The 288,358-nt window shown below is 46.6% G+C and overlaps 1 long non-coding RNA gene across 1 annotated transcript; it reads right to left on the bottom strand.

Annotated features, from left to right (window-relative positions):
• Window positions 1-211,761: 211,761 nt before the first annotated feature.
• Window positions 211,762-213,856, bottom strand: LOC120225152. The gene is made up of 2 exons (XR_005526751.1): window positions 213,497-213,856; window positions 211,762-212,005 (listed from the first exon to the last, which is right to left on the bottom strand). It is a non-coding gene; the product is annotated as an uncharacterized LOC120225152 (long non-coding RNA).
• Window positions 213,857-288,358: the final 74,502 nt, after the last annotated feature.

The following is a 288,358-nucleotide window of genomic DNA, read 5'->3' as shown; positions in this document are numbered from 1 at the left end:
ATGCTGGGCCGCCAGCCCCACTCTCAGTCTCCCTAGTGAACAAGGAGCTGCTTCTGTGCTGTGATTTTTGGGGGCATCAAGAGCTCCAGAAAATCCTCTTTACCTTCTCTCTAGTTTGATGGACCTTCCTTTCTTTCCACGGGGAGGAGCGTGACACAGGGAGAGAGCTTCGCATCTTTTGAGCAGAGATGAAATGATGGAGGCAGAAAGAGGCAAAATGCAACACAGATTCTGGGCTCTGCTTCCTTAGGAACCAGATATGGGTCAGCTCTCTGAGGTGAGGGCTTTAACCTAGAATCTTCCAGACCTGGGAAAAACTGGCCAGCTTCTTCATTGGTTCCACACCTGCAAGTCCAGTTCTGGCCTCTAGAGGGTGTGGGACCCAAACTCCAGGGCCCTGGGACTAGAATCCTGCAGATTTGTGGGGAGTTCTGGAATTCTTGAAAGTTCCTGTGGAAGAGGGCCCCGCGAGGCAGAATTCGCTCCCTTGCCTTGAGTTCACAGCAGTGGAAATTGAGGCTCCGGGAAGGGAACTCACCCAAGGTCACATATTGACTTGGAAGGCAGAGCCAGGGATGGAGCCTGAGTCCGCAGACCCCCAGTTCAGGCCTTTTGCAAGCCCTGAATGGCGGGGAGACGCAGCTCTGGGGCGGAGGTCTCCCTCACCCGTCTGTCCTTTTGGCCAGCCACCTTGTTCATCATGAAGTGTTCTAGCTTTTTGAGTCATTCTAAGTGAGTAAATTCCCTTGGAGTGCAAGCATCCAAGACTGACATACAGGCTCTTAGGCCTGGAGGACACATAGGAGGTCTTTCAGCCCAAGCTGTCTTGATTTTGAGAAGCCTGGGGAGTCTGGGGGAGGCAAGGCCTTCTGCTGCAGATGGGTTCTGCCTGGAAGGGGACTGGTTGGAGGAGGGCTCCCCAGATAGCACTCGAGCCTGAATTAAGAGATGAGAACGGGGAAGCCCCTGGGTGGCTTAGTCGGTTAAGCATCCGACTTCTTCTCAGGTTGTGATCTCACAGCTCATGAGTTCGAGTCCTGTGTTGGGCTCTGTGCTGACAGCTCGGAGCCTGGAGTCAGCTTCGGGTTCTGTTTCTCCCTCTCTCTCTCTCTCTGCCCCTCCCTCTCACTCTCTCTCTCTCTCTCAAAAATAAACATTAAAAAAAGAGAGAGAGATAAAGAGATGAGAACATAAGGGCATTTGGGGCAGGAGGAGGGGTCGAGGGAGGGGTGGTCTTGTGCAAGTGGTGGCAGAGTGGTGCAAGTGCTGGGGGGTGGTGGTGAGGGAACAGTTATGAGAAGGTGGCCCTGCCATTGTGGGCAGTGTACCCCATACCAGAGATGGGGTGATTTTCCTTACAGTCCACCAGGAGCCACAGCATAGCAGGGTTTAGGCAGATGAACTCCCTCTGTGCCTGCCCCCATGGGAATGTCTATTGGCATTTGGAAAGTAACTGGTTAATAGCATGAGCATTGCCTCCCCACCCTCACAAACTTCTCCACGACACGTTGGGCCATAATTCTCCCTAATAAAATAATATGAAGCTCAATTATGCTCCTGTTCCCATGTTCCTGGACTTCATTAAGCACAGAGGGATTAAAAACTTGTATAAATTAATCAATGTACCATAATCCTAAAAATTAGAGGATGAGCCCTTGAGGAAGTAATGTAATACGGGCTTTTTAATTAGCAGGGCCCCCGAGATTCATTGCTCTCCCCTGCAAGTCTTGTGTTTATGAATTGCTTTATCATTTGAAGGGGAAGGCCTGGAAGACTCTCGGCCCTTCGCAAGGAAGGTCTAAGTGCTGCACTAATTCCCCGGGCTCATACCCTCCTCAGAGCCAGAGCAGAATGACAAAGCCGGCCTTGCTCTTTCTTCTTCTTCTTCTTCTTCTCCCCCAGCAAGAGCTAACTTTTTTTTTTTTTATGTCATTAACTTTTATTTTTTTTATTTTTATTTTTTTTTACAAATAGTTTATTGTCAAATTAGTTTCCACATAACACCCAGTGTTCATCCCCACAAGTGTCCTCCTCCATGCCCATCCCTCCTCCCCCCGACATCCATCAGTCCTCAGTTTTTGTCAGCATTCAAGAGTCTCTCATGGTTTGCCTCTCTCCCTTTCCCTCACCATTTCCGCCCTTCTTCTCCCACTTGTTCCTCCTTCAAGTTCCTCCTAATCCTCCTATACGTGCAAACATATGTTATTTGTCCTTCTCTGCCTGACTTATTTCGCTCAGCATAACACCCTCAAGGTCCATCCATGTTGCTATACATGGCCAGATTTCATTTTTTCTCATTGCCATGTAGTACTCCATGGTATAGATAAACCACATCTTCTTGATCCATTCATCTGTTGATGGACACTTAGGAAGAGCCAACTTTTAAAACGAAACTCAGAAAGGGGACCCAGAGGGGAAATTAAGCTCCGTTTATCTTCTCACTGGGCCTGTGGGATTAAGAGCTTAGATTTTGGAGACACCCGGATCTGAGTTTGAATCCTGACTCTGTGGCTCACTGGCTTTCTGAATATGGGAAGTCACTTGTTCTCCTAAAGCCTGTTCATTCCAGTTTCTCCTCCGTCCCGGGTTTTCCTGACGAATGCCTCCTAACCACAGGCGAGAACTGCCTGCACACCCGGAAGCTTTCCCAGCGGGCCTTATTTCCCATATGGGCCACACAGCATCTTCTTCCGCCATGGGCCAGTCTCCCTGGGCTCGACTTTGTGTTCCTGCCTGTCTGGGCTTGCTAATCTTTTTCTTGCTAGACTCTCTTGCTTCTTAACTTACTCTCTCTTTGTCAACAGCCTTGAGCCAGGCCAAGTCCTTCCATCCTAACAGAAGCAGATCATAAACCTTCCTTGACCCCACTTTCCCGTCCAGCCACTAACGGTTGCCTCTCCTCGCTTTTGTAGCATACACGGCCTCTGCTGCTCGCAGCTCAGTCCACCAGAACTCAGTCATGCCCCTGGTGTGACACTGGCATTCTTCTCCTTAGGGTCTCCCGTGAGTCTGTCTTACCTGATCTCTTGGTACCAATGGACTCACGTGCCCCTTTTCTCCCCCTCTGAACCCTCTCTGGTTTCCTCTTGCCTTTTGGACATTCCTTCTCAGACTCTATTCTTCCCCTTTTATCCCATGAGTGTTGGTGTTTATCTATGTTCCCCCCAGGGATGTTCACCCACCTCCGAGCCTCTCCACCAGCCTCGCTCATGACCTCCCCAGGCCTCGCTGGCTCCGTCTTCTCCGCCCTGCTCCAGACCACCGATCCTAAAGGCTCACTGTTCTTGACATCGTACAGGCCCTTCGAACTCAGTGTGTCCATGATGAGACCCAACCTCTCCTCTCCCAAGACTGGCAGCTTCTTTAGAAGAGTAGTGGCATCAATATCCACCAAGGATCTAGACTCCTGCCCCTTCTCCCCAGGGGCAAGGACCCAGGCCTGGCACAGTAAATGCAGTAAATGCATTTCGTACATTTACCTGCAGTAAATGCATTTCATAGGTGTATGGATGACTCCCTTTACTTCCTTTCCCAAGAGGACTTGTTGGCTCACTTACTGAATGACAGCATGTTTGCTGGAGACCATTTTTCCTAAAGATCTCAGTGAGGATTGAGTCTCACACTGACATGCTGACTTTGATTCAGGTAGTAATAGCTCCTCAGGACTCCTGTTTGGGAAAGAGTCCACATTTCCAAGCAGGAATGCTCCATTCCATGACTTTTTTCCATAGTCTCGATTTAACAAAGGGCCTCAACTCTAGACTAGGAACCCAAAAGGCCACTTCACCAATGCATGGAGGAAAAGGAGATGTCAGCCTGCATTGGGAAATTGCAGAATCCAGCCTATGCCACCTGGTGTCAGGCCCCAGGTGGGGACAGGTTTCTTGGTGACCAAGGGCATGGCCACTCCTGTCTTGCATCCACCTTGGCCCCATTCCTCTGCCCAGGGAGGCTTCCCTGGAGTCAGAGGCACGGTGTGGCAGTGCTGGTTCCTCCCGGGAAGACTTGTGTGCTGTTTTCTGAGAAGGAATGGGCGTGATAGTCACTTGCACCTGTAAGTGAGCCTGCATCATTCCTATTTCTTTGCTGCCATCTATTTTTATCCTGGCTCATTTACCCTGTGTGTTTTGGATAACACAGATATATATACACACACAACAACAGTGTTGCCAAAATTCACACCTCCTCTCTTTTGCAGGATTTTCCCTTGAAGGCTGGTGCTCTTGGAGAGCCAGCGCCTGCCTCTGGATTGGGCTTTGGGGCGGGGAGCCTGGGCCAGGGGCTCTGTGCTGATCAGTCTCATCAACACTGGGTTCAAGACAGTGTGGTGGGAAGCTCTATCTGTTTGCACCCCCTTCTGTTTCTTGGGGGAGGCTAGCCCCAGCTCTCTTATCTGCAGGAGCCTGGGCTGGAGAGTTGGATCTCCCTACGCTCCGAAAAAGACATAAGGCCCCTCAAACTCATCCCTTCAGTAAGCTGTCAGCAGTGTGTCCTGAGCCTGGTCTCTGCCTCCAGCCAGGCATGGAGGATGGAGGTGGAGCACTGATCAGTAGCAGAGAGTAATCAGGTTGTCTTTACCTCTGCAAATGAACAGTACCTGCCTTTGTTTTCCCTAACAACTCCCGCTCTCACAGGGTCTTGCTCCCATTGACATTCAGTGGATCCCTCCATAACTTGATAGATGGCCCTAGTTCTGTCTTGTGCGCCCTCAAGGACAGCAGACAGGGGACCCTCACCATTCTTTCCCAAACCAGGACTGGCTCCATGAATGGTGAAGGCAGATTTCCCAAAATGCAGAGAGCTGGGGCTTAGGAACAGCCCAGAGACATCAGGGGAAACATCCAAACCGATGCCCCCACAGTACCATCTCCCTGCCACCACCGTGCACATGTGTGTGCCTGCATGCGCGCACATGCACGCACACACGAGGAGGGCTGAGCCACTGCAGCTGCATGCTGGTGGTCTGTGACATGTACCACGTGATCAGAAATCAGCCTGCCTGGTCCAGTCCTGGGTTTGGGAGAGTCTGCAGAGCGAGCCTGGCCTGATGGCCCAGCCTTCATAAAATCTTGCTTCCTATTTAGAAAAATGACAGTGCAGTTATAAAATCTGAAAGCTCAAGGAATAGAAAGAGCCAGAAACAGCTCATTGTGTTGCTTTGAAAATCTAAAAAATCTTTTAAAAATCTAAAAGAATGGTCTCCAAACTTTCTTTAAGGCCGTGAAACCCAGCTTTGAAACAAAAAATCTTCTGCAGACACACTCATGTTTGTAACTGTGTAAAATGCAGGAAAGTCAGGAGACCAGTGGAACGGGGCTGGGGGCTGTCAGTTCGGTCCATCCAGCCCCCCGCTTCAGCATGTCTGCGTGAGGTGGGGGGTACTTTAGGAAATCTTTAGAGCACAGTTTGAAAACGATTGACCTAAGAGAATAAAGCCAGCCTGCTTTCCCCAGGAGTCCTCCTTGAGGCCCTGAGTCCTGAACCGGGGAACTTTTCAGTAGCACAGCAGTTGATGAAGTGACCCTAGGCTCTGTCTCAGATGGAAAGAGGAAACCTGGCCCCTAATCCCTGAGCAGTCCTCTGCGATGTTCTCTGTCACCGGTGCCCAAGGGAGCAGTGGCCTGCAGCGGCTCCCCCAAGCACCTGCTTGAGAGTGGCGTCTGGACCCCGGCTGATCCTGTGACCCCCCCTGGCCTATCACCGGCCTCTGTTCTCCACATCAGGCACAGACCTGCTTCCGGGCTGCCGAGAGCCGTCACTGCCTGCCATGATTGCCTAAAGCCTAATTTGTCTTAGAAATTTAGCAGCTATAGAACAGCTTCCTGCAGTTTTCTCCAAACCTTTGAGGATACTTCCTAAAATCTTGGTATTTGTCTTATCTGCTGATGCCTGTCAAATGGACCTTGCACGTGGGCCAGGGCCCCCTTCAGAGTGAAACAATGTCTTCTGTAGGCTTTGAGTGAAAACCCCTGGGAGGCGTGGTCTCACAGCGCCAGGAGAAAGGTTATCCGGGTTATTGCAGCATCATGAAAGATCAGCCCTGGCTGTCTTGCTAACGTTTATCCCAGAAACCTCTTGAGCCACTGTGGTATGTCCTGGCTCTTGTCCTGTGTGGGTCCTTCTCGTCACCAGGGCAACCCAGGGTGCTTGCTGGGGTGGTTGGTTTATCACTGGGACAGACTTGTCATTTTCTGATGCTGAGCCTCAGAATTTGCCTCCTCCATGAATTTGTCATTTGAGAGGCCCCTTGAAAGCATCCAGGCTTTCCCTAAAACCTCAGCAGAGGATTTCTCCTAGGGAATTTCTCCATGTCCAGGATCAGTAAGTCAGAGATATACTTGAACTATGTGGACGCTCCATGCCAGCCAGGGAGTGTGTTCGAAGACACTGTGGGAGTGTTGGTTTTTATCCAGTTTCGCTGCTTGATGAATCAGAGAGTACATAGGCAGAGAGGTGAAGCCTTGATTTATGGGACAGGAGATATGGAGAAGAAGTAGTAATTAGAGAAAGTTTAACTCCAGATTTCTAGTACATCTTAATGCAGGGGGTCCTGAACAGCGCACCGTGGTCCAGGAAAACCACTCTTAACAGATGATCTGAGCACGAGGAGTGGGGATGTTTTCTCAGTTCCAGGATGGGTGCTAAGTGGTCCAAGGTGCCAAGAGCTCACAGCAGATGCCCAGATCGCCAGGGAGGTCCTGTGAATGGACACGGGCACTGCTTGCAGAGGCTGCGTGTTCTCCCCATCCCCTCACCCCTGCTTACACCCTTGAACCTTGTCGGGGAGGTGGGTTGCTCTGCTGATGGAAAAGGGGCCTAATTGGGGAGAAGACATGGGGAGTAGAATTACAATAGGGATATATGGTTTTCACATAATGCAACCATTGTCCCACTTTCTCTTAGAGCTGGGCTCCAGGCTGCACCTTGCTGATCTGGTTTCACAGGTGAGCAGCGTGGGACTAAGAGCGGCTTCCCAGTGCTGGAAGCCAGACATTACGCTGCTGACCTCAGGGACCACAGATGCGGGAGGGGACCCCTTATCATAGTAATATTGGGCCCTAGCCTCAAAGTCTTGGAGGCGAGACCTGTGTGAGTATGGAAGAGTCCTTTGCTGAGAACCGAGGCAGCTTGGGGAGGCCTGTTCTATCCAATGGGCCCCCCTCTGCCTCCTCCTTGCTTTCTAAGGGGCAAGGGGAGCCTCCTCCGAGGGCTTAGGTTCTCTCCTTATACTCAGACAACCTCTCTGCCAACACGACAGAGATCTTGGACTTCACCAGGGCCCATGCTCCTGGGAAGCGGCTGTCAGAGGAGGCCTCAGGCATCTATTAGAAGCTGAAGAGCCAGGTCAGCAGTGATGGAGATATTACTTCCTATGAATTATTGACAAGGGGTCAAAGCTGCAAAACTCCTGTTCTTCCTCATCCAAAGCTCATATGCCTTTCCTTTTCAAGTACAGATGTTCATCATTTAAATGCATGTATCCTCCTTCCCTCCCTGCTCCTGTCCCCCTCCACCCACCTACCTTCCCTCCTTTCCTTTCCCTTTCTCTCTTCCTTCCTTCTCCCTCTCTCTCTCCCTCCCTTCTCCTTCCCTCTCATCCCTCCCTCCCTCTCTTTCCCCTCTCTCCAGATTTGCTGAGCACCTACTAAGGGCAAGATTTCCTGACAGATCTCAGGGATGCAACAGTGAATAAGTCGAGTAAGTCTTGGGCCCTGTAGGAAGGAGTCTACCCCCTTGAGCACAGGGGGTAAAAGTCAGATACATGAATGATGTTGCCTCCTACATGTAGAGAAGGCTCTGTGTGGTGTGTGAATGCAGAGGAGGGACAGATAACTGGGCCTGGGGGAGTAAAGCCAGCTTCTCAGAGGACCCATGCAGCTGCACCTTGACGGGAGACGTTTTCAAGTAGAGAGGGTATAGGGTGCTGGGCAGAGGGTCTGGAGTGGGCAAAGGAAGAGGACAGACTGGATGGATAAGACCGTTTTCTGTGTTCCTCACCAAGGCTGGCCATGGTGACAGAATTGGGGCATCCTCGTCATCTTTTTTCTCCTGTTTTGGTGCAACTTTAACCTGCCTCTAGGACCCCTGCCTCTTCTGTGGGCCCCCCTCCATCCAGAAGACCCCCCAAGCCCTGAATTTCAGACCCAGTGAGTGGCTGGCTTGTGCATCAATAGTTCAGGTTTGTCTTCAAGGTCTGGTGCTGAACTGAGTCCTGGCGCTTGGAGCGAATGATGCCAAGTAGGAGCAAACCTTCTCCAGCAAGGATCAGGCAGCTGGGGCTACAGCATGATTAATCTCAAGCAAGCATAGTATTAAAAAGAATCTGGGCAGAAAGCTTCCAGATTTTTCTGCAAGTTCTTTTTATCTCTCCAGGAGCTGCTGTTTTCTTAGGGTAGGTGGGATCTTCTTTCCTAGCTAATCTTAGAGCCTCCTAAGAAAGCAGGCCTCAGACCTTGGACACGTTAAGTCTGGGAGCAGAAGTCAAGGTGGGGAAGGCAGGCAGAGAAACCTGTTGGGCTTCATGTGTGGGTCGAGTCCAGAATTCAGACTTCTTGAGGTTTGTGTCATGCACTAAAAAGTCTGGTGATGGGGTGTCAAACCGTGAAATAAGAATGGACAGAATCAGAGATGGGGCTTCCAGCAACTTCTCTCCCCCTCCTCTCTGCTTTCCCTCCTGGAAGTGGGTGCTCACAGTGTTTGGTTGGGAGGCCCATGGACCCAGCAGGAGCCACTTAAGAAGCCATAACATCGGTGCTTCTGTCTTCTGAAGTTGTCTTTCTCCAGGTTGGGTTTGAACTGAGGAATCAGTTACCTAGCTCTTCAATGGTAGGTCACACCACTTAGTGTGATCTCCTTACAGCCTCTGAGTCCACATCCCGCTGGGACTCCAGGAGCAGGGCTGAACAAGGCATGCGTGGGTCCGGGTTCCTGTCACTCTCCACCCCCCAGACCCCTCTGTCCAGGCTTTGATGATGCTGGTACCAAGCTTCCCTCCCCCAGGGCCTGTTGCTCTGCCTGTGAGCGTTTACACCCTCTGCTGTAAAAACACGCAGTTCCGGGACACCGGGCTTGTCTGCCCCACCGTGCATGTGCACAAGCTGTTCCTTGCACCAGGACTGTCCTGTCCCCTCGCTGCCCGCCAGGACACTCACAGACCTGTCCAGCCCAGCTCAGGCGCTGGCTCCACGAGAAGCCTTAGTCTCCCTCCTGGTTGCCCTCCACCAACCCCTTTGCTCAGTGGTCCTGTGTGTCTCTGCTGCTGGGGGCCTTGGGTTTCGGGAGAGCAGGAGCCATGTCTCGGCGTCCAGCCCACGCACACACTATGAGGGGACAGGAGCCACGTTCCGGCGCCCAGCCCCCGCACACACGATGAGGAGGGGGCAGGAGCCACGTCCCTTCGCTCAGCCCACGCACACACTATGAGGGACAGGAGCCACATCCCGGCGCCCAGCCCACGCACACACTATGAGGGGACAGGAGTCACGTCCTGGCGCCCAGCTCACGCACACACTATGAGGGACAGGAGCCACATCCCGGCGCCCAGCCCACGCACACACTATGAGGGACAGGAGCCACATCCCGGCGCCCAGCCCACGCACACACTATGAGGGACAGGAGCCACATCCTGTCGCCCAGCCCATACACACACCATGAGGGGACAGGAGTCACGTCCCGGCGCCCAGCTCACGCACACACTGTGAGGGGACAGGAGCCACGTCCCGGCGCCCAGCCCACACACATGATGAGGCGGGGGCAGGAGCCTCATCCCAGTGCCCAGCCCATGCACACACGATGGGGGCTGAGTGGAAGGATAGATGTGTGTGCGTGTGGCTGAGGGCTGGGCCAACGGCCTGTCAGTTTGGTGCAGGCTTTGGGGCCCTCCTCCCCTGGAGAGCAGGCAGGTTTTTCCTCTGGCCTCTCCAGCTGGTCCACTAGGCCATTCTTGGATTTGGGGACCCAAGGCCCTGTTTTAAGTTTTCATCTTGGTTTTCACTTTCCTTAGAAATGAGAGAGCTAATAGGGAAGCCTCCATTTCTTTTTCTTTTTCTTCTTTTAATTTACATCCAAGTTAGTTAACATATAGTGTACTAATGATTTCAGGAACAGAATTTAGTGATTCATCACTTACATACAATACCCAGTTATAAGCCTCTAGTTCTGCCCTTTGCACACCTGGCTTGGACTCCCCACCTTCTCAAATATAATGGGCAGGAGGGGAGACCTGGGGTGAGATTCTTTCCTTATGACCTCAGGCTTGTGTTGGTGGAGGAGAAAACCTGGAGCCCTGACCACACCCCAGGAGGGTATTTGGGCTGGCCTGGGGAGGGCGGTGCTTCTCTGGCAATGTCCCTACATGCTGATGCTCCAGGAACAAGGAGGGGCACATAGTAGGTGGGACAGTGTCCCCTCCCCCCATTCACGTCCACCCAGAACCTCCAAATGTGACCTTTTTTGGAAATAGGATCTTTGCAGTTACAGTCAGGTAAGGATCTTACGATGACGTCCTCCTGAGTTTAGGGTGAGGGCTAACCTGTCTTTGCCCTTCTAAGACCACGAGCAGACCCACGAAGCACAGGGGGAAGGCCGTGTGAAGACAGAGGTGGAGTGATGCGATTGCAAGCCAGAGGGCACCGAGGATTGCCAGGTGCTTCCAGAAGCTAAGAAGAGGCATGGAAGGGGTCTTTCCGCCAAGTCTCTAGAAGGAACCGCTCCTGTAGACTCCTTGATTTTGGATGTCTGGCCTCAGGAGTGTGAGAGTGTATACGTACGTTTAAGCCACCAATCTTGTTGTTATTTGCTGCAGGTGCAGGGCACATGTGCAGGGTGTTTGGGGTCTCTGGCCTTCCCTGTGCTCCTCCCCACACCCTCCCCCGTGCTCCCAAAACTTCCCCACACAGCGTCTTCTCTCATGTGTGTATGCTGCAAACTGCTGATGTTTCACACATGAAAAAAACTGTTATGTACAGTGTGACTTGTGTGGGTGTTACAGGGGTTGGGACACTCAACTCACTGAATCCACTGATAGATCTTTGCCTCCGCTCTCTGCCTCCCAGTGTGCACTATTTTCTTTCTTTCACATTACATTTGGTAAAGGAAGAGGCAGCAAAGAAACAAACAGCAGGCAGTGGGCAAACCTGGTTGTCCAGAAATATCCTTGCTTTAGCAGCCTGGACTTGGGCAGGTCCTGGGGCACCAGGGCTATTCTGGGCTGTGACCACCTTCCTGTGGCTTCTCAACTAACAGATGAGCAATGCATCAGTTAGCTTTCACTGTGTAACAAACCACCCCCAGACCTTAAATGGCACTATTTATGAAGCTCATGATACTGCAGTCAGCACTTCGGGGCCCATCAGGTGGTTCTGGTGTTGGCTGGGCTCACGCACCTGCGTGTGGCTGCGTGCTGGTGTGGTAGAGGTAGACTGATGTACCGTGACCTCCTTGGCTGGTGGTTGGCTGGCTGTGGCTTAGGGTCATGGGGTGACCGAGACCCACATCTCTCATCCTACAGTAGGCCAGTGAAGGGGGGCTGTCACATGGTGATGGCAGGGCTCCGAAGTTGATGCCACATGCCTTTGAGGCCATCACTTCCTTTGCATTCTTTTGACCAGAGCAAGGTACAGGACCAGCCCGGAATCGAGGGATGGGGCAGTAGAGACTGGGTCAGGATAAGGAGTTGCAAGGTCACATTGCACAGGGCGTGGTCACAGGAGAGGCAGAGAACTGGGGACCCTTGTGCTGGCAGTCTGCCCTCAACCCGCCCTTCTGTTGGCCTGGCCAGAGAATTCCCTGCTGTCTCTGTCCGGGGTAGTCTTGCAGTGAGAGGTGAAGGCAGAACCCAGCTTATAGCACTTATACAACCAGGGCAGACCTGTAACATTGTCATTCCAGAGACAGTACTTGCATCAAACATTTTTTCTAGCGCCCAGCCCAAGGCCAGGCACAGAGACCCACTCAGGGAGCCTGGAGATGGTGGCAGTGAAGGGCTTGGACTTTGAAGTCAGATGGGTCTGGCCTTGAATCTCTGCTCTTACAGGCTACAGGCTTTGGGCCAAGTCACTGTCCTTTCTTGAGCCTGCTTTATTATCGATAAAATGGGGACAATAATGTCTGTCTTACGGGGAAGCTGTGAAGCCTGCATCAGATACCGAAGGTAAAGTGCTTAGTGCAGCACCTGGCCCACAATGGATGCCGCTGGATAGTAGCTATTATTATTAATAATAAATGTAGGCTGAGGGGTTGCCTAGATGAGTGAGTGTCTGGGCAACTTTCAGCCAAATGTGCATAATGAATGCTCACTCCCTCCCCATCCTGGCCCCAATAAAATATACAAAGGGTCTAAGAAAACCCATTAACTGTGGCTAACTTTCAACAGCCACAGCCCCTTTGTGACCAGGGCAGGGAGATGCATTAATAACACCCCACTCTGCTTCTGGGCTCCGGGAAGCCGCACCCCTCATTGCGCCCACAAACTCCTCCTCCTATCGCCTTCCGCTCACAGAGAGGTGCACCTGCACCAGCGGCAGCCCAGAGGCATTTTCCCCTCGGTGGCCGGGGCGATTTTGTCTCTACACCTGCGCACAGTCTTCCTCTTTTCCTCCTCGCCAAATCAAAGCGTGCCTTTGCTCTGTGCCGCCTGCCTCCGGAGCGGAGTTGGTGGGGAGGGCAAGGAGAAAGCTGAGTGATTAGACAACTCACCAGCCCCTTGCCAGGCTGGAGCTGTTTTTAGCTCTGCCTCTCCTGCAGGCAGGCCTGGCCTTGGGGTCTAGAACCAGCCTGGTAAATTAGTAACAGCAGAAGACTGTCAGGGCCCAGAAAGCTCCGGAAGAGGGGAGGAGCCGCTGCCTCTGAGCGGGGAGCAGTTGGAGGTGCTATCTTAGTTTTCTCCTTTATTCTGTTATAAATGACAGAGTTTCCCCTTTAAATGTGCATCGCCTTTGTCCAGATGCTCTTTGTCAAATAGCCCAGTGTAATTATGAACAACAATAAACTCCCCCTTCTATATATTTTTAGTGGAAAATAAAAACACATTTTCTCTTCCGGAACTGCACGCCCCAGGAGAATGAAGAGGACGTGGCTGATGCAGGGTTTTGGGGGCGGTGGAGGAATTCTGGAGCTGCTGGGAGGAGAGGAAAAAACTTGCAGGTTTTCTTAAATGACATTTAGAAGTTGAGGCCGCTCCCAGGGGCCAGGGACAGGCAGGAACTGGGGTACCTGGAATGTAGGGGGTAAGCTGTGAGAGGGTCAATTCCTGGAGGCACAGGGGCTCTATCCAGGCTGATACAATCTGCTGGCGAGACCAACTCTGGACTTGGATCTAACAAAGACTATAAAAGAGAGGCTCAGAGACTCATTTTCCGGCCTTGCAGGAGTCGGGGTGGTTTTAAATGAAGGGCAGATGTAGCCTGAGGCCTCAATCTGCCTCCCCCAGTCCTGCTATAACCTTATTAAAGGATAAAAAGAAAAGCAGGACTTTTATGGTAAGAAAGAACAGGCAAGGCGAGGTGCCTTCCTGGAGCCAAGGGGTTCTGGGAACATTTGGGCAGAACGTGGGATCTCCCGCTTCCCACAAAGGGCCCCTGGGGGAGGGGGAGGGGAAGCGAGGCTGGCAGGGGCCGCAGGAGGGGGCTCCCAGTTGGTGCTGCATCTTAGGTCTTTGCTAGGTCAGCCCCCTGCCGGGGCAGCCCTCACCCCAACTCTGGCGGTCCATGCAGGACGCCCTGTGGCTCCGTATGAAAGGGCACGGAAGTGGGAGCCCTGACTTTCCAAGGTAGCACAGCACCTGGCGGCCTGGGAGGGGCGGTGCAGGAAGAGGGGGCTGGGGAGGCCTTCCTTCAGGTTGGAGGTGGTCAGTGGGGGACACGGTCGGTCTGTCCCTTCTGCCTGCAAGTCCCCCAGCACTCTCTTCTCTCTCCTACTCTCTTCTCCTGCCTCCAGTCTTTCTTTCCGGCTGCAGACTCTTTTCCAGAAGGCAGCCAGAGTGGCCCATGTAATCACAGATCTGACCATGCCACTCTCTCTCCCTTGAATCCCTCCCATGGCTCCCAGTTACTTCCGGGAAAGAGTTCTGTAGACTCTGTAAGGTGTTATACAGACCTTCTGCAGCCCCTCTTGTACTTTCTGTTCCCTCACCCCTTCCACGCTGGGGTGCGGGGTACACAGCTTGGGGGCACACAGTACCATGCACCACATGTTTGCATGTTGGTACAGCCACAGTCAATGCCCCGCCCTGATTCCCTCTATTTACCCCCAAGGCACCCACACCTGTGATGGACAGTTGTGTATCTCCGGTGGCTTCAGATCTCCAGAACTTGCAAGTCTCTGCCAGAGGACTTGGTCTGGTCTCAGGAAGATGCCCTGCCTGTTTAACCAAGTAGGACAGCCATGGGCAGGGGAGGGGGGTGATTGGGATGACCCAGGAGCCACCTGCAATCACTGAATGAGGAGCAGGAATTGGAAACGAAATATCCAGCGTTTGAGGGCCCCTATGGGACAACTCTGAGGCGTGTCCTTCACAGCCTCTCAGAGCATTCCTGGGGGCTGTTGTCCCAGGTGCCTTTACAGGGTCCCACTTGTTCATAAACACACACTTTCCTCTTTTCCCTGCTGGTGTGGACTGAATGTTTGTGGCTCCCATAATTCATATGGTGAACCTCTTCCCTGCCTTGTGATGGGACCAGGAGGCAGGGCCTTGACGAGGTGAGTAAGTCACCAGGGTGGCCCCCTTATGATGGGATTGGTGCCCTTTTAAGACTTTTGAAGGAGCTCGCTTCCCCTTTCTGTTCTCCCCGGGGCCATGTGTGACTTGGAGGAGGCTCTCAGCAGAGCTGGCGGTGCTAACGCCCGACCTCGGACGTTTTAACTCACTCAGTCTTTGCCACTTTGTTATAGCAGCCTGAGCTCCACATCTGTAGGACATCTGTCTTACTTCCCCAATAGCTCACCAGCTTCCTGGGATCACCACTCAAATACTCCTTCACACCCACATTCGAATCCCAGGGTCTGCTCTAGGGGGATCCTGAAAGGGGACACATCTGCTCTTCCTTCTGTCTGGAACGCTAACTTCTCCCACCTGGTTCTCAGTTTAGGAATTCCTGCGCAGCCTTCCCTGAACGAGGCTGCCCTGCTCTGTGCTGCCAAGGCGTCTGGCTCTGTCCTCTGGCTGACTTGCTGCTTGGCATAATCTGTCACCTTGTCTGTGTGGTCTGGGGAGTGGGTCCCCTCTGCATCTGGGGCAGTTCATTCATGTCTGCATATCCAGTGGCCGGCACGGCATCAGGCCCATAGTAGGGGCTCAACAGATACTTGTTTGGGGTGCCGACACCATGAACACTTGCAGGCGTTAGCATTTTTGGCTTAGACACAGCAACAGTATTTTTTATGTTTTACAGATTTTTCCTCCCTTGGCCAAAATATATAAAGGAATTTCTTGAATAATATCCTGTATTTGTTTAGTGTGAGCGCTTCCCAAAGCAGTTTTATGTCGGGCTGGGTCTCACCTAAACTTTGCCGTGAGCAGACAGCATGGCCCCATTTAACAGATGAGGTCACTGAGGCAAGTTGGCTGGCCCAAGACAATAACCATGAAGGTAGAGATGCAGTACAGAGAAGTTAGGTAAATTGTCCAGAGGCACCTGGTGCCAAGCCAGCAGGAGTCCAACCAGACCCCAGGCTTATCTTTCCGTAGCATCCACGTTCTCTCCCCCCGCCAGCTACCTGGAGTGGGTGCCTGCAGTTGTCAGGCTCTGTGTGTGCTGGTGGCGGCGGGGCATTCCTCCCCTTCCGCCTCCCCTCTGCATTCTCACAAAGATCCTCTAAGCTGGAGAATGTAGTTTCCCCTTTCAGATGAGGAGATTGAGGTTCTGAGAGGTTCCAGGGACAGGTCCAGGCTCTGGCCCTAGGTCGGTGTGACTCTGTATCCACTGCTCTTTCTATACAGCTAGCCCTATTCCTTTTTCCTAAACTTTCTTTTATGCCCCGAAACAGACAGCACAACGAGAGGAGTATTTCAGGAATGTATTTTTAACGGCAGGCACTGTTCCTAAACCTTGGGTGTTTGTGTCTGAGACTCAGGGTTTCCAGCAGAGATGCAAATGGTGGGGCTGGACCACAAGAGGGAAGGCAGCTGCCTGCTGCTGGCCAGGCCGTAGGAATATTTATCGTTCAGATGAGAGGCCTGTGTTAGTGGAGGAGGAGGAAGCCGAGGACGAGTAAGGAAAAGAGGAGATAGAGGGGGAATTGCTTCCTTTCTCTTGCCAGTCCACACTGGACCAGCCCCTCTGGGTTTTCTAGAACCCGTGCCACATGTCTTCTTTCTTCTTTGGGTAGATGGGAGATCAGATGGAGCAGGTCAGACGTTTGCCAAGTTGAGAAAGGCTTTTCATCCTTCAGAAGCTCAAATGGCCTTTGCTTTTCCCTTTTCCCCGCCCCCATGCCCCTCCAGTCTCCAAGGCCTCAGTCCTGCCTATTCAATAGAATCTCTCCCTTGGCTCCTTCCCGCATCACTCGCCTGGATAATGGGAGGAGCCTTCTGACTGTCTCTGTTTCTCCTCCTGTCCCAAACTGTCCTTCTCACGCTGGCCCCGGAGTGACCCCTCTACAGATGTAAGCCTGACCCGGGTCATCCTTCCGCTTAAACCCTTTTGTGCTTCCTCATAATAATAGTGTGCATGTATAAACTGTCATGTGCTGGTAAACTAGCAGGGAAAGAAGAGTCCTGGTTTATACAGTATTTGCTGATGGCCGTGATGTAAAGACTCCCACTATTTCAGTGTGCAGTGTTCTGGCTGGGAGCACTACTTTGCAGTGGCTGTCGTTGAGTGCAGGGGTGGCTTTACCCCATCGCTGCAGAGCCCCCACGGGGCACCTGGCACTGCCTTAAGATGTTTGTCTCTGTCTATGTCCTGCCCCTGCCTGGTGTGCTCTCTCCTCTGGTCTTTTTATCCAAATCTCCCCCTCCCCCAGTCTCACCTTCGGTCTCACTTGTCCCAGAATGCCTCCCCAGACTCACCTCCACCGCTCCAGTAGTGGGGAGTTCTCATCAACACCTGATTTGCTCTCTCTTCCTAGCAGCATCCCACGTCCCTTCCTTGGGGAGAATGGTCCATTTCAGGGGCCCAGCCACCACTTGTGAATTTGAGGTGTTGTTGACACTTGTCAGGAAGCGGGCTGTTCCAGTGAGTATTGACTGAGCAAACAGTGTGGTCCGTCTCAGTGTTAATGGCTTGCAGGGGCAACACACGTCCAGCCTTGGCCTTGCCCTCAGGGACCTGGGAGCTGGCTTTGGGTGTCATGAGCTTCAGGAGGTGGAGACCCCGGGTCAGCAGCTCCAGCACTTTGTGGTGAGGAGCCACTGCTGTTCATCTTCCACCTCAGCCTGATTCTCCTTCCAGTGACGCTTTCCCCATCATTGCAGGGGATGGAGGCCATTAATCCTGGTTAGCAGATGATGTGCCCATTGATGGGAAGCCAGAAAGGGGAATTTTCAAGGTCAGTATGTGCCCTTTCTATTAAGGGTTCGGTTATGTAGAGAAGGAAAGAGAGAACCACAGGTGCGTTTCCTGCCTAGTACATAGAGGGGCAGGGCGTCCCTCAAATCCTGCCTGGAACCTGTCATCCCCACCCCAAACTTCACCACATCCTGCTTCTCTCCGTGGGAGGACTGAGTTTGGTATTAAACAATCTTTAACATTAAAACAAAAATGAAATCTTTTTCCCCCTAAATGATTGGCAAAAATCTAAAAAATTAATAAGCCCAGTGCTGTCAAGGCTGCTACAAAATGACATTCTTGTCTGTTCTCTGTGGGAGAGTACATTTGCCCAGACTTCTTTTTGGAAAGTAAGTTGCCATTGTTTGGATAAAATAAAAATTTACATCCGTAAATCTATAAAATTTATGTAAATACTAGCATGAGTACATTAAAGATGTGAATATTATGTTTTTGGTAAGAGCAAAAAATTGGAAATAACTGCTCTTCAGTACGGGATTGGTCAAGTCAAAGGCAATATACTTATACAATGCAACAAAATTTCCATTTTAGAAAAGTGTAGTGGATTTATTGGTGATGATTTGGGTGGTAGTCCATGATGTGTTCCTAGGGGGGTGGTAAGCAAGTTGCAGAGTGTTGCTGATGTGCCCCCAGAGCAGGGGCCATGCCCCTTGCGTATAGCTGTCCCCAGCACCTGGGACAGAACCTGGCCCCAGGAAGTGCTCTATAAAATGTAGTACTATTACTATTGTCAGCAGGCCCTAAAGAAATGATGAATGGATCTTACTTTGTAAAGTCCTACGTAGAAGCATAGAGAACATTTGGAAGGAACTTCATGAAAATGTTAACAGAGTGCATGCCTGTTTGGGGTAGAAGTAGCAGAGAAGAGGTAAGACACCCAGTGGTATCTTGTACGTTTCTGTATTGTTTGAATTTGTCATGAGTTTATTTTTGTGATCAGACTAAACACCAAAATAATTGGAAAAAATATCCCTTTACACTCTTCTCCTACAGTCACACTTTTTTTAAAAAAATAAAAAAAGCGTATTTATTTATTTTGAGAGAGACAGAGACAGCATGAGTGGCGGAGGGTCAGTTAGAGATGAGACAGAGAAGTCCAAGCAGGCTTCTCTCTGCCAGTGCAGAGCCCAACACAGGGCTCAAACCCACAGAACCGTGAGCTTATGACCTGAGCCAGAACCAGGAGCCGGGCGCTCTACCAGCTGAGCCACCCAGGCACCCCTACAATCACACTCTTCTCTGTGCTGGTAATACCCCCAACACACACATTCAGGCCTTTGCAGGCCTGGGAGCTCATCGTGCTTCTAGTGATTCCTGCCTGGCACACTGGATAACAAGAGCCCTTCTCATGGGGTGGCAAGAGATAGTCATAGGTGCTATGAGGGGAGTGGGCTCAGGGCCACCCCTGCACACTGAAGTGGCCGCCTCGCTCCCGTCCCTGTAGAGTTTCATTCCCTGACTCTCCCATTTACCTGCTTTTGCCCCAGGGCCTTTGCCTGAGTTCATCAGAGAATAGTTCGTTCCTGAAACAAGACTAAGGATGAAACCCTCAGGAAGATCTTGCCCAACTCTTATTTTGTGGAAACCAGGGCTCTGAGAACTTAAGTGACTTGCCCAAAGTCACACAGCTTCCAAGCAGTAGAGATGGTAATGCACTGGGCTCCAGAGCCATCTGCTTCCATTGCACTGAGCCTCTTGGCAGGGACTTCATGTTTGCCTTCCCAGGAGGACTCCTAGAGGCTCAGGTGCCTTTTGCTACGAGGAAGATGCCTCTAAGTGGGGGGGGCGGGGGCTCACCAATCTGTCAGAGGCCGCCCTGTCCAGGGCCCCCTCCTTCCTCAGGCCTTTCTCGGACCCTGAGGAAGGGAGGGGGTGGCCCTGAGAAGCACACCCACGTTTGTATGGACTCAGGGACTCCCTCCCTGAGCTGGTCCTCTCAGCCACACCCCCCTTCCCGGGCTGGCCTCCCCACAATAAGGTTTTCCTTGGTCATCACACGCCTTAGAGCCAGCAGATCTGGGTTCACAGCCCTGCTCTAATTAGCTGTGGGTCTTGAATTACTCAGTTGCAAAATGGGGCTGGCAGGACTTACCTGTCAGAGGCATGAAAATTCGATAAGCGAGCAGTCACATACCTGCCAGGTGTGCTGCCTGGCCCACCAGGGAAAGCTGATTGGATGATCAGCTAATCTGAACCAGTTTGATTCAAGAAAGGTGCCTTCCTCCTGGGCCTTGAGGCCACCTATTACATGTGACAGGGCTCCATGGCTTGAGGGTAAGATGAAAAAGCAGTGTTTCTGACTGCTCCCTCAAAGCCAGCGGAGTTGTCTTTTGTCCATTCCAAGTGTCTCTAAATATATGTGGGAGTAGGGGTGGTGTGGAGATTAACAGTGTGGTCTTAGCGCCTTAGGGTCCTGGGTTTAAGTCCCAGGCCATCACGTACCAGCTGACCTTGGGCAAGTCCCTTGGACTCATAAGCCTCCATTTCTTCACCTATAAACTCAGGCTTTATATTAATATCCACCTTGTTGTAAATATTAAATGAAATAAAGGATATAAAGCACTTAGCCCAGTGCCTGGTGTATGGTAAATACCAATAAATGTCAGCTTCTTTTAATATTTTATCATTGTTATCGTTTTTGCCATCACGGTGTGGTAGTCCTTCATGTTATTCACCCAATATTTGCCATTTGCCTCTGGGCAAACGGTAGAACTGCACTTCTGATCCATTCAAGTTAGGCATCACCTCCGACTTGCTTGGGGCCAATGAAATATAAGGAAAAATGTGTGTATCACCCTGGGCAGAAGTTCTCAGGGCTGGAGTATGATTTGCTACGTTTGCTTCTCCTGCCACGGGAGCAGTGAGGAGAAGCTCTGCCCTGCACGTACAGTGCAAGTGACAAACTGAGCTCAGGGAGGAGCCACTGAGTGGGGTCTGTTGTCTGGCTTCTCCTGGCTGCTACGGGTGGGCCGACCTCAGCGTGCTGGGACCGTGGGTGGTAAATGGCCTTCTGCCTTGTCACGTGGAGAGAGAGAAGAGAGGGCAGAGGAGGAAGATTTTGTCCAAGGGAGTGATGAGAGCAAGCAGGCCCGGCACCCCCCTCCCTCCGACTGGAAGGACTGGGATGTGTGGGAGGCTGCACAGACCGGGCCCAGACTGCAGCTGTGCATCGCCTCTTTGGAACCAGTTGGTCCTCTGCCTGAACTGCCCCCATCTATTTCTCTGCAAAGAGCGGCCTGTTCGTGCATCTTTCAGTGGGAACTTCCAAGTGACTTCTGAGGATTAGTGTTCATGAGGATTTTGAAACTGCACTCCCTCGAGGCAGCCCTGACAGAAACTCCTCTGCACCTGCTCCCTGCCAAATCCACAGGTGCGCTTCCTGGGCGGAGCCATCGGAGAAGGGCCCTGGGTGGGAACACCCTGCCCTGGGGACTCTCGGGTTCCCTATGCCGGGGATCCCCGGAGAAGATGGTTGAAAACCCAGGTCCTCCTGAGTGAGCTGATGTGTGACTCACACTGTTTCTCTTAGGGTATAAATGACAAATATAGTTATTCAACAAGATATAAATGCTGAAAATCTGAGAGATGGAGCCCCAGGAGTCAAAAGGGACACTGAAAAAGGAGATTGGCTGGGAGGGGCAGTTAAGTCAAGCCTCCTCTGGGAGGTGATGCAGGGACTTTGTGGTCCGGCAGCCTGGGTTCAAAACCTGCTCTCGGAGGCACCAGGGTGGCTCAGTTGGTTAAGCATCCAACATTTGGTTTTGGCTCAGGTCATGATCTTACAGGTTGTGAGTTCTAGCCCCCGCATCGGGCTCTGTGCTGACAGTATGGAGCCTGCTTAGGATTCTCTCTTTACCCCTCCCCTGCTCTGTCTCTCAAGAAGGAAGGGAGGGAGGGTGGGGGGAGAAAAAAACCCTGCTCTTGCCCCCTGGCAGCCATGTGATCCTGAGGGGGAAGGTGGATTGTTCTGAGCCATGAGAGTATGTTGGCTCAGTTCATGAGATGTGTGAGTGACTCTGCTGGGTCGTGAGTGGGGCACTCAGGACGCATCTCCCACCATCTGAACGCCTTAAAATAGATTCACACCAGCACCAAGAGCCATCTTTTCTTTGTCTCAGTGCAGAAATACAATTAAATCAAAAACGCTTGCTAGTCTCTTACCCTTGTTGCAGAGATGGGTAAGGCACCATAAGGAGAACTCGGATTTAGAAGTCAGGAAGCAGTCTGGGAAAGTCGCTTCCCCTTCTCTGGGACTCAGACTCTGTATGTACAGCAGGGAGAGACCAATGGCATCTTCTCTGAACATTCTGGGGCCACTGAATGAAAGGGTGTGTGTGCAAGCCATTTGCAAACAGCAAAATTCTGTACACGTGTGAGGGATTTGCATTATTATTGAGTCCAATGCTGTCCACTTGGAGGTCATCCCTGATTGTGTCCATGTGTCCCCACAAGAGCTTACTGGGGTGTTCCATGGGATGACTTGGTCAGAGATATTTAACTGGAATTGACTCATGTCAGGGGCCTGGGCGGCTCTCCATGCACATTTCCTTGGAAGAGGTGACTGTTGCTTCTGTCCGTCAGTGGGTTCTCCACCAAGAGCCAGCCCCCACATTCCCATCGTGAGGAAGGAATGGAACTGTATCCTACTTGAAGAAACGCTAACCATCTGGCCCATACAGCCATGTGCCAGAGGATTGTCTTCAGTGTTGAAACAGCAGAGATCCAGAAGGGATCTGGGGAGATGTGTTTTAATCTCCATGAGGGAGGAGGCGCAAATGGTTGGATACCAGCGAACCTTGGTGTGTCCCTTGAGAATCTGGAAAGCCTTCTTATTTGTAAAATATCACTGACTTTTATGATTTCTGAGCCCACATGTCCCTAATTGAGCTTCTTGATTATTTCTTCCTTGAGCTTTTTAATTTTTTAAAATAAAATTGTTATGGTCTCAGCTTCAAAGATGACCTGATTAGCTACCCAGCCGCAGGCTTCCCGGCAGAGCAGGGCTGGCTTTCTCTTTTTGAGTTCAGAGCTTTCAGGAGCAGGGCTGTGGGTGTGCTGGCTTTTCTTTCCAGGAAGATGGGAAGGCAGCAGGCTTGGCTTAGGGGTGCAAACCATAGAAGCCAGTTACTGTCATGCAAAAAAAATAATACAGGCCCTCTTAGAGTTAGGCGTGGTGGTAGGTACTGGGAGGAGCAGAGTTATTACTGTTGGATGACCACCAGAGAGATGGGGAAGGAGGCAAACAGGAAGTTGACGGCGTAGGAGTGTAGAGATCATGTCCCCAGACCTGCTCGGGGTGTGGCTGGCAACGGAGTGGTGTTTGAGCAGATCCATCAAAGCAGTGTGGAGTCTAGAGGAGTCAGAAGGGCTCATGGACGTTTCAGCACAGGGGGCGGTGTGGTTGAAGGCTGAGAGGCCTGAACTTGATAAGAGGTTCCAGTGTGTAGAGACTGTGCCCGTGGCAAAGCGATGTGTGTGAGACTGGGAAGAGCCCGGAACACCCAGGATGAGGCTTATATTGTCAAGTCTGTGTTTTGGAAAGGTTTTCTGTAAAATTTTTTTAAAAAAATGTTTATTTTTGAGAGAGAGAGAGAGAGACTGAGTGCAAGCTGGGGAGGGGCAGAGAGAGAGGGAGACAGAATCTGAAGCAGGCTCCAGGCTCTGAGCTGTCAGCCCAGAGCCTGATGTGGGGCTCAAACTCAGGACCTGAGCTGAAGTCAGAACCTTAACCAGTTGATTGTGCCAGCCAGGTGCCCCGGAAAGTTTTTCTGTTTGAATACCCCTTGTGATAGGAAGCTCACTACTTCTGGGGTAGCCCATTCCACCTTCAGCTCTGCCTAATAATAAAGCCCTTTCTGAGAGCAAGCCAGTGACTACTGTTGGCCTTGAGGGTACCTGAAGGACAATCCTATACCACGCTGGGTCCTTTCATCTGTTTTTGTCCTCAATAGAGCGATGGACATTTGTTTTTTGGACAAGCATTGTCACTTCCTTTTACCATGACTACTCCAAAGCTTAGGCATGTGTCATAATCTCTGGAAGTTTCTGTTAGTGACCCAGGATGGTCTACTATGGGAAACATTGTATTAATTCATCTCTGTAGTTTGCCTAGTGGCTAAAAGCCTTGGGGTTTGGGGGTTAACAGTTGTGATGTTGAATCCTACTTTGGTTACCTTGTAGCTTTCTGACCCTGAGCAGGTGCCTTTCCTCTCCAAGTTCAACTCCCCAGCTGGACACAGGGGATTACCATAAATGCAAATAACACACCCAGATCCTTCCATGCTGCTTAAGAGGCATCTCTCATCCTAGGCAGTTGAGATGGAATCTTGGAAGATTCTGGGGCAGTGCTGTCACTGAGAAGACTCCAGAGCCCTGGGCCCCTTTTCAATCACCTTTCTCTCCTAGGAACAGTGGGCCGCTCCTGTTTTTGTACATGTATCTGGCACACTCCGTTCAGTCTCTGTCGGTTTAGGATACATGTGCAATATGCATTTTGTAGGCTGTGTCAACCCATTTTTAGACAAAATATTTTGACAGTGCATTCCGGCCTTGCCTCTTTTGCCTGGCTTTCTGAAGTCCTGGGATTTGCTCTCACCGAGCCTTTGGCTCTGTGATCCTCTAAGTGCTGAGTGTCCACCAGGGTCAGCCTGGCTGGCTGCAGGCTTGCCCAGGAATCTGGGGCTACCCAGCATCAGAGAGGGCCGGCTCCTTGGGCACATGCCACCCACAGACTGGGAGCAGGGTGGGGGTAGACTTGTCTGAAGTCACAGGGCACATTGGTGGCAGAGGTGGGTGAACAACTCCCCTCCCTCGGCTCCATTTCCTGCTCTCGGCTGGGGCTCTGAGGGCCCTGAGGGAGGCTGAGTGTTGCTGGCCTTGTTCATCACCACACTCACTCATTCTGCAGGCCTGCATGTCTCTCTGTAGGGGCACAACTCCTGCTGCTGGACCAGCTCGAACTTGGCCTTCTTTTTCTTCTTATTATTTTTTTTAAATTTTTATGTTTATTTATTTTTGAGAAAGACAGAGTGTGAGCTGGGGAGGGGCAGAGAGAGAAGGAGATGCAGAATCCGAAGCAGGTACCAGGCTCTGAGCTGGCGGTCAGCACAGAGCCTGATGTGGGGCTCGAACTCACGAACCGTGAGATCATGACCTGAGCTGAAGTCAGAGGCTTAACTGACTGAGCCACCCAGGCGCCCTGAACCTGCCTTCTTCATGCCCAGGCCACCTGAGCTGCAAAAACCCAGAACTCAGCCACTCAGCAGACATGTCCTAAACTCCTTCTGCCCGGCTCCTGGCTGAGGGAAGGGTGTGTGGTGGGAACACTCAGGGAGCCCCCAAGTGAGGCAGTGGGGTCTCGGGAACTGGAGCTCCCACCTCCTTCCCCATCTCCACTGGCCACCTGGCCCTGCCCCAGGCCTTGAGCACTAGCCTCTCGGCCACGTGCATGATTTTCCTAAGAGTGAACTGATGTCCAGTGTGTTTTCTTCTTGCTGTGGTTACAGATGATCACAGACTCAGTGGCTTGAAAATACTTTAGATTTATTCTCAATTCTGGAAGTCAGAAGTTCAAGGAGAGTCTTCGGGGGCTAAAATCAAAGTGGTGGCTAGTTCCTTCTGGAGGCTCCAGGAGAGTGCATTGCTTTACCTTTGTTGCTTCTAGAGTATTCTTTGGCTCATAGGCCCTTTCTTCATCTTCGAAGCCAGAGGCTTGGCATTCTCTGAATCTGCTTCTGTTGTCACATGGCCTTCTTTTCTGTTGTCAATTTCTCTCTGCTTCTCTCTCAAGGACATTTGTGATTACATTTAGAATTCACCAGATAATCCAGGATAACCTCCACCTCAAGACCCTTACTTTAATCACATCTGTGAAATCCCTTGTAAGGTAGCATTCACAGGTCCCCAAGAGTAAGCTGTAGGAATCTTTGGAGACCATTGCTCAGTCTACCAGAGTCAGTTAATGTCATGCCCATTTGACAGATTTGGAACTTGAGGTCTGGAAAATTTAAGCAGTATAGGAAATTGAGGTCTGATGCCTTCTCCCTAATCCTACAATTGGGGTGTTGAGGTCCTTCTGGAACTTGTGGGCTCGTCTTTAAAAGTGAATAATTTGACACTTTCTCACATTGGTTGGTCATTTTCTGGGGGTGGAGGGGGTCACTTCATTGTTCCTTCAAAATTTGGGACAAACGCTCCCTGTTTTCCTCATCAATAAGCTAGAATTAGTAACGCCTACCCACTGACCTTGTTGGGCTAAATTTTAGGAAGATTGCAATCATGAGAATGAAAGCCTCTAGTGCACTTTTCCGATGATAATACAGCTATCCTTCCTACCTCCGTCCCTCTCTCCGTGGTGGACATAATTGGGTCTCTACCCAGGTCCCCTTTCTGGAGAGCAGGTGCACCCACCTTCTAGCTGCTGTGGGTGTTGGCTGCTAATCCACAGCTGCCCCCTTCCCTCAGAACTGCCCACAGCGAGACAGCAGCTGCCTATGAACAACCGCCCTGGAATACGCCCTCTCTCTGCCCCCGACTGCCCCTTCCACTGACTGACCAATGGGAGCACACGTGGCTGCTCTCCCTCTGCTGGTGGGACCCACATCTGCTCTAGAGCTCCCCGGGGGATGAGGCTCATCTCTGCTTGAGGTCACATCCTGCTTGGTGCCTCCCTGCCCTGTGCTGCTTCCTTCACTGACCGGGCCCTGCAACCCCGTCATAGGCTCTGCTTCCAGGGACTGCACCCCCAGTCACTTTCCCTTTTGCCTTGTAATTTTCCCTCTTTCCCTCTCTTTCTCTTCAGGAAATCGAGAGAGCATCATTTCATGGAAACCAAATTAGGAGACTTGCCAGCTGCATTGGATGAAGAAGGAGTCACAAAATCAGGACTAAATAGTGCTCTTTGGCGTTGGCATTTCCAAGGTTTATTGGTTCCCTTCTGTCTAATTGAATATCAAGGTACAGTTAAACTTCACCTTCCTTCTTTATGGCTGGGTCTGTAAATCTTAAAAAAACAATTGTTAATGGTAGAAAAATGCCAGGCAAGTCAATAATCTTGGCTTAGCTTAGTTTTCCCAGCTGCAAATTAAGGTTTTTGAGCTAGATGATCTATCCGAAATTCTGTGATTCCAAGAGCATATTCTTGTGTGACCTTCTGCAAATAACAGTCGCATTTACCAAGCTGTCATACGTGTCCTACCACAGCGCTAAGCAGGCGGTGTGAAGTATCCATTTAAATCCTCACAGCCACCTGTGAGATAGGACATGTCTTACCCTCTTTTGTTTTACCAACTTGTCCATGTGCTGAGCCCTCCTGGGTTTATATCTCCAGCCTGGACCTTGCCCCTGAACCAGCCAGCTTTGGTGTCTGTGAATTCTAATCATAAAACCCCTGTATTAGTCCAGGCTGCCATAATAAAATACTGCAGATGGGGGGAGGGCTTGCTCATTAGTCATTTACTTCTCATAGTTCTGGGGGTTATGGCACGGACAGGTTATGGTGGACCTTCTCTTCCTGGCTTGCAGATGACCAGGGCCTCACCGTGGCCTCACCTAGTGGGGGTTGGAGAGAGTGAGAGAGAGTGAGAGGGTTAGGGCTTTGACACAGGAATTTTGGGACTACACAATTCAGTCCGTAGCAAACCCTGACCAATAATCAATCACACTGGGGCCAAGGCTAGCATGGGAATTTTGGTTGATGTTGTAGAACATGCCTCAAGGCTATCCCCCACAGAAGGTGAGGGAGCTGGGGCATTTATCCCCTGTATCCTGGCAGTCATGTGTTAAGGGCTCCCTCCAGGAAGTGCTAACTCCCCAGGGCTTCTGGTCCTCCTGTGTGAGCTGAGACCACTCCTGTGGCCAGAAAAGGCCCCCACGCAGAGTAGCAGGTGCTTGTGGTTGAAGCCATTGGGTCAACTTGCTCAGGTGAGGTACGTGCCGAGGGAGTAGGGAGAGGGGGCGGGGCCCTGGGTCATGCCAGCTCTCAGATCTGAGCAGAGGAGTTTCCGGCTGACTTCAGAGGGGGTGGTTTCCATGGCGGTGTGGGTGCAGAAGCCCCAGTGGAGGGAGTTGCTAACTGACGAGCAAAAGGAGCAGAGCGATGTGAAGATGGCTCCTGAGTGAAGCAGGTAGGAGTGTGGGGTCAGGAGACAGTGTTCTTGTCTCAAGATGGGAGACTCGGAGCTTGCTTTTGTACTGATGGGAACGCTCAGGGCGTGAGGTGGTGGTGGGTGGTACAGGTTGGATGATCCAGAGAGGGAAGAGTGGACGTGGGAACATTTGAAGACAGATTAGAGGCTAGAGTCCAGACACACATGGAGTGACTGGTCTGTGGGAAGTTGAGAGCCTCTTTTGAGCTGTGAAACGAGGGAGGGAGGGAAATTGGGACCAGCTCAAGAGGATGGTAAGGGATGATTCATGAGCTTGGTTAATGCCTTTGGTTTTTCAGGGAAATATAGGCAAGGTCAGGACAAAGGAGTGAATGGGGAGAGGTGGGGGGCATTGTCATTGTCACCCCATTTCTTTATGTTTTTGTGTTGAGTGAGCAAGAACTGTATATTTCCATTTATACAGAAACACCTCTCTTAGCTATCAAGATGACTATATTTTCTTTCACTGAAAATAAATACACCTTGAAAGCTTCCACACACTTAGTAGCTTTCTTATGGTCTTGAAATTACTTACTGGCTTCTCTTGTTAGCATTGTGTTCATGCCAAATGCAAAATGGACTAGTATTTTTGAAAGGGCAGTTTGGAATAATTAGTGAAATCAATAATGCATGTAGATTTCAACCCAACGATATCATGAAATTCGGGACTTTCATTTCAAAAGGCAGAAGGAGAAGGTATTAAAGAAAGATTAAGAGAGAGAAAAAACTTCTCAGGTGTTAGGAAGAGATGAACAACTAACATTTATTGAGCACTTACTATGATCCAGGCTGTCGTTCAAGGTTTTCCAGTCGTTCACTTCCACATTGCTTTGGAGGTGCTACGATGATCCTGGGTTTACAAATGAGGACTAGGAGATGCAGTAAGGTGTTAGGCAAGCTATCACGGGTCATAGGACTGTGGTGGGACTAGTAGAAGCAAGTTCTCTAAGGTCAGTGTCTACATCGACTTACAGACGGATCTTCATATCTTAGAGACATATTGACATATCTTCACTTAGCCTTGTCGTCTGACTCTCACCTCTGTATACTCTTTAAAAAAATTTCTTTTTTAATGTTTTATTTATTTGTAGGGGAGAGAGAGACAGTGTGAGCAGGGGAGGGTCAGAGAAAGAGGGAGTCACAGACTCTGAAATAGGCTCCAGGCTCTGAGCTGGCAGTCAGCACAGAGCCTGACGCAGGGCTTGAACCCACGAACCACGATATCATGACCTAAGCGAAAGTTGGGCGCTTAACCGACTAAGCCACACAGGCGCCCCACCTCTGTATATTCTTAAAGTCTGCCCCCCCCTTCACTGAGATATAATTGACATGCGACGTTGTGTAAATTTAAGGTGCACATAATGATTTGATACATGTTTATGTTGTGAAATCATCACCACATTAGGGTTAGTTAACATGTCCATCATCTCAAATAAGTACCATTTCTTTTTGTGATGAAAGCATTTAAAAGCTACTCTCTTAGAAACTTATAAGTGTACAGTAACATATTGTGAACTCTAAGTATTATGCTCTACATTAGATCCCCAGAACTTATTCATCTTCTAACTGGAGGTTTGTTCCCCTGGACCAACATCTCCCCATGTCCCCCCCACTCTGCAAGCCCTGGAAACCATTCTTGTCTCTGTTTCTTTGAGTTCGGCTTTTTAAGATTCCACACATGGGTGAGAACATACAGTGTTTGTCTTTCTCTGTCTTATTTCCTCATTGCCCCATTTCTTTGGTTCTGATACACCACCGAAGCTCAGATCCAGAAAACCCACATGGCACCAGGGACTTGGGTGGGGCTGGTATATTTCTTTGCAAATTCTGTGACAAATAAAAAAGTCTCACCTCCCACTAACAGATAATTACACGTTAATGGAGCTGATCACCCAAATGACAGTGATGAAAAGGAGATTTCTACACTTTAGGAAGCGACTTGCAATGATCCACACTCCCTTTTTCTCTCCTTCAGTCTTACCTAAAAAAAAAAAAAATGGCAGAAGGACTCATGTGTGTCATGTAACATTCTTCATTTACTGCTGTGCTGTGGTTTTCAAAACTGGCATTCTGAACAAGGGTATTAATTTGAGTATGAAGTCCTTTTGTGCTAATATGATGGGTACAGGAACATATAAAATTACATATTTTTGTTTTCTTTGATATAAGATGGATACTCAGGCGGTCCAACAAGACAAACGATAACTTCATTTTCCTGACAAGAAATAAAGATGTCTAAAGAGTCTGAGGGTTAACATTATGAGTTGTAGTTAGATGCTGTGACACTCGATTTGGAGCATGATAATAACTTTTTAGAGTTCCCGACTTCTCCCCTCTGCCTGCCATCGTATGTACTTCTGTATAGTTTATGGGTTTAATATTATTCCACGGGTTTGTCCAAATTGTATTACAATGAAATTCCTTTCAAAGAAGATGCAGCTGAGTAATGAGGAACAACGTCCTCATTTAACTTAAGGATGGATTCTCTGCTGAAACTGAGCTTGGACCCCTTGCATTTCCTTAGGTGAGGATGTAGAGAAGCTAATCAGTTTGGTCATGAAAGGCAGTTTGTGACTTTGCACATTCTGTACTTAAGCCCAGGGAGAAATTGAAATTCCATGTACTCTCTTCTGGAACACTGGAGATTTTAGTCCAGAGGGGGCTTAGAAACTGCTATACATAATCAAACGTGCGAATGCCTTGTCTACAATGTCTAATGTTTTCCATTGCAGACGTGGGGCTGGATTCTTAACAAGTGGCTGGGAATTTCACGTAGTTTATTTAGGGTGTTAAATCCCTGGATGATGCATTGAGGTGAGGAGGTGGACATAGCTCAATGGGCAGTAGCAACGTGCTTTGGTCAGAGTGATCTAGTGGCCAAGAGCAGTGTTCCTGCCCCAGGCCTGACATTCCTGTGTGTGTGACATTCCTCTGTGAATGGAGGCACCGTCCTTCTCTGGACAAGGACAAAAATCAGGGGTTAGGATGGGAATATCACCCAGGTTCCTCTCAGCTCTGATAGGCTAGGATTCTACACCCCTACATCTGATCTCTGTTCCTTCTTGCAGAGTCCCCTGTATCATCTGGGGCTTGTCAAGCAGGCAAAAGATCCTTAATGGAAAATTCATTCCCATCTTTAGTGAGGGCCCCAGACAAGGCAAGGGAGTTGGGATGAATCGAAAGGTTTTTAATTATCACTGGTGGTTCAGGTTGGAGAGAGCCTTTTCCTTTAAAGACAGGGCACTTGTAATGGAAAAAATCATGCAGGTCAGTTTGTAGGCAGAGCTGATCATTGGCTAAATATGCAGGGCATTGAGGGGCTGGCCGAAGGGGGGGTGGTGTCCTTCTATACCTCAAGAGCCACTGCTTTCTTGAACTGCAGTGTGGTATTGTGATATTAATATGGAGCAAGCAGTTGTCAAGAAATTATTAAAAATTAGCAATGGATTAACAAAACGCAGGATGACAGATTGGTGCCCAGGGTGCTGGGGGAAAGAATAATTTACAGCCTTCAAGTGAAATCTCAGGTTGTTTGTTCTTCACTTCTGGAAGCACAGCACAACATTTGCGGCACGCATTGGATAAATTAACCTTTTGTTAATGTTGGAAGCTGCTGGAAGCCCCTCCCCTCCCTTCCTCAGCGTCAGCACCAAGGTAGATCAAGGGGGTGCAGAATGACACTGTCCCTGCTCTCTCACTGAGCCCCGGGCTATCGCAGTACTGCCGTCTTAACTGCCTTCTGGACCGGAACCCCCACGAAAGCAGGGATTGTGTTGGTTTTGTATTTCTGGTGCTGGCACATAGTGGGTGCTCAGGAAATGTTTGTAGCATGACCAGCACCTGGGAGCAAGCTCTTCGTGAAGAACAGACCAGACTAGGAGGAGGTGAGTGGGTGTGGCAGCTGTGCCCCCCCCCCCCCCCCCCCTACTGCATACTCCCGCCTGGAGGCAGAGAGCAGTGCTCATCCTTGGAGCTTCTCTCCACCCTCCCTCCTCCGGCTGCGGAGCTAGAGGTCAGCGGCTGAGCTGCAGGGCCTGGAGCAGTGCGGTTTGTTTCCCTGTAGCTCCTTTGTGGAGGTAATTCAGCAGTGTGGGTGCCCCTCCCTCGGTCATCCCAGAACCAGCTCTCAGACTGGGTGTCATCAAGGCCAACCTGAGAGCACCTAGTGGGAGGAGGGGCACCATGCCCTGCCCGGCTGTAGCCTCCCAGAGGAAGGCAGGGAATGTCTGCAGCTCTTGATACGAAGTTGCTGGTGTTTCTGTGCTCACATTCTCTCATATGGACGTTATGCAGCTTTTACTAATTGGCTTTACAATGTTCTCAGTAGTTAATATTCATCTGTCAAAGATGGAAGCATAAATAAATAACTTTGGTTCGAGCACACCTTCTTATTAGACCATACATCATGTTAGAAAGTTCGCATTCTTTAACCAGGAAGATGAAATTAGAAACATCTTGAAAAAGCCTTCTTGTTATCAATCATGTCATCTTGAACATGTTTCGAAGCCTGCTGCTGGCATCGAGAATAGATGTTTTATTCAAAAGAATGTATTTAAGGAAAATGACAGCACTTTTCGATTTGAGTTTTTTAAAAACAGGAAATCTTTCAAATCCTCCTGACTTGAGCATTCTAGTGCCTCAGAAGATGCGTGGAATGGCTCTGTCCTTTTCTGGATGTGCCCATAAGGGTGGAAAATTTTCTGACCCTTTAGAAAGCATGTGGGGCAAAAAGATAAAGAAATGTGTGGTTTCCCTGAGTGTGCTGGGTCTTGTTTGGCTTTGAAAAAGTCACATAGCCTGTCTGGTTTCAGTCTATTCATTTATAAAATGAAGCGGTTGTAGGAGATTAGTGTTTTAGTGCAGGGTGCTGTAACGTTACCATAGACTGGGTGGCTTAAAAAACAAACATGGCGGGCGCCTTGGTGGCTTAGTCAGTTAAGCGTCTGACTTTCGCTTAGGTCATGATCTCACGGTTCGTGGGTTCGAGTCCCGCGTCGGGCTCTGTGCTGACTGCCAGCTCAGAGCCTGGAGCCTATTTCAGAGTCTGTATCTCCCTCTCTCTCTGACCCTCCCCTGCTCACGCTGTCTCTCTCTCTCTCTCCTAGAAATAAATAAAAAATGTTAAAAAAAAAAAAAAGTAAAAAACTAACATGGATTGCTCACAGTTCTGGAAGTTAGAAGTCCAAAATGAAGGCTCTAGCAGATCAATATCTGGAGAGAGCACTTCTCTTGGCTTGTAGATGGCCGTCTTCCTGTTGTGTCCTCAGATGGTGGGAAGCATTGAGCAAGATCCCATGTCTCCTCCTCTTTTTATAGAAGCACTGCTCTCATCCTGAGGATCCCACCCTCGTGATCTCATCTGAGCTTAATTACTTCCCAGAGTTGCCCCCACCTCCAAATGCCATTAACACCTTCAACGTCATTGGGCTTGGGATTTTCTTGCTGCTGGCTCACTGCCTCCTCCTTCCAGCATGGGGAGCACACACAGGGATAGACATTCTCCAGTGTCCCTCCAACTCTGACCTGCTTGACCCAGGAGAGATGGGATGAAGGGTTCATGTGGCTCTGGATCCAAACCCCTCCTCCCAAGAGGCCGCAGGTGTCTCCCAACCCCAGCCATGCCTACATGAAGTTACACAGCACAGTGCGTAGTGGACTTAGTTAGTGAACTAAGTGCACAGGGACTTAGTTAGTCCCTGAACTAAGAGAAGAGGGTCCTTGCCCCAGCTCTGTCTGGTTGCCCTTGATGACCTTGGCTAAGTCACTTTCCTTCCTGGGCCCCACTCTCCCCATCCATAAAACAAGGCATTTGTCGGATAGGCTGATCTCCAAACACCAAGATTTAATGATGCCTCTGGGAGTTATAAGGCAGCTAAGGCCTGGATGTATTTCTGCAAAACAAATGGAATCTAATCTTTTCCCCCAGAAGCCCAGATCCTATGGGGCAGTGTGTTCCTTACCGGAAAGATAGTTTAGAATCTGTCTGTCAAAGGAATCCAGAAAATATAGGGACTGAGTCCATCGGGCAGGCCCCTCATCTGCGTCAGAGGTCCTTCTAGGGCAAGAGCACTCCAAGCTGTGCCCTGCATGGTGGTGCCAGAGAGCAATCCTGTCTGCATCCCCAAACTTGCTTCTCATTTAAAAGCATGAACACAACTCCTCAAAATGCACAACTTCATTTTGAATTCTTTCCCTTCTTTACGCTTAAATATAAAGTCGTAGTTTGTAAAAATGCATAAACACCGAACCTACACTCAGCCATATGCTGCCAACCACACCCATCTGCCGCCCCGAATTTCCAGCATGACTGGCTGTCAGATACTCATCACGGACAGTTTGCCAAGCACTTCACAGCCAACCCTCATGGAAAGTTAATAGTGTTAAGTATGTCTGTGACACCTCTTATGAATCAAATGGGTCAATTTATGACAACATATTTCCCTCAACCCCCATTTGAAAACTGAAGGCATTAGGTTGAGTTACTGAAGGCAGCAGCCAGAACAGAAATGAGGACAAATTCCAGTCCTAAGAGCCCACAGTCTGGCAGGACAGATCTGCCTGTAAGCGAGATGCAGTGGTATCCGAAACACTAGAATAACTGCCAAGGGACCTCAGCGGATGGGGAAGCGCATCCGGCAGGCAGATCAAGGGGGCAGGCGTGTGGACCAGGCTCTGGAAGAGGCTCACGCAGAAGTGGGACTTGAGGCACCAGGGCGATGATGCACAGTGCCCATTCCAGGAATAGCAGATGTGAGTGCAGGTAGGATCGAGAAGACTGGTTGGAGCCCAACCTCAAAGGCCTCGAATGTCTGAGGGCTGTAGCTCTTATCGAAGAAGCAACCAACCCACCGTATGAGCAGTGATTGATAAGGAGGGGGAAATGTGGGCTTTGGAGAAGAGACAGTCTGAGGTTCAAATCTTGGGTGTTCTGTTTACCAGTTGGTGACCTTCGGCCAGTCACTCAACCTGTCATCTGTGTAATGGGACATTTCTAGGTTATCCATCACTTTTTCCAACGTGTGTTGGGGTGCCCTGGGCCGTGCATGTGCTAAACTCTCCATGACTCATGTAACCGAATCTTCAGAATGACTTTCTGAGGTCGATATAGTTATTTTCCCATTTCACAGGTGATGACACTGGGGCTCAGGCAATGGCTCCCGCTTTGCACCACTGAGCCCGAGAGAGCTTCCCACCTATGCGATGATGCCAGGGTGTTGCACATGGCGCAGTATTAGCACTCATCCCCTCATGGTCTTGGGAGGAGTCGGGCACAATCGGTTAAGCACATCACATGAGCTAACTTAATCTCTGCAACAGCCCTGTAAGATTGGCACATTGCTGCCCCCATTATACGGGCAAGGAAGGCTGTAGCTGTTCCTTTCAGCTGATACTGGGAGAGCCAGGGTTCGGTTGATTTATCTGTACTCCATCACATAGAGATTCCAATATCATTACCTGGCATGGAGTCAGGTACTGGTATTTCTTAAGGCTGCCGAGGTGATTCTGACATGGTCCTGGGGCTGTGACATCCCTGGCCTGGTAGCAAAGCTCCCGAGACTTTAGAAAACAAGAACTCCGGGGGCACCTGGGTGGCTTAGTCAGTTAAGCAGGTCCTGATCTTATGGTTTATGAGTTCAAGCCCCGAGTCAGGCCCTGTGCTGATATCTCGTAGCCTGCTTGGCCTGCTTGGGATTCTTTCTCTTCCTCTCTCTCTCTGCCCATCCCCTGCTTTTGAGCTCTCTAAACAAACAAACAAACAAACAAACTTAAAATAAAATCCCACAAAACTCCATATCCTTCTTTATTCATAGTGCCTGGGAACGCTCTAATAACCTAGACCTTTGTTCAGTAAACAGACTGACTGCCAACAAAATAAAGTTTGGATTGTGCTGCTACTATTATTGTTTCTTCAAGAAAAGGGCAGAGGGAGAGGAGGTCTTCCAAATATGGAGATACCCTGGTGTAGTCAGGGAGTGCCCAGGTGAAGTGGCCTTGACCTCACCTGCCAGCACAGCAGACTTGATTTTCTAAGGGTATTTGGGGGAATATGGACAGTGGGGCTCCTGAATGGAAGAAAGTGTGGGCTTTGGCAGTAGAGGGCAAGCTTTTATCTTCATGTCTTCCCTTTGAGGAAAGAACCTGTGTCCGAGGGCTCTCAGAGATACCGGAAAAGGAGACTTGACTTTCAATCCTTCTGAATTAAAGAGATGAGTTTTGAAGATAATGTTTAACGTGGAAATTCACCTTGCTACTGTGTTCTCTCTCTTAGGGCAAGTGTTCTTCTGAGTTCATAAAGGGCCCTGGTCTCCATACAGTGGTCCAGCGTTTGTGGCGTATAGTACACACAGCTTTCCTGCTCTCTCCGGGCTTCTCTGCCTCAGTAGCCCAGAACATGGCCTGGCGACCACGGGCGGAGACCTTTTCTTGCTTTTCAGAGAGGGTCATGGTGTCTCCGTGTGGATACCTTCAAGGAAGGAAGGCCATCCGCTGCCCCCAGGATTGGGCGATTCCTTTAAGTTGTGATTCTGAAAAGTGAGTGAGTGCTTTGGATGAGTTACTTGTATTAAGACTCAAAGTGGGTCTGGCTCTTGGCACTAAGGTCTGCCCATGCTGTCAGATATCTTTCGTGGTCTGTCCAGAGGTGTTATCACCAAAGAGGCTTTGCATGGGCAAGGGCACCCTCCCACTGACCCCTGATCTTGTCATTTTGCTCAAAGTGACAATAATAGCGATAATGGTAATAACTGCAGCCAGTTACATGTGTCAGTGCTGGGCCAAGCACTTTGCAGACACGGAATGCTTCATTTCTCACTGTGGCCCTTTGCGGTTGTTTACCTGTATCCCTGTCTTCTGGGGGCGGGGGGAGGAGAACTGAGGCCCAGAAAACTCAAGAAGGTGATCGTTGTAGGTGGAAGAGCCATTTTTTAACCCAGGTCTTGTTATTTCTAAGGCCTGTGCCCTTTTGTTGCTTAGGAGTACAGACCTAGAAAGTTGTTTTGTGAATTCAGCTGCAACACGCCCCTGGGAGAGGTCCTGTGTTCAGTTCCAATCCGCTTTCTGGAAGCCCTGCTGGGATACATCATGGAGTCCATTTGATCAATGTTCCCCTTAAAATGTTCACAGTTCCGAATATAAAACTGAAAACACTAGCCCACTACATAATTTTTTTTTAAGGAAGAAACTGTGAAGTATCAAGTTTTAGACCTATAAAGGGTCTTAACGACAGTGTCATCTAGCTCCCCATTTTATATATGAGAAAACTGAGTCCAAGGAGGGAGGGAGCAAACTGCCCAAGGTCATGGAACAAGTTAGCGGTGGATCTGTAACCGTCTCTTGGGTGGGGGCCGCAGGGCTGCTGAGGGATGAAGTCTTTGTGACATACTTGGTCCAGTACTTGGTACGTAGAGGTGGGCCATGTTTGGGGACAGGTGCTAAGGCCTGTCGGCAGCACGGTGGGGATGGAGGGGGAGGGGAAGGATCCCAGAGGTAGAAGCAGTGGAGACTGGTGATAGGCTCAGAGGGAAAACTATCAGAAACGGATGACTCCCAGGTTTCTCGCTACCAATGCCTTTGAAATGGGTTTCGAAAGATGAATAGGAGTTTAAGCAATGGACCGGACAGGGAGAGGCCTTCTGCCCGGAAGGAATGGCCATGCAAAGGCCCAGGGGTCGGTAGAACAGGATGTCCTGGGGCATGCAGCATGAGTCCGCTCTTGGACTCCAGTTACCCCGGTGAGGCATGGGCAATAATGGAACAGGCATCTTAGTGGCAGTAACGACTATAAAAGCAGTAGGGAGAGAAAATGATAATCAGTGCTTGAAATAATGAAAAATATTTTAACACTTTGTTCATGGATGTCTCATAAGTTCCATCCAGAGGCTCCGAATTAAGGAATTTAGGCAGCTCTCCGCCTTCCTGACTTGTTTGTCCCCACATCACCTGAACTGTGGGCCTGGGGGCTTCCTGGAGAGCAGGGAAGCCCCAGACCCTTGGTTCTGCCTATGAGCTGCCTCTTGTACGGCTCTTAGATGCCGCTGGATCAGAACTGGAGGTGGTGGGAGTGGTGGGACTCCTTGTTCGAACCGTGGAGTGATTCCAACCATTCTTACACTCCCTCCCCAAATCTCACTGTAACCACCCTGTGCAAACATGTTCATTTCTGACCTGATCACAGCACCATGCAGAATGCCACGCATTGTAGAATGCTAAACTGAGGCCTGTCGTCTTTGTTCTGTTTTGTTTTGGGACTTTTATTTGTTCTATTTCCAGAGCTGATCCCAGCTGTTGAGGTCCTAGGCCTGGGAGTTCCCTGCCCAAAAGGGTGTGTGAATGTGTGTGTGTGTGTGTGTGTGTATGTGTGCGCGCGCGCGCGCGCGTGCGTGTGCGCACCACCATGTGTGTGGAGCAGCTGCTCAGCATCTCAGAAGCAGAGTTGAGTGGGTGACCTAAAGCTGGCCATGCCTGAAGCCTCCCTACTTACTGGGCATGTCTGACTTACAGCCCTGTGTCCCTTACAGGGATGCTCCAGATACACAGGTCTGAGCATACCAGTCCTGTCTGATGAGCTCCTTGTCACACTCTTCCCCACTGTACAGCAACCTTTGGGCACACTGGAAACCCTGGGTGCTGGGACCAGCTGGGACCAGAGAGTTTGTCCCTGTAAGATCCAAGGGGGCCATTGAATGGCATATGTCTTCCATGTTGTCCTGAAATTGCCCAGGTGGAGAATTTTTTACCAGAATTCTGCCACTGAGGTGGTCTACACAGCATCTGGGGCAGACCCCGTGCTGTACCCCTGTGAACTCTGCACATGCGTCATCTAACCTCATTCTTCCTACAACCTGGGGGGCCCAGAGAAGTTCAGGAATGTGCCCAAAGTCACACAGCCAATGAGGGCTGGAGCAGGGCCAAGAACCAGGACAGTCTGGTTGCAGTGGTGGTAGGTGAACTCAACCCGGATGCAACAACCATCCCAGGATGTAGCTGTGGCACATCTACACCATATAGGGCATTCAAGAGTTACTCTCCTAAATACATATGAATAGGAGAGACAGTGAGGGGTCACTCTGGAAAGGCTAGGCCTCTCTGTAGGAGGGATGAAGTCACCAGGGGGAGCCAGAGTATAAAGCCCATGATGGAGAAGGGCCCCCCAACATCCAGGCTTCAGAAGAAAACTCTAAATTCTTTATTTTCTTTTCTGAGAAAGACATAGTAGGGAGGAGCAGAGAGAGAATCCCAAGCAGGCTCCATGCCCAGTGCAGAGCCCAACATGGGGCTTGATCTTATGACTGTGAGATCATGACCTGAGTTAAGATCAAGAGTCAGATGCTCAACAAACTGAGCCATGCTCCCCAGAAGGAATCTCTAATGACTCAAGTTTATTAGACTGGAGGAGGAAGCGGTAGAGAAGTGTTTGAATATATGCAGAACCCATGGAAAAGGCACTAACTAGTTCTCCATGTCCCTGATTTGTAGCACTAAATGCTGTTTTGATTGAAGGAAGGACCTTGTTTGTGATCCCCAAATGTGCAACTGATTCAGTTGGTAGTGAGTGCTCTGTCACTGGAGGCATCCTATCAAAGCAGAAACCACTCATCACTTCATTGAGAATCCTAGTATTCACTAAGTGGGCTGGGGCGGCAGCAATGACAGCCTTTTAAGCCTAATGTAAAACTGAGCCAAAGTTTTAATTAATTTCCCAAAGATTCCAGAAAGCATTAGAGACAGACATAAAGTTTCATGGGACAGGATGTTCTTTCCATCACTATCTATCATATTAAACATTAGAAACAACCCAAATGTCCCCAAATTGGGTATAGGAGAGGCAAAATATGGTACTACTGTATAATGTCATACTCATTTGTCATTCAGGTGAGGTTTTAAAAGCAGAATTTAAGAGTCGCCTGGGTGGCTCAGTTGGTTAAGCGTCCGACTCAGTTTTGGCTCAGGTCATAATCTCACAGATCGTGAGTTTGAGCCCTGCACTGACAGTGTGGAGCCTGCTTGGGATTCTCTCTCTCCCTCTCTCTCTGTCCCTCTCCTCGTTATATGGACTCTCTCTCTAAATAAACTAAAAAAATAAATAAATAAAAAAAACAGCATTTAAGTCAGAAGAAAAAACTCACCACATGAGTACTGTGGGGGAATGGGGAGGATGAAAAGTTGTATAAATGCACAAATGTAGAAGTGCAGAAATATGCATACACACATGGAAATTGACTCAGGAACAGGAAAAAGTGAAGTGGAGACCCAAGAACAAAATGTAAGCCATAGTTAGGGTCTAGTGGTGAGCTGACCAGGGCCATGTACCGTACCGTGCCGTATGCCGCAGAATTCCTCATCAAAGGCCTGTGTTACTTTTTTTTTTTTTAATTTTTTTTTTTTTAATGTTTTATTTATTTCTAGGAGAGACAGAGAGAGACCGCGTGAGCAGGGGAGGGTCAGAGAGAGAGGAAGTCACAGACTGAAACAGGCTCCAGGCTCTGAGCTGGCAGTCAGCACAGAGCCCGACGCGGGGCTCGAACCCACGAACCGCGAGATCATGACCTAAGCGAAAGTCGGACGCTTAACCGACTAAGCCACCCAGGCGCCCCAGGCCTGTGTTACTTTTAAAGTCAAAGTACATGTTATTACAATATGTTTTAATTTCTTAATGTTTATTTATTTATTTTGACAGAGAGAGAGAGAGAGAGAGAGAGAGAGTAGTGCAAGTGGGGAAGGGGCAGAGAGAGAGAGGGAGAGAGAGAATCCTAATCAGGCTCTGCACTGTCAGTACAGAGCCAGATGCGGGGTTTGAACTCACTCACTGTGAGATTATGAACTGAAACCAAGAGCCAGATGCTTAACTGACTGAGCCACCTAGACTCTCCAAGATGTTATTTTTGAAGACTAGAATGACACAGGGAAAACACAATATCCAGATTTTTCACAAAAGTGAAAAATGCAGGATGCAAAAATATGCCTATGTTATGACCCTAGTTATGCACATACATTTAGTTATTTATTTCCTATTTGTTTCCTGGAAAGCACTGAAAACAACATAGATGGACACACATGCGCACGCCCTGCCCTGTGTCCCCAGGGGAAACCTAAAGCCAGGGTCTGAAAACGCTGCTGGGTGTCCTGGGCTGTAAGGTTGTGGGTAATTTCATTTTTTGGCTTTGCTTTCTTCAGTATTTTCCAAATTTTGTTTTGTTGTTTCCCAGCAATATTTATATAATCGAGAGGGAAACCCCAGAAAAACCAAAGACAATTCCTGGAGCCTCTTAGGACCCCAAAGACTGATCATTCCCCTTCGTGCTGCTCTCAACTTTCTTATCCTCACTGAAGGGACAGGTGGCCCGAGACCTTGCAGACAAGGCAGGCCTGCTGCGGGCGCTCTGCGGAGGGACAGCTGCGTGCCCAGACCCGCTGGGCCCCCTGCTCTGGGCGGGAGGACAGGCACCTCCCCCACGTTCAGCTGCGGTTCCTGCTAGGTGTGACCCTAAGAAGTCTGTGCTTGTCGCTTTGGAAACTGGCTCGGGCAACCTCAGGTCTCTCAAGATGCCGTGTTAAACACGTGCTACCGAATTCATCAGCTCAAACCAAGCCTTGTCATAATCCGCAGAATCACAACGAATGTAAACAGGGGGTGAGGACACCCCCAGGGTGCACATCAGGTTTACTCATACTTTTATAAAGAGGTAATTTGCAAAAGTGCAGTTAATCCCACCGTGCTTTATAATTTAAATGTCGCTGGAAATGATTGCTGACATACAACTGATTAACAGCAGCCCTTAGTGCCAAATAAATCAGCATCTAATCCCGAGTATGTATTAAGATGGAAGGAGATAAAAAGAACCTTCTCCTCCACCCCCTCTGCTGTTATTTTGATAGAATGCCCAACTTTTCCCAGTGGTTTGGGAGTTTGACTGAAAGCTATTTTCTCACAAGAAAAAGACACATAAATGATAAATTTTCAAAACCCAAGAGTAATTTTTCCCATGGGGGAATTGAATTACATCTCTTCTTTTGATATGGTGGGGGGGGCACCTGTCAATCTCCCTGCCCAAAGCTGGGGCGGGGGAAGGTGAGGGAGGCCACCTTCTATCTCCCCAAGTTCTAGAAAGATAAGCCACCAGTTAGCATTTCCAGGAGCCACCTAGTTCCGTCCTTTCCAAGGCATCATACTTGTTGGTTTTTGCCTGTGACCCTGTATCCTTCCAATAAATTCCTTTTTAAAAAATAGCCCTCTGGCTGGATGGCAAGCATGGGCCCTAAAGTGGAGATTGTAATTTTCTTACCATTGGTTTCTTCCTTTGCTTCTTACTGACCGGCCTCCCTAGCCCCTCCTCACTCCCCCACTGGGGAGGGGGCTATTACTCTTGCAGGTAAGTTCTCCCCTGTCAGGGCCCAGGGGTGGGGTGGCCAGGGCTGAGGAGGGTAGAGGGTGACCCTTGCCTCCTACCTGAGACAGACTGATGGCTGACCTGCACGAACCCTGTCTTGGGAACGCCCTCAGGCAGGATCACCTTTCCCACCCCTGGCTCACTCCCTGGCTATTCACTATTCAGATCTAAAAAAAACTCGAGTCTCTTTTAAATGCGTTTTCAAAGGTTGTCATCCTTGAAATGGAAGAAGCCCTGTCACTCCAGGAACTCAATTCTGGCTTTGTTAAATTGACAGCCATGCCTCAGTGGTAGGAAAGGAGTGTCTCTTAAAACAAAAGAAATAATTACAACGTACATTCGGTGTTTACCGGTGGCATGTATCCGAAAGGGAGCTTGGATTTCTCTAGCGACAATTCCCTGGGTTTTGGTCTCAACCCGATGGACGCTCAGGATTCTCAAAGCGGCATTTCCTCTGGAGACAACTGACCTGAAGTAGGTCTCAGAAGTGCAGATCTGTACTTGGAGGTGCTTTCATTTAGGATGGTAGTTTTCAAACTTTTTTCTTTTTTAAAGCAGCAGAACCTTTTTTCTCAAATGATGCATATAACGCAGGCACAGATCCTCTTACAGAAGACTCGAGCCCGAGGAAAAACTAGGACAACCTTAACACTGATTTCCAGTGGTTTAAGGTTGGCCGACCTAGATATCTGCATACCTTTAAGTAATATTCTAATGATGTATCACTTTACCAGTAGCAGGTGAAATGTTAATGCTGCGCTTTTGTGTGCCTTCCTAGATCCCTTGATTTCATAGGTCAAGGTAGAGGGGTCATCTGTAACTCAGGTAAGCCTGCCTATTCAGAACCCATCTGTGGAGATCCAGAGAAAGACCAGAAGCCAGGCTTTTCCATCTGCCTGTAACCAAATTTCACAGAAGTTCTGGCAGAATGAGAATCACGTCCGGGGTGATGGAGTGCATGCTATGTACTAGGTGCTGTGCTAAGGGTCGCTTGTCATCTCATTCAGTGCCCCTGGCAGTCCCAGGAAGTAGGTGCTATTTTGCTGACCGGCACTCAAATTCAGAGAGGTTGAGGAATTCACACATGGTCACACGGTAAGTAGAGGGCACAATGGGGGTTTGTACCCTGGCGGTATGACTCAGGAGCCCACCACCTGGAGTTGGCTTTGCGCACTGTAATTTGATAGAGCACTAGCAAATCCCACGTCCCCTCTCCGCTTCCTTCCCTGCTGTTCCTTCCATACCGTCCAGATTCTTCCCTTCTCTCGTTCTCCTTTGCCTGGAGACAGCCCGCTCCATTTCTTCATCGTATTACTAGGCGCCCCCGAGGCTGCTGACACCCAATCTCACTGTTGTTCAAATGGAAACATCACTAGGGCCTGCCCCTGGCATCCACCGTAGGAAAGATAAGATGGAAAGTTAATGCCCCCAAACTTCCAAGGAATGTGCGAGAAAATGATTTGTGATGTGTGGTTTGAAACACTAAACTCCTCCCGGGCTGGAAGCTCTGTCCTGCTCGCTGGTGGCTGCCTGCTGGCTCTCTACCCCCACGGCTGTGTCCTGTGTGGCTGTCTGAGGAGGAGCGCTCCTTTTAAGGAGAACAGAGTTGGTAGATGCTCTTCCCCAGCGTCTTGCAGTTCGAGACACTGGGCTTCTGCCAACAGCAGCTGGAGATGGGAGCCATGTTGGCAAATAGCTTGCCCAAACCCTCACGCGTCCACAGCAATCTGGCCACCGAGCCCGCTTCCCCCACTGCACCCCACGGCTGCCACCACATGCCTTCCATCTCATCTCGTCGCAGTCTGGTCCGCTGGAAGAGACAGCAAGAAATCTGCTCTCATGTCCCTTCCTTAACCTCTAATCCTGATGCCGAGAAGGCAGGATCAGGTCCGCACAGGTTTAGTGACGGCTCAGGGCTATTGCAGCCAGGCTCTTAGCAAGATAGGTCTGGCCATGAGGCTGTGAACAGTGGGCATCCTGACAGGGCCTTGATCTGGCAGGAACTTGCCAGAGGGAGGAAGACCGGCGGCCTTTGGATCTGGGCAGTCAGGAGAAGGGACCATGATTTTGTGGGATGTGGGATCTGGGAGGACCGGCAGAGGTCTTGAGTTTACTAGTCGTGACAGAATGAAGCCTGGAGCCTTGCCTCCTGGTTCTTAGTCCCTTCTACCTCGTTGTCCTTTCCATGGGATTTCCGATCTCTCAGGAGTCACATTATCCCCTGTGCAGACAGCTTTCAGCGTATCCCACCATCCCAGCACTGTCTACCTTACCCCGTTGGCTGAGACACACGCTCTTGCCTGCACTCCCCTGCTCTTTCCTGCTTAACTCAGCCTGGGCCATCATGCCCCTGGGTGGTGGGGGCTGGGCACCGAGCTTTTGGGAGGCTCTACCCAGCAGCTCTGGAGGTCCTGGTAGAGATGGGTGTTGGAGGAGAGGATGCTGGCCCTGCAGCATGGGAGGGAGCCTAGTGCCTTGGCCAGAAGCAAGGGAGAGAACAGTTGAGTCACAAAGCAGAAGCAGATGTGGGGGCATGGGCACAGTAAGGTCACATCATTCAAACTCTCTGGTGGCAAGTGACAGAAACTCGGCTGCCTCGGGTTTAAGCAATAGAAGGGACATACCGGAAGGCATTGAAGTGGCCACATATTTTTCCCCCCATTTATCTCTTTATTTTTTTTTCCTTACAAATAGTTTATTGTCAAGTTGGTTTCCATATAACACCCAGTGCTCATCCCCACAAGTGCCCTCCTCCATGCCCATCTCCCCCCTCCCCCCCACATCCATCAGTCCTCAGTTTGTTTCTCAGCATTCAAGAGTCTCTCATGGTTTGCCTCTCTCCCTTTCCCCCATCATTTCCCCCTTCTTTTCCCCCTTGTTCCTCAGTTAAGTTCCTCCTAATCCTTCTATACGTGCAAACATATGATATTTGTCCTTCTCTGCCTGACATATTTTGCTCAGCATAACACCCTCAAGGTCCATCCATGTTGCGACACATGGCCAGATTTCATGGTTTCTCAATGCCATGTAGTATTCCATGGTATAGATAAACCACATCTTCTTGATCCATTCGTCCGTTGATGGACACTTAGGCTCTTTCCATGTTTTAGCTATTGTGGAGAGTGCTGCTATGAACATTGGGGTCCATGTGCTCCTATGCCTCAGCATTTCTGTATCCCTTGGGTAAATTCCTAGCAGTGCTATTGCTGGGTCATAGGGGAGTTCTATTGTTAGTTTCCTGAGGAACCTCCACACTGTTTTCCAGAGGGGCTGTACCAGTTTACATTCCCACCAACAGTGTAGGAGGGTGCCCGTTTCTCCACATCCTCGCCAGCATCTAGAGTTCTCTGATTTGCTCATTTTAGCCACTCTGACTGGCATGAGGTGGTATCTCAGTGTGGTTTTGATTTGTATTTCCCTGATGAGGAGGGATGCTGAGCATCGTTTCATGTGTCTGTTGGCCATCTGGATGTCCTCTTTGGAGAAGTGTCTGTTCATGTCTTCTGCCCATTTCTTCACTGGGTTGTTTGTTTTTCGGGCGTGTAGTTTGGTGAGTTCCTTATAGATTCTGGATATTAACCCTTTATCTGATATGTCATTTGCAACTATCTTTTCCCATTCCGTTGGTTGCCTATTAATTTTCTGGGTTGTTTCCTTGGCTGTGCAGAAGCTTTTAATCTTGATGAGGTCCCAATCGTTTATTTTTGCTCTTGATTCCCTTGCTTTTGGGGATGTGTCAAGTAAGAAGTTGCTGCGGTGGAGGTCAAGGAGGCTGTTTCCTGCTTTCTCCTCTAGGTTGTTGATAGTTTCCTGTCTCACGTTCAGGTCCTTTATCCATTTTGTTTATTTTTGTGCATGGTGTGAGAAAATGATCTAGTTTCATTCTTCTGCATGTTGCTGTCCAGTTCTCCCAACACCATCTGTTACAAAGACTGTCTTTTTTCCATTGGATATTCTTTCCTGCTTTGTCAAAGATTAGTTGGCTGTATACCTTTGGGTCCAGCTCTGAGTTTTCTATTCTATTCCATTGGTCTATGTGTCTATTTTTGTGAAGTGGCCGCAGATTTGAAGGGTTTCTCTCCTTGCGTTCCGTGCCAGGCATCTCTGTCACCGCATGGTTGTCCTAGCCTGGATGGAAAGCCCCGGCTACACAGCCTTTTCTGCTAGCTTCAACTTGGGAAGTGCCAGGAAAGGCCCCTGTGGGATTGAATCACATGAACATCTCAGGTCAATCCGTCATCTCTGGGTCTCCGTTTTCTCATATCTTGATTGAATAAGTGGGGCTGAATGATCTCCAAAGACTCGCTGGGCCCTGAGGGAGATGTGTCTTTTCATTTCTGTATCCCCAGAACCTAGCACAGGGCAGGACCTGTCATCCAGTGGCTTTCCTTCACTATATGCAAATGAGTCTGCTTGTTCCCCAACATGTTATTGCTGAGACCTACCAAGAACTGAATTCTGGGGCATTTCTCAAAATCCTTATGTCCTGGGCCAAGCCCTGGGTTGGGAGTCATGTTTATGATACAGACCAGGTCAGGGAGATTTTTCTCCAAAGGGGCAGCAGCTTGGGAATGCCTCACTATGTTGAATGGCTTGGTGAGAGCATTCCTCTCAGCCCTGACTCTGCTTTCCAGGGTGGATGGAGGGAGGGGTGCCCAGAGAGCCGGATGAGCAAGGTGAGCCCCCGGCGGACACTAGCAGCTGTAGCCCGTGTGCCTCTGCCTGGGTTGAGGCTGAGGGCCCACAGGGACATTCTGTGTGCCCAGTATGTCAGGCCTCCCAAAGCTGAAGGAGACCAGGTGGTGGCGTCAGTTGGAGGTGAAGGGGTGGGGGAGCCTGGAAGATGGGCCACTCTGTTGCCTCAGCCCCTCTTCCTCTTCAGGAGCCCAAGGAGGGCTAATAAGGAATTTTGCCATCAGAGAGAATAAGTAGTAGATTCACAGTGTGGGCATCTGAGGTTGAATTCCAGTTCTGTCACCCAGCACATGTGGGTCCTTGGACGAGCTGATTAGCTGCTTTAAGCCTCAGTTTTGCCTTCTGTAAGATGGACCTGTCAGTATAACCTACCTGACAAAGTTGTATCTGAAAAGTAACTGCACACACGTTATTGAAGTCATGGTCATTTATGATAGAGCCATTCCTTTATGAAAAGTTCCATGTTAAATTCACAGTTTCCAAGCTGGGCATGTAGAGCCCTGGACACTCTGCCTGGGGTCAGGATGTGGGATGGGCGGGTGAGGGTGGTGGCTTCAGTGAGGGTCTGAGCTCAGTCTTCTGATTTCAACCAATGGAGCTCTACTGACAGAAGTTTTCTCATTGAGGTTCCACATCATATTTTTTAACACTTTTTTTTTAATGTTTATTTTTGAGAAAGAGAAAGGGAGACACACAATCTGAAGCAGGCTCCAGGCTCTGAGCTGTCAGCACAGAGCCGGACGTGGGGCTTAAACTTACAAACCGTACGATCATGACCTGAGCCAAAGTCAGACGCTTAACCAACTGAGCCACCTAGGCATCCCAAGGATTCCATATCATATTTAACTGGACAGAAGGGGTTGCTGGTCTAGAGCATATCAGCAGCTGGTGGCAAAATGGATGGAACGTGAGCGCTGTGGTAGCCAGGTCAGGATCTTCCAGCGCCTCTACTGTGCATGGTTGTGGTGAGGATTAGGGATGCCTGTCGTGTCTAGAACCCATGCACGATAGGTGCTTTCCTATGTGAGCCCACAATAGGCAACAGGGACTCTGGGGGGTGGATGAGGTGTCTGGAGCTCAGCCAGGGACCCATGGATAGGAAGTGAGGGGATCTGGGATCAAGTGTGGGAAATTCCCGTCTCTGGGATGCGTGTCACTGAGCAGCCCTGCCTGCCCTACCTGACCTTATGCCCACAAGATCTTTCTCTTTAGTTGACAAAGGCGTGCTGCACCAAGTTGATCCTGGGAAGGGGTCTTCTCTGCTCTGGTTCTTCCAGTCTCCTCCCGCACACTCTACCTCTTGTTTCCATCCTCTCTCTGCTTGGTCTTATTTCTGATTCACCCATGACCTTCCAGGAGACTCCCAGTCTATTATCTATTAATGGCCAAGGGAGATGATATCTGGTTGATAAAGTGCTAGGGTTTCCATTAGCTTCAAGCTTGACTCTTGTGTGCTGTCTTTTGTCTGGTGGGTTTTCTCGCCTCCATGCAGATCTCCCCAAGATCCCGGTCATGTGCTCCTGTTGATGTCTGAATGCCACTCAGCACGTAGGATGCTCCAGCTTTGGTGACCCGTCTCCACCAGCATGGCGGCCTGGCCTCACTCCTCAAAGTACGCATTAATCTTTCTAACTTAGGCGACTCATTTAGTGGCATAAATGTGACTCATTTTATCTAGAAAATTCTCACATTGTCAATTTTTATATGTTTAGAGGAAAATGGCATTTCCTTCCCTCTCCTCCCCATGATGCCTTTCCTGACATGTGCTTATCACCCTGCATATGGGTGGTGTTGACACAGAAGGGAAATAAGTGGAAAAGGAGGGAGGGACATGTGAGCACAGCATTTGGAACTTCACCAAAATGTAAGCAACAGTGCCTCACTTTGTGAGAGCCGAAAAAAGAGGAGTCTTTACACATAGGAGAAACTCAGTGGCCACAGGAAAGGAAGAAAGGAAAACACCCATGCTTTTGGCTCTTCTCCAGGACACATGTACCCTGAGTCTCTTCCTGTGTTCCTGACCTGGGGTTAATGGATTTTTGGTGGTCTGTGAGGTTTATGCTCTGTGAGTGGGTCTTTGCCCAAAGTGTTCTGAAATAGAGCAAAAGACTATATTCAGAGTCAAAAACCCTCAATTCTAGTCCTGGACCATCTAGGGGTTTTTCTACCTTGGATGGTTCAATTAAGACCATTGAGACTTGGATTTTCTATCTGAGGAAGGGATTAGTCAGTGGTAGAATTTCTAACTTGGACATTTCCTATGAGACCAAGCAGGGGTGGTAAGAAGCTCCACTGCTTACCTGTCAGGGGCATTACGGGCTCCCCAGATATGCTTAGTGTGACAGGGTCCCAAAGTTATGAAGAAATCCATGCACACCTGTGTATCATCATGATGGTTCTGTGCCTGACCCCTCTTGCTGGCTGGCCAGTGACGGGGTGGGTGCTGCTTCCTGCGACTTGGACTCTGGTTGGACAGAGGCTGACCTCAACTCCCTACTGATTCCCTCCATCCAGGGCAAGTGCATCCTGGGAGATCTGTTTTAGGCCATCCGATCACGTGCCGGCTAGTCTGGCCTCGGCCACTGGCTCTCTTTGCCTGGCTGGGCCTCAGCAAGGCTACTTCTAAATTCTGCTTCCTCAGGTTTTATCCCACAAGCATATCTTGATCCAAAAGAGAAAAGGAGCCCCCCTCCCTTGCCTCCACCTAATGCCTTTCTCCCAGGTTCCTGCCCCCAACCCCAGTAAGGTCCCGTAGCTCCTCTCTAACTTCCAGGCAGCTGAGCTAAAACAAATACTGGATTTTTTTCTTTTTAATAACCAGAAGGAAGAAATCTACAAAGGGAGTGATAGTTGTCAAAATCCACGCCAAGGGTCAAAATGTGGCTGAGTGTTTGGTTCACAGAACTGTATAATTTGTAGCTTTTGTGTGTGTTTGGGGGTGGAAGCTGGACCATCCACACACAAACAGTCTAAATGAGACATTCCAGGAAAATGAGACACATTAAGCTTTCTCCTTTAATATCCGAAATGGAAAAAACAGTTCTTCCAGCAACCACAGGAATGTTTCATTGCAACAGGGCTATGGCTTCTGATGGTCACGCACTGACTTGGAGGCTTGGCATCAGAACCTCTGTAACGGTAGGGAGGGCCTGCAGTCCTGGGCAGGAAGGAAGGCATACCGGTCAGGGTCGGATCTCGGACGCAGACTGCTCAGCAGTCCTGAGCAGGAGCTGTGTTCAGATGTAGCTGCCATGGAGAATTCAGTCTGGGAACCGGCGCTCAATAAAGCACCGAGGAGGCCCTGGGTATCTCCAGGACTCAGGTTTCTGTCTTCATCCTGGCTAGGTGGAATAGGTAAATTGAGGCTCGGGTTGTATGTGTGGCTTCCCCAATTTCCTCCAGCTGCTTAGCGGTGGGGCCTTGTGCTCAGACACTCTGCCTGCTTGTTTGCAAGTATGGAGACCCCTAGGGGACCTCAGGGAAGTCAGCTAATCTCTGCTGCTCCTTACGTCCTGGATATTTATTCAAGACAAGACCTGCTGGGCCCTTTGAGGACTCAAGGAGACCCGCTCAGAGTTCAGCCAGGCCTGCACTCCCCTGCCATTCTGGGGACTGCCTTCAGCTCCCCCAGCCCACCTGCGGCCTCTGGGACGGACGCTTTCTTCTATTTACAAACAGTAATAATTTCCCATACAACTGAACAACTTAGCTGCGAAAAAATTTTTTTAATAGTTTATTTATTTTTGAGACAGAGAGAGACAGAGCATGAGTGGGGTAGGGGCACAGAGAGAGGGAGACAGAATCTGAAGCAGTTTTCAGGCTCTGAGCTGTCAGCACAGAGTCTGACGCGGGGCTTGAACCCATGAACCCTGAGATCATGACCTGAGCCAAAGTCGGACACTTAACCCACTGAGCCACCCAGGCGCCCCTTAGCTGCGAAAATTTGATAAGACTATTTAATTGTCGTCTTTTACATATCTGCTCAATAGAGCTTGGTTTCTGGAAGGTGAGCTGAAGTGTGAGCAGAGCCACTTGACCAGAGAACTAGAAGAATGGAGCTAGATTAGAGAGCTCCAGCAGAGGCCCCCCGGGACCTAGTTCTTGCAACCCTCTTTCAGACGGCGCCCTCTTTGTCCTCTGCAATGTAGCAGAGGTGCAGGTCCCAGAAGCTACATGTGCAGTTGGCTTTGCTTGGGGACAGCTCTTCCCAGGGAGCCTGTTTGCAGGGGAGAAGTGGGTGGATTTGATGGGAAGGCATCATCTGGCCCGTGGTCACAGCCCAAGGGCTTGGTACCAAACGTACTCATTGGCAGAGGAGGCTGGGGGCTGGTCCTCAGGAGAGCATTTGCATGTCTTTGTGAGCTACTCATACTGTTCATGGATTTTTGTCTTTTCCTGTGTCTCGTGGTGATTTTCATTGCATTTGGCGTAATGCCATGTCCTGGCGCAGCCATGCGGATTCTAGACCACGTGTGCTCATGGTACTGAATCGAATCCTCATGGTAACTCTGTGAGAGAGGAAATGGAATCTTTATTCCTATTTCACAGATCTAGATCCTGAGACTCAGAGAGGTTAAGCAACTTTCCTGAAGCAGTGCAGTTAGATAGAAGCCTCAAGATTCAGATAGATTGTAGTCGATGAAGCTTGCCCAGAGCCCCTCAGATCCCCCTTACCGATTCTGCATGTCTGTTCCCAGCTCCACGTACTGTGTCTCTAACTCTTGCATCTGTGACTCTTCCAGGGGGGTTCCCCTGGATTACAGGGGCCTGGAAATCCCACTGCCTCCTGGGCAGCCTGTAGTCAATGAGCAACCAGGGCTGGAGTCCAAAAGGCCAGCTCTCTGCTTGGAGGCAGGACAGACTCAGTTGTGATTGTGGTCCAGAGCACCCTGGGGTCCTGCACGGCACTGGACTCACCCCTTTGCTTGGCTTCTTCCCTTTCTCTGTTTTTTCTCCTCTTGCTCAGCTGTTTGTTTTCCTTCTCCCTTAATAAATCTCTTGCATGGAAATTCTCATCTCTGGGTCTGCTTGTGGGCATCCTGACCTAAGATGTGGAGGTATGTTTGACCCCTGCCTGCTCGTTTCTGGAGCCCCACAGCCTCATCCCTTATTTCATGTGACGAGCCCGGCTCCCTGCCTGGACTGCTGGGGTGGGAAACGTCCACTTGGGATTTCTGCATTCCCAGCACAGTAGAACGTGGGCCAGAAAGATCTCCTAGAGGCGGGTTCCTTAGCCTCTGCAGCGCACAGTTTCATAATCTCTAAAATGGGCATGATAATGGTGTTGATAGTAAAGGACTGGCCAATGAATTTGCATATGCAAACCAGCACAGTGAAAATCGGGCTATCAGTGTTAGTGATTATTGGCGTTCAAGCATTTATCGGCTCTTCAGACCTCGGGTTTCCTAGTTGGGTTTCAGGCACAAGGTCATGGTGCTGGGGGGTCCTTGGAACTGAACATCTTAAAACCTTTAGGTAGTGCATGTGAGAAAGTGTGCTGTTGGAAAGAGCGCTTGCCTGCCACTGGCAGAAAACAACGTCAGGATTCTGCTGTCAGTGTCATGTTACTCGTCCCATTCTCCCTCAGTCTCCCTTTCATTTGAGAGACAGGTTTACCAAGCATTTCACAGACTCCATGGGGCAAAGGGAGAGTGGGGAAGAGACAGGCCCAGTGTGGCAAACGGAGGAGGAGCAGGTCTGCCGAGTTCCCCAGGTGCCGCATTAAGGGCCTGATTAACTTAAAATATTTCCCAGCTTCTGAAGCACTTGATTAAAGTCAATTGGGGGGAAAGAAGATAAGCTCTTACAAGGGCTAATTGAGGCTTAGAAAACTTGAATATGCCTAAATCTCAAATTGTCAGGTCTGCAGGGTGGGGGGGACATTTAACATTCTGGTGGCGGTCCTTGGGGTCCCCTGCCCCACATCCCAGGTCCCACACTTCCTCTTTGCGGCTGCCTGGCTGCGCAGACTTTCATTCCATCCGTCTTCTCCTTTCTTCCCCTTGTGAGGGCTCAGATGATTTTCCCTTTTGAAGGCATGGAAATAGATGGCTTTGGATTCAGAACACAGCCCCTGTTGCCGGCTTCCACCCCCTCATGCCTGGAAAAATCAAAGTGGGGCTTTAGTGATGCTGTCCCCTGGCATCGTCTTGATGTGTTAATGGGTCACGCTTCTGCCCTGCTGCCAGGGACACTATTATATGGGCAGATCTTTCTCCCTTTCCCCTCAGATCGGGGGGCATGGAGCCAGGCAGGGAGCAATTGGTTTTCCTTTCATGAACCATGCTGAGCCAACTTTTGATCTTTGACAGGGAATTTCCTGCAAAGATGCATGCAGAGTGGGGCTCTAATCCCTGCTGCCCAGATTAGCACAGCGAAGGCTGGGGTGGGAGGTGCATTTTATTGCCATTGGATGGTGTATTCATTTTCTGTGGCTTCCTAGTAGCTTAAAATGACACCCATTTATTAGCTCATGGTCTGGAGGTTAAAAGTTTGGCACAGTGTGGCTGGTTCACTGCTCGGGGTTCTACAAGGCTGTTTTCAAGGTGATGGCTGGGCTGAGCCATACTCTGGGATCTCTAGGGAGAAACATGCTGGCAAGTGCAAATATTGGCAGAACTTGGTTCCTCATGGGTGGGGCTTGGTGTCCTGTTTCCATGCAGGCCATTGCTCGAGGGCCCTCTGAGAACAGCAGTGGCCAGTTGACATTTCTTCTCATGTGGCTGCCTCCTCCTTCAAACCAGCAAAAGCACATCAAATCCCCCTTTGTGCTTTGAATTGCTTTGATTTCCTCTTGTGTCACCTGCCAGAGAAAACTCCCTGCCTTTAAATGCTCAGCTATTTGGGTCAGGCCCACTCGGATATCTGTTTTGTAAGGTCAATTGACTTGAGACTTTAATTACAGCTGCCAAATGCTTCAGAAAGAAGTATCTAGGTTAGTGTTTAACTAGGGGACTGGGTTCTGGGGGGTGAAGAGGGAGATTCTGCCTATGATCGTGATATGGTTATGGCCAGAGGACCCCAGAAAGTCTTGAAGAGCTTCCCTTATCCCTGTAAGGTCCCCACCGGAGGGAGGAAGGCTCCCGGGGAAGCCTGGCAAATGGGAACAAAACTACCAGCTTCTTATTCTCTGTAAGGCCTCTGTGGGCACCTTTGCCACCACCACCCCCACCCCCCCCGGGAGACCTCTGGGGACCAGGTGATGTGACTTTCTGTCCCAAGCCTCACAGCCACCTTCAACCCCTCTTCTCTCTTCCATGGCTTTTGAGGACCGGGCAGGAGCTCTCAGCAGCACACAGAGAAAATTGTGGCTGTTTCTAATAAAACTCAGGATCGAAAGACAGTATTTTATATTTATTTCATTTACCTATTAAATGAATAATTGGTGACTTCTAATCCCAAGTGGATCTTGCAAGCAATTCTGGTTCATATCTTCCAAGGTCCTTCGGAAATACATTTGAAGTAATAGAGCAAGCAAAGTGGCACATCCGTGCCGGGAGCCAGGCTGGCGGCCAGGGTCTGAGGCATCTGGGGCTGTTTCCCACAGGGGAGCGTGCAGCTTGCTTTTGGAGGCCCAAGGACGTCCTGCCTTCCTCATCTGAATATATCCATCAGCGTAAAGGAAGGAAGGTCGATCTGGGGTCTCTCCTCCTCTGCAGGATTCTTGAGTCAGAGGGCCAGGGTCCCAGGGAACCCAAGAACTGGACATCCCCCTCACTATACAGGGCCTCTGCATCTGAGGCCTCAGAGCACATTGCTGCTCACTCCCTTCTCTTAGCCATGCCCCCAGCACTTCCTCTGGGCGCCGGGCGCTGTCTGGGGCCTCATGGAGGGGCTCCTGTTCTGGTAAATGTGGCCCCCAATCACCAATGAGAGTGTAGTAGGAGGTGGGGGGACCAGCAGAGACCTAGTGGAGGGCATTTTTGGGAACCGTAGTTTTCACTGAGCTCCTGTGGTTCAGGGAGAGGAGCAGTCAGGATACAGCCTTTCCTTCTCTGCTCTTCCATTTTGGCACCGGTAGTATGCACTTAGCATGGAATTAATTCTCATGCGAACATACCAGTTAACACATACAGGCTTCGTGCTCTTTGTCTGAGGCTGCTTTCTATTATGGTTCAGAATTAGAGCATTTTAAAAAAGGAAGAACAAGGGGATTCTTACTTTGAGGTTATGCAAATACATTATGAAACTAGGAACTGAAATAGTTGGGCACTGGTGTGAGAAGGGACCGGCAGATCGCTGGAATAGAATGGGTAGTCCTGTATAAACTGGAACCTGATACAGACCGAGGCTATAGAATGAAAACAGTAAGAGCACAGAGTTCAACACATTTTATTGTGGAAATTAGCTATTTGGAAGGAAAATCAAGTTAGATAGCTCCTCATCTTTTACCCAGTCCCCCAAATATTAAAAAAAATACAACCCTCCCCCCATTCAATATACTTTATACAATTAAAAGGCGAACAACACACTAGGTAAACTTACCATACCTTTGGCAGACAAAATTGTTATTATAAAAAGATGTCTTCCATGTCAGAGGAAAAACTAGCAAATGATGTGAACCCACACAGGTCTAGTCAAAGAAACTATCTTTAAGAAATAACCAGCAGAGGAGCATCTGGGTGGCTCAGTCTAAGTGCCTGACTTTGGTGCAGGTCATGATCTTGTCTTTAGTGAGTTCCAGCCTCACGCCTGGGCTCTGTGCTGACAGCTCAGAGCCTGGAGCCTGTTTCAGATTCTGTGTCTCCCTCTCTCTCTGCTCCTCCCCCACTCACACTCCCTCCCTCTCCCTCTCTCTCTCAAAAATAAATAAACATTAAAAAAAAGATATAATGCGGAGAACAAATACCTATTTATAAGTGTGTTTATTCATTGTAGTGCCACTTAGAACAAAGTGTTACTAAAAAAAAAAAAAAAAATCCCTGAAATGTTTAACAGTTGAAGACTGGCTGAATGAATTGGAGTACACTTATGTGATGTAATGCTGGCAGTTATAATTGTACTTTAGAGAATTTCTATTATCATAGGATCACATGTGAAGCTTTATTTTTAAACAATATAACACTAAATATGCTGCAGAGTAATGGGAAGCACACGTGTCCACATGTGTCCCATACACAGGACAGACTGTTTACAGTGCATTTCTATGTGAGATGCAATTATATGGGATGTTTGTTTGCCTCTGTATTGTCTTTTATATGTTTCTGTTTTCCAAATTTCTTTAATGAGTTATTTTATAAGCAAATTATATGTTATTTTAATTAGTCAATAGCTGTTAAAATGGTGTAATAAAAACTAAAAGCACTATGGGAACAAGTAGATATAGGTTGTGTTTATTAGAAAGTTGCAATATTGGAAACATTTTAGTCTCTTAATCTCTCTAATCTATTATTAAGAAATCTACAAGCCTAATGAATCTCAATTAAAACACTAAGAGGATTGCAGTTTCACAATTTGAGAAAAGGATTCAAAAGTCACTTAAGAAAAAAGAAATGTACAAAAATAGGAAAATTCTGTAAAAAAATAGTGATACAGGGAGATTGATACCTGCAGATCTTAAAATGTATCATGAATCTACAAAAATCAAAATGTTCGGCTTCAGGAAACAAATGAACAGAATGAAGTGCCCTCCAACCTAAATTCCTAAAGGAATTTTAGTATATGTTAAAAGAAGCACTTTAATTTAAATTTTACAGAAGGAAGGGTAGATTCCTTAATAATAAATGAGACAACTGACCAGTCATTTTGAAAAAAAAAAAAAAAGGTGCAAAGCCATGTACCTGTTTCTTTGTTCCCTTCACTAAAACGACTTCTAGATGGATCAGAAGGGTGGTCTTTCAGACACTGAAGTGAGATGGGCCACTCCCTGGTTTAGAGCAGGACAGTGGGTCCCCGTCACAGGAAAGCAGCCGACTCTGTACCGCCGATGCCCTGCCCACTTCTAGGGCGTGGCCACCGGCGGGGCCCTGCCCATTTCTCTCAGGAAGTCCTGATGGAATCTCTGTGCTGGCATCTCAGAAGCTCCTTCCTGCCCAGAGACCTTTAGCGTGAGACACCCCTCTCCCACTACCTCCATCTTCTTTACATAATCCTGCTTCCTTTTCTCCTTAGCTCTGGCCATCCCCTAACATCATTTATTCCCCTCTTTGAGTTTTGTGATTGGCCCATCAGTCTCACGCTGGGATTTGAGCTCTTGGAGAGTTGCTGTCTTGTCTTCTTGTTCCCTGCTTGTTCACTGTACCTACAAACAGGGCCGGGAACAGTGAGGGTCCTCCGTATAGAGGAGTCTCAGTGAATGACTTAAAACTTGGAAATGAGGGGCACCTGGGTGGCTTAGTCGGTTAAGCGTCCGACTTTCGCTTAGGTCATGATCTCGCGGTTCGTGGGTTCGAGCCCCGCGTCGGGCTCTGTGCTGACTGCCAGCTCAGAGCCTGGAGCCTGTTTCAGTCTGTGGCTCCCTCTCTCTCTGACCCTCCCCTGCTCACGCTGTCTCTCTCTCTCTCCTAGAAATAAATAAAACATTAAAAAAAAAAAAACTTGGAAATGAAAGGACAGTTAAGTACCTTTCCAGGCTGCCTAGAAAAATGAAAAGCTGTCAAAGAAGGGAATGATAAATCCGAGTACACGTTAATTCATGCATTAAATAAACATCTGGAGAGGACCCATAGTCTTTCAGGCATGGATGGAGACGCCGGGCATGCACTGGGGAATAAGATAGACAAGGTCCTGCCCTCACTGAGCTTGTATTCTGGACGGGGTGAGCAGATGGAAGCCGAAAGTAAGTGCTAATACACTGTGATAGACGCTACCGCAGAGGCAGACAAGAAGCTGAGACAGAGACTAGCAGAGGAAGCTCCCCCCTCCCCCTTAGTCAGGGGCTCACAGAAGGCTTTCTGAGCAGGTGACATTTAAACTGTGGACTTGAAGAATAGGAAGGACTTCCTCAGCTGGCTAGCTGGAGACAGGAGGAAAGAACATTCCAGAAGGCAAAAAGTTATGGGAAAGAGCTCAGGTGTGCTTGGAGTGAGGGGGAGGGTGTAGGATGAGGCGGGAACAGCAGTCAGCTTCTGGACCAGGAATGGTGTCTTAGGTCACTCCCTGCAAACTGGGATCAGCGTTTCAAGCAAGGAAGCAACATGCTGTCACTTCGGTTTTTAACAGATGTCTGTTGTGGCAAGAGAAGAAATGGAAGGATCAATTAGAAGGTTACTTTATACAGGGGCGCCTGGGTGGCTTAGTCGGTTAAGCGTCCGACTTTCGCTTAGGTCATGATCTCGCGGTTTGTGGGTTCGAGCCCCGCATCGGGCTCTGTGCTGACTGCCAGCTCAGAGCCTGGAGCCTGTTTCAGTCTGTGACTCCCTCTCTCTCTGACCCTCCCCTGCTCACGCTGTCTCTCTCTCTCTCTCTCTCCTAGAAATAAATAAAACATTAAAAAAAAATAAAACATTTTTTTATACATTAAAAAAAATCATAGCAAAAACCCAACCAAGAAATAAAATGAACAGTGAATCAGGTAAAAAAAAAAAAAGTTTGCATCATTTCACCCAAGATGGTTTTCCTGAATTTGTAAGAGGGTGGTAAGAGTGATTTGGAATTAAAAAAAGTTTAAAATACGGGTGAGGGCTCTGAACAGAGTTAACTAGGGAACTCCTGCTTTATTTCAGTCTCTGTCTCTCTCTGAGTGTTCATGGTCCCTCCATCATCTTTTTTTTAAGTTTGTTAATTTATTTTGAGAGAGAGAGAGAGAGAGAGAGAGAATGAGTAGGAGAGGGGCAGAGAGAGAGAGAGAGAGAGAGGGAGTCCGAGGATCTGAAGTGCGTTGTGTGCTGACAGCAGAGAGCCTGATGTGGGGTTTAAATCCATGAACTTTGAGATCATGACCCTAGCCAAAGTCAGACATTTAACCCACTGGGCTACCCAGGCACCCCGCCCCCCATCTTCTAAAGAAAACAACCACACAATAAATTGCCAGTGAACATGTTTCAAGAAGACATCAACCGTTAGTCATAATAAATGAGATGCAAGTCAAAATAGTAACAAGATCCCATTTTTCACTTTTCTGATTGGCAAATACTAAAAAAGTTTTCTCTTTTCCAGGGTTGACTAGAGCCTAGGACAAAGGGCCACTGGGATATAAGTAAATGAGTGGAAGGCATGTGGGGGGCTCCCAGTGGGACCTCCAGAGAACAGTTTAGCCACATCGTGCAAGTCTTCTGATGGAAGTGGCATCTGATCCAGCAATTTCAGGTCTAAGGGCATGTGCTGGGGTGGCTCTCTGGGCCATGCTGTTAACAGCATGTATGAGGTGCTCCTGGCTATTCTGTTGTAACAGAAGACAGTCCCCAATAAGACCACAAATGACCATCAACAGGGGTCTGGTTAAATAATTCTGATATATGCATTAATAGAACACTCTTTCTACCTTGAAAAAGAATGAACTGAATCTATACATACTGCTGTATGACCCTGTCCAAGATGTACTGTTACATGAAGATAGAAAAGCAAGGTGCAGGACAATGGAAGAGACCCCCCCCCCCCACTTATATGCAGAAACAGACATCTGGAAGGGTCTGTAAGAAACTGTTATATTAACAGAGGTTGCTTTGGGGGACTTTTACTTTTCACTTTACACTCGCTGTGGTGTTTGAATTTTTAAAATATACTTTATTAAGTAGAACAAAAATTTGTTAAATGTTACTAAGTTTACAAAAATGTCACAAACAGGAAACAGGTTAGCTGTCATCATTCCAGGAACAACAAACAAGAATAACCCCTAATAATGAATTGTAAACATGATTAATCACCCCGCATCTGTGGGACTGTGCACCACTTAGTAAGCTAACATCTTCAGACAGGAGCTCATGTAATTGTCAGGGGGGTGGCCACAATGACCCGATGGGGGGCAGGGGGAGCGCAGAGCCTAGATCAGGTTCTCTGATTCCCTGCCCAGGGCTTTTCTCTACTCTGTTCTTTTGCTAGAGATCGAGGTCATCCATTGAAAAGGTAGAGTTCTGTTTCTTGGCCATGCCAATATGGGCAAAAGTTATGGATTACTAATCTGTATCAGTGGACCCTATTGTCTGCACTGTGACCTTGGGTGAGTCGCTTCCATTCTGTGGATAATCTCTAATGCCTCACCAAGCTATATATATCTTTGATTTATGCCAAATGCCTTGCTGAGGTAATTGAATTTTCAGGGTGGTGTGTCATAACTCATTCCTAAAAGTTTGAAACACAAGTTCATGGACAACATTTAAACAATTGGGGTCTTGAGCAACTCTGTAAATCACCTGTTCTACAAAACACATTTGTACCCTTGGAATGGCTGTTTAGAGGAGGTGCATGGGCATGAGCCTGGCTTTGCGGTTCTAGCTCAGGCTGTGGACTCTATTGCGAGAGGTCTCCCGCTTCCCTCCCCCTGAAGGCCACATGGTCCTCTGGCCTTCAGCACCCTCTTAGCACTGGTCTCATATACTGGGATTACTCCATCTTCTTTGCGCCATGTTCCTCGGCATGTATCCTTTGAGCCCAGTGAAGAATCTGGAACATTGTGTATACTCGATCAGTGCCCGTGGAACAGATAAATGAATGCCCTGTGCTGGCCAACTGGCTTGTCTTGTTGTTAGAGACTTTTTGTCTTTGAGTTGTAGCTTTTCGAGTTGAAGACTTCTGGAATCTTAGAAACGTAGGACTGTGTAATTCAGAGAAATGCTTAAGTCTTAGAAATTGAGTGGAGGCAGTGTGTGGGTTAAATATAGGAGCTGCAGAGACAGACTGCCTGGCTTTGAATCCTGTTTGGATCCTGGTTCTCCAGGTCAGTACGGCATGTGCTATCAGGGACCCACTCTGATGCACGTGGCATCTGATCCAGCAATTTCAGGTCTAAGGGCATGTGCTGGGGCCAACAGTGTCCAGTGTGTTCCCTCCTCATTGCCAGTAACTGCATCTCTCTGCCCAACAGATTTCCCCCCAGAGCTTGGGAAAGCTGCTGTGTGGTGTAGGGAAGGATGGAAGTGCCATGAAATGAACCCTTCCTCTGTCAGGCAGCCTTCAACCAACAACTCTTGGAATTAATGTTACATTGAACCAATGACATTGCCATTTTTATAGGTCAGAAATGATTGAATGGTGTCAATTTCATACAGCTCAGTCTAATCTAGTCTCTCACATGGGATCATTTGGCAGGGACGGTCTGCCCACTTCCCAGACTATTCCTATTCAGTTGATCCAGTCACCACTGTCTAGGTGGCTTAACAGCACACCCTTTATCGCTGCTGGCCCATTTCCTGTGTCACTTCCCCGCTGCCCGACTAATATTTCCAAGTATCACCTCCCAAACCAACTATGTGCCCTTCAATTTTTATCTCAGGGTCTGCTTCTGGGGCAACTGCAGCCTGATCCATTCAGGGGTTCCCATTTGTAGGATGGCCTCATTGTCATGGTCAAGTGAGGTCATGCATTTAAAGTACCAAGCACACAGCAAGTGCAAATTGATATCAGCTGTTACTGCTCTCGAGTCCAATGCACTCCTTTAAGAGAAATGGTAACTGGAGTCCACAGTGGAGAGGGGGCTTTCTCAGTGCCACTTCATGGCTTAGCATGGTCTTCTCATTTTTGGCGAAATTCAGGGAAGGTGATGCCAAAGGCAGGCAGAGCACGATCTGGCTCCTTCCTCACTTTCCTCGAGTGGTTTCATGATAGGGTGTGATGGGAAAAATAGTTGGGACTCCCATTTGTATACACATGCAGGAATGCACCCTGGTGTTCATGTGCTTGTGTACAAATCTTGACTCTCCAATGGGGGCATTGCAGACCCAAGAGTGGTGGTGCTGCCCAGAGCACTGGGCAGAGAGGAGACTGGGCAGGGAGTCAGGGGTAAGGACCCTGATGCCATATTTGCTGCCAAGACTCTGCTCAGGCTGAGCAGCTTTGTCCAAATGGCAGGATTCTTGCATGGAATCCTCATCAAAATGTCAGCTCCAAACAGACCCAGAGATGAGACGAGACAGATGAGCGTTTTGGACTGATCTCTGATTGAGCTCAATGTTGGATTCAAGTCTGTCAAGGAAAGTCATCTCATTGTTCCAACAGTCTGGGGTTCTGGATCTAGATGTGAGGTTCTCCCTAGGATAAAAACCAGTGGCTTCTCTCTCTAACCCCCCACCTGGTTCTGGTGTATATGGGCCAGGGGGGAAAAAGGACATGGTGACAAATGGTGACCTTCTGAGAAAGTCCTCATAAAGGAATCTGCCTTGTTCTGTTGGATGGCATCCGGGACCGATGCCGAGAGACTTGGATTCTGGCCCTGGCTGTGCCAGTAAGTTGATGGCAAATCCTGAACACATGAATCCATCTTTCTCTTCTGTCAGGTGGGAATTCTAATTCCCTAATTCTAATTGAGGCTGAGACAATCCTACAACCATCTTTCAGGAAGGATTGGCTCAGGCTGATAGGAACCAAATTCATCCCATCAGCCCCTCTCCCATCTCCTTCTTATTGCTAGGCAAGAGCCAAAGCCAGAATTCATATTCTAGGGGAGCTTTACAAGCCTGGCTCTGATCCAGGCCAGTGCTGTTGTCTAAGAGGCAATGTTTCCCAAAGTTTGTTCTGGAGAGCAGTATCTTTTGTGAGCTATTATTAAGTATTTAATCATGTAGTGGGTTTCGTGGTGATTAGGTTAGTCTGCCAGTTACAAAAGAAATGTTGACTCACTTTCAGCTCAATTAGATGAAAACTAATATCATTCATCACATGAAAGCCCCGTGCTGGGCACGTGAGTGCAGAAGAGAGTGACACTCGGCCAAAAGGGGCTCAGCATCAGTGGTGGAGACAGATTGGCAAGCTCATTATTACCGCAAATGTGCTACGGGTAAGAGCCAAGGTGTGTACAGGGCACGGGGCTGGCCTGGGGGAAGAAGTGATGAAATCTGAATGGGCGTGGGGACAGGAGGTCTCACCCATGTCAGTTGTTTTCAGGTTGGATAAATTTGCCTGGTGGCGAGATGACTCACAAGGGTCTCCCAGCAAGCACAGTACCATTTACAAGACACAAATACTTGAAGCAGCATGGGGTGTTTGGGGAGTTTTGTGACATTTGACAAGTTTAAATGGATAGTTCCTGAGAGCAGAGGTGTATTACCTGCTATGGCTCCATAGCCACATCCTCTCCGTATATTACTATGAAAAATAGAAACTCAGTGTGTGGTTCCACTGACCCTTTGGAAACGCCGTAATCAAACCCAGACAGCTGCTCGGGTTGTCTGAATCACCAAGGAGAAGATGCTACAGAAATGTGGCAGCTGGGAGACAGCCTGGCTGATAGAGGTGACAGGCACAGGAGATGCTGACAGCGATGGGAACCCTCCACCTCGGTGTGTGATGCTGGCGGGGTTGGATTCACAGAGCGTCACCTCTGGAGCGGTGCCTCACAAACTTGAATGTGCATCCACATCACCAGAGGGATCTTATTGAGGCCTGAGCTTTTGCATTTTTTTTTTAATGTTTACTTATTTTTGAGAGAGAGATAGAGCATAAGCAGGGGAGAGGCAGAGAGAGAGGGAGACACAGAATCTGAACCAGGCTCCTGGCTCCAAGCTGTCAGCACAGAGCCTGATGTGGGACTTGAACCCATGAACTGTGAGACCCTGACCTGAGCCGAAGTCAGATGCTTGACTAGTCAGACTGAGCCACCCAGGCACCCTGCTTCTGCATTTCTAGTAAGTTCCCAGGTACTGTCCTTGCTTCTGGTCCTCAGACCTCACTTTAAGTAACAAATCTCTAGAGTAAGATTTGGCAAACTATGGTCAGCTACTTATTTTCTAAGTGAAGTTTTATTGGAACACAGCCATACCCATTTGTTTATACATGTCTCTGGTTGCTCTCATGCCAAAAGGGTACAGTTGAGTAGTTGTGACTGAGACCACCATGTGACCTGAAAAGCCTTAAAAATGTACTATCTGGCCCTTTACAGAAAAAGTTTGCTTATCTCGGCTCTAGAGTAGTGGTTCTTGAACTTGACTGTATGAAGCCTTTACACATTCCAATGTCCAAGATGCACCAAACTGATTAAATAGTAGTCTCTGGAGGTGGATTTAAGGCATCCGTAATTTTTAGGATTTGCAGATGATCCTAACATTCATCCAAGATTAAGAAGCACTGCTGGAGAGACTGCCATGGTTCTGATTCACATTATGCCTGCAATTCAGGAACATGTCACTAGGAAGCACTAGTGAACATATACACAAGAGGCAGAACAATTGGGTATGGCTGTCTGGAGAGCTCACAAGGGGTCTAGATGCCGAGATCTCCTAGCATAGTTAGAACCTGCATTAAAACTGAGAAATCACTCAGAGTTGGTCAGCTAATATAAGCCTCTTGCCTTAGCTAAGGCAAGCTTGTAGCTGGGCCTGTAGGCTTCAGAATTGGGAACAAAAGCAACCACTTTAGACCTTTTACAAATGGCTCTTTAATGGAAATTGCTTTTTAACTGGACCTTATCTTTTCTAGTCTTGGCCATTCTGATCTGAATTTTGCCCTTGGTCTCTTTGTCAGGATTTCCTTTTCATGTGTGGTATACTCTTTGTCTCAAATTAAAACAGTGTTAAGTATGGGGCACCTGGGTGACTCAGATGGTTAAGCGTCTGGCTCTTGATCATGGACTCAGGTCATGATCTCATGATCTGTGAGTTCAAGCCCCGCATTGGGCTCTGTGCTGAGAGAGCAGAGCCTGTTTGGGATTCTCTCTCTCTCTCTCTCTCTCCTTACCTGCTTATGCTCTCTCTTTCAAAATAAATAAACTTAAAAACATTAAACCAATTGTAAGTATAACTAGCATCTGTGTGGCTCTCAACAGCTTATAAAGGACTTCCACTTCTATTATAGCATTAGGGTCCTTAGAAAACCCTGTATATGGAGTTAGTTTCCATTTCATAGGTAAGAAAACTGAGGTTCACAAAGTGGAAATGACATTTTCAAAAACTATCTAGCAGTGGAGGTGGGATTCTCACCCAAGTCTTCTTTCCAGGACACGAGCGATGGCAATGGGAACTTCCTCCCAGTTTTAGGAAAAGCTTTTTTGCCAACATCACAAAGTTGTCTCTACTCTTCCCCATTCTGCCATGCTGCCACTTGGTCTCTCCTGCCTACTTCCTGTGTCTCTTTCCAGCTCCTTTCAAATGAATAAAAGATTTTACAGCTTCTTTATAAATACTCTGCAGGTTTCAATCCAGCCTTTTTGTAGATTCAAACAAAATCCCTAAAGGGGCTTGGTTCCCTCTTCTTTTTCCTTTCTGTTCGATACATTTGAGCTGTTTTAAACCTAACACATCAGAACAGTTTTTAAACACAAGTACTCAGTAATTGACTCACAGATGTGAGTTTGAGCATTGCCACTTGGGCTACCACTTGAGACCACTGCAGGTCATGGGGAAGACAAATAACCTCCAACTTGAATTCAATTTCATTTCCTTTGCCCCCTGGTGCAACTTTTTTTTTTTTCTTTTTTCTTTTTTTTTTTTACCTGTCAGCCTCATGCTCATTGGGAACAAAGAGAACCAGCCTCCTTGAATCTGACCTGGGTGGGCTGTAGCATTTGGGAGGTACTGCGAGATGGATGGGGGCCACTTTGGACTGGCCCTTTGCCCTGGGACATGGCTGTTGATTGGATTCCAGCAACCCAATTGGTTTTCTGTCTTAGAGCCCTTACCTTTCACTTTGGGGAATGAAGTGTCCAAACCACAAAGGCTAAAGGAAAGGAGAAGTCCAAATGCTTGTAGTTGAATTTGTGCTTCATCCCCTACCTCGTTCTATCAGGGAATCAATTTCTGATGTGCTCCTCTGAACAGGGAAAATGCTTAACGAAGCAGTCTGTGATTAAATGTGCAATGGGAAATGTCAATTTTAGAATGGACAATAAATACAAGTGAGGAATACTTGATGTTTATCAGCCTCTGGAGATTTACTACACCCAAGTGGGCTGATCAACGGGGAGGATGGAGGTTTTGACAATGTGTCCTGAATTTCCTGGGACAGAACTAATTTTATGTCACGTTAGTCTTTTTAATAAAGATGGTTCACTAGTTGTACAACAAAACTTGACTTCTTAAAATATGTTTTTGTCTTGATAGATTAGTGTACCCCAAAATATTTGTTGGTGGTGGGTTGGGGAAAAATGTGGGTAATTATAGACCTCCAAGGGGGTGTGCTGGAGCCAAGATCAGTCAATGGTTACATTGAATCAGGGGACTTGGTAACACATTATGGATGCCATACTTGAACTGGCTTGAAAAATAGTGTTTATTGGAAGGCATTTGTTGGAAGGTGAATTAAGACAGCTGATAGAATTAAGGACAGGATGAAGAATCAGACTACAAAAAGCCAGGGCAAGTCCATGGAGCCCAGGAACGAGATACAGGTCTTCAGATGCCACAAGGATCATCCCTTTATATCTCATCTTTGTTTTTAGCCTCATTGTCTCCTTGTAAATTCCTTCCATACCTGCAGAGTTACCTGCAGCTTCCAAACTCCTATCTGAACAGTTTCAGTAGTGAGAAGAAAAGGGGATCTTCTCTCCCGCATCAGTTTACTATCCCTGGGGAAAGGTCTCGGATTGGTCAGACTTGGGTCACATGACCAAGCTCTGGACCAGTCACTGCCTAGAGAAGTAGGGCTGGGAAGACCACAGTTTTCACTCAGAACACAGAATAGAGCTGTAGGCAGGAGAGTGACTCCCAAAAGAAGTGTGAGTAACACAGTTTTGACCTTGGGGGCAGTGGTTGAGAGGCAGCCTCTCCCAATTTCTGTTTCTACATGTATGACTTAGAAGAAAGCAGAAAATTATAGGGGTCATTTATTAAAGATAGATCTATGAAAGGTCTTTAAATAGATTTTCCCACTTAATTCAAGCCACTGAGATAGGTATAGTGTTGATATGCACATTTCAGTTATGAGACCCAAGTGTCTAGAGAGGTTAAGTAACTTGCCCAGAGTCATGGCACTGATGCATGCTGGGTCTGACCTCAAAGCCAGTGTTCTTAACCATTGGGCTATGTTGTCCCCATATATGCTCCACATTGCAATCTTTCCAAAACACAAGTTTGCCCATGGCATTCCCTTGGTTAAACAGTCATCTCCTGATTTCAGGGTGAAGTTCAAATTCCGTGTCCTCCTGGCTGACAGAACCCTCACTCCATCTGTATCTGATCCTGTATTTCTCCCCAAGAAGACCAGCATTGAAGTAGCACTTAGCGATTGAATCCTCCATTCTAGACCCTTCCTCTTAGCTATCGTGTGTACAGCTCACTGTCCACTACTGCTCCACTGTGGAGAGTCATCGAAATTCAGTCTTTCTACCCCCTACAGGCCCCATTGCAACAAGTCTAGGGGAAAATAACCCCAGAACTCTTCAAAGTCTCCAATCCCCTGGTTAGTAAAAAAGTTAAATTGGTGAATAGTGTTTAGATTCCAAAAATATCCTTAAAAACCTTTTTGTCATTAAGATTTTAAAAATCAACAGATCTTGAGCAAAACTCCCTTCTGTTCTCTTCCCACCCTGCCTTGCCCTGCTGTTCCTTTCCCGCTAACTACCCCCATCAACTGAGTGTGGAAGGTTTGTTCTTATTTTAAGAGAACCTCTGTTGAGCAGGGATTGTCTCTCATTCCAGAGGGCAGGCGAGCCTGCCCATCACAGACCTGCCTTTTCTCAAATGGCCCAACTGTATTCCAGAGTTGTCACAGCAGAGTCCCAGGAAGTGACATGTCTCCCACGTGGCTTCTTCTGTATACATTACCCCCCATCGATCTCTCTCACAGATGTGGGACTTCTTTGGCCCCTGAAGTGAGATTGTTGGCCAGTCTTCTCAGAGGGTCTAGATGTGTGTGTGCTTGATGGACATTAGTTACACTGGTTGTCACTGAACAAGATGGGACCCACCCGTGAGCTGTGTCAAGAGACCGGGTGGGGAAAGGGTTGCCTGGGAGGCCTGGAGAGAGAGGGTATCTGTGGGTCAGACAAAGGGGAAGCGAGTCTGAAGGATGGGTCAGAGTTGCACGTTTGGAGGTAGATACAACACAGCTGTCAAGAGCTACCCGAGGTGACCCAGCTCCTGGTCTCAGAACGAGCACTGGAGTGGGAGTCAGCAGGTCTGAGTACCTTCTGGGCTCTGTCGTTGACTCAGTGTGAAGCTGTAGGCAGATCAAATCCACTTGGTGGCCTACAGTTTATTCCTGTATCAAGTAAGAGGATTGATTGACCTTAATATTTCCCCAATTTAAAATACTATCACCTGACTGTCACCCAGAATGAGAAAGACAGACACATCAACAGTAATGGCAGTCCTGTGTGATGTCTACTGTAAGGCTCAATGATCAGGTGGACCTAACTAAGTGTAATTCTTGTCCCTTAGGAACACTACAGGAGTTTTACAGTTTATTTACAATTTGCCCACTGCTAACCTCTTCAAAGGATGTACCTTTTGGAGGCTGGCACAAAGGAGATGCTCCACACGTATTTCTAGAATGAAGAAATCAGTTAAGGCTAACACCAGAGCAGCTCCTTCTTAGTGAGGAATACGGTGTATGGTTGAGAAGGGGAACTTCGGAGTCCCATGGGTCTGGGTTCACATCAGGGCTCCACAGTTAGCTGATGAGTCACATCACTTTTCAGATGCAGACAACATTTTCTTCTTGCCAGGGTTTTCATCAAGCCCGAGCAGCCCAACGCTTGAAGTGCCCAGCACGTGCTAGCTGTGCAGTGATGGGTGGGAGACGCTGTGAGGAACCAGGTAGGTTGAGGGCTTGACTTCCAGATGGATCCCAAGCCATCCCAGGAACACTAGACTTTGTCAAGAACTGGAGTGACAAGTCCCTGCTCTGTTCCAATCTCAGGGACACTGAGATGCTTGGTACTGTGACATCTGTCATTACTTTAGGTTTGAGGACCTTTGCAACAGAGAGGTTGTTTCTTTTGCACCTGTGATTCATGGGTGGTGGTGGTGGCGGTGGTGTGTGTGTTACATGGGAAGGATCCTCCCATGGGAAACATTTTATAGCATCCCATCCACCTGAGTTTTTCTGTAAAAAAACAGGACTAATAGCCCTTATATGGGGTATGGCCTTTGTGGAGTCATTTACCTGCTCCACGTTTCCATGTCCACATTTATCATATGATACATAAACAATACCTCTTGAGCTTGAATCTTTGCCTCGAGATCTGCTTCTGGAGGAACCCAGACTCTGGCCTTTTGGGAAGAAGACAAGGCACATTCTGGCCACCTTGGCCTTTCTGATTAACAGAGGGAGACACTGGGGAGCCATGCAAGTGACATTTCATCTTCTATGGTTAGTGACAAATGTCATCAGATGAGATAACAAGAAAGGGAAACTACTTCCAGTAATTAATACCGTTGGGTTAGAGATTGATGGTTTGGAAAATTAGTCCCAAGCCCCAGTCACCTGAGGAAGATGAGAGAGCCCTTGGATTTGTTCCCATCCTTGTGTCACCTCTCCATGGGATGAACAGAAAGCCACTTGTTTATTTCCTGAGGACAAGAGCCACATCTTCCACTTCTTTTTTATCCGCTTGTTGGAAAACCATATCTTTTCATGTGTTGGTAATTGTTCTTAAGATCTGAAGATTCTTAAAAGACCTGAATCTTTTAAGAACAAAGCAGGCCCATCGATGAGGAACATTTTCGGTAGTTGGAAAGGTACACAGGAAAATCAGAAGGTGTGCAATGAAAGTCATTGGTCGTCAGTGTTTTGACTCTGGAAGGAAAGAAAGCAGGGAACTTGCCGGGACATGGGGGAAGGATTCTACACTTTTCTTGAGGTTCCCAGGAAGTCAGTGCTGAGATGTCTGCAGGGAACTGGGATTCCATCATGGGATCGGTTGGAGGATTCTTCTATTCCAGATGCTTCCAGGAAGCTCCCTGTAGCACGGCTCTTCCTCTCTGGCCACAGTGCCCTCAGCCAGGGTTTCTGGCCTCCTGCGTCTCACCCTCCCGCCTACACCTCCCCCCCCCCCCCCCCCCCCCCCCCCCCCCCATGCCAGGGCTGGCCTCTCTCTTCTCCCCGTCCCTCCTCCCTCTCCAGCCCCACTGACCTCCTCCCTCACCCTTTCTACCATGACTCCGCAGGGGGCTCTGCAGTCGCTCTGTCCTTGCTTATGTGGTTCCCTGTGCTTGGAATGCCCTTCCTCACTTTGCCTCCCTGGCTAAGCCCTACCTATTCTACAGGGCGGAACGTGAATGTTTCCTGCACGCAGCCACACGTAAATTAGAGCTCACGTCTCCATGCTTCTGCAGACTCTCGATACGCCTCTCTTATTCCCTGTTACTTGGCATTGGGCCTTGTTTAATCGTCCACGTCTTCTGTTGGGATATGGCTCCCTGCAGGTGTCCCTACGTCAGACTCATTCTGATTCTCCGGAGGGCCCTCCGTGCCTGGTCCATGATGGACACCTAGTGTAGGTTTGTGGAAAATAATTAGATGGCCTTGAACTTTACTTTGTCATGTTCACATTTTCCTTCTTTTCACCTAGAGAGTAGGTGTGATTTATTTCAGATTCTTTTTTATAATCGTTATTATTTTCTGATTCTCCCAGCTGTCCGCCAGCCTGGGCATGTGATCGTGCGTGATAAGTGGCCATTGGGTAAGACAATGGATGGCATTCATTCTTCCAGCTCCAGAGCTCACCTCAGTGTCTTCTATCTCACAGGGATACACTGTCAGAGGATATTTTTATCATTCTGTCCTGTTTAGAAACCTGGATCCTTGATCCAGGTCATTTCTAAGTCAAAAGTGATACAGTTTCCAGATCCCTGTGCTCAGAGAAAATCCCTAGCAGAGCCTCCTGCCTCCGGAGATGTGACATGTGCTTTTGCAGCACGTCTCCCACACCTGTGGGGTGACGAAAGGTAATTTAACACCTGTCCAGACCTCCCTTGAGGCTCTCCAAGTGGGTTAATGGGATGTCGGGCACAGCTTAAGAGCAGAGTCAGAGCCCACCAGCTTTACAAAGTAGAAGCACTTCCAGCACCAGGCCCTGCCCCACCACTCGCTTCCTATTCGCAGGGCAGCCTGCACTGGTCGCACTCCAGAGCCAGACTTCTCTGGTAATCACATGCCTTCTTTCTAGTTCCCTTTGGGCTCTGTTGTGTAGGGCAGTGTTCAAGGGCGTGGTCATGGGTGGCTGTTCACCGGGTCTGTCTGCTGAGAGCACTGGAATCCGAGATGCATTTGTCAGCGTGGTTTCTCAAACTTAGGCATCTGTTATAAAGGGGTATCCCAGATTTTGTAAAGTTTGTAAGATGATTCATTAAGAAAGACAACCCTAAATGTAAAATGAAACATGTTTGATTTACCAGTTACTTGCTCGACTATTATATTTGCAAGTAGCAGAATACACAGGTGGGTATGATGTTAGCTTCCTGTCTCTTCCCCTTTGGGGACCAGTGAGACCTCTTGAGCCAGACAGAGCTCTCAGTGCTTTAGTATTAACAGTTTGCTTGGTCTGGTGATTACACCTGCCATTCTCAATGAGCCCATTTCTAGGCATGAGCAAGAGGTGGTGATGATGCTGCCACTGGCCTCGGTACCTGTGTGTCTCTTACAGGTCGGGCGCCAGGTTGTGATCCTGCTGTCTACAGAGGTGTGCGTCTTACGCTCAGCCCTCTTTGTTACCTCCCTTTGATTACTGAATCCATTATACACAGTAACATCTTTGGCTAAGCAGGGCTGTTTGTACCAAAGAGACAAGCTGTAGTTTATGGACAATTTATGGGATTCTCAGGGGACAATTTTAATAGATTATTTTTGCCTTATGTGCTGAACTTTAGGCCCCAATTTCTGGGTCGGATGTAACTTCGCCAAAATGCTAATGCTAATAATGAGAATGATGTAAAAGATAGCCATCATTCATTACTCAGCTCAGCCACCATGATGGCTACGTTTCATAGACTCTTCATTTTCCCTTCCCCCAAGTTCTGTACATCCCATGTTATGATATTTTATTGCAGTCTTTTACATGAGGTATACATTTCATGGAGTATATTTTGTTTACTCCTTTCACGTATACGTTCTGGTGTAACCAGCGTCCTGATCATGACATAGGGCATTGCCATCCCCTCTGTGGCTTCTCCTACACCCCTTCCTGGCCAACACTGTTCTCCTGATGAGGTGCCCGTTATTCTGACTTCTTAGACTGTAATTTTTGGTGTTCTATTCTAGGACTTCATATAAATAGAATACTACAATATATACTTTTCAATGTCTGGCTTCTTTCTCACAACATAACGTTTTTTTAATTTAATTTTATTTTTATCTTTTATTATTTTTTAAATAGTTGCTGTTCTTTTTATTTAATTTTTTAAAAAATGTTTATTTACTTTTTGAGGGAGAGAGAGAGAGAGAGAGACAGAGTGTAAGCGAGGCAGAGGCAGAGAGAGAGGGAGAAAGAATCTGAAGCAGGCTCCAGGCTCCAAGCTGTCAGCACAGAGCCCCATGTGGGCTTGAACCCACAGAGTGCAAGATCATGACCTGAGCCAAAGTTGGAAGCTCAACCGACTGAGCCACCAAGGCACCCCCATAATGTTTTTTTTTAAGTTTATTTATTTTTGAGAGAGAGAGGATGAGCAGGGGAGGGGCAGAGAGGGAGAGAGAGGATCTCAAGCAGGCTCTGGGGCTCGATCCCATGAACTGTGGAGATCACGACCTGAGCCGAAATAAAGAGTTAGACACTGAACTGACTGAGCTATCCAGGTGCCCCACAACATGTTTTTGACATTGATTTCCTTTGTTGTGTTTAGCAATATTTCATTTCTTATTGTTGTGAATTATCCTGTTGTATGAATATATAATGCATATATATGCGCATATATATGTGTATACATATATACTGTGCATCAGATATTATTTCCATTTTATAGATGAGAAAATGGGAAGAAATGGTGGTCAGGGCAGGGGGGCAAGTATGGATTTTAACTAAGCTTTGTCCTACTCCAAAGGCTCTTAGCTGCTACCTCTGTTTTCTAGTCCCAGAAGAGAAGCCTACGCAGGAGCAGATGAATGTATACAGACTGATACATGTATGTTGACTACAGGAGGCGATAATTGTACCTGTACCACCAAGTGCTCCCTTTCAGCCACTTTCTGGCAGAGGGAGTAAGCCTTGGAAATTCAGGCACCTCTCAGCATAGTTGGCTAGGCGATCATAAAGCCTGAGTCTCCATTCCTTTATTCGGAGTCTTGATTCCTGAATTTAACAGAAGAGGTATTACTTTGATGTTCGCATCGTGCCTTTGATCAAAAGCTTGCTGGCTCCCTTGTGTCTCTTAGAACAAGACAGTAGTTCTATTGTGCTGGCGTGTGTTGTAACATTTTAGACAGCAGAAGTGACATTTACATGAAACAGCCATCCTTGGAATGCATGAGATAAGACAATTTCAACAGCTCCTCGAAGAAGAGTCCCCAGCGTTGACTTTAAATCAAACAGAAGTAATAGCATGTCAGCCAGCTTCCCCTTCTCAACCTGGTGTTAATTAAAATCCTGATAACAGAACTCAGTCAACATCCATATGAGGAAGACCAAAGCACAGCTTAAAAATGTTCAGATGAAAGTACAGTTAATCAGCATTAAAACAAAAACACCCCCACACAGTCTTCTTTCTCATTTGGCTTCCACTGGATGAGATGATTAATAAGCAAAAGTAATTTCTAAGGACCGCCCCCCACCCCCGCTGTACTTTCCGAACTGAGCCATTTGAAATAATTGAACAATTACTTTGTGCAATGTTATCAAAGTTTATGAAATTGCTCCCGTCAGCTTTGTCCAATTACCAATTCAGCTGATTTGCATATTGCAAAACAAAGTGGTGAAAGGGGTTCCCAAGGTAGAACCTGGTTATTTCAGAGCAGAGAGAAGTTGTAAAGTTCATTTGGTTTGATTCCTTTCCCCTTACAGATTAGGAAGCTGGGGCTCAGAAAGGAGGACTGACCTGACCAAGGTTCAACCAAACTACAGATAGGACAGCACTGTGTCCCCTGCTCCCCAGAACCCCCCATCTGTCTGCAGCGCTCTAAATGGGCAAGTGCCACATTAGCCCCTATGAGGCCAGAGTGCGTTTCCACGTTCCTGCCTGTCTCAATTAGTTCTAATTTAGACATAACATCGAGCATGCACTTAAAATGCAAATCCGTTCTGACAGGACAGGAAGTAATACCGGCAGATTATTCCAGTGCAGTTTAGTAGCTCAAGGACCTTGGAATTTTGAAGTGACAGACTGAATGGTCCTGAATGAAGCACTGTTCTTTCTGCTGGGGGGTGAAAAACTAACTTTCAGCACTTTCTATCCTGGTCTCAGGATCCTCTTTCTGGATCCTCTGGACCTTGTTTTTATTTTGAAACTTTTATTACGGGAAGTTACCAACAAATGCCGACATGAGAGTCCTATAATGCAGCCCACATATGTCCAGTGCGAGTTCATCAGGGACCGACACAGGGACTAGCCTCTTCGGTCTGCTGCCTCGTACTTCCTTATTCACTCAACCATTTTAAAGCAGATGTAACGTTTTGTCCATAAATTCTTTGGTATGGACTTTGATTTTTTTTAAGGTCACTATATTTTATGTCAGTGAAATGTGTACTCTGTGAAACTTTGAAATAATGAGACATTAGGCAACCATTTAAAGGGTATTTTTGACATGGGAAAATATTCTTCATAATTTAAGAAAATGAAGATACCAACAGAACGTGGAGTATGTTTTTATTCTGTAATACACACACAGCATCTGAAGGGTTGCATATTATATTGTGGTTTCTTATTGTTCTTTTTGCCTATCTTTTTTCCCCCTATTTTTTTCAATGAACATGCATAATCTGTGTAATAAAAAGAAAAGACCCTGAGGGTTGAAAGCCACTCATACAGGTGGTGTGAGAGAGAGGATAGGGATGCTGAATTCTACTTCTAGCTTGTAGGCAGTTGTACTGCGCGGGAAATCTGGTCCCTTCCAGGTGCGTGTGGGTCTCCTTAATCAGATTCAGTGATAACAGGAGAGTGATGAAACTTTTCTGATTCAACACATGTTTCATGGAGCATCCACTCTAGACCAGGCATTTGCTACTTGCTGTGATCACAGTTATTTGACCAGAAAGGACACAAACATGTTAGGCTGTCACTACTCAAAGTGTGGTCCATGGATCCGCGTCACCTGGGAGCTCGTTAGAAATTCAGACTCTCAGTTCCCACCCCAGACTTACTGAGTCAGAAACTGTAATAAGCCTTCTAGGTGATTCTGATGCACATTAAAGTCTCAGAGGCACTGGGCTAGAGCAGGACATCTTTGACGGCTGGGAATGTGGCTCATTTGTTTCTGCTTTCCCAGCCTTGCTCAGAGCATATTCAGGGAAGGGGATGGTGGCAGTGGTCAGGGTGAAAACTGCCACTTGATGTGGCTTCCTGCTGCAGCCTTGTGGATCAGGTAGAGTCTTTACACATTGTCTCTGCTGCTCCACAGCCTTTCTGACGCACCACTGCCAAGGAGGCATCTTCAGCACCCTGGCCAGGCATTCAAGGTGTAGAACAGAGTGCGCCTTTGCGATTGGCCTCTTTATTCTTGAGCACCCAAACATCCTCTCCACATTATGCCTTTATCCCTTCCCTTAGGAACTCTGTAAAGGTTGGCTCATGTTTTCCCTATTCCGTAAAGCCCAGATGCCATGCTACCTCCTCCAGGAAGCCTTCCAAGAATATACCAACCAGCAGAATTTCTTCCTTCTGCGCATTTTGGCAGGGCCTATTGTCTGTGCAGTTCACTAGTCCGTTATGCTGTGAATAACCCAAACTAAAGAACTGAAGTCAGGGTCTCAAAGAGGTATTTGCAGTCCTCTGTCCATCGCAACATTATTCACACGAGATGTAGAAACAACTCAACTGTCTCTCCATGGAGGAATGGGTGAATACAGGAGTGGACAAGTGAAAGCCTACATTTGGTGGTCCCTTAGCAGTGGGGCAGTAATGTGGTTATTTCTTTCCTCCTTTTCCCATTTGCCGGTGCCCAGCCTAGTTATGGGGTTCTATGAATCAACACATGCCGGTTCCGTATTTTTCCTGTTAGCAAGCTTGCCCTTAGGTGCTGTGGTTTGGCTGGGACAGGGGCACCCTTTTCACCCCCACTGGCTGGCTTGGAACAAAGATGCACCCTGGTTTTCTGTGAGGCATTGCAGCCTTCTTCATGCCAAGACAGTAGCAGACAGATGGTCCAAGCATCTTCCCGCCCTCCCAGGGCCCTGGCGCTTCTCTGAGGTCACTGTACCTGGATAGCCCGTGGACATAAAGAAAGAACTCTGGGTTGGGAGCTGGGAGACCTGGGTAAGAGCGCCTGCTCCTTGATGTACATGTTATGTGCATGTCATTCAGTCTCTCTGAGCCTCACTTACCTCGTCTGTAAAATGGGGACCCTAATATCAACCTCATAGGGTTGTTCTGGGAGGTGAATGGGAGGAGGGAGAGGAGGACCTTCCAGCCTACTGATGTCCCAAACATTAGCGACTAGAAGATGAGGACATCAAATGCAGGGACCATATGCAGTCACTGAACATAACACTGTGCGCTCTTTCTTTTACTTGAAATTAGATCCCAAGTCGAGTTCAAATTACTTGTCGCCATAATTATTTTAAATAACTGCATACTACATCGTTGGGCTGATGTATTTCAATTACTAGAGCCATTTCTATTAGGAAATGATATACTGAACATGCTTACACATCTTTGCTCCTCTGACTTACAACTTTGGATAAATTTCTACCATAGTAATTGTCAGGGGAAGGGGCAATATATGCACACTGTCCCGATTCTTCGAGTGCATTTTCATACTGCTCTCTTGTAACGTGCAGTGTTTACCGTAACTCCACTAGCACTGGGTTTTTCCATTTAAAGATTAAAAACAACGCAAACCTCGGTAGGCAAAACCCCATGGCTCAGCCAGGTACCTTTTACATTCTGCCAGTGTTGCGTGGATACATCAAATTGTAGGCAGTTTCGTATTCAGCCTTCCGCCCAGCCCCCCGCCCCACCCAGATGTGAGCCGCATAAAGACAGTTGATGGTCATCTGTCACAGCTGGAACATAGTAGGTTTGCAATAATTGCTTGTTGGAATCATCTCTTTTAACCTTACTAAACACAGTAGTCACCTTACAGTGTTGGAAATAAAATGTAGATTTGGTTTTGCCCTGGGATGGTGAGTGTTGGATTTGAACCAAGGCTATGTTGGGTTCTGTGGAATTCTAGGAAGTGGCATCTCGGGTTTGTCAGAGCACAGCTCTCTTCCTATAGGAGGGGCAGGCGAAGCCTCTCAAGCTGAGGCTTTGCAGAGGGAATTTGGGCCCATAGCCTAGGAAACTGATTACAGATAAGATAGGTCCCTTCAAGGGGCACCTGGGTGGCTCAGTTGGTTGAGTGTCTGATTCTTGATCTCAGCTCAGATCTTGATCTCAGCTCAGATCTTGATCTCAGGGTCATGAGTTCAAGCCTTGAGTTGGGCTCTACGCCGGGCATGAAATCTACTTAAAAAAAAAAAAAAAAAAAGATAGTTCCCATCGAAGGCACACAGATGCGAGCTGGGAGGTGTTGGCTACACGTATGCTCCACCTGGCTTAGTCCATTGCAGTCCCCAGTCCACTAAGTCCACTAAGGAGACAGTGGCTGAAAATACAACCTGGATATTATTGCAGCAAGGGAGGGTGTTTTCAAAGGAGGGTTTTTGGAAATTTATTTGAAGGTGAAAACCAGACTAAGGTACGTACTCTGTTGATGGGGAAGGTGTGTGTAAGTGATACAGGTGCCATGGCTCTAGGAGGGCGACAGAGGAGCTCAGGAGGCTGGCAGGGAGGTGGAGGCTGGTGGGAGGATGGGTCAGTCAGGGCTCTGCTGGAGAATATTCTGAAATGACAAAGGAGAGATTATTGGGAAGTCACAGGGAAAGGAAAACAATAAAGCTCGGGAAGACCAGCTGCTGAACTCCAGGAAACGGGAGGGGAGGAGGGTGCTTAAGTCACATCTCCTGCTGGGTGGGAAGCGGGGTAGGTCTCCTGTTGGAGACATCTCATCTGAGGTCACCCCTGGGGGACTGTGCAGAGGCCGAGGTGGCCTGGCAGAGGGTTGGGGCAGTGCTTCCTAGTACCGTCCATTGCCTTAGCCATTACCAGCTCTCATGGCCGTCTCCCATCCTTCAGCCCAAAGCCCCAGGCTCTTCGTGTACCAGTTGGACTTCTGCTGAGACCTCCTAAGCAGTTGATGCCCCTCTTCCTCCCTCCCCAATACTCCATCTTTCCAGCCGCTGCCCAGGCGAGCGGCCTTTCAAAGAAGTTCCTTGGACTTCATCCTTTCTCCATTGGAACACCTCCAGTTTTTCCCCCTCCCTTCCAGGAAGTCTCTTTGGTGTGGCCTTCAAGGCCTTCCACAGCTGTTCTTTAGACACCTTGCTTTTTCTCACCCACAGCCCCGTTGCTCCGCTGCCGCTTCCTTCCCTCCAGGCTCTCGTGAGGGTTTGCTTTTATCAGATTTATACGCTTTTGTAGAAGTGAGTCTATCATTCTGGAATCCCCCTACCCCCCCACCTCCTCCCTCCCCCGCTCCCCACCTACCTGGAAAATTCCCACCCATCCATCAAGGCCTGGTTCAAATGCCCCCTGCTTTAAGGAACACTTCTTTGTTCCTATTTTAATAAGAATGGAAATAGTTATTTAAAGAGATGAAGCTCTAACTGCCAGTGGGATAAAAGTTTGGAGAGAACTTTGTTGAAGGCAGATAAAAAAACCCCCGAAGTGGACATAGATGTCCATTATGTGCTAGGCAATTCAGAGACCTGATAAAATTTGGACATTTCAAGGACACTAAGATGTAGAGGAAATTGTGGGCCCAGAGTGGTAAAGTGACTTGACTGAGGTCACCCAGCTAGCACAGGGCAGAGCTGGGACTGGAGCAACATCTTCCTGACTCCGAGGCACGTGGACATCGGACAGCATCCTCAGCCCTGGAATTATGGTATGGAAGCACTGTTTGTTCCTCCAGTGAGGACGGTCCTGTGTGCCTACGGGCTGGGAAGGAGAAGCCTGAGCCTCTAAAAAGTCCTGATCACCCACAGTCTTGCAAGAAGCTGTTAGTCTACTGACAAGGCAGAGCTATTAGAGCAAAACTTTCCTACCGTTTGGGTTGGGAGATGACATGTTTCTAGGTCAGATGTCAGGTAGCCCGGAAGCTTCTGACACCGGAACCGTGTGGCTGCTGAGCACTCTGAGCCCAGGAATGAAAGAGCATGTCCCCTCCTTGCAGGCTGTCACACTTCCTCTCCTCTTCTTGCCTGGATGGCTCTCACCTCTTCTTCAGGCATGAGCTTGGATGTTACTTCCTTGGGGAAGACTTTTGTGACCTTGGACCCCCCTCGTGCACCCTGTTGGTCTCCTCCATGGCAGAATTGGGAGTTACATTTTGAAGCGAATTGGAGGAGTGCTCCATTTAATCCCGGTCCTCCTGCTGAGCAGTGCTGCTATTTTGAGTTTTACCGGTAGCCCCTCCTCCGTGCCTTGCACAAGACAGTCAGCACATTTTCCGGACTCGATGTCTATGACAGAACCAAGCTGTGTTTGGCCCCATCCTTTGGGGGTGTGTAGCAGATACTCAGTGCCTTCCCATGGAGTGAAAATGGCAGAGTGTGTGGGTCTGCTGGGCTCTGCCACCAGGGGGCAGAATCGGGAGAGCTGTGGAAAGTCCATTCCTGGGATGCTGGTGTCCTGGGGGGCGGGGGTGTGTGTGAGGGCACCTGTTTCCTCTTGAGAAGGTCCTATAAAAAGAGGAGCCAAGAAAAAGAGGGGCTGTAGGGGAAGATGTGTAGACCTAGGCCCTGGACTCTGATGCTTACTTGGACCTTTCAGCCTCCCTCTTCCGCTGGAAAACAGGCATTTGGACAAAACAACACTTAAAGCTCTTTTTCACATCTATGGTTGGTGGTCAGGTTGGCAGAATGTGGTTAAAAAAAATATCCTTGCTCTAACCCATCTGATTTCTTCTGTTCTACATAAAGCCAGGTGAGATGACCAGTCATTTTCTTCCTCAGAGTTAGATTCTTCAACTTTGAAACGAGGTGGATGGCTTAGTGTGGAAAAAAGCATCTCCAGTGGGAATGAGAAGTCTTTGGTTTCTGTCTTGGCTCTACTGCAACCTGCTGTGTGACCATGGGTTAAATACCTTCCCTCTCTGAGTTTTAGGAACACCATTTCCAGTGAAGAGGAAGTAGATACTCTGGAAGGGTTCTTTCAGCTACACTAGTGTTTGATTTTCGATGGCATATAGAGATTCTACCATGACACAGCCAAACACAAATAAACTCTGCAAAGGCAGACTTGTGAGAAGAGAGACCTGTGCCTGATTGTGCCCATTTGGGATGGCTGGGTCCGGACTGGAATCATTCAGGCTCTGTCCAAACATGGCTTGGTTCTCTTACAACATCTGCAGAGAGATCTTGTCTTCAGACTTAGTGAAGGCTTTGACATGATATGTTGAGGGCACCCAAGTCCACACAGGCATGAGAACCGGATACAAAATGGAGTGTGAAGAACCCATTCCTTCTCACCAAGGATCTGAGAGACCCATAAATGTGTACAATGGGGTAGAGAAAGAAGTGATCACTGAGACAGCATTCCTCTTTCAGCTTCCACAGATTTCCTTCTTTATGTTCAACATAGTTCTTGGCACGCTTAAATCACTTATTTATTCTGCACATATTTGTTAAGCATCTACTGTGTTTGCCAGGCACTGTTTAGGCTGTAAGGCTGCAGCAGAGAACAAAGCAGACAGAGATATCTGCCTTGCAGACCTTGCTTGCTCACAGGGGAGAGACTGAAAGGAAGCCAGTAGTTGGATCTATAAGCTGATGAGTGGTGATAGGTGCCATGGAGGACAGTACAACAGGGAGGACAGCAGAAGTGCCCATGGGAGCACCTCTGGGGGGTGGCCGGGCAGGTGGGCTGAATGAAGCCAAGACCTGGGCATGTATCTGGAAGGGACATCTGTCTGCCTCTGGTTTTAAGGGGCCCCGGCTTTCAAGTTGCTAATCTCTGGGTCTCAAGTGCTCAAGAAGCCATCAGCACTGGGGGCTCCATCTTCTGTGTCCCTCTACTATCAAGATGCAGTGTGGCAGCCTTCTGCATCTCTCCATTCGGATCCTGGTTGTTTTCTTTGAGGATTGTGGTTGGCCTGACAGGTATCCTCTCTTGGCCTGGAGGGAATGGCCACATGTTGTTTATAGTCTGGGTTGAAGCAGATTCTCCTTGGGGCAGAGACGTTGGATGCCACGACGGCCTTGAGTAGCACCATCTTACTCTCCCCAGGAGCAGTGTGGTTGAACTTGATGGCTGGTCTCTTCATGCCCAAAGTCATCAGGGTTTCAAAGTGATTTTTCAGAGTTAACTTATTAACAATCATTAAATGATATATTTTTTTGGTTTTTTTTAGGGGGTGGGGTGGGATTCAATGCCTGACAAAATGGCCAGAATGGACTTACTGAGGCAGGAGACTTTGGCACATGAATGAGGACTTCTCTAGTCTGCACCCCTGGTCGCTAAGAAGGGGACACCCCAAATCATGGCAGGAATGTTCATCAGGAGAGGCAGCATCACAAGTACTAGATATTTGGCTCTTGTGTTTGTCAGTGATTCATGAAGTGATTATCAACATTTGAAACCACTTCATGAATCAACCAAGAGCTGGAAAAGATTTAACCATAATGAGCTCATTTCCATAGAAATAGGACCAGACCCACTGGTGGGTCAGATAGTTGCTGTGGCTTAGGCTTCACGCCCTCACATCCTGCCACCTCCTCAATTCTGACAGGCTCATTTCAGGCCTCATTATCTTTCATCACTTTGCTCCCTAACCAACAGCAGCCACATCCAGGAACCTTGCAAATGGTGGAATTAGTCTGTCTTTGTTCAGCTTGGAGGTGGGCATCTCTTGGGGTCTGCTATGGGCTGAACTGTGTCCCCTTCCATATACAGTTCATCTGTTAAAGTCCTAACCCCTGGTAACTGAGAGTGTGCTGTATTTGAGATGGGGTCTCTTAAGACGTAATTAAGGTAAAACAAAGCCATCTGGGTGGCCCTAATCCAATATGACTGGTGTCCTTAGAAGAAGAGGGTGTTAGGACACAGACACACTGAGAGGAAAGACCATGTGAAGACACAGAGAAAGGTCTCAGAAGAAATCAACTCTACCAACACTTTGATCTCGGACTTTTTATGTCCAGAACTGTGAGAAAATATGTTTCTGTTGTTTAAGCTTCTTAGTTGTGCTTTGTTATGGCAGCGGTAGCAGAGCAACACGTGGTTCTCAAGTGCACATTTCTCTCTTGCAGCTTTTGCACATCCAGACCTTATCCATGGGGTTACATTGGCAAGGCACCTTCCCAGGGGGGCACTGGATTCTTTCTCCTAAAGGCCTATTATGTCTGCTGTCAGGGGCCACCTTCCATATGGGCCAGTTTACGCATTGTCTTAGCTTGCTTCTTCCAAATAGGGGATCCCAAGTCAAAGACAGGGTACACGAGGTTCCTCGGGACTATAATCCCCAAGAAGCCATGTGAGGGGTGGGGGAGGTGAGACAAGGAGAAGAGCACAGCTGATAAGCAGGGTGATAACAAGTGCCTTACAGCTGAGGCTGTTCCCAATGGGGACCCAACACAGAGTATGTGGGATATGCCTGGATTGTCCCCCAAGGGGCAAGGAAGCCAAGGCATTTATGTACCAACTCCCGTGCCCCATTGGCTGAGGGTCTTGTTGGAGGCAATGGCTCCTCTGCCCTGTGGCCTCTCATGGGCCACGCATGCTCTTACAGCCAGCAAAGACCCTTGGGCAGAGGCAGGAAGATGTTGGTGTATATGGGCACATCAGCCAGTGACCTCTAGGGTGGGCTCTGGGGTGGCACCCATCTTGCCACCTACCCCAGTTCCCTTCCTCTCCAGACTGCTCCCTCCACGGGCTCCAGCATTTCTGCACCAAGCCCACCCAAAATGCAAAGCACTTTCCCTCTCTTCTCTGGCTGAGTTTTCAACTCCTTTCCAAGAGGCATTTGCTCTGCTAATACCCAGCACCTGTTTCAGACGTGACGCTTCAAAAGAGCCACTTCTGTTTCTTCAGACTCACCACTCAGCTAGATGAAAGGCAGAGTCTCGCACAAACCAGGATGAAAGGATGCTTCGGCTAGTTTTCCTTTCTATGGAAAGGAGGGTTTCATCCAGCAGATCTCTGCATCCCATTGCTTTAGTGAATCCTGGGTTAGCCGGGCAGCTTAGCAGCAGGGTGGAGAAGTATTTCTGGAGCAATAGTCATCATTTCTAATGGCCACGTTTGAAAGTGGCGCCCTTCTGGGTTCTATTCCGCTGATCCCTTTAAAAGAGATTGTGATATAATTTCAAGAAGATGGTGCTCCCTGAATGGTTCAATAAGTGTTTTGATATGGCCTCTAAACTTCCAGATTTGGGGGCTGAGGGAAGTATTCCGAAATCCATTTGTGTCAGGTATTAAGTCCTTTCAGTCTTCAACATGTCAAAAATGATGGTCAAGGTTCTGATGGGGAGGACCAGCCTTCAGGGGCCCTGTTTAGGGGACTGTTGGATGGTGGGGAAGAGAGACTTGTGGTTGGGAGCCAAATATCAGGAAAAGAAAAGCAAACTCTGACCACTAGGGGGTTGAACAGGCTCTCCAAGGAGAGCCCCTGTTGGACCCTTAATTCAGGTTTCCCTAAATCAGAGATGGAGACAAGAATCTGGGTGCAGGTGGTTTATGTGGAAGGTGATTCTAGGAAGCATGGTGAGAAAGCAAGACAGGGGAGGAGGGAGGAAAGCCAGTAAAGGGTGCATGAATGCACAGGTTATTGGTGAGGGTGCTGGGCCCAGTCCCACTGGGGACTTTATGAAGAGCAATGTAGAACACACTTCAGAATTGTCCCACAGAGGATGGGGTGGCTGAGAATTTATACAACCACTCTTGTGCCCCAGTAGTTGACATGTGTCCCTGGGACATTGGCTCTTCTTCACCTCTCATTGCCTAAGTCCCACTTGATGTGGGACGGTGGTCCTTGTAGGGAACTGTCCACTGCTACTGTGCTGAACGAGGGAGCTGAACAGATGGGATATAGCACATCACACGCCGCTGCTACAGACTTTTAGTGTGGAGAATTAGAGTTCATTCATGCTTCTCATCCGTCACGCACATATTTGAGCGTCTACATTGTGCCATCAATGCTAAAAGTTGGGGAGAGAGTGGTGAATTCTATACTCCTGTCTCTCTGGCTGCTCAGAGTTAGAGGGGAAGGCAAAGAAACGCACATAACTTCAAAGTACCTAGCACCACAAGCCCCTCTCCTGTGGGGAGGGAACGCGGCTGGTGAGGTCAGGCCACGGGGCCCCCTGCCATCACCATATACACTTGGAAAACTGATCTAGAGATGATTCTCTGGACAGGGCTCTGTTGTCTTACCTTGGCATATGAAGGATGGTGTATACATGGATGAGAGAAGTCTTCCCACTTGTGAGATTATTTACCCATCGGCAATGAATTCCTCTGCACCAGCTCCCAGAGTATGGGTTTATTGCATCTCAATGGACTTATTACTCCTCAAGGAAGGCTGTTAGCCCCGATGGAAGACTTCCTTGCACGTCAAGCTGTTCACACTCACATGTGCACTCAACAAAGCCCTGAGGGTTTGACAAGTGAAGAGCAGGGAACTGTGTGTGTGGGGGGGAGGGGGTGGGGCTGTGGTAAGTCACACTTGAGTAACTGGGCAGGTGTTGGGTGCCATCCATGGAGCTCAAGAAGTCGGGCAGAGGGGCTGGCTCTGGGGTCAGGAGCTCAGCTCTGACCTGCTCCGGCCAGGCTGCTGGGGTCTAGTACAGCCGCCCATCTTTGTGCCATGTCTGCCTGGCCCTGCTCGAGTCTCCTTCATTCAGACCTGGCAGCTCTCTCCCCCAGAACTGCCATTAACTGCGGCTTCCCGCCCTGCCCTGATAATTCTGTCTGGTTCCTAGTGAGGCTGGGGGATGCTGTGGAAGGGGCATCTGATCTGGAATCAGAAAAAGCTAGAGTCAAAGCCTGGCTCTCTCGTTCAAGCATTCAGTCACTGGCTCCATTTCTTCTCTTCCTCCTGGTCTCTCCTGAAAAGTCACCTCCTCAGAGAGGCCTTCTCTGATACCCTAATTAAAATAGAACCTACCCCATCACTCTTGCCTTGTTTTAAGATTATTTTAAATGTTTTAAAAAAATGTTTCTTTACTTTTGAGAGAGAGAGAGAGAGACAGAGAGCAAGGGGGAGAGGAGCAGAGAGAGAGGGAGACACAGAATCTCAACCAGGCTCCAGGCTCTGAGTTGTCAGCACAAAGCCTGACATGGGGCTTAAGCTCACAAACCATGAGATCATGACCTGAGCTGAAGTTGGACACTCAACTGACTGAGCCACCCAGGCGCCCTGCCACCTGACATTTAAATGTCTTTATTTATTTGTTTATTGTATATATGTGTCCCACCAGGTTGTGGCCCTAATGATGACAGAAGCCTCACTATCTTATTTACTGCTGTACCCCTCAGTGCACAAAGCAGTGCCCGGCACATAGTAGGCTCTTGATAAATACTTTTTGAATGAATGAGTGAAATAAATCAACCTCTCAACGTTATGGATGTGAAGAGGCCAAGCATTTGCCCCAAGATACAAAGGAGTTACTCGTCTCCAGCTCAAGAACCCATCCCACCAGCAATAATAAGACCAATCCCCTTCTAGCTTTTGTTTGACACAGAAAAAGGCTTCACACGAAACACACACCAAACATTCATTTGATCAGCTGGACTTACTACACCAGTGTGTCTAAGGTAATATTTTGTTGGATTTCGCCCTGCATTTGAAAGCAAAACAGTTCGCATTTGAAAATCTCATTACCAGCATCTTCCCTCCAAATCCATTAACAGCGTGAGTGTTTCTGGCAACCGAGATCACCTCGGATTATAGTATGAAATGCAGCTCTGGGGAAAACTGTATGTTTCAAGATGTTTGTACCATTCAATTGTCAAATATTCACACGGTTATGATTCTCAAAGAAAGCACACAATGTAGGGAAATTGGTAACAAAATAAAAGCTCCGGGATGTATTGAGAGAAGGCGACCATAGGATTCCTCCCTGACATACCTAATCCCAGGGATGGGAAATTAAAAACCACCCCAGAATATCAATGCTTCACACAGAGGAGGGCTTGCTTTTCTCGAGTGAGTTCCAGGTCCCATCTTGCATAGCAATCACGGGCTTCTGTACCGGACCTCAAGTCTCCCTATGACACCCTCTGTCCCTTCTCACAAACAGGGCCCTCCTCTTATCCCAGCCAGACTCTCTGCACCATCTAAACCCTAGTCACAGATGCCCGAATCCACATGGCCATCTTTCTAAATTTGGATGACAACACAGACCACTAGTGCTGGAGAGGTTCTGTACTATGGAAAATGAAAAAAAAAAAAAAAAAAGGCAGGGTTGGGGTTCTGTAGTTAAACAGGTTTGGGAACTGCAGCATCCACTACCTCCCTCTTCCTCTGTGTGAGCTTCCCAGTTGACAAAGACATGTTTAGGACTCAGATGTCCTATGGTCAAGAGACCTGCATAGTCCAAAATTAGCTGACCATGCAGCCTTTTATTTGACCATATAAATTACTCAAATTCTATGGAAAATTAGTGCACAGATTGAAGTCTTCCCCCTTTCAATGGATAAGGGAACAAAGAGGAAAGAAGTACTCAAAGTGCTTGATCACTTGGCTCGTTAATGGCAGAGCCAGGCAGGACTGGATACTGCGGACCATGGCGCTCACTCCTGGTCTCTGCCACTGTCCTCCCTTGATTCACTTCATTTCAGTAAAATTCCACCCCCATCCACCCCATGCTGCCGTGCTCCATGCCATCCCAGCCCATCCTATTCCATCCCATCCCATCTGCCCCATGAGTATTCCTTGAGCACCTGTCACACTCAGGAGCTGCGCCGAGTGCTGCGGGGACACAGGCAAACCGGACAGACATAAGACTTAGAGATACAGAATAGGACTTTGCCCTCCCACAGCTGAGCCTAATTTATAGTTCTCATCATTTTCTTCTTCTCTCCCTGTCTCCTCTCCCTCCCTCCTCTCCCTCACTCCAGATCATCCTTCACACTGAGCAAGATAAATGGCCCTCTAACTTGTCTTAATTGTATCACTCCCTGGGTGAGGACCCTAAATGATTTCTTTTTGTCTCAGAACAGGTATATTCTGCGGGACTGTGAGCTCCATGACGGTAGGGCCTGTGCTGGTCTCATTCTGTGCTGAGCAGACACCTGACTCGTAGTAGATGCTCAGTATGTACCCATCCCATAGCTGAAGGCTTGTCTGTTTGTAAGACATCCTCAGCCCTTACACTCCTAACTTCTCTGCTCAGCCTGAAAACTTCCTTCCAGGCCAGGTGGTGGCCTTTGTGGGCTCCACAGAACCCTGCACTCCTTTCCTTGTGATTTTCCTTGAGCTGATTCCCCAGCAAGGAAATGCAAGCATTCAACACTCCCATGTTGATTCAGATCTCATATCTAGCTCAACTTCTTACTTCTTTTAGGAAGACTTGACTGAAATCCCTTTTCCTCCCTCTTTCCCTCCCTTCCTCTAATCCTTCCTTCCTTTTCTCCTTCCTTCCCTCCTTCCCCACCTCCCCGTTCATTAGATATTATGCCAGGTCCTGTGAATACAAATATGAATCATGAGTAACCCCTGTCTTTGAGGATCTCATGGTCCGGTGGAGAAGACAGACAAGTAAATAATTACAATTCAATGTAATTTTGCCATGGCAGAGGTATGCACAAGCTGCCAAGGTCTACGGATAGTCAACTCATGTTGGCCAGGAGAGGCCTCTAGAAGGAAATTTACGAGGTGATTCTTGAAGCAAAAGATGACGTAAGACAGGAGAAAACTTGCTGGGGTTGGCACAGAGGAAAGGAGTGTCAGACACGAGTAACATCTGCAAACTGAGGATTTCATGTCTTTTAAATCCCCCAGCTCTGGGGGCGCCTCGGTGGCTCAGTCAGTTAAGCATCTGATTCTTGGTTTGGGTTCAGGTCATGATCACACTGTTCATGGGATTGAGCCCCATGTCAGGCTCTGTGCTGACAGCATGGGGCCTGCTTGGGATTCTACCTCAGCCTCCCTCTCTCTCTCAAAATAAATAAATAAACATCTAAAAAATAAATATCCCCCAGCTATGAAGGGGGACCTTATCATCAATAAATATTATTTGGGTCAGACCTCAGATCAAGTGCCAGCTCTGTGACTCACCCTTAGGTACGTCACTTAGCATCAGTGCACAACTTGTGAAATTAGGGCCATGCCCATCACAGAGACTCCCCCATAAATACATGTGCAACGAATGAATGAATCCCGAGATAAGTGTTTTCTGTTAAAAGCATTCAAAGTGATGAAGTTGTTTGTCATGTTAATCCTCCATCTTGCTGTTTTGTTTTTTTCTTCTTCCCTAAGAGATGTAGAGTGAGGGCAGGACATTGGCTAAAACCTGAGAGGAACTGTGGCTCATCTGGTCCCTCCCAAGAAGATTCGCTAACTTCTGTTAGTTCCTCTTTCTCACCCGAACTTCAGCTTTGACCTTTCCAGTTAAATGTAGATCATGAGCTAAGTGGAGCCTACCTCCTCCACCCTCACATTTTTCTGAGGAGGATGTACTCCGTGCAGCAACACACGTGTGGGCTTTTTTAAAATTGGTAGGTGATCAGATTTTACCGAATCTGACTCTTTCTTCATTCTCTTGACCTCTTGCCCTGCATTAAAACAAAATCTTTCTGAGGCATGGTCTCCTGTCAGTGGCCGGCTACTCCTCTGCGTGCTATCATTTTCTCCCCTAATGAGTTTCTCCCGTGAGCTCTGCGGCCCTGGTAGCCACCGGAGCAGAACCATATTTGAGGCACTGCCTTCGCCTCAGCAGAAACTGGGAGGGCACGGGTGGCAGAGGCCGATCAGTGTTTAACAGTAAAAAGCTGTGCTGATCACCATGGCCCGAGTCTCACCCAAGGCATCGCATTTAATCCTAACGGTGACTCTGGGTGTTAAAGAAATTCAAAGTTCAGTCTTCATTGAAGGCCCGTTAAATCAGAATCTCAGGGGTGGGGCCTAGACCCTAGATATTGGTGTTTTAAAAAGTGCCCCAAGCCATTCTTTTTTTTTAATAAAATTTTTTAAGTATTTATTTTGAGAGAGCACAAGTGGGGGAGGTGCGAGAGAGAGGGAGAGAGAGAGAGAATCTAAAGCTGGGTCTGTGCTGTCAGCACAGAGCCCGATGTGGGGCTCAAACTCACAGACCATGAGATTGTGACCTGAGCTGAAATTAGGAGTCAGACATGTAACCTACTGTGCCACCCAGGCACCCCTAAAAAGTGCTCCAAGCCATTCTAATATGCAGACAACATTTTAAGTCACTGCCTTACACCTGGCTGCCTCTCTGAAAGCATGTTTCAGAGAACGTTAGGAGCCATTAATACAAATACTAATTTGAAGATGGATGGGGTACTTAGAGTGAGGCCATCGGTTGTGGTCATAACTTTGTTCAAGAACAAATAGGTTCTCTAGAGAATAATCTAGTCAGTCAAAAATACTCTCTGAGCCTCTTGCCCATATGTCAGGAGCATGAAATGGTAACAGAAGCAATACCCAGGGGACATTGCATATGGTGGCACGGGAGGGAAGCCTAACAGGAGCAGCTTTCCCACATCAGGGAGTTTCTCCTGTGGTGCACATCCTGAGTGTTGTGTTCACTGGTGACCCAAAGTCAGCATGGGCTCTGAAAATCTGCACTTAAGGTCCACCACTGCAGAGGGTCACAGGCAGAAAATTCAATCCGGGAAGACGTTGTGTCCTGTATTGAAATAAACAGAATGACCTTCTTATAAGAAGTAATTGGCCTATTATGCACTCCTATGAGACACGGACAGTCTTGACTTTGTTTGAGGATCATTTCCCTGAGCCACACATGCCTGAGTGTTCTACTAGTTCTTTGGTGGTGGAGGAATTGGAATTAATAGCAGAAATGTACGATGGTGATGGTGGCTATTAGTTGTAGTTTGGTTGATGCATACTTGTTTACATAAATCATAGATGAAACTATTTTAATGGTTTCCATATTGTGGATTCAGCCATTTCCTGTCATTATGTTATTGAAGGAATTCCTCCAGGTTTGTAAAGATGAATATTTAAGTAGTAAGCCCAGCTAAATATGCGTTCAAGTTTTCAGTGGGAAAACTAGGCAACCAGGGCCATTTTCCAGAATACAGGAGGGATATGTTTAGATTCTTTTGTGGAGAACCCCTAAAATAAGTATGCCCTAATCTGGCAGCCTTTAGGGTGGAAAAACCAGCATGTCAAAGTCCATTATTAAATCACAATAGAATTAACTGGCCAGACATACAAATTGGTCCCAGAGAAATGTAAAAATACCCTTTATTTCTTCTTGGAGGCATTGCAACCATCATGGAGTGGTTAAGAGCATGGACACCGGAGGCAGGTTTCTAAGGTTTGAATTCCAGCTCCCCCACTTACTTCCTGGCTGACCTTGGTCTAGTCACTTAACTTCTCTCTGCCCCATATTCGTGTTTACTGAAATGGAGACGACAGCTGTACCTACAACCAGATTGTTGCTCTGAGGATTAGCTCTGTTAATATTTATAAAACACATAAAATGGTGCCCGGCACATAATAAATGCTATATATGTGTTTGCTAAATAAAAACAAATGAAGATTCCTCTGGTATATCTCAAATTTCAATGTGCATATGAATCACATGGGGACCTGTTGAAAGGCAGACTCTACCTCAGTAGGTCTGGGGCGGGACCCAAGCTTCTGTGTGTCTGAGCAGCTCCTGGGTAGTGCTAATGCTGCTGACTCATTGCCCGCTTTGGGTACTGAAGGGTCTATACCCTTCTGCTGGAACGAGTGTGCAAAGGATTCAGGAGTTATTCATCTGCTCTATTCAACTTGCCTCAGCTCCGAAACAGCTGTGAGTGTTTGAAGGCAAACTCGGGACCAACCTCTTGCAGTTGGTATGAGACTCTTTAGGCCCTAAGGCTTGCTTAATGCTCTTCTGAAGTCCCTTACCGGCTCCTGCTGGTTACGTCACAACCCAGGTGCTGCCAGTCATCAATGGCATCCAATCAACTCGCATCTCTGATTCTGAATAAGAGCGTGGGGTGAGGGGTGGGGATTTAGGACCGACTAATGGAGCGCCTTACAGACTAGTCACTCTCTCCCACTGCAGGTATGGGCCTCTCTAGGATACATTTTTCCCCAGTTATTTTGCAAAAATGGTGTGTCTCATCATTGGCCTTACTGCTAAAGCAAATGCTCCTTTTACGATGCTCCTCTGATAATATCCAACCCCTCGGAGCGGGGGCTGGGGGGAAGGGTGAAGCCCCTGCTCTCACCACTGAGAAAGTATTCACTCCCTGATTCTGGACTAAACATGACTGATGTCACAGTTATTTTTATTTTTTAAAAATGTTTTTATTTATTTTTGAGAGAGAGAAAGGCAGTGTGGGGAGGGGGAGAGAGAGAGAGAGAGAGAGAGAGAGAGAGAGAGAGAGAGAATCCCAAGCAGGCTCCACACTGCCAGCACAGAGTTTGATGTGGGGCTCAAACCCATGAAACCCTGAGATCATGACCTGAGCCGAAACCAGGAGTCAGATGCTTCTTGAACTCAGCCACTCCGGGGCCCCACTGGTTATTTTTTAAAGTGTGTTCTAGTTACCTTAAGTTTGCGGTCTACCAAATAAGTTGGTAAGTTTCCTTAATTGCCTCTTTGTATGTTACATATATTTAAAGCATCTGAAAATGGTTTCAGGAAAGCTAGAGCCCAAAGCCTACAGAAGGCCCGGTTTTTGAGATAAAGAATGTAAGGGCTCAGGGTGAATCAGAGGACGGTTCTATGCTTTGGTTTTTATTGCTTCTTGTTACATGTCCGGGCTCAGCGTCCCAGTGTTCTGTGTCCTCAGCTACCTGGCTCTCAGGTAGGTGATTGTGCCTACTCAGTAGGTGGGGAAGACAGATTATAGCCTGGGGGTTTGACCAACCAATTGTACCTACTTAAGAGTGTTGTAAACTCACTAAAAAATCAGCAGGTTTCTCCACATGAGCATACTTAAAACGGAAGAATTAGTTAAAATAATCATAAATAACACTAAAAAAATCCCACAGTCATTAGCAAAACAAATTTTTACAGAAAACAAATATTTCACTGTGATTTGGTGATTCTCACTGATGGCTACCTGTGACTCACCACAGCTTTAGCTGGGCCCTGATGTTTTCTCAGGCTCTTCTATATGCCTTTTCCCCGTTTCTTCTCCTCATTTAGAAAAGTGTTCGCTCCTTATCTTTTTAATTGACGTGTAATTAATATACGGTGTAATGCACAAATCTTACGAGCACAGTTTTAATGAGTTTTCGAAAATGCATATGGCCATGTAACCCACGTCTCTGTCAAGACTCCGAATCGAATGTTTCCATCGCCCCAAATCACCCCTAAGACGTTCCTCCTGCTCTTCCCAGCTCATTCTCCCCCTTCCCTCTCCCCCTGGCCCCCAGGCAAACCCTGCTCTGATTTCTTTCAACAGAGGTTAATTTTGCCTGTTCTAGAACTCCAGATAAATCGAATTGCACAGGATGTATTCTTTGGTATCTGGCTTTTTTTTTTTTTTTTTTTTTACAGCAGAATGTCTTTGAGGCTCATTTGTATTGCTGCCCATGTTAGTAATTAATTCCTCTCTTTTGGTGAGTAGCATTCTGTTGTAGGATTAGAACTTAATTTTTACCGTTGACTTGTTGAAGGACATTTTGGATCCTATCCAGTTTGGGGCTGTTGTAAGGAAAATTTTGGGCTCTTCTCCTCTTGTGGTCCTGCGCTGATAATAGCCAAACCCTCCAGGAAGGGGAAAGGGGGGAGATGAAACCACCCCTGTCACCACTGAGAAAATAGGACAGGAATATTCTCGTACAAGTCTTGTTGTGCACATGTTTTCATTTCTTTTGGGAGAATATATAGAAGTGGACTTTCTGAATGGTTAATTTATGGGAAACTGCCAGACAGACTTCCCAAGTGTCCATCCATTTTGCAGCCCTGAGACTACGCTGTGTGAGAGTTCCCGTTTCTCCACATCTTTGCCAGCATTTGGTGTTGTCTGGCTTTCAAATGTCTGCTTAATTATAGTCAGATCAGTTATAGTGTGTATACAATTATATCTTGTGTTCGCTTTAATTTGCATTTCCCTGATGACTCTAATACTACTGAACCCTTTTCCCATGTGCTTATCAGCTATTCACATGTATTCTTTTGTGAACTGCCTGTTCAAGTCTTTTTACTCATTTTGGAAAGGGGGTTGTCTTTTTATGATTGAAATTTGAGGAGTTTTTGATACATTTTTGAATCCAGAGGCTTGCCGGATAGGTTTTGTGGGTGTTTTCACCTAGTCGGAGTCTCTTATTTTTTTTCTTAATGATGTCTTTTTATAAATTGTTTTTAAAAATTTTGACAGTCTAATGTGGCAGATTTTCCCCTTGTGATTAGTGCTATCTCATTCCTGTTTAAGAAATCTGTCTTCTTCAAGGTTGCAAAGATAATCTCCTGTGGTTTCTTATGACAGCTTTATTGTTAACAAGCTTTTATGCTGATATGTACTATCCACATTGACTTGATTTTTGTGTATGGTGTGAGGAATGAGGTGAAGTTCATTTATTCCCCTTCTAGAGAGCTATTTATTCCAGTACAACTTACTAAACCAGCTATCCTTTCCCCTATTGAATTCCTTTGGTACTTTGACCAAAAAAATCAGTTGGTTATATAAGCATGGATCTTTCTGGACTCTTCTGTACCACTGATGTGTGTGCCTTTCATTACCGATACCACAGTGTCTTGATTACTGTAGCTTTATAGTCAGTCTTGAAAGCTGGTGGTGTAAGTCCTTGCTATTTTTATCTTTTTCGTGATTGTTGGGCTTTTTTCTGCATTTTCTGTTTTCTGCATTTTCATTTTAACATTATCTTACCAATTGCTCCCAATAAAACTAAGATTTTCTAAAATTGAGCTTTAAATATGGTGAAATGCACTGATCTTGAGGAGATAGTTCAAGAAGTTTTGACAAACATACATATCCAAATAAGTCTTCTCAAGACTTTTCGGTTACCCTAGGAAGTGTCACTGTCCCCTTCCTAGTCCTTCTACCCCCCAGGATTAATACCATCCCAATTTCTGTCCTCTAAGATTCATTTGGCCTCTTCTAGAACTTCCTGTAAATGAAACCAAGCTGGGTTTGTGTGAATGGTTTTTCTGTCAGCATAATACTTGGGTTCGATCTGTCAGTCGGTGGTTTGTTCATTTTGTTGTGGAGTAATCTTCCGTTGTATAAATACACCACAGGTTGTTCATCCTTTTACCTCCTGATAGACACCTGGGCTGGTACCAGCTTTTGTCTGTTACGAATGAAGCAGCTAGGAATATCTTTGTAAAACACTTTTTGTGGATAATGTGCTTTCATCTTAGGTAAATCTCTCTGAGTGGAATTGCTGGTTCTAAACCAAATGTATGTTTAACTCTTGAGTAAACTGCCAGAACCTTTTCCAGAGTGCTTGTAATATTTAACAATCCCACCAGAAAAGTACAGGAATTCTGGGTGTTCCTCATCCCCATTATAGTCATTGTGTGGGCACGTCCTGGTATTTCATGCCAGATTGATCATGCCCTTCTCTTGTGGCTGGAGATGTGAAGTAAATGTTCGCATGCTTATGTCTTTTGTGAAAGATATGTTCAAATCTTCTCCATTTATGGGGTTGTTTATAGAAGTTATATATATATACATATATATATAATTAGATGTATTTGTTAAGTATTATGTTAATATAGATATAAATAACTACACACATGTATAAGTATATTACATGTCCTTTGTCAGATATTTGTTATGACTGTTTTCCCCCAGTTTATGGCTTGCTTACTAATTTTCTTAACAGTCTTTTGATACGCAGAAATCTTTTTTTTAAAGCATTTTGATAAAGTTCGACTTTCCAATTTTTTTATGGTTGCCAATCTGTAGCCTATCTAAGAAATTTGATCTGGCCCAAGTACACAAAAATACTCTATTTTTTTTCCTATACCCTCTGTAGTTGTAGCTTTTATGGTTAGATCTAAGTATCCTGTTACATTGATACATTTACTTATTAGCTGTGGTTTTTCTTGTTTTTATTATTTAGGATTTTCTATGTGTACGATTGTGTTGTCTGCAAATTAAGGAAGCTTTACTTCAAGTCCATCCTACGTGCCTTTCAGTCCTTTTTCTTCTACATTGAGTAGAGCCTCTAGTACAGTGGTGACTGGAAGTGGTGACAGTGGACTTACCAGCCTTCTTCCTGAGCTAAGAGGGAAAGCATTATGTATGATGTTAGCTGTTAGCTTCTCCTAGATAATCTAGAAGATGAGGGAGATTTCCTCTCTTCCTAATTGGTGAGAGGTTTATCCCCCCCCCTCTAATCATGAATGGTCAAGAGCTTCTTTTCTGTACCTGTTGAGATTATCCTAGTCTCCCCACTCCTTTATTCTATTAATGTGACAAATTTTATTGATCTTTGAATGTTAGCCATTGTTTTCCAGTGATAAATCCCATTTGGTCATGTCATGTGGTGTTTTATAATATAGTGTTGGGGTTGATTTGCTAATACTACATTAAAGATTGCTCATGAGGATTGTTCTTAAATGTAAGTTCATGAGATGTCCTGGCCTGAAATTTTCTTGTGATGTTTTTACCTAGTTGTGGCATTAAGTTTATGCCACCCTCACGCAATGAGCTGTAATTCTCTTCGCTTCCTCCAGGTGTTAGAAAGTTTTTGTGTAGGTTTGGTATTCTAGGTTCCTCAAATATCTGCTAAAACTCTGCAGGAAAATTCCCTAGGCCTGAAGTTTCTTTAATAGATGTGTGGCCGTTGAGATTTTCTACTTTTTGAGTTAATATTGATAATTTGTGTGTTCCAAGGAGTTTGTTCATTTCATTTAAGTTTTCAAACTACAGAAATAAAATTGTTTTGTCATTATTTTAATATATGTAGGATCTGTAGAAATTTCATTCTTGATAGTGATCTCTTGTGTTTATTTTTTTTTTTCTTGTCCAGTCTAGCCTGGGTTTTAACAAATTTATTACATTTTTCAAAGGCACTAAGGTAGTCATTTTTAAAATTGATTTTTATGTTTTTATTTTTTTTAATTTTTTAATGTTTATTTTTGAGAGAGAGAGAGAGAGAGCGCACACAAACAGGGGAGGGGGCAGAGAGAGAGATACACACACAGAATCTAAAGCAGGCTCCAGGCTCTGCATCAGGGCTTGAACTCATGAACCGTGAGATCATGACCTGCGCCGATGTCTAACACTTAACCGACTGAGCCACCCAGGTGCCCCTAAATGATTTTTGACTGTTCTTTCATTTTTGCCCTTTATTCCTTCTGCATACTTCAAGTTTAATTTCTTCACTTTTAATTTCAAGTTGAAGCTTAATTATGTATATATTTTTTCTTTTAATAGAAACTTTTAGTGCTATGAGCTTGTTTCTAAGCACAGCTTTAACTGCATCACACAAATCTGGGTACGTTACGTTTTTATATTTCCTAGTTTAAAATATTTTCTAATTCCCTTTGTAGCTTCTCCTTTTGTTTATGGGGTATTTAAGAAGCATATTGCCTAATTTCCCATATTCATGGATTTTCCTCATATGCTCCTTCTTCTCCCTTCCCCCTTCCGATACTTTTCACCTTGCATTAATGTGGTACAGTTGTTAAAACTGATGCATCAGTATTGATAACTTATTAAGTAAGTCCACAATTTATACTAAGATTCCTTCTGTGCAGTTCTGTGGGTTTTAACAAGTGCATAATGCTATGTATCCATTACTAGGTATCCTAGAGAGTAGTTTGACCCTCAGCTACTGTAGTATCACATGGAGTAGTTTCACCACCCTAACATCTCTGTGCCCTGCACACTCATCCTTTCCTTTCTCCCATCCTCCAGATGCCTGACAACCATTGATCTTTTACTGTCTCTGTAGTTGTTTCTTTTCCAGAATGTCATGTAGTTGGAATCGTAGGGTATGTAGCCTTCTCAAACTGGTTACTTTCACTTAGACACTGAGATATCTTAAATGCATGTTGCTTTTTGTGTCTCCATAGCTCATATCTTCTTACTGATGAAAGATACTCCGTTGTATACATGTATCACATTCAGTTTATTCATTCATCTATTGTAGGACATCTTTGTTTCTTCAACTATGAATAGTTGGGCAAGTTTGGGCAACTGTGAATAAAGCTACCCTAAAGACTGCGGTGCAGGGGTGCCTGAGTGGCTCACTTGGTTAAGCGTCTGGCTTCTGCTCAGGTCACGATCTCACCATTTGTGGGTTTGAGGCCCACATTGGGCTTTGTGCTGACAGCTCAGAGCCTGGAACCTGCTTCAGATTCTGTGTTTTCCTCTCTCTCTGCTCCTCTCCTACTCCTTCTCTGTCTCTGTCTCTCAAAAATAAATAAATGTTAAGAAAACACTCAGGTGCAGGTTTTGGGGTAGACCTGTTTTCAACTCCTTTGGGTAAATACGAAAGAACATGACTTCTGGATCCTATGGTAAGCCTGTGTGTAGCTTTATAAGAAAACACCAAAACACCCACCTGTTTCCTAAGGTGGCTGTACCATTGTGCATTCCCACCAGCAATGAATGAAAGTTCCTGCCGCTCCACACACCATGAGTATTTGGGATTCACAATGTTTTGAATCTCACCATACTAATAGACGTGCGGTGTTATTTTCTTCTCAGCTTTCAGTATTCAATTGAAGTTTTCTGCTCATTCTGTGTTCTTATTCTCTTTGAGTGCTTGAACTTGAGGTGTTTGAAAAGCCTTGTCTGCTAATTTTATCCTCTTTTCTCAGTCTGTTTCTGTTGGCTTTTTTTCTCCTGCTGTGCATATCATTGTCTCCTTTGCACGTCTAGACGTAGTCTTTTTTATGGTATGAGGAATTTATAGGTGTGGACTTCTTGGATATACAGATTTTGATGTCTTCTTTGTTGACAGTATTCTCTCTTGCTCCAGCAGAAAGTTAATTGAACTTGTAGATCTCTTAACTCATTAAAGCTTTTTGAAAAGCTTTATTTGGGGGGTCTAGGACTAGATGAGCCCATTTCTTTTCTTTCTTTTTTTTTTTTTAATATTTTTATTTCTAGGAGAGAGAGAGAGAGAGAGAGAGAGAGAGAGAGAGAGAGAGACAGCGTGAGCAGGGGAGGGTCAGAGAGAGAGGGAGATACAGACTCCGAAATAGGCTCCAGGCTCTGAGTTGGCAGTCAGCACAGAGCCCGACACGGGGCTTGAACTCACGAACCGCGAGAACTAAGCGAAAGTCGGACGCTTAACCGACTAAGCCACCCAGGCGCCCCTAGATGAGCCCATTTCTAAGGCATGGCCCTTCTGTCTCTCTACTGAGTGCCCTTGGTGTTGAACAAAATCTCTCCACTCTCACTGGTTGGGACCCAGCATCTCTTGGCCCTGCGAGAGCTCTGGGAGTTTAGCTCACAGTTGCCCAGAAATTATTTTCTTCCCCCTGCTTGTGCATTGCCTGGCCTCCAGGAGTCTTGCCCTGTTCATTCAGAGCTTAGTATTAAGCCGAAGACTAAAGAAGACTCTCATGCAGATTTTTGGGGCTCCTGTCTTAAGATACTTTCTTTCTAGTACCTGTCCCCCAGATTCCAGCTACCTGACTAATATCTTGGTCCTTAATTTTTTTAGTCTGAAAGTATAAACTAGCACTTGTTAGCTAGCATTAACTAGCACACACCAGGGCTCTGTTTGGAATTTCTATCCCCCATTGTGGATTAGGCCTTGCCTTTATCCCACTGGGAGGTGAGGAAAGGGAGGCCGAAATTGGAGAAGGGAGTTGCCTGGCACCTCCCTCCTGGGAGGGGGTGACTTTTTAACTGTGAGGCTCTGCTTGCATTGGGTTAACTGTAGTTTCTGTTGTACGTTTTCAAGCCAATTTCTCAGGGCTCTAAGAGTGATAGAGGGAGAGGAGCACCTGGGTGGCTCAGTAGGTTAGGCATCTGACTTTGGCTCAGGTCATGATCTCGCAATTCACAAGTTCAAGCCCCACATCGAGCCCCAGGTTGGGGTCTGTACTGACAGCTCAGAGCCTGGAGCCTCCTTCGGATTGTGCGTGTGTGTGTGTGTGTGTGTTTGTGTGTGTGTGTCTGCCTTTCTCCCACTCACATTTTCTCTGTTTCTGTCAAAAAAATAAGACATTAAAAAAAAGAGTGAAGGAGGGAGGTTGGGTGGATGGAGACCTGTCCCATCCCCACCTGGCTTCACCCACCCATCCGCTGTGTGAAGAAGAACAGATACACTTCTAAAGGTTGACATTAGGAGATCCCATCCAAAATATCTTAAAAGAATTTTTGTGGCAAGCAAAGCACTCAAACAAATCTCTGGGAAACTAATATACCACATTAGGCAGGAATTTGCCCTTTTCAAATCTAGTTTCCTTTACAATGAGGAAGAAACTAAGGAGGAGAGTGTAAGAATATCCCCTTTGTAGTTTTTTGTTTCCCGTTCTGTGATGTCCCGGGAAGTATGTTCATTCAGTTTGAATCCTGACTCTACCACAAAGCCTAACATCGGTGGCCTCAGCTGCAAAGTCTGCTCAATTAGGAAGAGAATAGTTTCCACAGTTTTGTTTCCAAGAAGCAGATGTAAAAAGCCTGGGGTCATGTGATTGGCAACCTCTAAATGGCCCCAACCATCCCTCTGCCCTCTGCTGTTTGTGCCCTGGTGTGATCCCCTCGTTTTGAACTTGGGCCAGACATAGTGATTTGCTCTGAATGAATATGGCAGAGGTGATGGGATGTGACTTAAGGATAAGGTTACAAAAAGACTATGACTTCCATCTCAGGGACCCTTTTATGCTCACTGACTTGGTGGCTCTGAGGAAGCCAGCTGCCATGTTATAATATGTCCTACGAAGAGGCCCATGTGGCAAGAAACTGACGTCTCCAGCAGACATCAGGGAGCACTGAAGGCTGGCCAACAGCCATGACAGTGACCTTGGAACCAGATCTCACCGTCCCCGTCCCACCCCCCTGCATCTTTGTTTGAGCCTTGCAGTGACTGAGATCTCACCCATAGCTTGATAGCAGTTCGAAAGAGACCCTGAGCCAGAGGCATCCAGCCACTCCTGGGCTCCTAAGCTAATAAATTTGGGATAATTTGTTACTAGCAATACACAAAAATAATAGGAAGCATCTGGGACAAAGCTAAAGCTCTATCAGTAACCATGCACTCTCTGCCTTGCTCTCCTCTGCTTGCTCCCCAGGGAATGGTGACCTTTGCGGTGGCGGGACTGTTGCCCTGCAGGGATGGTGCCCACCCTGGACTCTGGTCTGACCTGAAGCAGGATCAGCTGCAAGCTTTCTTTGTTCTCCTCTCTCTTCCCTGAGAGGTATTTGATTTGGGCGTGGTGAGGAGTGAAATGTATATCCCCATTGTTCTCAGCATCAAGTTTGCGTAGATCAGACACAGCAAGTACTTGAAGTTGTGAGAAAGGGAGACCCTGATAAATCATGGTTCATGTTGTCGCCTTCCGCTGGAGGATGATCTGCATGGCTTCCTGTGGACGCACATTAGGAATGTGGGGTGTGTGTGTGTGTGTGTGTGTACTTTCCTTCTCTTACATTCTCTGGCTGACTGTAAAACTAAGTCTCTTCCTTTGGGATCGCTTGGAACTTTTATCCCTCCTCAGATAGAGGTTCTCAGCTTTCAGATTTCCCCACTTTTCCAAGTTATGAATCAACAGCCCGCAAACTGAGATGTCGGAGGTCTTCAGGGTATTGTTCATTTGATAGAATGTCTATCCCTTGGTGATGCAGACACTTGTGGAATTTCTGGGGTCTGCCTGCCAGAATGAATTTCATTTGCTTCTGGGAATTGAAGAAAGTCAGTCTTAAATCTAAAATGAGATGACCGGGGGCTGGTTGCCTACTTTCTTTTTTTTTTTTTTTTTCCTCCTTATGAAATCTCAAATGGGGGGAAAAAATCTCCACTAGGTATTTACTGGTCCCTGGCACCTGTTCCAAGGGCTAAGGAGCAATTTCACTCTTTAAAAATGCCCTTTATATAACATGATCAAGGTTGAACAGTATACTTCTTTGTGGTAGGAAATTGCTTGAAGGATATGTTCCATCCATCCATTCCTCTAAGTCAGCACTAAGAACCATGCGGGAGCCAGCAGGCTTGTAAATGTTCCAGGAAGGCTTGGTGAAAGGCAGTAGGGAGAGGGGCAGGTTTTTGGTGTGTGTGTGTGTGTGTGTGTGTGTGTGTGTCTCCAAGTGTGTATGTATGTGTGCACGTTTCTGTGTATACACATTTTTATATACTGAACACTGAGGCTGTTAGCCAGACGTGGCCCAGGGACTTTTCTCTAGCATCTCACATCCAATGTCATCACATCTCTGAAAGCTGGATATCTGGAAAGTGATGTTTACATTCCCCCCCACCACCCAGTTTACATGCTGTTACTGGATCTTTGGTTTGAAGCCGTCTGACTGTACTACCGTCCACCTCATGGGACCAAGTCAGGCCTGTCTTGTCCATCATTGTGCCCTTGGTGCCTAGAAGAGTGGCTGACTCACTGTAGGCACTCAGTAGGGAATTGTTAAATGTTGAATAGAAAAGGAAGGGCCTAGGGCGTCTGGGTGGCTGAGTCAGTTAAGCGTCTGACTTTGGCTCAGGTCATGATCTCCAAGTCTGTGAGTTCAAGCCCTGTGTTGGGCTCTGTGCTGAAAGGTCAGAGCTTGGAGCCTGCTTCTGATTCTTTGTCTCCTTCTCTCTCTTTGTCTCCCTCTCTCTTTTTGTCTCCCTTGCTCATGCTTTGTCTCTCTCAAAAGTGAATAAGCATAAAAAAAAAAAAATTAAAAAAAGAAAGGGCCTGAAGAATTATCAGAGGATTTACTCTGAAATATTGCTGAAGAGCATGTTCACAGCATATCATGGCGTCCTCTTAAGAAGGACCCTTTGGAGCATGACCTTTTGTGTTTCAGAATGAAGAATGCCTTCCCAGGTTGGAGGTAGGCTCACTTTGTGTCAGTTGGGTGGACACAGGTTTCCTCCTCGGGCTGGCTACTAGGAAACTCAAACTGTATGTCAGATTGACCTCTTGTGATCATGTAAGACGTTCCTCACTGGCTCCTGACTGTCGTGACTGTGCTGTGTTGCATGTGTCTTTGTATGTGGTAGTCGGTTCTGGGAAGTGCCTAAATAGTGCCATGGGAGGGGGGTGGGAGTTCAAGGAGCAGTTGGAAGGAAGGCATGGGTATGGTGAAGGAGCCGAGGGGTTCCCTAGAAAAGGGGGGGCATGGGGAAGGAGGGATAGGAGGTTCAGATGGTGACAGGCAGGGCTGGGATCCCCTGCAAAGCCTTCAGGACCTCTTAGGAGGTGGCCTGCGGGGACTGTTTGGCTTTGACAACAGGCTGGGCATGTGGCTGGCATGTCTGGGTGAACTGGTAGCTTGGAGCCCTCCGAAAATGGGGAATGAGGCTGAACCCCAGGAGTGTGTTCTAGAGTCAGATTTATATCTCCACTTTGGCGCTATGAGCGGCCTCTTACCCCCTCTGAGCCTGCGTTTCCTATCTGTGAAGTGGGGCTGATCACAATTCGCTCTTCCAGGGTTCCCTTCAAGGCCCAAAGAGGCAGTGAATAGGAAGTGTCCGATGACCTGTGCAGTGCCCAGATGTCACTCAGTGTTGTCATTGCACTGAGCTCGCCATGGATCCCTCCCACATCTATGGTCATCTCCTGGCCAGGCTGCAGTGGCTTTGGAAAGTGAGAAAGGGGGATAAAGTCTCAGTTTTCCTGCATTTGCCATCAGACCTTTGTGGAAAGTTTTTTGTTTTTTGTTTTTTGTTTTAACTCCAAACGTAACTGTCCTTCCTTAGGTTGTTCCTGTCTTCACCCACCATCTTCTGTCTGCAGGCGAATCTCAAAGGACTAGCCATCAGTGAGTCACAAATACATGCCAAAAAAATTGGAAAAATAATGCCTTAAATTTTTTTATTAAAAAATTGTGTAATATTTATTTTTTAAAAAGGGAGAGAGTGAGAGAGAGTGCAAGTGAGGAGGGGCAGAGAGAGAGGAGAGGGAGACACAGAATCTGAAGCAGGCTCAAGGCTCTGACCTGTCAGCACAGAGGCCGATGTGGGGCTCGAACCTGTGGACCATGATATCATGACCTGAGCTGAAGTCAGAAGCTCAACCGATTGAGTCCCCAGGTATCCCAATAATGCCTTTTTTTTTTTTTTCTTTTTTTTTCAAATGGAAGCTCTTCTTCAGGGGGCCAGGGGGATTCATTTTGTGCACACTTATGCACAGAAAAAGTACAAATCTCTCTGTGGAAAATAAGATCTTTAAGTTTCTCTTCATAGCAGTTGCCAAATCACCCCACCCCCTTTTCTCTCTCTCCACCAAGTTTCTTCTCCCTCCCCTGTGTTCCTCGTTTTTTCCCTTTCCTGGGATCTTCTGATTTCTATAGACTCTGATTTAGAGGAGGGATTGTCAAACTTTTTCTGAAAAGGGCCAGATAGCAAATATCTGAGGCTGTGTGAGCTCTATGTTTTCTGTTTCAAGGGCAGAGTTAAGTAATTCAGACTTGGAAGCAGCCACAGGCAATAAGGAAAGGAATGAGCATGACTGTGTTCCAATAAAACTTTACTTACAGAAACAGGAAGTGGACCAGTTTTGGTCCACAGGCTATAATGTGCAGACTGACGATTTCAAGCAATTTAAGATTTTTTTTTTAATCTTTACCAACTGGTATTCCTTTGTATTATTCCACCCAGCAAAACTGAGGATTTTGTCATGGATATGTTTATATTTGAAGGACCAAGAAGGTAGTGGGGTTTTATAAATAACCATTAATATTTTCTCCATCTCCTGTTGGTTTAAACAGGTCAAAGGGATTCTTGGACCACACTGTCCATAAGACACAGTGACTGGTTTTCCAGGTTCCTAGGTGAGGGATGTGTGTGGGCATGGGTGAGCATATTTAATTCTTGGGATCAGAATTCTCTTGGCCAATAATGGGAAAAACTAAGGTTCAGTTTTCTGGCTTTTGTTCACTTTCTCACTTAATTCTGGGAAGATCCTCATATCAAATTGTGTAATGGAAAAAGTACTGGACCAGAGCCAGGAGATCTGATTGCTATTTTGGTGGTATCACTACTTTTGTGTTTGACCTTGGCAATTCCTTTTATTCCATAGTTCAGGTCTGTCAGATACTAAACTAGAATCTTTGGCCACCAAATCTTTCAGCACCTGGCTCCTGTGTAGATGCAGTCTTACCTGGAATTCAAATATGTATAGAATGAAGTGAGGCTGATGCACCAGAGCCCCATTGTCCTAACACACAACCTCCCCCACACCTGGGGGGGGGGTCCTAGAAGTGTCTCTGCTGGAATTCAGAGCTCTGGGCAGCACAGGGGAAAGACCACTGAAGTGTATGGCTTTTTGGTCCTACCTCCTCTTCTGCCATCAACCCCCCTCCCCCAAATTATTGGTGCTTCTTTGGGAAAAAAAATGTTTATTTAGAGAAAGGGAAAGTGGGTGGCAGAGAGAGAGGGATAGAGAGAACTCCAAGCAGCCTCTAAAGAGCCCTATGTAGGGGTCAGACCCGTAAATTGTGAGATCATGACCTGAGCTGAAATCAAGAGTCAGATGCTAAACCAACTGAGCCACCAGGTACCCCTGGAAGAGACTTTTCTTCAATTGGTTCTTACATTCTCCATAGTCTCTTTTCCTCGTTGACTTTGCACTCTTTGTAATCTTCATGCCTACCTCCTGGACTCATTCCTGACCCTCGGCGAGCCTACTGCAGCTGTCTACTTGTAGGGTTCATCTAACTAACTGACTTCTTACAGAAAACTTAGAGGGCCTCCACTGATTTCAGGGGCCTCTCACTGTGGCTTTCAGATATCCTTGTTGAAGTGAACCTTTCCCCCCTGCACCCTACTTTCTATAAGACTATAGGAAGATCCAGATTCCAACCAGAAAAGTCAGTGTGCTTGTGGCAGGGCTCTCTCTGGAGGAAGCATCTTCCCCAGTGCTCGGAACACTCCTGACAGCTTTCGAATCACTGAACTCCTCCTTTAAGGAAGTGGCTACAATGTTCCTGAGCTCTTGTGCTTTAGTTTTCCTTTTCTCTACTGAGAAGTACCCTCCCATCCCCTCGTCATCACAAGGTGAGGATTGTGGGGCAAAGAAAACAGAATCCTGTTCATCAGTGGAAGGGGGTTCCTGGGATAGAAAGACCTGCAGGATGAAAAGTTGTCCTGCGTGAAATCAGGGGAAGAGGCTGGGAACTCAGACTTGCTGGCACCGTGCCTGAATATCCCATACCACAGAAGAACTCCTTGAGTGGGGGCTCTGTATCAGTGTGCTCTTTCCAGGTCTGGATCGCTGACTGGTTTTGCAGTCAAGCTATGTCTGGACCCTTTTGCTGCACTGGCCACCTGAACCCTCTCGAGCCTCAGAGGGAGGGGTGTGGAGCTGTGAATTGGCCAAACCTGACATAAATGAGGAGGGGGGCGGATTCAAAGACAAAAAAGAAAATGATTTAGAAAGGAAACCGAAAGAAATGACAATGAGCCGCAGGTTGCTGAATCCCCATTAGCCTCCTGCTGTGCTGCTGTTCTATAGCCAATGTAGATTATCCAAAGACAGTGTTTAAAAGCTATTTTAACTAAATTAGCAATCATGTAAAACCTTCCCCCAGAATATACGTTTATCTGCACTTTCCCCTGAACAATCTCTGTCAAGGAATTAGATGAAAAAATTGAGGTAAAAAAAGACTGGTAGAGAGGGAAGATGTTTTGAGCAAGATAGCCAACATTTGATATTAGCTCTCTGTGACTGACTAATTTTTGGTTGTTTCCTCTAACTAGGATGGCTGTCTTGGGTTTATTCAAGACAGTCCTGGTTTTTCTCTGTGGTTGTGGCATAATGATGACTAAACCCCTCCCCACCCCCATGCCTTGATTCTTGAAAGTGTTCCAATATGGACAATAAATTCTATGATCACTGTCTGCATATGCAGAGAAAACTGTCTCCCAGAAGGTGCAGAATGTGGTGACAGCCAAATCCTTTTCATATATGACGTCTTAAAACTTAGAGCTCAGGATCCTGAGTATAGCCCATCTCATCAATGGCAGATGGATTTGTCATAATTTTTGTCTTGGTACAACATACTAGAATCTTAAATTCTTGGCTACAATGTGAGACATATTGTAGACCAAGAATTTTTCATCTTGAAAATGATACCTGGGGTGATACGTTTGTCGATACTTGGTGATCCCTTTTGTGCTTTCTGCTGGGAGTAGAGATCGTGTGTGTCTCTACATGGGTTCTGCCTCCACCCCACATACTAGTGGGGCTGAAGGAAGATTCCCAAGTTGGGAAGGGGGTTTGCCTACTGACCTTCAAGATCAATCCCGTGCTCAGAGTCCATGTCTGAATTAAAAATAATGGCTCCTATCAATATGTGATAAAAGACTTTACACTTCCACTTGTCCTCTGTGAGACTGAGCTGAGTTGGACCCTGGCTTTGGCCATTAGATGGTAATGTGGCCATTACTGAGTGGCTTAAACTTTCTGAGTTTATATTCCCATCTATAAAAGGCACTGCTAGTGCCTGTCTCTACCCTAGGACACTCGGGTGAGGCTAGGGTCATGTCGTGTCTGGAAGCGATGTACTCTCCATGCAGATAAAAGGCAGTTTTGTCATCCTGCTGGTGTATAGGAGAGAAATAATGAGTTAATTCCTGGCAGTTTAACCATCCTTCAAAATGGGCCCCCATTCTAGCATTGAGCTCCCCTACTTGTCAGGGCAGTCACATTTCCTTTTGGGAAATTTTGTTCTCCTATGACCTTCAGTTCTTCATCTCTAAAATGGGGACCCTTTAATATCTAAGTTCCATACTTGGCAGTTGGACCCTTTCTGTCCTAAAACTATAATCTAGGCCACTATCTATTTTCAGAAAGGGAAAAATTCTGTTGTGAGCAGTGGAAGTAGGACAATCCAGCCAGGTCCTCTCTGACCTGTGAAGTTCAAATTAATTAATTCATGCATTGAGTAAATGTTTATTGACGTCTTTCTATCAGACAATGTATGCCAAGTCTGTCACGTATTTTTCTCATTTAATCCTCAGTACATAGTGTGTGCTGGGTCTTGCTGCTTGCTTTGCAAATGAAGAAATGGAGCTTATGGAATTTAAGTAACTTGCCCAAGATTATACAGCAAGCATGTTATGAGGCCAGGGTTTGAACTTGTATCTATCCAACTCCAAAACCTACATTTGCATTTGGCCTCCCTGCTAGGGGAAGAACAGCTGGAAGCAAATTTTATCTAAGATGCTAGTGAGTGATTGTCCTTTTTTTTTTTTCTTTGACCTAAATGTCTGAAGCAGTAATGAAGGATTTCATGAGCATGGAGGTTGTGGGTGGGGAGTGTCTATTGGTCTTATCAGGCTAGCCTGCCTTTCCTCTTCCTCTTCTGTGTTCTGATGGTGGTGGTGGTGATGGCGGCTGCGGCCGCAGATTTTTTGCTTTGGAAGGCACATGCCATTAGCCCATTCCAAAATCCTTGTGAAGATGTCAGTTATAGAATCAGCTCCTTGGGCCATGGGGGCTTTGCGTGGACCCAAGCCTCGCTAGTCAGTGTCCTTACTTCCTCTGGCCACAGAGACTCCAGCCAAGGATAGAGCATGTGACCGAAACCAGCCAGTCAGCTTCTTCCCTAGGTCTTACATATACTGGGGAGGGAAGAGCTTTTCGGCCTCTGGGATGTTCAGTAAAGTTCCTAGATACAGCCATCCTCCCTTCTAGGCGGGTGGAATCATGGGAAGCCAGAGAGAATGGGAGTGACCTGCAGAAGGAAACTGAAGAGTGAGAGAGCCTGGAAATCCTACTCAACAAATCAGCCCATCCGCACTGTTTTGTTTCCGAGTTTTGTCTGTCATTTGTAATTGACTAATACAAGACGCTTCCCACCATATGTTGGCAGAAGCCCAGAGTCTGGAAAGCAGTTTCCTCTACCTGTGAGTGACAGGCGGGGGAGGAGTCAGCGGTGCAAAAGTAGACAGGATTATGGTTGTGTGTTGTGGTTGATGTGGCTTTGGTATGTATGTGTTTTTTCTCCAAGGAGAAGTCATTTGCTCATCTGTGCACCCTCTTAGGTATTCACTCAAATAAACCCAAGGTTCAGGGACTCTTCAGGTGCTGGAGGTCTGCTGGAGGCTAGTAGCCATAGCCCTTGCCCTTGTGTGGCTCACGGTCTAGGGCCCTCTTTTTTCTGAGCCTCCACGGCTCTCCTCTTAGCAGGCTGCGTTGGCCATTTACAGCCTATCGCTTTGATGCTAAATTATTTACAACTCTTTCTACCAGAGCATCCAAAGGCTTCAAGACAGATTGTGTTTTTGAGGCCTGGGGTCAAAGCTCCTTTCAAGAGACTCCTGTTATCTTCATTCTCTCTCCTCTTGGCCCCTAGCACACCATGCATCCCGGACAGATCACTTGCCAGAGTTGTTCCTAGGGGAATGTTTAAGCTGGAACTTGAGCCCTTTGAGTATGTTCTTCTCGGTTCACTTGTGTGTAAACCCCCTTGTGGGTCCTGATGGATCCTGAGGAAGAATGTCGCCCCTACCTGTGAAAGCAGAGGGGGATGCAGGGTCTTGGTGCAGGCATGGTACCTGGTGCTGGGGTCGGCTCATCCCTCCCTGTGCTGCCAGGTGTCTCCCTTCTCCCCGTGTCTCCTCCGGCTCTCTGACTGGCCCTCCTGGCTGGAGTCCACCCCCTCTGTAACCCCATCCCATTCCACTGCCCCTTTTTCACTAGTCATCGTGGCACCAAGATGAACTTACCTGCAACATCTTTCTTGAAATGAATGTGTTCCTTTGGGCACCACCCACACAGCCCCTCCTTGCTCCCTAGTCTCTGGGGCTGTGATCCTGGGAGAGAATTGGGAATAGAGGGTGGAAAGATCTGGGGCCAGACCCACTGGGTGGGGATGTTTAGAATATCAACTGAAGGCAGAGATCAACAGAATCGCCATGGGGAAGTGGTGGTGGGAGTAGCAGATGCGGTTGGGGGGGAGATGGCTAGAGGATTCGAAAACCTAATGGGGTGCAGCAGAGGAGGAGGAAGGGTGTGCAGTCACGCAGCTAGATGTTGCTGGACCTGGGCTTGGAGACTAGGACTGGGTCCTCCTGACTCTGGCCGGTGCCCATACAACTACACTCATTTGTCTCTCAGCCACCAACCTCCCCCCAGCTGCTGCTTAGTTCCTAAGAGTAGATGTCTCCACCCTGCCCGCTTGGAACAGGTACCCTGTACCGTGTTCTGTGTCACATGACCTTCACCAGACCAGTGATGACCCCTCAGTGAGTACTTGGGTGAGGACACAGATAATTGGCCTTATGTTTGCCTTCCTGGTGGGGGGGCCACTTTGACCTTGTTCACCTCGGGATCTTTGTGAAATGTCTAGAACATACTAGGTTATTAGAAGTTGGTGGAATGACAGAAAGAATAGATGTTTGATCTATAGATTTCTGATCTTTTTAATAAGCTTTTGGTCCTAAATACTCATCTCAGGACCTCTTGGGAAAGAGAGAGAGAGACTGGATAATCATTGTGATTTATGTATGTTTTAGCCTAAGCCAGCTTTATTTTACTCCACACAAAAATACAAGTAGAAAATATTTAGGTGAGATTTTTGTGTATTGAGAAAGCTACAGGGGAAATGGAGACGCCACTTCTAGCTGCAGTGAGGGACAGTGCATCTGTTATCAGGAGCAAAGTGAATGAGCTGAAGCTCTCCCTGCTGGCACGGGGAGGGCAGGAGTCTAGCATCTCGGAGGAAAGGGTTGAATCTGCGCCTTCCATGAGTGGTGGCCCTGTGGCTCCCGCCCTGTTTCTGCCCCAGCTCCCACTGCGAGTGATGGATGTTCTGTATTGACAGATCTCCCTTAAATTGTGGGGCCTCCTCTGAGGGCTTGCATTCTGAAGAGTGGGGAGACTCCAAGCTCTGAGAGTAGTGGGGAGGGACCCAACAACAGATGGGGAGAGAGCAGAGGCAGAGTCCCCAAATGGGGTGACAGGGCAGCACTATGGAGAGATCTTTAAAAAAAGGAGGGGGGCTGCAGAGTTGTGCTGTAAACATAAGCCCTGGGTTCTTTATAGAAAATCTTTTCCTGTTAATGGAGGGAACCCAGGCTGGGTAATAGAAGACATCAAATTACACTACTGAGTGCTTGTTAAATTCCAGGCAGTGTGCTGGGTGCTAGAGTTCCAGGGGAGAAGTAATAAGAAAACCCTCTTTTCATGGCCTCATGAAGCTCACTGCTTGGTGTGGGGGTTCATATGACAAATGTGCAGAGAGAGGAGTCAGGGAGTCAGCCAAGGTCTTGTGGGTTCATTACCTTGAATAGCCAGGAAAGAGCTCTTCAAAGCAGCACACTTGAAGCTGAGGGCTGCAAGAGGAGGCAGACTGAGGCCTGTGCACAGGAGGGAAGAAGGGACCACACATGCAAAGGTCCTGGGGCAGAAGTGAGCCTTGTGGGCTCCAGGGGCGGAAGGCAGTAGTGTGGGTGGAGCATGGTGACCAGAGGCCTGTTGGCGCTGGGCAGATGTGGGCAGATGAGCAGGGGCAGTCAGGCCAGGCGAGGGGACAGTAGGTTGGATGATCAGGGTGCTGAGTGGTTTTGAGCAGGGAGGGGCTATGACCTGAATTGAGTTTTACAGAAGCCCCCCGCCCCACTGCTACTGTGTCTGGGTGTCCTATGGGGAGAAGGAAGGACGTGGGGGAATGGGAGGAGGCTGTGGGGGAGGTTCGGGATGGGGCAGTGATAAGGAAAAGGCTGAAGGCAGTGGAGACGAAAAGAAGGGAACGGTTTGGGAGCTTTTGGGTTTTATCTCTGGTGCTGGGGTCTGGTCCTCAGTTTCCCTATTTGTAATATGAGAGCTATTCCCCCATGTCCTCTCGGCTCCGTGTGTCTGGGAGAGTCTGACTCTGGCCCTGAGAGCTTTTCCAAGGTCTGTTTCTGTTTGCTTTTTCTCTCAAGGCTGACAGACTCTCTCCCTGGGGAGAATTTTGATGTATGACTTAGAGATAACTTCTCCAACTTTGTAAAGTTGTGTTCCTGTTTTCAGTGCACGACTATCTTACATCCTGCTTCTTGGTGGGAGCTGGTGGGTGACAGCGTTACATTAGTAATAAAATATGAATACATGAAAACACTCATTTTAATGTAACTTATGTGGGAAACATGATCTTTGGAGACTTCTGGCAAGCAGTTGGAAATGGGTATTTGCCCCCCCAAACTTTGAAAGGCCTTGATCAGGCTGGGGTCTTTGTTTCCAACAAAGCCCTTGACCCCTTGTGGTTTCAGTTCTGTTTATTCTTGGCAAGCATTTCTGGTTCAAAGGGAGAATCTTGAAAAGCTGGATTGGGAAAGTCTATAAAATCTTAACGCATCTTTGACATCAAATAGCTCTTTCAAAGCAGTGATTTGATGAAGTAAATAGAAATATGCAGCAGCACAAACCATATGGAACGCATTTTCCGTAACTGCTCCGCACTTGAATAACAAAGGAGAAAAGTTCTTGGCGCGGGGAGTTTGGGATTTTAATGACCCTTAAATATTTGGCTCGGTTGCCAGATGTGTTTTACCAGGCTGAAACCCCCAAGGAGAGGCCCTGCCTCTCTCTTTGGCAAAACATAAGCTAACATGATGTTGCTGTTCATGAAAAGATGTTTGTGCCTCGTTGCAGAAAGCTTAATTCCCCGTGATTTCCTTAATTATCCGCCCCTCCCCCACACTGGCGTGCCTCCCAGCACGCCTCCAGCCGCCTTTCTGAGGGGAGACGCCACAGAAACCTCCTTCGTTTCTGGAAATTGGGATCAAAGCCTTGAAACGTGGTTCCAATGGAGTGAGTGCTGCTGTGGGAACCCAGGCCGGGCAGGTGCTTGGGTCTTCCTGCATGAGTGGCTCTGCCTCAGCCTGCCACGTGAGCCGTGCAGCCCCTTGATGTCTTCAGCTAAAAGAGGACCGTACCACGTTAAGTCTTTTCCTGTCAAGCTCTGGTTTGGATTCCAAACAAGCCCACCTGTGCTAAAAACGCAGACCCATGTGTGTGCTGCCTCTCGGGGCCCTCCTCCCTAAGTCCGTTGAAACATCTGGGAGCGGGTAAGTGGGGTGATTCTCATCTCAAGATAAACTCAAAACTAGTTTGTCCAAATTGTTTGCACTTAAGAGCAGATAATGGATCCCTAATAACCTTCTCCTCAAAGAGACACGAAATCACAATTTTTTTCTTTTCTAATCTTTATTTATTCTTGAAAGAGAGAGACAGAGTGTGAGCAGGGGAGAGGCAGATAGAGAGGGAGACACAGAATCCAAACCCGAAGCAGTCTCCAGGTTCTGAGCTGTCAGCACAGAGTCCGACATGGGGCTCGAGCTCACAAAAGCAAGTTCATGACCTGAGCTGAAGTTGGACGCTCAACCGAATGAGCCACCCAGGCACCTCTAAAATCACAATTTCAAATGGAAGGGGCCTTCAAAGAGATGAAACTAAGTATCCCCATTTCAGAGATGTGGAAACTGAGGCCCTGAGAGTGGAAGTGGCTTGACAATCTAGTATCAGAACCAATGTCAGACTCTCCTTCATCCATCATCAAATAAGTGACTTTTTATTTACAGAGATTAAATGCATCTGTAGAGGGTAAAGAGTCCCCAACACCGAAGATGTTTCAAAGTATGTCCTTCAGGAGCAGGTCGGCAAAGGGACTGAGAACCACACATCAGGAGCTGGCCCCTGCCCTTAGGCAGTGTTGCTCAGCCTTCCATTAAAAACATCCTGAACATTTTCTAGAAGAAGAAACAGGAGTGAACTGATGTGACTATATCACACAGCCAGAGTGCGCAAAGTGCAGGATTGGTTCTGAAGTCTTTGCTCCCCTGAGATGTGAAGGCCCTGAGCTTAGCCTGAGTGATCCAGAAGCCTGGGAATGGGAAGCTGGGGCTCTGTCTCTCCCCCATATCTGGCGCTTGGGCCACTGCCTTTCCCAGCTCAGGATGCTCCCTGGAGGAGACTGCATGCTCCTCTCAGCCTGGCAGGAGACCTGCGAATGAGTGTGCTTCTCTGTCCTTGCCAATAGATGGAAATGGGCAGAAGCCCACATCCTCTGTGCAGTCGGGACGAGGTCCAGAGGATCCCAGGCCACAGTCGCACCAGATACTAGAACATATTTTCTCCTTTAAAAAAATGAAATGCTGGGGTGCCTGGGTGGCACAGTTGGTTAAGTGTCTGACTTCGACTCAGGTCATGATCTCAAAGTTTGTGGGTTCGAGCCCCGTGTTGGGCTCTGTGCTCACAGCTCAGAGCCTGGAGCCTGATTCAAATTCTGTGTCTCCCTCTCTCTCTGCCCCTCCCCCACTCATGCTCTCTCTCTCTCTCTCTCTCTCTCTCTTAAAAATAAGCAAACATTAAAAGAATTATAAAAATACATACCATTCTGCTTAACAAAAAACAAACAATAATCCCCACAAAACCCAATACCGAATGGAAGTTTCTCTGTCTTAAGGGTGCAGAGAACTGTGGATGGGGCTGGTGACAATCACCAGAGGGGACAGGTTCCCTCTGCTTCTTCCCAGCTGTCCTCCCTTGTGTTTCCTCCTGGCCCTTTTTCCTAACCTGCTGCCCACCCACCCCCCACCCACCCTATCAGTCATACCCTGGGGTGTGCAATGGAGGGCGTGATGTTCCATCCGTGACCAGATGGCCCATCAGTGACCAGACACCACTGAGGGGAAAGAAATTGAAGTGGAGGGCTGCAGAGGCTGGGAGCACCAGTGAGAAGAAAAGTAGTAGGGCTCAGGGCTGGTCTCCACCCAACCCCTCGGGGAGCTCCATTCTGTCTTTACTGAATGGCATCTCCTTCCTGTCCCGGGGGTGGGAGGGGGTGGGGAGGGGTGGGGGTGGGGGCCCTGCATTGAGAGAACCAGGAAAACCAGAACTTTTATATGCTTAAGAGCAGATAATGAATCCCTAATAACCTTTTCCCAAAGAGATGTAAACTCACAATTTCAAATGAAAGGAGCCTTCAAAGAGATGAAGCCACGTGGCCCCAGAACTCAGCCTTGATTTTTGGGACATGCAGGTATCCAGGTTTTCATTCTTCGGTGCAGAGGCTCTTAAGTCCCGGGGCTTTGCGGAGCCTAGACGTGGAACAGAAGAGGGAAGTCGCTCCTGGTTTCTCTTCCTGGACCTGATGTCTGACAGTGCTGGGGATGGGTCCTGAGTAGAGAGAGGGTTGGTGTGGGACTTGAGACAGAACTGGGTTAAAACCCAGGTGGCCTTGCACTGTGTCAGGTGTGTTAAATACATAGAGGGATTCTATACCCCCGATCTTCATAGAAAGCAGAGTTATCGGATTTCATTACCAGTTTACAGCACTCCACTTGGGCCAGACTGATGTTATGCCGTGTAAAAGAATGCTGGATTTTTATGGTCTAAAACCTTCATTAAGAGAAACATTCAAAAGTGACAATGGTGAGGTCTGAATGGGCTCTTGCAGGCTCCCTAGGAGATCTTGAAGCCAGACAAGAGTTTGAATGTCCCAGGGTTTCTCTGGCTAGATCATTGGTGAAGAATCATCAGGCTTTTTTTAAAAAAAAAAATTAATGTTTATTAACTATTGAGATAGACAGAGCATGAGCGGGAGAGGTGCACAGAGAGAGGGAGACACAGAATCTGAAGCAGGCTCCAGGCTCTGAGCTGTCAGCACAGAGCCCAATGCAGGGCTGGAACTCCCTAATGGGGAGATCATGATCTGAGCCAAAGTCTGGACGTTCAACCAACTGAGCCACCCAGGTTGGACCAGCCAAGGTTTTGTTCCTGAAAGCCCGTGGACTTTGTTTTCCTTCTTCCAAGACGCTTGCCTCTGATTTTCCTGGGATTCACTCCTTATAATTTCACCACATTCAGGACTAGTCGTGCCCTTCACACAGTGGGGAAGTGTGTCTACGTAGATGCAGGTAGATTCATACGTGGGGGATGTGGATGGGGGTGGAGGTAGGTGGGAATGTGCGTGTAAAACCCAAGTATAATTTAATTTTGTATCAAAGGAATAAATTAAAATGTCAAAGCGTTCTACTGGAATCTCAATGAAAAACAGCAGATTCTTGCCCAGTCCCTTCTCACCTGCTCCCTGTTCCTCAGAGGCCGTGGCAGCTTTCCACTGTGAGCTGTTTCTTCTCAGGCTCATTGTAACAAGATACGGGTGATCTTCACAAATGTAATCTTGCGTGCCTTCCTGTTTATTAGACGCTATCTGTCGACTCTGTGCGGAGGAAGAGGAGGGTTTAGCGCTGCTCTGCTGCCTCCTGCCCTCCCACATGCGTGCCCTCCCCTTCTCCAAGTGTTTATTATCTGTTTTAGTTACATCAACACTCAGTGTTGTTGTTAGGAATTTAGGAATGTGTAAATAGTATTCATAGTTGAGACATGTGGTGTCTCCTGATTATGCCTCTTCTTTCTTCTATGACGATTATTTTGTCCAGAGCTAAAATGATGGCTTTGTTTGTTCATCTGCTGGGTTTTTGTGCATCTCATACAGGCCAGGCCCATCAGGGAGGCTGAACCCCCAGATGGTCTCTCAGCTCTGGGAGCATCCTGCCCTGCAGCTCAGTCTATAGGAGTTGCTCTCTGGGGTCCTGTGTCATTCTTAACCTGGGATTTCCTTTCCATCTGCCTGGGAAATCCCTGCCCACCCTCCCTTCAGCCCCAGTCGACAGTGTTAGATCTTCTGTTTCTTTCTTTTTTTAAAAAAAATGTTTTATTTATTTCTAGGAGAGAGAGACAGCGTGAGCAGGGGAGGGTCAGAGAGAGAGGGAGTCACAGACTGAAACAGGCTCCAGGCTCTGAGCTGGCAGTCAGCACAGAGCCCGATGCGGGGCCCGAACCCACGAACCGCGAGATCATGACCTAAGCGAAAGTCGGATGCCCAACCGACTAAGCCACCCAGGCGCCCCTATCTTCTGTTTCTTTAAAAGAATTTTTGTAATGTTTATTTTTGAGAGAGAGGAGAGAACGAGGGAGGGGGCAGAGGGAGAGGGAGATACTGAATCTGAATCAGACTCCAGGCTCTGAGCTGTCCACACAGAACCCATCACGGGGTTTGAACCCATGGACTGTGAGATCATGACCTGAGCTGAAAGCGGATGCTTAATTGACTGAGCCACCCAGGCGCCCCTATATTTTCTATTTCTTGAATTTGACCCTCTTCCTCAGTTTTGATTACTTACTCAAGTGAATGGATGGCTTCCTCTCTAAGTGCATGGATGATACATTTTGCAAGACCATGCAAATCTTAGGAAGATCTTTCCTACCTGAGCACTGGATTGATCAGTAGCTGGGTATAGAATTCTAGGCTGCAAGTACATAGTTTTGCTCACAATTCTGAATTATCTTCCAGGTTCCAGCATTGTTGCTAATGACACTTTAATTATCTTTTGTCTATAATCTGCTTTTTCTTTCTGGAAGCTTTTGATATTTTCTCTTTCTCTCTCTGGTGTTGTGATGTTTCACACTGATGTGACTTTGTATTGACCTTTTGTTAGTACTGAGCTCTCACTGGACTCTTTTAATCTGGAGACGCATGTTCTTTGGGGGCATTCTCTTATTCCTCTGATAGTTTTCTCTCGTTTTCTTCTATTGTTACTTCTTAGAACTTCTGGCTTTCAAATATTTTCCTGGATTAATCCCCTAAAGTTGTACTTTTTCTCCTTCATTTTCATTGTTTTCCTGTTTCACAAGTTTGTTTTTGTTACTAGTTTTGAACAAAGTGAAACTTCTATCTTAAGGATCTCCTACTTGGTTACCTCTCTAAAGATAGTTACATTATGATGCTTGTTATTGTATCTGTGTTTTAGTTCCTTTAGTATGTCTGTTTGCTTTGTTGTCGGAGACTTTTCTCAAATGCTCACAATTCTTGGCTGTCCCCACATGGCTGAGGGAAATGTCAAACTGCTGATGGGGAATATTGACGTGAGGGGCCAGAGCTTGTTGGCTGGAGGCATCATTGTCTAGACAGAGTCCCAACCTGGCAATTTTGTCATCTCTCGACACACCTCCACCAATCACCGGGGGCCCAGATGTCCATATCTGTAGGTCTTTGCCCTTGGGCGGGTCACTCTGCTCCTGGAGGAGTTTGCTGTAGCCAAGCAGGGGGTTCAGACTGGGGTGGGCGTGGTCCTGGTGGCCTTGCTTCCCATGTCAACTTTTTCCCTTCCTCCTGCTCTCAGTACGGTGCCTCTGCACAGCCTTCACTTGTCCCAGTCAACGGTGAGTCGTGAGGCCCTCTGGCTGACTATCCCCAGAGAGCAGTGATACCAGAGTTTTCTGCCAGATGGGTGAAAGGGCCACTGCCTGACTGCATGGGTGCCACAGCGACACTTTGTACGCATTTCCAGCTTGTTCTCCTGTTTTCCTCTTCATGGTCCAGCTTGAGAGTTTCATGGTGACACTAATTCTGGAGACTATCCTGGGCTCTGCGGTTGCATCAAGTGAATCTAATGTGCCTCCTCCAATTCTCCCAGCCTCCTCTGCCTGCAGGGACCTTGGCCACACCCTGGGCCTCTGTTATGGTGGCAGTGACTTACCCTATTGCTCCCGGGCAGTGGGGCTGCCAGAGGCTGGCCAGCTGAATGCCTTGCATTTTTCTATTACTTCCCCACTTTAGTGGGGTTCTGATAACCCCACCTGGACCCTGGAATGGGAAAGATAGGGGTTTCAGCATGAAAAATTATGCTAACTTCCTCTTGATTTCATCTGCTGGGTTGAATGCAAGATAAATGAATCCGTTGCAGAATGTCGGGTGGATGGGAGCTCAGTGACACCTACTGACCTGCACACCCTTGTCCCCGGGTCCCCCTCCAGCCCCTGGTGGCCCATCCTTTCTCCAGCTTTGTGTAAAGCCTTACATCCTCCTTCTTGCCTTCAGCTGCAATGTGGACATGGATGACTTTAGGATAACGTATTTTGTAAGAAATCATAGGAAAACTAGGAGGAGCTTCAGGGGAAAATATCTGGACATCATTCTTGCTTCTGGGGTTAAAAACCTCTCGGTATACAGATCAGCGGGTGCCATGAGAGCATGCGGTTTCCCTGAACTGCCTTTCTGTGTCTCATTGTGATCTCAGGACCTTTGTCAGCGGGGTGGCCGGCTTTGCTCCCACGGGGGCTCCTTCTCCTCTTCCTCCTCCCCCAGGAGGTGTAATAAAGGACAAAGATGTTCTCTGGCTTAACTCCTAGCCCCAGCATCCATAGAAGTGCTCGGGGTGGGTCCAGAGTCCCAAGTGTTTGTAGAATTGGGTGGCTGGAAGTCTGTCCCACATTCTTCCAGGGATTTGTGTACTTAGAGGCACCAACCTTCGAAGCAGGCAGGGTGGAGGGTCTGTGAAAACAGACATGGCTCATAAATCTGAATATAGGTCATCCAGCCATGACCGGAGCCTGGCTGCCACGAGCAGGGATGCAGTTTGCTTCTCAAAGGTGGTACGGGGGCTTTAGGAATGAATGCAAACTTGATCTCTGTTATTCCTTCTTGCTCAGGGAAAATTCTTCCTCCTTAATCTTGCGTCTTTGGGAAGGTCTGTTGGTCTCAGCAAGATGCATGTGGTATGCTGGTACTTTAGTCATACTGCCGGCCCTTGGAAAGGCATCTTTACCTCCTCCCAGAGCTGGTTCTGTGTCTTCTATGCAGAAACCAGACCCAGGTCAGTCCTGAGCCAGCCTCACAGTTTCAGCTAGACCATTTCTTAATTTCAAAAACAAATATATAAAATACGTAAGTTCCATAATAAATCATCTGTGAGCCTAAAATGTGATTTGAAAAACGTTAAAAGATCAACAGTGAGGAACCTTTGCTTCCTTCCCATGTACATAATCGCCCTTCTGGGTTTGGTATAGATTACTCACCTGCCTTTCTTTAGAACGTTACTATATAGGAATATGCGTCTAAACAATACGTTACTGTGGTTTCCTTTTTAGTTGAGATTTATAAAGTGTATCATGCTAGAGTATTCTTTTTTTCTTTTTTTTTTTAATGTCTTATTCATTTCTGAGAGAGAGACAGCATGAGCAGGGGAGGGTCAGAGAGAGACACACACACAGAATCCGAAACAGTCTCCAGGCTGTTAGCTAGCTGTCAGCACAGAGCCCGACATGGGGCTCGAACCCACAAACTGCGAGATCGTGACCCGAGCCGACGTCAGACGCATGACTGACTGAGCCACCCAGGCGCCCCCATGCTAGAGTATTCTTATGCAACTTGCATTTTTCTCTTGCCATTAGGTTTGCAAAGTTTATTCACCATGAACTGTATACTTGTCCTTGGTTAATTCTCAGTGCCATCTATGGTCTCATTGAGTGGCCACACTGCAACTTCTCTAATGAATATTTGGAATGTTTTTAGTCTTTTCTAGAAAATGCTGTAAACATTATTGTAAATATATAGGGTGCATGAGTGGTTTATACCTAAGAACAGAATTATGAACCCATATGGAATGCTCAAACTAAATTCTATTAGCTAATGTCTGATTGCTTTAAAAAATGCTTGAGTCCATTTAAACTCTCTAGTAGTTCAGGAAATATTTCATTAATGTACATCTTTACTGGCCCTTCGTATTGTCAGGTTCCTGAATTGGGTATGGAAATGTACTCTAGTTTTCTAAAAGTGTAAATTTTCTTGATTATATAATGAAGTCTCTTGCCAAAATTCTAGTCTCCTTTTTTGAGAATACCTGTTTAAGTCTTTTCCATAGTTTTAAATTGGATTGTGAGTCTCTCTGATTTTTAGAAGTTAAAAATATATTCTGAATTCTAGTCATTTGGTGTCATATATATGTGGTCAATATCATTCCTGGTTGGAGCCAGCTTTTCAATTCCTTTGAGGTATCTCTTGATAAAGAGAAGTTTTAAATTTTAGTGTATCTTACATTACCAATCTTCTCTCTCCTAAATTGCTTATTTTCCATATGGATCATCAATGCAGCTGTCCAAACACCAGTTACTAATGAGTTTTGCCATTTCCCATTCACCTGAAAAATGAGCTGTGTAAACAAAACAAAATATACATGTAAAGATTAATTTTTGTATCTCTCTTCTGCTCCATGAGTCATTTTGTCTATCCCTGAATGAATGTCACATTATCTACCTTGTTGATACAGCTTTCTAATAATTCTAGGTGGCTAGTGGGGCAAGTTCCCCTACATTGGGCTTCTGAGGTATCTTGACCATCTTTGTTCTTGTGCGTGTGGTTAAGGACTCTTTAAAAATGTGCATAATACCATTATCACATCTATAACTTAAAAACCTCACTTATTCAGTTAACAAAGCAAATTTCCCAAACTCTCTAACATTTTTTTAAAACTGTTGCTTTGAATCAGGATCCCAAAAAGTCCATGCCAAGAGTTGACCATGGTCTGGACTTGGTTGTTACATCACCACAGTGGCTTTTGAACATCTGTTACCTGTATGTCTTATAAATAGGTGATTTGAAACTTGATCAGATTCAAGTTCATTTTTTTGAAATGAGAGAGACAAGACTACTTTATGGGTCATGGTATGCACTTCCATCAGGAGACACATAATATTTAGTTGGCTTTTCTATGTTAATATAGCAGCCACTGATCATCATGGTCTAGACTCATGAATTCACTAGGGACTATAAAATGGTGGCATTCTAATTCTGTATCTCCTTCCTACTTACTAGCTGGAATTATTTTATAAAGATGAATTGCCCTTAATTAGCTATTAATTACATCGAGGTACACTTTCTAGAGGAAAAACAGGACAAATTGAATAATACCAGAATCAGTCATCTGTACTGAGCACTGTCAGGTGATTCTTTAATTTAACAGTTTCAAAATAAAGACTTGGAGTTCAAGTATTCTTCAAAGGTAACAAATACATTTTTAAAGTATCTTCATGAATTTATGGATTAAATCCATATGCTTTAATCTATTCTAGTCATGATTCTTATTGATGTCTAAATTGCCCTATCTATGGTCACTGGGAGCTTCTTCAGGTTAGCTGAAGAATTCTGAAAATTTGAAATGTAAAATTACAAGATGTTCTAGGCTCATCTTGGGCATTTTCTACCCTAGACGTGGAATGAGCATTCATCCGAGAAGTCTTGGTTCCTATTAGTGTAAACTGCTATTGAGAAAAATTACAGTGTGGACATCATGAGTCTTGATTGCTGTTGGCTTAGTCATTGTTTCTAGGCTGTTGCAGTGGACAGAGCTAGCAAATACGTACATTAGATGCACAGGTATCATGGCTTCTCAAATTTCTGATTACATAGTCTCTATTTAATTTCATCAATCTTAACGTATGTAAGATTTCCCCTATGTGGTGTTAATACCATCTTGAGTTCTTAACAACAGTGTACAGGGGCATTTTCTGCCCCCCCCCCCCATGTATTTTTGGCAAACTTTTGGGTGAGTATTGGCATAACAGTGAAGTTTCAATTTATATTTGTGGTCTTTTGAATGAGCTAAAAATTATATATAAATGCATGTGTTTGTGTGTTTGTATATATACAAACAGCGCACACACACATATTTTACCTATTAACTTATAAATACGTTGTCAGGTTCCACATAAAACCTTGTTGGGAATTTTTTCTTAGAACTGCATGGAATCTATAGGCCAATTCTCTCCAACTTGATATTTTTATGATATTGACTCTTTCTGCCAACGAATTCAGTCTATTTCTTCATGTATTTTGGTCTTCTTCAGTGTCTTCCAATAAATCTTTCTAATATCTTCCACAAAGGTCTCTAACAAAAGGATCTTTTGTTAGACTCTTAGATCCTTCGTGCATTTTGTTGCTTTTGTAAATGGTGTCTTTAAAATTGCATTTGAATCTACTTGATGGTGAAATAAATATAATAGATTTTTGTACATTGCTCCTATTTCCAATGATTCCACTAGCTTTTCTAAAAATTCTGTTGTTGATTCTTTGAGATCTTCCATGAAGCCCCTTATCTAGAAACGCTGATGGTTTTATTGTTCTATTTCAATCCTCCTACATTTGACCTCTTGATGTCTTATCGGCTGCTGAATGCCATCAGGTGACATTGAATGATACCAGAATCTTAGGTTACCCACTCTGAGGACTGTCATGGTTTCCCCATCTGGCCAGGGAGTATAAGTTAGAAAAAAAGGTTTAATTCTTTTCTACTTGTCCATACCGCATTTCTATTGGGACTTGACTTCTGTGCATTGAAGAACTTCACCTGCAGATCTGCTGGTTGACTTGCACCATGAAGTTTCTGGCAGCTTGCTTAGTCGGCCTGCATGGGTGGAGGGAAATGTGGCTTCTTGGACCTCCTGTCATTCAGAGCAGGATGGCCTGGGCTGAGACTCCAGGGAGTCGGGAAAGCCCTGGGTCAGGGATTCCTAAACCATAGCTGAGACAAGTGAGTGGGGTGAGCCCGGGGAGCAGGGTGTCTACATCGTGAAGGTCTTGAGGGTCAGGTGTAAGAGGCCATTCCACTGCCATCAAGACAAAAGAAGCTGTAGACTGTAAGGCACAGCCTAAGTATGGGGAGACCAGTAGGACCCAGACTATGGTGGGAGCAGGCCAGACCTGGGCCGTGTTGCCTGGATGTTATTTGGTCAGCCTTTCATCATGTATGGACCTGTGGGTCAGTGAGATGATAGTCAGGTTTTGCACTTGGAGGACTCAATGAGATTATAAAGGCAAAGCCCCTCACTTATGCCCCTCACTTATGTCCTGGCATGCAATAGAGCTCAATAAACAGCAACTCTTGGTGGGTGCACCTCTAGGTGTTGAGTGCTGTACCTACCAGTAACTGCTGTTTATTGAGCTCTGGGCTCAGTATGCCAGGACATGAGCTAGGGGCTTTGCTGTCTGTTAGCTGTGGCTTTCCTGCCAGTTGGATCATTCCCCAACCCCTACTCCATGGCCACGTGCCATGGGCTCATAGAAAGCCCATCATGGCACCCATTGAAGCAAACAATCCTTTAGAGCATACTCTCATTTCTGTGGTCTGCAGATTCTCAGTGATGCCCTCTGCCATTAATACCTACCTTGTTGGCATGCTCTAGAGTCCTTGTCCGGTTTTGGGGCAGAGCTTGGGCTGTAAGTTCTACTAACTGACCAATCTCTGGGTTGGAGGAGCCGTGTAGCCAGGGCCAAATTCCAGCAGTCACAAGCTTATTTAGTATAGACTAGTTTTTATCGCCATCACCCAGAGGGTAAATGAACAATGCAAATTCCTAGGACCCATTCCATCTGGGCCACACAGACTCTTGGCAGATTTGATGGGAGTCTGCTGTCTGTTGTATGACCTTAGGCAAGTCTCCTTCTGTCTTTGGCCTTTAGCTTTTCCAGTTCAGCTGTCTAGGATTCTCTGACAGGAGACTGGATGTCCCTTCCCCAGTTTGCCTCCTCTGGGCATGTTTCTGACTCAGGGCAGTATCTTTCTGCTGTAAAACCCAGCCAGGGAGGGGTTAGGAAATTCACTACTCTCCAGCCTTGCACTATTATCATGACCAATCTCCTTTCACACATTTTATCCTTCATTTTATGATAGCTATTAAAGACTGTTAGGAGCTCTGTCGGTTCCTTGAGGAATATTTATGCATTTTATAGGACTCTCATGAAGGAGAGCAGCCCTTATTAGGTGCAGGCAGGGAGATTCTGCGTTAAGGGGCGTTAGGAGGCCCGGATAATGATGCTGAGGCTCCCTGTTTGACTTGCTAGTTTATTCACCTGTTGGAACTGTTTTCTTTGGGAGGATTAAGGGATCTTTGAGAATTTCACATAGCACAGAGAGACTGCTCTCTTGTTGAGATCTCGATGCCCTTTGCCATTTCCCCCTCACTGGCAGGAAGGGTGGGAAGAGAGAGGCCCTGTACTTCCTGTCCTGATTGTAGAGCCCCAACCCCCACCCATTCAAGAATTGGCACCTGGCTGGATTTACTCAATTTACTCTTGCCATGTCCCCAATGGCTCCAGTCCCCATTGCATGCCTCACTCCCTGCCTTCCCAGCTCATCCTGTATTTCATGGGACCAGAGGCAATCTCTAGCCCTGTGTAGGCTTTTTAAATAGACTTTATTTTTTAGAGCAGTTTGAGGTTCACAGTAAAATTGGACAGCAAGGAGAGTTGTATGCCCCTGCGCCCCCACATGCGCAGACACCCCTACTATCACACTCCCCACCAGAGGGGTCTGTTCGTTACAATCCATGTACCCACATTGATACATCGCTATCCCCGCTCCGCCCCACACCATCCATGGTTTACATTACTGTTCATTCTGAGTGTGGCACATTCTATGGGATTGGACACATGTATGATGACAAGTATCAAGCATTTTAGCATCATATAGAAGACTTTCCCTGTCCTAAAAATCTTCTGTGCTCTGCCCAGTCCTTCCTGTCCCTGCCTTCCTCCTTGACTGTCACCAAAGCTGTTTTTTTACCAGAATATCATATAGTTGGAATCATACAGCATGTAGGCTTTTCAGATGGGCTTCTATCACTTAGGAATATGCATTTCAGATTCCTCCATGTCTTTCCATGGCTCGATAGTTCATTTCTTGTTAGCACTGAATAATATTCTGTTGTCTGGCTCTGTCACAGGTGGTCCACTCACCTGCTGAAGGACATCATGGCTGCTTCAAAGTTTGGGCAATTATGAATTAAACTCTACGGGCTTCTGTGTGGACTTAAGTTTTGAAGTATTTAGGACTTAAGTTTTAAATCCTCTGGGCCAGCCAAGAGGATTTATCATTGCTGGCCCAGAAGGTAAGCGTATGTTTATATTGTTTTAAAAAAGTTGCCAACCTGTCTTCCTGAGTGATCCAGCACTATTCTTGAGTCTGGTCCAGTCCTCTCCGAGGTGGGCCATCCAAGCCAGGACACTGGGCAGGTTTTCTTTGCCCTACTGCCCACACCTTCCAAGTACTGTATTTCCAAAGTCTTCATCTTCTCTGGATGGGCTAATGTGGGGGTCTTTCCATGGTCTTTCTCAAGGCTTTGTACAGTGTCCCAGGGATGAGCAGCACGTGTGGTCATTGCTGTTACTGTGGTGAGCAGAGGAGAGGGGCATGTCATGAAATCTCTAATCTGGGCCTTGCTCCTCAGAGTGTGGTCCAAGGGCACCTGTGTGGGAGACGGCGTCTGTTGGTAGATTGCCAGCCCCTCCGTGGACCTAATGAATCAGAACCTCGGGAGGTGGCCTCAGGGCTGGACATGTGTAAGCCCTACCTCCTCTCCCTAAGAGTTGGTTCTGACACTCACTGGATTTTGACCCCTGACTGTTGTGGGTCTCCTCCTCACCAGTTGCCCAGGACTGGAAAAAAGAACATCTCAGAGCCCCCAGAACTTACCTCCTACCTGAGGGGGGTTTCTTTGGGTTGGGGTTTTTCTGCTCTCCAGGAAGCCTTCTACCCCACGCCCTCCTTTATTTTCCAATTGGGCTTTCTGTCTTTCTCTATTTCTCTGTGCCTTTTTCTCCATCTCATTTTAATTGATTCCGAAGTGGTAAGGCATTTAGTGAGTATGAATTTGTGTTTCGCTGAAATCAATCTCTTTCTGCAAGCTTGCTTCCCCCTTCTTTCAAGTCAGCTAAATCTTGCCTCCCCAAAATTAAATGGCTCCAGGCAGAACCAGCCTTGAGTTGATTACCTAATGCCGTAGCAGTTCCAGCGCCACTGATCGGGCTTGACCTAATTTGACCCAGAAATGCCATCCCACTCACAGGCACGGTCCTCGTTGTGGAAACAGGTACGGTTTAAGCTGTCATCCAGGGTACAGCAGGGGACAGGGATGCTTGAAAGTGGTGAGGGCAGTTGCCAAATGGGTATGGGGATGAACCAGGGGAGAGGATGTTAGTTACTGGCCTCTGAAGCTTGGGGTGACCCCAAAGAAGATAAGCAAATGCTTTCCTCTCTCAGTTACTGTTTAAAGCTCATTGTTGTCATTGTGGGCCTAAAAATCTGGTGCTCCTGGGTTGTGAGAAGCCAGGCGGTGTCAAGGAAACAGATGGGTATCTCTGTGTGAGGATGTCACCCTGAACCTGTTATCTCATCTACAAAAACAGTGACTGTCCTGTTAGGCACTCGCCCAACGATGGATTTGTTGTTGTCATTACGGCTCTAAAGGATGGGCATGAACCTGCTCATTTTATAAGCGCAAAGGTTGACCCTTGGTGTGCTTAGCTGGCTTATCTGGGGTACTATCTCTGTCTCACATAGTAAGTGGCAGAGCAGGATCTGAACCCAGCCCTGCCTGATGGGGTGTTTGATTCTCCCTCCTCCCCTGTCTTCCTGTGCCCTGGGAGCCCAGGAGGCAGGGGGCCTGGCAGACGCAGTTCAGTGCTCTCTGATCCTTTTCCCTTAGGGATGGTTGTGGCTTCTTTGGCTCTAGCTTACTCACTGCTCGCACCCCTCTTTCCTGGGGTCTGAGAATGTGTGAGATGTTCAGACAACCAGTGAGGTTCAGCTGTGCCCATGTCAATGTCTGCATGTGGCTGTGGTAACAGAAGCTGAGCTGTGAGCACTAGTGATTTCTTGAGACAGATCTACAGGGTGGGAAGAAAAGCGCTCATTAGAGAAAGATCTTATGTGGTCGTTGGGCCCCAGGGTCCGGGTTTTCATTCTGAATCTAGCTCTTGTGCCATGTCTCACCTCTGTTCTCTCAACTGTCAAACGGGAGAGAATCACCCTGCTGTCTACCCGCTCTGCTTCTGTGGGGTTGTTGTAAAGAATGGACAGGTTAACGGGGGGGGGGGGGGGGGGGGGGGGGGGGGGGGGGGGGAGTGTATTTAACATGATCCTTGGCACACATTAGGTGCTCAAAAATGTCTTCTTATATTTATACCTATGGAGACCAACAGTATAATAAAAATCTGTTAACAACCACACCCTGAACACACACCTGTTAAAATACCTATGAGAGCTGTGTATCAGAAATCTGTCCTGTCTGCAAATGTGGACAGGACAGATTTCAGCTGTCCTGCCTGCTGCAAGCCTGCTTTGAGCTCTGTAGCCCAAGGGACAGAATATGATTCCAAATCACAAGGATACCTATTATTTGTTGTCTTTTTAAAAAATAGATAAGATATATATATATATACATATATATGTATATATATATATATATGTCCATACAGAGGATGATTAGGGGATGGATGCACTAATTACATGCACATGAGAAAGTTCAGCTTCTGGTGGTTAGATCAGCACTTCTTCCTCCCGGTTTCCTTTCACCCCAGGGTGTCTCCAATTATCTCAAGAAGGGTCAGGAACCACTCAAGATGTTATTAATTTTAATCCATTCTAATTAAATATATAAGTGGGCCATGTACCACTTTGTGGAAAGAGAAAAGGGGGAAACAATATCTTTAAATCAAATATGTAATTTTTGAGTACAGGCAGCCAGCTTTTCCGGGGCTTGGGAAGTATGGGTTACTTCGTTCTCCTCCTCTCTCTCTGAGGTACCCTGCTGGGGGCTCCGATTGATTCATGCAAAGAATGATGATATTTAGACCACCAGAAGCATGATAGGAAGGGTGAGGCCAGCATGGTGGGGGTGCGTGGGGGTCCAGAGGCCTGGGCTCTGGTCCTGATTTTGCCTTTCAGGGCTGTGCGGCTTTGGACCAAATCACTTTGGAGAAGTCTCTGATGAGGCTCATCACACTGCCCTTTGTGTCTTACTAGGTGGAGGTGAACTTCCAAGGAATAATAAATGGGCCGGTGCTTAGTAACCAAGGCATATACATGCATACCTTCACTACATTCATTAGGCACCATCTCGTACCAGGCCCTGGACCACATGCAGAACTACCTTGAGCAAAGGAGACTGGTCCCAGCTCTTGAGCAGCTCACAGTGGGGCCGGCTGAACCAGATCTGAATGTTGCCTGGCACATGGGGTCCATGAAGGAGATGTTGGCACCTGCTGCCTTTGTATCAGGACATACCTGGACCTCTATATGCCGCTTATGGGGACAGCAAGAGAATGGATTCTGTCTGCATTGAGGACTGATCAGGGAGGGCCCTGGTCCCCAAGCTTCTGCCTGCCCCTCTAGTGGTTCCTGAAAGTTGTGTGCTCAGCCTGTCTTCGCATTGTTCTCTATCTGGTGAGTTAGAGAGACAGAGGAGGGATCCCAGCTTAGCATGGATCTGTAAGATAGGGAGGTGGGGAAGATGGGCGGAGCCTGTCAATGGGCCTGGCTTTGGCTAAGAAGGGATATGCTGGCCTGGGGAGGTAATTGGTCACAGGATGAGGCCAGGTTGCTCGGGAGAGCATTTACCCTGTATGCTGAGTTTCCACGTGAATCCCAGAACATTACACCTTTCAGGGCCTCCCTGTAAGGCACCTGGGCTGGGCAGGGCCAGTGAAATTTGGGGGGAGAAGGAGTCTCTCCCTTAAGAATTCAACAGATCCTGAAGACACTCGATGAACAGAGCCGGGGGACCTGTAGGGAGCGGAGTCTGGTGGCTGCCAAGGGGATAATGAGCAGGTGGTCCTGGGGGAGGGCCCACAAGCAGGCCAGGATGTATTTGTTTTGTTCTTGAACATCCTGAGCCCCTAGTACCTGACAGCTACCACTCTGCCACTTCCTTTCTGAATTTCTCTCTTTCTCTGCATTCTCTCTACATTTGGTTGATGCTGGCTCACCTTTTTGGTCTCGTTTTAGATTTTCTGTCCCTGAGAAGCTCCCCTCATCCCCCCTGGATGGGACTTCCCCAGTGGGTATTCACAGCCCCCCGCCCTATATCTTTCCTGTCCCTGTTCTCAACTCCTGAACCGTAATGGCCGTTTTTTTCCATCTGCGGCTGCGTGAGGCTGTGTGCTGTGTATTCCCTGGCCACGAGCACAGGGCTCGGTGCCTGGTCGGTGCTCAGTAAATGTTCCTGGAATGAACGATGTGTTCAGGTTACTGGTGCTGAGCCAAGACCACTGGGGCGTTAGGGAGATCAGGGCCATGTCAGCAGAAATTGACACCACTGAGGGCTGTCACGGCGGTGGGGTTCGGCGTTACTGGCCCGGGTCACATGGTCTTGAGGGTTCTGAGGGTGACCCTTCGACGCTCTTACCTCGACTGCTCACACCCAGGACAGAGGCTGCAGCTACATTGCCCAGTCTTTAAATGTCTGGGATGATTTTTCAAACGTTCTACCTCCAACGTGTTTTGCATACTGCCACACATTTTAAAACCCACACATAATTTAAGGAACATTTAATCAATAGAGTCTTGATTCATTTTTCCCTTAAATCATCAGTATTATTGTTGTGAAGAGCCCATTTGAAGTTCAGGAAGGCTCTTAAGCATTTTTAATAACCATTTTCTTCCCTTGCATCCTTTTTTTTTTTTTTTTTAACTATCTTTTTGAAAGATACTTTTTCCAGTGGTTGAACAAGCTCAAGTTGCCAGATTCCCAGTTGCTTAAATTGGGTCCACTATGCAATTCTGTAAGGAAAATGGACTCTTTTAGAACACTGTCCCCTACATATATATGTAACCAAAGCTGCTTTGCTGGTGTTTGTTCAAGAGTTAGCTGAGGAAGGCGTGTAGCTCCCAGTGGTGAGTTGAGAGGGCCGCTGGACAGGGGCGTTGGGCTTTTGCCCAGGACCCCTTGCACCTCACAGCAGGGGGCATCCTGGCTTACACACCAGAGACATACACGGCAGGCTAGGATTTCCATCTTCTTAGATCTGATGGGATTCTACATCCCTTCTGCAGTTTGTCTGTTACATCTTACATTTATTGAGTGCTTGGTGTATACTAGATGTCATGTGAAACCCCTCATAGGAATCTTCTCATGGGGTTGGTAGCCCATTTTACAGTTGAGAGACCTGAGGCAGAGGGTTCATGTGGTAGTTTCCTGGCGTGGCTGTGACGAAGGACCTCACACTTGGTAATTTAATGGAAATATATCCTCTCATGGGTCTGGAGGCCAGAAGTCTGAAATCAAGGTAGGGCGGCACTTCTTTGCAGGACTCTCAGGGAAAATCTGTTCCCTGCACTTCAAGTTTCTGGTGGCTCCAGCGTTTCTTGGCTGTGGTCACATCACTCCAGTCTCTGCCTCTGTGTTCATGTAGCCTCCCCCTCTGCGTGCGTGGGATCTTCTGTGTCTTATCTCCTGTGAGGACACTTGTCATCAGGTATAAGGCCTTCTGGATAATCCAGGGTAAACGCCTCCTCTTAAGGTCCTTATCTTGAGAATTTCCCATATAAGGTATACTTTTCACTGTTGCCATTTAAGGTAATATTCACAGGTTCCGGGAGTGAAGACACAGACCTGTCTTTTCTGGGGGCTACCCTTCAGTCCACTACAGCGCGTAAGGACCATGGCAGGACTTCAGCCCAGCAGTGTGGCTGCAGAACTGGGACCCTGTGGCCCTGTTCTGTGCTCTCCGCTCCTCTGCTAATGCACTGGTCCAGTAGCAGCACAGACCATCAGTGATGCCAGCCTCTGTCTACTTGGCTGTGGTTTAACTGGTCTGTATCCCGAGGGTTCTCAGAGCCTGAGTCCATCTTGGCACCTTGAACACAGTGCCACTCCCTGGTGCTTTATAAACAACAGAAACTTACTGTTTAGTTCTGGAGGCTGGGAAGACCAATGTCAAGGTGTCAGCATGGTAGCCTTGTAGAGAAGGGCCCTCTTCCAGGTTTATGGCTGGCACCTTCTCCCTGTGTCCTCACATTGTGGAAGGAGCAAGGGAGCATCCTGGGATCTTTTATTTTATTGTATTTTATTATTTTTATTTAAAAATTTATTTAAAATTTTATTTTTTTATTTTTTAAAATATTTTATTTATTTCTGAGAGAGAGAGAGAGAGAGAAAGAGAGAGAGAGACCATGTGAGCAGGGGAGAGTCAGAGAGAGAGAGGGAGACACAGAATCTGAAACAGGCACCAGGCTCTGAGCTAGCTGTCAGCACAGAGCCCAATGCGGGCCTCGAACCCACAAACCATGAGATCATGACCTGAGCCAAAGTCGGACACTTAACCGACTGAGCCACCCAGGTGCCCCTATTAAAAATTTTAAATAACTATTTTTGAGAGAGAGACAGTGTGAGTGGGGGAGGAGCAGAGGAAGATGGAAACACAGAACCCAAAGTAGGCTCCAGGCTCTGAGCTGTCAGCACATAGCCCGACCCAGGGTTCCAGCCGACAAACTGAGATCATGACTTGAGCCAAGGTTGGATGCTTAACCAGCTGAGCCACCCAGGCGCTCCTGTGGGGTTACTTTTATGAGGGCACTAATTCATTTATGAAAGTTCCATCCACATGACTTAAGCACCTCTCAAAAACCCCACCTCCTAATACTATCATCTCTGAGAGTTAGAATTTCAACATAGGAATTTGGGGGGACATAGTATTCAGACCATAGCATATCCTGTGTTGTTGGGGTTTTTTTTACCCTCCAATCTTAGCAGAAACTTCGCTCTTGGCACTCTGCCACATAAACTCCAGAGGTGACGTGGCTGATGTTCTTTGCTGTGGACCTTGTCTTGCTTTGCGGATGGTTATGTGACTGTTGTCCCACCCTTGACGTGGTGATGCTGTGTCATCCTGGGCTGCCTGGGCAGCGTGGTTGGGATGATATGTTAGTAGATGATAATATTTATTTTATTAGAGTAATCTAAACAAAGTGCCAGATATTTGGTCAACCACCATCAAATGTTGGCAATTTCATATGGTTCAATCTCCTGTTTGTTTAAAATAGAATATTGCCCCTCCCCACCCCCCCATTCCCGCCTGCCTTCATCCCCCTGCCTCCTCCAAATGCCAAGTACTTATTCCAGTTTCCTGCGTGTGCGTTTGATTTCAGTGCATGGCTAATCTGACCCATCTCCATTCTTCAGTTAGGCACATCTTTGGCAGAGTTTGGCACTTGGTCACGCCCCGAATCCCATCCTAATTTCCACTGTCTCCAAAGAAGCCACAAAGCAGCCAGCGCATTTTGAAGTCATCAACTTCCGTTAAGGGTTTGGGAGCATCCGTTTGAAACCAACATGTTATTTTCCTGCCTGGCAAATCAGGAGCGGGGCTGAGTACTGTGCCCACTAACACAAAGTACTTACGGGCAGTGTCAAGCTGGATCCAAGTCTAAAAATACCCCCTTCCCTTCAGCATCTTGTCTTCTCTGCACAGTGACCTGACTCACAACTGGAACTTCGCCTCACTATAAACGTTTACACATTTAATGCATCCTGAAATATTAACCTATATTATGCACGAGCAATAGTACAAATGTTTCCTTTCCTGGCAAGGACTGTGCTATTGGAAACCATTTATTGAGATTTATGTCTTAGCAGAGCTGAAGGGCTGTTTGTAGTAAGGTTCCCAAAAGCCAAGTTGGCAACTGTGAGGCGGGCGTTACGTGGACGTTTGGAGTCACCAGGAATGCGCCTCCAGGAAATGCAGCCATCAGTCAGTCTATTCACATTTATCACGTGGGCATTTTCTGTGTGCCTTCAAGAATAGGTTGTGTGACCTTGGGAAATTGCTTCATCTCTCCGAACCCCAGTTTCCTGTCTGTAGAATGGGGTGATGATAATGGTAGACACTTTGTAGAATTGCCTGAAGGGCTCATGAGCTGGGCCTGGAGCCATACCCACTCTTGTAATTCTGGACATAGAAGAACACTTTGTGGGCCAGCAGTTCTCTGTTGCTGCAGGTGTTCTGGTAGTGATGGAGGACTGATGAGCAAGGATCTTGCTGAAGGGGCTGCACTACTGGAAGGGAGAAGGGGACTTGCTCATGGAGTCCCGGGAGTCCAGGATCATGTGTGCTCTTGATGTGGGAAGGAAGGAACGTGTATATCCCAGAAGGCAGTGGCCAGCGGTGTCATCAGAGACCTTGGGCTCTGGCACCTGGCACAGCGTGAAAAGCTTGTTCGGGGTTTAACAGTTGTGTCGAGGTGCTTGCTTATACGTACTTAGAACTTGCTTCGATGCCCACCCAGTACACAGTACCAGGGTCACACAGATGGGCCGTGCCTGAAATCTGCCCTAAGGAACTGGCTCTCAAAATGTCATGAAGGATTTGGGGGTAAAGCAGTGCAGAGACCAGAAGGCAAGAGCTAACATTTGTCAGAGCTCTGCTGTGTACCAAGCAGGATATGTGTTATCTCCCCACACTTGGTGAGTGAGATACTATCTGCATTCTCCAGATGGAAAGATGGAATTTCAAGGAGGCTGTGATTTAACAATGTCTCTATCTCAGTCAGAGCTGATGAACTATGTTATGGTGCAGTAACAAACAGCTCCAGGAGCTTCACAGCTGAAGACAAAGGTTTATTTCGTTTCTTTCTTTGTTTGTTTATTTAATGTTTTATTTAATCTGAGAGAGCACGGTCATGAATGTGAGTGGGGGAGGGGCAGAGAGTGAGGGAGAAAGAAAATCCCAAGTGGACTCTGCCCTGATAGTGTGGCTTGGTCTCATTAACCGTGAGCTCACGACCTGAGCTGAGATCAAGAGTCAGACCCTTAACCAACTGAGCCTCCCTGGCGCCCCTCTTTTAATAATTTTTTTAAAGTAGGCTTCACACCCAATGTGGGGCTTGAATACACGACCCCAAATCCCGAGTCGTATGCCCTTCTGACTGAGCCAGCCAGGCGCCCACCAAGGTTTATTTCTTGCTCACTGTCTACATCCACCATGGGACACTAGGGGTTCTGCTCCTTGGTGCCTCCCTTGTTTAGGAACACAGGCTGCTGGAGCAGGCATGGCCTGCCCTTCCTGTTGCCAATGTCAGAGGGAGAAGAAGACGGGGAGGAGCAAACTTGGGCCCTGGGGGTTGTCGTGCCAAAGCAGGCCACGTGGCCACACCCAACTTCCAGGAGGTGGGAGAACCACATGCCCAGAAGGAGGCTGCTGCCATGCTAGTGACTGGCCCTACTCGCCACCAGCCTCTCAGCAAGTGACAAGTCAAAATACAGGCCAGGCTCCCAAGTCCATGCTGTTTCCACTGTATCATGTGGCCTGAGAGGTGGCAGGAGGCTCAGGGTTCCAGGGTCTAGTGACTCTGGCTCGTGCAGTGGGAGGTGGTCCCACCTTGGTGACATGACCCCACACTCTGTGACCAGGGTCCCTTCAACCGCTCTAGCCCCAATACCATTGGTCCCGTTGAACGTGTGTGCTCTTACAAGGTTTTGCCCACTGTTTTCTTGGGAAGCCAGGCTTGCAAGGCTTCCATCGGCCTCCTTACCTCAGCCCCAGGAACAAGGAAGACACATAAGGTGCATGCAGACCGATATTAGTAATGGCTTCATCAGCAAGATGTAGCCACATAAGCCAGCCCTGATCTAAGGGTAAAAAGAGGACGTGAGGCGTATGAAAGAAACGAGCAGGCTGAAGAAAGATCCATCCTTGAAAGTAGCCTTATTAGTTGAGGCTGCCCTGACTGCCTTTGACAGACTGGGTGGCTTAAACAATAGACATTAATTTTCTTGCAGTTCTGGAGGCCTGAAGTTGGACGTCAAGGTGCCAGTAGGGATGGTGGCTGTGAGGTCTCTCTTCCTGGCTTGTAGATGCTGTGTCCTCATGTGGCCTTTCTCTGTGTGCACATATGGAGAGGGAGCACACGCTCTGCTTTTTTTTTTTTTTTTTTTTNTTTTTTTTTTTAATTTTTAAACATTTATTCATTTTTGAGAGAGAGAGTGCAAGTAGGGAGGGGCAGAGAAAGAGGGAGACACAGCATCTGAAGCAGGCTCCAGGCCCTGAGCTGTCAGCACAGAGTCCGATGTGGGGCTCGAACCCACAAGTGGTGAGATCATGACCTGAGCCAAAGTTGGACATTTAACTGACAGAGCCATCCAGACGCCCCCCTCTGCTGTTTCTTTATAAAGACACCAGTCCTACTGGATCAGGACCCTGTTCTTTGGGCCTCAGTTAACTTTATTTACCTTCTCGAAGGCCCTGCCTCTACATGCAGTTGCACTGGAGTTAGGGCTTCCGTATATGAATGTGGGCAGGGGTACCATTGAGTCCACAGCAGTAAATAAAAATATGCCACATTTGAGTGATGATGGAGGAGATGGTAAAAGCCGGTTTGAAGCCCCAGTTCCACAGTTACTGTCATTCACATCATCTTGAAGTCTCTGGGGCTCCACCCACATGCTACACAGGCACCAAGTTCCCTTCACCAGGTGGGCTTGGGGGGAGCAGGGAGCTGTTCCTCTACCCTCAGAGCCTCTGCTTCTCAGTTGGCAAAATGCATGTGGCCATCCTCACCCTAAAGAGCTGCTCTGCTAATCAGAGGAGAGAAGGTTCACGAACACTTAAAGCAAGCTGGAGTTGCCTTGGCATTGCCCTCATTGCATGTCCCCCACCTCCTGCCCTGCCCAGAGGTTGGAACATCCTGGGGCAATAGATACATGTCCAGTTTAACAACTGAGCGAAGAACAGGAGACTGAGTCAGGTGCTGGTGGATGGGAGGCGCCCCCCTCCTGAGCCAGGCTTAGTGTCTCCCTCTGGAGCAGAAAGCTGATGAGAGCTAACACCCAGAGTGGGGCAGAAGTGAGACCGTGAGCTTTGGGCACAGACAAATGGGTTCAATACTGGCCCCCTGCATTTCCTAGATGTCTGATCAGCCAACCTGTGCTCCAGTGTCTCAGTCTCTGTAAAGTGGGGAGTACTGGCCTCTTCCTTATATGAAGATAAGGTTGGGGGTCCAGAAAGTTTAAGAGTTTTTCAGATTGACTGAATACACAGTAGCCAGTACTACGGAGACATGGATCAGCTCTCGTGGCCAGTGGGCATTCAGAGCATTTGAGAATTATTGTCTTGCCTTTTTCATTGCCTTTCCCTGGCTTGGGGCTGTAACCCAGTGGCCCCCAATGATGGGACAGCAGCTGCCCCCATCACTGTCCCTCCCTAAATCCTACATTTCACTTGAGCGCTTCCACCAATGTCCTTCCCCTGGGCATTGCCTCTTGGGCTATTTAAGCTATGGATGACGTAGAATCACAGTCTTGTATCCTCAATGAGGCTTCTGATGAAAGAGTGTTTAAGTTTGAGCGATGGCTCAATATTTTGTCCTCAAGAAGAGGTAGTGTCCCCAAGGGCCCCTCTGGCTATGAATCATTGTAATGGCCCTTCTCAGGAACACCTGGAAGTCATCAGGAGAAACACCGCCCCTTCTTCCAAGCCTGGACTTCTTTGTGTGCCCATGGTTTCTGACAAGCCCTTGTGATTTCTGCAGATGCTTTTCTCCTGGCTCTGTCTGAAGGGCCAAGGCCTCCCCGTGGCCCTGGTAATGGCTTGATGGCTGCGCAATTATTCCACTGTCTGCTCCCGACGGCTCTTCACCCCCCATCATTATTCTGCGGGACCATGAGCTGTGGGCGCATGAACTCCTGTGGGCGGAGGCCCAGACACATGGCTGGATTAATGGATGTGCTTCACGGTGTTCACAGTGCAGATGGTCAGGGGTGCCATCAGCATGTCCTTGGCTGTCTGAGGGTCCCGGATGGCCTTTTAGTTGGATTCGAACTAAGTTTCAAACTACATCCACTGCTGGCTGTAGCTATTCTTGGCAGTAGGTCTGCACTTCACAAGGAACCAAATCTGCTCTTTATTGTATGCATAACGAACATTCCCCATTCATTCACTCCACACATTTATTGAGCACTTACTCTACAACATGGAGGGCAAAGAGGGCTATGTGCTCAGTATAATAGAAGACAGTTCTTGCCTCTTAAAGGCTTATGGGCGGAAAGACATGGATGCATTATCTCTGTGAATGAGAAACAAAGGCATTTGGGAAGTGGGTAAGGAGAGGAGGAGGAGGAGGGCAGGAGTTGGAGCGTGAGACCAGGGTGTCAGGTAGGCTTGCAGCGGAGGTCCTTTCTAGGCTAAGGCTTGGAGGATGCAGAGGATCTAGTCTGGCAGAGGATGGCAAAAGGAGGGAGGATGGCACAGGGTGAGCAGGGAGGGGGGGTAACACTCGCAGGGGCGTGGAGGCATGGCACACCGTGGGGGAGATTTCTCCCTGTGGGATACAGTGGGTCTGTCCGGGGTGTGTCAGGAGAGGCCAGTAGGCTGGCTTCCCTTGCCAGGGGGCTCCTTATCTTAGCTGCTGATGAGAACACATGCGTTTTCAGGGGGCTGTGGGTTGGTCTTTGGGTATGAAACCTAGAACACGTCTGTGGGATGGGTGGCCTTTTCATCCAGAGGACTGACCAGGACCCTCAGTTGACAATGGCCAGTATATGGGTGCTTATTTCTGCCCTTGCTCCTTCCAGCCCTATTCCTGAGCTGCTTCTCAAGGGCTTGGGCTCCAGAGACTGTTGTCTGCCCCCACGCCCTTCTGCATTCTGTCCTGCCCTGTCTCTCGTTAGAACACAAAGCTGGGGGTGGGGGTCATCTGCGTCTGGCCTGGCGAGATGAGGGCCACCGGCCTGAGCACCGAGACTTGAGCTCCAGGCTTGGCTCAGCCCCTGCTGCCATGTGAGAACTTAGGAAAATTGCTTCACTTCCTGAGGTGGGGGATGAACCTGGATGGAATGTCTCCCCTGGATCCGCCTGCCCATGATTCTAGACAGATAACTAGATCTTCATTATTACACTAGCGTAATGCATTGTTAACCATTCCCAGCAACCCACGTTTTGGCAAGTAAAATGAGAAACCAATAAAGTATTTGACCACCCTGAAAGCAAAATGAGGGCAAGGGAGGAGATGACTGTGTCATATCTTTTAAGACTCCAGACTGCATAGACTTCCTTGTTATTAGGGCATGGGCAAGTTACTTTCTCCAACCCTAATTTTTCCTGGTAATGATGCTGCAAATAACATCTGCCTCATGGCTGGTGCTGAGCAGGGCTTCCGTGTATGGTTGTGCCTATTGCGCACTGCCCAAGAACACCTGGCTGGGGGGAAATGGAGGCTGACAGCGAACCCATGCTTGACTCCCCAAACCCTGATAGCTGCCTCAGGTTTACATGTACCTGACCCCTCTGCTTACTCTTACAAAGGTATAGTAGGGCTGGCAGCGGCTCTGGTCTTCAACATAGTGTCTGGCCCAGAGGTTAGTCTTTTGTTTACTCTTCTTTTTTTCTTTAAATTTGTTTAATGTTTATTTGAGAGAGAGACAAGCAGACAGTCAAAGAGTGTGAATGGGGGAAGGGCATAGAGAGAGGAAGACAGAGAATCCAAAGAGGCTCCAGGCTCTGAGCTGTCAGCACAGAGCCCAATACAGGGCTCGAGCTCGCAAACTGCAAAATCATGACCTGAGCCGAAGTCAGACACTTAACCGACTGAGCCACCCAGGTGCCTCTTCTTAAGAGGAAAGCTAATATTTCAGGACCTTCTTAAGCCCCAAGTCTCAGTTACTCTGTCTATAAAGTTATGAAAGTAAACTTGTATTGTCTCCGCTATTCTCATGAGAGTGGACCATCTTTGTGACCCAGGGAAGGGAACCTCAGTTCATCTTTGAAACCTATTATGCATTTTTCCTTGAGCATGTGCTCAAGCTGAACTGATGGCTGAAGCTCGAGCTTGGCGGCACATCCTGGTTGCATGGGCCATTGGGTGAAGAGAAGCATCTTACCTCCCCCAGGTTGGCCACCACAGCACCAAGTGCGGCGTGTGGATGTGTCCTGGGTGCTGATGGGGACATAATTCACTTCTTGCTGATCATTGTCACCAAGGAAGTCTGGATGCTTCTAGAAAAGCCCCTAGCAAGCTTCTATCAAGAGCTGGAGCTGGGGGTGGACAGAGGATGGTGGTCTGTCTGTGTAGCCCACGAGAACCATGCCCACCAAGGGTTCCAACCTCTTAAAGACCCAATCTTTGTTAAAAATTCCTTTCCATTCACCATGTTTTTTTTCTTCCTCTTCTTTTTCCTACAAATTTTCTTAAATCTGAGGCTTGAAGTGGGTTAGAGCAAAATTTCAGAGCCTCAGTGACTCGGGCTGGAGAAGGCTTTTCGATTAACCCAGGCAGAATCTGGTGTGGCTAGCTGCCTAGGCCTCGGCCATGCCTCTGAGCCCTGACCTGCAGGCTCTGAAAGACTCACTGGGCTTGGGATCCAGGCCTGTGTTTGGTGAGGCATTGGCCGAAGCAGGCCAATTAGCGAGAACTGCCTCTGATGGAGTGGCTGTGCCTGCCCACCAGGACCCATTTCTCAGACCTCCTCCTCGTTAGCCTTGACTTGTTCTTGTGTAGTGAGAGATGCAGTGCTTTGATGCTCTGACATTTGCTTCTGGCCGTGGGACCACTGAGCCCAGCCATTCTCCCTCTCTTCCGAAGGCCGAGTGTGTGGTCTGCTCTACTCTGTCCAGTGTCTTTTCTGCTTCAGCTTTGCATTCTCTGCAGCTCCAAGCGTGTGGTTTGGCTTTGGTGCAGACACAAACTACCATCTACCCCACTGCTTCCCTGCCTGACCTTCCCCCAGGGCCCAGCAGAGGAGCAGATCATGACATAAAAGACTGATCCATAATGAGTATAGGAGACTGACTACTGCTAAGTCTTCATGCCCTCCTTGTCCTAGGATGATACATCCACACCCTTCGCCAGTGGATTTTGTTGTGTCTTTCTGTAGGAAAGCCAGAATATTTACCCCTGCTCCATTGACTTTGGGTCCGGCCACGGCACTGACATTAGCCACCAAAAAGCTATTGATGTGACAAAAGCAGAGGCTTTAATTGTACTTGTGTCATTTTGTGAAGACTCTTGCCCTTCTGCCATTTGGTATGAGAAGAGAAAGTTCAGAGTAGCTGCTTGCTGGTCCAGGAGAGAGATGGAGCAGACCCAAACTTTCCCCACTCCCCAAAGCCAGAAGTGCTTCCCCAGTAATCTACAGACCTAAGAGCAGAAAATGTTGCACAACTGAGGGTTTGGAATTCTTTGTTACACAGCAGTGTTGGAAAGACTCCAAACCCAAACCCAATCGTTAGGACTGAGAGGGATCAATTTGGTGCAGGGGCTGTGTCATTTTCTTTTCTAGCTTTATTGGATGCTCGGTAGGAGCATAGTAGGCGCACTGGCAACAGTTTGCTTAATGGAAATGAAAACAGGGAAGGTAAACCCTGTGGACTTGCCATGCTTGGCTGGCCCTCCGTTCCCAATCTGGGGACCAGGCTCCCACTAATCTATCCCTAATCCAGCAGAATCTACTGGCAAGTTATAGCCTAGAGTTGTGTGTGCAGTCTCTCCATTTTAAAGTAGTGAATCAAATTTGTATACTGCTCCACAGGCAAAACAAAAACACATACTCTGACTAGCCCGTGGATCACCAGTTTGCAGCTTCTGGTTTGTCCACCTTGAATGGACCCCTCCTCCAAGCCCTTGGCATTGGCTAAAACTCTCATCAGAGGATCTAAGAATGCAGAATAGCAGTTAGTCTAATGGCATCTCCTGTTCGTTCCCTGGTCAGTGGTCCCTTGGTGCTGTTGAAGTAATTGATATCTGACCAAGAGGACTTGATTGAGAATCAGAGTTGTGAGTTTGACTTTGAATCCTGTTCCTAGCTTGACTTGCTGTGTGACATTGAGAGAGTCACTTTCTCCCTCTGGCCCTTACTTTGCCCATCTGTATAAGGACTCTACCATTTACACTTACTGAGAAGCTGGGAATAAATTTCTTCACCTCTCGGTGCATTAGCATCCTCATTTAAAATGAGGCACTGTTGCTCACCTGCTGGAGTTAGTTAACTCAGGACTGCATGGTAACAACTGAAGCCATTAGCACCCCGCCTGGCACACAGAGTCCCCTGGATGTTCACTGTGGCTCCTGCTGTTGATAAGCATTAACAACAACGATAATGAAAAATGTGGCCTGTGATTCTCTACCAGGATCTGGGGACAAGGATTGGAATATAGAGATGTGGGGCCGCTGTCCTGATTCTAGCAGAAATGCATGGTGCTCAGATTCCCTCCGTGTGGTACGTGGCATCCTGCTACATCCTTTCATTCCCTGCCCAACCCTCAGCTAGATTCGTACTTGTGATTTCTTTGTTCACAGCCACTTTGCACCCTTGTTTCCCGTGCCCACCCCTGAGCTTGTCTTTGACAGTTTGGCTGATGGCAAAAGGCTCTTCTTGATCTGCCACCTGCAGGACACCTTCTCTGTTAAGAGGTTTCCTGCTGAAACAGAGGAGGGACCCCTCCCTCTGCCAGCATGGCGCTCATATAAGCTTCTGAACTCTGGAGCACCCGTGTCTCCTCTCCTAGGCCAGGACCAGTAGTACATATTTGGAAGGTCAAGGGTTGAGCCATGTGGCCTCTCAGACATCGTCATCTCTCTCTGTCCCTGTTCTTCCAACCCATCCCTTCTTGGTGTCTGAAGGATGTCCTCTGTGCCTTTGCGGAATGAGATTGGCAGTCACCAAAACTGAAACAACACAGCCCTTCATGTCCAAGGAAGGACTCTGATTGGCTGCCCTTACATGGCTCACTTTTGCTGGAGGGATGAAGAACCTGGGGGTTGGGGGCAGAGGGGCTGGGCCTGGGTGTAAGGCTACCACTGCGGCAAGTGTGTGTGAGGTGTACTGTCCCCAGCATTGCCTCTAGAACCCCACAGCTCTGTGAAGATGAGCTGGGCTGTCCATGAATGCTCTGCCTGTCCCATCCAGGTCATTGTGCAAAAGCTTCAAGTCCCTCATCTTGGTTCTTCATAGATTCCATAGGACAAGTCTGGATGAGGAGAGATGCCAGTGGGGCTCTCCGTTGCAAGGATGGCTAACATACTTTGCCAAGGGATTCACAGCATCAGTCACATCTGGGATGATGAGAGAACCGTGCAGTACTTGCATGAACATAGAATAATCTGACACACACATGTATAGAAAGCAGAAGCCTGGGTACTGTGTAACGTAAAAGGACCCCTGTGTTTAGGTGAGAGCCTCCCACCTCCCGCCAAAGGGGAGTTAGCTGGCAGCACGTTCCTTGCCTCTGGCCTGTCCCCATTCCACCCCTCTGTGACGCCTCTGGCTTAGGTCACATCTGCACCTGTTTGCACCCAGCTCTTCCCTTGGACCGGCCACCACCTGCTGCCTCTCTCCTGCCCATGGCCCCGGACACACAGGTGCAGGTCTTAAGTCCGCTGCTTACAAACCTCTGCCCTTGTTACCCAATGCGAAGTCTCAGCAACTCAGTTTGGTTATGCACAACCCCTAATAAGCTCACTTTTGCTCTCTGTTCCAGACTGAAATGGCACAGGTGGGAGTGCAGTTGGCCTGGATTTGGGTCTTTTTGATTCCTTTTATTACCCATGTGGTTTAGGACTTGACATTCACCGTGTCTGGGCCTCAGCCTCTAGTATGGAGTTAAAATCTTTCTCTTCTTCCCTCTTTTTCTTCTCTCTCGCATCTCTTCTTCCCTCTGTGCTCCATCTCTCTCTGCCCTGCGCACACACCTGGCAGTGAACAGGGAGGAGTGAGTAGCATCTAGTGCAGGTCAGAGCACCCAGAGCAGCGTGGGTCCGCGCGTGTCCGTTGCGGCGGAGACTTCACTGCCCTGTCCCCTTGTTGTATGATAAGGAATTTGTCTGGTCTTCGTTGTGGTTTGTTGGCACAGAGCTTCTAAAACGCTTGGAGTAGGCCAGGTGACAGAGTATCTTGGTAATTCTTGAGCCCCTTGGATGAGTTTATGCCAACACGATTAGATGACTCAGGGTGGGGGCTGGTGGCCAGAAAGAACAACTGTGATTAGGTGTTTGGGGCTTTGAACCTGCCTGACCCTTAGGGAGTGAAGAAAGCCTGGAGGTTAAGTTACCCAACTCAGCAGATGCCCACCTATAAGAGGCTTTCTCCCTCCATTTCTTATTATGGAAAATTCCAAATACGTGGAATTAGAATTATACAACCAACTCACACATTCATCACCAGCTTCAAAAGGCACCCACTTCCTGTTGTTGTCACTTTGTTTTTTACTGCCTCTGCCACACAACTTTCAAAGGCTCTCTGTGGTCTCTGCAGAGGGGACCAAGGTGCCCACTGAGGTCAAGGAACTGAAGACCTGGCCAAGGTCATCCTTCAGGGAGCGCGGCAGACCTGGGGTGTAGCCGCCTGGCATCAGTGACTTGTGTGCAGAGGAAAATGAAAGGAGAAACACACTTAGGTAAAAGCTGAATTGGCACGACATGCAGATTGACAGAGAGAACTGTGTGTCATTTGAAAAAATATGACCCGCATTGTTTGAGAGACAGCAGATGGGAAAGGAGCTCATGTCTCCTCAGACAGCACTTGGGTTTATCCAACAGCCCAGTGTTAGTTCCCCAAATGTGTCTCTGTGAATGCTGTCTGGGCTCGACTCCCACTAGTATCGGGGAGCTGGATACTAGCGGGGAAGAGGTCATGGGTAGGGGTTTGAGGGCAGGGTGGGAAGAAGGGTGGTTCTAGCATTTTGTGCTATATCTTCTCTTATAAATTTTTGCTCCACCCTTCTTCACTTCCTCCCTCCCCCCATCACTTCCTTCCTAACTTCTCTGTGGAGCTCTATCTCTGTGCCAAAGGCTGGGCTGGATGGTGGTGTGCTGGCGGTGAGGATGACGAGTCAAATGATAAAAAGTAATAGACAGTCACATAGTTTATGATGTGGCAGGTGCAGCTGCACGTGTTCTGCATGCATTCACTCACTAATCATTTATACCAAAACTGTTGCTGTCAGTTAAATTACCTGTTTTATAGATGAAAAAAAAAACCCCAAGAAACCGAGAGGTTAGGTCATTTGTGCAAAGTCACACAGCCTCTAGTTATGTTGAAAGGAATTAGACACCTGGCTTTGGCTTACATAGCCTCGTGTACGTACTGAGCATCAAAGAGTACATTGTGAGTTCATGATTGATAGTCCAGGAGAAAGAAGAGAGCTCTTCTTTACAGAAGAACACCCACTAGTCAGTGTAGAAGAAACAAGGAAATTCCCAATCTGCAACCTCCAGTACAGTAAGGGATCTTTTACTTCACAAGTACCACAGGGTGCTGAACCCATTGGGTAAAAGGTGTAGAACACGATAGTAACATGTCTTTGAAGAATCACCCCGCAGGTGAACAACATATGCAGTGGAGAAATGGCCCCTTATGGTGGAGATATCTAGTAGTCATCACGATAACTCACTGATCCAACATAGTATCACCAAGAATGGGCAGACATGACATTATGTGCCTATAGCGTGAGGCAGTAAGAAGTGCCGTGGGTGATGGCATCCATGTGAGGTTGTTGCCAAAAAAGTTCACTCTGAACTGAATCATGAGGAAACAAGTAGACAAATCTATAACATGGGACTTTCTGCAAGACCGCTGGCCTGGATTTTACAAACACAAAGAAAGTCACTGTCCATGAGAAAGAAATGAAAAAGCTATTGATGGGAGAGTGTATGCCTAGTGTGTACACATGTATATGTATGGGTGTGGGTGAGTGTATATGGTTATGTATATTTATATGTATTTATGTATGTGCATAATATGTGTATGTGTATATATGCATATGTGTGTATAGGTATGTGTGGGTGTGTGTATACAGGCATGTGAATATATAGGCATGTGTGTATGTCTATACATGCATGTATGTATAAATAGGCATATGTGTATATATCTGTGTGTATATAGGCATGTGTGGCTGTGTATACATGCATGTCTGTGTGGAGAATCTATATGCAAGTATGTGTATACATAGATTTATACATGTATCGCACAGATATGCATGAGTGTGAACACATATGCGTTCATGTATATATACATGCATGTGTGTGAATGTGTGTGTGTGTTTGTATGTGCTCATGTATGTGTTTCAGGGAAGTGCTTTTCAAACTTAGATATGGACTCAAAGTACCTGGAGATCTTGTTAAAATGCAGATTCTGATTCAGAATGTTGGAGGGAGGCCTGAGACTCTGCATTTCTAACACTATCTGCGGGGACACCACGCCAGCTGGTCGCACAGCTGCAGGCTGAGAAGAAGTCGAGGTTAGGAGAGATTCAAGAACATGACCACCACACACAACGCACGGACCTTCAGTGGTCTTGGACTCAAACACACGAGACGACGAGTGATACTTTGTGGTTTTTCAAAAGGAATATTTGGGGAAATTTGAATGCAGACTATTAGATGAAATTATAAATTGAGTTTTAAATTTCTTAAATTATTTTATAGGAGACTGTCCTGATTCTTAGGGAATGCAGGCTTAAATACTTACTTTCAAATGGTTTACACCACACACACGCACGTGCACAACAAAAGGTGTAAAACACTGAGTGTTCATGATTAAATGAAGGGGGCATGGGAATTCACTGTAGTATTCAATTTTTTAAGAGCATCGGACATTTTCAAAGAACAAACTTGGAGAAAATGAGGGTGGAGGTACGGACGGGTCGTTGGGGGCTATGTGAGGAGAGCACGTGTGCTTTGTGAGTTCAGGGGGTGAACCTGGGGCGGCCAGGATGGCACTCTGAGTGTGGCCCCTCCTTTTTCTCTTGCCTCCCCTCTTCATTCTTCCTTCTTCCACTAGCCAGGGAGGGGGCTTTTGAAACGGTCCTGAGGCTCCTGGTTTAGAGCTTTTGGGGACCTCATTTTGTAAGTGAGTTTGCTTCTCCTTGTTCTACAGGCTTAGGAGTCTGTGTCCAGGGCTCTAAGTCAGCCAGTTCCCACCCACCTGCTTTCTTCCTTCTGATGTTGTCTTCCTTTCTCCCTGCTCCTTCTCCTCATGTTTCCTGGTTTATTTTTTAATTTTTCAAAAAGCTTTACTTTTTGAGCAATTGTAGGTTCACAGAAAAATTAGGGCCCCATGTGGCCCCTGCTGTAACACATGCACAAGCCCACATACTGTCAACGCCCCCAACCACTGGTTTGCTATAGCTGATGACCTGCATTAACACATCATTATAGCTTACATCAGGGTTCCATCTTGGGGTGGCGCTTTTATTTTAAAAATCGTTTTACTGTCATTTCAGTGCGATTTAGGAAGGGAGAGAAAATAAATGTGGGTGTAAAACTCCCCTTCTTTCCTAGAACTCACTTTTTTTTTTTTTTTTTTGATAAAAATTGCTTTTTTCCTCCCTCTACTGGCTCTGTTGTAGCCTTTTTTGTACAGGAAAGTCTTGCCTGTGCAGGGCATTTGGAAGCTCATGGAGGGTGTGAACATGCATGTTCGTCTATGTGGGCTCTCTCTGGCTCCCGGGAATGGGGCTGTGCAGGCTGCCTGCACCTGCAGAGTGAGGGAGCCCGCCTCACCTCCAGGAACCCCCCCTTGGTCTCCTATCGCCAGCTCTTCCGCTCCTGAGCTCAGAGTTGGGCTTCATCTCTCCCCACTTGAGCCTGCATCTGCCTCCTTTGGCCCGCTTGGATGGATCTACACTTGTGAGTCACCCCTGTTTCGAAATTAATTGGCATAGCCAAGGGGTGACACGGAGCCGGAGCGGAGAGCCACTGCTGCGGTGCCTTGCTCCGTCTCTGACAGGGAAACTCCATCTGTGGCTGGCTGCAGAGTCTCTCTTTTGAGGTGGGCTTTTTGCTCTGTGAAATATTTAATGAAGGTGTGTTGCGGATGGGGCTTGAGAAGGGCCTCAGAACCTGCTGGCCTCTTGTCTTAAGTGCACCGCTCCCCGGTTCTGTAACAAAGAGCCCAGATGCACCGGGAGCGCTGGCTGGTGCTTCGGGCCCCCAGGGCGGTGTGTTCTCTTCTCTTGGTCAGGTTGGTGCTGACCTTTCCAGAACCCTCTGCCCGGGTCTGCACTGTCCCCGCTCACGGGCGTCCACATCCTCTCTGCGGACGTGTCTCCGGGTTTGTGATCTCCAGAATGAAACCTTCCTTCATGCTGTCTGCTCTGGATTTACCCAGCTTTGCACTTGAGAACCTTTGTGCTTTCACCTTCAGAGGGCAGAACAGAGGGGCTCCCTGTGATGGGACCTTTCTTATACCATTTTCACCTCTTCCGTTTAATTGCCTCTTATCCAATTTGGTTCTGACATACAGAGAGCAGCCCCCATCCTTTTTTCTACGGGTCCCTTTGTGTTGTTCTTTAGCTCCTCTTTCTTAAAAGGGATGTGTTCATGTTCACCATCCTCCCAGGCTTCATTTGGCGTGAAGACTCAGCCCCTTTCCTGATTCAGCCTGTTAGAAGGTAGTTGAGGAGCCCTTTTCTCAAACAGGGTTCAGCCATGTCCCTTCCTAGCTTAAAACCCTTCAGGGGCACCTGGGTGGGTCAGTCAGTTGGGTGTCCGACTTCGGCTCAGGTCATGATCTCTCGGTTTGTGGGTTTGAGCCCCATGTCGGGCTCTGTGCTGACAGCCAGCTCAGAGCCTGGAGCCTGCTTTGGATTCTGTATCTCCCTCTTTCTCTGACCCTCTCCTGCTCACGCTTTCTCTCTCTCTCTCTCTCTGTCTCTCTCTCAGAAATAAATAAAACATTAAAATTAAAAACAAACAAAAAAAACCCTTGACTGGTTCTACCACAAGGAATAGAATCAGGTCCAACTTAACCCAGGCTAGGTCTTCAGAAAACTTCCATTCCCTGTGTGAATCCTCATTGCGTCCACTGCCTGCCTCCCCCAGCTGCCAGCCCGTGACTCACTGACTCATACTACATGTTTGCAAGTGCCAGGCTCTGTTCTTTTCCCTGGTATCTCATGCTGTTGCACTGCTCTGTTGCCTGGTATGTACTGGGTGACTGCCGTGCACCAAGTATTCCTCTAGGTCAGTGGCGTCCAACAGAAATAGGAGAGCCACACATAGCATGAAATTTTAAATGTTCTGATAGCTACGTTAAAACAGGTGAAAAGAAAAAAGGTGAAATTAAATTGTTGGAGGGTATAGTTGACACACAGTTACATTAGTTTCAGCTGTACAGCATAGTGACTGTGCAAGTTTATACCTTATGCTATGTTCATGAGTGTGGCTGACTGTGTCCCATACGTGGCATTATACTATCATCGGCTGTATTTCTTACTCTGTGCCTTTCATCCCCGTGACGTACTCATTCTGTAACTGCATGCCTCTCCCTCCCTCTCCTTTCCACCCATTTTGCCCATGTTCTCTTCCCTTCTCCCCTGGAAACCATCAGTTTGCTCTCGGTATTTATGGATCTAATTCTGCTTTTTTGTTTATTTGTTTTTGTTTTTGTTTTAGATTCCACTTAAGAGTGAAGTCATATCATATTTGTCTTTCTCAGTCTGACTCCCGGCACTTAGCATAACACCCTGTAGATCCACGTATTCTCAAATGGCCTTATCTCGTCCTTTTTACTGATTGTGTAATATTCCAATTAATGGTGTGTTTGTGTGTGTGTGTGCATGCGTATGGGTGTGTGTCTATTACATTTTCCTTATCTATTTTCCTGTTGATGGACATACAATGTCCATTTATTGACTATTGTAAATAGTGCTGCAATAAATATAAGGTTGCATGTGTCTTTTTGAATTCATGTTCTCCCCTCTTTGGGTAAATAGCCAGTAGTGGAATTATTGGATCGTATGGTATTTCTATTTTTGAAATACTGTTTTCCACAGTGGCTGCACCAGTTTATGTCCCAACAGTGCCTGAGAGTTCCTTTTCCTCCACATCCTCATCAATATTTGTTATTTCTTACCATGATTTTAGCCATTCTGACAGGTATAGGGCAAGATCTCATTATGAAAGTAATTTTAATTTATTTTTCCTTGATCTGTCTAAATTATTTCTACATATTTTTTAAAAGACTCTTTTTTTTTTTTTCTGAGAGAGAGATTGAGAGAGACAGCATGAACAGGGGAAGGTCAGAGAGAGGGAGACACAGAATCTGAAACAGGCTCCAGGCTCTGAGCTGTCAGCACAGAGCCTGACATGGGGCTCGAACCCACGAACCATGAGATCATGACCTGAGCCAAAGATGATCGCTTAACCGACTGAGCCACTCAGGTGCCCCTCAACATATTTTTAAAAAATTTATTTATTTTGAGATAGAGAGTGCAAATGGGGGAGGGGCAGAGAGAGAGGAAGGAGAGAGAATTCTGAGCAGGCTCTGCACTGTCACTGAGGAGCCTGATGCTGGGTTTCAACTCACAAACCATGAGGTCATGACCTGAGCTGAAACCAAGAGTCGGACCCTTAACTGACTAAGCCACCCAGGCTCCCTTCCACATATAAATACAAAAATATTAATGATATTTAAAAATCTTTTTGGGGCGCCTGGGTGGCTTAGTTGGTTAAGCGTCCGACTTTTGCTTAGGGTGCTGAGGACCAGAGAACTGGCATCATAGAAAGAACAGGGTATGTGTTGCTGGCTTTCATGATGGAAGAACAAGCCATGAGCCGAAGAATGTGGTGGCCTCTAGAAGATGGAAGAAGCAAGGAAACACATTTTCCCATAGAGCTAACAGAAAGGAATGTGGCCTGACTTTAGCCCATTGAGACTCATGTTGGACTTCTGACCTACAGAACTATAAGATAATAAATTTGTGATAATTTGTGATAATTTGTTATGGCAGCAATAGAAAACTAATACACTAGCTTTGGGATTAAGTGATGAATAATTCACCTTGCTGAGATTCAGAAATCAGTTATATCTACCTCATGGGATTTTTCAGTGGATAAAAAATGAGAGAACAGCTGTAAAGCACTTAGTCCAGTGCCCAGCCTGTCATAAATGCTCACTCACTGTCAGCTGAAGCTACAAGTATTGCTCTAGTTTCTTAAAGTGGTCGGTCTGGAACAGGGACACCATCAACGTGTGCTGGATGAACGCTGAGAGGACCTTCCATGACACCGTCATTGGCTTCTTAGAGATCGTCTGCTCCATTCTTTTCCAAGGTGTGGAACCCAGAGGGATTTGAGTGGTACACAGTCAAACATGTTTTACATGAGTAGTTCTGCATTTTATTGTGTACTGGGAAAATAGGGCTGCACATCAAATCCATTAATCACAGATAAAGGACAATAAAAGCGAACCCATTTTTGAAAAGTGGTGGGGGTGGGCTGGGTGTGACTGTGAAGCAGATTCAATGGTCTGCTCCCTGCCCTGAGCCCCTGCTGTCTCGCTTACTGAGATGTTTTGAGTTGGACTAGCCCTTTGGATTCTTTAGGAACGAATACTCAATCTTCAGGCATGGTAACCTTTTCAATTGGATCTCACTTGTGTTAGAGAATTAAAGGACATCCTTGGCTCAGCCTGAGCCCAGACTTACTTATCTGGTCTGCAACCCAGAAATAGGAAATGTATACTCAGGACCTTTGTATTAGGCTGAACTCTTTTTGGTTGTTTGAGACTGGAAGCTCTCTAGAGCCAACAGAAAAAAAATCCCAGAGAGGTACTCTGATTGGTTGGTCTGGACCAGTCAACTATTTCCAATGGAGGTGGGATGGGGCCGAGGCGAAGGAAGAGCATGGCTGCCTTCTCTGAAGCCACAGGATGCTGCTGTGCAAAGATGGTGGCGGGCGGGTATGGTGGTCCCACTTAGGTGGAGGCAACCTCTGGACCCCCTTATGGATCTGACAAGTTTGCTTGCATAGCTCAAACCTCTGCTTTCATACGTACTAGTCCTTTTTAATCTCAAGAATATTTCTAACTTCTGTAAACTTCAGTTCCCCCATCTATAAAAGAGGACATTTTGATATTTATTTTGTAAGATGTTGTATGGATTGTGGGAAATAACAGGTGAATATATCTAGTGCACAATAGGGTATCAAGAAATTTTTGCTTCTTTTCTTTCCCAAGTGGCCAATTTTTCTCCTGGATTTTTGCTTAAGAGGCAGATTTCTCTGCTCATGATTGAAATCCTTCTCTTATTATTTCCTCCTGTTGATTGGAAAGAAGCAAAACTAGTTCCCTGCTATAATTACTTCTAAGACTGGTTTTAAAACATACTGGGTTAATGATAATTGGAGAACACCTAGGACATCAAAAAAATATGTAGGTCATGCTAATAGTGACTGCTGGAGTTCCTGAAATAAACATGATGGAAATCGTCTTGGGAAATGAACATCATGCAAACTGCTGAACCGAATGGGGAGGGGATAGTGAAGCGAGGAGTCTATCTTCTGGGGAAAGTACCTCAGGAGGCTGACATCCATGGGTCTCAAGCAATGAAGGGCTCGTATGTAGTCCAGAGTAGAGGTCTGCATTCAGAAGAATCTCTGGTCTGGTGTCTTGCAGGATATCTAGGCGATGGTCTTCAATACTTGATGGACTTCTGCAGATTGGTCAGGCTGAGTAATAAGGATATGAAGAAAGGTCTTTTCGAGTGGAAGAAACTCCCCTCTCAAGGAGATGAGGAGAGCTTGGGAAACTTTGGGGTCACATAGACACTACATACTGGGGGAAACAGTCAGATCTTGGCCTTAGAGTAGACTTTAAAAGGGCAGCGTAACGGGTTTAGAGTACTAAGAGGTCATGAAAGAGCTGGGCAGGAACGGAAGCACTAAAGAGAGAGCCCATTCCTTCACCCCCGACACCCCTCTGTCCCTCCGTCTGTCAACCATCCACTCATCCATCCTCTTGTCCATCTGCCTTGCTGTGTACATAATTCACTTCTGTTGTTCTAAGGTGAGGGCAGGGTTAACTAGTCTCTGCTGGAGAAATAGAAATGAATTAGACAGGGCTTTTTCTACCTCACCCAGTTCACAATCAGCTATTTTGTACAATATGCAGTGGAGAAAGGGCCATGCTTAAATAAGAAAACAAGGAAAAATATTTAGAATACACAGCACATACTAGAAAACCTGATCCATCAGCTCAATTACCTTTGCTTAATTTTTTCTTTTCCATGAGCTTTGTTCTACAAACAGCGTTTGATTTTTCTGGGGAGATTTGCCAGATTTACCTTGAATTGGGGAGTTCAGAACAGTTATTCTCCCTGAAGTATTGCTTCCCTGGTACTTCCTTACTCTTCAAAAAATTTTGCATCCTGACCTGCTAGAAAAAACTAAGACCTGGCCAGGCTGGACCTGACTCACCATTGATGAGAGGTGACATGAGTGAGTGGAAGTATGCTTGCCTGGGACCTGGGAGCCTGGGCTTAGAGTCCTTACACTGTCCCTTTGAGCAAATCACTTTCTCTCTCCGGCTTGGGCTATACTGTCCTCAGCTTTGCCCATCCCAAGATTCTTCCACTTAGTGTCTCTGTGCCTTGGCCTTGTGTTGAAGTCTGTGGAGTATCGTCTCCACACCCCTGCCTCCAGGAGACAGTTTTGCGTGATAGATAAGTCGGCACATGTTTGAATGAGTTGCTTCATGCCATTTCCTTTGTTGCCCACGTAGAAGGCCAACAGTACCCAGCATGCTTAGAGGACACCAAATCTAGCTGAGAACAGAAGGAAAACCATATGACCCTTTAAAAGTGTCTAAGTGTACTTACAATATGCCAACCTTGGCATGAGGCCCTGGCCTCTACTCACCAGGTTAGTCCTGGTCCTGCCCTTTGAGGGACACACATTCTGCCGGGGAGTTGGGTGCAAATACCAATGCTGTGAAAAAGGCTTCATGGAAATGCATCCTGGTGCAGAAGATGGAGCAGGGAAGGTTCTCAGCTGAGAGCCCGTTAACCCAGAGTTTGGGACATGACTAGTAAGATCAGTACAAGGAGATAAGGAAGCGTGGACTCTGCATGAAGGAAGATAGGAAAGCTGTGGAGTGGAGGTTTTCATTGCAGGTAGGTGGGTGCTGTTGGCATGTGGGATTCAGATGAAGACTAGCAGTCAAGAGCCAGTTTCTTTCTTTTTTTTTGAAAGAGAGTTAGAGACAGCATGAGCAGGGGAGAGTCAGAGAGAGAGAGAGAGAGAGAGAGAGAGAGAGAGAGAGAACCTGAAGCAGGCTCCAGACTCTGATGTAGCTGTCAGCACAAAGCCCGACGTGTGGCTCGAACCCATGAACTGTGAGATCATGACCTGAGCCGAAGTTGGCCGCTTACTGACTGAGCCACCCAGGTGCCCCAAGAGTCAGTTTCTTAAAGGCTGTGAACATGAAGCTAGAGAACTTCAGTTTTCTCTTAAATGCAAAGAGATTTTGAGGGGTTTTAAGAAGGGGATGAGATGGTGTCTTAGTTTGGGTTCCCCTGAAAGGAGAGCCTGAGATGAGGACCTGGATGCGTGTGGTTTATTGGGAAGGTGAACCCAGGAACTAGAAGGAGTGTGGAAAAGGGAGATGGGGAAGGGAGAACCGCAGAAACCACGTGTGCAATTGAGCTGGTAACCACTCGGGGCAAGGCAGACCTCAGCCTTGCCAGGGCTCTTGTAAAGAACCATGTAGAATGCACCCCAGAGTTGTCCTACCAAAGAGTGGGAGATGGGAGTATTGATGCGCCGACTGCCATCCTTTGTTGGTTGAAGGTTGCCCTCAGTGGCAATGGTTCTTGGCACTTGGGACTGCTTATGCAGAAACACGCCTATCTGCATTTCATGCCCAGCCCTCACTGTGTCTGTCAGAGCACTCTACACTTGTGGCCACATGGAACAGATTACTATACATGCCAAAGGACCACATGTGCCTGGTCTTCCCTCTGCCTGACCTCTGCCTTTTGTGGTATTCTTGGACTTTTAGAGTCCGATGAGTTTTAATTCATGATGGGTTCAACTAGTTTTGTGACTTCAGAGAAAGCCCAGAGGAAAGAAAACAGTGCACTTGAGTTGGGATACTGAATCTGTGTATGAGACTGTCCTTTGGAGCTACCCTTCACTCAGGGGCGCTTCAGAGATGTAGGATATCTACTACACACATGGCTTGATCTGCTTATTTGAATGTCACTTTGGTCTCAGTAAGGAGTTAGGATTGGAGGGAGAAAGACTGGCAGTAGCAGACATACTTGATGGGAGAAAATTCTCTAGTAGTTACCTCGAGTTAAATCAAAGCTATGTGACTTGAATTTTCTCAGTGTTGAGTTTGGTACATCGCTAACAGAAACCCCCGGGGAAATTATGGGAGTGGTTCCCTGCAAGCGGAATACTGAAGGTGAGGAGGCATAGTTATCCTGGTCTATATTAAAGGTTATTTGTCTCTAGACTCATTGGGTCTTGAAACTTTTATCCCTAGAGGTGATCAGCAGAAAGTTAAATGGGTCAGATACTAAGGAGGCAGTTGAAGAAGTTTTAGCCATTCCCCTTTTTCAGAACCTCTAGAAGGCAGATAAATACTTACGGATCTAAACTTCGCTCTTATTGCAGTGGTTCAATTCAGGCATTCACCTTGTTGGCGAGAAATGAAAGATTAAATCAGAGGCTTCAAATATCCTGTGGGGTTATTGCTATACATGCAGAACACCCATATCAGATGCCTTTGGTCCAGAGAAAGAAAGATTATGTTATTTTTTTTTCCCTTGTGGAGAAAGAACATTTAGACCATACAGAGCTTTGTCTTTTCCTTTTCCAGGGTCTACCATGTAATTGGGTAATTCTTATCTTTCTTTTATATTTTCTATCTACTGCTTGGAGGAAAAAGCTCTTCATTGCTTTGAAAAGTATCTTTCCTTAGACTTCAGGGCAGAGATTTCTTGCCACGCCCTGGCCAAAAAAAAAAAAAAAAAAAATTTGCTAGGAAACATAGCAGTGTCCGCAGAGCAGTGACTAAATGTTATGCTTCTCACCAAAAGTACTTGGGCCATGACTATGGAGTTGACCTCTGTGGGAACTGGAGAGAGTCATAGTCCTGCAGCTAGGTTGTAGAAGTAACTACAAGTATAGGTGTGTCGCCTGAGTCATCACTTGGATGTAACTAATGCCTGTCTGCCTTCAGTGCATCCATCAGAGCACTTCTTCCACATAGACCTGCAGAATAAATGGCCACATATGTCTAAGAACCATGCCTGCCCTTCTTTCCTCTGCTTACCTTCTCCCTTATTCTGTTTTTTAGAGTCATATGAACTTTAATCTTTTCCCTACAGACAGCCAGTTGAATCTCCCTAGAGCAACAATTCCTGTACATTAGTTTCTATTCATGGAATACAGCCATCAAGGAAGGCTTCCTTTCAATGATCTTTTCATAATATTCTATATTTTGTATCATAGTAGGTGCTCAATAAACATTTGTGAAATGAACAAATGAATGAAAGAGCAAATGAATGGGCTAAAACAAGGTGCTAGGTGCTGGAGAGGAAGGCACTAAAATATTAATGGCAGTTAGGACCAGCTACATCATTGATGAGGCACAGCACAAAATGAAAATGAAAATTCATGGCTCTTTGTTAGTAAATTATTAAGAGATTCAAGATGGCAATGGCGGAGCATTGAATCAAGCACAGGACCCTTCTCAACATGAAACCTTTTGTGACTGCATGGGTTGACCATCCATTCAGCTGGTGGTGATTATCTTTGAGGAGTGGGATAACGGAATAACATAGTACATATGTAGAAAAGTCTATAATAAACATGAATACTTCAAATAATCAGGAAAGAGGGTTATCTAAAACGAAGCCTGTAGAATAAGAGCAGCTTTCTATACTCTGGACCATGAAGCAGGAGATTTGGATTCTCATCTGGGTTCTCTTGCCCCATGGCCCTTGATCAGTCTTGTCTACTGTTTCTCGGCTGCCTTCCCACCCCCTCCAGCACAATTACTGGGATGGCAAGGAAGAGGTCAGAGGCCGCCTCCCTCCCTGTGGTTCTTGGATGCTAAGATTATCACCAAGAAAACGCACCTTGAGAGTTGCTTAGGCACAAAGGTTAAAAAGCTGTGTGAGGACAAGATCTGCCAAGATTTCCTCCGAATTGCCCTTGGAAAGGTTCCTGGCCAAGCTGCCAGGAGCAGAGCCCTCTCCACGAAAATACTTCCTCCCCAGGAGCTGCTGGTCTCCAGAGGGATGGATGCTTTGTGTGGTTGAAGTCAGCATAGCAAGAGAGGGCACGCCAGCAGCCATTGCCTGTCATTCCAGCAGACACGGTGGCCAGGGAGGGGTGATCTGGGGCGTGCAGCCCCATTTCCTTACAGCGACTGCATGGAAACTACAAACATTTGAGCTGATTGTACTCACTTACACGCAGCAATGAATCATCCTGTGATGAGAGGCCTGAAATATGCTGGGATGAAATTAACGTCAATTGAAACAGAAAATGGATTCTAGCCCTGAAACAATGAGCTTCAGAAGTCAGGTCCAGAGGGCCTGGAGCCCATGGCTGCTATTCTTAGTAGCAGAAATGCCTCTATTGCTTTTTCTATTTTTATTTTCTTAAAAAGCTTCTTTTCAGCCCTTCCTGTGGGGGTACCTTCTAATCAGACTTTGTCTGGTTTGGGTTTCTTCTGGACTCCTTAGATCTGTGGGGGAAAAAAATAAGAAAAAAGAAAGTAGCACAAATCTTTAGAGTCTAAAGGAGAGGGAAAACGAAGAATGTACCCAAAAAAAAGAAAAGGAAAAGAAAAAAATTGAGGTTCAGACTTCTCCTCAATGCTGGATGGAGTGGCCTTCCACAGCTGAGCTAATATATTTGGGGAAATACCGTTTTGAAGCATTAATCAGTGTCGCCAGCCATCTCTCCTGTCATTTCCTTACTGGCTTTTGTATTTAAAACACACATGCCCTGCAGGAAGCAGAGGGACTCACAGCTAGAGATGGATTTGAGAGAATTCATGGTGGCCCTGAGCAGGGATTCCTGTTCTAGAATCAGAAGAGGACTCCTTGCGCCCAGAAGGCCAGATGTGGCAGGGAAGGGGATGCAGTGTGAACAGAGATGCTGTTGGGTCTCTGAGAAGTCTCGGGGCTCCATGCAAGCAGGGGCTCTCATACGTGTTTGAGACACTGGGCTCAGTGTCCTTCCAGTGTTGATGGCTGGTCACCAACTACCACTGTCTGGAAAGCGCTGCCCACATGTGCCAGCCACTTGACAGAGCACCTTGGATGACCGGAGCCAGGCCAGTGTCTGCGCAGATTACTCTGGGCAAGGACACCAGCTTCAGGAGCCCCAAAGACCTGGGGGCTCCAGCAAGCTCTAGTACCTATCTGAACTTGGACTTCCTCAGATGCTAAATGGGAATGGTACCGTGTACTCAGCCAGAGTGGGGGCCACATTAAATCATTAAACAGATAAAGCTCTCTGTGCTTAGCACATGGGACCTTGTCGTCTTCAGACCCCAGCAGAGCTTGGGACTGAATCCTTGTGAGAAACAATGAGGTCCAGAGCCAGAAACTTTTGGAGGGTTTAATAACATTTTATTTTTTTCCTCAAAGTGAGGAATAGGTTCTGGAAATGTGAAAACCCATCCTCTAAAAGGAGGGCAGTGCCACAGTAAGTGGCGTGTGGACCAGTCCCTGTGTGGTGTTTAGGGGATAAACCATGTGAGTTCCAGCCCACAGCTGATCCTGTGGCAAATCACTCTCACCTTAGCTTCTCTGTGACTCAGTTTCCTCATCGCTTCTGATTCACTTCTGATGGTAATGCTAATGATAGGGTTTTGGAGTGGTGGAAGTCTGGAGCTGACGGCCAAGAAGAATTCTTGAAATGTCTTTGGTGCAAAAGTGATTTTATTAAAGCATGGGATCCTTGGGCAGAAAGAGCTGCACTAGGGTTGTGAAGAGGGATGGTTATATATTAAGGACTGGGGGGAAGTAAAGTCAAAGGGAGACAGGAGGACTTTGATATGCTAACGAGGCCTCCTGCGACACTTGAGGCCTTGCTGCTGTCAAGCTAAGGTTGTTTTCCCTCTAGTAAAGCAGTAACATTAGGACAGGAGAGAGTTCCTGGAGAAATGTTTGACTCTATATTTGCTTCAGGTATTTGTCAATGGGCTGCAGGTTATTTACCATTTTCTTCGTGCCTTTGTTCCCCATGTCACTATGGAGTGGAGGGTGACGTTGGGGCTCCAGGAAACTGAGTCTATGGCTTTCTGGGGATTAGTATTGATAAGATTGCTTCTTGTGATTTACAGACATGAGTCTCCATCAGTTAACCATTCATTTTCCTCTTTCTTTTATTCTTGCGCAGCCGGGAGAGCCTGAGTAACATCCTGCCTGGGGGTGGGGGTGTTTGTGGGGCATAGCTACTTATGCTCCCTCATCACTATCACTTACCTTATAGGGTTGTTGTGAGGGTTACATAAGTCAACACACAGGGGGTGCTTAGGACAGTGCCAGGCACGCAGAAGTATTGAGGTATTGAGGAAGCACTAGCTCTTAGTTTTGTCATAATCACATTATCTGGGGGCCTGGAGATCTATTTAGGCTGTCCGGGGGTCAAGAGTCAGGTCTTCCCTCTGGCCTCTGTAAGGAAGAGGACTCACTGTGGGCCTGAGTTTGCTCCAGGGCCCACTGTGGAGGCCTTGACCTCCCTCAGACCTTGGTTTCCCCGTCTCTCCATGACCTCTTACTTCAGCTCAGAAAGCTCCTTGAGATGGATTTCAAAAGCTGATCCTGACATGAAAATTCAGGTGGGAGTGGTTATCGGGGAAGTGATTCCAGGAAATGGCGGAAAGTGGAGGAGGATGTGAGGGAGAGACAAGTGAGGCAGGAGAGGCTGTGTGACCAAGCGAGTTACCACTTTGGGCAACTGCAGCCTCATCCCTTTGGGGAACTCGAGTCATCGGTGCTGAACATACGCCTCCAGCGCAAGTCTACATAGGGGCCGGAGAGCTGGGGCATTTATATACCAAGTCTCACCAGTCATTTCTCTGGGCCGCTTGTGGGGTGTCAACTCTTCATCACTCTTAGCTTCCTGTAGGTATTGGCCAAGGTTTTGTCCCTGCAGAGAGAGGCAGTGTGTGTGGGAAGTGGGTTTCAGCATGTAGATGTGGGGGCCTGGAAGGCATGGGAGGGGGACATCCACAGCACCTGCTGTAAGCCCTCACTGCTAACAACGACGTCTCTGTTTCACGATTCCAGCTGTGGGATGTGGGAGGGGAGAAACCATAAGAAGGACTTGGAGAATAAAGGAGGAGTGGGTAGGAAAAGCTTGAGGGAAAGAGAGGAGGGTCAGGGGAGAGGAGAAGAACGGGAATGAATATACGAGTCTGGGAGACCCACATCGTCTCTGCTCCATCCTTGGTCCCATCGGCTCTGGCCGGGTGGGAGGGACCACATTCCAGTTGGAGCTGAGGGAGGGGCTTGCTCATCTGAATGGCCTCCTGACTCTTCCTCTTAGATATCTTTTCTATAACTTCCCATGAGCTACGATAATAAAAGTGGGTTTATTCTGACAGCTTGAGGAGAAGAGCAGTGAAAGCAGGTGGTCTGAGTCCTGTGCCTGCTTCTCCTAGAATCTCCATCAGGAGCCTATGCAGAATTCCTTCCTGCTCGCCAGGTGGGGTGATGGAAACCCACCTCAATCCAGATGAAGCCCTGGGACAATGGCTGGTCCAGACCCATTGTTTCACCTTAAAACAAGCCTCATCTTGATGGTGTTTTCATTATGAGGGAAGTCACACATGGCTGTGCTGTTTTCTCTCTCCTTTGCAAAGAAATGGAAGACGAAATAACAGCTTCCATTTGCCCCAGGGTAAATTGCAGCTAAGAATGGCAGAATATTTCAGCCAAACTCCACTGGAAGGAAAATGAATCAAGATGTAACACTCTGGAAGCAGAAGCATTCTGAAGGATTCTTGGAAAGGGCTCTTCTGGAACAAAGGTGTTCAAATGTAAATGAGCACACAGGTCAGCTGGTGATCTTGCTAAGGTGCAGAGTCTGATTTTTCAGGTCTTAGATGCAGCCAGGGCATCTGAAATTTCTAATAAACTCCAAGGTAGTGGAGTTGCTGGTACAAAGACTTGGAGCAGTGAGGGCATCACCTGTAGCTTTAGACATAACTGGATTCAGATTCGAGGTCTGCTTCCTTCTGGCGGGTGAAAGTTGGGCAAGTGGCTTGTGTGTGCTTCAGTTCTTTTCATTGAGAATGTGGAGCAGAAGTCTTAGCTCTCAGGGTTGCTGTGAGGATGTGAGGGGATCATCTGTGTCTGTGAGCACACATGCGATGTTCTATACCTAATTACATTGTAATGCCCTTGTCTGACATTCTTTCCCTTCTTCCTCTGGTCACCTCTCCACCCTGGCCAGTGGTATCTGCCAATTGCAATTAACATCTTGGAGGATATTGACTGAAACCTAGCCTGGGGCCCGGGTCATCTGGTAACTGATGAAAAGCCGACTTTTAGGGCTCTGGTGTAGCCTTGTGCTTGTCCCTGCGGGCAAGGAAGCAAGTGTGGCTGCATTTAAGAAAGAGGAAAGTGAATCAAGTGGGGATCTGGTCATCCCCCCTTGCTCTGCTCAGGCAGAATTCCCTGGAACCCATTTCCTGACTCTCACCTGACTTCGGATTCTGTACCTGGTCCTGTCCCCACACCTACTGACTCGCTCAGTTTACGACACTCCTGGGCTTCAGTTGCAAGGACTGCTTGTCCTCCAGTTGTTCTAAGTCAAGCAACAACTTTCATTCTTTCTGTCAATCCCCTCATTTTCTGGGAAATGAACAATTCCCTCTCTTAGTCTCAGTTTCCCTATCTGTACAATGCTGAGTGTACTTCAAGCGAGACCTACATACATAATAGCTGTTTCCCCATTAATAGCTGCAGCAGTTTTGTTTTATTTTGCTCTCTGAACTACTTTCATCAGTGTTCCTTGTTCTTCATCACTGACAGTGAAGATCCTGGTTCTTGCTTCAGATCCCGCCTCACTTCCAGGTCCTATAGATGCAGAATTGCCATATTCACACAAAATGGTGACTCTTGGAGTTGTGCAGTGCATAGCCTACACAGATATACTTTGAAACCTTGCATGAACTTACTGCTCCAAAACACAGTACCTTGTGCTCTAGGTTCCAAATTCATCCCTCACTGACTCCCAGATCCTAAACCCCCACTGGTCCCCCATGTATGGACCAAGCTCTTGGCTTTCCCTCAACCTAGAGAGTTGAGCTCCAGAGTAAAGCTGGAGGAGTCTGGGCTAACACCAAAGAGGTAGGGTGTTATTTTCATGTGTACTAAGCTGAGTAACAAAACCAGCACTCAGTACTATAACCTTTCTTGGGCCCTACACCTCAGGCTAATGTTAGGACTCAGTATTTTAGTAAATACTAGGGTTTGATACTCTTCAGAAAGCTGTCTTGCTCAGCCTGGAAATACCGTCTTGAATCAACTCATTTTGGTCACTAGGTAACAAGCTCTGGTTGTTGAACTTGTCTGTGTTGTATCCATAGCAAGATACCAATAGCTATAAGGCTTCCATTAGCCACAGCGCCTAATGCCAGGTCCCCGCGAAGGACTTTACTTCTGTAGCTGTGCTTCAAGGACACTGATGCTCATGTTTCAATGTCATTTTTGTTTTTGTTTTTGGTTTTTTATTGCCAGCAAGGACTACACAAGATCACCCATTTCATTATTTCTTCCTCACCCTCCTTTTCTTCCTCCTCCTCTTCCTTTCCTTCCTCTTCCTCATCTTCCTCTTCTTCCTTTCCTTTTTTATTTTAGAGAGAGAGAGTGGGAGTGGGAGAGAGAAACTTAAACAGGCTCTATGCTCAGCATGGAGCCCCATGTGGGCTCAATCCCACCACCCTGGGATCATGACCTGAGCTGAAATCAAGAGTCGGACACTGAACCAACTGAGCCACCCACGTGCCCCAGTCACTGGTTTCGTTTCATGCTGGAACTACATAAATGAGAATTGATAAATTCACCATTTTTAATATAAGAAGCAGTGATGTATGAGCCTTTTCCTGCCAAAGGGATATCTTCTCTTAAGTGAACAGAGGAAGAAGAGTTGTGGTCTGTGAGTGAAAACTGAACCACCCATGGGCCATGGGCTCCTGCTGTGTCAAATCGGAAAAGCAAATACCGGGCAAGTGTGCTCTGATGCCCTGGAGTGACTTGTCTTTTGTCCCGGAAGCTGTGTGTGCCTTCCACACTCTGCTTTTGGTGACGGCATGTTGGTGACTGGAAATTGGCCATGGGGGAAGCACTGCTACATGGACGTTGGCCTATGACACAGACAAGGCTTTTCTTCCTTTTAGAGAATGGTTGTTAAATATTTAGTAGCACGGCACTGTGAATGGATCCCCACCACCCCCTCTCATCCATGGCAGGTCTTAGTGATGCATTCTAGAACACCTTCCCCCTTTGAGCACAGATGAGGCTCAGAATCTTTTCCAGTACATTATCCAGACCACAGTTACCAATGAATTGGTGCCTTCTCGGGATAAAACTCACTCAATAAAATCTACTAAGCCTCAGTTCAGTGTGTCCTGCACAGGACCTCTAAATTGTATAGAATGGTAGACCCCAAACTTTGAGATTTTAATTTTTTTTATCATTTATTTATTATTGAGAGAGAGAGACAGAGCACGAGTAGGGGAGGGGCAGAGAGAGAGGGAGACACAGAATTGGAAGCAGGCTCCAGGCTCTGAGCTCCAGGCTGACAAGCACAGAGCCTGACATGGGGCTTGAACTCATGAACTGCGAGACCATGACCTGAGCTAAAGTAGAACACTCAACTGACAGAGCCACCAGGTGCCCCTAGATTTTATAAACCTTTAAAATGTCCAAAAATATTTTTTGAGCATGTGATAATAACTGACTTCTTATTTGGCTAAGTAAGGACATAAAACAAAACAAAACAATAACAACGAAATATCTTCCACCTTCTACCATCATAATCATTTCATTAAAGGACATTTTGACATCACCCAATAAATACCAAGTATATAATGTGAGAATAAAGGCAACTGCATATAAGTGAATTAATAACTCTTCATTTGTTCTCATTTGCATATCCCAATGTAAATTTTCTCTTAGAGCAGCCTAAATCCTAGACTTGTTTGGCAACAAGCTTTCAGCAATTCGGGGGTCATTGGCTGTGGCCAGTGATTGCAATATTATCCATGTTTTGTACTTCACAAAGCTGCAGAGATGAGAAGAAAGGGGTGCCTGGGTGGATGCTTGCAGTGGGGTAAAGAGTTTTACAGATTTTGACAATCTTGCCATTTGTATCCACTTTTTTTTTTTCCCACTGTTGCTGATTTCTCTCCAGCTAGACCAGCCAAATAAAAGAGTGCCCCATGTTAGTAGAAATTTAGACTATAACTGAATCCTGGTATTTTTACAGCTCACTTGCTGAGAGCTGGAACAGTAAAATGGGCTTGGTTCTATTACTGAATTATTTATAACATTAGGAACAAAGCCTGTGAATCCAAAAAAGGGGATGACTAAATCATTCATTCACTTGTTTATTCAACTAGTATTTCTGAAGCACACGACAGGCCCCTTTCTGCAACATACCTTCCTTACCTCACTGGTCTCTTTTCCTCCAGTCTGACTCCCACCACGTGGCAGTTCAGGATATTAAACCACCAGGCAGATCTGCCCAGGTCACTTCCCTGCTAAAAGTCCCTTGTCCCTCCATCTTGTCCTCTGGGGTAACTCCAAACTCCAATCTGACCTAGAAGCACACTTGACATGACTTCGTCATCACTGCTTTTCCAGACTCCCTTCTCCTGACCCTCAGACCAGCATGCTGTCCTGAGGATGTCCCCAGTTACTGTCCCCCCACCTCCATTCTCTCTCTTTACCATAGAGAGATTACTCTTTCCACCCCAGATTACCTCCTCATTGACTGACTCCTATTTAAAAAAAAAATCTTTTTTAATGTTTATTTCTTTTTTAGAGACAGAGAGAGCATGAGCAGGGGGAAAGGCAGAGACAGAGGGAGACACTCTGAAGCAGGCTCCAGGCTCTGAGCTGTCAATTTAGGGCCTGATTGAGGGCTCGAACTCACGAACACCAGATCATGTCATGAGCCAAAGTTGGAAGCTTGACCGACTCAGCCACCCAGGCGCCCCTCACTCCTATTTTTTTAATGTTCAAATTGGGGACAGCTTTCTTGAGAAAGTCTCTTGAGCATTTCCTGGGGAAGTATCCCCACAATTGCACACATCTAGCTCTACCCCAATTGTCTAAGTACTCTACTCCAACTCACCTCAAAGTTCATCAAGAACAATTCCTTGAATGATCAGCACCTGCCAATGATCAAATCAATATCAAAAAACTCACACAAGTTAAGTGACTTGCCCAACCTTCTCCAGCTAGAAAGAAGTGGAGCTGGAATTTGAATCCAGTTATGTCTAAACCTACAGGTGATGCCCTTGCTACTCTGAGTCCTTGGGCCAGCAGCTCGGCCAGCTTGTTAGAGATTTCAGGTTCTCTGGCTCCGTCTAAGCCCTGCTGAATCAGGAAGTGCATCTTAGTGGGATCAACGGGTGTCCTGTGTACTTGGTTGTGTTTGAACACCTTTGTTCTAGAAGAGCCCTGCCCAGGCATCCTTCAAAGTGCTTCTGCTTCCAGAGTACTACATCTTGATTCATTTTTCTTCTGGTAGAGTTTGGCCTAAATACTCTGTCATGCCTAGCCATATGATAGATGCTGAAACATTTATTGAATGAATAAGCAGGTGTACACTAAGCTGAGAAAAAGAAAGCACATTCCAAGGGAAGGCGACACTATGAGGACAAATAAGCCAGTTTGGAGGATGATGTCACGGCGTGAGGAAAGGGAAACCATCAGTGTCTGGGAGAGAGTGCATGGAGCCAAGTCTGGGCAGGCAAGACTGGAAACGTGGCTTGGAGTAGATTCCAGAAGGACCTGGAATGTCACCTCTGGGGGTTTGGACTTCATCTTGGACCAAGAGGATAAGAAGCACAGGTTTGCCTATTACAAAGAACATACTGGAAGGCTCAGTCAGTTAAGCATCCGACTCCTGATTTCAGCTCAGATCATGATCTCATGGTTTGTGGGTTTGAGTCCTGCATCGGGCTCTGTGCTGCCGGTGCAGAGCCTGCTTGAGATTCTGTTTCCCTCTCTCTCTGCCCCTCTCCCATTTGAGCTCTCTCTCTCTCTCTCTCTCTCTCTCTGTCTCTCTCTCGATCTCTAGAGATCTAGCTCTCTCTCTCTCTCTTTCTCAAAATAAATAAACTTAAAAAGAATACTGGAGGCCGACACAGACTACGGGATAGTGGGGGGAGGGATGCAGGCGCAGTCAGGCAGCCCGCTGCTCTTCTGTTGCCGAGGTCTGCAGAAGTGGATGGGGATGACCTCATCTAAAGTGAGGTGTCGGCAGCAAAAATAGCAGGTGGGGGGTGGGCATTTGAATCCACAGCTCTGTACACAGGGTATGAGTATATTCATGGAAACAGCTTTGAGACATTAAGAGCAGATGTTCCTTTGCAGGATGCGGCAGAGGGGGCATTCAGGTGCGCCGTGCTGGGGAGGCTCGAGATATAAATCCGCTCTACTCCGAAAACTCAGCTGAGGAGTCTGACTGTGCAGGTAACGTGTAGCTAATTTTACTGGGAACATGCCGCGATGTTTAAGGGTTGCGTCTTCTTGGGGTTTGCAGATTTGGAACATATTTTGATGTTTCCCTTTGCCTGGTGCCCATTAGGAAAATGTAACTTACAAATGTGATGTTGTTGCTTGGAACATTTTTCATTAGAGTGAATTTGTTTCAGAATTGACTGTAAATTATACTGTGTTTTGTTGGAAAGAACTGAGTGAAAGTCAGGATCCAAGTGTGCAACTCAGTGTGAGACAGAAGTTCAATTACCTGCAATTACGAGGGTGTTCTTCTCCATGTGTGTACAGAGGGTGTCCCATATGCAGAGGATTTTAGTGCTAGAAGTTGCTTTACAGATTACTTAGTTCAGCGTTCCCAAAATTGAGATGAAAGCACCGAGAGGGAGGAAAATTGCCTGAGGTCACACTGCAAGTTAGTGGCCAAGTTGGAAGTGGTTTAGGTATTCTGATGTAGAGTTCGATGAAAGGAAGGGAAAAAAAATGTTTCTGAATTTCTGTTTCACAGAATATCCAACAGTTTTTTTCTCTACAGACTACCATTAGGATAACTGCCTCAAAAAGATGCTAGAGCAGATCTGAAGAGAAAATATGTCTGAGCATGTCCACTAAACAGTGCTCCAGTTCACAACCCTGGAAATTCTAGAAAGTGCAGTATGGCTCCTGTGCACCGTAGTTTTCAATATTGTTCAAATAAGCAGCCCACCACACGACTTTTGACCAAATCTAATTTCATGAAAGCTGTTTTATTAGGCTTCAAATGACCTTGCACAGGGAGCATTTGGATGAGCACTAACACGGAACCTGGGCCCAGTCTTTCTTACCCACCACGGACCAGCTGTTGCCAGATTCTGCTGACGTCTAGATCTCTCTGGCTGTATCCTCCCCACTCCATCTCCAGCAGCTGCCCGGCCCCGTCCCAGTTCTTCACCCTTATTCAATCTCTCTTTTTCCTTTTTTTTTTAAAAATAATTTTTAAAAGTTTATTTATTTTGAGCACGCGTGAGAGAGCGTGCAAGTTGAGAGAGTGAGCAAGCGCGCTTGTGTGAAGGGAAAGGCAGAGAGAGAAAGGAGAGTGAGAGAATCCCAAGCAGGCTCTGCACTGTCAGCAGAGCTTGACATGGGACTTGATCCCAAGAACTGTGAGATCATGACCTGACTCAAAATTGAGAGTCGGATGCTTAACCGACTGAGCCTCCCAGATGCCCTTCCCTCCCTCCCTTCTTGATAAAACCTACAGTCCAGTTTCCATACAGCAGACTGATTAAAAAAATTTTTTTTTTCTCCAAAATTCAAACCTAACCTTGTTGACCTATTACCGCAACCAAAATCCTCACCACGGACTGGGCCCCCTATGTCTGGACACCCCAGTCTCTGGCCCCCTAACCCTCCACTCCCCACCCCATTCTCCATTCCAGTCCATGATGTCCTTCCGTCCTCCATATTTGCCAGGGTCTGTCCTGCTACAGAGCTTGTGCACAAGCTGGCTCCCTGCCCCCAACCCTCCACCCTTCCTTTGACTGTTTCATGCCAACTCATTTATCAAACCTCAAAAATGATTTTCTTTCTTATGTAAATCTTTTTCCGATCCTCAGATTAGACCAGTTTCCCTTATTTCTCACTGACTCAGTGCCCTGTGTTCATGCTGTCAGTAGATGAGCCTGGGGCAATATCTCCATCAGAGCCTAAGTGATGGGGTCGCAGTGCTGAATCCGGAAGGGTCACAGCCAGAACTGATGTGAGTGTTTTCATGTCTGAGATTCAGGTCACCAGGTACCCAGTGCTCACCTTATCCCTGGGCAGCCACAAAAAGGCAGAACCTTTTTCAGATCCCTGTGTTGGGCTTTTCAGGCGTCCCTGTTAAATTACCAGCACACCTGGCTTTTGCTGTCTCCAGATTTGGGAGGGTTAGAGATCCTATCCCAGCATCTGGGGTAGGAACAGGAGGGAGGCTGAAGTGGACAGTCCCAAATTACATTCACCTTTGAATCCGTGTACTCACTGATACCTGATGCAGAGGAAGGAGGCATCCTGGGGTCCTTATAATTTGCTGTCCATGGTTTGACCTCCGAAAACTTCAAGGCTGAGCTGCCCCCACCTCCTTCTGATCCTCAGCGAATCACAGCACGTCAGCAGTACATGCTCACTCCTGCTTTCACAGGGAGGACTGACAAGGACGTGTCACAACTCAGTGTCTTCCTTGCGCTGTGGCCAACGCTCCCTGCTGGGAGTTTTGAGTGTCTTAGCAGCTGAAAGAGTGAAATGAAATGGTGTAAATGAACGTGCCATTGCAAATGCCCTGCTCCTTTAATGTATGATTCGGGATCACATTTCACTCAATTCTGCCAAGTCACAGAATGATTTGTGATAACACATTCTGGTGATAATTTAGCAGAACCAAAACCATAGCTGAATGGAGCTGCAGACCCACCAGCTTCAGAGAGCACCCCCCCCCCCACCCACCCACCGGGGCTCAGTTCAGTAGAACTATTTGTTTACCGATTACCTTTTGCAAAGGTGGGGATAGGGGGTGACCTCCTGCTCAGGTTAGCCTTCAGGACCCTCCCTAATCTGCTGTTGTGCCTGCCTAAGGCCCCCTGGTTCTCTCCTGGTCCCCGCTGAAATAATCACAGTCACGGTGACACGGGGTAGCATTTACCGAGCGCTTATAGAGAGCAGGTAATGTGCTTAGATGCCTCATCTCATTTAATACAGCTCTACAATAGGTAGCTGTTATGGCTTTTACTTTCTAGAAGAGGAAACGAAAGTTCTGAGAGGTTAATTGGCTTCCTTGAGGTCACCTGTGGTGGTGGAGCTGGGATTTAACCCCACATCTGTCAATATCCAGGAGGCTGCGGGAAGCCTTGTTGAGCTGAGCACACCCCACAGAGGATGGGTGCAGCTAGAGTGGGCTGCTGTGGAGAAGAGGCAGTATAAAGGCCGCCCCAGGGATGCTATGTGTGTGTGCGTGTGTGTGTGCATGCGCGCGTGCGCACGGCCCCAGGGGACTGAAGGTCAGATGTCAGTTCAGGGTTTTGAAGGAGTTTTCTGATGAAATGAATGGGTCCCTTTCCCTGGGGGTGAACACGGGGCTGTGCCACCTGGTGCGAGAGGTGCCAAAGAGGTTGGATAACACAGAAGCTAGGATTCCTTCTAACTCTTTTCTTTTATCATTTATTTATTTATTTTGAGAAGGAGAGAGAGCATGAGCAGAGGAGGGGCAGAGAGAGAGGGAGAGAGGGAATCCCAGGTAGGCTCCACTCTGTCAACACAGCCTGATCGGGGCTCCATCCCACGAACCGTGAGTTCATGACCTGAGCAGAAATCCAGAATCAGTTGCTCAACCCAGGTGCCCCAGGATTCCTTCTATCTCTGAAATTCTGTGAATGTCTTACTGCTGTGGTTCCATTCTCCACTCCCCAAGTACCTGGATGCAATTGTACCATCATGTGGGCACTGAGCTTTTCATATCTTACACATCATTCCCATCATGATGAGATTATATCACTGCTTTTATGGCTGATGGTGTTACTGGATCCCATTAATTGAATTTGTGATGGTGGCTGAGGGGATTTTGTGCTCGATTTAAAATCTTAGGGCTTTTCTTAAGAATTTGCTTACCATGGATATGTCCCCAAATTTGAGCTCCATTTTCTTAAGAAAGAGCGAGATTGAATATCAGAAATGGATGGAAATGGTTCAGATCCTCACTTTGCCACTTACCAGCTGTGTGAACTTGGGCAACTCATTTCATTTCTCTGAGCCCATCTCCTTACCTACAAAATAAAGTGTGTGATGGGTTTCTGGGCGGCTAAAATGACATCATGCAGATGAAGCATTGAGCATAGTTCTTGACAATAGTAAATTACCTATAATATGGTACCTATTGTCATTAATATGCTTTGCTCCATGTCATTCACACACTTCCCTTTATTTCCTCTGGTGCTCACAGTGGCGTAAATATTACCTTCATTTAAAGAAATGATTCATAGGCTCAGAGAGGTGAAGTCACTAGCCCAAGGTCACTCAGCTCCAAGAGTGGCCTTTAATCTCTATTTCCTCAGGGTCAGCTCTCTTGCTTGGTCCTACACAGTGTGCCTTCTGTGGTAACATGGCCCATTTGAGGCTGGCAATCTCCCACACACACCACACACAGAGCGATGCCCAGCAAACACGTCTTGGCTGAATGGCCAAGGCAAGGACCTTGTCATCTGCATCTTTCTTTTCTTTGTGGCAGATTGAGCATGTTCCTTCCTCTTCTTTGGGCCCCAGTGTCCTTCCGGGTAATGTAAGAGGATTTGAACAAAACAGATTCTACAGTCCATTTCCCATTGTTCTCTGGCTTCCTAATAGCACTGAGCACATGATGGGCACCCTGTGTCTCTTCATAATGAGGCTGGGACTAGAGTGAGGAAAGGGAAGCCCCAGGTCACAAAATTTAAGGGGGCACCCACTCTGCAGGCTGTGCAAGCATAGGCTGGCATGTGGGAGTACATGCCTCCTTAAATCTTGTGCCTTTGGCACCTCTTCTCGCACCTTGGCCCCAGTCCTGCTGGGTGGGAGAAAGTATTAATGACTTGTGGCCAAAACAGATATTTCTCTCTCTTTTTAAACACCAGTGAAGTGTACAGTGATATTTTTAATAAGAATGGGCTGGCACTTTGAATAGCTCCACTCAAAAAGACATTCTTGAAAAAGACTATTATTCATCTAGTTACATATATTAGGCTTCCGGGGAAAACAGTAGGGGTATGGGATTATAAGAAATAGAAGGGATGTAATAGGGAAAAGATGAAATTACTATAACAACCATTAGACCAGCCAAGGAAATAATTTCCAGTGATATAGTCATTATTTGTACAAGCATCCCCCCAAAACAGACCAACAGAATTTTCACACTTACTTCTTTCCTTTAATTGTCTATTTGTTTCAAAATGAAAGCTAATTAAAAGATTATTTTCATATGCTTTAATCACACTACAGCTAACTGTTGGAAAATGTGCAATTAATTGATGCAGCAGTTGACATAAGAATGCATTTTTTTAAAATAACATCACTATTTGAATACACAGAGTGAAGCAATTAGTCCTTCATTAGTTCTGAGTTATTTCAAATGCTTTGAAATACTTGTGTGTTTAATGTTTAATCATCAAGGAAATCTATCTGGCAATGGCTCCAGCTCCAGCATCATGAATTAAATATGGCCCCATGGGAATGGGGAGAGTTCAGGAAGAAGAATGGCAGCTTCCCCAGGCCTGGCCTCAGGCAAATTCCTTCTTTCTCTGGGCACAGGAACAGGGAAGGTTCTTAACGTGTCAGTGCTTCTTGCTTACCTGTCATGTCCCAAGGGTGGCTGTGTATGCAGCTGTTGGTGGCCTTGTAGCGGAGCTGACTGAGAGGGACAGCCCTTGAGTCTAGAGACCCCTACTGGAGTGAGGGTGTTAGAGCAGGTGTTGGTAGGTGCAGGGCAGGGGACGAAGGGGCTACTGTGGGCAGGTTGCTGGCACAGTATCTAGAGCGTGGTGACCAGCACTCTGAGTAGAAGGGTGCCACCTTGACGCCTTAGGTGGGGACACAGGGTATGAGTAAGGGCCTGAGTCCAGCAACAACTTGGATCTTGGCAAAGGGGTGCTACCTGCAAGAAAACTTCAGAGGTACGCAGACAGCAAGGGGCTCGTTGGCCAACCACGAGACTGACTTTAGTGCATAGGTAAGAATTAAAGTGATCTGTTCAAATTGGCAGTGAGATTCCATCCCAGGAATATCCTTATAGCCAGCAAGCACAACACACATCAGAGCCATAGGTGATAATCCCCCCTGGATAGGTAGAAACTCATCGAAAGACTGAAAATGTTCATACTGTGGGGATGTGACCATAGACAGTAAGCAAGCGTTCATATCTAGACTTTATGCAGAGTTCTGTACATACATTTTCTTAACGAATTCTCATAGTAGCTCGGTGAAGTGGGCTTGTGCCTGCTCTGTAGAGAAGGAAACTGAGGCATGCAGAGATTAAGCGACTTAGTAAACTGGAGCTATTCCTCATATCCATATCACTGGCTTGTGGGGAAAATAATATGTGATATCCCTACTGTTCCGAGCAAAGTGTGGTTTGTATAGGTTAGACCTGCCCAAGGACACACACACCAGGTGAGTAGCTGAACCAGTATTTCACCTCCAGTCTTTCTCACTTGACATTCCATCTTAGCATGGGGTGGAGCAGCGCCCTGCAAGGGTGCCATGGGTATGCAAACCCAAAGGAGTGGCACAATTGGTGTGCCATGTGTTGTGGGGGGCTCACTGTGCATCATCAATCAGGATAGCAGATTCATGGGAGCAAATATGGCTTCCATGGGGCCCCATATTATGTTCCTCTCTTCTTAGCAAAACCAGTAAGGATTCTTTGTTTCGGGAATTAAGAGTATCAGAAGCCTGACATGAAGTCAGTGACCACAAAACAAATTGCCCAGCTCGCACCTGTAGGTATATTGAGATTAGAGCTGGAGATCTTAGGGAGTGCAGGGGAAGACAGGATTGGGTGGGGGGTTGGGGGGGGGGGCTGAGTCACCATGGCCATCCACATTTCTAAAACCTTTGTTGGTAGTGAGCAGTGAAATGATGCCTGGGAGGTCTGTCTGCCTGTCTGTCATGGCCTAAAGAAAGTACCTTACTCTTGTACACCAAGCCCTCTTTGAGGTCTATCCCCAGTGTAGACTCTCTGGTAAAGTGCCTAGAGACCTTGGAGTCCAGTGGGAGAGACTAACAGAGCAAAGCCTGGCCATGCAGTATTGTGAGTGACCGACAGAGATGTGACTCAGACTGAAAAAATCAGGAGTAGGTGCAGAAGTCTGCCCCAGGAGCCAGCGTAGGCGTGACCAGGGGTAGAAATACTCCTGGTCTTGAACTTTCCAAGGGGAAAATGGGGGAAGACATTACAAGCTTAGGAATCATGTGTGTTGAACCCTGGGGTAGGAAAGGGCTGCATGGATTTATTTGGGGACTGGTGAGCACTTTAGCCTCATGGGGTGTAGAAAACAGGGCAGGACAGGGCTGAGCTGGTGGACCAGAACTGAGAAGGCCTTAGAATCCCATCCGTCTGTGGGAGTCTGGGTGTCCTCCTATAGCTGCCAGGCTGGGGGCTAACAAATCTGTAAGCAGAGAATAGGAAAAGCAGTACATTTCATAGCATATCAGAATGAGAACATGTTGTGAGGTGGCAGAAGCCCTACAAATGAACTGAGTTTCTGTTTTTCTCTTTAAGGGCCGTGTGCTTTTATTGCTTTATACAGTCTGTTCTCCCTCTTTTTTTCACAAAGGAAGGAGGATACTGATACACATAATCTACATGAACTCACACTAACAGATGATAAAATAAGTAACTGAGGGAGCTGGGGCAGGGATTAGAATCTCTAAAGGCACAGGTCCTGTACATTTGGAAGTGGGCCACAGGGACCGCACTGAGATTCCCAGAGGCCAAGGGCGAGATGGAAACAGTCAGATTCCCAGCTCATAGGGGTTGTGTGACACAGCAAACTGGAATCACATTCCAGCATCAAACCGGAATAGAATCAACTTATCCTGATAGAAAAGAGGCAAGACTCTCATGAATTCACCAAAATAAGTCCTTCAAGAGACATTTCAGGAATTTCAATAAGCTGTTTTTTATGGGCTCCCACAAAGTGGGCTGATGGGATTCCTCTGAAGCTCAATTTAGCACCAGAAATTCTAAGGGCAGTGGAGCAAAGGGACATGACCCTGGCTTCATCTGGCTTGATCACAGAATAAGATGCAGGCTAACGTGATGGCTTCTGCTCTTTTAAGGCCTCAGCATACATTTTTAAAAAGGTAATTTCTTATCTGCAACCCCAATATCCCATACGTAACAGACAAAACCTGGCCATCTCTGGGCGGTGATTGTTGACAAGCAAGAGGTAGCAGATGTGGTTGTTAAGGTAGTTGAGAGAGAAGTACAAGCAGTAAGATGATATGCCATGGAAAGTCTTAGGACAGAGTGTGACCAAGTGTTCAAGCTGGAATGACTTTGGATAGATCCTCTAGTCTAAACCTCCGCATTCTCAATGAGTGGAAGGAGGCTAGCATGGAGAGGAGGCTTCTTGAAGGTCCCCCAGAACTTGACAGTAGGACAAGGACTTGAATTTGAATCTCCTCCTTTTTTGCCTGAAGCTTCTGTCTCCAGAGCCTCCCATGGAAGTACATCACTGATTTCCTCACCCGAAGGGTCACGATGACTCTGACTTGTTAATGTCATTGTGAGGAATTGGTAAGGAAATCATGTCCATAAATCATGCCAAATTCATTCTTGAAAGGGCAAGAACAATAGTTGGTTTTTGCACTGGTTTAGAAGCATACCCAGTGTCGTGTTGCTTAGAGGAGGTAGAAGGAAGAAAGCAAGATTAATTAAGACACTGCCTTTTCTGACCTTCAAGTTTATGTTCTCTCTTCTATATCACACTCCTTCAGCCGTTTCCTAGCCGAAATTAAGAACTGTGGCTTCAAATAGAGCCACTGGCTTCACACACTCTAACTTCCTTGCTCCAAGGAACCCTATCTTTGTGGCTAACTCATACAGTGTTGGTTGTTAAAAAATGCCAAGGGACAAGAAAATAGAGTCTGAAATGTTTCATCTGGAAAAACAAACTCACACACAGACAAGCAAGGGGACAATTAGTTTTTTGTTTGGGCTGAAGCCAGTGGGTATTTGTCATGTAAGTCAAAGTCTGTAGAGTTTAATAGGATTATTGTAGGGTGAGGAAGTCCATCTAGAGAGGGATAAAAAAAAAAAAAACAGGAGCAAAACATGCCTTAGATTCATTTTTATGGATTCCCACCTCTGCCCTCCCCTCCAAATCTGACCTAGAAGTAACCCACCTGATGGTTGAAATAATACCACCACCACCACCACCACCACCACCACCACCACCACCACCGATGGTGATTGTAATATTAACAAAATACCATTAACTCTGAACAGGTCTTATTTTAAACCTCTGTATTTGTGATCTCATTTAATTCTTGTACAGCTACAAGGCACATGTTATTATTTCTGCTTTGGTGGTTAAGGATACCAGAGCCAAGAGTGGCTGCATAACTTAAGGCTCGGGGTGGAGTTTGAGCTCGATCCCACATCTTCTTCCTCATTTCTTTGTCTTAGGAAATGCCCTGGGAGCACAGGTAGGATCCATAAACCCAACTGATATATAAGGAGTAATGTTGCCAGTGTGTACACCTGAGTAGGGCGAGGGTATAACTCAAAGTCTGTGGATTGACCCAGGGTCTAAAATCAAACATATTCATAAGACAGGGCAAATGGGAAGGTGGGACATGCTGACACAATGTAATTCTTTTTTTTCTTTTTAAAAATATTTTTAGTCTGGGGCGCCTGGGTGGCCCAGTCGGTTGAGCATCCGACTTTAGCTCAGGTCATGATCTCACAGTTCATGGGTTCGAGCCCCGCGTCAAGCTCTGCTGACAGCCAGCTCAGAGCCTGGAGCCTGCTTCAGATTCTGTGTCTCCCCCTGTCTCTGACCCTCTCCTGCTCACACTGTCTCTCTCTCTCTCAGAAATAAAACATTGAAAACAATGTTAAAAAAAGTATTTTTAGTTTATTTTTTAAGAGAGAGAAAGAGAGGAGAGGGAGGGAGAGAATGAGAATCCCATCCCAAGGAGGCTCTGCACTGTCAGTGCACAGCCTGATGCAGGGCTTGAACCCACAACCATGAGATCATGACCTGAGCTGAAATCAGGAGTTGGACGCTTAACTGACTGAGCCACACAGGTGCCCCTGACCCAGTGTAATTCTACTAGAAAGAGGTTTGCTGTTGCCTTTAAAGTTGGATGTAATGCCTTCTGAATCATGGCTTTCCTCATCTAGCATCTGCAGGGTTAACTTTTCTCATTGTTTTCCCTGCCCCAGATGCCCAGCAAGAATTGATCCTCAGTACAGTCTTGCTGATTTATTGACTGATTGATTGATTAATTGATATATTTGCAGCTGTATGGTTTGGGGTTTCCAGCTCTAGTTGGGAATTGATTTTAATCTTCACGGGTTAAAAACAAAAGCCATCAAACCCCTTACAGGAGATGGCGATGAGACACAATCTTATTAAACAGAAACTGACAATTTGTCATCTCGCAGCAGCTCGAGGCCCAATTTTTTTGTGCATTCTTGCCAGGATCTCAGTGTCTTGTTCAATATCTAATTTATTTGGAGTTTTATTGAGGGAGGAACATCTTCTGCAATTCTTGTCTGCAATTTGCAAAGAGTAGGTAAGCAGCAGCTATCACAGGGAAGACCTTGGTAGCCATTCAGGGTTTAGTCCAGGTAAAGGGGTACATACCTGTTTTCTCTGAACCTCATGCCATAATGATTTTCTCCAGAACCTAACGTTTTATGAGCCTATTTCTTTTCCTAACCAAACATTCCTTTGTTTTTGTACTGTCACCTTGATTTTAGTTTTTCTCTTCCCCTACCCCCTTCCACTAAGTATTGAAATGTTGCCTAGCAAAACTTACTTATCATTTAATGCATTTCACAAGCTAATTAAACCTTCTAACAGCACACATAAATTGGACCCTCTGGCCGGTGGAAATGCTCACCTCATCTGTCTTAGTCAGGAGTTTGCCTTGTTCAGCATTCATGGCAAGACAGCCGGGTCCCCAGGAAGAAGGCCCCTGGGCACAGAGGTGGACACATGGATTGGCTGGGCCCATCCTACATTGTATTACCTGGTCACAGTGATTGGTCCTGAGAAAGGGGGTGGGGCCACAGGATTCAAGTGTGGTCTATCCGAATCATCCTTGGGCTTCATATGTGGGCTCGGAGGGAGGTTTTATTCCCACCAGGTGTGCCAGTCTGGGAATATAGGAACCAGCCTGCTGGTGCCTACCTTTCCAGTCAGATGGGGAGAGAATGCTTAAGACCTAGGAATGGGAAGGCAGAGTTCATAGACGGAAAGAGAGCCATTACTACAATGAGATTCCTTAGTTCCTCATTTATGTAACTCAGCGAATCCCATCTGCACTCTAAGCTACTTTAAATTGTGTTTCTGCAACTTCTGATCAAGGGCCTTGACCAATACAGGCCGGTTGGTTTGTTTCCTCCATTCCTCCGGAGACTTGAGACTCACACAAACGGTAATTGGTGAAACAGGTCTGCCTGTCTCTGAATCTACAGAGTTGGTTTAACGTATCGTGTCACTGCCCATTTCCTTGCTTGAATCACTTCTTGCTTTTATCATCTAGGCTCAGAGCCATTTCCAAATAATCAGTCACCTCCCTCGCTCTCCCAAGGTGAGTCGGAGACCTTGCTCTGTTTACCCACTGATTTACTTCATATTAATCCTTCTTTATTTTCTAATGTTTCTAAATATGAAATTAATGCAAGTACATAGTAAAAGTTACAGAGAAGCACTTTGAAGACAAATTTACTCCTCATCTTGCCACCTAAACCTGCCACATCTAAAATGGTACACTACTTTCTCTGTACATAAGAAACCTAAAATGTTTAGTGATCTCCTTAATGAATAATTAAGCCCATAAAATGGGCTCGAATCACTATTCCATGGCTTATATAAAGTCCAGTGTCCTAGACTTGAGTCCAGGTTCTTTCCTGTCTCAGATCTGCGATCTGGGGTGAGCTACCTAATCTCTGTGAGCCACTTTCTGCTCTGTCCACTGGAATAAATAATCTCCTTCTAGTTTGGTGGCTTCATAGGAGAACCGAATGAAAAAAAAATCAAATATTTTGAAAACTATGATGTACGGCCAAATAACATAAATCATACTTTTTATAAAATTTTTTTTTTCTTTCTGGGCACAAAAACCTTTAATAAAAAGTTCCTGTGTGAAATTCCAGTCCCTAAAGTAGATACAGAGGGGCTTTGGTTAATGCAGAGCCACCTCTGACCCCAAGTGGCCTATGATGTGCCTTTAGGTAAGCCCCCTGGCACAGCACAGAATACTATTTAAAGACTCTGGTCTATTATTAGATAATTTCCAAAGTGTTTTCATCTAAGAAACTGAAGGAAAAAATGTCCAATGAACCTTTATAGAACTGGAAATGGAGAGAGGGTAGACTAATGGCAAAAACGCCTACAACTCCTCACTTTGCCTCCTGTGAATGCTAAATTAATGAGAACCCCGCCTCATGCCTGTCCTTAGACAGTGGCACAGAGGAAGGTGAAGTTCTCATTCTAGAGTTTACTTGGCCTTTGCTGAGTGCAATCAAGTCCGTCTCATTATACCCCTCCCCCATTTCTCTGCCTGTCTAGAAGGGGTGGGACAAAGCCAACTACTGAGACCACTCATCCTATCCACAAAGATGCCCAGAGGCAGTCCTGCAGGCTCTAGGAGTCATCATAACATATTTGTTAAGCGCTTGCTCTCTGCCACGTGCTGTGCTATGTCTTGAGGATATGTAGTGGGCACACCCAGCCATAGCTAGCCTGTCCTCTGAGGACTTACTGACTAGCTTGGGAGTTAGACATACACGATACAATCCTAAAAATTAATGTGAACTTGCAACTGTATGTGCTGGACAAACCCTGTTCTGGGGGATCAGAAAGAACAGGACGAGGACATGACGTTTGGCTATTATCTGAAATCAACAGGCATCCCAAGCCAAGGGAGAGGTTGTGCAAGAGTCCTGTGGTGGGTAGGGGATTAGTAGTCCAAGAATTGAAAGATGGCCAGTGTGTGTCTGGGTACAAGATAAGGCTGGGAAGGGAGGCAGGGACCAGGACACACAGGTTCATAGGGGGCCATGCCAGTGATTTTACTTTTTGTCCTAGGAGCCACAGGAAGCGGGAGGCTGTGGCACCTGCACGCAGATTGAGAGATGATGGAAGACAGTTCCAGGGAAGGGGCTGTGGAGGTGGGGAAGAGTAAATGCATTTGAAAATTATTTTGATAGCAAAATAAAGGCACCTGGGTAGCATATATGTTACAGTAGGGTGTATTAGTTTCCCATTGCTGCTGTAACACGTAACAGAAGCTTTTGGCTTAAAATAACAACAATTTATTCTCTTACAATCCTGATGGCCAGAAGTCAGAAATGAGTCTTAAAGGTTAAAAATCAAAGCATTTGCACCACTGGTTTCTCCTCGAGGCCCCAGAGGGGGAGCTATTCCCTTGCCTCTTGCACATTCTAGCAGCTGCTGGCTCTCGTTGGCTTATGGCTGCCTCACTTCACTCTCTGCTTTCATTATCTCGTCGCCTTCTGCCTCCCGCTCCTGACGCCCCTTGTGATTACATGAGGGCCCAGCCTCGTAATCCAGGACGATATCTCCACTTTGAGCCTCAGATATTTAAAATCCATGAATTTAATCATGTCTTCAATGTCCCTTTTGCCAGGAAGTTTCCAGGGATAAGGACCTGGATATCTTTGGATATCAGGCAGTCACACAGGCAAGGAGAAAACGAGATCCCACATGTTGCATAGGGTCTGCATTGTTGGTGGGATAGATGGCTCTGAGGTAAGAGTCAGAGCCACAAGACAAACTCCATTTTAGTCCTACCAAGTTTCAGGTGCCTGTGAAACATCCAAAAGCAGCTGCCCATTGGACTGTTGGGAAATACAGAACTGGAGTCCCAAAGAGAGGTGTGGGCTGGAGATACAAATGTGGAATCCCCGCAGTGGGGTGCTCAGTAATGCTCTTGGAAGGAATGAGGTTGTCCGAGGAAAGGATATGAGAACACTTGGAGAGTGATGATGTTGTGGCAATTTTCAGGGGGTCTGAAGAGGCAAGAGGAAAACAAGTACACTTCTGGCTCCGAAGTCCAGAAGGAGATGATTTCAAGGAGAAGGAAGGGATCAACTCTGTCCAAAATGCCTGAAGGCTCAAGTAAATAGAGGACTGAAAATGTCCATGAAATTCATCACATGAACTCCTGAGGCAGAGTGATGGGAGCCGAAGGCATGCTAGGTTGGAGCAGGTGGAGGGTGAATGGATGGGAAGAAAACAGAGCAAGTATAGAAAACTCTATGGTCACACATATTCTTCTTCTGTATGTTATACATTCATATTCATTTCTCAGATCACACTTCAAGCATTACTTCTGGACTACTCTGCCCTTACTTTTACAAATTCTTATAGGCCCTGTTCTCTCCCCTGTGAAGCCCTTACCTAAGGCTATTGAAATAAATGTATTTGTGTGATTATTTAATCTGTGGCATCCTCTCCCACTTCTCATGTAAGTTCCTCGAAAGTGGGTTTCTGGGTCAGTTTTTGGTCACCATCGTATTTCTAGAACATAGTCTAAAGCTAGCACATAGTAGGTCCATGACTGGCTTTAGTGAATGAGAAGATGATCACATGAATGCTGTAACTGCATTTTGATTTCTAGAAAGAGGCTGGGTTTATTGAAATGTGCACAGACTTTGAGCTCAGACACCCAGAGTTTTGAATCTGGAATCTTCTCTTTTCTAATTTTTTAAAATGCTTATTTATTTTTGAGAGAGAGAGAGAGAGAGAAGGGAGAGGAACAGAGAAAGAAAGGGAGACACAGAGGTTGAAGCAGGCTCCAGGCTCTGAGATGTCAGCAGAGAGCCTGACGTGGGGCTTGAACCCACGAGCCACAAGATCATGACCTGAGCTGAAGTTGGACGCTTAACTGACTGAGCTATTCAGGTGCCCCAGAACCTTCTGTTTTCTAGTTACGTGACTTTGGCATAATCAGATCAGCTGACCTCTGGAGCCTCGATTTTCAAGGCAGTATAATGGGAGGATTACTCCCATGTAGATGGTACTAGCTACGAGACGGGGTCTCATACGCATTTTGCTTTCACAGCATCCTGCCTTGTCAAGAGCTGACAATCAGGCATGCAAAACAAGTGATGTGTATGAATTTTTCAAAAGTATTACTTTGGGAAATCAGAAACCAAAATAAATTGAGAGAGAGAGAGAGAGAGAGATGGAAACAGAGAGAGCCGGAGTACCTCGCATACATAGCGGCTACTTAATAAATCCTGCAGCTTGGTTATGTTGAGTTTCATTTGGTCCTGAGCATGTGGTGGTGGGGGCGCTTGTAGCTGCATGAGGAATGATTTCCTAATAGGTGGGGGGTGGGGGGGTGGGGGGAGGGGGGCGGGGATTCTGGGGAAGCTTGCATCTGCTGACGTTGATGAGAGCTTGGTGTGTCTGAGCAGAGAGGGAGGTGCTGGAGGGTCTGGTGCTTTTGCACAGGGGCCTCACCTTCCCCATTCCCGATGCCCTTCCAGCTGGGCACCTGGCAAAGGAAAGCTAGGCGTTTGTCTCCCTGTGCCCACACCTCAGAGATCACATGCAGAGAAGGGATGCCTACTGGAAATCTGGAGTAATTTTGGTTTATTAATTTGTGCCCTTGTAATTAAACAGTCATATTAATTAGCATTTATGCCCGTGTGCCTGCCTTTTTCATGTTGGAGTTGAAGCTCAGAGTAATTATTTATATGATTTCTCAATTTGTTTCAGTTCCATTTTCCCAAGGTGACACTTGTGCAAGATTCATACATGGCGCTGGCTTCGCTTGTTTGATTGTCAGTCCTTGACGAGGCAGGGTGCTGTGGGAATGAAGTGTATCCAACAGCATCTGTGTCCTGGGTAGGAGAGAATTCCGAGCACCCATCCTTTCTGAGGAATTGGTAGGAAACTTACGATCTCCGTGTACACTGCCAGTGATTCGTCCGTGGTTTTATCGTGTATGTGTGTTGTTTTGTTGGGCATATGGAAACATGAAACCATTTTGTTGGACAGTTAATCAGCTTTGTTAGGCATTTTCCTCACAGCGAGACACCATTTTGTTTTTCCAGTATTGGGTTAGAATAATGGATATAACCTACGTGGCGTGGAGGCAGATTGAGAGCGTTACTGCTTGGTTTGGGGGCCCTCTTTTATGCCAGATGTCTCTTTCCTGGTTGACGGGAATAATTCCTTTCACGGACGTTTGTGGAACATGTCTCAGTAGCTCCTGTCACTCAAGGCGAGGCCAACTCTGATCCTCGTCTCTGAAGAGTTTCTTGTGCCCCTGGGGAGACGAGGTCAAAATGGGGGGGGGGTCAGCACAAGACACCCCAAACACATAGGAGCAGGCAGCCAGTGGAACAGAGTGCCAAATCGATGGTATGCATAACAGATTGCGCAGACGCAGGAGAGCTCAGTTAGCGAGCTGGGAGACGAAGGAGGACAAGTGAGAGGTAAAGGTGGAAGGGATGAAGGAAGTGAGCTTTATGGTGTCCCGTGTGTGTTGAACGCTGTGTAGAACCACATTCTCTTTGCAGCTACGGTGACCTTGCAGCTGTGGCAACTGGCTCTGCCTCCCAGCCCATTGTATAGATATGAAAGCAGAGGCTCGGGGAGGACTGAGGGACACATCCAGGACTGTCCGCTAGAAGGTGTCACAGCAGGCTTCGTGCCCCAGGCTGATTCCAGAGCCTGATTCCAGAGCCTGTGAGCCCTCTGCTCCCCCAGGAAGCTGCACCTGGCGAAGTGACACATGCTTTAGAGAACTTGGGTTTACTGGTAGTTCACAGCCAGTTGACCATGCACCCCCTGCCAGGCTTTCTGCTGTGGGGATGCACATGCTCAAGGTAGCATGGGGAAAGCACAGATTTGAAGTCAGAAGGAAGTAGTCAGTGGCACCTGGGTGGCTCAGTAGGTTAAGTATCTGACTTTGCCTCAGGTCATGATCTCACAGTTCATGGGTTCGAGCCTCATGTTGGGCTCTATGCTGATAGCTCAGAGCCTGGAGCCTGCTTTGGATTCTGTGTTTCTCTGCACTCATGCTCTGTCTCTGTCTCTCAAAAATAAACATTAAAAAAATTAACAAAAAAAAAAAAAAAAGAAGGAAGTAGTCCGAAACCTTCAGGATAATAGTAGCTGGTATTGTTGAGCTCCGTCTGCATGCCAGACTTGTTCCACATCCTCTACATTCCCAGTCCCATCTAATCTTCACAGCTGCTGCCTGGGAGAGGTACCATTGTTCATTCCCATTTTCTAGTTGGAGAAACTGAGGGACAGAATGGTGAATGGAGAGGCAGGAGAAACGGTGGCAGTTATCGTCGTCATCCTGGGCTGGGCCGGGGGAGGCCTTGAGGCCACCACCAGCAAAGCGGGCTGGGGCCGGCTGGGATGCAGCTGGGGCCCTAGTGCCTGTGATGAGCTCTGGGCCTAGTGGTCCCGCAGGCCCTGAGGGCTCCATGTGGGGGACTGAATGATGCTCTGGGGATAAAGGCCCACTCCCAGCAGAACCCAGGCACACTCGGCAGAAGTGAAGCCCTGACAGGAAGCCCTGAGCTGTGAGTCCCACAGCAGGACTGGGAGTAGAAAAGAAAGAGCATGGGCTTTGGTATTGGGCCAAACCTGGTTTGAGGATCGACCTCCTCACTTACTCAGTGTGTGACTTGAGCAACATACTGAAGCTCCCCGAGCATAATTCCTTCTGCAAAACACGGAGCACAGGGCTTGCCTTGCAGTGAAGGCTGTGATGAAGATGGCGTAAGGTGTGTCCTGAAAAGCCACCACATCAGTGCGTGGCAAAGGATGGGTGCTCCAGAAGGACTCGGGGAAGGATGAAATGGTAAGAAAAAAATCCAAGGGAAGAAGACATCGTGGAATCTGTCAAGGAGGACACAGCATTGGAATTGAGCCTTAAAAGATGGGTAGCATTTATCTGTCTTTTGGGTGAACAAAGGCCAGAGATGAGTGCCGGACAGGCCTGCTCACTTAGCCTTTGGGGCAGGTGGAACTGCCCAGGACACTCTGTGAGGCTCAAGGGGGCTGGGAGAGGATCAGATGCGACGTGCCCCACGGGCTGTGTACCGTGGCCATCTACCCGGTTAATAGTGACTGAGAACACACCATGAACCAGATTCCGTGCTCAGTGGCTGTGCATGGTATTCCCTCCCTCGCTGTATGGAGAGGCTGAGTAACATGTCCAGGGTCAGGGTCAACTCGAGTGGCAGAGAAGGTTTGGACTCCAAGCCCTTTCATGCCATCGCCTGCTTCGTCTTGCAGCTCAGACATTGTGAAGACGAGCACTCAGAACTTATTTCCGGGGCTGGACCCGCTGCCCTCCTCCTGCTGCGTGGTGCTGAGCTCCTCCGTGAAGACATATGCGTCACTTATAGAAGCGCTGCCTCTCGACACCTCTGGCACAAACATTTTGAATTCTAATCGTGGAAATAATTCGGAAGAAGGAGATGAAGGTTATCATTTATTTAGGGGGCTTTATCAACAGAGGCCCTCTCTGGCTTTAATAAATGAAATGTGTTGCACAGAACAGGGATCACTGAGGCATGAGATACTGTGTCTGCCCACGGAGGGCTTTGAATAATTTACATCCTGGAAAGATATTTTATGACAGTGCTTATAATCTTCTTATTGGTTTAAAATCAACACTTACAGCAGACGTCTTTGAACTGATGCGGCTGATAAGCTTATCTCTTTATTATGTGACATGAATCCAGCCTGCTCAGGAGAGGGAGTTTTCATCAAAATTGATTCCTCTTTGGATCTCAATATTTTATTCTCCAAAAACAGCCAATAAATAATAGAGGTCAGCTATTAATATTTCATTTTAATTAACATATTAGTAGAGGGAACTCTTAATTTGAAGGGGCATGATGGGAAGGAGGCTTCAGGGTTTTGTGAAGGTGATTTATCTGGAGGACCCCTTTCCAGTTACAAGCACCAGCCCTGGAGAGGCCCCTGCACTCCCCAGCTTCAGCCTTCCAGCAGATCGGGCAGGGCTGCTGCTCTCTGAATCAGAGCCCCTTCCAGGGGATTACGTGAGCCCGGTCGGTCCAGATGAGGAAGCTTGGTCTTCCGGGTCCCTGGAGACAGATGAAGAGGATATTTTGCTCCCCCCAGTTGTGCACTATTTGGAGCCTGCAGAGCAAAGGACATGGAAGGACATGGATTATGGCCCCTAGGAGTCCAAAAGGCTGTCTGTGTGTCTGTCTGGGCATGAACCTGTAGAACTCACAGGGTGCTGGTGGCCAGTACAGTCCTGGAGGCAGAGGCTAGGATGGGAGAAGGGACCCAAGCTTTAGCGTCCCACACCAGTGCTCAAACCGTAATCTGTGTTTCAATGTGAAAATGAATCCACTGCTCTGAGCCTCCGTTTCCTCACCTATAGACCAGGTGATGGCCATTCACCTCACAAGGGCACACTGGGAATTAAATGTGGTAATTTATGCTGATGATGCCAGGTCACTATAAGCAGAGGTTACTCTTAATATTCTAAACTGGGAGGCCCTGGTGCCCATGGGAGGAATCCTTCCACCAGGAAACACAAACATGGATTTTAGAAATTGGAAACTTAAAACATGTCCTGGACATTTTGGGTTCTTTGCACTGCTAAACCACAGGCAAAGAAAGGAGGGGGGCACTGAATTGACCCAAGGAAAATGATCCCAGCTGCCACTGTTAACCCACAGGGGGTGCATGGTGAGGACTTGGCTTGAAACCCAGAGGAGGAGGCTCTGCTAGGACACCTCGTAGTGCTCTCCTTCTTAAAGTCCTGGCCAACCAGCCATGGCAACCCAGTAAAGACAAGATCACTGGGGACTCAGATCTCAAAGAATGAGACCTGATTCATGCCCAAGGACCAGAGGCCTTCCCGGCAGAGTGTGAGGGGATGAGCGATGGGCAGCGGAGGAAGAAACTATGATTACAAACTGGAACTTGATGTTCGGAGGGCTTGGTTGAGAGGACCAGGAAACTGACATCAGCCTGCAGTGATGTAGTAGCTGATGAGACTCTGTGTGTCTCAGGGACTGGGGATAGGAACTCTCCTCCGGACAGTGGTAGGTGTCCCTGGCTTTTTGTCTTGGGAGGTTGATCTTTTTGAAACATCATTTGCGCTCTTGCCTTCTGGCTTCCTATTGGTCTGGGTCATTGGTGAGTTTCCCAAGGGAATGGGGAGTGGTGGTATGGGGAGAGGGAGGGCCCTTCCATAGATGCTCAGGGCTGGATGCATCTACTGACGTAAAGTCACAGAGCCCTTGCCACACAGCCCCGTCTAGTTCTGGCTTTGGGTTCTGTGAGTGCTCCCCACCCCCTCCTCTCTTCGGGCATGTGGTGGGGATAGCTCCCTACAGTCATGAGCCCTGGGGTCCTGTTTTGAACCATTTCTGGTGGCTTTCCCCATACCCTGCCCACACCTATGGGAATAGGCCCTTCATCAAACTGTCACAAAGTAGCCCTCTTGAACATGCTATCATCTTTTTTTCCCACTGAGGCCTTAAGGCAGAGAGCAGCCTCACAGATGTGGGGTGCGACCTGGATGGGCTGAATTTGGACAGGGGTGTCAGGGGACTGGAGGGTGTAGTAGAAAGGTGGGACAGCAGGTCATGCTGACCACCACCTATTTGTGGGCTCTTGGCTTGGTCTTGTGGCCTCAGTCTCTGTAACTTCAACTGTAAAATGTCAATCCTAATAATATCTACACAGGACACCAGTTCAAAGAGGGAGTCTAAAGGTACTCATGTGGTGGGTACTCAAGGAAACTATTGATCCCCTTCCCCTGGCACATGGGAGGCGTTCAGCTGATGCTGGATAAACCTGGATGAGAGAGAGACAGAGAGAGAAAATGAGAAACGCATATGTGTGTGGAAGTGTGCATGTGGAAGTGGATGTGGGCCCAGGGCATGGATGAGGGTTAGAGAAGAGACAGGTCTGCTTGCAGACGTCCTTGAATCTATGCAGAGATTTCAATGTGGGGGAACATTCAGAAACACAGCTGTTTGGGAGGTGGGGAAATGAGATTCGGGAAGGCCTCCCAAACCAAGGTCAGCCAATGTGCAAAGGTGGGTCTTGGAAGTGGGTGGCAAAGGCTGAGCTGTGGAGAGGAAGTTGTGCGGACTTGTGTTGGGAGGCCAGGGAGGAAGCCCAAGGGGAGAAAGAAATGGGTGACATGCGCTGAGCATGTGATAATCCGGTGGCCTGGGCCTCTGCCCCCTTGGACTTTCATTGCGAGATCAGTGACTCTGTGGGCTTAAAGCCCCCACTCTTGTCTAGGGATTCCCTGGTGCCACCTGGCCCCTCCCGAGCTCGTCCACAGTTCAGCTGTGTACAGGGATTTCAAGGTGAACAGTATCTACAGGTTTATATGAGGGATCTGGAGATGGGTGTAAATTAGGAATTGATGCCACAGAATCACGCATAATCCCTCTGTCCCAAGCAGATGGTCTTATAGGTCCTTTTATTCTTTTTAATATAATTTATTGTCTAATTGGCTCACATACAACAGCCAGGTCCTTTTGCTGATTCATCCAGCAGGCCTTGGCTTTTCCCCTGTCTGTGCCGGTCAGCAGGCAGGATAGGAGGAGGGCTGGGCCCAGAGGCAGAAGCAGGCTTCCGTGGCTGTACTTGAGGATGTGTTGGCCTCATGTAATTAAGGAGAGTGGTTCGCTGAGAGCTCTCTCCCCACTTTCCAATCAAAAACATTACATTAGTCATGCTGCCATTGAAACCCTTCAACAGCCCATGGGTGGCTGGCTCAAGAATGTGTGCTGATTAGAGCTGTAGGCCACACTCCCACCCCAGCCTGCTGATGCTGCCTCTTGGATGGAAATGCAGCTCTGTTTGCTGCTCACATCCCAAGTGGGAATGTGGGCCAGGATGGCAATGGCCGAAGGGCATGGCGCATGGGCACAAGGCCCAGACAAACTGGCTGAAACATCAAAGCAAGATAAATGCATTCTGGTCTCTCACTCCTGTTTTCATTGAACACCTATTCTAGGCCATAGCCTATTGTGTCCTGGGGGTTTAGGTGGAAGAAAAAAGGCTTTGAGAAGCTCTAGGCGAGCTGGGGAGAATTGGACCAGTGAAGTTGGGTGTGAGACCATTCTAGCATTGGAGTGTGGGGGAGATCACGTGACACTGGGACAGTAGACTGGGGGCTCAGCTGTGTCTCTGTTCCCCACTGTACCCGCAGAGCCTCTTGCTGTGCTAGGCTAAATAAATTCAGTAGGTATTTACTGAACGGATGAGTGAGTTAGTGGGTGAGTACATGCAGGAGAGGTGTCTGGAACGGCGTCTGCAAAGGGTGGGTGTGTGAACCAAGTCCTGAATTTCATGCAAAATTGGCCAGGGTTGTAGGGAGGGAGGATGATGGCTCCAGAATGAGGGGGCGGGATAGGCAGGGGGAGGGTGGCACATGTGACACAGAGGCCACCAGGCCCCAACCTCCAGTTTTGGATTATCACCTTTGAGGCCTAATCTAATCAGATCTGGAACTCATGTAGAGCAGTGTGTTTTTCCGAAAGGCTGCTGACTGCCTATAACCTAGATGCTGTTTGAGATCTACCAAACCCCTGGAATCTCTCATCCTAGTGACAGTTATGGTGACTAACATGTTATTTCAGAAGCTCTGCGCACCTGGTGTGGGAAGAAATGGGTTGACAAGTTAGCTGAGGCATATTCGGGTCACTTGTCTCTTTTTAGCAACACCAAGAACAGGGTTCAGATGCAAATGTGCCTTTATTCTGCTAACCAGCCAGCTCTTTCTCTGGGTTCTTTCTTACTCACGTGGTAAAGTGTGATGATTCACCAAACCTCTTTCAACTTCAGCCTCCTCATCTCCAAAGCGGACCCAAACCATTCACAGATTTACCAGGAGAAATCCTGTTCAGTGCTGTTTCCAGGAAGTACCCCTACATTCAGAAAGGGTGAGCTTAGACCCCCGCGGGAGGCTGACAGTGTCACCCACCACATGCTTTTGAAATCTGTTTTTTTACTTTAAAAATCCCTTGGTCTTGTATTCTGCTTGGTAATTTAACTCTGCTTGCTTGACTTTTGCATAGTTTCAGTGACTTATAACAAGAAGGCTGGTACTGGAGAAGAGTGAGGCACTTGCTTTGGCCTCCACATTTAAGAAGACACCAAACAACTCTGGTTGATAAATAACTAGAGAAGATAATAGATAAATAACATCTTAGTGCAATGTTTTAAACAACTCGGTTTGGACCACTGACCACCCCTGTGGTGAATAAAGTTTTATCAGAACCGGTTGCAGGATTAGGGTGGGGCAAGTAGGTAGGGTTATCCACATGCAGAATTGGGTTCTACCTTTACTTGAAATTGTGATATTTTCTATGGCATGGATCTTGCAGCATTAATTTTGAGTTAAAAGATGTTGCATTAAAATATTATTTTGATATCTTGTTTACTGAGATTTTTGGTGACCTCTTCAGTTCTCCCCCTGCTGCCCCACCCCCCACCCCCCAAAGCAATGCCTCACTTGCCTTACCCTAATTCTGGCCCTCAGTGTACTTAGCCTGTTTCACTCTCCTCTCCCAAAACTCAAAAGACCACAAACCCTCCAAGAAGATGCAGCACATTATTCCTTAGGCTTCCTGAAACCCTGGAGCACATTTTTGCATACTGTTGTGGGTCTGGGCACCTTCAGTAAAGAAGCCCCGAGATATGTGAGGTCGTCTGTACAAGGTCAGGTGCATAGGGGTCCAGGAAAGCAATGGGCTGGGTAGGTCTTCCTCCTGTTACAGACCCACCTGCAGCTTAAGCAATCTGGGCTCCAGTTCCCCATCAGCAAAATGAGGGGATGGGGAGGGACAGATGATCTTTATGAAGGCTCGATAGTCTGTGGGTCTCTGAAGGCACAGCGGGGGATGGAGACTGTGGGAGGCACTTTTCCAAGCCAGACCTTCTGTGAGTCACGGACTGAGAAAAGGTCAGTGTGAAAAATCGTTGGTGTTTAAACCAGAGATGCTGAAGTGATGCTCCCTGGGTGTGAATGAGGGAGGAAATGTTTCCTAAAACCTCTCAGAGAACATCCTGCTTGGGCAGGGTGCAGAGGGAAGCGTGGAGAGGCTAGGGAGAGCCCATGCCCGCTCTGGGCTGGTGGGCAGCTTGTGGGTATGGAGTGTGCTCTGACAGTGAGACATAGGCTAAATGGTGGGCGGAAAGTCTGCTCAGAGATCTACTTTCAGCTGATCTGGGGAGGTTTCTTGGAAAAGATAAGACGAAGAATGTGCTTCAACTGATGGTGAACACTATGGACCCAAAGTGAAGCCTAGGCTTTCTGGGTCCCGGGAGGAGATAGAAGGAGCTCTCAAATGGAGTTGAGTTCAGTAGATGGACTATTTATAATGGCTCAGGAGGATGAAGGGAAAATCAGCAAGGGACAGGGAAGCACTTTTGGGCTAGCAATGCTGGGGGTCCTTTACCTACCACCCTAGACCTCAAGGGGAAAGGGCGGGGTGAGGGGGCTCGCTGTAACCCAGCTGTCACTGTAGAGGGTGCTAGGACAGGAGCTGTGGCTTTCAGGACCAGAGTGCAGCCACTCACAAATGCACCTGCAAGGGTGAGCCGGAATCCACACCCTCACTCTACTTTCCTTCCAACCTCCGATCTCTGGTCAGCACCTTCTACCAGATGGACCCCAAAGACGTTATTCACACAAGCCAGCATCCCAGTGCCCACAGAAGGGTGGAAGGAGGGGCTGGAGGGCGAATGAGCAGTGGTGGCTCACTGGGTAAGATGGTGCAGTAGTGGAATGAAGCAGGGTCTGTGCAGATGCTGGTGTGGTTGTGGAATGGGAGCGGGGCTCCATTTTACTGTGTTTCCATATACCTGCTTGCTTCTTGGGACACTTGGCATGATAGCCATTATAACCTGTGTTTCAGGAGAGGAAACTGAGGCTGGAGAGATTGACAGCTAGATGGCCAGTGGGGACAGAGGTCTGACCCTGCCCTGGGGCCCCTACAGGATGATTTGCCTCAGTGCTGTGATCTCAGTGTTCTGGGTAGTAAGCAGCAGCTCCCTGACGACTCCTGATTGAGAGGGAAACCTTTCCGAGGGCAGAGGGAGCAGTAACATGGGTCTCTCATGTTTGGACTGGGGACCCCCAAGTAGGGAAGGCTGGACCTGACTCAGGGCTGACAGACCTTCAGACCCACCTTCCTGCATGCATGCCTTCAACCATGCACACCTCCTAAATGCCAGTGAGGTGCCAAGTCTGCCTGGATGTTCAGGCTTCAGAGGTCCCAACACCGCCTCCTCCTCCTCCTCCTCCTCCTCCTCCTCCTCCTCCTCCTCATCTGCCTTCTCATCACGACCACCGTTTATCGAGCTCTTGTTAGGTTTCAGGCTTGACGTTAAGTTCTACATGTCAATCGATGCATTTAATCCTTGGAACAACATAGCAGGGTGGGTGTTAGCACTACCATTTTCCTCAGAGCGACACGGGCACAGAGGGACTTGCGGTGTGGTCACAGATACGAGAGAAGGGGGGAGCGCAGTCTGGGGTGGGAGCAGGGCCACGGAGCTACACGCAGACGTTCCTGCATGGTGTATCTTCAGTCAAATTTCTTTACGCCTTGGCTCCCCGCCGTTAGAAAGCACCCCCATGAGGCTGTTTGGGGGTGAATGAGACAGTCCACAGCCCACAGTCTAGGGCATGGCACATAGCAGCCCTGGATGAACATAAGCTGTTGCTTTAATTACCTTGTCACACCATCTTTCTGTCCTTTCCCTTCTTCCTCTCCCTGTCTTCTCCGTACCCTTTACCAGCCTGAGGGCCTCCATCACCGGCTTGTGAGTGCCCCCCCTTCCAAGCACAAGTGTCTTGAAAAGACTCCCCGGGTCACACCAAGTCTTTTATATGTGTATCCTGCTCACATTCTTCCTGACTAGCCCACACTGGGCTTCAAATAAGATCCCAGGAGACGGATGGAGAAATGTGTGTGCACTTTATCTATGTCAAGGGGTGGTCTCACTCCCTCCCCCCCCCTCCCTGACAGGCATTATGCAAGGGCCTGGGGAAACAACGACACACCATCAAATATTATCACAGATCACTGAGTACTTCCCCAGTGGGCTGATGGTTCTTTCCCCCAGTTGTACTGATGTGTAAACTGCATCACAGAGACGGAATGTGATTAGGTTATTTGGCTCATCAGAGGGGAGCAGGACTGGCAGCGGGTCTGTCTGACCCTGAATCTCCACTTCCTCCTTCTCTCCAGGTTGGTAAATTACCTCTCCTCTGGCTTGGTCTTTCTGAGGGGGCCCCCGCTGCTGTCCCTTTTGCCCCTACTGTAAGTCCTTGAGCTTTCTTGGGGCTTCTGCCCGAGGCAGAGCAGGTAGGGCCTTGTTATCTTGAGGGCTGGTCTCTGGAAAGTTCCGCACAAAGCTGCATGAGCCTGAGTCTCGCAGGAGGAGTGGGGAAGACCATGAATGAAGAGAACAAGTGAGGCAGGCAGGACCGCTGAGAATGAGGGGGGAGAGCAGAGAGTCAGGGGAAGGTGCTAGAGGCTGTACAGGATGTCCTGATGGGCTCAGGGCAGGGGAGACAGGAGCTGGGTTGTCTCCCTGCTCTTGGTGAGCTTGCCCTCGCCTGGCTGGAGAAGGCCGGGAAGAATCGGGGCACACGGTGCATAACAAAGCTTGCAACCCTGTGGTGAAGACGTTTTGATTAGCTCGTGCATGTACAGATGGAGCAGTTTTTAGAGCAGGAGAATGGTGACCTATGCCCTGGGGCGGCAGCGGTGCCTGCCGCCCTGAGCGGTAGGTTGTGTGTGTCAGGCTGGGAGCCCGAGGGAGGAGTCTCACCCTGTCTCTCCACACTGGAGCTCGGAGCTGCAGGGAACGAGCCTCCGGCCTCCATTGCCACATTTCGGTGGTTCTCACATTCTAGTGCAACAGACTCACCCGAAGGGCTTGTAAAATCAAAACAACACTGCCTCCAGTGCTTTTTTTTTTTTCCTCCGCCCAGGAAATCTGGAAGGGGACCCGAACAGTCCCATTGCAACAAGCCTTCAGGTGATGCTGGGGCTATTCTTTTCAGGAGCCACACTCGGAGAACCACTGCTGTATGATTTATCTTCCTCTCCTCTCTGAACTGTGACAATCACCGAGACATCTGTAGACTATACCTAAGCCAGAGCCTCATCCCAGACCAAATGAAGTGTGGCTCCAGACATCGGTGCATGTTCAAAGCTCTCTGATTATGCTGTATGAACTATAAACACCCCCAACTCAGCGTCCCCACTCATCAAATAACCTGACTGTGATTTTGATGCCAGAATTGAGAATTATTGTCTTAGACCATAGCATGTTGAGAGGAGAACCAGACAAACACACAAAACAGAGAAGTCTCCGAGTCCTTTAGTTCGATTCGTTGAGTCAGCCAACACATACTTATTGAACGAGCACTACATGTCAGGAATTGGCTGAGCAGGGGTGGTAAAAAACCAAGTCTGTGGTGGTGGTAAACAAGAGACAACAGAGGTCTGCTGTGGTCAGCTGGGGTGCCGTTTTCGGATGCAGGAGATACAGAGTTAGGGTCAGTGTCTCCTATGCTTGTGTAGATTGTCACATAATGTGATTCCTTCCACACTCAACTAACCTTTCTGCTGTTGGCATAATGTCCTACGTGCACAGGGTCTTTTGGGGTCTCAAGAACCAGCAGTATGGAGCTGGGTCTGGAGGCAAGGAGTTGTTGCCTGGGAAGGCCCATGGGGTCCACAGTCGTCCTTCAAGCTGGGAGAACCCCCCTCTTCTCCACCATGTACCTGAGACTTGTAAACTTCCGTGGCCGCCACCCGCAGTGCTTTGCTAAGGCTTTCCAGAAAGCCAAGGAGGGCAGTTTGGGATTTGTCATGCGTGGAAATAACAGCCAGGTCAGATCATGCTAATTTTGACTTTTCCTAGAAGGTGTATCATATGTCACTAAGAGGCCAAACTCTCTAGGTGAAGTTTTTGCATGGCTCAAATCAGTGTCTAATATGCACAGTTTGGAAACTGCAAGTCCCCGGTCTTTAGCCTTCGTGATTTTTATTATCATTACTGGTCAAAAGAAGATGATTCCTTGAATGTAGTCTTTGTAGAACAATCTAACCCACTCCGTGTGAGACCTAGCATAAGAGACAGGTGGCTCAGGTGATGCAGTGATTCTTCCACACGATTGCCTGGAGGACTGAGTACAAGTAAATACCTGGCATACTTTTTGGTGTGAAATGGAGTCTTTGTAGGAGCCAGCAGCCATTTCGCCCTGCCCCCAACACAGTGGTTCATGTTACTGACTACTCCCGAGAAATCAGCCATGGTGATAAAAAAAAAAAAAGCTTGCTCTTTTGAGAGGAAACCTTAGCAAATCTGGAGCCAGACGAGGTGTTGCGAGCCTGGGGGAAGCAGGAAAGGCTGTATCAAGGTTGTGATTGCATATGCATGACCTTAGGTTCTCACACTACTCTCAGACGGCAGGAGGAACTCAGCTGTCTGTCACTTGGCATATGGTTCCTGTAGATCAATCACTCGAAACAAACATGTTGGTTTTCAGAATTTCCTTGGGTACAGATTTCTCTACCCACACAGCTCTATGAATACAGACTAATTACAAGCAAACTCTGAAAATGCATGATTATGTGGTGGCTGATTTACAGCATTTTTCTTTACCCCTTCCTCTGTCTGTGGCTGGGGAATGAAAGAGCCGGGCTGTGTCTGTTAGTCTCCTGTGGGCCCCTTTGCCTGCCTTGGGGGAGCTGAGATGCTTGTTAGCTGGGTGACACTTTCCGGAACCTCCCCCCCCAACCCCTCCGCAAAGCAGAGAGAATGCTTAGCTCCCAAGCCTGAAGGGGAAGAAAGAGTCCCTTCTTCCTTTCGTGTTTCTTAGCAATAAAAAATAACTATGACAAAGGATATTTTTTGAGTTGTTTAGATGTATGTATATGCCTGTGTTTAAACATGGCACAACCCCAAACATTAGGAGACCTGGCCTTCAAGTCTTTGTTCTGTTATTGTGCTGTGTGACCTCAGTTCCCTTCTACACTCTGGGTCTCAAATGACAGGATTGGATAAATTGGCTTTAATGTCCGATGGGCTATGAATGGGTATATATTTGCTTTGAACCCCAGGGTGTGACCCAGCTAGAATCAGAGATGGAGACAGAGGGGACCCAAGAGCTTATTTCCTTCATGACATTTATCTTTCTGAAGGTCGTAAAAGGGGACTTGCTCCCAACCCCTGATATACATGTTGGAGACACCAAGTCCTGAGTTCAAATCCTGGCTCTACCACTTAATCATCAAAGTTGTTTTTCTAAGTGTTAGTTTTCTTATCTGTAAAAAGGAAAGCACTTGTCCAGAGAATGGTGTCATTGTTCAAATGGGAGCAGTTGTCTCTAGCAGTCTAGTCTGTGACCTCCCTGAGGGCTGGATGGGGTATATCCCCCCCAGATATCTGTCCTTGCTCCTTGGTATTCAGCACAGTGCTTGGCACACAAAAACCACTTATTAATCATTGAATAAAGAATCATTGGCTAGAAATGGGGAAGTGGCTGTCCCCTTGCCCAGTGCGTGGAGCACACTTGCTGAGTGTTACTTTCCCAAGGTACGTGATCCGTTAATGGCTGGGCTGGGACTGTGTTCACATTCCATTGAAACATGCATACCTGCTGCGTGTGTTCATTTTCAAAGCCAGACTGTGCCCTTTCAGTCCTGAAATGAAGGCGGAGGGCTTTTGGCGGCTTCCGTATGCTTTTAAGTTAATTTCTTTAGGTGGAGTTCTTTCACTTTTGTATTTTTTTAAACAATACTCCAAAAATTGTCTCCATTGGTTTTATATCCTGCCAGCCACTCTGAGTTCAGCATACATGGGTGCAAAGGTGAACAGCTGGGGGGTGGGGGAGTGGGGACTGACCTTTGGACTCTCCCACCACCTCAGGGCTGGTGGCATTGAGCCAGAATAGGGGCCCAAAGGGCTACAGAGCAGCTGTAATGCCTTCATCTCTCCTGGCCGGTGGCTCCCTCTTCTCCGGGTGATGGGTGTGGGTTAGCCCCGGGGGACCCAACAACTAGATACTGCAAGGATTCTAGGATGAAGCACCCTTCACCTGCGCTTTCTTCACTGAAGGGTTACTTCCTCCTTGTGATTTAGTGAGTTTCTCACCCTCTCCCTTCCCTGTGCGCCGAGCACCATGAGGGTGAGCTGTTTCTCCTCATCTCATTGATGGCAGCTACCATGCTTGATCAACGCTCCCCTTCCAGGCGCTGTGTTGGCTGGTGACCTAACTTTAGAGCTTTGTAACAACCTTGCGAAGTAGCTGTTGTGCGCATGTCAGAGATGAGGTCCAGGGAGCTTCAGTCCCTTGTTTCTAGAATCCCTGGCTATTACGTTGCAAAGCCAGGAGTTTAAGGGTCTCTAAGTCCATATGTTTTCCAGGAGCCCATGTTGGTTGTTTGCTTCACTTACCTGCAGTATTTCAACTACAGCATTCTCACAAGGATCGAGAGGACTGCCCTTCTCCTGGTGCTTGGTGATGGCCTCCTGCTCTCCAGTGAGATGTCTGTTGTCCCCAAACTTTTCTTTCTTAGATGAACAGGTGACTGCCATCACTGAATCTGCCATCAGGGTCTCACTGACTTCTCCATTCTCTCTCTGCCGTCCTTTCACACATCCTCCATTTTAATGGGGCTGAACTCCCCTTTTCCCCATAAGCCCTCAACTCCCCCCAATTATTACCCATCACCTCCTATCCGGGCAATGTGTCATTATTCATCCATAGACTCTAATTTTAGTTTTATGTTTCTAACTAAATCTTTCCATCCATTTCTCCATTCCTCTATTATAGAAGTCCTCAGTGCTAGCATATGTCTAGATCTTCTAGAGTTCTCGTTGGCTTGCTAAAACACAGATTGGTGGGTTCCCCCTCAGGGTCTCTGAATCACTGCATATAGGATGGGACCTAGAGTTTTGCTCTAGGTTTCCAAGTGATGCTGGTCTGGGATTTTTAGAAAGCGCATCCTAATCTTTCACTCAACTAAGGATCTCCCAGAGCCTTGCTACTAAGGGAGTGGTGCATTTTCATGCTCGTTGATGTTTGAGAAGCACAGTCCTAGGGAACAAACATTTTGCTTTCGAGAACCCCACAGTCTAGGTAGCAGTCCTCAAGCTCAACTACACTTTAGAATTACCTGGGGAGCTTTGAAACTATTCTGTGCCTGGACTCCACCCAGAGCAATTGAATCAAAATCTCTGAAGTGGGGCCTGCTGTCATTACATGTGTTAGCTCTCCAGGGGATTCTAAAGTGTAGCCAGCTGGGGTTGTGAACCACTGGTCCAGGGAGGTGCGGTCTTGTAAACAGGAAATCAGTCTGCTGGGATCAGGTGCATATTGTAGACAGATGCCTCAGGCAAGTGGCTGGCCTGAGCTAGAGGGAAGGATCTGAAGTGGATGTCAGCAACCCTGGGTTTTGGTTCCATCTCTGCTTTGTGGCTTCCGGCAAGTGTCTCAGCCTCTCTGATCTCAATTTCCTCTGGGACCCAGTGCTGTGGGGGCTCTGGAGGATCTCCGAGTGCCTTTTCCCTTCCTATGTTAATGATTCTAAGTTTTCCCTTCCTATGTTGATGACATGAGGGTGAATCTGTCTCACTCTCTCTGTCTCAAATGTGAGGGCTAGCATAGCACTGCGGATTAACAGAGAAGTTAAACAAAAATACAGCAAATATGTTTATCTGGAGGCATTAAAACCAGATGAGAACATAGGTCCGAAGGCTGGTTCTCAAATTGTGGCTCCTGCACTAGCAACACCAGCATCCCTTGAGAACTTGCCAGAAATGCAACTTCGCAGGCCCCACCCCAGACTTGCTGAGTTGGAAAGTCTTGGGGTGGGGTTCCAAAGTCTGTGTTTAACAAGCCCTCTCCATGGCTGAGATGTACCCTTCAGTTTGAGAATCACTGACCCAGAGAGATGTGGCTGTGGCTTGTAACTACTTTCCAGCTCCAATCCTGATGGGATACAGGAATTGCTATCCATCTCAACCCCCTGTGTCCTGCAGAATGCCTAGTTTTCCAGTTTTCTTAAAAAGAGACAGAGGAGAGGTTTGCAGCATGTGTTTGTTGCATTCACTGGCAGTTTTTGCCTTGCTCAAATCGTGTACATGTTCTCCATGCTTTTGTTTTTGGAATTGAATGCCCTTTGCTTAACATAGATAAAAGGGAGAAGCCATTGCTACTGCATTTGATGACCGAGGTTGGTTATTTTCTCTAGATGTGTCGATGTTCAAGTTCACTCTTGGGATTGTCCTACTTACAGTGTAGAAAAGCCATTATTTAGATGTGTGTTGTTCTGTGGGAAGAAAGTACCAGAACATTCCTGGGGCATGTAACTCAGCATCTGGACCATGATTCTGGCTGGCGAAAGGGTGGGTCTGAAAGGCTTTGAAGGAGAATGGCCACATTGTGTCAAAGCAGTTAAAAGGGAAGGTCTGCTTTACACAAAAGCACCAGAGCGCTGCCTATAAGGATTCCAGGTCTGCTTTTATGAATAGGAGACTCTAAGAAGCGTGGCGATTGTGAGCCGTGGGGGACCATGTCACCTTGATCCACCAATTTACTGCCGACAGCAGTCAAAAGAGCTAAACATCTTCACACGCTTCTCAACCCACTTTTATTGGATCGTCCAAAAGAGGTGCCTGGGACAATAGTCGTGGGATGTGACACTGATGTGATATATATTTGCTTCCACTAAAAGACACAGGTGCCTTTGAAGATCCTGAAAATGGGAGAGGATTCTGATTCCCCTCCAGCTCCCTGGCACCCTCAGGAAGTAAAAATAGGGTTTTGCATTCGTCTGACTCTTGTTTGACTGACGTTTCCCTTAATGACAATCAACTCTGCAACCCCCAAACCAGATACCACCTCTGGAGCCATCACATCTGCCTAGCTTGCAGGCAGACCCCCGAAGCCTTCAGTATTGCCTCCTGCTTCCGTATCTGTTTATTTGCAAAGGTTTCTTTGAACTTTATTTCAAGACGATAGCGCAAAACCCAGACATTGGGTAATGGTATTTTGCTGCCTGGTTCCCTTTAATTGATGTCTGGCTGGTTTCTCCCTCCCTCATCCCTCCTCCAATTTAGCTCTGGAAACATCTGTCTTTTTATTCACCAATAGAGTCTCGAAAGGGTAACAAACCTGTTAGATAAAATATCAAAGTTATGAATTCTGATTTAATAAATGTGCATTCGAGAGATGATTCATGGCATGTATGATGGCTTTCAATTGCTTTCTCAAACAGTTCATGCCTCATTTCATTAAGAGCTTCAGTCAATGCCAACTGATTAATGATCACAGCACTAGTCATCTTTTGTTTAGTAAACATGAGCATGAGACCCGTCTGGGCTTGGCCATATAGAACTTTATTTTAAATGCAAATAAAAATATTTTAAAATAGATGCTGTTATAAATGTTCTTAGAATTCTGCTAAAATGGTATTAGAAATCATTCATTTCTTTGCTTAAAAAATGCCTGCTGAGTACCTATAAGTGCCATTTGCTGGCTAAGCCCCTTGATGAGGCACAATGCCTGCCCTCAGTGAGCTTATAGTCTAGTGGCTGCAAATCCTTTAATGTGAATGATGTCAGTCTGAGACATTCTGAATCCTGATTGTTCACCTGGACCACAAAGTGGCTATGTGACATTGAGTCAGGTGCATCAACTGTCTAGGACTTGGTTTCCCCTTTTACAAATGACCTTGTTGGATTCTTTTGCCTTTCATGTCCCCAGAAGTGCTGACATTATCTGATTCTAATTCTTGGGGTATTTTTGTTTGCTACGCACATCAATTTCAAGAAAAGAGATCATAGAATAAAAACAGGCGAAGCTTATCTAGGACAGTAGAATCCTTCGTTTCAGAAGACCTATTGATCTTTTTCATATACCTCAAGTCTTCACAGTATTTCCATAGTTGCAAAAGTCAAAGGGAAGATCTCCTTCTGGAAGAAAGTAAGCAACTTAACAGGTGGAAACCACGGCTTTTCATTTCATGTGTAGTCTCTGAAGGTTGGTTTGTTTTTACAAATAAGAACAATTAAAAACATCAAATAAGATAAGGAAACTACTTGGTGGTGCCTGGGAATAACCTGTGTGTTGTCAGTCCTGAAAGAAGTCACCACTCACACAGCTGGCTTCCCAGATGCAGCTTGACCTCCTCCAAGTGACCCAGGACTCATCAGATGGGATGCTGGATGCAGGGGAGCTGTCACCAGGATATTTCCTTGTCCACTTCAGTATTTTTATTTAATTAATTGTGAGTTGTGATGACCAACAAAGGCAGCCTTGAAGTGGAGGGGCCCTTACTTAAGGTCACTGTTGGAGCCAGGAACACATGTAGGGCATGTAAAGAGAAACCCAGAAGCTCTCTTCCTGGTGGGGGAAAAGCCTGTACAGCAACTCTCACCAAGACTGGAGAGTTTCAGAAATATCCAATCTACTTAAAGCTGCTTTCCGTTTTTCTGCCTGGAGGGCATCGTAGGGCTAGGCGACCGTTCTTGTGCCAAGGGGAGACATGCATCATGGGGGTGGTGGAGGTGTGTGGGTCGTGTGTTTTACGGTCAGTGCCAAGTGCGAATCTTGATTCTGTCACTGGCAAGTATGACTTTAGACAAATGATGTTTAATGTTTTTGTGCTTTGTTTCCTCATCTGTAGAATGGACATGCTTACTGATAATGGTATTGAGAATTGAGTAAGTTAAAGGTGGTAGAGAGTTTGCCCCAATGACAGTAGTAATCAGCTACTAGAGTAATAATCTTTACCCGTGTGTTCATATTACCTCCTGTGTGGAAGCACCTTACAGGTGAAAAATGCCTACATCTCAAGTCTCTGAGACTTGATGATACTCCAGGGGATAGACCATGAGTCCTATTACCCAGATGAGGGAAGCCTGACCAATGGGCAGGACCGCAGTACAGCCCAGAGATGCCAGACTTCTTTTTTGTGCTCTTTCTGCCTCATGCAGCCAGGGATATTCACAGAGCAGCAACTACTCCAGATAGTTCTGTAAGTAGCTGACAGGGTAGCCAGTTTTGAATGGAGGAAAAATGGCCTTAGAAATCAGTTCATTATTTTTGTCAGATTATTTGATGATATACGCATTGCTGTTTTCCAACTGTAAAGCAGTAGACACTGTATGTTCACAGGAGAAATTTTGGACCATATGGAAAGACATTTGTAACAGATAAAATATTCCAAAAATTTAATCATTCAGAGATAACCCTCAGTAACATATTTGTACATTTCCTTCATATTTTTCATGTGTGTGTGCATGGTGGGTTGCATGTATATAATGCGGGTGTCCTACTGTATGAGTATAATTTTGTAATTGGTACAATAGTTTATATAGTACGTATAGAGTTTACATATTTTTATATTCTTTTAAAAAATAATTTAAAACTCCCTAAAAGTCATGAATTTCATTCCTCACCTTTTCGCTCTCTTTCTGTTGTTCTTCCTCTGTATGTACATGGACGCGCATATTTAATACCAAGTCACTTGTGAGTCATTTGAGAGCAAGTATTATATACAGTTGTGCACCTTCCCTAAGAACTCCAGGGTACATTTCCATAAAACAATAAAACTGTCTAATCACCCCAGGACAACTGTTTAAGGAAATCGGCACTGACAGAGGGCTGTTACCCACCCCTATTCAGATTCCCCGACTGCCCTATCAGTATATCATCCTCCTTTCTGATTCAATCCACCATTGTGAATTGATCACACACTTTAGTTTTCTTCAATCTGGAACCATTCCATATCAAGTCCATTCCATATCTTGTCCTCAATGCCATGGAAATGATGCTACATTTTCTCAATGGACCACACCGATGCCAATCTATCCTGCCCCTTCATGCCACTTTTGATCACCTGGTGAAGTTGGTATCTGCCAAGTTTCTCTACCATAAAGTCATCAGTTTCTGTGTATAACTTAAAAGTATTTTTGTGGGGAGATTCTTTGAAAGGATGTCAATATTCTTTACCTCATCAAACCTCTGCCTGCCAGCCTTGGCATCTATTGATGCTTGCTGCTGAGTTAGCCACCACTCTGATGGTTGTCGAATGGTGATTTTCTATTTTCATAATTTTCCTCCATTTTTTAGTTGGTATTCTACTGTAAGGGAGAGTTTCCCGTCCTCCCTTATTTATTAGTACTTTAACTAGTTATCCATATGATTGCATAGATTTGTATTTTATTCAATGGGTTAAATGTATTCCTATTCTTATTTATTCTGATGTTGATACTGTCTTGGGTTTAGCTGGTGGGAGATTCTTGAATCTGGCTCCTTTTGCCCTTTGGAATATATTGCCATCATTCTTTGAGCACTTCTCTTCATTCTGGCACAGAAACATTTTCCAAGCTCACCTCATACTTTTCTTGTTCCAGCTCTGGAATTAGCTATTTATCTAGGGAAATTTGTTTCCTTTCAGAAGACAATGGTGTTTAGAAACCAAGTTCTGAGCAATGGATGTGTTCATAGCTATGGGAGTGTTATTGCTCTTGGTCTACTCAGACAGCTGAGTTAGGATATCTATATATGAATATATGTATGTACACACACACACACACACACACACTCACACACTTGAACTATCTGTCTATCCATTCATCCATCCACATGTGCGTACACACATGCACACACACACACACGTCTATATCAGGGTTTCTGGACCACAGCACTCTTAAAATTTGATGTTGGATAATTTTTTGTTGGGGACAGTGTGCTGTGTATTGTAGGATGTCTGAGCCTCTTACATACCAGTAGACACTCCTTCCTTCAATTGTTACAACCCCAAATATCTTCTGACATTACCATTGTCCAATGAAGGACAAAATCACTCCTGGTTGATAGCCACTGATCTATATGGATTTCCACATCTGTTTCCATATATAATTTAAAAAATTCAATTCATACCAATACCTTTATTTCTAATCCACTGCCTCAATACCTCCCATTCTAATCTCCATTTCCATCTTTATAAATCCTTCTCTGACCATCAGAAACCTGGCTCCCATTATCCTCAATATAGTTATTTATTTTTCTAACTCCCCTTTATGTAATCAGTTTCCCTACCATGCTGGTCACTTCTCCAGCCTCTCAGACCCTTCACTGCCATCTCCACAGCTCCTCACCCCCTCCTTCCTTGGCCTCTTGGGCACACAGGCCACCACTACTATCTCTCATGTAATTGCATTTTCCAGTGTTTGTCTTCCTTGATAAATTTTAAATTCCATAAAGGTGGAGAGGAAGACTGATAGCTGAGTCCCCAGAGCCTGCCATGGTGCTGGTATGCAGTTGGTATTCAAGAGTTGCCTGATAGATGAATAGACATATATATGTTGGATTTTTCAATTTTATGGCAGTGTTGAAACCTCACCTCTAAGCACTTGGGTGTTTGCTTTCTGCCCACTTTTAAGGTAGGAAAGGCTGAGCCTCATGGGAATGGCTCAGCAGCTCTTGGTCTGAATCCCACTCTGCACTGTTTGACCCCATCAGACAATATACCCTTTCTGACCATGACTGGTTTTTCTCATTTTGCAGGGTTTAAGAGTTGAATTTCCAGCTGCCAGCAAGCATTTATTTGTGACTCTTTCTGACAACAGGGAGGCTCTTCTTTGCCATCCTTTCCTGGCTGACCTCATCCTTACTAATCCCACCACCACTCTGCCCCCCACCCCACCCCTCTGCAGCAGACGGTTGTATTTGTTCTTCTTTTCCCAGCCTGCCTGGGGTAGACTGCTGATGCCGAAAAAGACCATTGCTCTGGCACCCTGAAGGGTTTTCAAATAAAGCTCCTTTCAGTTCAAAGATACCTGACCATCTAGTACCAATAGTATGACTTAACCAGAGACAGAGAGGAGCAGGGATGCTAGGATGCCTTTTCATTTTGCCCCTTGTTCTGAGCCCGAGGGGGGCAGTTTCTTTTGCAGGCTATGTAAATATTTGTGAATGGTTCACGTGCACAGATACCCTCTCGTCCTTCCCACCTCCCATAGTCCATGGCACACTGTGGGCTGCTGGCTTCCTACAGACCCTTCTGGAGGGATGAAGTGCAGGAAGTGCTGCATTCCAGGAAACAGGCAGCTTGTGAAGAAAGCAGCCGTGACCCAAAGTTCCACCAGTCTCCCCCTCACTGTGTGGCCTTGGAAAACACAACCTCGTTTGTAGAGCAGTCTGGGGCTTCGGAACAGATGTCAAGGACACTTTCAGCGTGGGTACATGGTGATTCTCTGAGGAGTCCCTTCTAGTGGGAGAAATGGCAGGGGACACAGAAGGATCCAGCACTTGATGGCAGGAGACCTTGATTCTGGTCTGGGCTGTGCCGATGCCTGACCTCATAGCAGCCTCTGTCTTGCTCAGCCTCATCACTGGGTGCCTTAGAGGCTGCCTGGTGCAGAGTAAGCCCTCGGTAACCACATCCTCAGTGTTTGCTCCTGTTGGATGAACTGACCTCCTGAAACTCCTTGGACCCCAGTGTGTCCTTATTTATAAAATGGGGCCAAAGAAGGCTCAAGGTGATGTACAGCAAGCGCTGCTTCCAGTATTGACATGTGGTCAGGACTTGAGATCCCGTTAAAATTTTCATTGTGTGATTCCAGCCCATCCAGTTCCAGGGTAGGGCTCCGTCTGCTCCTCAAGTTCTGGGTTCAGTGCCGAACAGTGAGCAGAGCTGAGAACCACCGAGTGCCTGCTCTGTGCTCTGCATGTGGCCTGTGCTGTCACATTTCATCCCCTGAACAGCCCCAGGAGGCAGACTTGGTTATCATCCCCGAGCTATACTTGAAGCACCTGGCCCCGGGCAGGAAAGGGGTTTCTATGAGGTCACTTGGTTAGTAAATTGCAAGGCCAGGTTCCACTCTCCACCGTAGCCTAATTCCACAGTGGGTGCTTTTCCCACTGTCCCTGCTTCCTGCCAGGTTGGGGGTTGTTTGGTTTACCTGCCAAGGTCCATCCAGTCACTTGTGACCCAGAGCCATCCTTGTCATGACCAGGACTGTGCTGCAGAGAAAGTAGGCACACTGGGATCCTGGGGCTCCCCAGTCCCAAACAGGGGGTCCTTGTTGCCCCCTCTGGTACCCCTAGAAGGACACTATGCATCAGACCAATAGATACTGGCAGAAAAATAACCCCAGCATCATCACAGCCTCTAACCGTGTTTGATCCAATGGCTAATGGGGTCATTAGCAAAGGAGAGTAATTGTAGGTGTGCCTCACCCCCATGGTTGCCTCCAGATCAATGGCTGTTTATCATCTTCTGGCTTCTCCCCCTGGGATGTAGGCAGCAGCACGATTGGTCTGGCATCAATTCCTGGGAAGGTAAACACACTTCATAACTATCCCTGGTGCTGGTCGATGCCCTCCAGGGTCTTCCTGTGGTTGGAACTCACAGCTCCCTGAGGCCTCTGCCCAGATATGGACCCGAGTATCTCTGTATTCTCAGCATGTGACACGCTACACCCCGGGGCACATGGGAGATGGCACGTTTGGTCCCAAAGGCACCCAGCAAGCCTCCTCCTTGAAACAGCACCAGCTAGACAGAATCAATTTCCCATTGACTTTCAGCCCCATCTCAGACACAATGTAATTCTTGTCTGAGGGTTTATAAAGGCCATTGACTGTCTTATAAAAGATTTAAACACTTACCTTGTGGCATGTGGGGGCTCTATCTATCATGGTACCTTTTTGACAATTTGTGGGGGTGGTGACAGATTGGGGGAGGGGCAGCTGGCATTCCCACACAGGTGTGGTTCAGACAATCAGTGCCTCCTGGACCTGCTGGACAGAGTGTGAATGGATCAGTCAGAGGACCCTCCTAATTGATCACCCAGGAGACTTCTCCACAGGGAGTCAGGCTCCCTTTGCTCCATTTTGCAAAGAAATCACATGGGACACAAGATAATCTTTACCCCAACATTGCCTCTACTGGAACCAAAGCACCTAACTGGGACATGTTTGGAACCAGAGGCATCTTTTTATCTAGCACAGAGGATTTGCTAGGTAGCAACAATGGAATAATAATGATAACCCTTTGCAATTGGTTAGCCCCTCTCCATAAACTGTGTCCATATCTATTCTCCTTTTACCCATAGAATACCTCTGGAAGGTAGGTGGACCCATGATTGTTATATTCATTTTACAGATAGGGAAACTGAGTTTCAATGAGGTCAGACGTGTATTTGACCAAGATAATCTCAATCCTCAGCACTGTTTTCAAACATACCTTTCTCCTATGCTTTACTGTCTCTTCTCTTTTTATCTATCCTCTCTGTAGCCATGGGATTCTTCTTAGGGAAAAAGAAGAAAAGATGATAAGATTCATTTCCTGAAGGAGCTCAGTCCAGCTCTATCTCCTGATAGAGACCAGGAAGTGGGTAATTGCATTTCAGTTTTTGATGCTTTAATAGCTTTGTGGTCAAGGAAAATTGGAAGGTTGGGAAAAGGATGGTCAGAGCTCTGTGGTGGGTAGAAGAGTTGGTGGTCAGACAAGCATGGTGTCACACTGTAAGCACAGGTGCTGAGGCAAGAAAGTGAGAGAGGAGCATGATCTGGCCTCCTTACCCTCCTTGAGGCATTTCTCATGTCTTTCCCATATGTTAGCGTTCTTTTGTCCACACTGGCCTCCATGCTGTTTCCCAGGAACCTCAGGCCTTTGCAGTGGCTCCTCCCATTGCCTAGAATAGTCTTTCCTGGATATCCTTGAGACTTATAACACCACCTCCTTCAAGTCTTTATTCCAATGTCATCTTCTCAGGATGATTCTGACCACCCAGTTTATACTTGAAAGCCTTCCACCCTACCTCCCAGCATGCCAGATCTCCTTTCCCTGTCTTCCATCTTCTTTTTTTCCATAGTATTTACCACCTTCTGACATACTATGTAATTTACATACTTATTATGGTTTCTACTTACTGCTTTCTTCATCAACTAGATTATAAGCTCCATGAAGACAGGACTCATTGCTTTAGATTTATCCTAAGGGCCTAGAACAGTATGTGGCAGAGAGTAGATACTCAATAAATATTTGTTGAGTAGATGAATTAATGGATGATTGATTTTCAATGATTAGCAAGGTGAAGGGTTGGGATTCAATGTTGTGGACAATGGCGAGTTTGAAATTTATTAGGGACAATGGAACTGAAGGAAGTTAACCAGAGGAGTTATGTGTTTATATTTTGTGGAGGTTATGTGGGAGGTAAGATAGGGATTAGGGAGACCTAATCCAGGTGCAGGATGAAGAGGTTTGGAGCCAGGTGGGGAATGTGGGGACTAGGAAGAGGGAGACATCTCATGTAGATTAGACAGACTTGGCACCATGGGCCGCTAGGAAAGCAGGACTGAAGCTGATTCCTTGGGTTGAAGTTGATCAACTGGGTGGAGAAGCTGGTCATTCACTGACTCTGGTTGGGGGAAAGCAGATTGTCCAAAGCTTGTGTGTGTGTGCGCGCGCGAATGTGTGTGTGCATACTCAAGGGAGGCACGTCTATGCTGGGTTGCAGGCTGTGCCAGCCATGTCAGTGGCACTGTGCATCTGACTTGGATGGTGGGAGCCATTTAGTGTGGAACTGACTGTGCCACCAGAGGCCTGGAATGATTTATAATTGTCCACTGGCTTAGTTGAAAACTGGTGGGAGGAAAAAAAAAATCAAACAGCAGAGTGGGGACTTAGGAAGCAAGGTATGCTTGGTGTTCTGGGGATGGACTGAAGGCTCTGATGAAAATAGTCTGACTCAGAGAGAGTACTCATTGCTTCTCAAGCAGAGCAGGGAACCAGTACTCAGTCTCCTGAGAGGGTCTCTTGTGGGGCCAAGTGCAGGCTCAGTGTGTCCTATTTCCCCTCATCCCACGCTTTATCCACTGTGGCTGCTTGTATGTCATCCCTGATCCTCTCCTTGGAGTCTTCCCCTCTTCCTTTCTGTCCTCCTCCTCATCTGCCTGTGTACTTGCCTGTGGCCCCTTGGCCTTTTTACCGATCACAGCCTCTGTGCTAACAACACACTGTTAACAATTAAGGGGCTTCTCATATTGGACCAAGTGGACTCTCAGCATCTGTGGCCAGACACCCCACACCATAGTGGCAAGAGACCAGGTTTGCTCCCAACTCAGCTATGGACAACTGGGACTTGAAGAAAGTTCTCTTTCATTTTGGAATTTCAGGGTCCTCCTCTGGAAAGGAGCACAGAAATGACTGCCTCAGTCAGAATGCTGGAATCTAAGGGTTGACAGTTGGAATGAGCAGTTGGATATGCTGTGGTCAGGAGGAAGGAAATTTTGATCTTGTACTTGCAAATGTCACGTGAAATAACATCTGGCTCATATGAATGTCCCCTCTCACAGCATCTTTGTTGAGTGGTACCTTCTGCATTGAGAAATGTCTCAAGAAATAACCATATAAAATCTATTCCTCAGTACGTTATGTCATAAAAGCATTCCATTATTTGATGAATTTTCTCTGAAATGCCAGCATTTGATGAGTTTCTTCTGAAAATTTTGAAACCCTTTTAATGTCCTACTGAAAGTATTTTGTAAAAGAAGCCAATGGATATGCACCCTGACTGAGGAGAACTCATGAGCACATAGTTAGCCCTTATGGTGGCCACATGCACTGCCCCCAGATCTTAAGGAACCTTCCTTGTACATCATGCAGAGGGGAGCAGGTCTGCCATGCAATATAGTGGGAACCACTTCAGAATGTGAGTATGGAGAAAAATATTCCTACTTTCCCTCTTTTCCTTTTTTGGCATGGAGTAGGGGCCAGCTTGGAGAAGGGTGTGATTTAGATGTCTTTGGATAAGTTTGGAAGGTTGGGACACATTAATGATAGTTGAATGGAGATATGGGACAGAATTAACAGCTCTCATGCACGGAGCATCAGAGTTGATGGAACTTTTGGATTCTTAGATAGGAGAAGTGAGGAAGAAAAGGGAGTCCAGTGAAGTTCCGTGTTTGTTATTGACCTTCTTAGAGAAGTATCGTGGGAAACCCATCTGCATATTTAGTGGAAGGTAAAGAAGCAGAGAGGACAACTATAGACAATGCTTTGAAGGAGCTTATCTGTGTGAGGGAGCTGGAGGGAGGTAGAGGGCCAAGGGAGATTTTCATTTTAATTTTGAGGTATCGGAAGTCCAAGCATATTTATATGCTCGTGGCAAGGGGTCTTTGGTGGGGGGAACCCCACCAGACAGAATACAGAAGTGATAACTGATGGGAAGACCCCTGAGTGGTGCATGGTACAGAGGAAGGGACAAGCAGACTCATCTTCCTCTGAAGAGAAAGATGTGGCAGGAAGAAATGTGAAGGGTTCCAAATTTGTGGGTAATGAAATAAAACATTGAGAGAATTTACATGTCACCCCCCCCCCCCCGCCCCTGATCAGTTTGAAGTAGGAAGCAAGGTGCTTTTCTGTGACACAAGGGAACAAAGTGGGGCCGGGGGCTTGACAGATTGTAGCAGGTCAACTTAGAACAATGGAGGTGAGCTGCCTGAGGACCCAGGGGTGTTAATGCCACAGCTGGGATGGGGCCCACCATAGGGCATCGCTGGGTTGTCATCTGCAGCATAAAGAGAGAACTGATAGGGCAGCGTCATAAGCAGATGGCTGGTTTGCCTCGTGGTTCTACTTGTGGGAAGTATGGCTGGGGAGCTATAGAGCAGTGAGCCAGAGAATTGATAAAATGATGGCTTAGAGCCATGGGATGAAGGACTCTAGAACAGGGAGCGGATGTGCATAGAGAACTCAGAGTGGGATATCATGATGAGCTCTGACAAAAGATGGCAGATAGTTAACAGAGCTGAGAATACCTAGGCTGTGGTCAGATGTTAGACTGTCAAGATTTCAAAGCCAGAAACTTTCTGAATGGTGACCATAAGATCCAGGGTATGGCAGCTGGGGATGGGGAGGTAAAAATGTCACCAACATTACAATAAATACAACACTAAGTGCTTTAGATGGCTTTTGCCATTAAATCTCATGGCAATTCTTATTTTGCAGAGAAGAAACTGAGGCAGAGATGGAAGAAACAGATTGATGAAGGAGTCACAAATGAGTCATTGTTCGAGGGTGGGATGTGAAGGTAGGAGGTCTTTTTCATTTTCAACTGCTTCTCATAACACCATGACAACAGTTGGCTGAGTCAGCCTTGCACATTAATGTCCCCAAGGATGATGGTAGTGGTTGTGGTGGGGAGGAAGAGGATGAAACAGGGATTGGGTCACCCGTGCAACACTGGCCAAATGATAGCTGCAGTATCACTGTGCCCCCACTGGATGCACCACTATCCCACATGGGCCATGTAGCTCTGTGCCTCAAAGGCCAAGAAGCTTCCTCCTGGACATCTTTGTCGTGCTTGTAGTGGAGACTTGGATTCCTGATGCACTGGCTCTGTGTCTGGTGACTGGAAGCTGGTCCTGACAATGGATTCAAGTCCCAGCCATTAGTAGTGGAAAGTGGAGCATGTGAGGGGTCGACCTTGAAATGTCACTGCTGTTGTCTCAGACGGGAGAGCCACCCACAAGAAAAGTGCTGTTAAGCAGGGCTGTGCATTGATGGGGGAGAGTGGGTGGCCTCTGTACTCCACACCACATCCCTTCATCAGACCACGATGTACAGTGACCCTGGGGCCATGTTTCCTAGGGGGTGTCAGTGCCCCAGACATCTTTCAAGCTTGTGTGGCCGCTTTCCTCAGAATAACCATCATAGATCCACTTGGGTCTGGGTCGAGGCGAATGTTCTTTGGGAGTACTCTGGCTGCTCACTAGGTTTGTCCATTTTTCCCTTTTGGTTGCTTTTTAAAAATCTCGTAATTACCCTTTTCCTCTCTGTGTACCCCATCTCAAGGAGCATGGCATGGTAGAAACGTGTATATTCATCTTTTCATTCAGCACCTATTAATTGTATTCTTCAACAAATACAGAAACATGGATTTGGGAGAAAGGTGGGCTTGGATTTAATCCTCATTGTGTGTTCTCTGTGTAGGCAGGTGGCACATCAGATCATATTTTGTATGTCGCCAATGAGTGGTTTTTAACCTGTAAATGATAGGGGCACTCTGTGACCACGGAGGAATTTATTACACTCTTGGATCCAGTCCTCACTTTGTTTTTCTGTACAGTGGGGCTTTTGTATCAATGTGGCACAGTGTTTATGAGACATCAGTAAGCAAATATTATTGAGACCCCAGTGCAGTGCCTGGCATATGGCTTCATCCAAATCTGTTGACTCCTCCTCATTCAAATCACATACATATTTTGTGACAGCAAAATGCCATTTCTCCAGATATAAAAACAAAAAACCCTGCATTCTCTGCTGGCTACTGCTCATACTCCACCCAGTATGTCTGGATCCGCCAGGCCGGTTGTCCGCGGACAGCTTCCACTTCAGGACAGGACTTCCGGGCCTGGAATAGGGTCATCGGGTGTCGGGGGGCCCATTCTCGCGTTGGTTTTGTGGGAAGTCAGTGTTCTGCCGTCACCTTGCTGGGTGTTGTAGCTTGGATATTCTGTCATCCGGCTTCATGTCCCGTCTCTCCTCACACATGTTGTGCCATTTGTTCCAACATAAGAAACGCTGTGACTCTGTGAAAAGAGCAGAGCATTCCGAGCTTTGCCGCCTGGGGTTGGCTCCTGGCTTTCAACCTTTCTAAGTCTTAATAGACCAGCTCCAGTCCAGTAACATAATGCATGTGAAAATTCCATGAAAAATGTGGAAAGCTAGATGGATATTAGTTACAGTTTTATTTATTTATTATTATCCTTTAATTTATAGACCAACACCTACCTATGGAGGCTAAGCTGCAAGAATGCCACAGATGGTTTGTTAAAATATCATTAACATGTCAGGCAATTAATAGAGAATGGGAGTAAAAATTGCTCATTTTTATACACCAATTATTTACCTTTAACATTAAGCAGTATTTGTTGGTCTGGTCTGATGAGCTATGGATAGGGAAGTTTTGAGAATCTATTTTCAGGGTTTTTTCTTTGTTTAGTAGCTTAAAAGTTCCATGCATCATCCTCAATGACTTTAATGGAGATTAAGTGAACGAAGTTCACAATATTGTCAATGGTGATTAAAAAAACAACTTCAGATCTGTCAGACTCATTGTGTTGGGAAGGGTAAGAAAAGTCAGTGATCTGGCTTTGGAGTGGAACATGATAATCACCCCAGGTTCCCCTTCTGCTTCGTGTCTGTGCCACCCGCAGTGCTCATCCTGCACACTCTCGCCTCACTGTATCTCTTCTCAAGAACCTGTCGTGGCTCCTTGTTGTCTGATGGGTTTTTCACAGTCCTGACTGTGCCCTCTCTGGCAGTTTTCTACTGCTTTTCCCCATGTGTAATCTGTGTTCCAGTGTTTCCAAGATTTACTGTCAACTTGAACATTAATTTTTGTAAGAACATACCTGAGGGTGTGGAGGGGGCAGAGTGCTACCTTTGTGATGTCCATGCCAGGTCTCCTGGAACCTTACTCCGTGCCAGCCCCACTTTCCGCCCGTCTTATGAACCTGCTCTTGGTCACTACACACATAACCTTATCTATGCTATAGCCTGTGAGCAAGCCAGAGCATATTTGACCCCGTATAATCACATAACTCCCAACATGGTGTCCATATAGAACATACCTTCACTAGAGTTCTCCAAGTGCATTAAGGTTAGACTCTCCTGGATCTTCAGAAGCCTAGGCGATTGAGTCAGGAAAATTCCCCAGTGTTGGTCACCTAGGTTACCCTCTCTAGCATACACAAAGTAGGTCGAAAGCATGAGGGTGGGAGTAGGAAAAGGTCTGTTTGGAATGGTGTGCCAGTGTCCCATTGCTGTACCAAGTTACTACAAACTGAGTGGCTTAAAACAACACATTTATTGTCTTACAGTTCAGGAGGTCAGAAGGCCCACTGGGCTAAAATCAAGAGGGCTGCATTCCTTTCTGGAAGCTCTAGTGGATAATCCTTTTCCCTGCTTTTTCCAGCGTCTAGAGACTGTCCACATTCCTCAGCTCACACTCCCCTTCCTCCAGCTTCAAAGTCAGCAATATTGCATTGTGTGACCATTCTTTCAGCTTCCTCCATACCCATGCTGATGTCTACTGACAAAATAAAAGTCGTGGTCATTACAGAATGCTTGCTGAATCACTCAACGCACCAACTATCAACCAAACACTCAAACAACCCACATTTACAGATGCCTGCTACACACACACTATAGATCCTGTGACAACAGTCTCTCATCATGGGGTCTGGGAGAAAAGGTCCTAATGAGTCAGGTCGCTGTGAGGAAGGCTTCAGAGAGGGGTGAGTACATTAGCTAACTCTTGAAGGAGACACAGGTCACCTAAAGGTGTTCATGGGACAAAGAAGAGCATTTCTGGCAGAAGGCACAGCCTGTACAAAGCATAGATGTGTAGACCAGCATGTTCCAGAATCAGCCAGTAGCTTTTTTTTTTTTTTTTTTTCTATCTTGGAGCTTGTGGAGGCCTGCTGGGATCATGACTTCTAAAATGCCAATTTTGTCTCCAAGGCTGTGGCCCAAGGCCATTTTGTTTTCCTCTGGTTGTAAGCAAGGTCTTCTAAACCAGAGGGAGCATACAGCTCTTCTCAAAAAATGAAAGTGTTTATGCCTGAGATAAAACCGAATTTTATGTAGGCAAGACATGTGTTTCCATGTACAGGAAAAGTGACTCCTGGCAGCAAACTAAAGTCCAAGTCATCCAGGGAATGGTAACTGGCCTCCAGGGAACAGCAGCATGGTTTGTGCCAAATTCTGAAGCAAGCTTCCCGCTGAGGCCATTGGACACAGAATCCATGTGATGTGGCATCTCCTAGGGAGTTAACTTGTTTGAAAGTAAATAAATAAGATTTAGGGGGAAAAAAAAGCAGCTGTTTGATGTGATTTGACTAGAGATGGAGGGGGGAACGGCTGAGAGTGGAGAAATGATAAGAAGTAGGTGGTGTTAGAGGCGCCTCCTCAAAATTCATGTCAGACTCATAACTCCCAGTATCTCAGAATGTGACTGTATTTGAAGCTACATTTTTGGAAGGGATGATGAAGTTAAAATAAGGTCATTAAGTGGCACCTTGGTGGCAGAGTCCATTGAGCTTCTGACTCTTGATTTTAGCTCAGGTCATGATTTCATGGTTTGTGAGTTTGAGCCCCACACTATCAGTGTGGAGCCTACTTGGGATTCTCTCTCTCTTCCTTTCTCTCTCTGCCCCTTCCACATACATTCTTTCTCTCTTAAAATAAAATAAACTTAAAAAACAATAATAAATAAGCTCATCATCGCAGGCCCTAAATCCAATGTGACTCCTGTCCTTGTAAGAGGGTAGGACACAGACACACAAGGAAGACCATGTGAGGATACAGGGAGAAGATGACCATCTACAAACTAAAAAGAGAGCCCTCAGAGGACACCAGTCTTTCTGGCCCCTTGATCTCAGACTTTCAAGCCTCCAGAACTGTGAGAAAATACAGTTCTATTGTTTAGGACTCCAGTCTGTGGTGCTTTGTTATGGCAGCCCTAGAAAACTAATATAGTAGGTCATAAAAGAATATAAAAATCATTGGATGACACACGTACAGGATGCTGTGATGTATCACTCAGATCTCCTTTCAGGTCTGATGACCTTTTTCCTCCAGTTGCTGGGAATGCTGTGGGCAAGGCAGCCCTTAGCTATCAGCTTCTTTTAGGAATTTGCCTTGGATCGAGTTGCCTTGTCCAAGAACACGGCCCTTTCCCCAGGGTAGTCTGCATCCAAGACTTGTTGACATGTGTGTATTAAGGCTTGGTCACTTTGCGCTACTTAGTTAAACTCTGAAAAGTCCTCTGGCTTCAGAACATGCCTTGGGGTTGACTGAGGGACTACATTATAGCTTCTTTTCAGTCCTGCTCCCTTTCCATCCCTTCCCTTCCATATGGATTGATCCCAAGACTGCTTCTTAATACATTCCTGTATGCTAACCTTTGTCTCGGGGCCTACTTCTTTAAGAATGCAATCTGTGACATCATAGTAAAGAAATTGGACTTTCTGCAGAAAGCCATTGGGGAGCTATTGAGACATCATATTTGGATTTGTGGTGTGGCTGATTTGAAGGCTAAAGTAATGAAGGTCAAACTGATGTAGGTAGACCAGTTAGACAGATCAGAGAGTAGACAAAATAGAAGGTGATTAGAGGCCTGGTTGTAAATCATTTTTCTTCACCTAGAGCTTCCCCTGGAAGTGGGGAGGCTCAAAGCCATTCCACTATATGGATTGCATCGTCCTGACTTGACTGGCATTTATTTCCTGCTTAGAACATTGAAGGAAGCTCAACTTTGGTCTGTTTACCAAGATGTGAGAGCCAGTCAGAAGGGGCCAGTGTTTTGGTATGTCCTCAGGGATGCAGAGATGAATCGGAGGATAAGATACGCACTTTCTCCTAACTTGCTGCAAGGGTCTCATGAGCTAAGTCTGACTGGATGTAAGCTCTCTCACGCCAGCCCTAGCTACCTGCGGCTCTTGCCTCACCTGGTCACAGCCTGACCCTAAACATGTGCTAATGCAGTTTCCTCTGACTGAACTATGTTCCTTCTTGCTCCGTGACCTTTATTTACCTTATTCCTTACTCAAGTCTCTATTCTGCATCTATTCTGAAAGGAACCTTTACTGATGACTCCCTTAGGCTGGGTTAGGTATATTTTTTACTGGATTTTTCTAATATTTCTTTTTTCTCAACCACTAGATAGTCAACTCCAGGACAGTGGAAACTATGTCTTCTCAGGGATTTGGAGCAAAAGAAGCACTGCACTCTTCTTTCCCAAATTTGACCATTAAAAATATATACACAAAGTACTTATTGCTTAATGGGGAATCCATTTATCTAATAGTTGTATAACACTCAGTAGTCATCAAACCTAGAGGCCCTAGTAAACTTTGTAGGAGCTTGTGGCTTAGAACTTGGGCCAAGTGGTATCTCCTACTTGCTACCCTATATTTAAATGTTAGGACCTGCAAACTTGAGCAAATCATGAGAAAAATAGCATGACTTGTAGACTCCAGACTCTTAACTTTGTGAAATAGAACTTTAGACTTAGCTGCATCAACCATAAAAGTTAATAGTGGAGTAGAGGAGAGAGAGAAGGAAAATGGTGAGTTTGTTCCCTGAGAGGGGTCCTGCCCTGCATGACAGCTGTGTAGGAAGGAGAAGGAGAATGTATGACACTAGAGCCTGGATGGCAAAGGAAAATGAAAGAAGGGTTGTGTGCCTTTGGGACAGTATCCCTGCCCACTGGGAAAATGTAACTCATTGAATCTAAGTTGGCCAATTGGATTAGACATTCTCCTTGAACAAGAAGGGAGGAGTGAGAAGGTAGAAGGAGGACCAGAGTTCCCTCTAAGGCACTTTCCTATATGAGAAAGGCATATGGAAATGTAGCTTTTATGAGGTGAAGTGGAAACATGGAGGAAAGGATACATAAGACTTTAATCCAAGCATCTTGACCTTCATGTCCCCAGAAACCAGTATGAGAGGGGCCCAAAGTAGTTATCTGTAATGTGTATAGACAGAATAGGAAAATGCCTAAGAAGTGACAGTCACTGACAGATTGGTGGTTATGCATCTTTCCCCATTTCTCTCAGTCACTAATTGATGTCCTTGGCCTGAGTGGTATTATAAATATATCTGCTTCTTTTTTTTTTTTAATTTTTTTTTTTTATTTCTGAGAGAGAGAGAGAGAGAGCATGAAGAGGGGAGGGTCAGAGAGGGAGACAGAATCTGAAGCAGGCTCCAGGCTCTGAGCTGGCAGTCAGCACAGAGCCCGATGCGGGGCTCGAACCCACGAACCGTGAGATCATGACCTGAGCTGAAGTCGGACGCTTAACCGACTGAGCCACCCAGGTGCCCCTAAATATATCTGCTTCTTAACTTTGCAGGCTGGTCACTGAGTACATCCTCAGAATCTCTTGCAACCTCATCTGTAGTCACATCCATCATGAAGATGTTTGTTACCTAAAATGAGCTCCTGCCACATGGGCAATAGGAAATGGCCAGAAGTGAGCACCTGGAGCCTGGCCCTACTGCTGTCACAGGCATTTAGGGGCTCTTTGTCAATGTGATGGAGGGAGCTCTGTTTGGGGCCAAGCAGGCCTTGTTACCTGACAAGGATTGACACAATAGAGAAGATGAATATAGGGAGAGGAGAGAAGTCAATGGTAGGTGGGTGCAGAGGCATGGCTGCCTATGGTCCATCCACTTGTGGCAGAATGGAAAGAGAGTGAATCTGTCGATAAGGACTGGGAAGAGACTGACCAGGGATTATGGCCTCCTAAAACCAGATGAGGATTCAGGACCCAACTCTAGTCTCAACTGAGAACAAGAAGTACTGGACAGGCAAATGGGGGGAGTGCCCCACATGCTCCCCGCATGGGAGGAGTTGACCCATGCACACAGGGATTAGGAGGGGGCTGTTGGCAGTCAGTGTCCCTTCTTGGAATCCACATTATATGGCCAGTTCATATGTTGGTTACTCTGAATTGCTGACTTGGGCGTGAAGCATGTGCTGGTTCTACACATTGAGGGAGATAGAACAGCTCTTTACTACACTATGGTAGATGCTATGATGTGCTTCTGGAGTCCCCTTCAATAAGGGCTTACTGGCCTGGGTGCTGAAGGACTGTTGGCAGACAACCTTGACATTTGTCACCTCTTTTGGTGCAGAAAGCCACTCACCTAAGATCGATCCCCCTCTATCAGGTGGCCAATCTAATTAAATAGTTGATGTGGAAGAGTTAAGTATTTTAGCTCAACTGGAAACAATGCTGAAGGGTCACTTATAACTCCAGAGCTTTCCACAGGGTTAGTCAAAACTGCCATTGGGTTTGCAGTACAACTGAGTATCTCTCTCTGCCACTGACCTCGATTTTTGTCCCTTCCCCAGGTTTTTATCTGAAGGGTACTCTTAATAAATATGTGACATGCTCAACATCTTCAGCACTTTATTCCTGGGCAATTCAGCCTGTGACTCTTCCCTTTGTGTTGTGTTCTCCCATCTGGTTTGGGAAAAGCCAGGAGTGAGTTTAGGTTGAGCACAAAAGGGCAGGTGTGGGAGTGGTAGGAGAAAGGAGCCCAGGTTTTTACACAACATTGGATCTGGAGACCCTTGACAGAATTTATTCAAGGCCTGGTTGATGGTGCCAGTGACATCTTATACTGGTGATGTTCACAGGGGATGCTCTTATGTGGAGAAGGATGATGGTGGTCACCTAGAAGCAGGTGGCTGATGTTGGACAAAGAGACCTGGGGGACCCTGGGCTCCATCTCAGGAAACAATCAGATAGCCCATGAGTTAACAGATATTTTAGAACACTTCTTTGATGAAGTTTGGAAAGTTATACAACTGATTCTGAAAAGTGACAATGTAATTGTCCTGGTTACACCCATTATGTAGCCTCAAATATGCCAGTATGGATTTGAGTTAAAGAGCACCTGGAGGGGAGGGAGGCAGATCTGAGAAAATACTATGAGTCCTCAGTTGAAGTCTCTTTGCCTGGCTCTGTCTTGGGTAATTTCTTTTCTCCGAGTTCACAAATCTGTGTAATGGAAAGTAAAATCCCTATGTCTCATTTGTCATAGAAACTGAAAAAAAAAAAAAAAAAAAAAAAACCCTTCTCCTGCCTCTATCCCACACAGCCTCTGGAAAGTTTCATTCCTCATGTATTAATTTCTTGTGAATAAGTAATTCTTTGAGCATGTCCTTTTTGCCAAGTACTGTGCAGAGAAGTGGAAAAACAGAAAACAGAAAAACGTGGGCCAACCTTTGAATAGCCCTCAGCTTCTTGTGGGGGGCAGAGACATAAATGGCCTATGATTAGGTAACTGAAGAATATGTGTGGAAGGCTTAGGCCCACAGCCACCCCTTCCCCATGAAGGTCCCAGTAAGGAGTGTGCATAGCGTACATACAAGGGAAGGAAACAGCCCCAGAGTAACACAGTTCCATTCACAGGAGGTCAGACTGAGCCCTGCTGAGTTCCCCCATTTCATCACATATGAAGGATTCACATAGAAACAAGTCTGGAAGTCTCCTTTGTCCCCATGTCTCCCATGCCCAAAGCCAAGTTCTCAGATTGCTCCCTTTCTGGACACAAGGTGCACAGAGAGAATTGCAAACCATTTATTGCTACCAGAAGTTGAAGAAAACAGAGCCCTGGGACAGACGACTGAAATCCTGGGTAGGTTTCAAGTCACCAAGGACCACAATGATATCTGTAGAGTTTCTCATTTGTCATGAGAATGTTCCAAACTTGTGCTTTCGTCAAAAGGACCAGGGGAGCTTTGAAAGGGGTGGCTCCATGGTCTAGTGTCTAGACCGTGGTTCTCAGTTGGGTAGGGGGCAGTGAGAAATGGTTGGCAGGGCCACAGGAGAGTCCAGACTCTGGGCTTTTCAATTCTAGTGTGCAGACTCCACAGAATGTTGGGCTTGGACGTCCTGCTGAGTCCATCGGAATCAGGTAGACTAAGGTTACCTGAGATGGATACTCCTTGAAGCCGAGTAGGAATACAAACTTTTCACGAGAGGCCAGCATCATTCCCAAGTCCCTACATTGCCTTGGCTCTGAGGGTACTAGGACAAACTAGAAGAATATTCAATTTTTTAATGTTTTATTTATTTCTGAGAGAGAGAGAAAGACAGTGTGAGCAGGGGAAGGTCTTAGAAAGAGGAAGACACAGAACCTGAGACTCCAGGCTCTTAGCTAGCTGTCAGCACAGAGCCCGATGCGGGGCTTGAACCCACAAACCCACATGAGATCATGACCTGAGCTTAACAGACTGAGCCACCCAGGCGCCCCAATAATATTCAGTGTTTTAAACAAACCCAGTAATGAGGAATCACTTTCTCCAGAGATCATTGGTCCCATTCTGGGATCATTCTGACTGTTAGAAAGTCTTTCCCCATCCCATGCTTTCCACTCATTGGTTCCTGTTCTATCCCTTCGGATTGGTGGAGTGAGCCAGCCTCTGTGATGCTTGAGGCCTATTTTAGCCGAAATTAGTAATCAATAAAATCTACAGTCAATAGGCACAAGGCAAAATAGTCACACGAAGGTGACCAACCTTAATTTAATGAGAGTGATCCATCACTTCAAGCAAAGTGCTGTTGGCCCGAGATATTGGAATCAGATCCTTTAACAGAGGGACGTGGTTGCCTGGGGTGGGGGAGAATGAGAATGAATGTGGGGCTTCAGCTTAGTTCTTCTGCTGCCCCTGCACATGAAAATTGGGTCACTTGGCAGTGAATCTGTCACTGAGCAACATTTTTAGGTTATGCTTGTATAGAAAAATGATTGATATAAATATATTTAATGTCCAAAAACACAAGCGCTAATTATTCCATGAAGAAAGTATTAGGAAACTCATTAAGAACTGTGTTTTTGTGCTTGTATTGGCCTAAGCATCACAATTAGCATCCACACCCACACAAATGCAGATACATTTGTAAAATGAATTTTGAAAATTGAGTCCCTCAAGCTTTCCTGTTCCCATGCCAACTGTGTATGTTTGGTGTCACTTGGATCTTGATTGCATGAAAAATACTTCTTGTTCTAGTACTTCCATCGCTTCCTGAGACATGTGGCTGACACTTTGTACTTTATATGTGAAAAATAAGGCTGTATTGTTTCAGCCACTTTTGTGGGGCATTTTGTCACTTATAGTGGAAACCATCCATGCCCTTCCAGACAATTCCTGCCTTTTGTGGGACCTTCCTCTCAGCAGATCTTTCCTCTCTTGTTCAACGTTTCAGCCGGAGAGCCTACTTAAACTCTGTCATCACACCTCCTCCCAAGCCACCACCCTTCTCACTTCTCCCTCACACTTATCAAGTTGACCTGCCTGTTCATATCCCTGACCTCCTAATACCTTGTCCTCTCTTCTTGTAGAATGGGATTGCCATCCTACCAATGGAACCCCACTTGAAAGTCACTAGAAATGTCCAAGTTGCTAAGCTCCATGAACCTATTTCAGCCCCCTGACTTGGTGCCCTTCGCTTTCCCTCTGTCCCCCAGCTTTCTCCTCTGTGGCACTCGTGAATGCTTCAGATGGTGTGCCACATCTGAGCTCTGGCTGCCTTCCTCCTTCACTAACTTAAAAGTCCATTCCCTCTGAGCACCTTTGGTCCTCTTCTTCTCTTTCTCTGCATCATTTTCTTGGCTGATCCCATCTCTGGGTTTCAAGGAAGACCTCCATGTGGGTGGTCCCTGCCATCTCCATAGCAGGTCCTCACCTTTAGAACCAGGGCTCTCAGCCCACTGAGCATCCAGACATACACGTCCAGATGCACCTCAGCTACAGTATGTTTGAAATCAAACTCTCTGAATTCTCTCATGAGGCTATTTTTTTTAGGGCATGGAACATGGCTTTCACCTGGTTTCTGTGGCCAGTTCTGTGACATGTCTCGGTGTTACTACCAAATCCTATCACTATGCCAGAGCTCTGTTACTGGCCCCACCGTGTCAGAGCAAGGCAGACGTTAGGCTGCCTTGGTACAGAGATAGAGCTTCATGGGGGTTTGACAGAGCCTGGGGTGACTCCTGTGGCCCTGAGGAGCTGGAGCTGGAGGCCACCAGCCAGCGAGAAGAGATGGAGGGCTTGGCAACCCAACGAGCTCTGAATCTTGACTTCTTCATTATATGTGTTCCCTCTCAGCGTGCAGAGTCTAGGCAGACAAGGATGTTCCCTTTGCTTCACTGCTTGATCCGTGGCACCCAGAACAGTGCCTGGTGAGGACACAATCAACATTTGAGGAATGAATGTATTGAATTGATAAAATATTTTCCCAGCAGATTCAAAAATAGAAACCACTTTTTGATGTGATCAACTTCAACTCTTTGGATGGTTAATTTCTGTTTAGTTGAAGGTTTTCTATTTGAGCCCTTTGATCCTAGGAAGTCACTGAAGTAAGCACCAGGAATGAAGGCAGCGTTCATGGCTTCTTCAACGAGGATGTTCCTGAACAGCCTCTGGCCAAATAATAATAGAATACCCTCCAAATAATGCATGTTGAGTGTGAATACTAGGCAGCCATCATCAGGAACTTCATTTATATATCTCAACTTTTTTTTTTTTTTTTTTAAATATAAAGAGAAGGTGAGAAAGCCTTGGCTTGTCTTCCCTTCCCAAGATCACATGTGTGTCTGTTTTGGAGAAGACGGTTTTGTGGGACAAGTGTGAGTCCAGTGGCATAGGAGGTACCTCAGTTTCGCTCATCCTTGGTGGTGGGGAGCAGTGTGGAGAACACAGGCAATGGGAAAGGCCTTTACTGGCCATGAGCAAGGAGCTGCTGTCCATCTCAGATGGCAGTGGGCCCCCTTGGGTTTGGGGCTCTTCAAGAGCTTTCGGGAAATGCTATCTTGGTCTTCCCACCTAGGCCCCAGACACTCCGTGGAACCAGCCTCACTTGGTGCTTTATAGTATTCTCTGAAGGTTTTCCTTTACTTGTGAAAACACAGGGACTGGATGAGGTTGCCTGGACTGCCCCCGCCCTAGCCCTAGCCCCGCCCTAGCCCCAGTCATGTTCTTGATAGAGGTTTCTAGGTCACTCTAAGTCCATAGTGACAGGTGCCTGCAGAATAGGTCTGATCTCCCTCTGGTCCTTTTTCACAGGGGAGTCGGCAAAACCTTTAGGCAGCTGTGGTTCTAGAGAAACGCTCTTCTCTGGACTGCTCATGTCTTCTTCATTGTTCTAGCCTCTTCTCATCCCAATTCTCCTCTTCCCCGTGATCCTGTTGGAACATCACTTTTCTTGTCTTGGATTATCCCCAGATTTTCTGTTTGTGATTACACAAACAAAAGCAAAAAAAAAAAAAAAAAGCCACCAAAAAACAAAACAAAACAAAACCCCAAAACCTGTCTTTTTACTATGTCAAATAAACAGTTTCAAGTCTATTAGTAGACACCTCAGCAGGCAGTGTTGTGCCTACTTCCATGTATCTTTGCTTCACCGATGAGTGAGAGTAACTGTCTTCCCACAGCCTCGCTAGCTTTCAATATTAGTATTTTCAAATAGGTTTTTTTTTTTTTTTTGCCAAATTAAAAGATAATCGTTACTGGTTCTGTTTTATTACTTCTGTTATCCAAGAGACTGAGCAATTTTTTTTTAATATTTTTATTTATTTCTAGGAGAGAGAGAGAGAGACAGCGTGAGCAGGGGAGAGTCAGAGAGAGAGAGGGAGTCACAGACTGAAACAGGCTCCAGGCTCCGAGCTGGCAGTCAGCACAGAGCCCGACGCGGGGCTCGAACCCACGAACCGCGAGATCATGACCTAAGCGAAAGTCGGACGCCTAACCGACTAAGCCACCCAGGCGCCCCGAGACTGAGCAATTTTTTAAACTTTGTTTGGTCATTTGGATTCCTGCTTTTGGGATTTATCTTTGACCTCTTTGAATTTAATGGCTTTTGTTTTCTACACGACTTCATAAGCCAAAGTGGCCAACAGTCAGACTTGCGTTCATGTATTTGTGCTGCATGGCACACCATTCTCTTCTCATTCAGCATGTGCAGAATTCAGCCCGCGCCGAGAGCTCACCAGGAGTGTGCAGATGGAATACCGTCTATTATTTCATTCATGCATATGCATGTATTCATATACACAGATATTTGTATATGTATATATATCCAAGTTAAAGTGTGTGTCAAACTTTATGGGGAAGATTAGGAGCTATAGCTTTAGCACGAGTATTCTCAAATTGAGCCGGTATGAGAGCTATTTTTACAGTTGCTTTATAAACCCCTGAAAATTAGCCTCTGGATTCAGCACAACAGAAAATGTACTGGTCTTTAATGGTAGCCCCTGGTGTGCTTCTAATTGTGTGTTGGAAAACCCTTATGGTGTCGTGCCCTCAGCCAGCCATTCCCCATCAGATGAAAGGGCAAGAGGCAGGGCCATGCTGTTTAAGTGATCTGCTCTTACCCATTTCTTCAGAATCCACAAGGCTGTATTTCTGTCACTTCCTGAAGTGGTGGGTTTTCTCAGCTAAAAACTGAACGTGTGACAGGCGCTCTTTTCTTGCACAGACGTTTGTGTCTATTTCTGGGCAGGGCCGGGGATCCTCAAGGAAGCAGTCAGGGCTCCCAGCCACAGGGCCCCCTAGAAGTGATACCTGGGTTTCGTGGGAAGCCAGCAGAGCCAGCGGGCCTACGAGGTGTGTGATGTGTGGTGGTAACACTGCTGTGCATCTCCTGCCGCAGAGGCGGGAGACTGGGGCTGGAGGGAAATGCAAGTCCATTTCATGGTGAAGATGCCTTGTTCATTAAGCCAAGCTTATGAAGGGCTCACGAGGTTGGTGTTTAATGTTGGAATATGCTGTGGATCTCCTTCCTCTGGCCCACTCTCTCCCCCACCCACTTCCATCCACTCTTCCTTTATGCTCACTGTCTCCTTCTTCCTCTTCCTCCCCTCACTTGTTCTTTTTCTCTCCTGCTCCCTCATTTGTCCCAGGAAACAGTGGTGCTGGCTGCCGTGGACCACATTCATGTGCCTCTGGCCCATGCCTGGCCTCACGGGACACACATGTCTGTCAGAAGCCCTGTCCCCATCACCATTACTGGTTTAGAATTTCTCTCTAGCCTGAACACTTAACTTTCGCCATCTCCTCTCTGTTCTGCCTCGTTGGGCCTGACCCTAACTTACTCTGTGGGCATGCCACCCTCTACCCCCTCTATCCTAGGATTCTGGCATCAGTCCTCTGGTGAGGGGCTTTCTGTCTCAGGCTGTCTTTCTGGGTAAAACAACTGTCGGTCTTCCCTCTGGCTAGCAGAGCTTGCTGTTGCTCTCTTGTGTCCTGAATTTATACACGCCTGAGTTCAGCCTATTCACTGGTCCAGATGCTCAAACTCTTGGCTTCTGTCCTATGGGACCCATTCCGGGTCAGCTGCTCCCTTGGCCTTCCCTACAAGACAAGCATGTTAGTAACCATATACCTTTAGAAGGAGGAAGGTGATATCCAGTTGGGGACCATCGACTGAACATACCTTCCTGGGTATTTACTACATCCTAGTGCTGGGCCAGGGGCTGGGATGTCTCTCTGAACTGGTCAGAGTGTGCCTGGAGTTGGGGCTTGGCTCCAGGGCCTGAGTGGAGCAGCGGCAAGGGTGGCTACATCATGGGCGACGCTTGTAAGCAGAGGCAGGCAGCTCTGCACACGTAGCACCTGCTGTTTCCTGTGGCTGTGTTCTAGATGCTAGCGCAGGCCTGTTGAGCTGCATGTGCAACTGGTGTTCGCTGGACTGGGAAGTGAAAGAACCATGTCAAGAGATACAAAGTGAAAAGACTGGTGTCACCCAGCCTGTGAGAAAGGAAGGTGAGGGCGTGTAATGTGGTACTAGAAGCACTGTCCTATCCACGTGTGTCATGTGATCCCAAGGGCCTGAACTGGGATAAGGGTGGGGGACAGCAATGGGGATGTAGATTTTAGTTCCATATCAGGAGACTACAGTTATTTGATGGGGAAATGGACCAAGTCTTGGGATGATGAACTCCTTGAGACTAGACATGTTCAAGTGAAAGATACCACATGACCTCCTGCTGGTGATACTGTGGAAAGGAATTCTTTTGCAGTCAGAGTGATGCCATCATTGCTAATTGGACACCTGTTGTATGCAAGGGACTGTATCAGGCTCTGTAAATGGAGAAGACTGTGAAGCCCTTTGTCCTCAAGAAGCTCTAGCAGATTCCTTAGTCTGGGAGTCACTATTAAATAGAAAAGATATCCATGATGCCTGTTGTGTAGTTGGGGAAACTGAGGCCAGGAAGGTGAAGAGCCTTTCTCTGGGGGAACCTGGCATTGAGTACCTGTGGTGGCCAGGCCCGTGTGAAGGGCTTACTTGCCTCTTCTGCTTCAGTCTTCTCACCATCTAGGGACCAGGATACAAGCATGACGGCTTCTCTCCAGCATCAGCCCCACCCACCAGACTCCTGATCTAGTCTCTTCCCCTTATCCCTGTTCATAAAGACAAACTGCAGATGTGTGGGCGTGAAGTGCTAGAGGCTCAGAAGCTCAGGACAGGGAGAAAACCAGAGATTAGGAATAGGTGGAAGCTGACAGGGAAGGAAAGGAATGCTTTCTGAGCCTGAGAGGTTCTGCACAACATCGGGTTCTATATGGACAGGATCCGTGAGAGTGAGGTGTTTTTCCTGCCATTTTATAAATGATAAGGCTTTGGCTCGGAGAGGTTAAGTGACTTGCTCACTGTCACACAGGGAGTGAGAACTGGGTCCTGGATACTTCTTCACCACCATTATCACCACCACTGCTGGTCTCATTGTTCCCACTAGTACTAGTGCTACTACCATTACTACTAGTAGTACTATTTGCTGCTGTGGTCACTACTGCTATGCTAGTCTTACTACCATGTTTCTAGACCCACTACTGTGATTACTAGTATTACCAGTACCTCATGCTGGTTTGCTTCTCCACCTGCTGGTGATAAAGTCTTGAGTTACTAGATGTGTACTTTATGTAAGATCCTGGACTAAGCCCCTTATTCTATAGTATTTAATTCTTCACAGTAGTTCATTGAGATTTAAGATACGGTCTTTACCCAAAAGCTAATGGTTTGCCCCACATTGTGGGGTAAATATAGGCATCCCTGATCCCCAAGAAAAGAACAAGAGGTGGAAACTGGTAAATTAGGAACTAGCTTCCGTGGGTCATAAAGCACACCCCTGTGTTTCTTTTAAGTTTGGGATTAAAAAAAAAGTTCAGCCTGTTTTCACTGGATTTTCCGCTTAGATTGGTCTCTCCAGAATTCAAATCAGGGAGGATCTCTGAAAAGAAGAAACGATGCTGCCTTCAGTAGAGGGACTTTGCTGATTTTTGCGTGCGGCCCCCAGGACAGATGCTGGTCGGGGGTGGGGTGGGGGCATGCCTTCTCCCTAGTGCTCCCGCTGGGAGGTAAATACTGCATCCCTCCTACAGATCTGGAAGGATTCCTACAGCCTCCGGAAGCTTGGAGGTTTGTCTGAGGTCCTGCCTCCCCAGGAAGGGGGCTAACCGGGTCCTTCCAGATCTGCATCTCTGGCCCCTCCCACTCCCACATGGGGCCTCTACCGCAGAATTAAAATGTAAATCAAAAGATAATTGGCTTTGTGTGCACAGTTTAGATAAGATTTACTTTTGAAGAATGACTTTGTGTTCTAACCCAGCAGGCCCAGCTCCTCACACTTAATAACGGCTGGGGAGCGGGACCATAAATATTGCAAACGATGCGGCTTGAGCGAAACGCCCTATGAACCGTAATAAAACCCCCCGTGATTAATTCCCAAACGCGCTCTGTTCATATTAGACCTGCAGTGGCTTCCCTGATGAGATCAATACAGCGTGGCGGAGTGATCCTAATAGAAGTGTTATAATCTTTTAATCTTCGGGAAAATGCCAACTTCTCAAATCCGTCACCAGGCCGCCTGCTTTATTTTCCTGGTGCAACCTTGAAGGCAGTTGTTTTCCCTGAAATGAAGATACATTAGAGTCTTTTCAAGGATTTATCAATAATAGGACCGGGTCCCTCTTTGCAGGGACCACAGCTAAAAGGCACATTTGTATGCGGCGAGCCAGAACTGGCCGCGGTGACCTTTGCTGCCAACTGCTATTTTCCCAGCAGACAAATGCCTCTGGAGAGTGAGTGGTGAGGACAGATATTCACGGGAGGGAGACAGAGAAGCGAGCCGGGGAGAGAAATAACACCGCCAACAAATAACCTAGGGAGGGTTTTAGGAAGCCAGGCATGTCCCCTGTTTAGGACTCTGGCGGCAGAAATGGCCTTCATGGCCCTGAGCAGGCAGCTGTCGCCTTTTCCGCAGGTCTCCAGGGACTGAGCCCGGTGCAGCTGGCTGCGAGTCTCCGTGGAAATGAAATGTCACTGCCCTGTAGGGAGTGTCCAGGCAAGAAGGAAGGAAGACAAGCATCCCTTAGGCTTGTGCTTCCCCTGGTGGGGGCGTGCTGGACCTTCAGAACAAAGGGGGCGGGGCGGCTTTGATGGGGTTTGGTGTCATCATGCAGACCCCTCCCCGGGGCGGTGGACGTACGTGGGTCACACCTGTTGCGGGTGAAAATGAACCGACGCATCAGTGACAATGCCGGCAAGGGTGTAAAGGGTACTGGCACCACTCCGCCATGTGTCCTGTGTTCTGATGTGTGCACACAGGCCCCACAGACAGCCCCGAAGAAAGGCCATGGAGCTGCTGGGAAGGAGGAGTGGTCACTATCTTTCTTCTTCCTCCCCTTAAAGAAGCACACACATCTCCAAGTGGCAGTCTTCGAGGAGCCTTGAGCATCACTCAGTCTGATCCTTACCTTGTATAGAAAGGGACACCAAGATCACAGTGAGGAAGGTCAGAGTACTGGGGCTCACGGCTGGTTAGCTGGAGGGCTGCATCTCCTGGGCTTCTTCTGAAGGCTCTACCTCAGCTTGTTCCAAGCTGTCACTAAGGGATGCAAGCTCCTCTCTTGGGGGCTTCCGAGTCCAGCCAGCAGACAAGTTAAGGGGGGTGTGGAGGATTTTGTGGGGAAATATGAGGACCAAAGAGTATGTATGAGACCTATATGCATCTTGCCCAATTTCATTGGACTGAGTTCTGGAGCCACATAAAAGCCAGGGTGCTGGGAAGTGTCATCCACCTGTGAGCCACAGAAGGAGAGGACATGTCACTTATAAGCAACTAGCTTATCATGGCTACAGCATCCTCATTTATAACATAGGGGTACACACTACCCCCTTAATGGGTCACAGTGGGGACTATAAGGAAATAAAAGGTATTAGAGCTTCTGGCAAATAATTGGTGCTAAAATAATGTCATTCCTATTTCTGTGGTTTTGCCAGTCCCTGCTCCCATGGACTAGAGACTTGAACACAAGTCTGAGCCTTTCCTCTCCCCTAATTCCAAGGAGCTAGATTCCTGGTGGCTGGGCTCTGTCCTTTGGTGAGATAAAGATGAGGTACCTTCTAAATTCTGACCTTGCATTGAAGATGGCCTTGTCTTACTTGCCCAGCTCACTGGACGCAGTCAGTGAGACTTTCCACCTGGCTACTGGCCCTTCTCTCCTGCCCCTGCCTCCTTCCTTTTACTTCCCTCATTACCCTAAGTGGCCTGTGATTTGAGTCTGGCAGGTGATACGTGATTCCTTAGCTTCAGCTTCACCACATCTGGTATATTTCAGGAGCACCATTGAGATGTGTGGTGTCCCAAGCCCCTAAACAAAAAGAATTGATAGCACTGTGAGTCAGGGTATAGCTCTGACTTACTTTACTTATTACCTTGAGACCTTGGGCAAATGACCTTGCCTCTTTGAGCCTTACTTGGACTAGAGGAATCCTATAAAAAGAATACCAATACACAGCCTGTTAGGGGAAAAGAAAGTCATGGTTGAATGACGGTTGTGAAATTGCTGAGCACAAAGCCCAGTTCAGAGCAGATTAGATGGAGGGTTTGTCCCAGGAAGTGGCAGATGCCCGTCGTACAGGTATCCCTCATTTCCTCCACCTTGGAGGTTAGGGTGCTGTGTGAGGGAGATCACAGTGACCCAATTGATAAGGTGGGATTAGGGGACCATGCCTATAGTCCACTGTTCTCTAGAGTGGTACTGAATGATGCAGAATCCCAGCATCTTTTCATAGCCCTTCCCCTGGAGTTAGCTGGGTCATGCACTCGTTCACCACTGGTCCCTACTCAAGGGATGCCATTGCTGCCCTGGGCTGAGGAAATCCATGTTCTTGGCTGAGCAGAGAACTGAGGGGAAGATTTGAGTTTTCCAGGATATGACTTCTCCAAACCAGTCCTCTGTACCCTACAGAGCTTTTAGCACCAGACAGATGGGCTCTGAATAAACTCGTATGAGATATAGGCAGGCAGTGGGGTAAGAACAATGATGGGGGTGAGGAGAGAATGGAGATTCTTGCTTTATGATATAGCTCCTTTCTTTTGTACCTTCAGCCACCTGTTCTTAGTTTATTGAGGTGCTTTTACTTTTATGACACCATGAATTTAGGATGGCACTCTCAAAGGAGGCCAGAGCTGTGTTGACAGAGGAATTCCAGCATGTTCCCCATTCCATGCCATTTAAGTGCTTGTCTGCCTTGGTGTTGTGGCTTTGCTGTTCACAAGGCCAGTCATGCCTTGCTCATCTACCCTCGATCTACCTTTTTCAAGTGCTACAGAAAGGTCACATTTTTCAGGAATCCTCTGATGATCTTTGAGTTAGGGGAGACTGCTCATTTCTTTAAACACAACATGTCTTTCTTTTGTCTACTTTGTGGCAGTTCTTAGATACTCTGGTAGATATGTTCATGCATATATACTTAGTAATAATTAGAATTATAACATAAATAGCCAACTTTTATTGACTGATCTATACATGCCAAGAAATTTACTAGCATTATCGCAGTTAGTCCTCATAACGACCCTTTGGCAGAAGCACCATCATAATCATCATGTTACAGATGAAGAAACTGAGACTTGCTAAGGTTAAGAATTTGTTGAAAGTCCTCAAGCCAGTGATTAGTGGTTCCAAGCTTTATTTGAAACTCTTACGACCTCCAAGTCCTTTGACCACTGTAGTTTGTCTTCAGTTTGACTATAAAGTTAAAATCTTGTAGCCAACTACTTTGGCCATGGAGGAACAGGCAGAACATACAGAATAGGGGTTGTGCTTTGGAGTAGGAAGCATCCTAATGGACCATTGTCTTGGCTTGAGGATCTTGGACAGTGTAGGTGAACTCTGTTCCTCAGTGTCCTCTATATAATATAAAGACCTGTATGTACCACGGGGTTGGATGTGGTGAGACTTACCTGAACTCAGGCATGTAAGGCCACTGCAATAGTGTCCCATGGGTAACAGTATTAGCTAATATTTATCAAATGCTTGCCCTGTGCCACATGTTTTTCTGTATGATTTATATCGATTAGCTCTTTTAACCCCTTATAAAAACCCTGTGACTGTGGTCACCATACTAATATCAGATGAAGTATACTTCAACAATAACAAAAAAAATGTTGCTAGAATTAAAGAGGAACATTTTATGTTGATAAAAGATGAATCCATCAGAAAGCCACAACTATAAACATGTATGCCTCTAACAGCAGAACCTCAAAATATGTGAAGCAAAGGCTGAGAGAATTGAGGAGAGAAACACACATTTCAAAAATAAAAGTTGTAGATGCCAGTATTCCACTAGGAAAAAATAGGGAAGATTCAAATTACTGAATCAGAAATCAACAAGGGGATATTACTACTGACCTTACAGAATTTTTAAAAAAATGTATCGGGTAATACTATGAAAAACTGTATGCCAGTAAACCAGGAAACTGAAGATTTGAAAAATACTGTCCATAAATTAGATCTAACATTTATAGAACACTTCCTCCAATAACAGCAGAATAGTTTTCTCAAGAATGTATGGATGTTTAGAATATACCATATTATAAGCCATAAATGATCTTCAATAATGTAAAAGGAATCAATATTGTACAAAGTATGGTCTTTGGTCACAATGAAATGAAACTGGAAATTAATTAATAGCAATTTGGAAAAGTCACAAACATGTGGAAGTTAAACAACAGATTACTAAATAACCAGTAGCTCAAAGAAGGAATCACAGGAGAAATTAGAAAATACTTTGAAATAAATGAAAATGAAGATACACCATTTAAAACTGATGGCAAACAGCTAAATCAGTGCTTATAGCAAAATTTATAGCTGTTAATGCCTATAATTTAAAAGGAAGATCTCAAATTAAAAATTTAAACTCTGTCTTAAAATACTGAAAAAAGAAAAGCAAACTAAACTTAAAGCAAGCAGAAGGACAGGATTCATAAGGATGAGAGTGGAAATTAATTATCAGAAACTAGAAAAAAAACCATTGAGAAAATCAGTGAAACCAAACATTGGCTTTTCAAAAAGATCAGCAAAACTGACAATTTGATTTAACTAGGCTAAGAAAAAAATACTAAAAATACTAAAATAAAAAATGAATGAAGGGATATTACTACTGACCCTACAGAAATATAAAAGTATAAGACAATACTATGAACCACTGCACACCAATAAATTAGATTACTTAGATTAAATGGAAAAATTCCTATAGACACACAAACTACTGCAGCTGATTCAAGAAGAAATAGAAAGGTCTGAACTGACCTTTAAGAGATTAAGAGATTTAATTAGTAATCAAAAACTTCCCCAAAAAGAAAAATCTCAGAATTAGATGGTAAATCCTTCACTGGTAAATTCTATGAGACATTTATAGAAGATTAATACTATTTATTCACAAAATTTTTCAAATATTAGAAAAAGGCATACTTTTCCATTCATTCTATGAGACCAGTATTACCTGGATATTGAAACTAAGCAAAGATATTATAGGAAAAGAAAACTATAGACCAATATCGTTTATGAGTATAGATGCAAAAATATTTATCAAAACAGTATCAAATCAAATCTAACAATATATAAAAAAGATGATACACTATGGCCAAGTTGGATTTCTCCTAGGAATGCAAGGTTGCTTTAACATCCGAAGTCAATGACTTTAATACACCAGATCAGTAGAATAAGGAAACACATGATCATCTTAAAAGATGCAGAAAAAGCATTTGACAAAATTCAACACCCCTTCATGATAAAAATACTCAACAAACTAGGGATAGAAGGGAACCTCTTCAACCTCATAAGTGGCATTTATTAAAAACCCACAGCTAACATCATACCTGGTGGTAAAAGCTTGAATGCTTGCCCCCAAGAACAGAAACAAGACAAGAGTATTTGCTCTTACCACTGTAACATTGTGCCTAAGCAACAGAGTCCATTTAAAATAACATCAAAAAGAATAAAATAATAATAGATTTAACAAAAGAAGTGCAAGATTTGTGAAAACTAGAAAACACTACAGGAAGAAATTATAGACCTAAATAAATGGAAGGACTCCTGTGTTCATAGATCAGAAGACCTCTTATTTTTAAGATGGCAATACTACTCAAAGTAATCTACAGATTCAGTGCACTTCCTATCACAATCCCAGCTGACTTCTCTGCAGAAAATGGCAAATTGATCTAAAGTTCATATGGAAATTCAAGATACTCAGAGTAGCCAAAAGGATATTGGGGGAAAAAAAAGTTAAAAGGACTTTTACTTCCTGAGGTCAAATCTTACTACAAAGCTATGATAATTAAGACCCTGTGGAACTGGCATGAAAGTGGACATAATCAATGGAATAGAATTGAAATTCCAGAAATTGAATTGAAATTCTCACATTTTAGTCACTTGATTTTTAAAAAAGTTTCCAGGACCATTCAGTGGGGGAAAGAATAGTCTTTTCAACAAATGGTTCAGGGAAAACAGGACATTCACATGCAAAAGAATGAAGGTGGATGCTCCTAGTTCACATCATATACAAAAATGAACTCAGATTAAGTATGCAAATGTAGGGGCACCTGGGTGGCTCAGTTGGTTAAATGTCCAACTTTGGCTCCGGTCATGATCTCATGGGTTGTGAGTTCAGGCCCTGCTTTAGGCTCTGTGCTGACAGCTTGAAGCCTGGAGCCTGCTTGATTCTGTGTCTCTGTCTCTCTCTACCTCCTCCTCACTTGCACTCTGTCTCTCTCAAAAAATAAACATTAAAAATTTTTTTTAAGTTTGCAAATATAAGAAGAAAAACTAAAAATTTTGTGGTGAAAACAGGTACAGATCTTTGTGGTCTTAGATTCAGCAATGGTTTCTTAGATATGACACACAAAATATAAGCAACAAAAGAAAAAATACATGTATAAACTAACATCAAAACCAAAAGGACTTGTATTTGGAATATATAAAATACACTGCAACTCAGTAATAAAAAGACAAACCAATTGAAAATGGGCAAAGGATCTGAATAGACATTTCTCCAAAGAAGATCTATAAAAGGCTAGTAAGTATATGAAAAAAATGCCAAATATCCATCAACTAATGAATGGATAAACAAAATTTGGCATATATATTTAATGGAATATATTTGGTAATAATAAAGAATGAAGTAGTAATGCATGATCCAACATGGGTGAAAGAAGCCAGTCACAAAGAATAATGTGTGTGTGTGTGTGTGTGTGTGTGTGTGTGTGTGTATAAAACATGCTTCCACTTAAATGTCCAGAATAAAGAAATCTTGGTGAAAGAAGTAGATTCATTGTTGCTTAGGACTGAAGGGGATGAGATGAGGTTGGGTTTCTTTTAGGGGTAATGAAAATATTCTAAAATTGATTGTGGAATGGATGCCCAATATGTTAAAAACCACTGAACTGTATACATCTTAAATGGATGGATTGTATGGTATGTGAATTACATCTCAAAATCGCTGCTAAAATTCCCTATTAATTTGCCTATTTTGTGGAGAAGTAAACTAAGGTTGCAGAAAGACCGAGAAACCTATTCATGGTCATGTAGCATGGTAAATAGAGCCAGGATCTGTGCAGTATCAGGCACTATTACCCCGAGAAGCAACAACTCTCATTGTTGCTGTAAATTCATAGAAATTGTTGAGCACCTACTCTGTGAATGTATGCTTAGACTTCATCTATGAGATTTTGGTTCAACGCAGCAGAGGTGGCGTTTGGGTAACCACTTGCTACGTGATCTATCTGCTTGCTGCGTGATTCTGCAGTTCAGCCAGGATGTAGGAACCGTGGTTGTAGCAGGTGTTTAATAAGTGTGTGTTTGCTAAAGGATAAACAGTGTGCAGTTTAGGGTTCTTCTGGAACGCATGGTGACTCTTCAAGATCATGCTTTGATCATCCACCACCCTAGCCAACAAGACCTGAGTCTTCGCCGGAGGACTGAGCTGGTGTGTCATGATAGAGAAAGTCTATTCATGAGCCACGAGTAAGGGGACCACATTCCTAGGCCCAACTCTTTTGATTCTGGGTTGTTTTCACTTTAGAAAGCCACACCTGGATAGAAGTACCAGTATTAGTGGTGCTCAGTGGTGAGGGGTATTGATGAAAGTGTCTCAGTGGCAGCTGGATTATTTACAAGAGTCCACCTTAGCCTAACTCCCAGCATTAATCAGAGATTGGCCAGGAAATACTCCTTCACAGCCCCTCAGGATTCCTCGGATTCAATAAGTGGTCTAGATTAGTGAAGGCAGGATCGGATGGGGTCAGGGACACAGGCTGTGGAGTCAGAGGGATAGACTCACATTTTATCTTGAGCATTTAAGAAGTGGTGTGACCATTGGCGAGTCCGTGGTGCTGAGCTTCAATCGCCCTGCTGTCATGAGGGGTATAATAAGAACAGCTCTGTCCACTATTTTGAGGGTACATGAAATAATGAATGGTAAGTCCCCAAGATTGGTGGACCCCACATTTGAAAAAAAGAAAGCTGTCATTTTGGGGATGACGATAAAACCTTCTGCAGGTCACTGTCACCGATGATGGCAGTAGTATTCTCATTTGACAGAGAAGGCAAATGAAGCTCGGAGAGATTAGATCCCCTCTCCAGGCTCCCACAGTGGAGCAGTTGCTAGAACATGGTCGTTCTGACCCTTTCTGCCCTCTTTCCACCTCTGCCATGAAGGGGAAAGGCGTCATGAGGAGAGAACAGCTTGGTGTTGGTCAAGGACCTAATTAACCAGCCTTCCATCCCCATGAACCGTTCTGTTTCCCAGGGCCCTCCATTTGCTGAGTGAGACTTCCTGTCTGAGGGTGAGCCAGGAGGCATCTCGGCCAAATCCCTGCGTAATGGAATCTATAATTCCTTGTGGCTTACCATGTGGTGGATAATTTTTCATTAGTCAACGTCATCCTTTCCAGCGGGAGGAAGGTGAACTGGAAGTGCCAGTAGCCAATGTTGCTCTGGATGCCAGCTTTGTGTACAGCACGGAGGCCTTGGTTTCCTTCTGGTTTCCTGCCCGGCTCTTGCAGCCCAGGGGGCCTGAGTTCTTCACTCCCATCACCATGAAGTCCCACTGCACTTACTGGTTCATGTCCCGGTTTTTGAACAAGAACAGCTTTTACTCCTGGCCCTGTAGTTCGGACTTGGGCAGCAGGGCTGTTCCCTGGAAATACCAAATCATCATTACTCATTTTTGCAAGGAATGAAATGTAGCTTCAAGAAGTAACTTGTGCAAGGTCACACAGTTAGTGAGATGCAGGACTTGGGTACAGTCCATACCTCTAGCCCCCGTGCAGCGTGGCCTTTGGGAGGAGGGATAACAGGGGCTTGTGTGGCAAATGTCCAGCACTTCTCCCCTCGGAACTAGCTCTCAGCTCCTCCTAACAATGGTGTGTGAGGAGGGTGGGGGTGGGCAGTTGGATGCACAGAGAGGAAGAGCAAGAGGCTCTTTGCCATGTATACTCTGAGTCCTTGGACTTCAAGCCAGAAGTGAGGGCTTCTGCAAGGTACGGAGGAAAAGGGCCCTCTAGGCACAGGGAACAACTCAGTTTGTTCTAGCTGTTCCAGTGGGATTTCCCCCACCAGCCAGCGATCTGGTGCCCACCCTTCATGGTCATCCTGGAGGTCAGACCTCAGAGATGAGCAGAGTCCAGTCCCTGTTCCAGAAGACCTCAGAGCCCAGGGATAGCCAGACTTAGCGAGTCCTGACTCTCCTTTCCTCACAGTCCCTGACTTTCTTGTCCCCTTGGGCTATCAGCCCTATGAACCTCAGCTCCTGGAATCTTTTCAGCTCCTAAAAGGACCTAGAAGGATCTTGTTCTGAGGGTCAAGGGAGAGTCCTGACACCAGTTGGCAGGAATGCAGAAGAGATGGGGCCTGGAAGTCATCATGGAGAAGGTAGTGAGTGTGAAACGCCCTTTAGGACTATGTGTAGGATGTGATTCTGACTGATGGCTGCCTGTGGACCCTGAAAAGCAGCAGCTCCTAGACTACACCAGGGCAGAAAGATGCTTAATACGTATTAGTGAAATGAATACATTTGATAAAGAGAATGACAACGAAATGGGAGAAGACTTTGTGAATGAATGAAAATCTCAAGAGTGACAGTGAGACTCACTGTTAGCTGGACTTTAACTACTGTTCTTTCATTTAACCTTCATCTCAACCATGTCTTGGTTTGATAGCTAAAGAAAGTAGAGCCAGAGAAGCTTAGAGACTTCTTCCAGGTCACACAGCCCCGACATGAGAGAACCAGGATTCAGTCCTTCTGTTCAGCACCATTGCCTATGTTCTTTAGAGATACAAGTTTTCTTCCCTGTTCACCATGACTCAGGGGAAAAGTCAGTTTTCAATAGTTGTGGTTGTTTGCTAAAAGGAACAATTCCTTTTTTTCCATCTCCAATTTTCCTCCAACTAATTGCAAATTAGTAGTAATCTTCAATTGAAAAGAGGGATCCTGCCTGCCATCCATTTGTGCTTACCTAGCAAGGCCTTGGGCCTGTGACAGCTCTGTCACCATGGCAACCCCGCATCAAGGCCTTCCCTGGATCCCAGCAACCGCTGCTCTGGACTCTGGAGGTGGGGCCGCTTACCCTCGGGGTTAGCCTATTTCTTTGCTTGATGATACCCAGCACAGGCCCAGAATTTCAGTGCATAACAATTCTGTTTTTTTCCTACTGGTCACTTAGACCCCCTCTATGTTGAAGAGTTTAGAATTAGTAATAAGAATTAAAAGAAGGAAAGAAGAAAAAAGTCCTGACATGTGTCAACTGCAGACCGAAGAAAAATGGCCCTTTCTCCCCTAACACATGGGAAAATCATTATCCTTCTCAATTCTGTGGTTGGTACAACAGGCTCTCCTGCTCCAGACTCTGTGGGTGCAGAAGGTCCTGTCTTCAACAGACCCTGGAAGGCCCAGGGCGTGAGAAACCTGCGATGGGAGAATATCCACTGGTCCTACTCCAGCCCTGAGGTGTGTCCCTAGCAAGGGGCCCCGGGCCCGGAAGAAGGAAGATCTTGGCAGAGCACTGTTCTCTTTATTGTGTGTGTGTTCTCAATCCATCACAAACATTTATACATTACTCGCTGTGTACCACGATCTGAGGATATTGAAGGACCCCTCCCCCTGCTGGTGAGTAGCTGTTGACTCTTGAGGGAGATGAGGGGCCAGTGTGGTACAGTAAACGCTGTGAACATAGAGGTGGGAGCAGAGTGAGCACCCCTGAACATGTTTGCAGACATTGAGAGATGAGCTGGATCTTGAGAGGAATTAGGAAACTAGAAACATGAAGTAGGAAGAAACATCCTAGGCAGAGGGAATGGCAGGTGTAGAAGCATGGATGGAAGTGAGCCAGAGCTTCATGCATGTTGCTAACTCCCAGGGGCAAGTGTTGCTAGGACACAGGTGGCCAGGGGCCTGGTTTGGGGGGTAGAGGATAATACATATTAAATAATTTTTAAAATTACAATGAGAATAAATTGAGTGCTTAAGATCAATTGACACAGAATGGGAGAAAGGCCTCTGTGAGTTCTTCTCATCGCGCAAATAATGATGGAGGACATGAACTGATACCAACATCACCTTATCTGAGTGTGGCCACAATACCCAGCCAGGAGAGTGAACTTGGTCCCTGGGCTGTGCCTTGCCTCAGCTCCCATGGAGACGGGGCATTAGCTAACAGACAGAGAAATTTGCAGGGAGGCCACATGCTGGGCCTCTTTCGTGGGGCTAAGAAAGCATTTGTACTTGCTGGCATTTCCCTTCAACCTCTGCCAAGGTGATGTGCATGGAGCCTGAACCACAGAGTGAAACATGGGGTCCTGACAAAGTAGCATGAGCGATAGAGGGCCCCCAAGGCTCAGATCAGGCCCACAGGAGGGACGGGCAGCTGGGCTAAGTAGCTGTGACTCCAGGTCTTTGACTCAGGCAGCCCCTCCTGTGCCCCAAGCATGCACGCTGAGCCCCTAGCCCTGCGCCTCCTGCCGTCCCATCTCCTGCTCTGCCTCACCCTTCTCAGCTCTGTGTCCTTTAAAAAATTAGTACCAATTGGGGATAAACTTGAGGATAAACACGGTGAACTGCAATACTGTTATTTTTGACAACTGTATCACCATGTGGCCCAAACCCCAATAAGATACACAACATTTCCAGTGCAAGTTCCCTCCATCCCTTTCCATTCAGTTCATGTTCCCCACTGACCACTGCTGTTCTGATGATGTTTACTGTGTAAACCTCTTATAATTGAATCACACACTATGTCCTCTTTGGGGTCTCACCCTTTGGTTTTGTTACCTTCTCCTGTCCATTGCTCCCCCTTTGCCCTGGAGGAAGCAGGAAAGCCCCCCAGGATTCCTTTTCAATTCCCAGAGGAGGTTTCCTTGGGATTTGTCATGCCCAGTGGGAGCATGTCACTTCTCTAAGATTCCCCCTTACATCAGCATCCTGCCTGGCCCAGGTCAGAGGGGATGGTGGTTTGGGGGAGCTACTGGATGCTACAGGTCAGGGAGTCTGCAGAGCCCAAGGCCAAATATCTCAGGCTCTGGACCTACCTCATTACTGTCACCTCTCTGTGCCCCTCCCCCCAGCTCCATATAAAGGGAGTCACACAGCTGTGCTTCCTTCCAGGAGCTACCATGAAACACTGCTTGTAGAATCCCTGGCAAGGTGGCTGGCACTTAGGAAGTGCTCGGCCTTCATTGTAGTGTAACAGGCAGAGAGGACATGGGGGTAAGCCCAGAGCAAGAGATCTTACCTGTAGACAAGAGCATGTGAGCTGCTCTCTCCCCTTTTGCGAGGACAGTGGTCATGCTTGCTCAAGTCTGCTGGGGATTAATATGCGTCAGACACATTTTTATTAATGTTTGTTTATTTTTGAGAGAAAGATGGAGAGACACAAAATCTGAAGCAGGCTCCACGGTCTGACCACCGAGCTGGATGCAGGGCTCAAACTCACAAACTGTGAGATCATGACCTGAGCCGAAGTTGGACACTCAACCTACTGAGTCACCCAGGTGCCCCGGTGCCAGGCACATTTTTAAGTACTTTGTATAAATATTTTAAATCCTGTCTGGGGTTCTATCTCAGGAGGTCTGCCTCACAAACTTGACTTTTTACCACTGGCCTAAGCTGGGGGACATTTCCTTTAAAGCACCCTCACATCTGGGTAGCTTGAAATAGGGTGTGGGTTACTCAGGACATGGATCTAATGATTAAAGCCTACGTTCTCTACTCCCAAATACTCTTAAAAAATCAGAGGTCCGAAGTTGATTCTTTTAAGTAACAAAACAGAAAAAAATGTATATCAGGCCTGAGATTTGTAGTCAAGCAATCAGCTAGAACAAATCTTTCTTCACAAATAGGCTTTATACTCAAGGAAAAGAAAAGTATACACATTGAACAGTCACATTTAGGATTAATCAGAGACAGAGTGCTTTCTGAGTGTTGCATTCAGGGCATTTGTCTTGCATTTGCATTTGTTTTAATAGGATCAGGTCTTGCTAGAAGCAGACAGCAGTGGCAGCCCGTGAAATGTTAGATGAGACCATCATTTCCCTGACTATTCCCATTCACCATGTAGGATGACATTTGAATGCATGGCTGGAGGGAGAAACAGGCAGGTGCCACTTGTGTGTTTCCTGTCTCTCTCCCATTTCACAAGCTGCCTGGGGAGGTTGGCGCGTGCTGGCTCTTTCCTGCTCCCTGAATGGGGATGTCCTTCCCCAGGCTGGAGAACTATTTTCTCCTGGGACTTTGGGAGTCATTTGTCCTCACAGGTTCCCCCCAAAATCTATAATAAAAGGTCTTTGTCACTTATTTCTTTTTCTTTGGGATTCATCTCTTGGAGTCTCAGTTACTTTATAGTTCAGCGGGGATAGCAATAGTGAACTCAACAGAATTACCCTAAGGAGTGAATGATGTGTCTCAGGCACAACCCCAGGTCATGTCAGTCTCTTCTCCTTTAACAGTTCTGTCTGTGTGAAGCATGAGAGAAGTTTCCTCCATTTTTCTCCTTGCTTAAACCCCAATACCAGTCTCCTAGAGGCTGCGAAGAGGTACTAGTAACTTCATAGCTTTTTCCAGTTTCCTATTTTTCTTTGGTCCTCAAACTTCCCAAGGAGTAAACTTGTTACGGTCATCATAATAAAATCCCTAAGGAATAAACTTCCAACAGTAATGATGAGGCTGGTTATTATGATAAACATGTCATAACCACCATTTATTTCATATCTACCAAGAGACAGGTACTGTGTCATCACTAGATTTCTGGAATATAGAAGATAATCATTATGTACTTGCCAAATGAATGGAGGAAGTGATCATGTTCACAACTATTGGGCAAGGAAGCCCACCATCACCTACCCATTTCACAGATGAGGAAGCAAAGGCTCAAAAAAGTTCACTGACTCTTAAGTGAAGAATATCACAGAGTCAGCATTCAGAACCTGGTACATATATGTCTGGATCCCTTAAGGGAGTCAGGTCACAAAGCCCCCAACCCCCTGTCCCCTGGAAAAGGTCTGCTCTTGAAAGGATTTGCTTGGACTTGAAATTGATCTGCAAATCCCAGCCTCCCGGACTGATCTGAATTTATGACGCACATTCAGGTCTTTTGTGACTTGTGCCCCTGGAATTTCATTAGGCCAGTCTGTAATTGTTGTGGTAAATGTTTATACATCTATAAGTTATTATTAGGCAAGTGGGGCAAGGTCAACTTTTATCTTTTAAGGTGCTTGGAACAGGCTTGGGAGATTTCCGAGAAGACAAAGGGGTTGGGATCTGATTAATTATGGTCTGTGTTGGTGTCATATTGACAACATTATTTCTTGCTGTTAATTTTGAAGCCCCAAATGGGTCATCTTTCCTGAGCATGAAAAATTATCATCCTTTTACCGGTTGTTTTGTAAGTGATTCACTTTTAGGTCACTAATGACTATTGATAGCTGAACTCTTTACCCACGAAACAGAGACCAAGATGCCTTTGGGGTTTTAGGCCTAACCTTACTTTACTATGTTTTCTGCTATCTGTTTAGGAAAATGCCTTTTAATTCCAACTCATTTACATTTTTGGCATCATATACTAAATGTAAAAAAAAAATATGGTAATAACATCAAAGAAACATTTATAAATGGGAAATAATGAATTAACATGATGAGACAGCCACTATGCCTCAGGCACTTTCCCATGTTTGCCATCGATTGCAACAATCACACGAAGTGGGTATTTTCTGGTTGTTGAAACAGAGATTCAGGTTCAAGTTACTCTGTTGAGGTCCCATGGCTAGAATTATATGAAGGAAGGTCCATGTGGCCCAAACCTAGTTCCTTCCTCTACACATGTACCAAGAGTCCCCTAACCAGTTGAAAGATGAAAAACACTGGAGTTTCTATTGAGTTTGGGGTTATACAGAACCCTGGGTGCTTACAAAATTATCAGAAGCAGAACAACCTCACCCTTAAGACAACTTTCCTTAGTTCTTGGGACATAGGAAGGAGTGACCTTTCTGGCCTCTGGAAATACTCAAGGATTTTCTTCCCAATATTAACCTCACCACACTGACATTTTTTCTAGTCTCCAATTTTATTTTCACTTCTAATCTGAAACTTCCTGTAGGTAAATTACTCTGTCCTTTTCATGTCTGAAGCCCTAGCAAATAAAATAGCAGCTGGCATATAGTAGGTACTTAACAGACTCTACTGAAGGACTACATGAATGCAAGAATCCCTATCCCCACTATAAGGAATATTGTAAATATAGTCATTGCTATAATGCAGTGAATAAATTTTAAGCTTTTCCCTCCTAAAACACTAAGGGAAGCTCTTTCCACTGCTCTACCTGCTTCCTGGGGCCTCTGCCTTAGTAGGGAGAGAATTTCAAGATTGGGCACATCATTCTTTTTTTATTTTTATTTTTACTAACATATTTATCTTTTATTTATTTATCTTTTATTTATTTATTTATTTTTTTTTTTGAGAGACAGAGAGAGAGGGCATGAGCAGGGTAGGGGCAGAGAGAGAGAGGGAGACACAGAATCCAAAGCAGGCTCCAGGCACTGAGGTCTCAGCATAGACCCCAATGTGAGACTTGAACCCATGAACACAAGATCATGACCTGAGCCGAAGTCAGATGCTTAACCGGCTGAGCCACCCAGGCACCCCTGGAGGGTGTTTATTAATTAGAATCTTCTAAAAGAAACACAAATGTCAGTTGAGTAGATTCAGTTCAGTTTATGAAATCTACCCTAAATTATCTTAAACATATCTGTAGGTCTGTCTGATCGGGTCATGACACACAGCCTGAATGTGGGTCTGGATTCATGAGAAATCCCTTCTCTTCAGACCCTGGGTCACCCTTATGGTAACAATGAAAGTGTCCAGGTCTCAAGCTGATCCACATCCTTATCTCATCACATGGTTCTTTGTTGTCTATTGGCCTCTGACTGTATCCTACAACTGATGGCAAGAAATAGGTTGGAAAGGTAAAACAAAAAGCTAAAATGGGGTTTACATTTTATCTGTGAGTTTCAGGTATCCAGTTTCTCCTTAGTATCATCGGTGCTTGCAAACCCAAGTGTACCATCATCTATGGGGTAAGCCAGTTCTTTTCTCTTGGCCTCAGTATCCCCAACCATGTCACAGTGTGCTCCATTCTTCAAGTCCTTCCCATGGCCTTAGAGCCCTCATCTCTAAAGTGTAAGGGCAGAAGTTCCCTGAACATCCTCTGAGTTCTTAAATGCCATAGCATTTTGGAAGATTCAGCCAACTCCACCTCAGACTGTTGAATTCCTTGAGAGACATCTAGAACGTCCCCTCTATGTAGCTTTTAATGTATTTTATTTTATTTATTTTTAAAGTAGGCTTCAGGCCCAATGTGGGGTTTGCACTCATGACCTCAAGATCAAGAGTCATATGTCTATTGACTGAGCCAGCTAGATGCCCCCACCCACCACCATATAGGTTTTAAAACACGGATGCAAATTCTTTAACATTTCTCCCATCCACAGATGAGGTCTTTGTCCTTGACTCTTGAATACAGATGAGCTTGTGACTCCTTCAACCAATAAACATGGCAAAAGTGACACTATGTGACTTTTAAAACTAGACCATAATGGCCAGGTAGCTTCCCTTTTCTTTGCTAGAACCCCAGACCTGGGAGCTCTGGCTTCAGCATGCTGGAAATACCATGGACTCTAGTAGACTATCCCAGCTGAGCCCACGTTTCTAATCATCCCTGTTAAGGTGTCGACAGGTGAATATAGAAACCTCAGATGATTCTGAGTCACTCCTGGAGATTTGAGTCTTGCCAGCTGAAGTCCGAGACATTGTGGAGCAGAGATAAGCCTTCCCTTCTGTGCCCTGCCTGAATTCCTTTACACCTGCTCCCTCCTTCCCCCAGGATCTATGAGAATATTAAGCTTTATTAGTTATGCCACAGAGTTTGGGGGTGACTTATTATGCAGCAGTAGATAAACAGACACCCTTAGAATGACATCTGGCTTGCCTTTTGAGATGAAGCTTTCAAGGGTTGTTGCTTAGAGCCCTGGCTTCTCATCTGTCTCTTGTCTGTTTCAAAGTGCGTAGGGAGCCTATGCCTTTCCTTACCTGGAAGGGTTAGTGTCTGAAGAGATCTAACAAGTCACTAATTAAAAATGGGGTACTCTTCCTTCTTTTGCTGACACCTTCTCTTCTCTGCTGTGTTCCTCCTTGTACATAAATTCACCCAGGCCCCTATACACAAGGTCCTTGGGAGCAGACCATAGCAGTCTCTGTACAGGAGGTCCTTTCAAGCAGAGACCCTCCTTGCCCACCCTGCAAAACTGTGTTCATCATAAACAAAGGCTGGGCTTTCCATCAGCCCTTGTTCATGATGGACATGGTTGTGTCCATCACAACTGTGATGGGGGAAGGCTGGAAATGATGAGAGCGACACTCACTGTGTTTTTACTACACTTGAGATACTGTAGAAAGTGCTTCATCCTACTGACTCACCACAGCCCCACTGTGAAAGAGGCAAGTGCTGGTGTGTTCCCATTTACCAGATGTGGAAGGGGAGGCTTAGAGGTATTGAGTGCCCTCTATCTGCTACAGAGGGTGTATCTGGATGTTTAACTTTGAACAGAGTGTGCAAGGCTGTGAAGAGGAATGCTTCAGACTGGGGTTACAGGAGGTGAATTCACAGGAGATGGACCCTCCCTTTAGGTCCCTACTGGGAGAAACAGGCTGGACACAGGGCTGTCAGAATCTTCGAGGTGTCACTTTCGACTCCCATTGGTCTCCTGCGTGACCTCTCTATTCTGCTTTTTACAAAGACTCCAACTGGGAGTCTGTCTCCAGCAGTGAGGAGTGAGGTCTTGAGCAGCTCTTACCATCTGGACCTTAGTTTCCCTGTCCGTCATTGCTGTGTATGAATTTCTCTCTTGCAAGCTTTTGAAGTTCCTCATGATGCTCCATTGGTGCAAAAGCATTTGTAACCTCTTGGTCTCTGTGCACTTTGAGAAGGTACCCTGAGCTTCTCTGCCTTAGATGCCATTATATTTTGAGATGCATAGCTTTCATGTGTAAAAAAGAAGTTTAAGAAAATTCTGGTTAAACACTAAGTATGCCTTTCTTTGTCTTTGACAAAAGCCCAAAGCATTCAGATTGGATGAATCTTAATCCCAGAGTAACCTCCACCTCCTCCCTTACAATGACAATATCTTGCATCTCAGAGGTCAGGCCAATCAGAGCAATGAGCCTGGGATGTATTGAATTGCAGCTTGGTGGTAATTAGTTCTTTTTCTTTTCAGTAGATTCCTCTTAGCCTGTTAAAGATGTGCATTTGCACAGAGCTCTATGCTCAGCATTTAATTCCGCTCACCTCTCATGCCCCTGGGCCGGACCTGAGTGCAGCCACCAAGCCCCTTCCCCCAGCAGCTCCTTCTGCGCCCCCTCAGCCCTGCCAGCCACCACCAAGTGCTATTTGCCCTTCACATGAGCCTCTGACTACTTCTGCCTCCATTGTCCCCACTCTGTCATTGCTGTGCCTCCTTTGTTAGCTTAGGTCCCTCATCTGCTTTCACCTGGCACGTTCTCTCAGCATCCCAACTGGCCTGGCAGCCTGACACTTCCCATGTTTGCTCTAATCCATTGTCTTCAGTGCTAGTGGCAAGATTTTTTTGAACGTGCAAATGTCCCACCTCTTCAGGGATTCCTTGAAGCGGCAGCAGTGTAGGGAGGTGATCAGTTGGAGCCCACTGCCCTGCAGCCATCTCCCATGTTTTGCCTCCCCATAGAATACAGACTTGCTGAAGGCGGGCATTCTGTGCTATTTATCTTCATGTGTCCAGCAACCTACACAGTGTCTGCTGTAGAGCTTGTTTTTGGACCTGTAATTGTGAATGAATGAGGGGCACATATGTGTGCCAGGCTGTGAAGAGGAACCCATCAGATTGGGGTCATAGGAGGCAGACAAAAGTTGTTACCTGTTCTTAGGTCTGAACTTGGGAAACCAGGCCAGAAGCATGGCTATCAGAGCCCAAGAGGTGGAGGATCTAGGCAGGTGACAGGAATGCTGAGGGCAGTAAGATGACAAAGATCTGTCCAACCTGGCAGTGTGATAGACAGACAGTCAGGCAGAGGCAGCTAAGAGTTTCCCTGAGGATCAACCTGAAGATCTGGGTGCATGGGGGCCCTTTGACCCATATCCCAGTCATGTCTCTCCTCCTATAGCTCTATGAGCTGGGCATCTCACTTTATCTTTTTGAGCCTCAGTTTCCCAATCTGTTAAAAGAAAGCTAAATCACATCAAAGAGTTGAGATGCTTCCTCCTTTGACACTGTAGATTTCTCCGGGAGAAGAGATACGGGGAAAAATGTCTGGAATCAGCCAGATCCATGTGTGAATCCCAGCTCTGCCCCATGCTGCCTGGGTGAACTTTGAGCTAGTTGCCTAACATGTATGAGCTTCAGTTCTGTGTTCTGTAAAATGGGTAATACTGACTTTACATGGGGTTTAAGGGATTCTAAGGGACTAGATGGGGTGTGTATACAGAAGGCAGCACTTAGTAGGTGGGTTCTGAAAAACAGCTGCTGCCACCCTCATTGGGCAAATCCAAGCCTCCCCCTCGGCAGCCCCACCCATACCTCTCACCCTGGGCTCCATTTTCATGTTACCTCTACTCCCCAACTTCATCTCTACTTGCTCAAAAGTCTTTGCCTCCTGTCTCTCCCCTGGCTCCCTGAACCGCCCTCTCTCTTTCTTCTCCTGAAGAGTCATTTTACATCCTTGGCTTTGTGTGAGCTCTTGACATATGTTAATGTTTGGAAAATCAGCCTGGGACAGAACAGGGAGCCCTTCCAAATATGAGCCTGGAGGCAACAAATAAATTACTCTGCAGCAAGGGTTCTGTCTGTTGCAAGTTGAAACTTAACAAAGTAAACAGTGCCCTTCTGTTGTGAACACCCTGGAAGCTATGGACATCCCTGCCTCTGGGTCAGGACTCAGCTTGTGCCGCAGCCAGGGGTGGGGCTGTCCTCAGCAAAGGCGTCTTGCACCATGTGCCTGGCACCGGGCAAGACTCTTAACACACGTATTACAGATGAGACACGGTGGCTTAGTGAGTTTAATTAACTTGTCCAAACTCAAGCATAAAGTACATTGTTGAAGCCAATGTTGAAAGCAGCCATGTTAGATAGATTCCAAAGCCTGTGTATTAACCACTCAACATCTTAACCTCCTGGTATGTAAAAAGTGGGAGAGCATTTTAGAAGCTTTTTCTCTGGGTGCAGCAGGGATTGAAGATAGAAGAGAGTGAGACTAGAGACGGTGGGACCGTGTGGTGATTGGCCAAATAGACAGGGAGTCTGAACTGGGGCAGAAAGCAGAAGTTGCCCAGGTATCCAGATGCCCAGGGTTACCCCCAGGCACACTAGCAGCGGGTCTGGGGCAGGGGAGGACTGGCCTCAGGCCCTGTCCACTTGGTGTAGGACTCTCCCTTGGTCATTCAGGGTGGTCTCTGTACCTTGTTGCCTCTAGCTCTGGTGCAGGGTGATGGACTTTGCAAAACTGAGCACCAAAATTCCTCCTGATTGTCTCTCTAGTCCTCTTTGTAGTGTAACTGTATGTCCTCCCATCAGGCTGTAAAGTTTCTTTCTCTACCCCTTTGAATCCAGGATTAGTCTACTTGATGGGACATTGGAAAGACTCGAGGACTTGCTTGCACTTGGGGCTCACCCTCTTGCTGCTCACTTGCTCTTGAGGTGAGCAAGTGAAAATGTCGGAGATAGCAGGCTGGAGCGTGAGAGACCATGTGGAGTGGAGATGAGCAGACCCAGCTGAGGTCTCCTCAGAGAAGCCTCCAGCAAAGTGAGCAAGGCCATGAGATCACGTGACACAGGTGGGCGGCCAGCTGGCCATAGAGACCAACAGAGTCAGCCCAGACCAGGACAGAATCGTGAGAAACAGTGCTGGCTGTTTTCAGCCACTAAGATTTGGAGTGGCTTTTTTCTCAGCAAAATAACAGAATTTCAGAGTAGATGGGTGGAAGGGACTCACGGTCTTGCTTGTTTCCAAGCTCCTACTGTCTTTGCTGCCTCTAGTGCCACAAATCTATATTCTGCCTACCTTGAATTAGAGCCTGAAAAAAAAAAAAAAAAAAAAAAAAACTGGATAACCTGAGTTACAGTTGAAGCTGAAAGTCAACTTATCCCAACACTTTTATTCCTCAACTAGACTCTAGACTCTTGGGGGCAGAGGCCAGACCCTTGGCAATGAGCTGAAGGCTTTGGGAGACTTGGAAAGTTTTGCTTATTGATTTGTTTTAAAGTAAGAATTAAAACTGTTCTGTATCTTGAACACATTAGTGTTATACAACTATGCATTTGCCAAAACTTGCAGAGCTAGACACTAAAACAGGTCGGTTCTTCTGTGTGTATGTTATACTTTAACAAAAACATTTAAAAATAAGGGAATTTTTTTTAGTACGTGGGAGGAATGAGAATCTGTGTGGAAGCTGTGGACCCTCAGGGCTCATCATGAAAACCACCATGTTATTTTGACTATACTTTGTCATGATATGTCATAAGAAAGATTCTTTATAACTCTCATTTTTTATGTTTACTTATTCATGTTGAGAGAGAGAGAGAATGAATCCCAAGTAGGCTTCATGCTGAGCACAGAGCCTGACATGGGGCTCGATCCCATGATCATGAAATCTGGACCTGAGCCCAAATCAGGAGTCAGATGCTTAACTGATTGAGCCACCCACGCACCCCTATAACTCTCATTTTTAAATTTTTTTTTTAATGTTTTATTTATTTCTAGGAGAGAGAGAGAGACAGTTTGAGCAGGGGAAGGTCAGAGAGAGAGGGAGTCACAGACTGAAACAGGCTCCAGGCTCTGAGCTGGCAGTCAGCGCAGAGCCCGACGCGGGGCTCGAACCCACGAACCGCGAGATCATGACCTAAGCGAAAGTCGGACGCTCAACCGACTAAGCCACCCAGGCGCCCCAGTATAACTCTCATTTTTAATGACAATTTCACTTAAAGAAATTTCATCATGATAGAATGACCCAAAGAATCAAATTAGAAACTAATGCATGTTCACTGTTAAACATGATCTAGTCATGTTCCGCTCATGGGAAGGTAGAGTAGATGTACTTTTCTTTGTTCCTCTTGCTAAGTGTATGCCAAGAAACTCTGGGTATTATAAATAAGCATATGAAGACTCCAAAGTTTGGAAGAAGAAGGCACACCAGCTAGGGACATAGGAACCTGAGTAATGACATAGTTGTGTGTTCCTTGGATCTTCCTTTTGTGTTATCTATCCCAGAGCTGTAGCTGGAGAATCTGAGAATTCAGAAACACTGATAGGTATACCCCCCAAAAAAAGAAAAAAAAAATCCTTGATGAAATCCTGCTCTCTGTAGTGAAAGAATCAGGAAGGAAGTGGCCTAATAAGATAGCAAACTTTATTATAATAACCTTTCCAACCAAACACCTTACTAAAACCAGTAACTCCCTCCCCATCTATGCCAGCAAAGACTTAAGCTGAGTCCCTAGACTTCCATTTTTGCCTGGCTGTGATGAGGGTCTAGAGAAACCCTTGCCTGGTAGTTCCAAAGAAGTTCAAGTGGGGATTTTTGTCCCTGCTGGGTTTTAATAAGGAGCCTCCTGTCCTCTGCTGTGGAGGCCATGTGGAGAACCTGGGCTTCCTTTTCTAATGAAGATAATAAAGTGTCTCTCTTCACCTCTGCTGGGTGGTGCCACAGGAGGCCTGCCACAAAGTCTGTGTTCTGATCACTGCCCATCCGTCACAAGACCACACACTCCATGGTGTCAGTGGAGGTCAAATGGGGAGCGGTAATGAGCTGCTTTTGCCCCCTCCAGACTGAGTGATATTGATGGAGGTGTACTGGGGAGATGAACCCCCACCCGTCCAAAAGGAATGAGGAGACCCCTATCAACAAAGGGCAGGTGGTAAACCTGGGTCTCTATCCCCACCTGGCAGCAATGATACAGTGGCCTGCTTCCCTTCCAGAGCAGTGTCAGAAAAAGCCAGTGAAAACAGGTGAAGATAAACTCGAGAGTGTCATAACAATACCCAGCGTATGCCCAGGTTTCAACAGAAACCAAAATCATCCCAATAACTAGAAGGATCTCAAACTGAATGAAAAGAGGCAATTAATTAACACTGAGATGAGAGTTGTTAAAATTACATGAGAAAGATTTTAAAGCAACCTTCAAGAAATGCTTTAGTCAACAATTACAAAAGCACATGAAATAGTGAATAAACAAAGTTCCAGCAAAGAAATATCCATGATTATATTACATGCCAATTTTGTAAATATACCAATTAAAAGAGATTGATAGAGTGTATTAAAAGTCATGTCCCAACTATATGTTTACAAGAAACTCAATTCAAATGTAACGGAATAGCCAGTCTGAGAATCAAAGATAGAAAAAAAAATATCATTAATCAAAGAAAAGTAGGAGTGGCTACGTTAATACCAGCTACTGTAGACTTCAAAGAAACTTACTGGATTCCTAAAGTATCCTCCATTGAAGGGTCTTAAACAGAAGGATGCAGGGTGTCTGGGTGGCTCATTTGGCTAAGCAGACTCCTGATTTTGTCTCAGGTCATGATCTCATGGTTTGTGCGTTCAAGCCCTGCATTGGGTTCTCTGCTGACAGTGTGGAGCCTGCTTGGGATTCTCTCTCCCTCTCTCTGCCCCTCCCCCCTCTCAAAACAAAACAAACAAAACCTTTAAACAGAAGAATGGTGTTGGATCTGGGTGTTAGGAAGACTCCTCTGCTTCATAGCGTTTGAGGCTCACTCAGTACTGAGTTTGAGAGGACATCAGGGAAACCATTTGGCTGTGTAATTCCTGGGTTCATCTCTTGAGGCATCTTCAAGCTCTATTACTATGTGTAATGTCCTGTACTGTGCTTGTTTCTCTGCGCACCAGCCTCCCCTTCTCTTCACCTCCCTCTGCTGCAGGTGGGCATGCAGAATGGGACTGTGCCTGGTTCATTTTTCTTGTCCCCCAGTAGGTAGGTTGTGGGATAGAATGGAGGAGATGGTGTTGGTCTGTCAGGCTTCAAGAAGGAGGTACGGGATCTGGCCTTTGAAAGCTTTGTAAGGAGAGAGGAAAGTGGGAAAGGGATTCTGGTGACCTCAGTAGCTCACTGTGTCCCTGCCTTGTGTATGAGCTCACTGGCCTGGACAGCACCTGATCTCAACCCAACAGAAATGTATGAATCTTCCTGCCTCCTTCTCTAGGTAGGAGGGGCCTTTGCTCTCACTTCTCTAATCAGAGAAATTAATTCCCTCCTTGGATTCAGTATCTTCCTCAGCTTGTCTACTTGGCCTTTGGAATCTCAGATCACCAGACTGGTCCCCTTCAAGGACTGTTCCCACCTAGTTTATCCAGCCTCAAGCCTCCAGGCTAGATCCAGAAACTCTGTGCTAGAATCAGAAAGCCTTGTTCTTTCCATCAGTAACTTGTTGTGCAACCTTAAACGAGTCTCCTATCTTGTCTTTTCTGAGTCTTAGTTTTCAAATGTGTGAAAAAAAAGAAAACGGTTTTAAATAAGCCATGGAAAGTTTTCTCAGAGGCAATCCTATGAAGTTTGGCATGTAAAGGAGAACATTTAAATCTGGAGGAACACCACGCCTTTCCCCATAGGCACCCTCCTCCTTGCAAGGCCCACACAATTTGATGACTGTCTTTCTGGATGGAGTTCTTTGCAGCCCTGGCATTCTCCAACTTTGTTTCTCAGTACCTTCTGTTCGCAGCATTTCCAGAAAGATAGAGAGTTCTTCTCAGGGATATGTTACCCCCTCTGCTACCATGTCCTTCCCCGTGTTGGCCAAGAAACACTGAGAAACTCTGAAGAGTGACTTTCTCCTCTCCCTGTGCCTCCTATTGTTGAATGACAAGTAAGCTGTTACCTTGCAGGGTTATGCCCAAATGTGCCTTCATCCTCCCTGAGATATCGGGTTGGCCTGCACGTGGCACAGGCTTGCTCTGGCCCTGACAGTGGTCCTGGCCAGCCTGATGCTCTCTGGCAGTTGGTGTCCGTGGTTGACTGGCTGGAAGACCACACTCAGAGCTATAGCAGGCAGGGCTGTGGGAGCCCACGCTGCAGGGAGGGGTCGCTGGCCAGGAGAAGCAGCTCACCTTCACCCAGGGCGCTTCCCTGACCACCCTTCACCAAAGGGGTAAGTCACTGCTCCTGTCTTTACTCCAGAGGCCAGAATCCCCCATCAGAGCACATGGTAGGCTCTGCTGTTCCCAGTCACCTTGCCATGGGATCATGAGCCCGGTGAAGACAGGGACAGCGTCTTACCCCTGTTACTGTCCCTTCTTTCCAGCACAGGCTGTGGCTCTGGGTTTGAGACCTATAGGGGTGTGGGAGCTGAAGGGCACACACTCCATCTGCAGCTTCTTCCCAGCGCAGTCAGCAGATGGTACAAGTCCTCTCCAGGTGGCTCCTGACCTGACAGGTGCACACGTGGATGGCCTTCCCCTTTGCAGAGCATTTGCTTGTCTGATTGAATATTAACAGGAAGTGGTGGGTCTGGAGCAGATCCAGAAAACAGTCAGAGGCATGAGTAAAGAGTCAACAGCTCCTAGGAGGAAAGTTAAAGTAAATACAGTCCCTTAGTCTGAAGCAGAAAAAACAGACCATAATATATGAGGTGTCAAACCTGTGAGCAATCTGTGGGAAAAAGGCATGTCTCCCTCCTTCTCTCCTTCCCCACTATCCTTTCTGCCTCCTATCTGCCTACCTGGAGCCAATATTGATCGAGGTCTATCACGTGCTCAGCACTGTTAGGGGATGGGCAGGATAAAGAGGTTCATAATGCATATTCTATGCCTTCCAGATGCTTACAATATGGTAGGAGACAGAAAATGAATAGCTGTAATAAAAAAATCAAGATTAGGTTGTAGGAGAGGTCAGGGAAGGAAGCAGAGATCACTTCTAGCTTGGATATTTGAAGAGAGCTACATGAAGGAAGAGGTGAACTTGAACTTGAAGCGGGGTGGTGGGGGGGGGGGAGGATTTGAATAAAAAAGGGGAAATCATTAAGAATGCAGCCTTTCTCCAGGCAGATCTGCTCTAAATGCTGATCCATAGCCAACTAGCTGTGTGGCCTTAATGAAATCACTTCACCTCTCGGAACCTTAACTTCCTCCCCTGTAAAACTGGTTAAAATATTCTCCTGTAATTGTTCTTTCTCCCTTAATTAGCTGGCTATTATAACACACATACATTATAATATCTCCAGTTAAAACAAAACAAAACCTCCTCTTGAAACCACGTTCCCCTTTCACCTACCACCGGATTCACTGCCTTTCTTTAAAACAGTCTCCACACATAATTTGTCTACTTGTCTTTCTGTCCTCTGCTCCCATTCTTTCTTGCACTAACTCCAGTCAGGCTGTTGTCCCTATCATCCCCCTATAACTGCTTGTGTCACAGTCACCAATCACATGTCAGTTCTTTGTCCAGATCTTACTTGGCATCATTGACAACAGTGACCAGTTTCGCTCCTTCACGTGGTTTCCAGGAGCCACACTGTCGGTTTCCTCTCGGCTGCCAGGTGGTCTGAGTCTGTCTTGCTGTTTCCCCGTCATTTCCCTGACCTCCTTTTACATGCTGGACTGGACCAGAGGTCAGCTCTGAAACCTCCTGTCTGTGTACTCTCATATTTGATCATCTTTGTGATCTCATTTGAAGACCCCCTTGATGTTTTCCCAACTTCCATCTCTGTCCCCAATGCTCCCCTGAACTCCAGACTCAGAGACTCAGCTGCCTCCTTGCCATCCCGTGCGGGCAGTCTCACGAGCATCCGAATCCTGACATGTCCCAAACTGAAGTGCCGACCTCCCCACCTACTCAGATGCCTTCAGAGGTTTCTCTTGTCTCAGTTTTGGACACTTCCATCTTGTGTGTTAGAGATGAGGAGAAACCTCTGCAGTTGTTCTTGACTCTTCCTTCTTTCTTACCCCATAGGAAATCCACAGCCCGTTTCACAGGCTCCACATTCAAAATACAGGCAGAGTGTGGCCATTTCTTTTTTTTTTTTTTTTTTTAATTTTTTTTTATGTTTTTTATTTATTTCTAGGAGAGAGAGAGAGACAGCGTGAACAGGGGAGGGTCAGAAAGAGGGAGTCACAGACTCAAACAGGCTCCAGGCTCCGAGCCGGCAGTCAGCACAGAGCCCGACGCGGGGCTCGAACCCACGAACCGCGAGATCGTGACCTAAGCGAAAGTCGGACGCTTAACCGACTAAGCCACCCAGGCGCCCCGGAGTGTGGCCATTTCTAACTACCAGCCCTGCTCTCGCCCTGGTCTAAGCTACCACCCTCCCTTACGTGTACTGTGAAATAGTTTCCCAAATGCCACCCTTTTCCCACAGCTGCCTCCCCGGCGGCAACCATCCTTCATAACATGTACTGTCATGTTCTTCCATCCCAAACCTGCCCCTGGCTTCTCAGTGTTCTCGTAGTAAAATGTCAAAGTCTTGCCATGGCTGATGAGACCCCACCATCTGCCCCCATCCCTTCCCCTCCTCCCTTCTTCTGACCTTCTCCTCATCACCTTCCCCCACTTGCTCCGTTCTGGCACATTGGTTTCTTTGGAGTTCCTCAGCTCCACTGAGCATGCTCCACCTCAAGGGTTTTGCATTTGCAGTAGCTGTGACTCTTTCCCCCTGGAAATTTGCAAGCTTCGGTCCTCCACTTCCCTCGGGTCTCTGCCCGTGTGTGACCGCAGCAAAGAACCTTCCCTGACCACCCTACCCCATCTCACCCCATCACCCTTTCCCTGCTCCAGGGTTCCCTAGAGTACTTACAAGCCCCTGACACGTTGATATGTATTTTATTTGATTTATATACATTTGTTATTTTTATATATTTTAGTCAGCTGACTGTAAATACATATTCCAATTATACATATATGTGTGTATATATATTTTTAATTTTTTATATTTATTTATTTTTTTTTAGTCTGCTAGGGCTGCCATAATAGAATGCCATAGACTGGGTGACTTATATAATAGAAACGTATTTCTTATGGTTCTGGGGGTCTGGGGGGTCTAAGATCAAGGTCTGGCCGATTTCATTTCTGTTTCCTTGGCTTGTGGACAAGCTGTCTTCTCCCTAAATCCTCACATGGCCTTTTCTCTGTGTGTTCATGTATGGGGGGTCGGGGAGGGAGACAGAAAGAGAGAGGGAGAGAAAGATCTTCCCTTCTCTTTTTATAAGTCCACTAATATTCCATTAGGGCCATATCCTTATTACCCCCATTTAATCTTCTAAATGTCCTATTTCCACACAGGGATATAAGTCATGCTGGGGACTAGGCTTTCAATACGTGAATTATATATATATATATATATATATATATAATGTATATTCTTAATTTTATATATAAATATGTATAAATTTGCTGTTATTTATGCACTGTCTCCTCTTAGAGGAGCATTGTTCTGTTCACTCCCTGATATTTCATGAGTACTTAGACAAGTGGCCCAATGTGTTAGGTGCTCTGCTTATTATTGGTGGTTTTTGCCTTTGTTTTATGTAAGTGTTGTGTTTAGCAGCACTTGCTACTTACAGTACTTAGTGAATACCCAGACCGTGAAATGTTCACTGAATGTCCTAATTATTAGATGGTGAAGAGAGGGAAGGACTTTCTACGGGGAAGCATCAGTATAAGCCAATTCACAGAAATCGGGAAATAGAGCTTAGTTACAGGAAAGAGCAAGTTCTGTTGACTTGGAGCATGCTTTACTACATCATGCTAGGAGGCTGGTGAGTGTCACCCTCAGGTGTTAGGACCTCAATGGCATTTGCAGGCCATTTAGTATTTTCAAGCAGGAGAGTGGCTTGGCTAGAGCTGGGTTTAGTCCAGTTAATCACATTTGTTAAAGGGTGTGGATTGAGGGGGGATGGGCAGAGAGCACCAAAGATAATGTCTCACGTGGGTAGATTGGACAATCTCCTACCCACTGCAAATCTTTTATATTTTATTTCAAAAATGTAGTTTCACCTGAAAGCAGTCCTTTTTTATCCTTTTTCACATGAGTTATGGAATTGCTAACGGAACTTACTGAGGATATAAATGAGACGATTTCTTGAATTCTCTCTTGATACTATGTTCTTGTGACTATGTCTCAGAATGATTCTTGTCTTGGAAACTACTGAATGTTCCCAGGAGTCCCGTGATTATGCTCTTAGTTCTGACTCTTGGAGAGAAGGTGCTCTCTGCCCATTGTTGGGGGAAGAATGTATTCTGGCAGAGTTTGAAGAGGTCCTTGTTCAAATACTTAGGTCCTAGAGAAATGGAAACCTGCATCTCTTGAGGGGCATTTTGACTTGCGTGGGAACCCGCCCTCTGTATGCACCACGGGACCAGTGACTTCTTGGGATGGAAGTGCTGTTGGCTTTCCTGGGTCTGTGAAGGTGGCCTGGGGCACTGCTCTCCTCTCTTGTCCCTCCTACTCTACATAGACAGACACCTGCCATGGCCGCTGAACATCTCCATTTACCCTATAGCTCCCTCTGCATTGAGGAAGCCTGGCCCTTCCGGTCATGCTGTGGCCTCCAACCCCTTTGTCCCACCTCTTTTATCTTTTATCTCCCCTCATCTCTCTGCTTTTCACATTCTGTGCACTTACGTCAACAGCACTATTCCTAAGTCGGCATTGACCTCCCAGACTAATTTCTTCTTCCATCTTAGTGTTTCCCAAAACTGTGCTCTGAATCAGAATCACCTGGCATAGATGTGAGCTTCCTCCACCCTGAGCATGAAAACTTCAAATCCGTGTTTTTAATCCTGCTGGCGGGACTTCTTGCAGTAATGGCACTTAATTTGGGCTCATTCAGGTACTGTTGCCTGTATTACTTAGATATTCTTATTTTAATGATATGTATGTGTATGTATTCTAATTTTGTATATATTCTAGTTATATATTTATTGGTTATATATTAACTTATATGTAAAATATTGGTATATATTTATTACCAATATTTATTGGTCATTTTGCAGGGAATATTTAAAGGGTGAGGAATTAAATCTTTTGAAACATTCTAACACTTGCCATCCTTAGTGAAATACAGTTCACTGAAATACAGTTTTTGTAAGTTTTTATTAGGGCAATAAAATCACATTGCAGAAAGCTTGGAAAATAGGGAGGAAGGTATAATTTCCCCAGTTTGATGCAGTGACTATTTTCATGTCAGTATGGTCCCCTTGGGCCTCTGCACAGAAGTATTCGTAAGCATGAACAGCACCAGTGTTAGTCTGCACACCATTTGGCGTGACATACGGTTAGAGAGACGAGGCCAGGAGCCCAGACGCTGCTCTGGGCCACCTCCTCTTTAGAGGGCACAGCCCACGCGACTTGGGGAGAGGCTCACTTAAGAGAGACCCAGAGGCCCCCAGAGGAGAAGATGCCGGATCACCTAGCACCGGGCTCTACCTGGGGCTCCCAGGCTCAGGGATGGGTGAGCAGACCCATAAACAGCAGTCACTACATCACAAAGTGCCTGTCACTCTGGGGCGCACCTGTCTGGTGGTGCAAAGTGGGACCCTGGAGGTGCAGGTGCTGCCACGGGCTGACCAGGCCAGAGAAGGAGGAAGGGAGGTTAATGGTAGGTGGGCACTCGTAAGCACACCTTGTTGACGGTGCTGCATTCTGGGAACAGCCGAGAACAGTGCGGGCTGGGTGTGGGTGTAGATCCATATGGGGGCCTTGCTTGCCCTAGACTCGTTCCCTTTTTCTTTACAAAAAGAAAATATTGAACCTCTGATGTGTGCAAGATGCCATTTTGTGTCATGGCTCTGCAGGGAATGATGTAATTGTCCCTTTTTATTTTATTGTATTTTCATTGGAATTCTGAAATATTTAAAATACACAGAAATTGACGGAAAGTGAAAAAAACCTCCTACACACATATACAGAAGCCAGATTTAAACAAAGAAATTATTTTGCCATTGGCTCATACTTTCTTTAAAGGAAATAAGATATTACACTGTGGAGTCACTTTTGTAACCCTTCTCTCCCTCTCTCCTTCAAGGATCTTTATGCATGTAAGCATGGCTATCTGCCTGCCTGCCTGCCTGCTTGTTTCTCTGTCTATCTATCTATCTATCTATCTATCTATCTATCTATCTATCTATCTATCTATCATCTCTCTTTCTCACTTACCTATCCATCCATCCACCCAACCACTTACCTCCCTATCATATGATGCATGTATTTTGCAACTTATTTTTTTTTATATCTCTTAATATTAACTTTTTGAGATTTACCCATATGGATCATGTGGAATCTGGTTGTTTCATTGGAACTGCTATAGAGTGTATTCCATTGTTTGAAAATACTATGATGTACCCATTCTCCTTTGAATGGACACTTTTGAGTTGTTGTAGAAAACACCCTTCCATATATCTCCTTCCACATTTGTGGGAGCACTTTTCTTCCTCGTATTTGAGAGACAGATTACCTGGGTCTTTGGAAATTCAGAGTTTCATTGTGAGTTTCATTACGTGTTTCAAAATTGCTCTCCTAAGAATTTGTACATATTTTCACTTAAATCAGCAACATAACAGACTCCCCTCTTCCAACATTGGTATTATTGAACATTGCAATTTTCTGAGCATGAAATAGTATTTAATTGAGGTTTTTATTAATAGAGAAGATTATTGTGTTTTCACATGTTAATATGTCTTAAGTTTTTCATATTTTCTACATCCTCACCCTTTGTTGCTTATATGTATTGAAAATATTTTCTCCCAGAGAAATCTCTGGTTTATCCTTTAATACTGTTTTCAGCGACTTCTCCCTTACAGATATTTGTAAATCTTTCCTTTGGTGGTGTTTTGCATTTATATTTTAAGGAATCCTCCCTGTCCTGGGGACATAAATATATTCTCCAAGACTTTCCTGCAGAAGATTTAAGGTTTTATTTCTACACTTAAATCCCTAACTCAAATGGAGTAAAAACTCACAACTTTTTTTTAATTGTGAAAAGTTTATGAAATTAAATTGTATGGCTTAATTATTATAAAGCAAACACAATGTGGGGCGCCAGGGTGGCTCAGTTGGTTGAGCTTCCAACTTCGGCTCAGGTCATGATCTCAGTGAGTTCAAGCCCCACATTGGGCTCTGTGCTGACAGCTCAGAGCCTGGAGCCTGCTTCCGATTCTGTGTCTCCCTCTCTCTTCTGCCTCTTCCCTGCTAGAACTCAGTATCTCTTTTTTGCTTAAAAATAAATAAACATTAAATTTTTTTTATAATGCAAACACAATGTAACCATGGTTTAAGTCAAGAAATAAAACATCAGGGTCAGAGAAACCCTTCATAAGCCCTCTGTTCATAATATCCCCTTCACTTTGCTGAAATGAATCAGCATCCTAACAGTAATAGGTGTCATACTGTTGCTTTTCATTGGAGTTTCACGTTCTAAGTGTGTACCTTTAAACTTCACAGCTTTGCTTGCATTTTAAAAGCTCCATCTAAATGGAATGATACACCGTGAAATCTTCCATGTGTGGCTGCTTTTCCTCAATATCCAGACTGTGAGTTTAGTCCATGTGAGGTATGCTCTAGTTCATGCATTTTCCTGATGGTGTGTCATGCCGTTGGGTGCATAAACCACAATACATTTATCCATTCTGCTTTTGTGGGGCACTTGGATTGTTTCCAGTTTGAGATATGGTATAAAACAGGGGTCAGGCTCATTTCTTTCTCCGGGGGTATCCACTTCTCCCACAACCATTAATTGAAAAGATGGTCCTTTATTTAGTTTTTTTTTTTTGAATGCAAAAGCCATATATTTATTAAACATGTGATTAACTTAAAAACACCAAACCAGTTTGTTTTAAAGTGCTCCTCATCCAAGACCTTGGACAAAACCATTGCTCAAAGTGAAAAGATGGTCCTTTCCCCAGTACTCCATGGTAGCATCTTTATGATAAATCAAGTATCTGTATACACATGGGCCCTTTTCTTGTTTTTGTTTTGTTACCCTGGTCTCTTGCATCAGTACCACACTGCCTGGGTTAGTTAGGCTCGCAGTCATGCTTGAGACCTCGCAGAGCAAGTTCTACCTTGTATGCTTCTTCACAGGTGTTTTCCATCTTCCTGGATCTCCATATTTCCAGTTTATAATCAACTTATCAAGACACACACGAGCGTGCACATGTATCCTTTGAGTTTTGGATTGAAAACCATCTGGATTTAGTTTCATGTGTGTAGTGAATTGTTATCTAACTTTGTTTGATTCTAATTTATTCTTGCAGGGATGGCCAATGGTCCCAGCCTCATTGATTGGTTGTCAGCCTTTCCGCATTGGCGTGTCAGTATAGTTATACCGCCCTTCTTTTGACTGCTGCAGTTGATTCTCATTATTCATGGGTTCTGTATTTGGGAACATGCCCATTCTCCAAAATTGGTTTGTAACCCCCAAATCAATACACATGACATTTTCACGGTCATTCAGAGAACTTTGCAGAGTGCTGAAAGAGGTGGGTCATCCAATGTGTGTGATCCCTGCTGAGGTCAAACAAGACAACGCTCAGCTTTCTTGCTGTCCCTCTCATACTGTAAACAACTGTCCTTTCTGTAGTCTTCGTAGTGCCACATTTTTTGCATTTTTGTGCCTTTTGTTAGTGATTTTGCTGTTTGAATGCCCCCCATGTATAGCGCTGAAGAACTGGCTAGTGTTCTTGGGTTCAGAAGGCTGTGATGTGCTTTATGGGGAAAATATACATGTTAGATTAATTTCCTTCAGGCATGAAATTTTAGTGCTGGTGGTCATGGGTTCAGTGTTAGTGAATCAACAATATACATATTAAATAAGGTATGGTAAGCCAACACACACACAAAACAAGTTCATATATTGATGAGTTGATGAAGATGTTGACGAGATGCTTGCAGGCACTTAACCCTGCCTGTCGCCTGGGACCAGCAGTTTACTATTTGCTAATTCAGTGTTCACTGTATTTATAAAACATAAACATATTTACCAAACATAACTACTGGGAATAATGAGAAGTGACTGTGTTCGATTGGCATGCCTTTTCCCTGTCCCTTTACTTTTAAATTTTTTTCAGTGACTCAGAAAAATGTAGAGCTGGATTTTTTCCAGCTGAGTCTGAGAACATCTGCCTTTTTCAACAAGAGTAAATCTGTTCCTGAGCACTGTTATATATTGACTTATTTCCACCATTTAATTTTATATTTTACATCTACCCTGCTTTTGTTTTGGTTTGCATTTTTTTCTCTCTTTTCCTGGTTTGTACTGAATTGCTTAAATTCTGTTTATTTTTACCTTTTGAGTTTATAAGTTATATATTCTATTTTATTCCTTTGTTGGATACATTCTCCTTAAATGTTTAATATGTGTGCTTCATCAACAAAAATTAAGGCCAAGCTATATTTCTTTCCTTTCCTCCCCAAAAATAAGACTCTCAGAATGACTTCCCTTAAAAAGGTTTAAATTGTATTATAGCTGTGATGTAATATCTTAGTCCCTCAGATTGAATGGTCTTTCTAGCTTTGAATCAGGTCTCAATTGCCAGTTATGAAGGCTGGGGAAGGGTGTTGGGTTAGAGTTGCGATTTTGTCTGTCCTTCCTGCCTCTCAGGTAGAAAATATGAACCTGAGCTAACTACAAAATCCTTTGCAGAAACCCATTAGGGAGACTGCCCAAAATTGAACATGTTGCCAAGAGATCATTGATCCTCTGATGGTTTCCACAGCAGCGAATGGTCTTATTGGGTAGTGACTTTGAACCTGCAACATTTAAAACAGTTATTTAAATGTGGAAAAGAAGAAAAAGTTATGGCAGTTAAACCTGGGAGTCCTGTTGGCCCTTACCTTCAGACCAGTGTTGCTACTTAGAAATAATTGATTGTTGCTATGGAATGTTTTTGTTGTTGTTTCTCTTTCTCTCTCACTCTGGAATGTTTGTTAAATTGGCTTTTGAACCCCTGCTAGATACTGCCTAGAGATTTAGGGTGAAGGTTGGCTCCCGTGTCTTCAAGGATGGCTCATATTAGTTGGATGTCTGTTTTGTGCTAGGCCTAGGGCTCATTGATTTTTACATCTGCTGACTTACTTAAGAGCATGAATGCAATAGCCCTTTAAGTAAATTCATTGTTTGCATTTTGCAGATTAGGAGACAGAAGCCCAGTAAGGACCAAGGCCAAGAACTAGAAAGACATCGGTATGGTTTTAAACCCAGGCGATCACTTCTTAGTCCCTTGCAGTTTCTCCTGTGGAACAGGAGTCTTCTCCCCGAGGGTGTCACAGAACCCCCTGAGGAGCTCATGAGACTGCAGCCTCCTGGGCCTCACCCTCCTTATGCATGTTCATTGGTCCCATCATGGCACCCAGAAATGTGCATGCTTCTCAAGCTCCTTGCATGATGTGTGTCAGGGAATCGAAGACCCAGGAAAGCCCTCTTGAAGAGCAGAGCTGAGAGAGGATCGAAGGTCACTCCAGATAGAAGTGACCACTAAACAGCTACCCCTGAATATCATAATTAATTCTACCCTCCCTGCCCTGGTCCTCCCAGGATCTCCCTGCTTCATTTCCACCTCTGGACCTCATGTCTCCCTGATGTGAGATTTCCTCCTGGAGGAGGGTATTGAGCTTGGGCTGGAGGGAAGAGCAGGTCTGGGAAAAGAGTGTTCAGACCTAGGGGGAGAGGAAGCAGGAAGATCACCCATTGTGAGGTTGGGGACTGAGCTCTTTGTTCTAAGGAGCTAGAGCAGGTAGCATTTGTGTGAAGCCAGGAATGTTTTGTTCTTCCCTTTCTCCAGAGCCAGCAAGAGGCCAAGCCCATTGCCTTTGCATTGAACAGAGACAGAACTTTCTCCCCGTAATACTTTAGTGATAAAGAAGGAGAGAAAGGGCCAGAAAATTGCATAGAATACCTAGAGACAGATGGGCCAGAAGAGAACAGGTGTTTGGATTTAAGATAACTCCCATCTGGGGCACCTGGGTGGCTCAGTCGGTTAAGCATCCGACTTCAGCTCAGGTCATGATCTCACAGTTTGTGGGTTCGAGCCCTGCATCAGGCTCTGTGCTGATGGCTCAGCCTGTTTCAGATTCTCTGTCTCCCTCTCTCTCTGCCCCTTCCCCACTCATTCTCTGTCTCTCAAAACTGAATAAATGCTGAAAAATAAAAATAAAAAAAAAGATAACTCCCATCTTACCAAAGATGGCTTGTGCTTCCAGAGCCCCTACCTCCCCCTGCCCCCCGCCCATCCCCTTTCTCCATCTGCCACCATAGTTCTTCCTCTCTTACTCTTAACCTGCCCCTTCTCACCTTCACGGGCAGTGTCCCGAAGGCCCATCCTGCATTCAGGATGCTGTCACCCAGAGGGTGCCAGGTCCTTGTAGATCCTATCTCGATTGCTGTGGAAGATGTTGAGACTCAGCCTGTGCACAGGAGTTGCTCTTGGATACTGATCATTGGGGCTAGAGGCACAGACCCCTGACGCACTGTCCCACAGGCTCTGGTTCATGCTCATAATGACCCAAGACTTCATGGAACCCAAGTCTGTCTTCACTCTGGAAAAGCAGTAGGGAGATGTAGTAAAAACGGTCAGAGGTGTGGGGAGGAAGTCATTCAGACTGGAATCCTGGAGGAGATGGAGAAAACCACCTTTGCCAGGCCGTCCTCGGGGTGCTGGGAAACCCAGGGCTGGCCTGTTTTCCAAAGCAGACAGGAATGTTACCATGTCTCCTTTGCTTTAGAACTCACTGTGTTTTAGAGATTTAAAACCCATTAGGGAATGGCTTAAGAAGTTAATAACCTGTTACCATTCTGGAGAATTACATTTGATGTTGTTTATAGCTATTTGCCTTATGAAAATAAATACATTAAAATAGGGAGCCAATTCTTATTCATGCCGCTTATTGAAGGCACATCATCCAATAATAAACAAATATCATTAATCTTATACCCACGTGGGGAGAATTTCATTTTTTAAAACTAATTGTACTTGTGGGATTGCATTTTTTTAAAACTAGAACCTAGAAAAAAAAAAGGGCAGTAATACAATAAACTTTGCATCTCTGGTACAGAATTCGATTTGTGTGGGAAAAACAAATTAACTGTGAAATGTAACCAGGAAAACTAATGTTGATTACAAGGAACACATAATTAGGGCAGCTCGAATATGCACGGAGTTCCTCTTCGTTCCCACTAAGCCCGAGCACTAGTGAATAGGTATTCAATTTGGTTTTAATTATCATGGTAGTGTCGGTCATAATTTCCATAAACGACTCTTAAGCCACAAGAATGGATACTAGAGTTGGAAGACTTTTTTTTTTCTTTTAAGTATTTGAACATTCATTTCCCCAAATATCAAGGCTATCTGTGCAGGGAGAAAAAGCCGCACAAAGATGGTCATTTGTTAATATGCTAATTCCAGATGCTTTCTGAAGCCAGGTCATTTGCTTCATTTTGTTCCCAACAGTTTATTCGTTCACTGTTAATTAGGGACACTTCCTTAAGTGTGAGTGTGTTAGGAACTCAGAAATTTAGAAGTCTTTGTCCTTGCATTAAAATTAAGCAAGGGAAATGTACATGAAAACTGTTTAAAAATTTTTTTAATATTTATTCTTAGAGAGCAAGCGAGCGAGCACATGGGGTGGGGAGGGCAGAGAGAGAGAGAGGGAGATACAGAATTTGAAGCAGGCTCCGGGCTCTGAGCTGTCAGCACAGAGCCTTATGTGGGACTTAAACTCACAAACTGCGAGACCATGACCTTAGCCAAAGTCGGATGCTTAACCGACTGAGCCCCCCAGGTGCCCTGAAAACTATGCTTTAAATAATTAAACTTTCCTGAGATATCTGACAACCCTGTATATTAAGGCCAGTGATGATATAAGATAGTACGAACACACAGAAGAGGTAAGATGAGCCCCTCCAGGGGTCAGGGCATGGAAAGGGAAACTCTGCATAGGGTTTTGACAGATAAATAGGAGTTGACTAGAGGGAGAAGGGAGAAATGGCTGGAGTCAGAAAAGGGTGTAAGGCATTCAGAGGGCAGAGTGAAGCTCAGGAGGTTGGAGAGCAAGGTTAGCAGGAGAGTCAGGCTGCAGAGGCAAAAGTCTTGTCACCTCCTTTACCCATCTTGATTACCTCCTCTGTTCGTTGTTATCTTTTCTCCTCTTAACCAGAGGAGAAGCCTCAGCAAGGCTTTCCCTTCTACACGTCCTTTCTCTCATCTCTCGTCCATGTTACAGCTCTGGGGATCTTTTTTAAAACTTTATTTATTTTGGGGGGGGGGGTGGGCAGAGAGAGAAGGGGAGAGAGAATCTCAAGCAGGCTCTGCACTGTCAGTACACCGCCCTACTCAAGGCTTGAACTCATGACCTGAACCAAAATCAAGAATCAGATGCTTTACCTTTATGGACTGAGCCTCAGAGGTGTCCCTTAGGGATCTTTTTTGAAATGCAAATCTGATGTCATTCCCCTTTGCCCTGGGGATAAAGCCCAGATTGGCTGGCCTCTGCCAACCTCTCAGACCTCTGGTCTTGTCAGTCACCTTCTCTCTCCCTAAGCTCCCACCATAGAGTCCTCTTTGTCTTTAAACCTGCCAGCCTCATTCTCTCCTCTGAGCCTTTGCACATGCTGTTCCGACTGCCTGGCCAACTCACCATTTTCTACAATAAGCATCTCCCTTTTCCTACTCCCATCCTCTTCCAACCTATTCTCTGAGTCTTGTTTCTTTTATTGTAGAGCCTGTATACATCTGTAATTAGCTCTTTCGTTTGGATCCCTTTGGTTTTTTGGTCTGTCCTCCTCATTAGAAGACAAATATCAGGACAGGAGAGTTTCTGTCTTGCTCACAGCTGTGCACCCAGTGCCTGGCACTGTGACAGGCTCCTCTTACATCCTAAAAAATTACTTCTTGAGAGAAGAGATGAAAGGGCCCGATTCCAGAGGGCCTTGTGTGCCAGGCTAGGAGCTTCAGACCTCAGCCTATGAACAGCAGGAAGCCAAGAGAGACATTTAACCAGGCCCGCAACAACCATGGTGTGGGTGCCTGACACAGAAAATTAAGTTTAAAATATTTTCAGTCATTTTACTCATTCCATGACTTCACTGGCATCCCTCCGTGGTGATGTGATGATGGGAACAAAAAGCGATTTTCATTTCTCGAGTAAAACATAAAACCTATTCCTGCAGGGCCTCGCGCTCAGAATGAAAACGGAACCGACTGCTCTGTGCAGACGGACGGGAGAGCTGGTTAGCCGGAGGGGTGGTGGGTCACTGACAGCAGAGGGGCCTTTGGTTTGCCAATTTAAGGGGACATAAAATGCTGGCTGGCTTTCACAGGATACCGGGCTGAGCTGCAGAAAACTGTAAAATCTCCCTGTTGCAATATAAATATGGGATGAAAGTTGATTAACAAATTTTATGTTGTTATCCGAGCCTTCAGTCTATTTGCATTTGAATTAAGAAGACAAGACATCGAGTTTGGGCTGGACAGGCTCTTTTTTTACCAGGCGACACAAGCCGAAGAAAAGAGATTTACGTTCTTTTCTGACCTGAAATCTTTATCTGGCCAAGGATTTTCTAAGAGGTCGCTCTGCTTGATTTCTGTGGAAGGATGACCAGAGTTTAACATGTGGATCCAGAATATATAGACGAGAGCAAGAAAAGGCATCTCTCGAATTTTCTTCCAGGGCCAGGCCATTCTTGCTGCCACGGGCACTTTATTTGTTAATTAGGTGATTGCAACAGTGGCCCCTGCTCCCCCTCCCCCACCCTGGACAATATTCAGCCTTGAGGGCTACTTCTGATCCATCTCTTCCCACCCCCCCATGACCTCTCAGCAAACTCCTACAGGGACTGCTCTTCCAGTGCAAATGGGGACCTGCCCAGCCCCACCCCCACCCCCCTGATGGATGCCTCATTAAGCACACATTTAATTCTTTGACATAATCCCCAAAGCCTTCAGCAGTCAATTCACACACACCTACCTCTCTAAGTCATCTTCTTTGTCATCATCCCACATGGACATGCCCGACCAGGCTCTGTTTTCCAGGTTTACCTGTCAGTTTCCTTGTCCCACAAGCCATCGGGTGTTTTCTCATCACCTTGCTTTGCTCCTACTTTTTCTCCAGCCTTATGTGGCCCCATCCCCACCATCAACCCCCTAGTGTTCAATTCTCCACATCCTTTAAAGCCGAATCAAGAGGCATGGGCAGCCTCTAGGAAACCTCTAGAACTTTCCAGAAGCAACAGAGGAACCTGCAACATTCCCTAGATTGCCTGGTGGCAAGATGCGCCAGACAGATGCCAGATCAGAAAGTGCCACCTTTGCCTGGTGAAGAAAGAGAAATTTCACCCAGAGAGAGGTGTGCTTATCTAAGGACGTATGGTCATGGTCCTAGATGACAGCAGTGCCCAGTCCAGCTCGTGTCCTGCCTTTGGCTTTGAGTATTGTGCCATTGAGAAGTCCCAAGAGGGTTTACCCCATCCATGTATCCACACAGATCTGTGACCTGTTGGGGCTCAGTCCACACCGAGTTCCCATTCTGAGTCCTACGTGGACACTTTGGACAATCTGTGCTGAATGTCCTTGCCCACTTTTCCACACTTGTCCTATATCCATAGCCATCTGACCATGTGACTCCTTCAGAAAAACCCATGAGTAGCAGAGAAGCCACTCTTGGCTTATGTACATCCAGTCCTTGCTGGATCTCTTGCCAGTGAACTTGGCCTCATAACTGTGTCCAATAGCCAACAAAAAGAGGCTGGTCACACCCTTGCCTCGTTGATGGCCAACATCCTCAGCTTTCATCTCCATGTTCCCTTTGCCCACTTTGCGCCTCATTTCCACGATGTCCCTGGCCATCTGTCCCTCTGTGTTCTCTAGTCTTATATTCTGTGTGTGGTCTTGCATCTATCCTTCACCCCCAAATCTTGATTGGAGTCTCTGGTTCTAATTTCTGGCTCTTGGCTTTGACCTTCTAGAACCTGGGTTCTCCAGAGTAATTCTCTCTGCTCTGCCTGCTTTGAATACCATCTGTTAACCAAGGACAGGTGTAGGCTCTGGGTTTGCTTCAGCTTAGTGAGGGGACTCACCCTCCGTCAGGCTATGACTCCCTATTGCTCACTGAACCAACACAACACCTATTAGTTTGGCCCTTAAGGCTGTTCACACCCTGCCCTCACACTAATCCAAGCCCTGTACCCTTCTGTAACAGCTGCAGCTCTTGAGCACACTGTGAGCTTGACATGTCTTTGCCTTACTGTGGTATTCCAGTGATCTTTAGGCTTTTGTGGAGTATGAGAATCCTTCAAATTCAGATTGCACAACCAGAATTGGGTTCACAGCTCAGCACTACTAGTCTGTGTGACCTTGAGCATATCAGTGAGCCATACTGAGCCTCAGCAGTGGACTCGTTTGAAAATGAGAACAAATATCCCTACTTGTTGTAGCAGGGTCTGGGTGACACCATGCCTGGTATGTGCCCCCTGCCCCGCAGCCTCATGGTGGAAGGCTCCTTCTCTGCCCCATCACAGGCTGGCTGATGGTGAGGAAGTTGCTTATGGTGCCTCAACCACAGTATAAGCATGATTTCCCCAGAGCTGATGGGCCCAAGGCCTAGCTGCTTGACGTGAGTCACACTCCTCTGTGGCCACACAGCAGCTGGTGACGTGGAGATAAATTCTGGTGGTCCTGGGGCCCCGCTGTGTCCATTCCTTTCGTATGTTGTGGTTCTACCTTCAAAATTTCTCCCATTGCTGCCCAGGGCAGTGTCACTTAGCAACTTCCTGAGCTGAGACGATGCCAGGGCCCTGGAGGAAGGAGGTCAGGAGCCTCTGGTGGGCACATGTGCTGTTTCTCCAGATCCTTCTGTGGAGGGTGCTATCAGCATGGTATCCTGGCCACAGTGGACAGGGAACTCCAGAGAAAAAATACAGGTACTGGGCCAAGAGGTCTCTAAGGTCCCTTGAAACACTTAACACTGTATGGTTCTTATAAGGGGATGGCCCAGTGCCCTTCTTCCACCTGCCCGCACCATGTTGTGATGCCCATGTTTGACTTGGTGTACCCCAGCTGACCCACTTCACAGGGCTTTCAGTGATCGTCACGACCTGTAAGTGTTCACAGAAAAATACAGAACATATGTGGTTATACTTTTCTCTGCCTTCCCTATACAAGGTGATTTGCTTCTATTATAGCATGAATCCCACCTTCTATTAGTGTGAATTTCCCTCATAGCAGACTCCGGCACATGAATGTTGGTGTGAGTAGTTTATTTGGGGAATGATCATAGGACGTGTGGGGGCATGAATGGGGAGGTGAGGCAGGGAAGGAGGAAAACCATTTAAGGTGCATTAATGGATCACTACTGCTGTGGGCCCATGGACACTATCCCCGGGCGACTCTGAGAACTCAGGGGCACACATCAGTGTTGTACTGTTGTGGGGGAGAAGCTGGGTATTTACTCACTGCTGGTAGCCACGCCGGCCTCTCTGGATGGCAGTCACAGCAAGGAAATGGCAGTGTTTCCAGCTCCTGCCATGAGAAACGAAAGCTGGTATCTCCTTCTGCTACTACTGGCTCATGTTGGAAATGAGGCTGCTGTTATTGACCAGACCTCACATTATTCCATATCAGACCAATATTCCAAACACTGATACCTCATAAGGAAAAGCATATTCCTGCCTTTACAAAAGAGATTTTAGATGAAAGCTCTGTGGATGATTGTAAAAAGCCTCTTCCTATGGACCTTGCATATCAAAGACAATTGAGTCTGGCCTTGAGACTAAGAGCCTAATTTAGAGTTAAGGGCAAATATCCACCCATACCCATTTGTTTCTGCTTAGAGCATTTTCTGGCCTTGTATATGCTGATTGCTCCCTGTAAAGGAACCTATTGTGGAACTTCTTCTTTTGTGATTATGAGAGCAGAGGTGTTCCCTGAAAGACCTGTTTTTCTTGATACTTCCACCTTAAATCAACAAGCTGTTGACCCCTGCCCACAGAGAAGTAACTTCACCCTTTTTATGCTGAAAACTTTGGTATGCTAAAGACGCCTTCCTTCCCCATAGGATAGGCATCTAAATCCCCTACCTCAGTCACTATTGTAAATAGTGATCCCCTACCTCAATCACTATTATGCATGAGTCTTCTACATATCTATGTTCTGGGAAATTCTTACATATCAAAGAAGTTTGTTATCAGAAACCATTGTCTAAGCCAAATGCCACTTCTGTGTCGTCCCCCAAACACTTAATGATAAAATAAAGTTGAGCCCCAGTCAGAGCAGAGATGCCTGCCTGGTGATCAGAAAGAATCTCCAGGGCTCGCTCTCTCTCTCTCTCTCTCTGACACCGTCCATCCTTCAGGGACCCCTGAACATGCTGGAGCCGGCCTCCAGCAACTAACTGCCCTCATTCCTGGCTGGTGGACAGTCTCTCCTAGGTATGAAATCTCTGGCACTTCATGCCCCTGGAATGGGCCAATCATGCTGTCTTTGCCAGGGAAAACCTTTCAGCAGAGAGACACAGAATAACACTGGAATATCAAGAACTACCTGCCAGGGACGTCTAGGGAGGGTGGGGATCCATGATGTGCTGGAATAAGTTTACACCACCGTCTGAGAGCCGATCATTAAGCCTTGAAGAATTTTTGCTAGCTGGTCATGAAACACAGCCATTATTAAAAATTGCATTTTAAAATTGCATAATTAAATAAATTTTGTAAAATAAAAGGTAACAAATGGATCTTTTCTAATTATTTAACTACATTTTGCTATTCTCTATGCTCTTGAGGTTACCCCATTCATACGGTGAAAATAGAATACGATGATATATATGTATGTCAGCCCCTCAGGGAATATTTGCACCATGGAAATTGGTCAGTGCTCTCAGGTCTTTTTTTACATCCCAAGAACAGGTGCTCAAACATTTACCAACATCCCTGGTTGGGCTGCTAGACACTGACTGTATGTTCTACATACTTCATTGTAGCTTATTTATATACCTTAGCAGTCAGAGTATTTTTTTTTTTAAGTGTATATATTTATTTTGAGAGGGACAGAGACAGTGTAAGCAGGGGAGGGGCAGAGAGAGAGAGAGAATCCCACCCAGGCTCTGCAGTAGAGCCCAATGCAGGGCTTGAACTCATGAACTGTGAGATCACCACCGGAGCTGAAACCGAGAATCAGACGCTAAACCGACTGAGCCACCTGGGCACCCCCAAGGTCAGGTATTAGATGCCCTACAGAATCATTAGCAGGTCTGAAGAAACAGACAACAGACAGGGCTTCTAAGGGCCATTCCCAAAGCATCACCACAAAGTCAGGGCCCTACGGCTGCGGCCACCTCTGCCACAGGCAGGAAAGGAGTGGGAAGGAAGCCACCTGCTGCTGGAGGTCCAGCGGCCCTGACCCACGCCAGCAAAATGCCTGCCGCCCCGCAGCCTGTCTGCCCTCAGTGTGACTTAATTCTGATGCCATGCGTGGGATGAGCAGGGGGAAAAAAAGCCACATCTGGATCTCCAGCTGCAAGGAAGTCTGAAAAAGATGCTGGATTTCTGGCTTCTGCCTGACTGCAAGGGTTACAGTGCAGGAGGGCGGCTCTCCAGGCGGCTGTGGGAAGGCCCTGCCCCTCAGCGGCCCAGGCCTGGAGCCTGCACGGGGCCGGCCCTGCAGTTCGTAGGTAGTAAATGAGTCGGTGACGCTTGGAAAGGAAATTCCGTCTTCTGTGGTTGTTCTGCATCTTTGTCAGGAAGAAACAGTCTGAAAGGGGACTGGGGCTCAGGAAGAAATCGGTAGCCTGAAAGCTGCTTCCTTCCCTCTGTCCCTTGTCTTGCCCTCCTGTCCTCTCTCTCTCTCTCTTTCTCTCTCTCTCTTCCTCTCCCTCTCTCACTTTCCATCACCGGGGTGCCTGCTGCTTCTGTGGACACAGGGGGACCCTTCATACCTGGCCCACGGCCTTTTGTATCCCATGCATTAAGGCCCTTCTTTGGGGCAATCCCTCAGCGCTGCAGGGACATCGGGGCTGGGGGCCAGGGTCCGGGTTGGGCACCTCATCAAAGCTCAGGTCTGGGAGAAACATGGCCCAGAAACAGCCCTCCCTTCACGGAGGCCCAGGCTCCTGTCGCTGGGCTGCTGCCTTTCCCAGCTGGGGGCCCACGTGTTACCGGCTGCCCTGTTGGGCACGGCAGGCTGGAAGGGTTCACACACTCTTTCCAAAATATGAAATACACACCTAATTTGCAACATCATTGTGTCCCGTTTCCCTAGTAGCACCTTAATAGGAGCTTTTAATAGTAGAATTCAGTGGGGGGCGCCTGGGTGGTTCAGTTGGTTGAGCATCCAGCTTAGGCTCAGGTCACGATCTCTCAGTTTGTGAATTTGAGCCCCATGTCAGGCTCTCTGTTGTCAGTGCAGAGCCCACTTCGGATCCTCTGTCTCCCTCTGTCTTCCCCTCTCCCGCTTGCATTCGTGTGCTCTCTCTTTCTCTCAAATAAATAAACAGTAAAAAACAGCAGTGCTTGGCAGAGACACTGGCACTGTACTGCTGGCTCTGTGCTGTCAGGTGGGGGCCGTGGAGAAACCCCCTTAACTCTCTGTGCAGGCTGTTCCTGTTCAGAGCGATGCTTTGTAAGTGCTTTCGGTTCTATCCAGAATCCCTTTGAGGAGTGCTGAGTGCCAGTCCTGCTGGGTCTGGGAAGAGGCTACTGACCTTGGTGTGGGGTCTGGGGTGGACCTAGGAGCTGGGCTGTGTTGGGCTGGAGCCCTGGGCTCTTCAGTGCACCTGGGGCTGCTGTGCTGGGGAAGGACAGACCTGCCTCTCTTTCAATGTCAAGCCCACCTCTCCCCCTCGGTCCTGAGCGCTGTACCCGAGTCAGGAACATGGCTCTACCTTCTCTCTACCTCTGGGCAGCAGGGGCAGGATCTGGATCTTTCAGGCTCTTGTCTTCCTGTCCACACTGGGGAAGTAAGGAATTGGAGGGCAGGATCCTCTACGGGAATGACCTCATCTTTCTCTCTCCCCTGACCTTTAGGCATCCCTAAATTCTTACACTGGGATTATGTTCTGTGTCAAACCCAAACCCATTTATAAAAAGCTTTATTACAAAAAAGAAAGCCAGATGTACAAAAACCCAGTAAAAACAAAAGAAAATATGAGGCTTTGTTACTGCTAACTTGTCAGAGCACACCCAGTGCCCTGGTCGGTTCTGTTGGAGCCCCATGAAGCCTAGGGACGGCTGTGGTGATGTGAAGGGCAGCATGTTCCCCTCACAGGGTCTTTCAGTCTGGTATTTTCCCTGAGGCACCCACACCTGATTTCTGGCAGTTGAGACTGGAGAGACACAGAGGCGAGGCAGAAGAAGAGGGACTTCCTGGCCATGCCAATGTGGAGAATGCCTCCAAGTTACACCAGGTGCTGGGTTGGGAGAGAAACATCGGCGCCAATCTTTGGAACTGATAGAAGATGCTCCCAGCACAGGATTTGGGGAGTATTGCTGGTGGAGGACAGACTATCAGCTTGCTTTAGTGGACAGTGTTAGAGAATGAAGCCAACCTATTGAGTGTCCACGATAGGCCTGAAATTATTGTACCTGCTGGGGACATAGTTGTTATCAAAACTGATGGAAACCCTAGTCATGGTGGAGCTCAGAGTCTAGTGTACCTTAAATAAGCAAGCTCTGAGAAGGGCAGGTGCCGAACGAAGCTGGCCTAAGAGCACCTCAGAACGAGAGACTTGAATATCCGCTATTTCCAGGACCCTGCTTGTCTCGGAGCCATTCCCTCCAAACAGCTTCTTCCTTCCTCTGCCTCTATCAGGAGGGGGATGATATAGCCACCATCCTGTTCCCATCTGAGGATCCCAGGCTGATGGGGAAGATGCCATAATGAGGAAACTTACATCGGTCAGCAGACAGGTGCTGTGTCAGTGACAGTGTCACGTCTGATATGAGATCAACTGAGCAAGAAATTTCCAGGTCAGATGGATGGATCCCCAAGGAAGCTGAAAGGTGACCATCTGTTAGCGACACAGACATGCAAACTGTGTGCTACAGTGCTCCCTTGGGCTGCCACTGCGCCTGAAGAAGGACGCTCGGCTCACAAAGGGTGGATTAAAGTGACCAACGTGAACCGAAACCAGGAAGGTGAAGGTTATCTTGTGTGCAGCCAGGCAGATGGCTCTCTTGCTCTGAGCTCGGCTGCCTGGAGGTACTGGCTGTGCGTAGGGCAAGCTTAGCCCTGTGGTGTTCGCAGCTTGTCTCCAGTGTGTGGCATGGGCCTCGGCAGTACCCCGTGTCACACGGCTGTTTGCCAGTCTCTGGATTCTTACCCTCCCTGCCCTGTGGCTGGAATGTCCTGTGCTTATTTCTGATCCTGGTTCTCTGCTTCTTTTTCAGCTCTACACCCCCATCCCCAGAATGCCCCATAAACTCCCCTTTTCTTATTAAAGTATTAGTCCCCTAAGGCCATCTCAAGCCCCCTCTTTCAGGAAGCTCTTCCCATTCTGCTCACGTCTTCCAGCACCTGAGTACCTGGCATGGCATCAGACCTTAAACAGCCATCACTGCTTCTGCATCCCAGCAAACCTGTGAGGTTGGAATCATTTCATCCCTTTTACAGATAGAGAAACAGGCTCAGAAAGGCCTGACATTTGCCCCAGGGAGAAAGAGTTGGGGCTCTGTGGCTGTGTCCACTGTGCATTTCTCTGATGTCCTCACTTTCCTGGAAGATCACTGGGCATCAGCGGGCGGCTCCCAAACTTCGGAAGATGTGCACATTGTCACAGGGACCGTCTCTCAGTACGATGGCAGAGCTGCAGACGGACGTGCTGGGGCGAGGAGCCAGCGTTCATGCTCAGTTTGCCACGGGCCCTGGGTCCTTGTGGCTTTGAGAACTGCTGCCTGAAGAGATGCGCAGAGTGGCGTCAGCGCAGATGTGGGTCATGGGGACTCCGGAGATTCTGCTCCCTCCCCAGACCCACCAAATCCCAGTCTCTAGGGTGAGTGGGCCAAGGATGCTCCAGCTGACTGAGTGCCCTGGCTGCTCTCATCATCTGGCAAGTGTGGGAGAGCTCGTGGAGAGTCAAGCGTGCCAAACCAGCACGGAATTGTTTCCTGTTGTATCTTCTCCAAATTGTTCTTGTAGAGCAACTCAGCTCGGAGGAGGCCCAGACGACAGCACTTAACTCAGAATTGCCCCTGAACCAGTGTGGTGACTGGTGTCACCTGGCTGCGTGTGCACTCAGAAGAGAGGCGTTTCAGGGATAGAAGGGGGAGAAGCTTCCTGCCAAGCTAATGCATGAGCTCCTACCCCTCCCCAGCTTACTGCTTGCTCTCGCCCCTCACCCCTGCAAGGCTGAGTCCTTCCTGTTGCTTAAAGACCTGCTCAGTCCCTTCCATCCCATAGCAGACTTGATTACCTCCAGCAAAGGGCCAACCTCCTGCCCCTGAGCCTTTGATCCTTCTTCCGAGAATTTTCATGGGATTAGCGCTGTCCGTGGGAGAGCTTTAGGATAGTTCCTGACCTGACACTGTGTTACGCACATAGTAGGTGCTCCTCAACACCTGCCCTTCCCTTCCACATCCTCTTCTAGGGAAGGCATCTCACCCACCTTGACATCCCCAGCCTGGTGAACTATGGCTTGCACATAGCATCTGTTCATTTAATATTTTAGATTCCTACTTAAGTCTCAGAAATTTCCATTTCTGGGGGTGCCTGGGTGGCTCAGTCAGTTAAGCATCCGACTTTGGCTCAGATCATGATCTCACAGTCTGTGAGTTCAAGCCCCACGTCCGGCTCTGCACTGACAGCTCAGAGCCTGAAGCCTGCTTCGGAGTCTATGTCTCCCTCCCTCTGCCCCTCCTCTGCTCATGCTCTGTGTCTCTTGGTCTCAAAAATAAACTTAAAAAAACATTTTAAAAAATCACAATTTCTGAGTGTTGTTGCAATGCATGTGAACAAATGCATGTTGCATGTGTGTAGTAGTCTCACTCCCAGGTGCCAGTTCCCTCCAGGACCCAGACCAGTGCGGCTCATGATTGCCTTCTATAAGTTTCGTTTTTTTTTTATAAGTTTTTTTTTTTTTTTTTCTGAATGAATGGTTATTTACTTCTCAGGATGAAAACTGATGAAGGCGAAGATGTGTGCTTCACCCTGAGATTGAGACAGAAGACAGAGCATATACTTTTATCTCTGTCAAACAAAAATCAAAACAAAATAAAGGAAACTATAAAAGCCCACTGTTGGTGATGTTGTGTTGGCACAGGCGCACCTACTTTGGAGGATTATTTAGCAGTGCATCTCAGATTCTAAATATTTTCGCATATTTTTTTTACCTTAGAATATCAGTTCTAAGAGTTACTACAAGAGAATAATCTTTTTAAAGTTTTATTTATTTATTTTGATAGAGAGCATGAGCAGGGGAGGGGCAAAGAGAGGGAGAGTGAATCCTAAGCAGGCTCCGTGCTGTCAGTGTGGAGCCTCACGCAGGGTTCCAACTCACCAGCCATGAGATCGCAACCTGAGCCAAACAAGAGTCAGATGCTACCGACTGAGCCACCCTGGTGCCCCAAGGGAATAATCTTAAAAGAGGACCAGTGTAAATAGGAATTCATGTAACATACAAGAGTGAAGACAAGAAGCAACGGAAACATACAAAAATAAGAGATGGGTTACATCATAGCACACAACATGGTAGAATACTTCACAGCAATTAAAAAGGTGAAACGCAAAGCCTGTGTAGAAACATGGACTGATTTAAAATATGAATAATATAAAAATACAATTTTGTAGGGGCGCCTGGGTGGCTTAGTCGGTTAGCATCCGACTTTCGCTTAGGTCATGACCTCACAGTTCGTGGGTTTGAGCCCCGCGTCGGTCTCTGTGCTGACTGCCAGCTCAGAGCCTGGAGCCTATTTCAGAGTCTGTGTCTCCCTCTCTCTCTGACCCTCCCCTGTTCACACTGTCTCTCTCTCTCTCTCCTAGAAATAAATAAAAATATTAAAAAAAAATACAAAAAAATACAATTTTGTATTACTTTGATTAAAACAATGCAGATTGACATATTTACATGGAGGCATAAAGGTTAAAAAGGAACAAAAAGAAATGAACGTGTCTGCTTTGTTACATTGGTGACACTAAATTTATTTTACGTTCAGACATATCTCTCTCTCTTTTAAATCCCCCTAATCGCCCTGCAAGGCAGCTTTTACTACCTCCATTTCTCAGATGAGGAATCGGGCACAAATATTTTACTAAAACACACATCTAAGGAAAAGATGAAACAGGCCTTGGAATGAACCTCGCCCCGCTGACCCCCAGATCTGTGCTTTTTAAATTAATTATTCTCAAATTATTTTTCAACATCTGTGCATTTGGTGTTCGTTTCTCTTGAGAACTCTTTTTCAGTTAGACCTCATTTCATCCTAAAATAAGGTGGATAGATACAGGAATTCATCATAGGATTTATTATATGTACCTTGTATGATTTGTAAAGTGTGGTATCTTTTTATATATACTATGTATTACACGTTTTTAGGAACCACTTCCCAGTGTTCATGGCCCCTTTCACATAGTTACTAGACTTGCCTATGTGACATGTCTTGGCCAATGGGCCTTTGGCAAGCGTGACATAGTAGATCCTGGTAAACACATGTGAGTTTGGGCTTGGAACCCATCCACCATGTTTTGGGGAAACCCAGGCCTAGCCACAGGAGAGGCTGTGTTGAAGAGAATGCAAATATCCCAGAAAAGAGCCGCAGCTGAACTCCCAGCTCACAGCCAGCACCACCTGTCAGTTACGTGGCTGCATGGAAGCCCGTCATGACTTGTCCCGCCCCCATCAAGCCTCCAGATGACATTGACTCTTGTTGACATCATGTGGCTAGAAGAACCACTCAGTGAGTCCAGCTAGCCCATATAATCTCGAGCGATAATTAATCCTTGTTTTTGGAAGCCACTAAGTTTTGGGATAGCTTGTAATCTAGCAATATATGATGGACACACTGAAAAAGAAAATTCCAAAGTACATGGATAAACTTAGCACATAGTAAGTGCTTAATTAAATGTGCATGAGGAAGAAGGGGTAAATTCTGCAGCCTGCCATTCAGTTTCCACTTTGATTGTCAGCTGCAGACTTGCTCTTTGACAAGGTAACCTCTGTTGAACTGGATTGATCTGTAAACCAGGCCAGCAGTCAGCACTGCTCAGGGAGGTCCTTCCTAGAGGGCAGACTGTACAGTTCCACAGCAGAGGGGCATTGTCCTTTTTGAAATGTCAGATTCTTTATAAGCTGGAGAGTTACAGTCACTGCTTGGTAATTGTCCTGCCCCCTGCTAGTGTTTCCATTCTTGGCTCCCATAATAAAGTTCCGTCTCATGCTCATTTTTTATTTTCCTAAATGTAGCCTGTCATGCAGCAGCCATTTGTATTAGGATCTTAGATAACCATGATTGTTCCCACCTGTAGCATCTCTACCGCCCCTGCCTCAGTTTAGGTCCCCATCGTCTCTCCCTTAGATCATGAGAGCAGCCCTGAACAAGTCTCCCAGCATCTTGGCTTACACTCCTTGTTTCCATTCTCTGCAGCAGGCAGTATCCATTTCTTAAGTATAGAGGGATCATCTCACTCTGCTTTTTAAAACCCTCCAGTAGGCTCCCCACTGCCTCAAAGCTGCATCTCTCCAACTGGATTCATGCGTGTTTCATAGGGGATGAGCTAGGAATGACATTCATAGTTTGATACATTTGGACACCCTGGGTTAAACAAAGTTAACTGGGTGCTTTCATTGTGTGTTTGTTACAGGACATCTCAGAGCCTTTAATATGCTGAGGTGAATTGCATCAGGAACACTTCATATGCAAAAGAAACATATAAAAGGCAACATGAGCCAAATTTACCTTCTTGGCAGGCTGTCTTTGGTTCTATTAAGTTGTTTAGAACTCTTGAAGTATTTGCAAGGTCCATAGTTTAGCACACAGGCTTCCTCATGTGCTGACATCATTTTATCCTTCCGGCTCAAATTCCCAGGTTTCTCTCAACTTCTTGCTTCCTGACAACTTGGTGCCTTTACCCCCACATTCCTTTTATGCAGAATCACCCATTCTGCTCTTTCATAGCCTAGTTAATTTTTATTCATCTTCCAAATGTCAGGTCAGTCTTTCCTCCTCTGGGAAACATCCTATCCCTGCTCGACAACACCCCAACCCCCACCCCACTCACCTACCCTCCCCATCTTGGGCTGCATTATATTGATGTTTACCCCATAATATCCCTTGATTTCTTCTATTAACGTCCACACAGCCTTATAATGTGTGATAGTGTTTCCTTCCAGATTGTATGTCCTTAGGGTCGGGCTGATTGCTTGGCACTTAGTGGGCATTTAGTAAGTGTATTGAATAAATGAGTACTGGGAAGAAGACGCATTTATGAGAAAATTACTGTTGACTGAGAACTTCCTGAGACTAGTCACACTGGTGGGAGATCCCTTTTCAGGGGCTCATTGACCCAGAGTCCGAACACATCTCTCATATTGACCTTCTCTAGGGTGTGATTTCCTGGGACCATGGAAGATCATATGAGCAAAACTGGGTCTTCTCAATGTAGTGTCTTAAGGTTTGTGCTTACCAGTTGTTAGAATGTTGTTCACACTGCAAGCACATAAACCGTGGAGCCTTGGTGGCCGTTCTGTGCATGAGCAGATGAGAACTGCTCTGTAAAGGGGGAGAGAGGGGGAAGGGAAGGCACAGGGATTATCTGGAAAGAAGCGAAGGCGGGGAGATACAGTGGTCTGTGTTGCTGCCTGGTCTTCTGTTTCTGCTTCCAGCACTACTTGAGACCTGCCTTTGTTGCCCATTTGTGAGTTATGAGGGTATCATGCCAATGAATTTCCTTTTCTCTGCTTAAGCTTGTTTGCAGGGAGCTTTTGTTGTGTTACCAATAGAGTCTTTACTAAGCAACAGCCCATTTTTTGTTCCTTGAAAAACTCAAAATGTGAATAGCCCTGTGAACGTGCTTCTGTTTGTCACAGTCACGTTCTGAATATTAATGGCGACACTCATGCAGGTCGATTGTGCATTGAGAATATGAAATGTGTGTGTCACTTAAAAACAAATGATCTTCAACATAGTGCCTGGGCTGAATTAGTCTCACCCAGGTTGTCACAGCTGATGTGAAGGGAATCTAAGGCAATGTGTTTGTGCCAGACTCTGTGGATCCCAAGGTTGGGACCTAAATGTGCAGATTCAGGAGGGTGTTGTCTTACTAATGATTTGTTATCATTATTGATGCATTGGTAGATTTATATAGAGAAAAATATTAATAAGAGGGCCTTTGAGCTGCATTTCTGCTTTGCTGAGTTGTTCATTAAACAAATTTGAGGGAACATAATTGCTACAAGATTCTACATATTTGCAAATGAATTTATGAATTTATCTGGGAAAGGAATGGGTCTTAAGTTGGCTTGTTGGACTAATTCTGTCTTGTTTCCAGGAGAAGTTTTGATTATGGGTTTCTTAGAGCTCCACAGTTTGCTGTGGACAAACTAATAGATTTAGATTTATATTCTGACTCCATCACTTCCTAACAGTAGGGCCATGATGCAGTTACTTCCCTGAGCTTCAGTTTCCTCATCTGCCAAAGGGCATGACGGTGCATACAGGGTTATTAGGGGGTTGCATTTGATAATGTGTGTTAAAAAAATTAGCATCTGATAATTGGTAGTTATTATTTCATTGTAAGCTGTGTTTTGATTGTTCCTATTGGAAACAATATTGTTCCTAAAGGAAATTTGCCATCTGCATAAATATTTACAAATCTAATTGTGTGACTACAAGTGTGAGATTTGGGCTAAACATGGTTGAAGGAAAGGGCGCAGGGATCTTATGACCACACCTCTTACAGGTAGCATCCTCTAGGGGTAGTGGTGGGCAGGTATCAGTTGCATCCAAAGGGAAGCTGTGTCAGATTTCCACTTAGGACAGCACAGTGCATGTTTAGAATGTACAAAACAAAGGGAATGTATTTGGCCCACGTGTGGGTACCTTACAGTTATTAATTGGCTTGTTGACCTGCTCTTTGAAGGATTTGTATTTCTCAAGGGTTCCATAAGATTCTAATCCCCTTTCTGAAGGTATCTGACAAGCAGCAATTTTTGAAGGGAGAATGCATTATGGGAATGACATGGAATTTGGAGTAAAACCTGCATTCTAGTTATTTTGACCATTGTCTGTTTCTTTGCCTTTGGGCTCATCATTGTGACATCTGGATCCTATTTCTGTATCTGTTAGATGTAGATAATAATGTCACCAGATGACATAAATGTATGTTTATACATTCCATCCCTCCCTGCCTCCCACCCTTTCTCCCTCATTCCTTCCTTTCTTCCTCCCTCCCTTCCTTCTTTCCTTCTTCCCTCCTTCCCTCCCTCCTACAAATGAAGTACTAAGGGCTAGGGATCCAGCAGTGAACAAAACAGACAAAATGTTACCCCCATAGAGCTGACATTCTAATGGGTGAGGAGGCAGGATAATAAACATCTCAAAAAAAGTAAAATGCAGAGTGTCACCCAACTGATTGCCAAGGAGTAAAATGTTCAGGGAAGAAGAAATTGAAGCATCAGTAGGGGTGGAGTCATCAGTTCAGAACAGCCTGGCCAGGCAAGGACTTCTTGAGAAGGTGGCTTTTTTAAGAATGAACAAAAGGGAGTGAGGGCAGCTCAGGTTGCTACTGGGGAAGGGTATGGGAGCATCCTGGTGGAGGGGCTGAACTGAGAGGAGATCTGATGAGTCTGAGGAACCATGAGGACGTGAGATGGGGGCATAGAGTCCTCAAGGGGGAAAGAAGCAAGAATGAGGATAGACGGGTAGGTGGTGCAGCCAGTGGCCTTAGGGGCCATTGTGAGGACTTTGGCTGTTACCCCAGATGTGATGGGCACTGCTAGAGAATTATGATCACAGCAACAATAGAATCTGGCTCAGTCCTAGCAGTACCATTTAGACCTCTGCTGCCCCATGTGGAAGCCACGGACCCCTGGAACTGTGACTGAGGAGACAGAGTGACTGGATTTTCCATTTTAATTTATTTGAATTGATTTAAATTTAAATTTAAAAATCATTACTTGATTCAGTGTTTGGAAAACTTTTAAGTATGTTTGGAACAACTTGGGTGTATGAATCTGCTTTTTCTACTGCACAGTTATGAGATCTAAATATAGATCAGGTACTGCCAACAAAAATTCATTGTAAAAGACACCCCAGATTTCCAAAACATAGGATGAAAAAGTTAAGGTGAAAAAAATTCAAACCTATGAATTATATTCATTTTGTGTTGGAACAATAGTTTGCATATATCAGGTTAAATGAAATATAGTATCATTAATTTCACCTGCTTCTTTTTACATTTTTGAAATCTAACTACTACAAAATTTAAAATGACAAACTTTGGGGTGTCTGGGTGATTCAGTCATTTAAGCGTTCGACTTCGGCTCAGGCCATGATCTCATGGTTTGTGAGTGTCAGCACACATGTGACATCAGGGTCCCTTCTGTCAGCACAGAGCCTGCTTCAGAGCCTCTGTCTGCCCCTCCCCCACATGCACTCTCCATCTCTCAAAAATAAATAAGCATTGAAAAATAAAATGGCTCACATTTTATTTCTATTAGAGAAAGCCTTGTACCAAGCTTGTCACATGTTAATGAGCTAATTCATTCATTTACCACCAATGTATCAGGTGCTTTCTAGGGATGGAGCATAGTGCTCACAGAGGGAAATGCAAGTGCTTCCTGCCCTTTTGGGACTTCTATTCTAGTGGGGGTACAGACAAAATAGAAAATAAAGTAATGCAAAATTGTGGTATGGGGTATAGAAGAAAGAAGTAGGGGGTTTTAGAAAGAGCCTATTGGGGAAGGGTATTAGGCGAGTCCCAGAGGTAAGGAGTTAGAACTGCTTGAGGACTATTATCAAAGTGTTATGCAGAAGTGCCTTTGAAGCCTTCAAGTGAGTTACTGTTATTATCTGTGTTCTTAGGGTCAAGGCATTGGGCTGGAATATGATCCCCTTGAGAAGAGAGACTGAGTCTCAGTCAATATTTCACACCACGCAGTGTCTGCCCCATTGGGTGTTGGTGAGGATGGTGGGCATGGGACAGCCTCTTGGGACATGAAGCACTCAGCAGGTTCCAGATTTCATCCTATCTCACTAGAAAGGGGAAAATACAGTGGTGCAAGTAAAAGACAAGGGGTTTCCAGGGATGAATAAAGGACTTGTATTGGAGTGTGGTTGGCATTCTAGACGCATGAAGACCAGTGACTGGGAAAGACCATGTAGCACTTGGGTGTGAAGCACATTTGAGCTTGAAGTAGATGGAGAGGAATGGGGAGGGCACTCCGGGCAGGAGGCAAGGGACAAGCAAATGTTCTGAGGTGGGACCTGGTGGCCAAGACTCAGGATGCTCCTAGAAGGACAGGAATCCATGCTGGTCTACTCTTTCCTCTGCAACCCAAGCAGCAGCTCTGGTCTTCTGAGTCCTGAGGAGTCACTAAATAAACGGGCTCAGAGACAAGTGAGGCCTAAATACAGATCGGGTGTTGCTAAGAAAAATTTACTGTCTGAATTGAGATATTCTGTAATTATACAAGGATTCCAGAGTTTGAAAGTTGAGGATAAGAAAATGAAGCACAAAACTCAAATTAGTATTTTTTATAATCATTAAATGTTGAAGTAATGTCTCAGATACATTGGGTTAAATAGGCTGTATTTACATTAATCTCACTAGTTTCTTTTTACTTTTTACATAAGTATAGCTCCTAGAAAATTTTATTTTAATTCTTTTTTAAGTAAGCTTTACGTCCAGTGCAGGTCCCAGTGTAGGGTTTGAACTCATTACTGTGAGATCATGAGTTGAGCTGAGATCAAGAGTCAGACGCTTAACTGACTGAGCCACTCAGGTACCCCACTACTAGAAAGATTTAAATTAGGGGTGCCTGGGTGTCTCAGTTGGTTAAGCGTCCGACTTCGGCTCAGGTCATGATCTCATGGTTTGTGGGTTCGAGCCCCGCATCAGGCTCTGTGCTAACAGCTAGCTCAGAGCCTGGAGGCTGCTTCAGATTCTGTGTCTCCCTCTCTCTCTGTCCCTCCCCTGCTCATGCTATCTCCCTCTGTCTCTCTCAGAAATATATAAAACATTAAAAAAATTTTTTTTTTAAATTGCAAACATGGCTTACAATCTGTTTCTACAGGAGAGCACTACTTATGGCCTAGCTCCCATCTCCTCTCAGTGAGGGTCTTCAGGTGGACCCAAAGGTCAAGGCTTTTACAACCCCCCCATGACTTGTTACAAGTAGACATAAGATGTTGGAATTACAGTTTCAGTGTGACAGGAACAGCTCAAGCCCTCTCCTTGGGAGAGAGGAAGTGGTTCCTTGGTTAGATATGTCCGTATTTCTCTTCACTGAGGGCCTTTCTTCAATATCACATTACTCTGGTAAAGTTGAAACTCTTGTCCTAATTTCGTATATTACATGTATATGGGAAGTGCGGTCTTGGCCTCCAGTCACACCGGGTAGCTAGGATTCAAACCTGATCATGAGAAAATCCTCATCCCTTATGCAGTCATTGAACCCTTGATAATAATACTAAAGATGCCTTGCTCACTAGTATAGCAGCCCCCTGGCTATTTCTCGGATGGGAAACTGAGACTTAGAGAGAGACAGAGACTAGTCCAGGGTTCTGATGTCCACTGTCTTTATTCACAGCAGGTCCCTTGTAAATACAATTCCATAGAAAGAAAGCTAGTCTACATCCTTGGGGACCCAGGGGAAGTACACCACTCTACTCCCAGCCCATTAGTATAGATGGAACAATAAAACCAAGATTTATTGAGCACTCATGTCAACTGGGACAGTACTGTCAAGGTGATGATGACCTGGTTAGGAGTGAGCTTCTCATTTCTAAACATTCTGGAGGTGGGGGCTGCATACTTGGCTCTTACCTCCTGCTAGGGAGACTGGTAGCTGCCACTGGCAGCTGAATGAGGGCTGGGTGGGGATAGCACTGACTCTGGGTGACACACAGAGGTGCTGGCCACTGGTGATCTCGCCCAGGACTCAGGGCTCTGAGCCAGTCAGGAAGAGATAAGACTTACCCCTGGTGACAGGACCTCCCACGTTCTGTTTATATGCATATCTCCTTGCCATCTGGGCCCTGTCCCCATGCTTGGCCTCCATCCTGGGAAGCCAAGCTGTGTCACACACTTCACTTTGATGCATTCCAGGCCTGAGTGTTCAGGCAGAAATGTGAGATGGAGGAAAGGCTCGGCCCTGTTGCAGGATCTGAGAACTCAGCCCCAGCAAGCAACAGGCCAGATCTCTTCCAAGCCTGCAGATGTGTTGGAAACTAATCCTGGGGGACTTATCAGAAGCTGTACCCCAGGGGCTTGAGGAGTGGGGCTGGGCCCCCCAGCTCTGCCTCCCCCTCCCACTTAGGGGATGGGAAGGACTTTAGTGTGAAGGCTGGTAGGAAGCAGGACGGGCTGTCCTCTGTAGTGTCCCCTGTGGCCACAGCTCTCTGTTGATTGACAGTCTTTCACATCCCTAAAAATTACATTTTTTATCTGAAAAGAAACACCCTGAAATGTTGCCAACAGTAAAGTCTTTTGGTGCCGAGTCTATGGATGATTTTTCTATCTCTAATTTTCTTTTCTTTACTCTGAACATTTTCTCCACTGAGCCTATATTACTTTATAACAATAATATTTGAACAAAGTTTTTTTTTTTTTCCCTTCTTCTGCCCGGAAGGCAAGATATGACTTCCATGGAGCAGACTGTCTCCTTGAGCAAAGATGACCGTTTCTGAATCTGCCACAGACCCATATCCCTAAGTACTTCATTCTACTTTTTGCTCTATCTTTGTTTCTTCTTCCTCAGAGGTGGAGGGTGGGGGTGGGGGAATGCTGTTCTCTTGAAACTGGGGGCTTTATATACTTTGCTTCATTTAGTAATAAAAACTAAAGCAAGAAATAAGCAGGCAATAAAAGGGAAGAAGAGAACTCTTTGATCCTGGATCTCTGGACCCAACAGCACTAGAGAGATACCTGCCCAGTGTTTGTTCTGCCACCATATTGCTTTCATCTCCCAGCCGCCCTTTCACTGCCATTCCTCCACCACACCATGACTCCAGAGCCTCCACTGGACTTTCCTGCGACCACTGTCTATCCCCCTCTTCTTACAGCTTGTGTTAGTCCGAATTCTCATTTATGTGTCACTGGAGTTGGGAATTCGAATCCCTGAGCTCATGTTTTTTCTTTCTCCACTTTGTCAAGTGACATTAGGAGCAACCAGTCAATCTCATTATATTCATTGTTTTGCCAGAAACATTTGAAAGTATCACATACACAGCCATCCAGCCCTATGCTTCTTATGAGCAGTTTATTAGGAATATGCATTGCTGGTAATGAATGCTGTGTTTCTCTGCTGCCAGACCAGGCTGTAGACTACCAGGGCTCTCTTCACTACTGGAAATAGTAATTCTTGTCCTTAGATCTAATCAGATGGAGGGTCCTTTGCAGAAACTTCACCAAAAAACCCCAGAAAACTCATGTTTGGGGTTCATGGATGGCTCAGTCGGTTAAGAGTCTGTCTCTTGGTTTTGACTCAGGTCATAATTTCATGGTTTGTAAGATGGAGACCCCACATGGGGCTCTGTGCTGAGCCACATGGGGCTCACAGCATAGAGTCTGCTTGGGATTCTCTCTCTCTCTCTCTCTCTCTCAAAATAAATAAACTGAAAACAAAAAAAAAAAAAACTGATTCTTAAAATTCTTTTCCTCTAGAACCACTGTGAGTACCAAAATCTGTATTAGTCAGTATTCTTCAGAGAAACAAAACCAATAGGATCTGTCTACCTGTCTGTCTATCTACCTATCAAGAGTTTTTTTTTAAAGTTTATTTTTATTTATTTTGAGAGAGAGATAGAGAGCAAGTGGGGGGGAGAGCCAGAGAGAGAGGGAATGAGAGAGAATCCCAAGCAGGCTCTGCGCTGTCAGAGAGAAGAGTCTGATGTGGGGCTCGAACTCATGAACTGTGAGATCATGACCTGAGCCAAAATCAAGAGTCAGACACTTAACCAACTGAGCCACCCAGGAACTCCCTCAAGAGATTTATTATGAGGAATTGATTCATGTGATTATGGAAGCTGAGAAGTCCCCAGATCTCACTGGGCAGGCTGGAAACCCAAGAGGCTGATGGTTTGTTCCAGTCTTAAGTCCAAAGGCCTGACAACCAGGTGAGCTAATGCTGTAAGTCCTTTTTTTTTTTTTAATTTTTTTTAAATGTTTTATTTATTTCTGAGAGAGAGAGGGGGAGAGAGAGAGAGAGAGAGAGAGGCAGAGGCAGCATGAGCAGGGGAGGGTCAGAGAGAGAAGGAGATACAGAATCTGAAGCAGGCTCCAGGCTCTGAGCTGGCTGTCAGCACAGAGCCCGACGCGGGGCTCGAACCCACGAACCATGAGATCATGACCTGAGTTGAAGTCGGATGTTTAACCGACTGAGCCACCCAGGCGCCCCTGATGCTGTAAGTCCTAAGTCAAGAGCAGGAGAAGACTCATGTCCCAAATCAAGTATAAAACAGGCAAAGTTGCCTTTCACTCAGCCTTTTTGTTGTATTCAGATCTTCAATGATTGGATGAGACCTACCCACATTAGATATAATAGTCTCCTTTACTCATTCTACTGATTTCCCTTACTTTTTAAAAACATTTTTTAGTGTTTGTTTATTTTGGGGGGGGGAAGGGCAAAGAGAGAGGTTAGACACAGAATCTGAAGCAGATTCCAGGCTCTGAGCTGTCAGCACAGAGCTTGACGTGGGGCTCGAGCTCACGGACTGCAAGATCATGACCTGAGCTGAAGTTGGATGCTTAACCAACTAAGCCACCCAGGCACCCCTCCCTCACTTTTTTATGAAATTACCTATTCATTGAAAAATATCTTTGTTCTACATATTTGGTAATGAGAAGGCTTCTCAAGATACCTGTTTGCCAAATTGTCTGCAGCAGAAGTCACCAATGTATTTCTAGTGTGTGTATGTGTGGGTGTGGGTATATACATTCATACATGAAATTTATAAATTTTATTAAAGTAATAAATTCCACATACTGAAAATGTGTCTTTGCATGAAAATTATTATATTCAGGATAGAGTTTATCTCTGGAAGGCAGAAAAGGAAATGGGATTAGACAGAGACACACAGAGGCTTCAAGTTTATCTGCAATATTTTAGTTCTTAGAAAAATGCTAAGATTTTATCAAGCTTGTAGTTGCGAAACAGGTGTCTGTCATATTATCTCAACATTTTATAGTGTGTTGAAAATACTTCATAAGTGGAAAAAGGAAGGAAGGGTGGAAGTAAGGAAGGAGCTAAGAACGGAATAAAAACAGAGGGTTCCAGGCAACTCCTAGAGCCATGGCCAAAATCAAGACCACACAGCCAGTTGGGAGAATCCTCTGCCGCCACTGGGTCACTGGAACCCTGGCTTCCCCCCTCTGCTGCCACTCTCCCTAGAGGTTCAGTGCTAGCTCCAATACTCTGGTCACCCACTGTTGGAAGAGAATCTCTGCAGTTCTGAATCTTTGAGTTACCACCTCTGAATCTGTTCAGGCACACCCTAGGTTACATACATTACTCTAGATGGAAGGGGATGGTTGGGGGCGGGGGGACGCGGGGAGGAGGAAAGAAGTATCTTGTATTTTTGCCTTCTATATTGAGAGGCTGCCCCTGGCTCATAAAGTGGAGAGCTTCTCAAGCACAGTAAGGAGGTAGAGGTTCAAATAACAGACAAAACTCAAGAGCCCAGCGCCAGGCACACCTAGGAAGATTGAGCTTTCTTTGCAAGATCCTGGGCCTGACCTTGGGCTGCATCCTTTACCTATAATACTTCCCTCCATCCCAGCCTCACACCCATTGCTCTCAGGCATGTCAGTTTCCTCACTCCAGTCTTTGTGGACCGCAAAGAATGGGACTCGCTCCATGCCCGAAGGTAAGGCAGAGGCAAAGAG

The sequence above is a fragment of the Hyaena hyaena genome, unplaced genomic scaffold, assembly GCF_003009895.1.
Source record: "Hyaena hyaena isolate Hyena2069 unplaced genomic scaffold, ASM300989v1 scaffold_18, whole genome shotgun sequence".
NCBI lineage: Eukaryota > Metazoa > Chordata > Mammalia > Carnivora > Hyaenidae > Hyaena > Hyaena hyaena.
This window is presented reverse-complemented; position numbering and strand designations above follow the sequence as displayed.